At 39.3% G+C, this 288,358-nt stretch overlaps 13 protein-coding genes and 2 long non-coding RNA genes across 21 annotated transcripts; 8 read left to right on the forward strand and 7 right to left on the reverse strand.

Moving 5' to 3' along the window:
- Nucleotides 1–26,618: 26,618 nt before the first annotated feature.
- On the forward strand, nucleotides 26,619–34,674 carry LOC124856373 (25-hydroxyvitamin D-1 alpha hydroxylase, mitochondrial). The gene is made up of 9 exons (XM_047346746.1): nucleotides 26,619–26,967; nucleotides 28,912–29,102; nucleotides 29,597–29,787; nucleotides 30,496–30,696; nucleotides 31,129–31,292; nucleotides 31,380–31,546; nucleotides 31,632–31,713; nucleotides 32,749–32,946; nucleotides 33,982–34,674. The coding sequence occupies exons 1-9, from the start codon at nucleotides 26,746–26,748 to the stop codon at nucleotides 34,093–34,095; spliced, it is 1,530 nt and encodes a 509-aa protein (XP_047202702.1). The 5' UTR covers nucleotides 26,619–26,745; the 3' UTR covers nucleotides 34,096–34,674.
- Nucleotides 34,675–40,221: 5,547 nt separating this feature from the next.
- mcrs1 (microspherule protein 1) lies at nucleotides 40,222–48,134 on the forward strand. Of its 2 annotated transcripts, none has more exons than XM_047348358.1 (14): nucleotides 40,222–40,396; nucleotides 41,561–41,726; nucleotides 41,855–41,993; nucleotides 42,095–42,259; nucleotides 42,383–42,492; nucleotides 42,583–42,691; nucleotides 44,379–44,517; nucleotides 44,855–44,930; nucleotides 45,038–45,066; nucleotides 45,401–45,493; nucleotides 46,655–46,737; nucleotides 46,815–46,902; nucleotides 47,056–47,183; nucleotides 47,827–48,134. In XM_047348358.1, exons 2-14 carry the CDS (start codon nucleotides 41,572–41,574, stop codon nucleotides 47,911–47,913), a joined length of 1,401 nt encoding a protein of 466 aa, XP_047204314.1. In that variant the 5' UTR covers nucleotides 40,222–40,396; nucleotides 41,561–41,571; the 3' UTR covers nucleotides 47,914–48,134. The 2 variants fall into 2 exon arrangements, with proteins under 2 accessions (XP_047204314.1, XP_047204315.1); XM_047348359.1 differs by having other exon boundaries at nucleotides 40,230–40,315.
- A 6,646-nt stretch (nucleotides 48,135–54,780) lies between these two features.
- Nucleotides 54,781–62,811, forward strand: suox (sulfite oxidase). The gene is made up of 5 exons (XM_047348703.1): nucleotides 54,781–55,148; nucleotides 57,497–57,567; nucleotides 59,060–59,231; nucleotides 59,918–60,187; nucleotides 61,409–62,811. The coding sequence occupies exons 2-5, from the start codon at nucleotides 57,509–57,511 to the stop codon at nucleotides 62,618–62,620; spliced, it is 1,713 nt and encodes a 570-aa protein (XP_047204659.1). The 5' UTR covers nucleotides 54,781–55,148; nucleotides 57,497–57,508; the 3' UTR covers nucleotides 62,621–62,811.
- A 7,659-nt stretch (nucleotides 62,812–70,470) lies between these two features.
- mmp19 (matrix metallopeptidase 19) lies at nucleotides 70,471–78,104 on the forward strand. Its single transcript, XM_047347315.1, has 9 exons — nucleotides 70,471–70,693; nucleotides 70,831–70,916; nucleotides 71,059–71,189; nucleotides 71,576–71,788; nucleotides 71,881–72,126; nucleotides 74,102–74,227; nucleotides 76,104–76,268; nucleotides 76,373–76,500; nucleotides 77,427–78,104. Exons 1-9 carry the CDS (start codon nucleotides 70,601–70,603, stop codon nucleotides 77,652–77,654), a joined length of 1,416 nt encoding a protein of 471 aa, XP_047203271.1. The 5' UTR covers nucleotides 70,471–70,600; the 3' UTR covers nucleotides 77,655–78,104.
- A 282-nt stretch (nucleotides 78,105–78,386) lies between these two features.
- On the reverse strand, nucleotides 78,387–99,273 carry LOC124856643 (transmembrane protein 198-like). Of its 2 annotated transcripts, none has more exons than XM_047347317.1 (5): nucleotides 99,016–99,273; nucleotides 84,058–84,307; nucleotides 83,345–83,920; nucleotides 80,641–80,718; nucleotides 78,387–80,419 (listed from the first exon to the last, which is right to left on the reverse strand). In XM_047347317.1, the coding sequence occupies exons 2-5, from the start codon at nucleotides 84,209–84,211 to the stop codon at nucleotides 80,367–80,369; spliced, it is 861 nt and encodes a 286-aa protein (XP_047203273.1). In that variant the 5' UTR covers nucleotides 84,212–84,307; nucleotides 99,016–99,273; the 3' UTR covers nucleotides 78,387–80,366. The 2 variants fall into 2 exon arrangements, with proteins under 2 accessions (XP_047203273.1, XP_047203272.1); XM_047347316.1 differs by having other exon boundaries at nucleotides 80,570–80,718.
- Nucleotides 99,274–110,298: 11,025 nt separating this feature from the next.
- Nucleotides 110,299–135,581, reverse strand: timeless (timeless circadian clock). The gene is made up of 30 exons (XM_047347987.1): nucleotides 135,447–135,581; nucleotides 132,967–133,104; nucleotides 132,705–132,858; nucleotides 132,503–132,617; nucleotides 132,314–132,376; nucleotides 129,466–129,567; nucleotides 129,218–129,373; nucleotides 128,999–129,132; nucleotides 126,977–127,064; nucleotides 126,718–126,894; nucleotides 125,485–125,702; nucleotides 125,287–125,390; nucleotides 121,337–121,506; nucleotides 121,119–121,244; nucleotides 120,827–120,978; nucleotides 120,479–120,576; nucleotides 120,275–120,392; nucleotides 119,530–119,731; nucleotides 117,118–117,257; nucleotides 116,913–116,992; nucleotides 116,678–116,801; nucleotides 116,497–116,579; nucleotides 116,219–116,373; nucleotides 114,909–115,128; nucleotides 114,678–114,746; nucleotides 114,445–114,563; nucleotides 111,988–112,243; nucleotides 111,365–111,416; nucleotides 111,188–111,261; nucleotides 110,299–110,817 (listed from the first exon to the last, which is right to left on the reverse strand). Exons 2-30 carry the CDS (start codon nucleotides 133,046–133,048, stop codon nucleotides 110,687–110,689), a joined length of 3,762 nt encoding a protein of 1,253 aa, XP_047203943.1. The 5' UTR covers nucleotides 133,049–133,104; nucleotides 135,447–135,581; the 3' UTR covers nucleotides 110,299–110,686.
- A 5,201-nt stretch (nucleotides 135,582–140,782) lies between these two features.
- prph (peripherin) lies at nucleotides 140,783–150,485 on the reverse strand. The gene is made up of 9 exons (XM_047347989.1): nucleotides 149,848–150,485; nucleotides 148,147–148,207; nucleotides 145,280–145,375; nucleotides 143,427–143,591; nucleotides 143,219–143,344; nucleotides 142,907–143,127; nucleotides 142,753–142,805; nucleotides 141,529–141,602; nucleotides 140,783–141,452 (listed from the first exon to the last, which is right to left on the reverse strand). The coding sequence occupies exons 1-9, from the start codon at nucleotides 150,471–150,473 to the stop codon at nucleotides 141,390–141,392; spliced, it is 1,485 nt and encodes a 494-aa protein (XP_047203945.1). The 5' UTR covers nucleotides 150,474–150,485; the 3' UTR covers nucleotides 140,783–141,389.
- Nucleotides 150,486–161,103: 10,618 nt separating this feature from the next.
- LOC124856260 (melanocyte protein PMEL-like) lies at nucleotides 161,104–168,891 on the reverse strand. 2 transcript variants are annotated; one of them, XM_047346558.1, is made up of 12 exons: nucleotides 168,745–168,891; nucleotides 167,837–167,932; nucleotides 167,462–167,608; nucleotides 167,202–167,336; nucleotides 166,023–166,184; nucleotides 165,625–165,909; nucleotides 164,842–165,534; nucleotides 164,566–164,730; nucleotides 164,356–164,458; nucleotides 163,235–163,440; nucleotides 163,054–163,144; nucleotides 161,104–161,642 (listed from the first exon to the last, which is right to left on the reverse strand). In XM_047346558.1, exons 1-12 carry the CDS (start codon nucleotides 168,794–168,796, stop codon nucleotides 161,492–161,494), a joined length of 2,286 nt encoding a protein of 761 aa, XP_047202514.1. In that variant the 5' UTR covers nucleotides 168,797–168,891; the 3' UTR covers nucleotides 161,104–161,491. The 2 variants fall into 2 exon arrangements, with proteins under 2 accessions (XP_047202514.1, XP_047202513.1); XM_047346557.1 differs by having other exon boundaries at nucleotides 164,566–164,733.
- Nucleotides 168,892–177,757: 8,866 nt separating this feature from the next.
- On the forward strand, nucleotides 177,758–183,642 carry cdk2 (cyclin-dependent kinase 2). Of its 2 annotated transcripts, none has more exons than XM_047347594.1 (7): nucleotides 177,758–178,311; nucleotides 179,731–179,808; nucleotides 179,892–180,012; nucleotides 180,134–180,304; nucleotides 181,925–182,026; nucleotides 182,116–182,319; nucleotides 182,443–183,642. In XM_047347594.1, the coding sequence occupies exons 1-7, from the start codon at nucleotides 178,196–178,198 to the stop codon at nucleotides 182,545–182,547; spliced, it is 897 nt and encodes a 298-aa protein (XP_047203550.1). In that variant the 5' UTR covers nucleotides 177,758–178,195; the 3' UTR covers nucleotides 182,548–183,642. The 2 variants fall into 2 exon arrangements, with proteins under 2 accessions (XP_047203550.1, XP_047203551.1); XM_047347595.1 differs by lacking the exon at nucleotides 177,758–178,311 and adding an exon at nucleotides 179,586–179,626.
- A 2,706-nt stretch (nucleotides 183,643–186,348) lies between these two features.
- olfml3b (olfactomedin-like 3b) lies at nucleotides 186,349–194,153 on the forward strand. The gene is given in 4 exon segments (XM_047347593.1): nucleotides 186,349–186,438; nucleotides 186,440–186,598; nucleotides 188,119–188,404; nucleotides 191,167–194,153. Coding segments are annotated over 4 exon segments (1,305 nt in total). The 5' UTR covers nucleotides 186,349–186,363; the 3' UTR covers nucleotides 191,952–194,153.
- A 7,818-nt stretch (nucleotides 194,154–201,971) lies between these two features.
- On the forward strand, nucleotides 201,972–217,210 carry avil (advillin). Its single transcript, XM_047346759.1, has 20 exons — nucleotides 201,972–202,101; nucleotides 202,181–202,269; nucleotides 202,395–202,469; nucleotides 202,607–202,803; nucleotides 202,883–202,991; nucleotides 203,604–203,714; nucleotides 205,074–205,279; nucleotides 205,386–205,464; nucleotides 205,658–205,756; nucleotides 205,839–205,992; nucleotides 206,109–206,209; nucleotides 211,185–211,322; nucleotides 211,422–211,580; nucleotides 211,678–211,857; nucleotides 213,416–213,573; nucleotides 213,685–213,829; nucleotides 213,924–214,112; nucleotides 214,190–214,258; nucleotides 214,831–214,938; nucleotides 215,270–217,210. Exons 2-20 carry the CDS (start codon nucleotides 202,210–202,212, stop codon nucleotides 215,381–215,383), a joined length of 2,451 nt encoding a protein of 816 aa, XP_047202715.1. The 5' UTR covers nucleotides 201,972–202,101; nucleotides 202,181–202,209; the 3' UTR covers nucleotides 215,384–217,210.
- Nucleotides 217,208–226,297, reverse strand: si:ch1073-456m8.1. Of its 2 annotated transcripts, none has more exons than XM_047346763.1 (6): nucleotides 226,065–226,297; nucleotides 225,742–225,816; nucleotides 224,064–224,099; nucleotides 223,671–223,832; nucleotides 223,510–223,593; nucleotides 217,208–219,588 (listed from the first exon to the last, which is right to left on the reverse strand). In XM_047346763.1, the coding sequence occupies exons 1-6, from the start codon at nucleotides 226,161–226,163 to the stop codon at nucleotides 219,115–219,117; spliced, it is 930 nt and encodes a 309-aa protein (XP_047202719.1). In that variant the 5' UTR covers nucleotides 226,164–226,297; the 3' UTR covers nucleotides 217,208–219,114. The 2 variants fall into 2 exon arrangements, with proteins under 2 accessions (XP_047202719.1, XP_047202718.1); XM_047346762.1 differs by having other exon boundaries at nucleotides 224,064–224,102; nucleotides 226,065–226,296.
- Nucleotides 226,298–229,219: 2,922 nt separating this feature from the next.
- Nucleotides 229,220–269,850, forward strand: gdf11 (growth differentiation factor 11). Of its 2 annotated transcripts, none has more exons than XM_047346760.1 (3): nucleotides 229,220–229,953; nucleotides 258,301–258,674; nucleotides 265,481–269,850. In XM_047346760.1, exons 1-3 carry the CDS (start codon nucleotides 229,539–229,541, stop codon nucleotides 265,859–265,861), a joined length of 1,170 nt encoding a protein of 389 aa, XP_047202716.1. In that variant the 5' UTR covers nucleotides 229,220–229,538; the 3' UTR covers nucleotides 265,862–269,850. The 2 variants fall into 2 exon arrangements, with proteins under 2 accessions (XP_047202716.1, XP_047202717.1); XM_047346761.1 differs by having other exon boundaries at nucleotides 265,484–269,850.
- Nucleotides 244,695–284,950, reverse strand: LOC124856387. Its single transcript, XR_007035315.1, has 3 exons — nucleotides 284,891–284,950; nucleotides 265,709–265,862; nucleotides 244,695–245,136 (listed from the first exon to the last, which is right to left on the reverse strand). It is a non-coding gene; the product is annotated as an uncharacterized LOC124856387 (long non-coding RNA).
- LOC124856388 lies at nucleotides 261,386–265,560 on the reverse strand. The gene is made up of 2 exons (XR_007035316.1): nucleotides 265,445–265,560; nucleotides 261,386–264,845 (listed from the first exon to the last, which is right to left on the reverse strand). It is a non-coding gene; the product is annotated as an uncharacterized LOC124856388 (long non-coding RNA).
- Nucleotides 284,951–288,358: the final 3,408 nt, after the last annotated feature.

A 288,358-nucleotide genomic window follows, 5' to 3' on the forward strand; every position in this document is an offset into this window, starting at 1 on the left:
TTTATGGAGATGAAGATTTCATTTTTCAGCACGACCTGGCACCTGCTCACAGTGCCAAAACCACTGGTAAATGGTTTACTGACCATGGTATCACTGTGCTCAATTGGCCTGCCAACTCTCCTGACCTGAACCCCATAGAGAATCTGTGGGATATTGTGAAGAGAACGTTGAGAGACTCAAGACCCAACACTCTGGATGAGCTAAAGGCCGCTATCGAAGCATCCTGGGCCTCCATAAGACCTCAGCAGTGCCACAGGCTGATTGCCTCCATGCCACGCCGCATTGAAGCAGTCATTTCCGCAAAAGGATTCCCGACCAAGTATTGAGTGCATAACTGTACATGATTATTTGAAGGTTGACGTTTTTGTATTAAAAACACTTTTCTTTTATTGGTCGGATGAAATATGCTAATTTTGTGAGATAGGAATTTTGGGTTTTCATGAGCTGTATGCCAAAATCATCCGTATTAAGACAATAAAAGACCTGAAATATTTCAGTTAGTGTGCAATGAATCTAAAATATATGAATGTTAAATTTTCATCATGACATTATAGAAAATAATGAACTTTATCACAATATGCTAATTTTTTGAGAAGGACCTGTACATGTGTGCTTGGGGTCATTGTCTTGTTACAGGGTCCAGTTCTGCTTTAACTGTACATTTTTCTTTACTGATGGCCTCACATTTTCCCCAAACCATGACACTTCCACCTCCATGCTTCACTGTTAGTGAAAGCTAAACCTTTGCAGTTTTTTTCTGACTGTAGTTGCTTGCACTTTTATACAAACAATAGCAAGAGGCTGCTGTTCCTGTGATGACGATTTAGGGGTTTTAGGAGACTTTCTTTAGAATTGTGCAGTCTGCTTTTAGGGACCACACAAAACTAAATGTTTGAGATTTAAACAAGAAAAATTTCCTTGAAAATGCTGAGTAAATGTGGGGTGTCCTAATTTGTTCCTCATAAAAAGAAATATCTTTTTACTATACAAAAGTGTTTTTCTAACATATTTGGACAAATGGATAATATCTCAAGTGATATAACTGATTCAAACTTTTGTATAGTAAAAAGATATTTCTTTTTATGAGGAACAAATTAGGACACCCCACATTTATTCCCACCACCGCTGGGGATGTTACAGAACACAAAGGGTTGTAAAACCTTTGGCAGCAACTAATAAAACATGAAGTTGAAGACAAAGAAAATGGTTGATTTTCACCATAAGGTTATTATAGCAGTCCAGTTTCACAGCGCACCTGCGCTCAGGTGTTCGCACAGTAAAAACACAACTTGCGAGACTCGGCGACCTCAGAAATCAACAGCAATCAAAGTTTCAATAAAATGTTGCATGCACATACAATTTAGAACACATTAAACTATAAGTGGCGATTCTAAATCGCACTAACATCCTACTCTATCCTGCCCAGGCTCTTCCTGATAAAGAAATAAAAGGAACGAACGGATTTTACTTGTTGAAGTCTTCCTTGGGGCAGAGAAAGGAGGGGGATAACTCAGAGTAGAATGGTGGTCCGTTTCTTTTGGCTTCCTTGGCAGAAAAGCAGTATCATGGACCGTCAACAGTCGACTGGAACAAAACCAAGGGTGGCGATTGCGTCTCTTTGAAACCTGCGTTTTTTTTTTTTTTTGGATATGTGTTAAATCCACGTTGTCCTTCCAAATTCACAGGACTTGTTGTCCATGATGAGAGGAATAAACACAGTGAAGGACTTGTTGAAAAAAGAATTTGTTCCCATGTTATAGAGGGGGAACTGATTGTTTCAGCTGTCGGAAATATTCTGTTCCCCCCTGTAATTCTGGCAAATAAAGAGCAAATGTGTCCACATTCACAAGAATAGTTGTGTATGATGTGAGGAATGACCCACCCAAAATATAAGGTGATTGGTTAATCCCTGTCCCATGGGGCAACAAAACATTACGAGGTGTGAGCGTCAGGCTGGAATACTGTGTTCCCCTATGATGTTCCTATAAATATTTTCCCTCTTTTTAAAAGAGAGGAAATATGTTCTCATACATGACAGGGACAGTATGTTTAATATAGGAATATGTAAAGTACTTAAATAATACTAGAGCAGATTATTTTAAACAAAACAACATCAGACAGTACCATTATCAAAGCAGTAAAATGTCTTTTATAAATCCAGTATTTTGTCATATTTTACATTAGAATGCAATTTACCAGAAAAACAAGCTACACTCTCATCTATTCAGGAAGCCAATAGAGTGAGCATCCATTGTTTTATATCAGTAATAAAAAAGTAGAAATAAACACGACGTGCTGGAAAACAGAGTTTGGTGGCTGACTGATGTCCGTCAGGTTAAAGTGAACATGACACAAGTTGGAAAAGACATGGATTCTTTTGGCGAAACAACACAAAACTGTGCAAAAACAACCTCACAAGACCAGGTTCATTTTGTATTTATTTCTTTTTTCTAGGAGCTGTTGATTAAAAATTAAGTAACAACATTGACATGAATACGTTTAGTCGTTTTACCGACAAATCGATCAGAAAAGCTGTGAAGACGGTCGGATCCGCCTCTCTGGCTGCAGTGCGTGCTCCCGACACAGGGGGAACAGAATATTTCAGGGGAACAGAATTTCGCACAACACCTGTAACCGCGTCTCGGTCCCAACTGAAAAAGCAATGGTGGGCCGTCACATACTCTGTTATATAGTTGGCTGTGGGCAGGAAGGATCTCCTGTAGCGCTCCGTCTTACAGCAGATCTGAAGAAGCCTCTGACTGAAGACACTCTGTTGTTGTAGGACAGTCTCATGAAGAGGATGCTCAGGGTTCTCCATAATGTTCTTCATTTTATGAAGAATCCGTCTTTCCACAATGATCTCCAGAGGTTCCAGAGGAGTCCCCAGAACAGAGCCAGCCCTTTTTATCAGCTTGTTGAGCTTTTTTAAGTCCCTGGCTCTGATGCTGCTTCCCCAGCAGATGATGGCAGAAGAGATCACAATCTCCACAACAGACTTATAGAAGATATGCAGCATCTTGCTGCAAACACCAAAGGACCTAAGCTTCCTCAAGAAGTACAGTCTGCTCTGTCCCTTCTTCCAGGAGATTGCTGAGGCCTCCACCTGAGTCTTCTGGAGTTTCTGACAAAGCAAATCAGGTTGGATTGAATTAAATGCACTGGAGAAATCAAAGAACATGATCCTCACAGTGCTACTGGCTTTGTCCAGATGACAGTGGGTTTGTTGAAGCAGGTGTATGATGGCATCTTCAACTCCAACTCCACAGCAATAAGCAAACTGAAGGGGGTCCTGATGGTTTACTGTTTGCTTACTCAGGTGGGCCAACAGGAGTCTCTCTAGGACCTTCATGATGTGAGATGTCAGGGCAACAGGTCTATAGTCATTGAGGACTGATGGGTGAGTTTTCTTTGGTACCGGAATATGACAGGAGGTCTTCCACAACACCGGAACCTTCTTCTGGGCCAGGCTAAGGTTGAAGAGGTGCTGCAGAATCCCACAGAACTGCTCTGCACAGGCCTTCAGGACTCTAGGGCTGACATGATCTGGACCTGCAGCCTTATTCCTATTCAGTCTCTCCAGTTGTCTCTTCACCTGACTTCTTGAGACACACAGGTGGAAGGGGGAAGCAAAGTAAGCATCAGCATCTTCTGATATGGTTGAAGGCAAACATGTAGAAGCAGAAGGGTCTAGGGCTGAGGTGGAAGATAAAAAATGTGAGGTGTTACTGGACAGCTGTGGGTCAAAGGAGGATGGGATGTCTGTTTGCCTGTGAGCAGGAGAGGAGGATGCGAAGCTTGTTTCTGAACTGAACCTATTGAAGAATGTGTTCAGTTCATTGGCTCTGTCCAGACCTCCATTGTTCTGATCATCCTTCTGCTTGAAGCCTGTGATCTTCTTCATCCCTGTCCACACATCTCTGATATTGTTTTGCTGGAGCTTGCTCTCCAGCTTCTTCTTGTACACCTCCTTGCTGTCTCTTATCTTGACTTTAAGTTGCTTCTGTATAATCCTCAATAATTCTCTGTCTCCCTCTCTGAAGGCTCTTTTTTTCTTGTTAAGCAGGTCCTTCAGGTCACTGGTGATCCAAGGTTTGTTATTGGGGAAGCATCTCACGGTTCTGGTGGGGATGATGTTATCCACACAGAAGTTTATATAGTCGGTTACACATTCAGTCAAGGCATTGATGTCCTCTCCATGTGGCTGGCACAGTGTGTCCCAGTCTGTAGCCTCAAAGCAACCTTGCAGAGCTTCTTCAGCTTCCTGTGACCATTTTCTCACAGTCCTCTTTATTACAGGTTGCCTCTGAACAAGTGTCTTATATTTCGAGCAGAGAAAAACAAGATTGTGATCTGATTTGCCTAGAGGAGGTCTTGCTGTAGAGATGTATGAGTCCTTGACATTTGCATAAAACACATCCAATGTTTTGTTTTCTCTGGTAGAGCAGCTGACAAATTGTTGAAACGTTGGAAGTGTAGCAGAGAGTGAAGCATGGTTAAAATCACCAGAAATTGCCACAAAAGCATTGCGGTTTTGTGTCTGTAGCTTAGCAACAACTGAGCTGATGGCATCACATGCAGTGTCAGCAACAGCGGAAGGTGGAACGTAAACTGTTGCCAAAATAACACTGGTGAACTCTCTGGGAAAATAATATGGACGAAAACCTACTGCCAACAGTTCAATATCTGGACTGCAGAGATGACACTTCACAGTAACATGTCCTGGATTACACCATCTGTTGTTCACAAGTACTGCCAGTCCACCTCCTTTACATTTGCCGCTCCTCTTTAAATCTCTGTCTGCTCGTATGGTTGAAAAGCCCGGCAGAGAGACGCTGGAGTCGGGGATATGTTCCTGCAGCCATGTCTCAGTAAAACACATGATACTGCATGCCCGGTACTCTGGCTGGGTCCTTTGTAGGGCTTGGAGTTCATCCAACTTGTTTCCCAACGATCTCACATTGCCCATCAAAATCGACGGAAGAGATGGTTTGAACTTCCTCCTTCTTTCTCTTCTCTTAGCTCCTGCTCTGCATCCACGGCGTCTCCTTTTCAACTCATCAGGGATTTGGGGTTGTAGCTGAAGTATTATTTGAGCTTTTGAGATATTAATCAGCTGCTCCCGGTTGTAAGAAACAACCCCGTTGCCATGGCAATGCATCATAACAAATGTCCAAAAAAAGAAAGTATTAAGAAAAATCCTCCAAGCTGCACAGCATCCGACACTGGAGTGGATAGTCATCCAAAAAAAATCAACTGTATCCACCACAAGAGGAATAGTTCCCAAAAAAGAATAAATCAGAATAAATCAGAATCAAAAGTAACAGAGCTACTCCAACCTGCTGCCACCTTGAGCGGCGCAATTCCAGAAATTATAAAAGCTTCTTAACATGAGGAAAGTATGTCATTAGACAAATCTCTTTTGTCTTAGCTTCAGAAATTCACAGAACTTGTCCAGTACATTCATAACCCTTTAGGGTTTGGATGTCCTTTATAAATATATAACTTAAAGTTTTTTTGCTCCAGCTCTGTACTTTACCTCCAATGTTTCAGTTAACTGTATGAGACCTTGACAAAGGTTAGTTAAAAGGCAATTTATTTTACACCATATTGCCAGTGTCTTTTTTGCTATAGAATGTGCGTGTGTGTGTATGACAGATTTTAGGGGATTTTCTTTTTTGTTTATATAGTAAAGAAGATACTGGTAAAATGGTGTAAAAATAAATAGCCTTTTAATTACCCCTTGTCATGGTCTCGTACAGTTAACTGAAGCATTAGAGGTAAAGTACAGAACTAGAGCAACAAGACTTAAAGTCATACACGTATCAGTCATATATACATAAAAAAAAATAAAAATGTTATGATAGATTTTTGGGGTTTCTTTGTGTTGACAGTGGTTATAATGTACAGGGGTTGGACAATGAAACTGAAACACCTGTGATTTTAGTGTGGGAGGCTTCATGGCTAAATTGGACCAGCCTGGTAGCCAGTCTTCATTGATTGCACATTGCAACAGTAAGAGCAAAGTGTGAAGGTTCAATTATTAAAATCTGTTTTAGGGGGAGCATGTAGATATTGAATAGGAGGGGTCCTAAAATTGACCCTTGGGAAACGCCAGATGTGATTTTTGTGATTTCCGATGTAAAGTTACCAACTGACACAAAAAAGACCTGGTCCTTCAAGTAGGATTTAATCCAATTGAGTGCAGTACCAGAAAGGTTGAGTCTAAGTTAAAGACAGCTACTTTTTTAATGGATTTTAGTTTCTTTTAGGCACTCAATTAAGAACTCAAAATTTTGAAGGAGCAGTACAGCTGAATGTCCTCTGCATAAAAGTAAGTATAAGATTTAGTAAGGATTTGTCCAAGGGAGTTAACATATAGCTAAAAAAGAAGTGGGCCCAAAACAGAGCCTTGGAGTACCCCCACGTATTAGATCAGCAGATTCTGACATGATGTGGTTTATGAACTGAATGTGACAAATCAAAGGTCTTCACAGCTGGTTGCAGACATATAACTCATAAACATCTTCTGAGGTTCTGTGTTCTCTTAGGCTGAAAGAAACCATTTTTTATCGTTCACATGAAACAGGTGAAGACAGGCTGATAAATGAACTGGAATGTGGGAAATTTCCAGTTTGCCAGCAAGAGAAGAAGTTGTGGGAACTGTGGCTCTAAGAAGACATATATAGGATGGTTGTGCGAGGGGAGGGGTGTAGATGGTGCTGGCGTTTGGAGTGGTAGTGTGAACAGCACCCAAGAAAAGGAGAGAGGTGTCGATCGCTGGGATGTAAACAGTCATGGTAGTGAGGACGACTGGACTGGACGACTGGACACCTTACCCAGATTTAACAGTTCGCTTGTGTGATTGTTGGGTGTAAATCATCTGGGCTGATAAAGGAAAAACACTCCCAGAACAAGTTGAGAATATCCATAAACCGGAATTTGAAGGACCTACAGCCAGACTAAAGCCAGACATTTAGAGCAAGCAGGTGGCTAAACCTATTAGATCCTCAACCAACTGTGGGATAAAAACACGTTCTACTTTCTCACATATTCCACCTATTCCTTTGTACAAACCCCTGCTGTATAAATAACAGTCTTATCTGCATATATTTAGATTTCTCAGATCCACCAAATACTCAGAACTTGATATTTTTCCCCTCTCAGCTTTTACTTTGACTGTCTGTTCTATTTCATGCAGCATCTTTGCATAATGAGATGTAGTCTAGAAAAATAATACAGACTCATACATATTGACATTTTGAAAAACTCTCCGGGAGTTTATGGCTTAATTCAAATCGGTGTGGTTTTCACTTTTGGCTCTACATAGAGGAAATTCACTTGGACCATTTCATGTTCAGTCAGTGCAAATCTGAGATTATCATGCACAGTTTAGACAATACTTATCAACTGTTCTTACTGATCTGTTGGGAGTTTTGCAAATTCAAAACACTGCTGTTTTTTGTTTTATCTGTGCACAACTGAACATGACAGTAAAACTTTATCTCAGCCATACATAAATATGATATGGTTTCAATGTACATACATATTTATTAGCCCATTGGTGAAGATATTTTATCACAGCAGAATTATTTCACACAGAAACATGAAGAATAATCCTATTTTTTAAATTGAGTACATTTTTTCCTCCTTGTACAATCTTTCTACATAGATACCCCAGAGTCCCGGCTCTCTTCTCTCCAGCTCACCATGCATGTTTTCTATAAGATTGAGGTCTGGGGATTGAGATGGTCATGCCATTTTTTTATCTGCTGTACTATTTCTCTATTGTTTTGGCCATATATTTCCAGGTGAAAGTCCAAGTCCAAGTAAAGATTAATATTTTTACACTGACATTATTGATGGAAAGAGAGAAAAGGCTGTTTATAAAACAAATGCTTGGCATATAGACAGGAGGATCTTACTGGTGGAAATGGAGACTTTGTGACCCAAACCTCTCTTTGTTGCAGCTCTCTAGCACTGAACTTTAGATAGTTTTTTTACCTGCTTTATGTCCCCATTCCACACAGCCTATGAATAATACGAATCGCCAAGAATTGCCAAATTTCAGGATTCTTAGTTGAATCGTTAAAAGTTCCTGAATTCGTAACTGATTCATATTTTATTCTGAGTCAGTTCTTGCAATTCTTAAGAAATCTGGAATTTATGGCAAAGGTTTTGAGCTGTTAAAAATGTTGGTGTTTACACGACACTGTTTTCTCGGGAAAACAGAAAGGTTTAGTTGTGTTTCTACTGCTTGTTTACATGACAACTGCTAAAGTTTTCTCTGAAAATGGAAAAATTGGACAGTTTCCAGAGCGTAATGGTTTGAAAACGTCCCGGTCTCCGTTGTATACATCAGTGATTCCCCAGCTACTGAGCCTGTGACGCCCAAACTAACAGTGCCAGAGTGGCGACCCCTAAAAATACATAGAAGTTTTACACTTTTACATTTATTTATAAAATATAGTGTATAGTAATTATATGCATTTATAAATGAATTGATTTTTTTTTATGACATTTGGTTATTTAATTTATAGTTTTTATAGTAGTTTTGTTTATTTCATATGACATTTGTATTTATTTGTTTCATGGTAAATTAATGTATTTAATTTGTTCTTTTTAGCCCTCCGCACACCTTAGCAGTCACATTATGATGATTCTGAAAATCATCTTGCAAACCCCCACCCCCCCAGGGGGGTCATCAAAGGTCAAGTACATGTAAAAGTATACAGACAAATACATTTGACAATATAGTGGATAAAACAAAGTAAGTTTTTTTATTACATTTTATGTCCAAAAAACAAACACTTTAGTTTCTACATTTTATTGGCAAAACAGTCATTCACTTAAAATATTTTAACTTGTAAATATGAACAGTTATCTTTCAAATAACATTCACTCCTGCTATTCCCTCATCATTTAATGTTTGACATTATTCATGCGAATCAAGCGGAATCTCACGATTTATCTTTATCTATTGTATTCATACCTTTGGTAATTGAATCTCAGAGCGTCACAAATTGGACCAGATAATTCAATTTAGCAATTTTAGACAATTTGTGTTATTTGTGCGCTGAGTAGATTGGGGGCAATAACGTGTTGCTTACTGTGTATGGTCTACAGATAAACAGGGGTTCTTGTCCACCCAGGAATCAGTGACTACAGGAAATGGGTGTCCTTTTAGCATCGCAGGGAAAGAGAAAGTCCTAAAAAGTTCCTGGAAAATTTAAAATGAAAACTAATGTGAATTTAAAATGATACTTAAGTTGCATTCATTTTAAAAGATACTGTAAGGGAAAACAGTAACTTTACCGCCGGTTATTTTACACTTGGAATTTGAGAAATGTATTTAAATTGAATTAAAGTTTTAAAAACTAATAAAGATTAGTTTATTTTCAGACTTTGTTTTACACATCTTTCTTATGGTTGCTAACAAAATGTATCAACATCTGTAAGTTTCTTGTTAAATCTATTTCAAAAGTCAAATTTTTTAACTTAAGCGTTTCTCTCCCGTAGTGAAAAACTCACTTTTTTACACCGGGCTAATGTAGCTCCATTGGTTCATGTCTGGCTCTAAAACTAGAAATTATGTCACAAAGCGTCCCTGTACATAAATGGGTAAAAGTGACAGTTAAATTGTGCACAGACGAGGTTTGAATTTAGACCCAGCCATCTGATGTCAGATGCTGTTTTAACAACTCAGACTTTGAGTTAAAGTAACAGCTGACTAAAGGAAATAATCCATTTATCTAAGGTTGTAGATTCAGTTTTAGGATTCAAGATAAAAGAAAAAAGAGATATTTGTGCAGCAATGAGATGAAGAATTAATGAGGAAATCTCCTCAGCATTTATATCAATGGAAGAAGCTGGTAAAATTACAATTTTTATATCTTTTAAACCATACAAGTAGCTCTTTGTGGTCCAACATGCTTAGAAACACCCACTTACACAGTTTAACCCAGTCTAGAACCAACTCTCTAATGTGCCCAGTCAACAAACACATGTAACTGCTGAACAGCAGAAAGTGGTGCCTTTGCAAAGTATTCATGGTAAACTTGGTTGCTATAACTATTCCAAACGGAGAAGCAGCTGTGGGCGGCTTAGTGAATGTTTATACATGGCCATGATCTCAGTGCTCTGAGCATGCATGATCGCTGAAACACATGTGCCAAGTGGCCATCATGTCTGGACAGCTGTACGCTGGTAAAATCTTTATTGAGGCATTTTAGTGTTTGTCTGGCCCAAGATTTATCCTTAGATGTTTTTTAAATCTTGTTTTATACCTAATGGATCCTTTAGTGACCTTCTGATGATCCATCTTTTGATGGAGTGAACCTGGCCACTCGCCCAATGGCCACTGGAGATAAGCACCAGTGTACAGGCGGTAAATCTGATGTTCAACGGTGGTGAATCAGGACAAGATTAAGTAGTAACAACTTTCTTTAGGTCTGATTTTTGAGAGCTGGACTCAATATGTTATTACCTATCCCATTATGGTTTTACCATTAAACTTCACATTAAACAAAATCATTACATTTTAGCCATTGGTATTTTATCATCAACTGAATTTGATTGCTTTGCATTGTAATTGGACAGAACTAAACTGCACGAAAATAGCTCTGAATCTAAATGTGACTATGACTGGGCTGTATTGTAGTTTAATTGAATAATTTGTGCAGAATTAAAAATAAATTTAAAACTGTATTAAACTAAACAGTTCCTTTCAATGAGGTCTGGGTCTGACCTAGGTTCTCCTCCTGGTGGGACGTCCCTGGAGCACCTTAAAAAGGAGGCCTCCAGATCAGATGCTTGAGCCATCTTAATTTTCTTCTTGGATGCAGCAAACTAGAGCTTGGATGATGGAGTTCGACCCTCAGCCTGTCTCTGTGACTGACCCTGGACACACTACAAAAGAAGTTACCGTATGTCTTGTTTCTCCTAGCTCCGGTCTTATAAACCAAGAAACAAAGCCAAACAAGAATCAAAGGAAAGATTTACGTTTTGTTAGAGAGGGTTATGCAAGTTTTTCATGGATGCAACCGAAAAACTCAACTTTGCTACTAAGCCCCGAAATACACGAAAGAAACATTGTTACAACAAAGAAAAATTTGATTGAACACAAATGTCATTACTTTTTGAGCTAAGGGGCTTGCTTGTTGAACACGGGCCTCACCCAGGGGGCAATTAATCCCAGACACTAGATACTCACTACATACAAAGAACTTGGAATAAAAGTATTTTCTTCTATGTAGTATTACTGGTGTAGAGCATAATATTGAAAATGTGTGCTTCTAATATTTCTATGACAAGGTTTTCTAATTATGTTCGACTTAGCAGAAGATCTTTTTTCCTCCAGTGAATGAGCTGTGCCTTTGTTACAAGCAGGCAGAACAAAGAAGTCTCCACTAATGAGGAGAACAGGCTTAAAATTAGGTGCGTGGTGTTTCATACCTAAAACATTATGTCATGTCAGGGTTATAGGAGGTTCAAAAATATACACACAGAAAACATTGACAAAAACATAATAAAAATTTATAAATTGTTTAAACAATAGATAATACCTCCAGTAGGTACAATCTAATGGCAAGGATGCTTCAGGCTCAGTCACTTCTTTGTTTTCTGTCTGGTTTCCTTTGTGGCGGGTATTTACAGATTTAATTGAAAGGAAAGAAGAATTTTCTTTGTGATCTCTTTATGCCTTACATCAACTTTAGAAGCGAAGATGGATCATTACCCGCTGCACGTGTGAACTCGCTGCAGTACGTCATATAGAGCCCAAATGAACAACTCTTTCTTTTAAGTCAGACACATCTGCTGTCCAGATGTGCTCTTAATCCAGCAGATGCCTTTTTCCACCTTAAACGCCAATTTTATATCCAATACAACTACAAATACACAGTTGTCATGAATAACCAAATATATACCACTGAAAGTCTTAATTTAGAAATTATTTTTGCTCTTTTTGTCCCCCACTCTTCATATCCTGTGTGCTCTCATCTCAGAACAAATGATCAAATAAAATTAATTTATATGGCTGGTTAAAATTTAACAATATGTAAAAAACAGCAACCTCAAACCTCAATGTATTTTACTAAGATTCTTTATGACAAACCAACACCAAGTAATGCATAACATGCGCATATAATGCATGAAGAGTTTGGGAAAGGATGTATGATTTTCATTAATTTTGCACAAATATTTCAACTGAATTCAGTTCCCTTTACTTTTTTACCCTTAAATAAAATCCATGCAACCAACTTTTTTTGCCCTTGTATGTTACCTGTGAGAGAAAACTAACAGTCCACATCACCCTGAACACACCATCCCCACAATGACAAATGGTAGTGGAGGCATCATGCTGTGGGGACGCCTTTTTCAATAGAGAGCGAAGGTGGTCAGAGTTGATGGTAAGATGGATAGAGCTAAATACATGACAGTCCTGGATGAAAATAAGTTAGAGGCTGTAAAAGACTTGAGACTGGGATGGAGGTTCTCCTTCCAGCAGGGCAGCAACCCTCAGCATGCAGCCAGAGCTACCATGGAATGGTTTAGGGTTAGACCAAAGAACATTCGTATATTAAAATGAGGCTGGACCTAAACCTAATATTCAGAATCTGTTCAAACGTTTGAAACCAATATTCACAGATACTTTCCGTTCCGTCTGATTGAGTTTGAGCAGTTTGTGCAAAGAATGGGCAAATATTTCAAGCTATAGATTTAGTATTGTTTGTTATACTTAGTTTTCTTTTTACTTAATTATTAGGCTTCTTAACTGTGACCTAAGTCCGAATTTCGTAGCTTAACATGTAAATGTCAGCTGGTATGACAATAAAAATCCTTGAATTCTTGAATCCTCTAGATGTGCAAAGATGTTGGGGACATACTTCAAAATATCTAAATCTGTACCTGCAGCTAAAGGTGGTTCCACAAAGTATTGACCCAATGAGGCTGAATCCAAATGCACATCCCTGTATTATTTTCTTTCCAGATCACAATTATGACCTACACTGTATCGGAGTGCTTTATACACAATAGAACTCCTCCGTATAATAATGTACAGATATGATGCGCAAAGACAACGTGAAAAATACCCTGATTCCTAACTGACAATTATATCAGTCTGGTGATTTTGTCCTTCTTAATCACAGATGCAGATGCTTCAATTTGTTTGTCATTTCAGTGACAGATATTTTGTTCCACCCAGAGTTTCTGTGGGACAAACGTAATATTCTGCTCCAACACAAGGTTAAGTGGAAAGCTACCTCGAGGTTCTGAAAACACGTCACCTGAAACATACATATTGCCTTATCTTTCTTCCAAAGAAAAAAACTGATTTTACCCAAGCAGCTATACCCTTCAATAAGGTCATCACTTGCCCCCGTTGATGGCATTTTAATGGGGAGCAGTTTGCTGAAGTGCCAGGCTAACTCTAGCATGTTTACTCTATATTTTGCTATGATTCATTGATAAATTGGCTTGTAACATATTTCAGTTTGGTCTGCTTTGAGGATGACAATATTTAGAGTTTCAGCCCCACATCTGGGTGAGATGGGAGTATTTGAGCCGCATTATCTGAGAAGGTAACATGAAACAGACCAGAAGCTGCAGCAGTCAATAAAGGCATGCTTTTACTGTCAACGTCTTAGAAATTGGTGAAAGAACTTTGTTAAATCAGCAAAAATAATATACAATGCATAAAATAGAGTTTTGCAAACCATGCCAACAAGAGTAGGCAGTGACTTTTATAAACTGGTTAAGTAACATGTAGAGGCACCTTTCGCTGGGGGTACAGCTGACAGAACGACAACAGGCAGGGGGAGTCAAGTTTCTTCAGTGGCTCCAAAACCTACCACATAAAAATGCCTTAATCAGGACCCGGAGCAGATGAGACCGGATCAGGACATTGCAGTTTTAACCTTTTTAATTATTGATCAGGCTACTGATATAGGCAGGTAGCTATTTTCTTATAGCTTCTGTCTGACTTATAGTCAAGGCCAAAATTATTCATACCCTGGATAGAAGTGGATTTAAATTTTTCTCATTTGACCAATAGGTTTGTTTCAGGAAATGAGATGGGCATCATTCAAAACATCATGAAACAAAGTAAAACGATTGTCAATTTTGTCTGCTTTTTTGCAGTTTATTTAAAAAAAAAAACTTGCATGTTGAAAACGATTTATCCCATTTTCTTTTTATTTATCAAGAAATCTTCAGTCTCACTACACCAAACAAACCCTTCCTTTAATTGCTGACCAGCTTTTTGCCTTTTTCCACCAATCTTTTAGCTCCCTCCACAGATTCTCCCTCAGATCCAGGTCTGGACCGTAGTTAAGCTGCTCCAAAATGTTAATTCAACCTGGAAAGACTCACATAACGGAGAAACAACAAGAAGACGGTTAAAGAATTTATTAATGAAAGATTATTTCCTTGGCGCTCGGACCCCTGAGGAAGACGTAAACGCTGAGGATGAAGTAGGTTTGAATAAACATCTTAGGATTATGATTAGGTACGTCTTCCCCCCTGGGATACGATCCTGGTGGTGGTGTAGACCTTGGAATGGAAGGAGTTGGGAGCCTATGGTGGAGAAGGTGTGGAGGAAGGTCAAAGCTCAGCAGAAGAGTGGTGTTTTCCAGGCAGAGGGTCTTTAAAAGTGATGCCCTGGGAGATGATTGGCCGAGGAGGAGTGCGCACTTGCTTTTGATTGGAGCAGCCAGTGAGGAGTGATTTGACGTTGCGGGGTGGTGAGTCTTCCATGTTGAATTTTCATTTAAACTCCATTAGTACTTCCAGTCAGAGAAAACCATGTTGGTAAATTAAAAAATATTTATATTATACTGGTATATTCATAACTTGCCAGGTGGTTTTATTAAAACTGCTTTTCTAACAAAAATTTTTCCTCAAAGAGAATAAATGTCGTTAAATTAAAAGTTGGATGGGTTTTATTTAAGTTATGATACTGCGATGAAACATATTGTATAACTTTTTACAGACATTCAAAAATAAATGTGGAAATTACTGTAAATTTAAACAGCAGAACATGTAACATCTGAATTGAGAAAACTCCATTAAAGGTCCCAAACAAATGTAGTCTGAATTATATAACAGATTTAAAGGTAATGACAAAAAGATTGACTTTAAAAACATTTTTGGAACATTGCTGAACTGTCATGTTTCGATTGTGAAGGAACCACATGCAGAGGCAAGCAGAAAATCCAGCAGTGAGCAAAGACAGAGAGCTGAAATAGTAGAAGAAACTGGTTCAGACTGTGGACAAAATGAGGCAGCGCAGGTGAGAGGAATCAACTTGATTGCAAGATGGCACTGGCTGAGGGTGGAAGACTAAGTAACCAGAACAGAAACTAAAATACGAGAAAATCCAAGGAAAATATCTTAGATCTAACAGAAATAACTCTAAAAGTATTAAGATCGCTAGACATTAACTGTTCGTTTATGTTGTCCAACAGCAAAGTATAGAAGTAAAGTATTCCAGCATGCACATGTTTTGTGGATTTTTGATGGATGTGACACACCATCCATCCTAAACATTTTACATCTCCTGCCTTGAGTTGAGATTGCCAACAGGTTAATATGGAGGTGAGTCAAGGTGTTTTTCTGACTCTAAACAAGGAGTGTCGGTGCCTTCAAATAAGAAAGCCAGTGTGAAAACATTAAACATACAAAGCTTACTATAAATTAACACTCAATGTCAGCTGTCAACCATCTCATATTTGGTGTAGCAGTTCATCATAAATCAAATCACCTCTTTATCTAAACCCAAGCAAGCAATTATGGCTCAATCCTAAATCTGTTTTCATTTCTGGTTTCAATTTTCTCCTGATCTCCGCCATAAGGTTCTATCACCATCTGATATTGCTGCACTGGGTGGGTCAAGTGGACATCAGAGCCAAAGGACACCTTGCGTTTCTCATAAATGTGGGTAGATCTGGTGTCCAGGGAATGACAGGGGAGTGCCTGCCTAATGTTGCAAGACCGGAGAAAAAACAGGGCCCTCCGGAGGTGTGTTATTCCACCGCAACTCCCCCTTCCAATTGTGGAGTTTGTTGCTCCTTGAAAGCGGAAAAACTCCTGTAGGTATAGACAGGTCTGTGTAGGTGCATAAAGATTATTTCGAGACATTGGATCCATGAGTATCTGTGATGCTATAAAACATTTTATTAAATAATAGAACTGTTAACAGATTCGTAAAACAACTAAGAAAAAATTAAAGCCACTGACTCAACGCACAATTGTCTCTGTGCAACCCAAACTGCAGAGGGGTGCAAGGGCAGACCCCCCCAAACTCTAAACACCCCTCCCTGCTGAGTGAGAAAAAAGTGATAAATGGCCCTTCATGTGCACCTGGGAGCACAGACAAACATCTCTGTGTGTACAAAGACACTCTTCTCTTGACATTCAGGTATGCAGACTGCAGACCTGAACTTCAACACACAAGTCTGAGAGTAAAGCAGACCCCCACCCCCCCCAGCCCTCTGGGCAAAAGGCCAGAACAGTAGAGGGGAAATACCTCTGCCACACACTGAAGCATGATCTGCAACACGGCCACATCAATGTACCCCAGCACAATAATGCCATTATGTGAGAGAATTCATGTTTCTTATAATCGGTATTATTGCTGCCATTTTATATGCAGGTGAGCTGAAATATCGTATTTATTGACTTTTTACGTGCCTATAAATAGTTTCTTGTTAAATTCATTTTTGCAGCACAAATAAATATATATATACTTTTTCTGAGTTACAATGATAAAATTCAATATATTTTACTAGGATCTTATGTGGTAGACCGACACAAAGTAGTGTATTTGTATTCATCCCGCCTGAGTCAGCTGCAAGTCTTTAAAGCAAAACATAGAGACATACACTCTACCAGCTTTGAACATCTGGAGGCTAAACGTTTTGCCCATTTTTGATTCCAAAACAGCTCAATTTCAGTTATACTGGATAGTGAGCATCTGTGAACAGGGATTTTGAGGTCTTGTGTTAGATTTTTGATTGAAATAAGGTCTGGACATTGACTGGGCCAATTTAACAATTTAATATGCTTTCATCAAAACCACTCTATCGTATTTCTGGCTGTATGTTCAGGGTTATTTCATTGCTGGACCGTGAAATTCCATCTCACTCTAGAGTCTTTTGCAGCCTCTTTCCGAATTGTCTTGTATTTTGCTTCATGCATCATCCCATCCTCCTCAGGAGGGACAGAGAAGCTGTCATCACCAGAGCATGACGTTTCTACTGCCATATTTCATAATTGGAATGGTTTGTTCAGGGTGATTTGCAGTTAGTTTTCCTCCACATACAGCATTTTCCATGTAGGCCAAAAGGTCAGTTTTGGTCTCATCTGACCAGGGCAACTTCATCCATGCAATCCCCCCTACATTGCTTCTGGCAAATTGTAAGCATGATCTCTTATGGTTTTCTTTCAACAAAGGCTTTCCTCTTGCCTCTGATTTACAAAGACCAGATGTGAGAAGTCCACAGCAAATAACTGATACGTTAACATATTTGCCCACCTGAGTGGACCTCCGCAGCTCCTCCAGTGTTATTATTGGCCTCTTGGCTGTTGTGAGTTTCCAGTTATGTCACAGTTCCTCCATCTTCAGATGTTTGCTGGACAGTGCTGTGTGTGATGTTTAAAGCTTAGGATCACTTTATAACCTAACCCTGCTTTAACCTCACATATTTCTCCCTGACCTACATACCACACTTTTCTAACTTTTATTTATAAAAGATTTTGAAAACTATTTGGAATTTTCTTTTAGCTTCACATTGTCCCTTACTTTAAAATGCATTTCAGGTTGAAATGCGAATGAATGAAGAAGATTCAAGCATCTTTTGGAGCAATACTTTCTTTTTCCAGCAGTTTATGTATTTTTTTAAATGCTGCAGTTGTTTTACTTAAAGCAGGTCAACTTGAGCTCCTTTTCTCCACTAGGTTATGCACTTTAATGAGTCAGTTTTGGTTTTAATTTCTCAGCAACAACACTTTCAGGTTTGATTTGTTGGCAGTTTGAGTTGTGTAAGACCAGAGCCCATCAAACATTCGATGATCTTGTTCTAAAAAGTTGTTTACATGCTCAAGCAATTTCAGAGGTCACCACTTATCTCCTATTCTTTCAGATAACCACATGTGCATTATTATCATTGTGCAGGTTCAATGCAAAAGTCTAACGCACTTATGTCTTGTATGATTACATAATGTGATGCTGCAAGTGCGATTTATGGCACACGTTGTACATTTATACTCCATGACTTTGCATCAATTTGCATAAAAGATTCGTCAAATTCACGTGTTTCATTGAAAAGCACTTCAAACAGTGAGGACAAATGTGTAGGGATTGTCCTTGTACTTAAAAAGAGTTTGCAGATGTCACCAGTGCAGCCATCATTCATTGCTGTAGAAGCTGCATACGAGTGTGCATTGATACTACATGCTCTCTATAATCTAACTTAATTTAATTTATAATCCCATTGCTGTAATCTATGTTTGTCATTCTTCAGATTTCTTCCAGCTGCAACTCATGCTATAGCTTGAACAGTGATGAAAATGAACTTGTTTTATTCCCCTAAATGCCTGACAAGAACTTAGCCGAAAATGCGTGGTAAGCAAAATTTATGTAACTTATTATTGCTTGACATAAACAGTGAAATCTTTGCAAACAGCAGCCAAAGTGCAGATAGTTTTGTCTGCGAGTCTAAATCATCCTTCAGACAAACATGTGTTTAAAATAAAAAGCATAACAACATCACCAACTGCAGCAATCACTACATGTCAAATAATTTACCAGTTGGGCTAGTAAAGTAAAAAAAACAGTCATCACATGCATGCTGCTGATTCTGTGTAATTAAACTGTTGAAAGTGTGTAATTATTCAGGAAGATCGTTAGTGCTGTGATCCAACAGGTAGCCCTTATTTACGAATGAAGGCAGCTAACGTTGGACATACTGGACATAATGGTCTGAGTAAAGGCATTCAGAAGAAAAGACAGGAAGGGCAAAATATACAGAGAAAATCCTCTCAAATGCTATAAAACAGGAACCAAAACCGGAGGGAGGTACAAAAAACAGAAAACTAGCATTCAACGAATGTAATAAAAGTTAGAATTGCAAAGACTCAGCTAATGATCAGCTCAGTCGTTGAGAAAGATGGTCTATAATTAGCTGAGTTCTGTAATAACTAGAGGACGAGATAGCAAGTCAGAGTCCCTCACAGAGTCATTCTTGAAATAAAGGGAATGATCTGAAGAGGTTGCATTTGCCAAAGAACAAATCTGCTAAACTATAGTGAACTGGTGCAACATTTTTAGGAACAGAGAGAAGCAAGATTTTTCTTTTTGAGTCTATACAGTTTGTCAGACGACCCACAAACACCACAGTACACTGAAGCATGGTGACTCAAGCATCGTGGTATGGGAATGCCCTTCATACTAAGATGTCGGTCCTATTTATTACATAGAGGTAACGGATCAGAGAGGAAATGGCCATGAAATGGGGTTTTTGATAAGACAACAACCCAAAACACACCAGTAATCGAGCAACATTTTGGTTCCAAACCAACAAGATTAATTTTATGGAGTGGCCAGCCTGGACTTTAATCCAATAGAGAAAACGTGCGGGGAGGATATCAAACATCTTGCAAAACCTGGCAAAACCACAAAATGCAGCGGAAATGTGAAAATCTAGTCCAATCATTCTGGACTGGAAAACCTGCTTGCAAGTTCCAGAAGATGATCAAATCCATGTAACACACATGTGAAGCAGTTCTCTGAAACAGTGGTTATACAACTATCTATTAGTTCAGAGATTCACAGAAAAGAATAATCCTTCTGCGTTTTTACTTTTTCCATAATTTATTCAGAGTGATCACAAACTAAAAAAACCTTTCTTCATGCTCTGCCTTGGATGAAAATGTGTGGTGTTCCTCATACATTTGTGCAAATGGAAATAAAAACTACAAGGATTTTGAACTTTGCTCACTTTTTAGACCCACTTCTATTATTATGGAAATAACTGGACACCAGGTTATGTAGCAGAATGAAGACGCCTGTGGGAAGCCAACACCATCAACTGTAGCTTGCTAAAGCTTGAATTTGCTTTCAGAGTTGAACATTTCTCTAAACTGAAAAGTCAGAGGGCTCTGTTAACCTGACAGGAGGCTGGCTGGGGTTAAAACATCTGTGGAGGAAAGTTCCAGTGGCCACATTTTCATCCACCCTGTCCTTTCATGGCGGAGGACAAAGGTCTGCATAAGCAGATTACGGATACTACAAATCATTATTTAAAAAAAGCTTTGAACTGTATGTCTTCCAGGCTTACGCAGCTCATTTTTATGCACATCCTTTAGGATTTCTGCATATATTGTTCATAATGTTTGATTTACTTAAGCTAGGACATGCAGCTCAAAACAGGATTATTCTGTCATAAATTTTGCATTTCAAAGTGATTCCACACAAAAAAACATCAAAGCAGTACTACAACATAAACCTCTTTTAGTAATATGGTTTTATGGCACCAAAAAGCAGGCTTATGAATGGATGCCAGATCATCAGCTGACAACATCTTAGTGCTGCATTGGTAATAAGCCAAGGAACTCCAGCTGTTCTCATGCTAACCCAGTCACCCTTATACTAAGGTTTATGTGCATCTTTTGGTGTACATGCATATGCAGTCTTTTGAATTGATTTTTTAAATGTGTCAGGTCTCATCAATGCTTCAAATCTTAAGTTAATGTTAGTGTAGAATATCTACAATATGTTATAATTGCATGTTAACATCTATTGATTCTATTAGCTCAACGTGGAGGTGTCCAAAGTGTGGCCCGGTGACCATTTGGGGCCTTCAGAATAATTTCGTGTGATCCCCAAGCGCAGTTCAAGAATGGTACAAATTTGACCCTCCAGCAATTGGAGCTCATGTAGATTTTCAATTACATATTTATATCTTCTTCAATGAGCTGGGCTAAATACAGCAATGTTTTTTCTCTTTTTTGTTGCTCAAAATAGTCTAAAAATATTTTCTGGACCAACAAAATAGAAAACATTCACCCCAAAAGGTTTGGAAACTTTACACCATTCCTCTGGTTAAGGGACCCTTTTTCAGACCAACCATAATTTGTTCTCTTTTATTATGCTTCATTAAAGTATTGCATGGTCAACCTGCTGCTGATCAGGTGCAAAGAAAATAACTCACAATAAAATAATTTTGGTGATAAAATAATTTTGGTGATAAAATAATTTTGGTGATAAAATCAGCGTGGTGATTTGAGCCCGCATTGTAAAAGGTTTGGGTACCAGTGACCTAAAATATATAAGTAAAAAGTAATTGCAGAGTTGTTAGACCTGTACATTTAAAAAAGCACTTAGGAAGCATCACATAATGCCCTGTTCTAAGGCTTTGGGACTACTGTGATCCACAGTGAGAGCACTTATCCACAAATTGAGGGAATATGGGGAACCTTCTCAGCAGTGGTTGGCCTACGAACATTACTCCGAGAGTGCATCAACTACTCATTCAGGAGGTCTCAAAACAACCCAGAACAACATCCAAGGCACTGCAGACCCCACTTATCCCAATTAAGGTCAGAGTTCATGATTTAACAACAAAAAAGAGTCTGGGCAAAAATGGCATCCCTGAGAGAGAGTTTCCATGGCACTGTAGCATGATTACAGTATCAAAAACCACTTAAACACACCAGCCATTGTTTGCTTTAAAAACAATTAAACTATGTCATTAACTATTAAATGCTAAAGTCAGATTTTGAATGTTTGGCTATTTTGTCTTAAATTATTTTTAGGAGGCCGAATTGAGAATTGGTAAGTATGGCTGACGCACTCACAGTACAAATATGTTTTTTTTTTCATATTTGTATTTATCTTTATTCTGAATGGCTGCAGAAACCCCTGCGCAAAACTGTTACATCATTCGCCACAAGTGCCGAGACTGATCACTCAGCAGACAGAGCTAAGATGTCCATCACGCCATTGGCACCTAAAACACGATCCAAGGTCATTTTATTAATTACAGCATAAAGAACATGGTGCGTTCTAGCAACTGAACAAGGGAACATTTGGAGCACAGTACCCACTTGTGTTATGCACAAGTCAAAAAAATTAACTCCTCCTCCCTGTTTCTACACTGTGACTGCTGTAACTAGAGAAAAGATGCCAGCAGAATACAACATTTAGGAATGTTGAACATGCACTGAGGTCAATCAAATGAAAAGCTTCAATAAGCAATATAGACAGATTTGTTGCAGTTCAAGTTCTCTAGACCTCGTCACTGTTTCAGCCTTGACATCCACGTTACCATCCGTCATGGCTTGCGGATCACCAGTCAGAACTCCGTGCAGCTGAAACGCTCCCTCTGTCCGAGCTCCTTCCTCAGGAAAAAAAGTCATTTTGACTGGATTGAAATGCTCTTGAATAATCCAAATCTGTTAGAAGTTGTGTTTATGAAAGCCAACAAACCTGGTTTGAAATTTCTGAGTACTTGCAGAGCATCTTAAGTCCTACCCTTAGGTTAGGGGAAGTGTATGACCTCTTGTGATAACATGCGATTAAAAGGCAATGACAAAAGGAATTTTGGTAACATTTTAAATTTTAAAAAATCAAAATTAAATTCAAAAATACTTTAAATAGCATCAGTTTAATTAATTTTAATTAAAAGAGCATTAATTACATTTAAGGTTGTGAATAGGTAAGGATGAGTTGAGTAGATCCTAATTTTTAAGAGAGATCATTGAATTTGGTGCAATAATTGAGGAACCAAATGTCTCAGCCTCCCTAGAAATGGTTACTCCAAGGTGATGAAAATGAGGCTCTAGAGGACTAGATCCAAGAGGAGTGTGGCTCTCTTCCTGGTCGTTGAAAAATGGAGCTTTGCCATCACAGGCGTCATGGGAGTTTGGTTGTCTGGTTTGGTTCATCTGGAGAAGGCTTATGACCATGTCCCTCAACGTATTTTGTGTGGGTGTTGTTGTTAAGGGCTGACCAGTTCTTGGTGTACAAGGAAAAGCTGTGTCTACATTTTCAGCACAAAGTCGTGTTTGTTCCCAGTCTGGGTTGGAGTTTACTAGGGTTGCCTCTTGTCCCAATCCTGTTTGTGGTGTTCATAGACAGGATCTCAAGGTGTAGTCTTGGAGAGGAGGGTGTCTGGATTGAGATCTTCACAATCTCATCTTTGGTTTATGCAGAAGATGTGCCTCTTTTGGCAGCTTCAATCCATGACCTTAAGCGTGGATCCACGACGCTGAAGGTCAAACCCAGTTGTGTGCCACTTCCAGCTGTAAAGTGGCTCACAGCTGGATATGAAATGGCCAAGACTAAAGCCAGCTCCTCTCAGGTCTTTACCAGAAGAATCAAGGGTGAGCATCAAGGGTGAGCATCAGCCTTAAGCCTTAAGCGAAGGAAGTATCTTGGTGTTTTTGTTCAAGAGTGACTGTAGAATGAAGCTGACCATGGAAAGTCAGATTGGGGCTTCTTCTGCAGTCATGGGGCTGCTGCTCTGGTCTGTTGTGGTGAAGAAAGAGCTGAGCCTAAAAGCAAAGCTCATTATTCATTGTCTGTCTAAGTTCTGGCCCTCACCTATGGACATGAGATATGGATCATGTCCATATCTCATGTCCATAAGTGAGGCCATGAGATATGACTCATCTTCCTCCATGAGGTAGGCAGAATAAGTCTACCCTATGAAATAGGATGAGTAGAACTGCTTCTCCTCTACATCGTTATGGTGGTGGGATCAGGAGGTCACGTTGACACCTCCCTTTGGAGGTTTTCTGGGTACGTCTAACTGGTAGGAGGCCAAGAATTAGTTTGAGTCACTATCTAACCAGGGGACACTTTGGGATCCCCCAGAATGAGCTGGAAAGTGTTACTAGGATGAGTGATATCTGGGTTTTTAACCTCAATCTGTTACACCAGCAACACGGATAACTGGATAAATAAGTGAATTATTCAGGTAAGTGAGATAAATCTCTCCCACAAAGAATCTTCATCATATACCTACAAAAACAATCCACCTCTGAGCTCCCTCTGACTATTTATAAATCACAAGTCGAAATGGCTATATCTCCCACAGCTGTGAGTTTTCAAAAAAACATAGCAAGGAGTGGCATCGTTTCTCAGAGAGGCCAGCAGTACGCATAACATCTGCGCTGTACGTCGCCCCATGCAGTTAATTTCAAAACAATACTGGTGGACTTCGTGTAAAGGTTTCAAATTAAACGTTTTTATCTCATCTACTAATTTTTCTTGTCAAGAAATTATTTCTGAGTGTTGTTCACGCTTGTAAATTCTGCTGCTGGCTGGCGAGTCGCACAAACCATATATCACCACATACGAGTCTCTACCCTGTGGAAGTCAGCCGATACAGGTCTATAACGAGCCCCTTTGCCTCGGAGATGACTAAATGCGCCGTAATCCTTAATTCTGTCTTGAGGTGTGGGGATTTGTGCAGGACCCAACTGCAGACTGGGACGTGGGATGAGCATAATGAAGATTTCAATTATTAAGATAGAAAACTTACAGGAGTGCACAAGGAAAACAGGACAAGAAGCACTTGCAGTGAATCAGACAGGAGTTACGGGAAGATCCAGCAAAGAACAATTACAACCTATGTTAGGAATAACCTTTATTAAAATGCTTATAGCTGTGTTTCCCTTTTAAATAATAGTGAGGTAAAGCATAAGCTCTAATGTTCCCCTTTTGTTACAATAGGATAAGAATGCTCATCGACACACATTACAAGGATAAATGGCCCAAGGTTTGTCATAAATGACCTGAAGCTGGGGCACTGGGTTTGATAGTGGAGCAGCTGGTATAACTGGGTTGATTAGAAACCTACAGCACACTTAGATTAACTATGGACACCAGCTACTACACAATCTACCAGATAGACACTACAATGGTGACACATAGTCTACTGATAATCACTGAGGGAGAGCACATCCATTGCATTGGAGAGCCAGATATAAAAACTATATGTGACCTTCTATCGAGGCTCTTCGTCATCCTCTAACAGATGGCGACGGTCAGGGACGGGAGCCTCAGCGCTGATCTCTGTAATCATTCCTCTGCCTTAATTTAGATTAAAGGAGCTAAAAGTAAAAACAGTTTGAGAGTCGTTCCTTTAAGAGTCAAAGTTAGAGTGTGTGTTCGCTTCTGGGGTTCAAGTACCAGAGGAGCTCCGAGGCGTCTGACCGCCAACAGGGTGCGGTAGCTCAGACACCTATAAGCTTAAATACTGAGGAAAGAGTGGAGAATGGCATTAATGCAGGTGAGTTAATCAGGGGATAATCGGAAGCAGGTGAGGCTGAAGGAAAACAGTGAGACCGATGAAGGGAGACAGAGGGAGCTGAACTATGACACAAAGAGACTGCTAACCAAGAGGAAAAGACTACTACTCAACTGAGAGAAATAATTCAAAAGAAAGGGGAACAGTACACAAGAATAAACTAAAAAAACTAAACACAAAGGAATAACTAATAAGGCAACATCTTTCTAACAACAATCAACACAGGGAAATGAGCTGAATATGGCAAGAACTAAAGAACATAAAATGATTAAATAAAATGATGAAAATACAGAAATGAAAAGAAAATCAAAACCCAAACACCTGTGGATCATGACTAATTATCTTTGTCTATTTTACTCCTGAGAGGATTTTTTTGGTGGCTTGTGCAATTAAGCATAGAGAAGTATATTTCTTTACATCTCCATTTTAATTGAACCCAGTTTTCATACACAGCACTTTGTGTCCAAATATATGGTGTCATGCATTAATTTGATGACAAAGACATGTCCTGTAAGCATTTAATGTGTCTCCATCTACCTTAAATCACATCAGCGCCAACCTGCTGCATTCGTCCCATGCAACGTCCAGATGTCGCCTCTAAGGCCTCATGTTTTCATCATGTCCTGCACGACTTTGTCATTCCTGAAACAGACAGTCAGTGCACTGCATTTCTCTGAAACCGGGTGATCTAAGATTTCTAGTTAATCTACTGTCAGAGCAGATTGTGACAACGGGACCCCAGGGGCAGTTACTTCACCATCCACACACACATTGCACTTTGGACAAATTCCAGTACAAATGAATTCAGGTCAAGATTTTCTCCCTCACCAGAGAGCCCAGAGTCAATGCAACAGCAGGTCACGAGTTGGTTCTTCAAGTGCAACCAGCTCTAGATGGTAAAGCCTATTTTATTTCAGTTGTTTTAAACACTGTGTTTTTGCAGCAATTATAGTTATCATATTAATAATCTGCCAATGTAAGATGAGGAGCACATATTAACATAAAATACACCTGATTTCCACCTTTTAGGTAATTTTGACCTAACAATAACCTTGGAGGGAGGGCGGGTGACCAGAAAAGTGTCAGTTTATAGGATTATTAGTGAAAAAAGTGCCTTCCAAGGGTAGAGATAAGCCTGGGCGATTACAGAAGTCATGCAATATTTATCCAGGTCTTCCACGTGTGCCGTTTCTGGGCTGGTCTGACATCAGCCCTCTGATTGGACACACCTCCTTCCCCCAGTAGCAGTACCCATCTGAGAAGGCGGGACTAGACCAGCCTTCACACCTATGATTGGTCCAAAATAAGAAAAATTGCAGCTTTTTCTGCATGGGTTCCAGAAGCACTTTGTGCTTTATAAATACAGCCTGCAGCCGGGAAAACAAAATGAGTACCGACAACCGAGGGATCCGCGACCAGACTCCAGCGATCCATGATCTTTGTGAGAAGGATGCTGCAGCAAGCGCTTCGAGTCCGCAACGCCTTCCCCCTGGCCAAGTGGATGGAGAGGTGGTCCGAGGGCGCAGCAGCGCCTCCGCTGGAGAGCGCGTTGCAGGCGGTGAGGACCCTGGACGACATGCCCGGACCGACGGCCGGCAGCTTCGCCTGGGACCTGTTTGCCAGGGGGGGTCTGTCTCGGCTGCACGAGTTACAGGTAAGGAAGTGAGGTTTATGAGGTGCAGGAAGCGTCTGGCTGCAGGACATGCGCTCCGAGTGGAAACCCATCTGTGCTTCAGCTCATTGATTATCCCTGCGGTGGTTTTTCTGACGGCACATTTCAGTTTAGTTTCAGTCAGTGAACTCTTGCTTATATGATGCCCTGGGCGAGTGCTCCCTTCTGTGTCTCCAGTCCATCCCAATTGAAACTGGGTATATGTTCTGCATTTATGGTGATTATTATAAACTGAGTAAATTTATTTAGCAAAAAAAAAATAAAATCCCCAGAAACAATGAAGACTAATTTTGCTTAAATAGAAGTCACCTTAAATACTTGTTTTTTAATGAAACAGTTCAATCCTGACACAAAACTATAAATAATTTCTTATAGATTATTTCTGATGGACTCAACTTGCTCAGGCTAATTCTGCAAGTTACAGAAGTACATATGAAATCAGTGCAGTTTCGGTAAACAGATGCTTGAAAACCTCATCTTGTTTGTTTTTGTTTTATCATTTACTTGTTTGATTTTGTGTGTTTCAAAAATATAGTAAAACGGTAACAAATATACAATTTTTGTTGAAAAAATGGTAAAACAGAGTAATTGCTTCCAGGCTTTCACATCTAGTCTTTTTTGTTTGTATTTTAAAATGTGTTTTATAGGATCTATGTTCATTGTACTCCAGGGGTGCCCAAGTCCAGTCCTTGAGAGCCACTATCCTTCAGCTTCCAGGTGCATCCCTTCTCCAACACACCTGAATCAAATGAATGGCTTGTTACCAGGCCGCTGTGGAGCTGAATGACTGAATGTTGAAGTATTTTAGTCATTTGATTCAGGTGTGTTGGAGCTGGGATGCGTCTAAAAGCTGAAGGATAGTAGCACTCTCGGACTGGACTAAAGAAATCCAAAGAAATCCTGAATTTGGTAAAAGCCAGGAAAAGAACTCTATTACGAATGGTACTAAATAAAGTGATGCAATGTAACATACAGACACAAATGCACTTTTATTTGAAATGGCTTACTTGGATTTATTTTTTCCATATATTAAAAAAAGCAGAACACCTGAACAGGATGTGTGTTATATCCTTCGTTTAGGTAAAATTTATGCTTGATTCTCATTGGATATTTTAATACTTGTTCCACCTTTCCACACCAGTAAACGTACCTGATTGCATTTTTTATTTTTTTACCTTGTTTTTAATCATTGACCAAAATGTTGTCTTTGTGGTTCTCGTCTTTCTGCAGTTCTGATTCAGTTTGCATTCAGTTTTCATAAGGGGGAAAAAAAGGTTGTTCATCAGAACAGTCTCTCAGGGGGTCCTCCAGAAAATATTTGAAGAGGTGGCCCGATGGGGGCCGCTGATCTTGGGGTGGCATTCCAAACTCAAAAGCCAGAACAAAGACAGACATAAGTATAAATAAATGAAATAAATAAATCAACATTTTGCAGTTGAAGTTGAGTTTAGTTTAAGCTTATTCTCTTCTTTATTGAACTCATTCATAAAAAATAATACATACAGGACTGTTTGGGCCCTGTGGCCCAGCAAATTTATGGGGGTTGCCACTTGCCCTCTGGCCGCCCCTGGACTTTCCTGATATGCTGTAAAGAATTTTTATTCAGAGCTGAGAAATTAATTTTTTCTGTAAAGTTATTTTTAATGTGTATATATAGTGTGTGTGTGTGAGCTCATCATTTCAATATGTAAGCTGGAGATTTCAGCCCATATCTGTTTATTCAGAATTATGCATAAAATGCCACAAATTTTAATGCAAACTAATTCATTTCAGCTCCATTTTTTTCACCAAACCCCTCAAGGCATCCTATTTTCTGTTCTGCTTTAATCAAACAGAGACTGCAAATCAAAGGAGAGTGCATGTAGGGATTAAGCCAGTTATCTCAAAGCCTGCAGGGTATCTTTAAACCTCTCTGTCTTTTTCCAGCTGAAAGGAGTGCAGCGCTATGGGCCCATGTGGAAGGCAAGCTTCGGCCCCATCCTCACTGTTCATGTGGCAGATCCGTCCCTTATAGAGCAGGTCCTGAGGCAGGAGGGCCAGCACCCAATGCGATCAGACCTATCATCCTGGAAGGACTACAGAAAGCTCAGAGGACATCACTTTGGACTTTTGACTGCGTAAGTGTTGCAACTTTGTTCTCACACTTTTCTGCCTGCATAAACACATAAAATAGTTCCAGTACAATGTTAGCCTACAGGAAATGAGTGGGTGGTTTATCACAAAAAAGACAGACACAGTTTATTGAAAATATGTGGTCAGGTGTTAAAACCCAGCTATCATTTACATATAGGCCCCACATGGATCTAAAATGGGTTTGAAAATGGGCCCCAAAGAGGATTGTCAATGGGTTGCATGATAGCAATATGTTAATTGCCCAAATGTTTGATACACTTTGGGTAAAAAAGTGGGATCCGTGTGGGTCCTAGCTGTATCTAATACACATGAGACCCACACATTGGGCCCATGCAAGAAGTCCATTGTAAGCCCAGGCCCACTTAGAACCCATCCAGCCTGAGCAAAATACGTATGGGGCCCACATACACATGCTGACGTGGATGTAGTGAAAATGTCATTATTAATATAACTATCAATGTCCTCTTTATGCCCTCAGTGAGGGGGAGGAGTGGCAGGCAGTGAGAAGTCTCTTGGGGAAACACATGCTGCGACCAAAGGCCGTGGAAGTTTACGACAAGACCCTAAACAACGTTGTCAGCGACCTGATTGCCAAACTTCGCCTTCGCCGATCTGCCCAAGGCCTCGTAACCGACATCACCAGCGAGTTCTACCGCTTCGGCCTCGAGGGTAAGGCCTCACTTTGTTTGATGAGAAGCAAAATTATTGATCACTGGTAAAGGATTGCCAACAGTGGCTATGAAAACCATGTGAGGGCATCAAAATAGCCTCTCGCTGCCTTGCATGACATTCAGATTAAAAGATTTCCCATAAGGACCAATAAAAGATGCAGCGATGGAGAGAATGCTTTGAGCAGGATGGAAATAAGTATGTGTTAGGTATTAATTAGTCAACTCAGAGGAAAGAAGTAATGACACAGAGTCTCTGTTTTTCTTGCGCAAGAGGTAGCCTGCTCTCTGCAGTAAGAACTACAGAGTATTGGCACCCTTTCTCTTTATTTATATACATGCTGGTTCACACACACACAGTTCAACAGACAGTTCAGGCATTTAGGGGGTTTTGTGTGTCTGTGTGTGTGTGGGGTCAGAAGGGTTAGGGTGCATGTGTTTTGCTTTTAAACAGAGAGGGAGTTGGGACTGGTACAAGAATCCCCCAGATGTTGCTTGATAATAGCATAACTCACTCCTCCCCCATCTCCCTTTCTGTGGCATGTGGGAAAAGCACTTTGCACAGACATGAGTGATAAACAATACAAACGTTTTCAAACCCTAACAGTATGCAATACAGTTGTGCAGCAATACAAATATATATATGATAAAGATGGAGCTAGTTTAATTATTTTCTTTATCTCATGTATTGTTTTATTGTCTCTTTCAGGTATCTCCTCAGTGCTGTTTGAGTCCAGAATTGGATGCCTGGACGCGGTCATTCCTGAGGAGACTGAGCGCTTTATCCAGTCCATCAACACCATGTTTGTGATGACTCTCCTCACCATGGCCATGCCCAGCTGGCTGCACCAGCTTTTTCCTAAACCCTGGAAAGTCTTCTGTCAGTGCTGGGATGACATGTTTGAATTTGGTAGGTGAAGCAAAGCGAACCAAAAACATCAACAAAAGTATCTTAAGTGTAAAACAATCTACCAGCTAAGAGGCTTGAACTGATTCTAGAGGATATTATAAAGAAGGATCTAGATAAAATCAAGCTTGGAGTGCAACATGGAAACATAAGCAAATACTTAAACACAACATGGTGTATGTGCTTTTCTTCTGAACTCCTATTGGTTGTTGAAGACTCGCACAGGACTTACAGTATGTAGAGCTGAGCGATCAAACATTTCTTTAAAGAAACACCCTAGATCAAGAATTGACCACTTAATGTCTTTAACGTTCATGCACTACAAGATCCTCTGCCCTGAATTTCATGGTCAATGCGTGTTCTCTGACTTAAGATTAAAACTTGAGTAAATCTGCAACATCCTTGCCTTATCGGCCTCTGATCTTTCTTTTTCAGCCAAAGGTCACATCGACCAGCGCTTGATGGCTGAAGCCGAGAAGATTGCCAGAGGGGAGAAAGTGGAGGGCCGTTATCTCACCTACTTCCTCTCGCAGACAGGGTTGCCCATGAAGACCGTCTACAGCAACGTCACGGAGCTGCTTCTTGCAGGGGTTGACACAGTAGGACCGACTCTTTTTTTCCTGGCAGATTATTTTTAGCTCTGAGCCTGGACGTGGGTTAAAACTGTCCTGTTGGTTGGATCTCAGATCTCCAGCACTATGTCCTGGACTCTGTACGAGCTGTCCCGTCACCCAGAGATTCAGGCCGCACTCAGGGATGAGGTGTCGACAGTACTGGAGGGACGGAGGGTACTAGAGGCCTCAGACGTGGCCCACATGCCTCTCCTGAAGGCAACAGTCAAGGAAGTGCTTCGGTATAACTCATTTAATCTGATTTATGTATGTTATCTGTAAATCTCCAAAATCTAGCTTTGTTTGACGTTCTTGTTTGTTTTTCAGGTTATACCCAGTTATTCCTGCTAATGCGCGCGTCATTCCAGAGAAAGACATCCAGGTTGGAGGGTACCTCATTCCTAAAAATGTAAGTCAGAGCAACACGTGTCCCCCGAAAACGAATATGAAAATACTTCTGGTGTATAAACAAATTGATTCACCATTTGGGTCAGGGGTCTCTAACTCTAGTCCACGAAGCCCAGAGTCCTGGAACTTTTCGATGCAACTTTTCTGAATAAAAAATATGACCTCAGGATTCTGTCAACTTCTACAAAGTCCTGATAACAAACAGATTTTTTGATTCAAGTGTGTTGAAGCAGACTCGTATCTAAATGTTATGGGTTACTGGCCCCAAAGCACTGGAGTATTAGGCCCCCCCTCTAGATTAAAACTGGACAATCCCACTCCTCATGTACTAATGTCCTGAATGTCTCTCCAACACTTATGACTCTATTTTAATTTTCTCTTTAGCCTGTTGCCAAGTATCAAGTGTGTTGAAGCAGGGTAAACCTTACAGGAAGGGACGGAATTGCCCACCTTGATCTAACTTCAGGTCCTGTCCACACTAACATGTATATATTTGCAAAATTAAAAATGTCCTGCTCTATTTGCACCTCCTGCAAAACAAACTCTGATTTTCAATAAATTCTCATTTATGTAAGTGTATATGTTTACAAATACAGTTCACATTGCATCAGTGTGGACTGGAAATTTGGAAGCCCACTTCTCACCTGCTCAATTTTGGTTTCTGTGCAATAAAATATGACATAAAAAGCAGTTTTAAGTTGTTTTTTTTTTTCCCCACATCTGTATTGTTTGTCTTTGTTTGTTCTTTTAAACTTCAGCTGTGAACTGAAGAAGTTCACGTTTGAGACGAAAGACTTAACGGTCTCAAAGAAAACATGGACTACAGTTGTTTTGTTAGAATATTTAGTCTAGCACTGCTTTAGTCGGTCTCAGGATGATCATCTTCTGACGTTTGATGTAGTTCATGTTGATCCTATCACCACCAACTAATAGAGCAACTATTAGATGGGAAGAAAGTTAATTTACTAAATATCCAGAGTGACCTCACCTTCTACCATTTATTATGCATCTGACCATAACTTCTTCCCCCCCCCAGACCTTGATCACCTTGTGTCAATTTGCCACGTCACGGGACCCCGCGGTGTTTCAGAATCCAGATGATTTCCTTCCCCATCGCTGGTTTAACAAAGATGCGACTCATCACCCGTACGCCTCAGTTCCCTTTGGCGTGGGAAAACGCAGCTGCATAGGTCGCCGGATTGCGGAGCTGGAGCTCTACCTCGCTCTTTCTCGGGTAAGTTAGCTTAACTTGATCCAGTGTTTTTCTTTACAGCACAAGGCTGAAACTAGTGGGAATTACTCATATGAATTTCAAACTGCAGGTATAACTACAACTTTACAGCAATGGTTTGGTTTTATCTTATTTTATGGGTACAGGTACACTGTGCACATATGTTATATTAAAGCATCTCTCTTAGCTCTGTCTTTAATTGCCTTTTCAAGCTGCCGTTGGCTAACATATTCACTATAACATTTTCATTTTGTAGCTGTGTTTGGACTGAAATCTTCTCTAACTCATGTCAGTGTTTTATTTTGAAGAGTTTGTCTCTTGAGCTGCCCAAGGATGATGTTCTTGCTAATGCTGCTTCCAAGCTATTTGTGGTCTTCTGTTAGAAGGCAATGCCAGTGCCTTCACAGAAAAAAACTGTATTAAATCTATTTTATGATGAAAACAGCTGCTAACCAATCAAACAGAAGCTATAAATTGATTTAGGTGCTTTAAAAATTTAGTTTGAAGTTGTGTTTATGTTGTATTTGGACCTTAAAACATATTTTGTTCTTTTAGCTAGTCTTATTTTTGACAGTTTCAGAGGAAGTTTTTTTTTTTTTTCTCTCTTAAGCTGTTAAACTGGTTCAACTCTTACTTGAAAGACCAGCTATTTTGGGTCACTTTGTAGTTATAAATCTGAGCAAACAAAAATCATATGTGGAATTCTTTGGAAAGTTTTGATTAACGTCTACACACTCTTCCTTACTTAGTATAACAACCTCTCTTACTATATCTGTGGCTGATATATTTCAAATATTTTCGAGCAGTTAACCTTTATTAACACCCAGTTTGGGCCAGATAAGGAATAGAAGCACAAGCACAAACTACAAATCGGAGATTTGAGTAATTAAGCAAATCACATACCTTATGAATTAAATAGATTATGTAGTTCAGGAATTGCCCCCTGACTGCTCCAGGACTTGCTTACTTATTTGCCTATTTATGCATTTATTTCGACTAGCTGTGTTCCTAATCCGCTTTTTTTTCTGCTCTTGTTAGATCCTGACAGAGTTTGAGGTAAAACCAGACCCTGAGGGTGTTTCTGTGAAGCCGATGACTCGGACTCTCCTCGTTCCTGAAAATGCCATCAACCTGCAGTTTGTTGAACGATAAACTCCTCTTTTGATCCCTAAGGGAACGTGAGCTGTCCCCTTGCCACCCAAGCCACCCTTTACTCGGGCCGTGTGGGGAGGGGAGAACAGGCAGTACAGCGTTATCGCTTGAACCACAAGGCTGCTCAGACGCAGCGGTTCATGTCACAGCGGGTCTTTCAACCTTTGACACAGTTAAGAGCAAAGCCCGCTGAACCTGCAGCCCAGTGCGTGCTGGCCGGCACATTACGAGGGAGAGGGCATAACTGGCTGAGGTTTGACGGCACATTTAATGCTGAGAAAGGTCCGATAGAGCAAACATGTCTGCCGGTCTGAAAAATCTTTAGATTTTAATGTTTGACTCAATTTAGATCAGTTCAAGTTGCATTTCAAAGAATGTGAGCTGTGCTCTAAGCGGATATTTTTTTCCTGAATCTCATAACACTTTATTAAATCTGATTATGATCTGGGAATTACAGTGGATCAGTTCATCTGAATGTTTTCTTAGTCTCAAAATATCATGGATCTCACCATCGTATTGATTCCAGTGTGACACAATCTAATGTTGCTACTGAAAATGTCAATAAAAACTTCAAAAATAGTTCTGTCCCTGTTTTCTGTGTACATTTGGCTGCTGAGAGAGAGATCTAACAGTCATATTCGATAAATTAGAATATTGTTGGAAAGTTCATGTATTTCAAGAGATTAATTACACCAAGACTGATGCTTTCAGGCCTATTTCGGTTAATTGTGATGTTCCTCATACACAGAATGAAAACATGACATTGCGGATTAGAATATAACATCACACCAACAAAAAACATTTTTAATACAGAAATGTTGACTTAGTTGAACATGTTTATTACCTGCTTAAAGGTTGTAATTTTCAAAAGGAACTTTTAATCTGACAAAACGAGCCTTGACCTGGAAAAATATGATCTTGGTCCTCCGTTTACCATTTTGGTCTGCTCCCACCATCAACTTGAACAGATTAAGGCATAAGCCGATCAAACATGTCTCTAATTGCCCTGAAGTTGTTACTGATAACCACAGGGTGCAAAGGCAGCAGTTCAACAAAACATTTTCACATGAATCACAATCACCAGGTTACAATGACACTGCCTTGCAAAGGTGTTAATACCGGTTTGAATCCTACACATTTCAATATATATTTAGATGGATTTTATAGCAAAGACAAATTGGTGCATAATTGCAAAGTGGAAGGAAAATCATAACCTTTATTGCAAATGAAAACAAATGTGGCATACATCTTTATTAAGACCCCTTAGTCAACACCCTATGCTGCATTACAGCTGCAAGTCATTTGGGGCATTTTTTATGTCAGCTTTTCACGTTTAGAGACTGAAATGTTTGCCCATTTCTTCTCAATCAGATTGGATAGAGAATATCTGTGAACATCAAAATCTTGCCACAGACTCTGGATCTTTGACTGTGCCATTTTAATAGATAAACCTGCTTTGATCTACACCATTCCGTTATATCTCAGCTTGTATGATTAGTGTTTGCATGTAGGTCAAAAAGTTACATTTCGGTCTCATTTGACAGAGCTGCCTTTTCCTCTCGTTTTTGCAGAGGATTTTTTAAAGGAAGTCTTCTTGCCATTCTTTTGTAAGACTAAATTTGTGTAGTGCAAGTCTATTAGCTGCCCTGTCACATTCTCCCACCTGATCTGCAAATCTACAGGTCATTCTCAAAATATTAGCATATTGTGATAAAGTTAATTATTTTCCATAATGTCATGATGAAAATTTAACATTCATATATTTTAGATTCATTGCACACTAACTGAAATATTTCAGGTCTTTTATTGTCTTAATACAGATGATTTTGGCATACAGCTCATGAAAACCCAAAATTCCTATCTCACAAAATTAGCATATCATTAAAAGGGTCTCTAAACGAGCTATGAACCTAATCATCTGAATCAACGAGTTAACTCTAAACACCTGCAAAAGATTCCTGAGGCCTTTAAAACTCCCAGCCTGGTTCATCACTCAAAACCCCAATCATGGGTAAGACTGCCGACCTGACTGCTGTCCAGAAGGCCACTATTGACACCCTCAAGCAAGAGGGTAAGACACAGAAAGACATTTCTGAACGAATAGGCTGTTCCCAGAGTGCTGTATCAAGGCACCTCAGTGGGAAGTCTGTGGGAAGGAAAAAGTGTGGCAGAAAACGCTGCACAACGAGAAGAGGTGACCGGACCCTGAGGAAGATTGTGGAGAAGGGCCGATTCCAGACCTTGGGGGACCTGCGGAAGCAGTGGACTGAGTCTGGAGTAGAAACATCCAGAGCCACCGTGCACAGGCGTGTGCAGGAAATGGGCTACAGGTGCCGCATTCCCCAGGTCAAGCCACTTTTGAACCAGAAACAGCGGCAGAAGCGCCTGACCTGGGCTACAGAGAAGCAGCACTGGACTGTTGCTCAGTGGTCCAAAGTACTTTTTTCAGATGAAAGCAAATTCTGCATGTCTTTCGGAAATCAAGGTGCCAGAGTCTGGAGGAAGACTGGGGAGAAGGAAATGCCAAAATGCCAGAAGTCCAGTGTCAAGTACCCACAGTCAGTGATAGTCTGGGGTGCCGTGTCAGCTGCTGGTGTTGGTCCACTGTGTTTTATCAAGGGCAGGGTTAATGCAGCTAGCTATCAGGAGATTTTGGAGCACTTCATGCTTCCATCTGCTGAAAAGCTTTATGGAGATGAAGATTTCATTTGTCAGCACGACCTGGCACCTGCTCACAGTGCCAAAACCACTGGTAAATGGTTTACTGACCATGGTATCACTGTGCTCAATTGGCCTGCCAACTCTCCTGACCTGAACCCCATAGAGAATCTGTGGGATATTGTGAAGAGAACGTTGAGAGACTCAAGACCCAACACTCTGGATGAACTAAAGGCCGCTATCGAAGCATCCTGGGCCTCCATAAGACCTCAGCAGTGCCACAGGCTGATTGCCTCCATGCCACGCCGCATTGAAGCAGTCATTTCTGCAAAAGGATTCCCGACCAAGTATTGAGTGCATAACTGTACATGATTATTTGAAGGTTGACGTTTTTTGTATTAAAAACACTTTTCTTTTATTGGTCGGATGAAATATGCTAATTTTGTGAGATAGAAATTTTGGGTTTTCATGAGCTGTATGCCAAAATCATCCGTATTAAGACAATAAAAGACCTGAAATATTTCAGTTAGTGTGCAATGAATCTAAAATATATGAATGTTAAATTTTCATCATGACATTATGGAAAATAATTAACTTTATCACAATATGCTAATATTTTGAGAAGGACCTGTATACAGCTCCTCAAGAGTCATCATGGACCTCTTAGTTGCTTCTCTGATAAATGATAAACTTAACCACAATAAATATTTACATCCCTGCTGTTACTTGCAGAGTTTTTTTAATTTCTTGTAAAGAGTCTGTTGTTTTTTATGCACAAATATACATGGACATTTTCTAAATTGTTTAATTATCCTACTCAGTTGCACATTTCTTTGGATATGATTATGCTATTTTAATAAATGTACAGTATTATTTTTCTGATATTGTACATGTGGGCTTACTTTACAGTCTCATTGTTATTTTTTGTTTTTATATTTCAATCTTTGTGTGAATCTGTATGCTTCCATTTTGCATCTCTCTCAGCTGCTGCTACACCTAAATTTCCCCACTGAGGGACAATAAAGGAGATTTCTATTCTATTCTATTCTATTCTATGCTAAATGTGTTCTTTGCCCAGTCTATTAGCATCAGTGGGCAGTCATGTCTTAACTCTTTTTTTTCATTTTTCAATAATTTTCTCCAACACACCTCTGGAAAGAGCTGGATTTAAACTGATATACTGAAATTACACACAGGTGGAATCTGTTTACTAATTAGGTGACTTGTAAAAGTAATTTCTTGCACCGGATTTTTATATCAGCCACCAATGAACGGGGGCTGAATACAGATGCTTGCCACTTTTCAGAACTTTATTCGTAAAAAATCATGAAAACTATGCACCATTTTCCTTCCAGCTTATAGTTAATGGTAATGATAATGGATGAACTTATATAGCGTTTTTCCAGTCATACAGACCACTCAAATCGCTTTACACTTGAGCCACATTCACCCAATTGCACTCACTAACTAGTTATGCAATAGTTTGAGCTGGTCTATCACATAAAAACCAACTGAAATACAATGAAGGTTTTGGTTGTGGATGTAGAAAAGATATTCATTCATTTGCAAGCCACTATATCTTGGAACTCCTATCCTTTGGGGATAAGTGTTGTTCCACTTTTGTGTGTTTGGTGCGTCTTCTAAACTTGCAGGACATTTTAAACACATGAATAGCAAGCCAAAACAACTTCAACACAGATTCTCTTTCTTTTAATCTCCATTCAAATACCTTCAATACCTTCAAAATCTTTGGATTTTGTTATTGAATCTTAAAGTAAGTAAACAAACTCTAAGGAAAACATTTTAAATGTTTAATTTTAATCCAAAGGTTTTCTGGAAAAGCATGTAAATTTTCCAGACTTTAAAAATACAAGCCAAACGAGGACTTCTTTTCGCTAATGATTGTAAAATAATCTTAAAAATAACTTGTTAGTGAAGTAACAGATTCCACTGACAACCTTCAGAACAATACTAGTTTTTTTCAAGAAAATGAGCTTCTGCTATTTCAGTTTTGTGGGTATATGGGTCGGTTTTACATGAGGCAGAAAGTTCACAGTGATCAGGGAGCTATAGTTGAAAATAACCAATAACCACTGCACAAGCAACCTTTCCGAGATTCAAATGTAGATTCTGAAGTATCTTCATTTCGATTGTCAAGGATAGGGCTAACTCATAGGACTGGGTTCGTTATAACTGTGTCTGCCTGGCAGTCATTCTTGATGGTAGGGACCGGTGATGCAGCAGTTATGTGTCGTATCTCGTTAGGACTAGAAAATCTTCTCTGTTTGATTTTTCTTTTTTTTTTGTGGCTCGAAATTATGTCTGCATAGTTTTGATGATGAAATTTTACCATTCCAGTCTGCTCTGGTAATAGTCAAGAAATTATGCCTTTATTGTCCTTTAAACTTTCCCAAAATCCATGCAGCATTCTCATGAACAACTCAAACTTTTTGCTGCAGCCGTACAGAAGGCAAGCAAGCACAACTGAAGGAAGCATTTGATTGAAAAAATGCAAGTAAAAAGTAAAACATTAATGGGTGTACTCAGATGTTCAGAATAGTCGTTCCAACTGAACCAGCAATATGTGATGTCATAAAACGCATGTGTGCTTGAAAACCTGTGTTCAGAAGGGTATACTTTATTATGATTAAAAAACAATTTACAACAATTAAGCAAAACAAATGAGAAAACTGATTGTGGCGTATCGGTGTATGCCTGACAAACTATATCTAAAGTGAGGTTTTTTCCCACACAGAAACAAATAAGCTACCGCCTTGTAACTAAAAGCTCTTGTAACATTTAAACTCTCCTGGGTTTCACATTTTTGGTGTTTTTTTAATTTTATTTATTTAATCTTATTTTTACATAACTTTAAGTGTGTTTATGCAACATGTATAACATTTGGCCAGATTGTGTATTTGGGAGGAATTTTCATATTTTCCTCATTGTGTCTTTTAAACTAAATCAAGCAAGTTGTGTCCCTTCAGCATGTTTTGTGCGATTGAGTCCTATTCAAAAGGCAGTTTTTAAATACTCTACCGTTGAAATGTGATTTCTGTTTTTATTTGTATTTCTTTCATTTCCCTTGTGTTGAATTCACTTAAAATGTTCATGTTATTCTGTGCAAAGATATTTTTCATAACCTTTAATTTTACCCATTTGTTCTATGGAACAGAAAAAAAATAACTTTTAGATGACTGTTTGCTTAAAATATAAATGAACTAAAAGAGTAAAACACTAGAAAAATATGTTGAAGCACAATTTAAAGAAGGTTGATAAAAGTCTAAATGGAGCTTTTTGATACAAAATGTTGCCCACGCACCCCAAATATACATTTCATGTTGATCTTTTTTATTTCACAACTAATTACTCAGACAGTTATTGTACATGAACAAAAAGTGCATTTCAATGCGGCCCTGTCTGTGTAATTGCAGTCCACAGGGTGGCGGTAGTGAGTTGTAAGGCTGTTTGCCAATCCGTATCCCCAAATCGATAACCAGGAAGAAAACATGAACGTAGCCGAGCGGCTAATGCTAACTAGTGTTGCGTTAAATGTTTTAAGGTAGTTATAAAACTGAAGATTACTTAATAATACTTTAAATTTAGAATTTATAAGAGACTGACACAGTGTTACGGATAAAAGGTGAGTCATAAGATAGCAGGGCTGGCTTTACTAGCTCGGAAAGGAGCGCTAGTTACCGCAGGATGACTGCGTTAGCTTAGCTAACATCCGTTAAACAGAACCTCTCTACTGTTTGTGTTGTGTATCCAAACAAACTGTTGGATAATATTTTCTGCGGTTGCTGTCCTGCTTTCTAGTTCTTATATCTCTGCATTATGTTGCTTTTTGAAAACGGAAAGAGAGGCCCTAAGCTTGGATCAGATGTAAACAAAGAAAGAGCAAAGCTACAAACATCTCATAGATTAGTTACTGTAAATAATTATAATCTAACAGTGTACGTATTATTGCACTTTCATTTAAGATGCAGTCCCTGTTATTTACTTATTCTTTCGCTAGTTTCCATTTCTTATATTGTCAAACAAATAAATTATATGGAAACGAGCTATGATTTTATATAGAAAGGCAACGGGGAATTTAAGTGTGAACAAATATAGAAATTATTCAACTGGTCTTTATATGCTCAATAAAGTATATTTTTCCCTTGTTACAAAAGGTGATGGATATATATGTAACAATTATTGTGATTCTTTAATTTCACACAAAAAAAAAAAACAAACAATACCAACAAAAGATGGTATTTATAAAACTTAACATTTTAACACAAATCAACCTAAAAAGCTCAATTTAAACTCAATTTAGACAATTATTATTATTTTTTAATTAGCAGCGATGGCAAAATGGCTCTCTGGATTGCAAAGCTTATTTGGAAAAACCAATTTATATAATAACCATATATCTTTTATTTTACATTTAAATGGCAGTGTTGCTTTGTTTGGAGCCTAAAACCCCAATTCTAAAGACAATTGAATATTGTGAAAAGTGTAAATAAAAACAGAATGTAATTATATTCAAATGACATAAACATATTTTATGTATAGTGGGACATGGTAAACATATCCAATGTTTAAACTTAGAAATTGTACTGCTGTAGCAAAAAAAAGTCATTATCAGTTTGATAAAAGCTATCGCATCCCAAAATAGTTGAGACAGCTGTAAAATTAAGTGACACGAATGAGAAAAAAACTGCAGAGCTATTAGTAATGTAGCTAATTAGGTTGTTTTCATATGAATAAAAGGAATGGGTAGAAAAAGAGCATCTTAAGGATGATGGTGTGCTTCCTTCAGTGACTGAAGAGATGCAGGCCGGTGACCCAGTGGTCGGAGCATCAGTAGGGGTGTCTGGCATTCAGAGTCGGTCTGAGGATGAAGAGTCGCTTGGTGTCAAAGATGTGAAAAGGACAGCAACACAAGCTTTTGGGGGTGGTGTTCCCAAGAGGAGAAGTTCCTCCAGGTACTGTTAGATATTAAACAAAACAAGAACTTATGATACATCAGAAAACTGGTCCTCAGCTGTGAATCTCTGCATAGTAAATAATGTTTCTGTTTATGTCTTCCCATTAACGCTTCTAAAAATAAAAGGTCAATAAAAAGAAAGAAGTTTGACGATGAGCTGGTGGAGAGCAGTCTTGTGAAGTCGTCCAGTAGAGTTAAAGGGCCTCCTGTCATAGAGCCTATTCGCTGTTTGGGCAGCGAACCTTTATCTATTGAAAAGAAAAAGGTATACAAGATCAACAAGTTACTGGGGTACTTTAGATTGGCAGGAGACCATTTTGAAACATGAAATAGTTTTCTATACTGATGAATTTTTTTTTTTGTAAGGTGACAAAATCAGGAACTGCTCTTACACCACCTCTTGCCATGGTATTAAACCCTTCACCTCTGCCCAAAAGAGTAAAGAAAAGCAAGCAGCCTTTACATATGACCAAAGACTTGGGACGCTGGAAACCCACAGATGACCTTCTGCTAATAAATGCGGTGCTTCAGGTGATCATTAAAAACACTGTGCAAATCTCATCAGCTCACTTGTATGATGCTTTTTTAGTAGTGTGCCCCTAGTGTGAGTGAAACGTGTAATTAACACGTCTGTTTATCCTTCCTTGTGTCCAGACTAGTGATCTAACTTCTGTCCATCTGGGGGTCAAGTTCAGCTGTCGCTTTACTTTGCGGGAAATTATAGAGAGATGGTATGCTTTGCTCTACGACCCTGTCATCTCAAAGTAAGAGCTTTGTTTAGCTCTGAATTTTTTCATCATGTTTTCCTGATTTGATGTTCTAAGCATGTTGCTGGTTTTGTGTCTGCCTGGCAGGTTGGCATGGCAAGCCATGCGGCAGCTTCACCCAGAGGCAATCGCAGCAATCCAGAGCAAAGCTCTCTTCAGTCAGGGTGAACAGGCGCTGCTGGCCAAGATTGGTTCAGTAAGTTTTTGAGAAGATTAAGTTTAAATTCTGGATTCACTGAAACTTAAGGAATATATGATATATTAGAGGGTGCCATTTAGAGAGTTTGTGGTAGATTTCTGATCACAGATTTTGCAAAACGTTGACCTGCCGAGGCAGAGGTCAGTCATTTCTGATTTCTCTGTACAAACTATAAATAACAAAATACTTTTTTCTATGTTCTGGGTAAGTTCAAAGTGTAACTCTCTTAAAATGTCGAACAATTTCCTTAAAAAAAAAAAAAAAACAAAGTTACAGAACTGTCTCTGCATCAGTGAAATCAAAGTAGCAGTAAAGTCATCCAGGTTATTGAACAGATGGATCTAGAAATAAAACTCAACTAAAAGCAATTACAGAATATCAAATGTACTGCTTTACAAGACATGTTATAGAGTTTCGTACACCACAAAAGGTAGAAGTTTACCATTTCACAAGTGATTCAATTTTCTTCTGGAAATTAATTTCAAAATAAACAACAGCTGTGTCCAGATTGATATACGAAAGTAAGAATCTCTGTTTCAGTGTTTTTTTTATATTATTTAATAACTTATTGTAACTATAAAGGAACCTTACACAGTGTTTTTCTCTTGAACAGTCAGTGTTACACAGCTCTGCAGTTAAACAGGATGTCACTAGTATTTCAAAATGAAGACAATTGATTAATATGGACATTTTAAACTGTTTTTAGCGTCTTCTATTAGCAATAAACATGGTTAGCATGACTAACAACAGTGATTGCTTGTAGAATGTACTGCCTTGCTCTTCCTGGGAGATTTCTAAAATACTGCCAACATGTCCTCATTTGCCGAAGAGTGTTATTGTCAGCACAGCCTGCTAGCAGGCGGGTTTGTTGCATTCACTGATCAGAAAATGGATTGGATTTTTTGTTTATGACCAACCGATCACTTTAGGGCGAGTCAAGCATGAAATACAATTGAATCAGACTGGAATCTATGGATAATAGAAATATAGACGCTTTATTGTGTGCTTTGCACCATTTCAAAGGATGTCCTACTTGGAGGTTACTATCGTACCGGAGTGTAGGTGACATTTGTGCTGTCTAATGTTTCAGTCGAAATGTTCTAATGGTTTGGAAGTATTATGGTCCATGTGATTGTTAAATTTACCGGCTCACCCAGCAAAATAGTACAGTGCTCATCATACCTGTAGAGATGCACCAGTGAACCGCCCAGAGATCGGAACCACTCGATTTTTCCTTGATCTGCTCAGATCTGTGTTCAGCAGGTCAAATGGAGAAAATGCTGTGCTTTTTTTTCCTTCCATGTTTTTGGGTATTAAAATGCATCAAACCACAGTATGCAGTTTGGTGTACTTTTCTCAGTTTAATAACACTCAGATAAAGGGTCAGGACATTTACTGTTATGCATAAATGAGGATGATCTTGTAATTTCTTAATTTTATGATGGATTTAAAACTTCTACCTCTGTCAAAAAACCTGCAGTGTTACAATTCTTAGAAATTTCGTTCTTAATTGGTCTAAATCGGAACCTGCAGTTTAGACCTCAAAGAAACCCGTAAATCAGGATCTGCCAGGAAAAGCTTGATCGATGCATCTCTGGTCATTTACAACCCTGCATTGACAAAGTTTTCCTTCGTGACATTTCAAATGGTTTGCTTTAATCACAAGACGCTTCTTCCTAAACAGACCAGTCAGCCCAAAATGGACGTTTTCCAGGAGCTTCTGAGCAAACACCCCGGCATCTTTCACTCATCTCGCACCCCCAAGAGCCTGATGGTTCACTGGCAGCTGCTGAAGCAGTACTACCTGCTAGATGACCAGAGTGGTGAGTTTAGTTACCTGAATATTTCTACCAAATACATACGAATTGTGTTATGTTTAATGCCACAGATTTATATGAAATATCCTCTCAGTTACTGTTTAGAAGTTGTTGATTCTGCTCGACTTTATGCAGCAATCTTAGTACATGATGCTGTCCAAACTGAGCCAGATGTAGAAGTGATGTAACATCAACCAAATAAAAGATAATTGAAGCTGACTTCATTTTTCTGGACATCACAATGGCTTAAAACACAATAAATGTATAAGAAGTGTTCTCGGAAATGTTAATGTGTTTTATTCAGTAAAACAGTCAAGCTAAATTGTCTGATTATGTCTTGCAGTACAGCCCCTTCCTAAAGGTGACCAGGTCCTCAATTTTTCAGATGCTGAGCAGATGGTTGATGATGTCAAATTAAAGTGAGTGTGTTTTAAAATGGGCAAATTGTACATGCAAGCCACTGCAAACTGTCACAGGTGTTACTTCGCTTCCACTACTAAAAGCTGATGTTTTTGTTTTCATGCAGGGATAGTAGAGACGAGGTGTTAGAACACGGTAAGAAATCAAATTGCACGATTCAGCTGCAGTTGTAACTGGAGGGTGTAAAATATTGCTTTTTGTCAAGTGTTTTCTTGTCAGTTTCTTTCTTTCATTCTTTCATTCTTTCTTTCATTCATTAATTCTTCCTTCCTTCCACATTATATATTTAAAGCCCTACCGCTGTAGAAATGATTGCTATAAACTTTTAGTGAACTTTAGTATTTTCTATATGAAGGGGAACTCAACTGGGAGCTTTGGAAAACTCTGGATGTTTCATGTGAATTTATAGGAACTCTGCGTATAATTGAGATGTAAACATCTCCTTGTTTACATTGTTGCCTCCTTTCAGAGCTGATGATCTCAGACCGTCACCAGAAACGGGAGATCCGACAGTTGGAACAGGAGTTGCCCCGGTGGCAGGTTCTTGTGGATAGCATCACAGGTATGTACAGTGCCCTGCAAAAGTATATACACCCCTGAACTGTTTCATATGTTGTCACATTACAACCACAAACATCAGTGCCCTTTGTAGGGATTTTATATTATAGGCCAACATTTTTAATGCACAGATATGAAGTGAAAGGAAGATGATGCGTGGTTTTAAGAAATGGGCCGGTTTGAGATTCTGATTATGGTTTCACTGTATCTACACCAAAATTTAAAACGTAAAATAGAACATGATTAAATTGTTTTTTTTTTACCAAATGGCATCAATTATTCCTGCTACTAAAATAGTCTAATAATAATTATAGTCTAAAATACACAAGATCATATCTCTTAGGGGTCTTTTTTGATACTTTTGATAAACGGTACAAAACGAAAATAAAGAATATAAACACTTCTTTATAAACATATAAAGTTATAGTTTTCACCCACTTATTGCACAGTACTTTTATAGAGTAAAACTAGTATAAGCAAGGGAATGATGTAGCAAATGTATTTTAGCCAGCTGAACAGGCAGTGTTCAGCAACAGGTAGCGGAAGGGGCAGTGCTGTATTACTCCATGCTTCAAAAAGTTGGGGGAGATGGGCCAGGGCTCAGATAACCCCGGCACTTTCTCTGGCCTTTCATTTCTGAACGGACCGATGTGGCAAGGGGGGTGGAAGTCAGACCACTTCTGACTCACCAGTGAGGTTGTCAGAGCAGCACCAGCAGAATTTACAACCATAAACTAGACTCAGAAATCATGTCTGAAGAGAAGAGTAAGAAGGTAAAATATATTTTTAAACTTTAAGAATTTGCTCGGTCAACAACAGTATTGCTACAGTGAGTTTGTTTACGACGCAGATCTTATACGCAGTGCAGACGTCTCCTCTTGTAATTTAACTGTTTAAAAATGCTCACCACAATGTTTGGTTAGTTATTCATTTGAATTTTGAAAGCTATGTATCCCTTCCCCTCCTTGTTACAATAACATGCTACTTTGTGGTGGTCTATTGCATAAAATTCCACTAAAATACATTAAACTTTGTGATTTTAATGAAACAGGGTGTGGGAAAGGTTGCCTTTACAGAGCTCTCTAAACTCTGACATCTATGAAGAAGAAAAAACACGTAAATGCTTATTAGCTTTAAGTAATCTTTGTCGCTTCTTCACCACCAGGGATGAGCATGCCTGACTTTGACAATCAGACACTTGCGGCGTTACGAGGACGAATGGTGCGGTACCTTATGAGATCAAGAGAGGTGCGAAGTACCTTTGAAAGTACTTCTGAAAGCGATATATCTCTGTACTGTGAGACTTATCAACTGTGTCCATACAGATTACACTGGGGAGAGCGACGAAGGACAAACAGATAGATGTAGATCTGTCACTAGAGGGACCCGCTTGGAAAATATCCAGAAAACAAGGTGGTTTCATTCTAGTTTTTACTATGCCAGACACAATTAAAATTTCATGAAGGTTGCCAGAAATAATAGCATCTGAGAGCAGTATTTCTTATAGTCCTGTGGTAATTTAAAGATGGTGTCGACAGACCTGACACTGACTGTTTGTCTTGACAGGAATAATTAAACTGAAGAATAACGGAGACTTCTTCATCGCTAATGAGGGCAGACGACCCATCTACATCGATGGCCGACCGGTCCTGTCAGGCAACAAGTGGAAGCTAAACAACAACTCTGTGGTGGAGGTGTGTAGAGAGAGGGTTAACCAGCAGCCTGCATGTTTATCGCTATCACTGGAAAAGATGGGTAAAAAGTCCCATAAATCTTTTGTTGCAGTGACATAATCTCACACTAAAATTTTCTAATTTCTCTACGTTTAAAAAAAAAAATCCCATTTATTTAATCCACGATGTCCTGGTTTTGTGGTACATAACAATGACTTTTTCAAGTCATTGTTATGTACCGGCTTTATGTTAGCCACTCTTCAAAATGGGAAAGACAAGAGAACATGCCATTCACGTAAGGCAGACATCTGTTTAAATCCTCAAGTCAGGCTGTTTTTACTTGCCTGAAGTCTATATACAAGTAAAGTAATAAATAAAACCTTTTAAACAACTAACTGTGACAAACTGTGGCTGGATGAGAACCCAAGTTTATCTTGTTCCTACAGGCAGTGAGGATCTTCATTAAAGGAGGTCAAACAATCTCCAAAGCTCAGCTGCAGCTAATTTATCAATGAGATATGCTACTGCAGTAAAACGACTTTATTTTTTAAGGTTTTTTTTTTTTTCATATCTTATCAAGTGGGCCATAAATGTGAAGGGAGGTGAACTACCAGGTCATGTTTTATTAAAACTGAAAGAGAAATGGCTGTATTTGTCTCTTTAGATTGCAGGTCTTCGTTTCGTCTTCCTAATTAACTTGGAGCTTATCTCGCTGATAAAAGCCGAAGCCGCTAAGATGACTCAGCAGTAAAAGGCAGCCAGCAGCAGTGTGTCTACGGCATGCCCACCGAGAAACGGACTCTCAGTAATCGTGACCCTCAGTGTGAATCTTCAATGTGGTATATGGATGTTTTATTTTGTAATGCAGACACTCATGGTTGAGTCCTGTTGTGTCCGTTTTTCAGAGCATTGTATTTAAATTCTCACACCAAGCATTTTTTTAAATAATAAACTTGTTTAGCTTATGTCCTATTTTGCGTTTTATGTGCTTTTTGAAGTCAAATCTGCTTTTAAAACATTGTTGTACTGCATATTAATCCATGAACACCTGCAAATGTTGTTTGCATGTTCATAGGTTACCTTTTTCTTTTCTAAATAATTGACTAACCATAAGTTGTCAATACATTTTTACCAATTCTATTTGCTCCAAAGTATTTTTACTGTTTCTTGAAATATTTATTGCTAAACTGTTATTATAGACAAGTATAGTTTCATCTGGTGCTGAGGCATTAGGAATGCTCTTTCAGGAATAGATTTACAAAGGTTTCAGCAAACTATAAGCGTAACGTAATTTCTTGACATCTTCCCCGCTGATTTATAACCAAACCCATTTACCCCTTTCCTGAAAAGAACAAATTTGTGTCAGTTGGGTAATTATTAATGTTTAAGAACCTGATTTCAGGTTCACTTATGCACTGTACCACTAGAGGGTGCCAAAGAAACCGTAGGAGAGAAAAGGGTTACAATTCCAGGTTTTAATACACAAGTGGGAACATTTCTCTGCAGAGAGGTATGGATAAACAGTATTTGTTTACTTCAAAGGCAAAATAAACCTGTACTAGCTTTAAATCAGAGTACAAAACATTAACATTTTATACTAAATGCTTTAAAAACTTCTAAACATCCGTTATGTTTGAGTAAATTGAAATAATACATCACATTGCAAAATGTAGTTGTAAATAAGCACCAAATTGGAGTACCGTCAAAAAGTTTACTTATTTCAGTCATTTATTTCAAAATGTAAAATTAATATCCAGATCCGTCAAACACAGACCGATATATTTGAAGTGTTTATTGGCGTTTGTTTTGATGATTATGGCTTGCATCTAATGAAAATCAAAAATTCAGTTTTACAGAAAATCACAGTTTTTCACACCACCTAAGAAAATAAAGACTTGTATTATAGGAACGTCAGTCTAATGTAAAGTGTTTCCATGTGCAATATATGCATTCAGTGCTTGATTGAAGCTCGTTTTGCAGGATTTGCTACAATGGCTGCCCTCAAAATCCTCTCAAGGCTGTGGTTAGGTGCTCATTTTACATCATACTCTTTTTTTTTTCTTCCACTCAACTTTCCATTAATATGCTTGGATCCAGCAAAGCCTGTTTAGTAATGACCTTCCATTGTTTGTCATTGATTTGGAGGGTGTTACTGACTTCGGTCTAGTCAACAGACTTCTCTGTGATTGCCCTTGTTGAATCCTGTGTATTACTAGATGATCTGATCTTCAGAGTGAAAGGTAGATTTTCAGTTGGGGCCTAAACCGTCAGAGTAAAGTAAATTAAATGACCTTGTTTAGAACAGGCAATTATTTTAAAAACTTTCTATGATGTTTAAAATGATATACAGATCCGCAGCCACGGTCTCACCTTTTACCTGCAGCACTGCAAAATACAAACAAAATTAAAAGTAGAGCAGACAGAGATAATGAACATTTTTTCATGTAAATCTATTTTCGGTTATAAAGTAATGTTTGTGATATAGAAAGTTTAATCAGAGGCGATGACCAAAAGCTAAATACCTCAGGATTTTATTGCCACACGGTATCTGTGGTATATTGTGTTACTGTCACAAATATGAAGCATATAAATCACTGTGAGGAAGCTTTTGCCAACAAACCACAAATTTAATCATGAGGAGCCTGATAATCAGTGTCGTAAAAGGTCTGACGGATGCTTGTGGAATAAGGAGATTAAAACCTAACATCCTGGTTGCCACAAGAAACAGAAGGTTAAAAGAAATATAAACAAGCAAAGAAAGTGAAGAGAAGGAGAGAAATGTGTATTAGAATATACGTCACACGGTGTGCAAGTTAATTTATTTTTTCCTATATCTGTAGTTAAAGTTCTGTAAAGCAATAAATGCAAACCAGACTAGAAATCTGATGCACTTCAGAGCATTTTGGTACGATAACAGATAAACGTGCTAAATAAAATTTGCAAAGTCCAGGAAATTGTTTTCCTTTTACTATTCTTGAGCAAATAATCTTTCATTCAGTTTGTTCTGGAATTTAAAGTAATATCAAATCAATCAAATATGCATTTAAACGAGGCTCGTTGGTCAGATTAAAAGTACCTTTAAGCAGGTGTTAAACGTACTTTTCATTAAATTGTAAATAGAAAATCATCATTATAATGGAGATTAACAGAAAGAAAGGCTTGAGGGAGTTAAATGAATTCCCTTTATGCTTTTGTACTTATAAAGATATACATAGATTTTACAAACTATATTATTAAATTAACATTTAAAAGTGACCACTGTTAACTGTTATTTTAAATGAAAGATGCCTATTCATGTGTTAGGATGGCCTAGTCAAAGTAAAGACCTAAGTTCAAGTAAGAATCTATGGCAAGGCTTGACATTTGAGATTCATGGAGGTTTTCCATCCAGTCTGCATGAGCCTGTGGTATTTTGCAAAGACCATTGAGCACAAACTTCAGCCTAGATGTGCAAAGCTGGTAAAAACATACCCCCAAAGACTTGCAGCTGTAACTCAGGTTAGTCTATAGATGATTGACTCAAGGGGACTGAATGCAAATGTTTGCCACTCTTTTTTTCTGTAAAAAAAAAAACTGTTGACAACCAATATATCATTTTACTTCCACTTTACAATCATGGACTGGTGTTTGTTTGTCAGCCAATCACATAAATTAAGTACATTATAGTATGTTGTGGTAAAATGTGAAACAGCTCAAGGGGTATAAATATTTCTGCAAGATGTAACTGAACTGCATGTGTCACCAGAATAACACAAACAAATCATCTTTATTGCTGTTCCCCAGGGACGGATTTAGAGTAAGAACATATAAAAACAAGACATCCTCAGATTGTCTCCCAGCATTAGAATCTTATCAGCTGAGAGACAGCAAACCACCACCCTTAAAGAAAAATTTAAAAAGTAATTTTGTATCTTTTTATTGTAAAAACTGCAAAGACACCAATATTTTGAGCTTTAAAATTAATCCGTAATCTCCATCCCACCTTTGTTCATAAAAACAATAAATCAGAGCACAGTCTGGTGAATCCCCTGTTGCCATATCAACAGTCTTCAGACCTGTTTTGACTGGATTCATCAAACGTGGCACAGCTTACGCAGGCTAAGTTAAACAATGGAAACAGACAACTCTGAACCAAAAATTACGCAACAACGGCCTGATCTGGACACACTTGTCATTTTTTCTTAGGTGTGTGTCATTCCAAGTCATTAACCTTGAGGAATGAGGACCTCAGAGCGTGCTGAAACAGAAGACACAGAGACAGCAGGTCCTGTTGCTTCAGTGACAAGTTTATGAACAAATTTAAGTCCTTTATTAGTTTGGATATTCATTATAGGTATTTTCTTATTTTATAAAAACTAATGTACTCTGTAATTGGGTTTTTTGTTTGAAGATCACCCTTAAAAAATAAATACCTTAAAACTGCTTTTGATTGCTGCTCTTTTCTGTCTTTTTCATTGTCCAGAGAGTGTTGTCTGTGACTTGAAATTAATGGAAGAAATCCACCTCCTACTTTTCGTCATGTGAAGAAACTAGAAAACTAGCAGATCTGCTGGAGCTATTCCATGTGGTTATGTTAAAGTCTTTTTAGTTTTTGGCTCGGAGAGCTTTCTCTGTGAACGTAAGAAATGATTTTCCACATTTTGTCACATTACAACCCCAATCCTAAATGTATTTTATTAGGATTTTATGTGATGAAAGGAAAATCATGTGTGGTTTTCAACATTTTTTTACAAATCGGGAAATTATGGCCTCCATTTGTGCTAAGCACCCCTGAGTTAATACTTTGGACCTTTCACTGTAGCAACAGCTGCAAGCCTTTACCAGCTTTGCACATCTAGACATGGAAATTATGCCAGTTTTTCTTTAGCTGAAGCTCAGTCAAATAAGATGGAGAGTATCTGTGAACATACATTTTCAAGTGCTGCCACTGGTTTTTAATTGGATTCAGGTTTGGACTTTGACTAGGCCATTCTAGCACAGGAATATGCCATTATCTAAACTATTCCATTGTAGCTCTGGCTGTATGGTTAGGACTGCTGTCCTGCTAGAAGGTCGACCCCCACCCCAGTCTTAAGTTTTCTGCAGCCTCTAACAGGTTTTCTTCAGGTATTGCCCTGCATTTAGCTGTATTAATCTTCCCATTAACCCTGACCAGCTCCCCTGTCACTGCTAAAAAACTGGATTTTTTAATGTAGATGGTGTATATAGGGGGTGTGCAGTGTTAGTTTCCCTCCACACAGTGTTTTTCATGTATGCAAAAGGGTTGCATTCTCTCTCTCTCCCTCCCTCCCTATATATATATATATATATATATATACACATATACACTGCTCAAAAAAATAAAGGGAACACTCAAATAACACATCCTAGATCTGAATGAATGAAATATTCTCATTGAATACTTTGTTCTGTACAAAGTTGAATGTGCTGACAACAAAATCGCACAAAAATCATCAATGGAAATCAAATTTATTGACCAATGGAGGCCTGGATTTGGAGTCACACACATAATTAAAGTGGAAAAACACACTACAGGCTGATCCAACTTTGATATAATGTCCTTAAAACAAGTCAAAATGAGGCTCAGTATTGTGTGTGGCCTCCATGTACCTGTATGACCTCCCTACAATGCCTGGGCTCCTGATGAGACGGCGGATGGTCTCCTGAGGGATCTCCTCCCAGACCTGGACTAAGCATCAGCCAACTCCTGGACAGTCTGTGGTGCAACGTGACGTTGGTGGATGGAGCGAGACATGATGTCCCAGATGTGCTCAATCGGATTCAGGTCTGGGGAACGGGCGAGCCAGTCCATAGCTTCAATGTTTTCAATTTGCAGGAACTGCTGACACACTCCAGCCACATGAGGTCTAGCATTGTCCTGCATTAGGAGGAACCCAGGGCCGACCACACCAGCATTTGGTCTCACAAGGTGTCTGAGGATCTCATCTCGGTACCTAATGGTAGTCAGGCTACCTCTGGCAAGCACATGGAGGGCCATGCGGCCTTCCAAAGAAATGCCACCCAACACCATTACTGACCCACTGCCAAACCAGTCATGCTGAAGGATGTTGCAGACAGCAGATCGCTCTCCACGGTGTCTCCAGACTCTGTCACGTCTGTCACAAGTCCTCAGTGTGAACCTGCTTTCATCTATGAAGAGCACAGGGCGCCAGTGGCAAATTTGCCAATCCTGGTGTTCTCTGGCAAATGCCGAGCATCTTGCACGGTGTTGGGCTGTGAGCACAACCCCCATTTGTGGATGTCGGGCCCTCATACCATCCTCATGGAGTCGGTTTCTAACCGTTTGTGCAGACACATGCACATTTGTAGCCTGCTGGAGGTCATTTTGCAGGATTCTGGCAGAGCTCCTCCTGTTCCTCCTTGCTCAAAGGCAGAGGTAGCGGTCCTGCTGCTGGGTTGTTGCCCTCCTATGGCCTCCTCCACGTCTCCTGGTGTACTGGCCTGTCTCCTGGTAGTGCCTCCAGGCTCTGGACACTACGCTGACAGACACAGCAAATCTTGCCACAGCTCGCATTGATGTGCCATCCTGGATGAGCTGCACTACCTGAGCCACTTGTGTGGGTTGTAGAGTCCGTCTCATGCTACCACGAGTGTGAAAGCACCACCAACATTCAAAATTGACCAAAACATGAGCCAGAAAGCATAGGTACTGAGAAGTGGTCTGTGGTCCCCACCTGCAGAACCACTCCTTTATTGAGTGTCTTGCTAATCACCAAATATTTCCCCCTGTTGTCTTTTCCATTTGAACATCATGTGAAATTGATTGTCAATCAGTGTTGCTTCCTAAGTGGACAGTTTGATTTCACAGAAGTTTGATTTACTTGGAGTTTTATTGTGTTGTTTAAGTGTTCCCTTTATTTTTTTGAGCAGTGTAAATATATATATATATATATATAAACATATCCTTCATGTAATATATACAGTATATATAGACTTATTTGACTTATTTGAGCTGTTTTCTTTGTCTGTATGCTCCTGTTCCTATCATATAGCAAATAAATGCATGTCAACATGCTTAAAATAGAAAAAGTTATATTATATTATTATATAAAGTTGTATACCACACTACTGCTCAGATGTTTATGTTTTGCTCCCATTTTATAAGTTAAAAAAGGTTTTCTAATATGCAGTTAATGGTGTATGTTTAACCTGTGTTTCAGGTTATTTCAGTGTTTAAAAGGGAAACAGGAATTCCTGAAAGAGGACGAGCGCCACCAGGAATTAATTTAAGTGTCTGTGCACATGTCATATTTGTATTGTAAACGAATATGTATAATCTGGTATGACCTTATCTTTTATAATACTACTGTCAGAAAATATATCCAAAATAATTTCGTCCATAACAGGTAATAAATAAAAGTTAAACAGTGCTTTTTAAAGCTTTTATCATCGTAGAATCAACTTACTTGTTCTATTGTTCTAGGAATAAAACGTCTCAGCAAAATGTTTGTTTTTTTGTATTGCAGCACTGCGTACAGAGTCTGCTCAAGCAACACGATGTGGCAATGTGTTGCTCAAGCAACACATTGCCACATCGTCAGGGAGCTCTATAACAGTCAATGAGAGCAGCCTGCAAATAATGACGAGAAGGGGCTACCCGATGCGTCAATACGTGACGCAGAGGGAGCCTGACCAATCGTCCAAATGTGACGAGTTGGGAGTGAGAACGTGTTTGGATCAAGGCGAACCGGTTCAACATCAGCTGTGCCAATAGAAACAATTGCTATCCAATCCTTCCTGCAGCGCGTTAGATCTGATCTGAGTTCAGTTGTACCAACTGGTGCTCTGAACCCACGTCTGTTGCTACGTAGCCACTGATCTGAGATCAGCTGTACCGGTCTCGAGTGGGCCTCGTGTTTCCCTCAGTGTTGATGAAACGCTCAGTGTCTGGGTGAGGTGGTCACTTCGGTGGAGCGTCGTGGAAAACATCTGTGAACAAGCAGACGACAGGCTGATTACGGAACAGTGAGTGTGATGCTGTGGGTTCAGGAAACGGGTTCACCTACAGAGAGGATGAATGTTAATGTTAGCTTAGTTAGCTATGCCAGGGAAGATGTACACGATGATGTTAGCCACCTCCTGAGCTCCAGACTTTATCTGAACCGCCTTTTTGTGGTTATTATTAAAAAGAATCGTCAGTGCAGATATTTATTTTATTTCTGTCAGTCTATGGTTAAACTAATGCTGTACTGTTTTTTTTTTTTTTTTTTTTTTTAACCTTGACCTTTGTTTTTAACCTTAAACAGATTGCTTACTTTGATTAAATGTCACTTGGAAAGCTGCAGAGGAGCCACACATTTTTCGTAGCCTTCAGCATGCTTACATCTGGGTGGATGTTTTTAAACACTCTTCTTTGCAGACTTGAAACAGTTCATTGGAATTGGTCTTTGCAAAGGAACTGAAAGGATTTTCCTAACTTATTATTATCCAGCAGTATTTAAAAGGTTCCAGTGTCCTTAAACATTGCACTGTTCTTCTGAATGCGAACTGTGCATTAACTGGTTCAGAACCACTGGGTCTGGGAACATTTAGATGACCTGGATGATTTGGTGTTCAGTTCTGACTTTTCAGATGATGGAGTCCTAACCCAAGTCCCAACCTGCTTTGATGACACAGAGTGACAAATGTTCTGTGATTTTTGATGAACTGACAGTCAATAACTGATTTATAAAATTATGTGAGCTTAACGTTATCAACAAGAAAATCATCAGAATTTATTCCCGACATATAGATTCATCTCTTTTGCCAATTACCTAAATAGTTCTTATTCAAGGTTTGGTAAGCCATCTTACATGTTGTGAGAATAACAGTCATGGCAATAACAGAAACACCAAAGACTGTTCTTTAAATATCCTTTCTGAAGCAGAAGTTGCAGTCAAAGCACCTGGACCTGGGTGGCTGATTACATCATGGAGATTTCAGATAACAGCAGTTTTTACAAAACCATTTCAGTGTCTTTTAAATAAACATTATGTTCCAAAAAAAAAAAAAAAAAAATTCAAATACAATTCCTGTCCCCAAGTGGCCCAAAGCAACAGGGCTGAATGATTTTCAACCTATTGCACTGACCAGTATCCTGTGCAAGTGCATGTAGACGATCATTTCGACCTTTAATCAATAACTTGATAGCGCTGAGAAGTGTTTGGCAGTGAAGGACAACAACAGATTGTCCTGAATTGTCAGCATGGCCAATAAGATCTTAGAAACAGAGCAAATGATGCTGGGAGATTTGTACCAAGGCAAACAAAAGGTCCAACAAATTGTTGCTCTAATTGGGGAATCTGTTAAGCTCCCCTCTAGAGGGCGATACAGAGCAGCAAGAGCAACCAAGAACACTGGAAATAAGTCTTTTATATCAAACGCATAATGTTGCTCAACTATTGAACTGTATTCAGATGTAAGTTGTGCCCGCTTGTTTGTTTGTTTGTGACCTTGTTGTGCTTTGTGTCATTTGTGTGTTTTTATGTTTTCAGCCACCATGTGAACCCAGAGGCAAATTTCCACATATGTGGACAATAGAGAGTATTAATATTGCTGTTGTGAGGATTTTATTTCATATCATAGGTTATAATTGGTAGCTGCTCGCTATCTTGCTTGCTGGAAAAAGAATGTGGATTTCCTGGTATATCGCTGTAGGCAGATGTGTTTTCTCAGTGAAAGCTGCTTTAAGATAACCCTGTCTGATCTTAAAAGGCTTTGCAGATAGTGATAAGACCTGTGTGGTTTACCAGTGAAGCAGAGCTCCTCTTTTAGCTGCCTGGTGTTTGATGAGCCACCTAACAGAGAACTGGCTTTTATAAAGTTTGTACTTCCAGTTTTATCAATGTACTCCAGCGAAAAGAAGGGAAACATGTTTGTTCCTCCAGATTGTGGTCATAAGGCAACCCTACCCACCTTACTGAGAATACAGCCACATGAAATTACAATATGTCTAGTTTCTGTGTTCTCTTTGTATTTACTGTCATTGATGTTGTGCACGGAGCCTCCTCTTTCTTTGCTCCTCACTCCCCCTCAGCTGGTTGGCTCCTCTCGCTGGTTAGACTAACAGCTGATTAGTCAGTGGCATAGGAGGTGAAGGCTTAAAGGTTTACTTTGGTTGTTATTACAGTGGAGAATTGTTTTGGAGCAAGGCATTACTTGAAATATGAATAATGGTTAATGTTCAAATTTGAAAACAGAACACTGTACACAAGTGTAAAAGTTTTAAATCACATTCACTGTCTATTCATCGTTTAGTCCCGCTTAGTGGACTATCACATTGTGCAAAAACCTGCATCTCTTTTTATGAACTCAGTTACTGAATGTTTTCTCAGGACATCAGTGCAATGCTTCTTCTCAGACGCTGTCACAGCCTGACTCGACTTGGCCCTGTCGGCACTCAGAGGTATGGTACCGGAACCTGACGGTCAGCTGTTGAAAGATGTCGATATGGATGTTTTTTTTTTTACAGGGGTTGGACAATGAAACTGAAACACCTGTCATTTTAGTGTGGGAGGTTTCATGACTAAATTGGACCAGCCTGGTAGCCAGTCTTCATTGATTGTACATTGCACCAGTAAGAGCAGAGTGTGAAGGTTCAATTAACAGGGTAAGAGCACAGTTTTGCTCCAAATATTGAAATGCACACAACATTATGGGTGACATACCAGAGTTCAAAAGAGGACAAATTGTTGGTGCACGTCTTGCTGGCGCATCTGTGACCAAGACAGCAAGTCTTTGTGATGTATCAAGAGCCACGGTATCCAGGGTAATGTCAGCATACCACCAAGAAGGACGAACCACATCCAACAGGATTAACTGTGGATGCAAGAGGAAGCTGTCTGAAAGGGATGTTCGGGTGCTAACCCAGATTGTATCCAAAAAACATAAAACCACGGCTGCCCAAATCACGGCAGAATTAAATGTGCACCTCAACTCTCCTGTTTCCACCAGAACTGTCCGTCGGGAGCTCCACAGGGTCAATATACACGGCTGGGCTGCTATAGCCAAACCTTTGATCACTGATGCCAATGCCAAACATCAGTTTCAATGGTGCAAGGAGCGCAAATCTTGGGCTGTGGACAATGTGAAACATGTATTGTTCTCTGATCAGTCCACCTTTACTGTTTTCCCCACATCCGGGAGAGTTACGGTGTGGAGAAGCCCCAAAGAAGCGTACCACCCAGACTGTTGCATGCCCAGAGTGAAGCATGGGGGTGGATCAGTGATGGTTTGGGCTGCCATATCATGGCATTCCCTTGGCCCAATACTTGTGCTAGATGGGCGCGTCACTGCCAAGGACTACCGAACCATTCTTGAGGACCATGTGCATCCAATGGTTCAAACATTGTATCCTGAAGGTGGTGCCGTGTATCAGGATGACAATGAACCAATACACACAGCAAGACTGGTGAAAGATTGGTTTGATGATCATGAAAGTGAAGTTGAACATCTCCCATGGTCTGCACAGTCACCAGATCTAAATATTATTGAGCCACTTTGGGGTGTTTTGGAGGAGCGAGTCAGGAAACGTTTTCCTCCACCAGTATCACGTAGTGACCTGGCCACTATCCTGCAAGAAGAATGGCTTAAAATCCCTCTGACCACTGTGCAGGACTTGTATATGTCATTCCCAAGACAAATTGACGCTGTATTGACTGCAAAAGGAGGCCCTACACCATACTAATAAATTATTGTGGTCTAAAACCAGGTGTTTCAGTTTCATTGTCCAACCCCGGTACTTGAGGTTGTTGTTACATTTTATGAGCTCTGTGAATTGTGGCTTTACAGATAACATTTTCTGAATATTTGAGTGGTCGAATCAAACATACAGTAATATTTAGAACCAGGCGAGGCTAGTTTAAGATATATTTTATGTTTTTATTTTTTCTTCCAAGGTATCGGGCGGCTCCTTCTTTGGCATCTCGTGCAGTTCGTCTCTATAGCAACAGGAGGGATGACCAGAGATCATACCAGCATGCCAACAACGGTGCCAGCTGGAAACATATTGTTGCCGGGCTGCTGACTGGTACAGGGGTTGTGCTGACCTATGGTCTACACCACCAAGAGGTTAGAGATGCATTGTAGCTATAAAAATTCCTTCATTCCTTGTTCATCCTTCTTTCCTTACTTTCTTTCTTAAAGGCTGCTCACTGTATAAATGTCTATCATAAATTCATAAGGCAATTTTGTATTTTAAAATTTGAATATAAGCATAGAGGTCGGAGGACTTGCGAAATTTCAGCCTGGAAAAGTCAAATGTGTGGGAACCCTGCACACATTACCAGTAAAAAGTACAGTTTGAAGCAGAGGTCCAATTTTCCTCCATAACTCTTTAAACAGCCTTTTTGCTGTAGCATCACTCACCCTGGTAAATGATTTATTTGCTTACTGTGCTCTATTTAATTTTATCTGTGCCTTTTACAGGTTGTGATCGTTTCAGAGAATGACATAAAACATTACCACTCATAAATATGCAGTTCTGATGGACTCATGTGGACCCACAGTTTTATATTAATATTGTATTTTAGAATGAACAGCTGAAAATGGTTTTAACTGTCAAAGTGAAATGTAAATTTAGGTTGTGAGTAGACTTAAGCAGGGAATGTGCTTCAGTAAAGGGTTATATGTTAAATGTTATCAGTGTGTATCATTGTGTACTGAATTTAACAAAGCGCCAAGTCCAAGCTGACCTCCTTGGTTGTTTCCATCCTTTTGGTTTTTTAAAAACAGATTTCGGCTCTGTCTATTTGCAGGTTGAGCGAGCAGATGCTGGCTTGTCCACCACAGCGGAGAGCTCCTGTCTTCCTGTCTTCAGCCACAATGAAGTCACAAAGCACCACTCTCTGGAGGACGGCGTGTGGGTCACTTTCAAAGGAGGTGTCTATGACATCACAGAGTTTGTGGCGATGCACCCTGGTGGAAATAAAATCTTGCTAGCAGCAGGTGGTGCCCTTGAACCTTTTTGGGCCCTCTATGCTGTTCATGACCAGGACCATGTGTTGGAAATCCTCTCACAATATAAGGTTAGACACCTCGTGTCTTTTTTTAAATAAATGAAAACACTGTAAAATATTTTAAATTTGCTTTTTCTTTTAAACACAGAATTGGGAGTTTTCTCTAATCCAGATAATCACAATTATACATACAGGTTTAACACTTTGACACTTTATAAATATACTTTTAACCTTTTTTCCATCATTATCTGACATTCAGTTAGACCAAACGAGTCTTGTTCTTGGTCTGCTAAGATTACCAAAATTATTTCTATTTGCTTAATGTGAAAATTACTGTAGAGCATTTTCAGGAGTATATGTACGCTAATACTACTATACCTTTAAACTAGCTGGGAGAGCCCAGATGATGATGTTATGGCTTTGTAAGCTTCTAATGTAATAATTGTTAGTTGACAATGTTTGAGTTAAATGGAGGCACAGAGGGCGACGTCTCAAACATGCAGCTTCCTTTGCCAGATGCCTGAAGGTGCCACATTCAAACTACTATATGCACAGATAAACGGTATAAGAATGTCCAGCTATCGCATGGTTAAAGAGGGAGACGGGTCTTAGTGTGCTTTAGGTTTTCCAAAAAAGTGTTCTGACATGTGTTTTGGATTATTGTCGTGTTGGAACACCCAATTGTGTCAAACCGACGCAAACTGTCACCTCCTATAAAATCAAATAGGAGTCATAAAAGGCTCAAGTCAGGCATAAAATTTGCTGGAGCACCAGTGTCCTTGTCCACAGTGAAGTTAATGTTATACCTAGACTGCACAGATCAATAAAGAAGCTCCTGCTTCAAATTGAACCTTGACTGAGATCTACAGTTAACCTCATGGACAATTTAGACACCTTCTTGAGAAATGTGTTTATGGTCCGATGAAACAAAGATTGGGCCCAAATATCAAGAAGACTCTTTCATGCAGTCGAGGTGAGGCTGTCAAAAACAAATAACACTTTCATATGTGTAAAGCACGGTGGGGGAGGCATTATGCTGAGGGTCAGGTTCCATTGCTCAAAGTAGATGGAATAATATTGAACTACCTCTGAATTCTTGATGATTGATACTTTTACACATTTTGTTGTTCCAAACGTACCTCAGAACTAGTCTTGGAATGGATAAAGCAGGCTAACACTAATGCCCTGTTTAGTTTATTGCTTTTCTAATGTTTGTTTACACGACAACAGCGCACGTTGTCTCTGAAAGCATGGTTTATTGTAACCTTTCTGTTTGTGGTTAATGCGAAGGTTGGCGAGCTGAGAACAGAGGACCTGAAGAAGCGGGATGATGCTAAATCGTTGGACCCCTACTCCTCTGACCCTGAGCGCCACCCTGTGCTTCAGGTCAAATGCAAAAAGCCCTTCAATGCCGAGCCTCCTCCTGAGATCCTGGCAGACAGCTATATCACTCCCCGTGTGTTGTTCTTCAAAAGAAACCACCTGCCCGTTCCTCAGGTGGACCCAGCTTCATATCGGCTCAACGTGGAGGGATTGCCAGGAGGAGCGCTGTCTCTGTCTTTAGAGGACTTAAAGACCCGATTCCCCAAACACACCATTACCGCTACACTGCAGTGTGCAGGAAACCGTCGCAGTGATATGAATAAGGTAAAGCAGGTAAATGGACTAAACTGGGGCATATCTGCTATTGGGAATGCTAAATGGAGTGGTGTGAGGCTCAGAGATGTGCTCCTGGCTGCTGGTTTTGGGCCAGAAGTGGCCAAATGGGCTCGCCATGTTCACTTTGAAGGACTGGATAAAGATGTGACAGGGACAGCATATGGTACCTCAATTCCTATCAACAAGGCCATCAGTGAAGAAGGAGATGTGCTTCTGGCTTATGAAATGAACGGCGAGGATATTCCTTCTGATCATGGCTTCCCAGTGCGGGTTGTGGTACCGGGCGTGGTGGGAGCTCGCAGCGTGAAGTGGCTGGGGCGCATTGTCATCAGCACAGAGGAGAGCAGCAGCCACTGGCAGCAGCATGACTACAAAGGTTTCTCCCCTGGGACCGACTGGAAGACGGTCGACCCTAAATCTGCCCCGGCCATCCAGGAGCTTCCCGTTCAGTCCGCCATCACTGTCCCAGCGGACGGAGCTGTGATTGACCGCAGCGACGAAACGCTGACCGTGAAGGGCTACGCATGGAGTGGCGGCGGCAGAGAGGTGGTGCGTGTGGACGTGTCGCTGGATGGAGGGAAGACGTGGCAGGTGGCCCAGCTGAGGAGCGGTGACGAAGGACAACCCACTGAGCCTTCACCTCCTCCGGGTCAAGCCTGGGCCTGGAAGCTGTGGGAACTAACTGCTCCTCTTCCTCCTGAGGCCAAGGAGCTAGAGATTATCTGCAAGGCAGTGGATAACAGTTACAACGTTCAACCGGACACAGTCCTTCCCATCTGGAATTTGAGAGGCCTGTTAAACAATGCCTGGCACCGAGTGAAGGTCAAGGTCACCGAGGATTAAAGGGAGGCACAGGTTCAGTGGTTTATGCCAAAAACTGAGTCATCATGGTGGCAACTGTGTTTTATATCTGACTCAGTCATAAATAGCAACAGGAATCTGTATTTATGTGATCATGTTGCTTGGGAGATTTGAAAGATTTACTGAGATACAAGATGAAAGTTGTATAAATAAACCGAAACATCTTAGTTGTATCTGCAGTCATGCACAGTGTGTTCAAGGTGATGCAGGGATTAGAGATGCACCAGTCAAGCTTTTACTCAGTAATACTGATTTCCAAGTGTCTTTGAGGTCTGACCTGCAGATTTAGATTAAAAAAATCTAAACAACTAAAGAAAACAGTGCTGCAGGCTATTTGATAGAGGTAGTCTGACATAAAAAACTAAACTATTTTAAAATCAAAGTGCATTAAAGTACAGGATTTTTGTTGATGCACTTGTCGACAAGGACGTTCCATAGATTACTAAATAGGAATTGTCTTGAGGCAAGTTTTAGAGACTCATAGTATCAGTTCTGTTTTCATCAACTTTAGCAACAAGTGGGAAAAAACACTTTCTTGGGCATTGTGATGCATTTGTGCATCCATGTTTAAGGAAGATTGCCAATTTTAAACAAATAAAGTGAAGAATTTGCAGCATGACTGGATAAAAGGACTGAGCAATGAAAAACATGCCCTCTATAAATTAGTTGGGGAATTTCTACGCTAATGTTCGAAAACTGGAATTTCCTAATTTCTTCACCATTTTTGATGTTACTGCAGAGGGGCTAAAAGGCCTTAGGTTACTGACCCCATTATAGATATTAAGGCGAGAGTTCTTGAGATTGATGCGTTTTATGAATAAAATAAAAAGAAAATATTTTTCAAGTTTTTAACCAATCAGCTCATCAATGAAAAACTGGCTGATTCCAGTCTTTGGTTGTTTGATCGGTGCATCTTAGGATGTGATGATTTCAGAAATATTGTGATTCATAGAGAACCTATATTTTTTTTTTAAATGTCCTTAAAGAACACATAGGAAGTGTACATTTCTTTAAATCTCTTTAAAAACAGGAAGATTTAAAAAAAAAAAAAAAATTCTGTAGTGTTTTTGGAGCTGTTAGTTCATTTGAATGTGCCAGTTTAGTACAGAGTCACTACTTTAAGGGTTTCATGTCAATTCTTCTTCAACCTTTCCTTTTTATTTGTTTTCAGGCTTGTACTTTCAAGATAGGTCTTCATTTTCGTGATAGAAGTCAAGAAATATGTATAAAAATTGTGGAAAAGAAAAGTTAGCACAAGTTGAGATAAATGGTAACTTTATATCCGGAACGGGTCGGCCATCGATGCGTAACGCAATGTCCACTATTAACAAAAGTAGTGATGGCAAAGTCTACAGCACAAATTTTTGTTCACTAAATTCAGATAAAAGTTTAGATATTTATATGGTGATTTATCAACATAGGTGTAGAAAGTCAGGAGAAAGGGTGCCTAAGAGCAGTACGTCGGAGACCCGACAAACCGGCCCCCCTGGGGAGTGTTTTAAAAGCACTTTGTCACAAATATTGTCCACGTGTACTTCAACACAGTTGAAGTTGCAGATGGCTGCTTATGTCCAAACTAACTTAGTACACTAAGATTTTGGCCATATTCTGGTAGGTGTTGTAAGCTGTGCACCAGTTCTGACCAGCATTGTTACCTAGATGTGACCTGGCATGGTTCTCTCAACAACTGTCATCAGACCAGGCACACTTTGTTAGCAAGCCATGCTGTGGTTCTCATTTTTCTCCACGGTCTGTGATCAATCAGTTAGGGTTTAATTGCACTTGTATCTGTTATTTCAAGGACAACACTTAAGCTGTTTAAGTCCATCCAGTTATTTTACCCACAATGTGTTGTTTGGCCCTAAAATTTATTACAAGCAAGTGCTACACATGTTGGATGGGAAGTTAAAATACTAATCTACAATAAGACTGTAGCTGCAGTGAAACACTTAATTCATTTGGCTCTGACAGAGGGAACATGTTAGTCAGAGCTAAATCTAATTATTGTGGCTAAACATACTGGAGGATTGTCAAACAAGAGGAGTTTATGATTTAACATGATCTGCAGACATCAGCGGATGTTTGTTACTTCCAGACGACAAAGTGGAAAGCAAAAATAGCTTTTAAGAAACATTTTCTTTTTTACTAATATACTTAATGTTCACAAACAACAGGTGTGGTCACCCTGGTGGTCTGGCTGTTGACTCCATGCTCCAGCCGTCTCTCCTAGCTGGGGTATAAACTATGGTGTCCTTGTCCTTTAGCTTTGGGTTGTTTACTTCCTTAAATCAACAGATTCAACAAATACAATGATTTTGGTGTGTGAGGAGAAATTTGTTTTCACCCGTTTACTTCCACAGAGCTTCTGGACGTGTCCTGCGTTGATGATCGCAGTATAAAATGTTCTCAATACGTCCTTTCTCTGTGTTGCCAATAAGCAGCAACACATGCATTTGACAAATATCTCATAGAAAGCTATTTTTGTAAATCAAGGAAACAGCCTGTTTCTCATGTGCAACTACACAACATTAGACAATGATTACACGTCATCACACATATTTGGTAATCATTGTTTTTGTGGGGGGGCTACTAAGGCTGTTTATTGGGGAAATAAATAATTTTTAAAATGAATTCTCTACTTTAGAAATCAATGGAAAGGCCATTTATGATGTATGTTTTGAACTTTAAATATTTATCATCTTTAACCTGTAATTCCAAGTTTTACCAAAATGAAATTGATTTTGCTAAGATGGGCATTTATAATTAAAATGGACTTCTTCTCTAGCTATATTTCAACATATTAGTAACAAACTACACAAGAGACCAGTTAATAAACTTGTTCTAGATGTTTATGTAATTTCTTTCTAAATGTCTTTTGTAATTGGGAGTATTTGATGTCATTCTTTACACCTTTAGCCTCTGTGTACATGTGATTTTGTAGTGTTAGGTCATGCAAGGTCAGTCAGTCATTTTCTACCGCTTATTCCATAGTGGGTCACGGGGGAGCTGGTGCCTATCTCCAGCAGTCTATGGGCGAGAGGCGGGGTACATCCTGGACAAGTCGCCAGTCCATCACAGGGCAACACACAAACAACCATGCACACACTCATTCATACACCTAAGGGCAATTTAGAGAGACCAATTAACCTAACAGGCATGTCTTTGGACTGTGGGAGGAAGCCGGAGTACCTGGTGAGAACCCACACATGCACGGGGAGAACATGCAAACTCCATGCAGAAAGACCCCTGGATGGGAATTGAACCCAGGACCTTCTTGCTGCAAGGCAACAGTGCTACCAACTGTGCCACCATGCAAGGCACATCTGTATATATGATTAAGCACAATGTAGAGATCTGAGCATTGGTCTAATGGAGACAAACATAGATATAAAGAAAGGTGCCAAAACTGAAGCTGTTTCTGTACGGACAGTTATTCCACAGTGCCTGAAGTGTTTAACAAAATATGCGGTTTTTAGATTAAACTGCCTTTTCAAGAAGGGTGTTCTATTTTAGGAAGCTGGAAATATAAATTTTTTTTGTAAAATCATTAGGTTTATAAATGGCTTCCTGCTGATCTGTCATATTCTGCAGCATTTTTAAAACGCATAGCGTGCATTTTGAATTTCAGGATACTGGAAATGTTTTAAGCTTCTAATTTTACCCCTTCCATCTGCTGATTTGGTTGCTGCTTGGTGTGAAAACTGTCAGAGTGCAACACAGCACTTCTTGGATTCACTCTTGTCATCAGATCGACTGCAGAAATATATCTGGGACATTGTTATTTTTCAGTTTCTCTGAGATATTTAAGCTTAATGTTTCCTAACAGAGGAAGTACATTTTGTTATGAAATTCTACTAATCTTTTTATTAACTTATTTTTAAAAAAAACACACAAAGAGGTGCTTTTCTATTTTGTTTCATAACATTTATTTGTGCACAAATAACTACCGTAATCATTTTTAAAACAGCAAAGAAAGTTGTCCACTTGAAAATACACCTGGTATATATTTACAGTAAAATATATTCTGGATGTTATTTATGCTTTCTCAGGCCCTCTTGTTAGTTATAATTTGTTTTTGAATATCTAGAAATGTGATAAACTGGATTTGAAACCTAAACATCCTCCTGAAATGTGTTTGATGGTGGGAAGGAGGTGAGAAGGAAAGTTTCTTAAAACCCATGAGCTTTCATGTAAGAATAACCAGTGAACATGTTTGTATTTAAATCACTAGTAACTGATGACCAAAGGAGCTGTGTTATCTTTATGATGACTGTTTGCTTTTTGACCTGGATATGATTCGGTCCAGATGTTCTCCTGTCAGTTGCTTCTGCGGCTGGTGGAGACTTAGAAAAAGTAATAAATAAGAATAAGATTAACAAAGTTCTGTGATGCATCTTTGCCTGAGTCATAAAGAAGTAATGTTTGGATGAGCAGAGATGTTCTCCTGACAACCAAAACAGCAATTCTGGTGATTATGCTTGTATTCATGCAGTCCAGTTTGCTCTGCTCTACTCTCTAAGACTTAAAGACAAACGGAAAGAAGTAAACAGGAAATAAACTCAATAAATGATACTTTGTGTTTGTGTGACCATTCCTAGAAAAACAGGAAGCATGTACGTACTTCTACTTCTTTTTACACATTTGTTTTGAATTACCAGTTTGCTACCATAAAAATGACAAACACAGGAAACATAAAGCTGGCTGTTCTCAAAATGAAACCAACGCGTCACTTTAGTGGTAAATTCAACCTTGTACCGTAAATCTTTTTCAGAGACACAAGTTGCATAAAAACAGGCGTAGGAGCAAAATATTAGAGGAAATGGGGTAAGAAAGGTTTCTCATCTTACAAGAAGGCTGAATACTTACTACTGTTATGTAGCCAGTCCATTAAGTGGGTACTAAGTATGTCTGAAAATAGGTTTGATGTGGTATTTTAGAGCTGTTTCTGACAGTCTACTACACCAGCATTTAAAGTTGGCGTCTGTTTTTGTCTAATAAAAGATATTTGCTAGAGGAAACCAGTGTTCATGGTTCTGCAAACATAAATTAAATTAAAAATCAACTATTTCTAATTCCACCAAAAGGAAATGACAAAATCTAAAACAGACCCTTTTATGGTTAGAAATAGAAAATTGGTTGGTGAAAGCAGAAGAGTAGATGGACTCAGTATTTTCATAAAGAGCATATAAATTAAATTTGAATTGCCAGGAAGCTGTTGTAACAAAGACAAACAGGAAACATAAAGCTGACTTTTCTCCTAGTCAGACAAATGTGTCATTATAGTGGTCAATTCAAGCTAGGAAATGTTTCAGTGAAGTTAGTTTTTATACACTGAAGTACAGAAGTACAAAAAAAAGAAAACGAGCTTCCTTGCTTTAAAGATGTACCTTGTTTTTAAAGACAGCATTCAGTGGTGGCTTTGGATCTGTTGTATCTTCTAAAAGATCTTCTAAACAAGTTTGTTTGAAAGAGCACTGAAGAAAAAAGTTGCTAATTTTGGTTTGTGTTTATTTAGTTCAATGACATCACAAGAAGAATCAAGCTGGTCAGCTGGGATTAGTTAACGCTATGGTGAAAAGAGGAACTCCGGTCAGATTTAGACTTCTGACGTGTTCAAGCTGCATTTAAGCTGCTGCAGGTTCACTTTATGCGTTTGGAAGGGGAAGCTGAAGAAAATAGTGAAGATTATGATCTTACAAACTTTATAGTTCATTCTGTTTATTCTTGTTGAATTTTTCCATCTGATGACTTTCTGTGCATACTTTCTATTTGTAACAGAAGTTTTGTATTCTGCTTTTGTCACCTTAAGTAGTTATGTGTCTGAGTAACAGTAACTGTGTTTTATTGTTGCAAAACAGTCCTGAAATCCACTCAGTGGATCCTGAAGAAAACAAGTAAACTTCTCTGAAACCAGAATTGTATAAAAAACATACAGATAAGGAGGAAACAAATGAGAAAAACGAACATGAAAATCCAAATACAACTGATTAGTTGCCCCATGCCTTGTGTGAGGTAATCAGATGCATGTGTACATTAAAGCTTGTGTTTTGGAGGGTAGATTTTATATTGATTAAATGATGATTTACAAATAAATTTGGCTTTAAAACAACCAATCCCAAGGAGACTCAACATCCAGGAGCATAAAATGTAAAGCATAAACATGTAAATCAGGCTTGGTTAAATAATCTCCCACATGACACAGGCCTTATTGTATTTGCTAACTGTTATCGCTTTGCATGATTGATAATTTCCTACTTTTTTCATATTGCAGGAGAGGTTGTTTGTCCTTAGCCTATAGACTGTTTCTAGGTTTAAACAGATGCAGGAAAACACTGTCAAAACTACAGTCCCTTTCAAAATGTTTCTTATGTTTCATATATTATCATGCTGCATCTAAAAGCCTTATTGTATTTTATGGGGGTCTTATGTGACAGACCAGCACAAAGTTACATTTTGTATTCAGGCCTCTTTACTCTGATACCCTTAAATAAATTCCAGTACAAACTGCCTTCAGGAGCTATGTATAAATAATATCCCAAGCCTTGAACATCTTTCAGAGCACTGTTCAATCCATCATCTGAAAAGGAAATACATCACAATCTACCAAGACATGGCACTCCACCTAAACAGGCAGACAGGGCAAGGAGAGGCCCACCGTAACTCTGGAGGAGCTGTAGAGATCCACAGCTCAGGTGGGAGAATCTGTTAATAGGACAGATAATAGTTTTGTACTCCACATATCTGTCTTTCATGCCCTAGAGACAAGCATTCTTGAAAGAATATACCATATAAGATGTTTTAGGGGACACAGCAAGTATGTTGATAAAGTACTCTGGTCAGATGAGAACAAAGCTGAACCTTTTGGCCTATAAACAAAAGACTACCTGGAGGAAAACTAACACTGTTCATCAACTTGACCATATCATTCTCAGGGTGATGCATGGTGGTAGCAGCATCATGCTGTGGGGATGTTTTTCTGCAGGGACAGAGAAACTGGTCAGAGTTGATGGGAAGTTGGATGGAGCTCTGTAGAGGGAAAGAAGAAAACATGTTAGACATGACAAGTGATGTTTACAGATGATCTGCATCCAATCTGACTGAGATAAAGATGATGGACAGTAATGTCGGTCTCTAGATGTGCGAAGCTGTTGGAGACAAACCCTAAAAGACTTACAGCTGTAATTCAAGCAAAGGTTGTTGTACAAAGTACAGAGCTGATGCGCAACGTATTTTATATTTTTATTTGTAATAAATGCTAAAAACAATGTTCCATATTATGCTGTTTTGTGTTGGCCTATCTCATTGTGCAAAGGTTCAAAGGGTATGAATACAGCTGCAATTCAATGTACCTCAAGAAATGCATTTTTAGAAAAATCAAACTTTTGACTCTCCTGGGAGCAAATCCTGGTACATTTTGTACCTTTCTTTGTCAACATGAGAAATAACACTAACGTTTTGGACCAGATAAAAATGAATATTTGTTGGGCTGAAACAGGAATGTGGGAGAAAGAAGGTGAGTCTTACCCTGGGGTTTAAGCCCATCATTAAACTGAGATACACAGGACGTCCAGGAAGTAAACAAAGTGTGTGTGATCCTGATGATCATCTTGCTTGTATAGTTTTGTTCAGAAAGAGCTTCACTCACTTCTCTAAGGTTATAGAGACCTTAACTCAAGCTGTCAACAGCTGGGGGGACTCTGTAAACTGGTAAAGTGAGTAGAAGCTCCACATTCTCACTGAACAGCTGTACAGTTTAACTGCACACATGTTGGCTGAGGTCAACTGACTCCTCTTTGTAATTCTCATTCCTTGGAAGTGGATCATCGCAGCTGCAGGGCTGACTCATGCTCAGCTGAGTTAAAACTGCTGGAGCACGAAGGAACACAAAGAGTCTTCTGTGAGACTCTTCTCACACCATAAAAGCACCAGCCTGGGACAGAAACTGTAGATGAAAATCTCACAATGGACCGCTCAGGACTCCTGCTGCTGTTAGTGCTCAGCCTCAGAGCTGCATTAGGTGCTGTGGTGGAATGGACGGAGTTAAATGAAGCAAAGGTAAGATTACATCTGGCTTCATAGCACTTACTTAAACATATTTTGTATCAACTTTCATCTCAGATACAAAACCAAATGTAGAAATTATTTCATGTAAAATCAATGTACATTTTTGTTTTGTATACACACAAATACAGGCGTATTTAAAGCAGTATGGCTACTTGAATGATCCAGGTGATCCACAGGACCCTTCTTACCTGGAGGAGGTCATTGAAGCGCTTAGGTAACATGATTATTGGCTTTTTTCAAGAAAACATGGACTGACGTTTAAAAGTAGCTGTTGCAATCAGGCCATGCAGGAGAGAAATTTACAAAAATTCATATATATATATATATATATATATATATGTCTCAAATCTGGTCAGAGTCTTCCAGAGGGTGAATGATCTGCCACCTACTGGAGAGTTAGATGAAGCCACCCTTGGTGTGATGAGACAGCCCCGCTGTGGTTTGAAGGATCCATTTAACAAGAAATTCCACAAGTACAAAGTTATGGGTGAGTCAGACATTTTGGACACCGTTGTTTTATTTTAGTCTGAAAACGTCAGAAAGTTTTTGATCTATGTGAGAGGTCTTTTGAAAGATGTGGATTTACAAGCAATCTAAAATCACTGGACAGTTGGAGAAAATCCCACAGCAAAAAAAAGTTACATTTGACAGTAAAATAACAAAAATGTGTATGTTATAAAGTAAAGCTTCAATAAATATGGTACTTTTCAAAAGTATTCTAACCTTTTTACATTTTGTCACATTCCAACTTCAAGCTTCAGTGTATTTTATTGAAGAGATTAGTGAGATTGCCTGAAGTCTTGATGTAATCTCTTTAAGCCTATAATATATTTATACTGGTGACTTACAGTAAAATAATCTCATCTGTCTCAGGTCGTTGGAGGAAAAAGAGTCTCACCTACCGGATCTACAATTACACACCTGACATGTTGAGATCAGAGGTCAGGGCAGCCATCCGTTCTGCATTTACGTACTGGAGCAATGTGGCAGATCTGACGTTCAGAGAGGTTGATTATAGCAGAGCAGATATAAAGATCTCCTTTCATAAGAAAGATGGCTACTGCTCAGTTCCATTTGATGGCCGAGGTTTGTTCCCTCTCTAAATCCACTCAGCATTTCTCACACAAATTATTGAGCAGGGCTGTGTAATCCCTACTGTGTGTGTATACTTCCTGCAGGTCATGTATTGGCTCATGCTGAGTCACCAGAATCTGGCATTGTCCATTTCGATGAGGATGAGTTTTGGACAGAGGGATCATATTATGGCACTAATCTGCGTATTGTGGCTGCCCATGAAATAGGACATGCTCTTGGTCTGGGTCACTCCCAATTCAGGAGTGCTCTGATGGCACCAGTTTACGCTGGGTATCGTGTCAACTTCAGGCTGCATTCAGATGATGTTAAAGGCATTCAGACACTATACGGTAAGGGTTGATCGGAAGGATTTCTGGGATAGTTCTTGATAACTATTATGGTTCCGACAAAGTAATACAACCTTGATATTTACAAAAATATATTCTTTTACAGCTTCCTTTTTTAAATGGGAGTGATATCCCATTCTTAATCCATTGGATTAAATATGTTGTTGGCCCACAAAAATGTATATGTAAGAAAGTAAAGCTTCAGAAAAGTTAGTACTTTTCAAAAGTGTTCAAACCTTTTTACATTTTGTTACGTTCTAACTTAAGCATTAGTGTATTTTATTAAGATTTATTGTGTGCAAGACACCAAGTGGGGGGTCACAAGACAATTTTCAGAATCATTGAGATGTGAAACCTGAGTGATATGGAGGGCCAAAAAGGACAAAATTGCATAAATAAATATATCATGAAATAAATAAATGTACCATTAAATGTTCTATTAAATAATTGAATTTCACTCTCATTTTAGGTGTTCAACCATTTTGTGGCTGAGGTGCTCTTCTTCCCAATTTGTTATAATACTATTAACAGCTTAGTGGGGGAGATTTAGTAGAGAACTCGACTGGATTTGCTGAGACCAGCCCACAGTCAGAATGACTGTGGTCTACATACTTACATACAGTCTACATACTTAGTTGCTTGATATTCAATTCAATTAAATTCAGTTTTATTTATATAGCGCCAATTCACAACACATGTTGTCTCAAGGCACTTCACAACAGTCAGGTACATACATTCCTATTAATCCTAACAATTGAACAGTGCAGTCGGAGTTAGCTTTTTATTCAAATTGGATAAAATGTTTTCCTGTTTCCAGTTTTCAAGGTTAGAGTTTGAAAGAGAGCACATATAATTAGTTACAGTAAAAGCTCAGTCAATTGCCATGTCTAGGAGAGAGAAAGGGTTAAATACTAAAAGACAGGGCTATGTGGGTCATCGGTAGAGGGTGAGCATTAAGTTATATATAGTATTAATTCTTGTCTTTAAGACCCAGCTCCAAAACGGCCTCCTGATTTTGGTCTGTTGTTTTGGGTTTTCTGCTGATAAGGTCAAATGTGATACAGAGACAGTGTCTTAATTTTTGGGTGTGCCAAACTTGGCATGGTTAAATGGAGCACCCCAGACCGCACTCCAGCAGTTGATTTCCAAAATAATGTTGAAATACCAACAAACCATTGTAAAACTACATAATTAACAGCATAAAAACCTATTTCATCTGGGGCTATCATGTCCTGGAAGGATCTCTCTTTTTAAAGACTGGCCAACGTGATGTGTGATATTACAGCAAACAGAAGTGCAACGGCGCAATCAGAACAAACTCTCCTTCAGTACAACTACAGAAGTGATATACAGTTCAATAGATTGTCAAAGTGTGATTCTTGCTTTCAATGTAAGATATTCTAGGTTCATATCCCGGACACGCCCCCAAAGATATCATATCCCTCAGTTAAAAAAGGTTCATAACAGAAATATATTACACAAAAAATAATATATACCCTTGCTTTTGTATAATATTATACAAAAAGCAAGGGTTTAACAGAATACACAATAAAATAAAATTACCTTGCCACTCAGGGCGAGACTGGTTTGGATAGCTTTTATACCCTTATGAGATAACATCATAATTTGAAAACTGCATTTTGAATTTACTTAGGACATCTTTGTTGGTTATTGAGGTTATTTATTCTAACAACCATGCATTAAAGTGAGCAGCTGGGTGAACTTACAATGTAATAGTGCTTTCAGTGGTTGAATGACTAGAAAAGCACTATGACTTAATCTCAGTACATTTAACAATGATAACATCAATGGTTTAGTTGGTGACACAATCAAAACGGGCAGTAAGCATTTTTGGGATCAACAAGAGTTTTGCCATCTAAAAACAACAATTAATCTACTTTTATTTCCTGAGGGTCAGATATAAAAAAGGGAAAACATCCGTCATTCTTCAAAACTTTGATTTCAAATTCTGTTGCAGGCAAACCACTCAGCACCACTTCAGCCAGTACAACAACTGTGGACAACGTGTTTCCCACAGAGAGCAGTTCTGGACCTGCAAGAATCCCTGATCCCTGCACTGCAGATCTGGATGCCATTATGTTAGGTATGTCACAGATTAACTGTTATCTGACACCTTTCCTGAAGTCATCATTGCAAGTTAAATGACAAAATAAGCATGAATCTGCTTAATTTACAATGGATGTACAAAGTACATGCATGAATAAAATTTAGAAAACTTTTTTTTTTTCTTGCTTTCAGTGGAAAACACGCGCGTTTTTTCTCCCTCCCTGCTGCTTTTGTCTGTATTTTTCTCAGAGCCTCGCTTTGCATATCCTCCAAACTTTTAAATTATGGATTTGGTCAGCTGGTCTCTCAACGTAATTGATCACATTTTTTTGATGGGAAGACAGGTTAAAGGAGACCCTCTTGTCCAGACGGGACGTTCTTCTCTGGATACACAATGGATTCTTGGCAGCAGTGGAAGATTGAGTGCCTGACTACAATGTTGGTCGCGGACGTAGAAAATGTGTACATATTTGGACTTTTGATAACAGGATTTCTACTTTTTGGAGTTGGTGGTTACCTGGTTTATCGAGTGATTCGCAAAACGTGGGCGGCTGTTTTAAAGCGTTTCAAAGCTTCCTGCGATGTTAGATGGAGTCTGTAGAGCGATCAACACTCAGACTGAAATGTTAAGAGAGCAGAATCACAAGCTGGACACGATTCTTGAACAAAATCGCAGCCTGGCAGCGGTTGGACTCAGAGGTTAAAGGATATAATCTTGGAGACGTTGTACGCTCCAGATCTGTACCAGAAAGTTGGCTATTTGGATTCACAATTGAGACACACCAGTAAAACTCTTAAGGTGGTTGGAAATTCACAACTGCTTGAACCACAACATTTATAGTTTTTCTAAATCTGGCTCCCCAATGTGGCCTTGGCAACTTCTGCTAACTGGCTATTGACAAAATATCTCCTGGATGTTATATAAACACGACGCTCTTCCCCAGCACTCCCCTACCAGCTGTGTGCTGATAGGACTGTGCGGCCGATTGATAAAACCTCCACCTCTCTTCTCAAGGACAATGACGCTTCTGTCAGTGTTGACAGTCTAATTCTTGCAAACACACCCAGACTTATTCATTCGCACCCTCAAGATACCCTTGCTAAATCTTTACTTATGTGTGTGTTGCTTACCCCTGCTCAGGTTTTTTGTACAATTTCAGACTCTATTCTGTTAAGAATAGAGTCTGAAATATGATTTTTTTCCCTCCTATCTTACTTTACCTAAATGTGTGATTTCATTACTTTTCAAAGATTTTCAGATTTCTCAGAAGTATTACCAGCAAAAGCAAATATTATTGGTATTTGAAAATTTGACTACAGCTGTTTTTACACCAATGACCAGAGATTTTTAGATTTCTTAGAAGGATTGTATTACAACAATTTCATACCGGTAAAAGCCAAACATTATTAGTATTTCAAAAGTTTGTACTAAAACTGTTTTATACCAGTGACCCAGCTTCTCTACTTAGACTTCAGTCAGCGCCCATGACTGCTACTATTTTGAATGATGGGACCACAACTGCCTCATACCAGCGACCTCAAGGATTAATATTATCATTTTTCTTCTAGCACAGGATGAATTCCTTACCACAGAGGACTTAATGAACTAATTACCTCTATTAGAAAGATTGGATTAGAACAAGCTCTTACCAGTAAACTCCCAAGGATTATTAATGTCATTTGATTTGTTTTTCTGTGTTTGATTTTCTGTATCATTGTGGTGTTTTTCCTCGTGTGCAGCGCTTTGAGAGCCTTGTTGCTGAAAAGGGCTATATAAATAAACTTGACTTGACTTGACAATGTTTTAGCTGAACAGGATAGAGCAAAGTTGACCATACTGGAGGAAATTATTTACAGTTTTCTACAAAAATGTTTTATAGTTTCTATAATAATGTCAAAGTCTGTTTATTCAGGTCCATGGGACAAAACCTTTGCCTTTAGGGGGGATTATGTGTGGACTATCTCTGATATGGGCCATAACACTCCGATAAAGATCAGCAGACTGTGGAGGGAACTCCCTGGAAACCTGAATGCTGCTGTCCACTCACAGAGAACCAATAAGACATACTTTTTTAAAGGTACAACCATTTTTTGTTTCGTAGCACTGAGCTTCAGCAGGATTTCTTCTGTTTTGCACCTGCTGCTTCTAAACATTAAATGTTTGGACTCTTTCTGGTCACAGGCAGTAAAGTATGGAGGTACACAATGTTCATGCTTGACTACGGCTACCCCAAACAGGTCAAACGGATCCCTCCAAACATCGATGCAGCCTTATACCTGCAGATTAACAAGAAGCTTGTGTTCATAAAGGTACATATAAAGCCTAGCAGTGCCGGTGCATTCAATAAATTACTGTATCATGTGAAAGTTTATTTATTTTAAGTAATTCTTTAGAAAAACATGAACGTCACAGAGTGATGTTTTTCAAGTGTCCTGTTAATTTGGTAAATTATTCCTTACAGCTAATAAAAATCTAAAATTAAGTTTCTCTTAAACATTAGATTACACAACAAGCCTTAAAGTAAAATAATTTTTAATTTAAAAAATGCAACCTACTGAAAAGTATGCCCAAGTACTGTACAGTATTTGCCTGCTCCTTTAGTTGTCACAGTGCCTACCTTAGCCCAGGTAAAACTGTTCTGTCATAGTGTCTAGTTCAGGAGCTTAACACATGGAGAAAGTGGGTCTCGAAACACTGACTCCAGTCAGAGTCCACATCTTGTGAATCTCCCCCAAACATTTGGACAGGCTTTGCTTATAGTCCTTTCAAGGTTATCTCTGTTGCTTGTGCAACATTTTCTACCACACTGTTTCCTTCCACTAAACTTTACATCAATAAACTTGGATACAGCACTCTGTGAACAGCCAGCTTCTCCAGCAATGACCCTTTGTGGATAACCCTCCTTGTTGAGGGTAACAGTGACTGACTGCTGGATCCCATGATTGTGTAGATCAGGTCTATTCACGGAGCTCTAATTTATTTACATGAATAAATGTTCACATTTCTTGAGAAGCTGAATTTTAGGATTTTATTAGCTGCAAGCCATAATCATCAAAGTTAATATAAATGTTGATATAAATGCTCAAAATATCTCACTCCATGTGTTATAAATGTGTAAAAGAGTAAAGAATTTTTAACATATTCTAATTTACTGAGATGCACCTGTATTCATGTTTCACAATCATATTTTATAGTTGTGCTTTTAATCCTAACTCTTTGCGCTCTGTCCATTCAGGGATCAGACCACTGGCAGTTTGATGAGCTGAAATACAGTTTAGCTTTCTACCCAAAACCTCTGAGCATGCTCATCAGCGGGGTGCCATCTTCTCCTGACGCAGCCTTCACCTGGACCAACGGCAAGATCTTTTTCTTCAAGGGAGACAAGTACTGGAGAGTGAACGAGCTGCTGAAAGTAGACAGAGGGTACCCACTGAGCAAGAAGGAGCGATGGATGAGGTGCTAGCGAATTACCACCAGGGGGCAGCAAGAACCAGAGGAGGGGATTCTGGCTCCACTCAGGGCATTGAATAATAAACAACAGCAACATCAGTGATTAATTGTGAATTGGAGAAAAATAGTGAGAGAACTGATTTAACTTCACTGGATTTTATTACTGTTGAGCTCCTTCAAACTGATTTTTGGAAGGCATAAAATCTCTGCTGACTGATGAATTATGTAAACCTCAGTATAATCTTGGAGAGAAATCAAGGCCATCTGTTTGTCTTTTGTCCTCCCACATATGTGTTGAATTATGTGTTGCAACGCTTTCAGTAAGATGTAATATTATGGCAGGAGTGTAAAATTTCTGTTTGCTTTCTCTTGCAAATTATACATGCTCACTGCATGAGTCACAGTAGTTTTTTTAAAGAAACAATTTAAGATTTTATAAAATAAAAAGACAATGTCAACAATACAAACTGTTTTGTTTTGTCAGTAGAAGAAGCTGCTCACAATTACACACAAAACAGACAACTATGTGATGTTCACGGTCATGAAAGAACGGTCTGTCCTGCATTGTGCTGTCTGCAAAAAAAGAGAAGAAAAAAATTTGGAGGTGCCATGGCAACTCCAACCAATCGCAGGGTGGGAAATCCTCCCTATGACCTCTTTATTGCTGATGAAAAATCCAGGACATAATGCTGCTCAAGTTGCTAAGCACCAGAGGAGACAAACAGCGTAGCACAACGGAGCCAAATGAGTTAAAACTGTTTTTATTCAAATCTGTGAAAACTCTATTAACAGGTATTTACACATTCAGGCAACAAGTGTGATGTTTCTGAAAAACTGCATCAACAAATAAAAAATAAAAAAATACTACAAAAAAGGCAGAAAAACCAAATGCTTGGTTTTGTTTGTAAAAACACTATCAGGTTCTAGGTTATCACATAAATGATGTTGACAAAACAGCATAAAATCTTCACTGTGTTCTGACAGGAGCTATGATGTAAAAATCAAAGCGGATCTAAGATAGTGCTAAAGCTGACCCTGGAGGACAGTTTATCTGCTGGATTTTCCATACTTTACATTGTCAGACGCCAAGTACTCACATCATAGCTTGCTTTTTATCCACACTCCATATAAAAAAAATAGAGATGCACCAATCCATTGGCCAGAGATCAGAAATCAGCTAATTTTTCCTCACTAAGCTCTGATCAGTAATCGGCAGATTCTGAACAATCAAAACCTTTTTTTTTTATTTTACTTCTATTCATTACATGCATCAAAACTAAGAACTCTTGACCTTTTTCAGTAAATAACCTTCTTGTATACGAAGCACTCCATTTATGCAGCAATTTAATGCAGAGGATCATGAGAATACATTGTTGACGATAAAATATCGTTTACCTTCTCATGAAATGATCGTTACAAAGCGATTTATTCTTCTCAAAGCTTTGTTGATTAATGCTTTCAGATTTTTCACAGTAATTATTAAACCAAAATAAAAAAAAGACATGTGTCTTAAATAATTCCAACGTGAGGGGCAACAGCATATAAATATGCTTATGGAAAAGTAAAATTCTCCAAAAATATTTTTTTGTTGGATGGATTACCACGACTTATTGTCTATGTATACACAATGACTGAAGATGATTTAAATGACTTGTGATGCACCAGTGAATCGTATCAAAATCAGCCAGTTTTCCCTGACAGGCGATCAAATATTGAGACACCTGATTTTTGTTTTTTTACGATACACTAAATGCAATAAAATAGGAAATATACCAAGAAAAGAGAAACCTTTCCAATAAAATCTCTTTGCTGGATAGTCTCAATTTTCCCTTGATCAGCTCTGATTGGTGATCAGCAGGTCAGATACTGAAACTTAATGATTCATTAAGTGGACAAGCACTGAACAATCTTCCATCTTTGGCGTTAAATTAAACAACCAACGGCAGGCACCCCTGATGTACTTTTAGGTTCAGATAAAGGTTAGGGACGTGAGTTGTGATGTATAAATGGGGATCTTCAAGTAGGTACTTCATTTTCTGTTAAATTCAAAACTGGAACTTCTATTGGGGAACGTGTAGCAGATTTGCTCTCTTTAATGTGATAGATACTAAAAATCTAATCTGAACCAGCAGGTCAGATCTCAAAGACTGATCCGTATGCTCTAGCAAAAAACAAAACAAAAAAACAAACCCAAAATCAAACATGTTACTTCTTTAAATCCTACAACCATCCAACTAGCATGTAACACCAAAACTCTTGATGGTAATGACTTACTTCTGAAGTACAGTACACCAAATGCAGAGATACATCTGTTTCTGAGGCTTCCTGTTGTTGCTATGTATCAAATACACAATAAGTGGAAATGGGAGACCTTCTTCGGTATCTGTTTGAAATGGTTTCTCTGAGAAACACATAGTGGCTACAGTGGTTTTAAAACCATCAAACCAGAGTCTGATGCTTTTTACATAGACAGTGAAACCAGGAAAAAATATCCTCGCTACCAGATCTACTTCACAGCAATAAGAGCAGTTAAAACGTTGTGCTCGGAGTTAGGAAGCCGCCTAACTAAAGGAATCTTCCTGCTGAAGATACCTTCCACCAGGAAGTCCTTCCTTGTCTCTGTGTTGCTCAGATCCTGACGACCGGAGTTGTGGCTGTGAGCGGGACCATGGAGCCGGTCTCGCAGTCCATGTCGATCATGGTCTGGTTTGTGGTGCCAAGGCTGCTAAGGGAAGTACCTGTTCCCATCTGCCGGTCTCGCAGACTTTGTAGGTAGCTCTGAAAAGAAGAACAAAGAACAAATAGAGATGAGTTATGCAGAAAAATTAGAAAACATTCCCCAGTCATGAAGATTTCTTTTCTCACTCGGATTTAAATAAACAAGAAAAAAAAGTCACTACAGCCCCCGCCTTGTTGGGAGACACTGACCGGTGCCAGTAGATCCCCAGCGTAACGTTTTACTGGGGTGGGTTTACGACGGTATGTGCCTTCCTGCCCACCTGCCTGCTGTCGCTTCTTGGTGTCCTTCTCTCGAATCCGCATCAGCTGGACCCGCTTCTGCCTCCGACTGATGACAACTGCAAGACGAAGGGCAATTTGAAACCAGCCTTTAGAAACTAAATCATGTCTGTGAAACACTGAACAAAACATTTGGCATGAAATTTAAACAAATGCTTTCAGTAAACCTTTTGAGTTCAGGAAAAACAAAAAACAAAAAAAAAACCCAACTTTTTAAGTACAGGTGTTGGACAATGAAACTGAAACACCTGGTTTTAGACCACAATAATTTATTAGTAAGGTGTAGGGCCTCCTTTTGCGGCCAATACAGCGTCAATTCGTCTTGGGAATGACATATACAAGTCCTGCACAGTAGATCAGAGGGATTTTAAGCCATTCTTCTTGCAGGATAGTGGCCAGGTCACTACGTGATACTGGTGGAGGAAAACGTTTCCTGACTCGCTCCTCCAAAACACCCCAAAGTGGCTCAATAATATTTAGATCTGGTGACTGTGCAGGCCATGGGAGATGTTCAACTTCACTTTCATATTCATCAAACCAATCTTTCACCAGTCTTGCTGTGTGTATTGGTGCATTGTCATCCTGATACACGGCACCGCCTTCAGGATACAATGTTTGAACCATTGGATGCACATGGTCCTCAAGAATGGTTCGGTAGTCCTTGGCAATGACGCGCCCATCTAGCACAAGTATTGGGCCAAGGGAATGCCATGATATGGCAGCCCAAACCATCACTCTGGGCATGCAACAGTCTGGGTGGTACGCTTCTTTGGGGCTTCTCCACACCGTAACTCTCCCGGATGTGGGGAAAACAGTAAAGGTGGACTCATCAGAGAACAATGCATGTTTCACATTGTCCACAGCCCAAGATTTGCGCTCTTTGCACCATTGAAACCGACGTTTGTCATTGGCATGAGTGACCAAAGGTTTGGCTACAGCAGCCCGGCCGTGTATATTGACCATGTGGAGCTCCTGACGGACAGTTCTGGTGGAAACAGGAGAGTTGAGGTGCACATTTATTTCTGCCGTGATTTGGGCAGCCATGGTTTTATGTTTTTTGGATACAATCCAGGTTAGCACCCGAACATCCCTTTCAGACAGCTTCCTCTTGCATCCACAGTTAATCCTGTTGGATGTGGTTCATCCTTCTTGGTGGTATGCTGACATTACCCTGGATACCGTGGCTCTTGATACATCACAAAGACTTGCTGTCTTGGTCACAGATGCACCAGCAAGATGTGCACCAACAATTTGTCCTCTTTTGAACTCTGGTATGTCACCCATAATGTTGTGTGCATTTCAATATTTGGAGCAAAACTGTGCTCTTACCCTGCTAATTGAACCTTCACACTCTGCTCTTACTGGTGCAATGTGCAATCAATGAAGACTGGCTACCAGGCTGGTCCAATTTAGCCATGAAACCTCCCACACTAAAATGACAGGTGTTTCAGTTTCATTGTCCAACCCCTGTATATGATTTATATTTCTGACTTTTTGCTCTGGCTGATATATGCTTATTCATGTGATCACTTAGAGATTCTTCTTTTGAGAGGCTATAAATCATACGATAAAACTCTCATTCTCCACACTAACTTAAGACTACTTTACTTGTTTTGCACGTTCTTGGATATTAAATGGACTTTACCCTCAGGGTTTTATAGTACAGAGTTTCTCTTATTTCCACTAGAGCCCTTCTGGGCTTAGCAAAAAAGCATTCTGTCACTTCTGTCCACATTTGGCATCAAAATATTTCCTATTGAGGTTTGGAGCTACGCCTTAAATGTTAACTTCAGAAAATGTCCACAATTCAAGCCTGAGAGATGTATCCTAACAGAACATGACCCAAATTTTACTTTCATAGGAAATCTGCCAAGTAACATTGCGCATAGATTTTTTTAATTAGCTGTTATATAAAATAGAAACAAGCTAATCATATAAAATTACGAACTGCGGAACGTCAGCTTTAATTTGAGGACACTAATCAAAAAAGGAGGAGGTTTAAGTATTGCAGCTCCTTGATGTAGAATCTGAAATGTACAAAAAAAAAACAATGTGGTCTGGAAATCCTTCACTTCTTTAAAAGCCGTTTTTTACTCTGTGAGATGGACATTTCTGGACATTTCTTCAGCTGCGATATGTTTTTTCAGAGAAATCCAGGTGGTTTCCGAAATTGGCCAATATTCAGCTTGATCGGACCCAACTTGTGACCAGCCAATCATAACCCAGTGAACGCTGACTCAGTGAACGCACCATACAAAGTGTTACCAGGGTTGTACTAAGAAGTGTGTAACAGCACCCTGATCTCTGTTTGGGCCCTTTGAATCTAATGAAATATGAGATATTTTATGGCCCCAGATCCAACTAAAACATTTCATTGGAAATAAAACAACCATGGCGAGGGAGTGAAATGAGCAGCACCAGACTGCACATCGTTGTATCACAGCAAATGTAAATACCATACGTGCAGGCGACTGCAAAACTTTCACCTAAATAAACGATGAAGGAAAAACATTTAGCCATCTACAAGTTAATGAAGTGTTTATTCTTCAATCAGAAGTTGACTACTCAGAAATAAAGCTACGAGACTAAAATTCATACTTATATTTAACACATAAATGAAACATGGAAAGTTAAAAAAGAACATTTGCAATAATTTTCCTAAATTATGTTGTAATTTATCCTTACCCTCAGTGTGTGAGAAGCTGCCATCTGTCAGTTTCCACTGGATCAGAACTCCTATGAGGCTGAGAGCAGGCCAGATGCCCAGAATGACCCAGCTGTACCAACACAGCGCCGGCCCAGGTGTGAGGCGTAAGCAGTCATACACGTGATTGGCTAGAGCCAGCATCTCCACGAAGTAATCAGCGCACACGGTCATGATAGCTGCTCCAAACACAGCCGTGGAGAGCATTGTGAAGATCTTTTGCCACTGCAGCGTCAGCACAGCAAACAGCATCCCCGTCCCCAGCAGAGTGCCCAATGGCACCCACACCGTGGTTGGCGTGTAGAACTGGTGAGTGACCAGCAGGGCGGCAAGAGCCAGAAGGAGTCCCAGCAGCAGGCCGGTCATGAAGAGGCCGACGCTTCGCACCAGCATTGTGACCAAACCACACAGGAGGCCGATTCCGAGGCCGATGCCTGCGCTAGCCTCCACGCTCAGCTGAGTGTCCAGAATGTGCTCCTTGTGGCACAGCAAGAAGATGATAACCGAGCCGAACATGAGACCGGACAGGAACATGACAGCCTTGAAACAGCGGTAACCTAAAGTTGGAAACACAAAAAAAGAAAAATAAAGAGCTAGACTGAACAGAGCAACTAACAGTAATCCAAAGGTATAACTTTAAATATTGCACGAACTGTGAACAAATCTGGTCTCAGTGTAGGAAAGGGGCCCTCACCAAAGAAACAGTAGATGATCCCAAAAAGGCAACACATGGAGCAGATGATTGTAGGGATGATATCATATTTTCTCTCGATTTCCAAAGTGCAGGCGTCGACCTCGGCCACACCTGCCCCCCCGCCCCCAGGGCTCAGCCTAGTGGGATCAGTCATTTTGGTTGAACACTGGAGGCCTCGAGGCCAGTTGAAGTTCAGGATGAGGGTAGACCTTCAGCTGTTATCTTAAGTCCATCTGTGCAGGATTGGTGACTGCGAGAGAAGAGAAGAAGCTTTATGAAAACCTAGACACTTACTGCAACACAAAGGAGCACATAATTGTGCAGTGCAGGGGAAAAGATTTTAAAAGGGTGGTGTGCATTTGTATTCAGCCCCCCTAAGCCAATACATTTCTTTGTAGAACCAGCTTTGGTGCATACAGCTGCAGGTGTTTTGGAGTATTTCTCTATCATTCTAACAAATACAGGATGGAGAATGACTGTGAACATCAACTTTGATTTCTTGTCACAGTGTAATAAATGCAGGTCTAGACTTTGACTGGACCGTTCTAGCATGAGAATGTGCTCCGATCTAGCTGTGGCTGTTGAGGTGGTTAAGATGAGCATCTAAAGATGAACATCTAAAGAGGCAGAATCATGCTGTTTAGAGCAGAGTCATGCATGATTCTGCCTCCGGTTTGCTGTTTTCCATACGTAGTTTTGATAAAAAGCAAACAGGATTATGGAGACATTTTGGATGATTGCTTGATCAGTGTTTCGTGAGATGTTCGAAGCTTCTGATATCATTTTACAACTTATCCTTGCTTGCTCCATAACGTTACCTCTTACCTGTCGGCTGTGCTCCTGGGTCCTCGTGATGCTGTTCTAATATTCTCTAACAAACCTCTGAGCCTTCACAGAAGACACGCAGATTAAATTACACAGAGGTAAACTCCATTTACTAATCAGGTAGCCTCTGAAGGTAATTGGTTGCACTGAATTTTATTTAGGGGTATTAGGCTTGCAACACTTCAAATTCTTAGACATAAATTAAATTTATACTAAAACCCATAAATGTTAAAATTCCACTAAAATACACAAAGGTTTATGGTTGTAATGTAACAAAATGTAAACGGCTGAAAGAGGTTTTAATAGTGGCAAGGCACTGACGTGGCAAAGGTGGAGTTGATTTTCTTCTAATATATCAGGACTTCTTCCAAACTGTCTTGAAGGTGCACCTGCTATTGGTAAATGATTTTTAAAAAATCCAGCTTTAATCACTAAAATCAATCTGCTGTTTCCTCTCAGGAGCTTGGGGTCATGCACTAAGAGCAGTATGGTTTTGTATTTCTACAGTTTAAATATGTTAGTTATTTAATGTCTGCTAAAACTTGGTAATTTTGATAAAATGAAATTAGAAATTATCTGCAATTTTGGCTTTCCAGTGAAAAATGTCTCCACCCCAATTCCAACTATGTAATTTTTATTCATTTTCTATTTTTAATGAATTTCTTTTCCTCAATTTATACAAACTGTCCCTTATTAAAAAGGAAGATTAAAACCTGAGACACACATTCGCAATATTAACGATTACTGTTCCTGTTAGACAAAACATCTAACATTTTCCAGAACTTTTCATATTCTTCTTTACGATTTCTATTTCAGAAGCCGTCCACCCTCTATTTTCCTTGAAAAATGATCTGACATTTAAGCCGAGAGGTCTGCAGGGAGCCACAGAGTGCCGGAGCATGGCTGAAGGCGTATGGGTGGACTGCTCCCTCTCTCCGGGACTGCTGGCAGGCCTGCTGCATGAGCTCACCGCAGCTGAGATCAGATTACAATTTATTGCCGTTGTCTGCCTCAGACAAACAGTCAGGAACAGTCAGTTCTGTCTTTGGTGCTTACTAACATCCAGCGTCTTTCTTTTTTGTCCTATATACTGCTGTCTCATCCTTACCTTGAAATGTTTCCAAAATAAATATGGGTTTTTTTGGGGGGGAAAATGGGCCACAATTGTTTTGACATGTTTGCAGACATGAGGCCGTGTAATTTGTGTGTCCTGCCCAGGAATGACTTTACTAGGAAAAAATGAGACCAGTGGAAAGTTCTCCTCTCTTCTTTAGTCACAGTTTTTCTGTACCTATTCTCTTCAGGCCTTTATCTGTTACTGCAATTTTGCTTTAAAGACCAAAAAAGGAACAGATAGCATTAATTAAATTTTTGCTCTTTAATATAAAAAATGATATGTATTATTATGTAAACGGTTTTAATATGAGAAAAAACAAAATGTTGTTATCTGTGAGGAAATACAACAAACAGCGCTCTGGCAGGATGATGGTGTGGACTGTTGCCTTAAAGCAAGAAGAGAAGCTTTGTGACAACAGGAGGGTGTATGATGTACATTTCAAAATAAACTCTATATTTCCAACAGATCTTGTGTAACCAAACCCTGAATCTGAATGGAGTTTAAAAAAAAAACAACTTTTGTTTCCTTCAGGGTTTGGTTGGCGCTGAGATCTAACTCTTCATCGGAAACATAAAAAAGAGGAAATATGCTTCCTACATGTTTAAACTGGAAAATGATTCATGTAAAAGTGAAATGTAACTGAAATGAAATAACGAACAAATGCCTGATGTAATGTAGATTAAATTCCATCACTTAGTAGCTGTTAGTTTTATGCTTTTTGACCTAGCTGGCTTTTATCCAGTCCATACGACACCTGGTATGGAAAACCAGACAAGTTTAGATTTGAAAAAGCCTCTGCCTACCTGCTTTCTACACGGAGCTGCATTTCAACAGACCTGTATGTCACGTTACCTTTCCCACGCCTGTACAAAAACTCTCAATTACAAAACAATTACATCTCAATGCCATTGTGGAAGTTGAACATCTTCCCCACTGTGGGTATTTTCATAGCTAAAATATTGCTGCATGTTTATCCATAATTGCATTATCCACCATTTTGTTTGATTTATTTTGTAATTCCATCATATTATGAGCTGTAATTATTAGTGACGGGTGAACTGAATTAATGAGGTCAGAGTCGGAGATGAGAGGGGAGGGGTTTTCTATTGTGTGAAGTTTTTCTGCATGGACAGTTGGGTCGCACAGTGAAAGAAGCTTGATCTGTGAAAAAGGTAATGACCTGTGCTTCAACAAAAGACCAAGGAGTTTGCCTTGCCTTATGGGTACGTCTACTGGCTGTAAATATGTCAATATATGATAAGGAAGGGACTTTGCTGTAAATAATATGAGCGTCTGAAAAATAACACCTGAGCACTGTAACCCCTCACTTCCTCTTGCCTATCCTTTAAAGAGACAAATGGGACCAAAAGTCCTGCAGCCATTTTTAACCAAATGTTTCATTAAATACTAACAAACAAACTCCCTCAAGTCTCTTGCATTCAAGAGCTTATTAGAGATGAACCAATTTTCAGCTTAAAGAGCCCTGACCGGTCAGAAACTCAAAAATCTGATCTCTTTCATATCAGTGAATGGACCACATGAAAAGTTACAGTTTCGTTCTGACAGCAGCACTCTTCGTTGCGGAAGCTGTTACACCAGTGGCAGGCTTAAAGCTTGGACCTGTAAAAGTCTCAGGAGAACTTACATTAAGAACATCCCTTTAGAGATTACCTTAGCCTAAGGTGCACCACACTCACTGCAGTTCTCATTTTAAACAGTAGATGCTGCTGCAGTTGAAATCTACCATTAACAAAAAATTTCTCACAGAAGTAGAATCAACAGAGAAAATGCATTTCTAAAGCTCCTTTATTACGTGTGTCTAAATACGAGGAAATGAAGGAGATTTTGTCGGATCACTTTTTATACACTCCTTTCATGAATAGTCCGTGTCGACTGAGAACCATGGTGTGAAACAGTGTTCTGTTGTCATTACCGGGTACATTATGTTTTTTGTGATGTCACCATCTCGTTAAATTTCTTAAGGATGAGAAACTACATTTTTTTGTGCTCTTCTAGTGCCCCCTGGTTGTCTGGTAATTATTAGCCAAATTAATCAGACAGGAGGCGACGGTATAAGCTTCAATTATGGTTTCAAGCTTCCAACATCTCAAGCTGAGTAAAGCATCTGCAAAGCTTAGCATGAGATTTTGGTGATATCTTTTTTGCGTTCTCGCAGTCACATTGGAGCCACAGCTGCACTGATTCAGTTGCAGTGGTGCATTTGTGTGGAATACATCTGTGCTCCAGAAAAAAACTATTGCAGGCTGCTTTTTGTGGTGATCTAATTGTGTGTGCTACAGTGTTAAATGCATAGGAAGCATGATTTTCCTACGGCATCATGTCTTCCAATATGGAGGACCAATGCAATAATTAAGAATATATACAGAAATAAATACATGCTCAATGAATAAATAAACATTCGAATAAATACACATAAAATGCAGCAAATAAATATAGGCAGCAATAAAATTATTCAACGGCACACAAATGTTTATATCTAATGTAATTAGCTTCTTTATTTATTCACCTTTGTAATAATTACCTTATTTATTTATTATCCATTACAATTTTCAACTTTATTTATTAATGACTTACTTCTAAATGTATTTATTTATGTGTATGTTTTAATATTTAATGTCTGTTATATTTTTGTTTAATGTTATTTATTTATGCCTGTGCTTTTTACATTTCTGTATGCATTTCTGCCTCATAATGCAAATGAGGAGGTACCGTGTCTTCAGGCGTCAACTTCTGCCTATGGGTTGGTTAGCTTTAGCCTGCATAGCTCGAATCTGCGTGGCTTTTGTCCATCAAAAAGCATTTAGCAATGATGAACTCGGCGGGCAGATGTTCAGTGTCCGACCTCTTAACAGCGTTCTAATTCCTCCAGTCTATTAGCAGCTTCCCTTAAGAGCTCTGCAGCTCAATACAGCAAGCCAAGCAAACAGCCCCGCTCCAAGCACCCGCACTGCGTCACATCACGTCCCCCCACCACACAGCGCGCCATAACTGCAAGGCAACGACCTCAGCTTCCCACTGTCCAACCTCCGACAGTGTCAGTCCTCAACGATGTCCCGCCTCTTAATAAATATAAAGGCTAATAAATTATATACATTTATGTCTCATTAAATAAGTTCATTTCTGCTTACATTTATTTATTTACTGCATTTTTTGTGTATTTAATCGTATGCTTATTTATTTATTGAGCATTTATTTATTTCTGTATATATTCTTATTTATGGCAGGATTGGCCCTCCATATTCCCACCATTGGAAGGTTGTTACGCAATAGTGTGACTGGGGTATGATATACACCTCTAACTACCCACTTTGACTTTATAAGTGTTACATTTTGGGTCATTTTGAAGTTTATGTAACATTTTGGAAAACATACTTTTTATATTTAACCATGACTATTCTTTTTAAAAACCATGCTGCTTTTACTTCATGCATAAAGTAAAAAAATGGGAATGTGCACGCCCCCTTCCTGGTTGGTGCTCGTTGCAAAAACCATACGCATCAACTAGGTGCTTGTGCTGTAGAACCTCTGCTTGTGAACATGTATTTACCTAACATTGCTAACAGTAGCTACCGCCACAAAAAAACTCTCCCTGACTTCAGCTAGACTTTAGAAGCAAAATGAACACAGCATTAATTTGTCATCTTGTGGACTAAGAATATATTTGCCTCCTGCAGCTATTGTGTTTCTATTGACTTCACATGTTAAAGATATAACATATATCTGTAACAAACTTTGCATCTTCTTCCATTAGTAAAAATGTCCACAGACTCCAAAGAAAGGAAATTTTCAGTGTTATAGATGGACTGCCAATCAGGCATTGTCTAGTTTTAGTCACCTGCTAAACCAAGCACAAAACACACACAAGAAGAAAATTGTTGAATAACGTAGAACCGGGTTTTTGTACTGTCCCTGTTTGGAGTGTAAAATGTGCTTTTAGAATAAACATACATATGACGTTTTAACAGTAAAGTATAGTTTAGTGTCTCCTAATACTCTGTCAAAGCTGCAGATCTGAAGACTAGTTTACTTTGCACTGCATGTTCTCTTGCAACTCAACCTCAAGGATAATTCATCATCAGGCGGTTTTGTGGGTCCTCAAGAGAGTTCAGTTAGAGTCCCCCCACTGCTGTCAGTCACCAGCTCACTGGATTTGTATAGAAGGCATCTATATTAAAGCAAACAACTTGGGCTTTAGCAGTTTTCTTGCTTCTCCCAGGCATCTTTATGTGGGCCCCTTTTTTTGTCTGCATGGTTTCCTCGGAGGGCCACTAGAGGTCACAGCATGGGCCTCAGAGTCTTTGTTTTGCTCCATAATGGCTCTATTCTGACCCAGCAGCATAAACTTCCAAGCTTGCCTTGACATAAGACACCACTGTGATGAAGGGAGGTAACTTGAGACAGAGACATTGGAGTGAACTACTTCACAGGAAGTGTGATGCTGACATTGCTTTAGTGTGAAACAAACTGTCAGAGGTACAAATAAACAGTTTGTTTAAACAACATTCAAAGCTTTAATATGAAGCCACATTGTACATTGAACATTATTTGGCTTCCCAGGTCAGGATTCCAACTTTAGACATTTTATTTTTTTTTTTTTTACTTGGAAGTCAGAAATCACTGCTTGTGAGTACAAACTGAATAGAAGATTAAGCTCAGCCCCTTTTCTATGCAGCCCAGTCTTACAGAAACATGTTCTTTAATATACTCTTTTTTTATGTTTGGATGAGCAAAGAGAGAAATAAAGACCTAAAGTGTTATGAAGCTATAATCTAGCCCATAAATGAGATCAGAATAGCATGGGAATGACAAAAGATCACATTAACGAAACTGTTTTTAACTTTGTTTATAAGGTATCAGTTCAGAACCGACTCTAACATCAGCTCTGCTTTAGCACTGGTGGAAAAACCTTAAGATTTTACCTAAGAGCACAGTAAAATTTACACTTCAATCAAAAATAAAAAGTCACATGCTGAGAAATCGGACCAGCGCAAAGTAGGAATCTGCATTTAGAAAAATTGAAAATCAGCTCAAGAAATCTCTACTTTACACCTTAAATGCAACAAAAACACAAACAGTAAAAACTTATCAGAAGAATAAATAAAAACATATTTTTCTGGTTTTAATGTTGCTTGGGCGTTTATGCGTTTAGTATCAGTAAAGGTGGGGGGGACTCCCATGTCTGGGAAGGTGTTCCAGCCACGTCCCACCGGGAGGAGGCCCAGGGGGTGGCCCAGGACACGCTGGAGGGACTATGTCTCTCTGCTGAGTCTGCTGCCCCCGCGACCCGGTCCCAGATGAAGCGGAAGACAACGAGTACGAGTGTCAGTAAATATTAAATGTTTATAAATAATTAGGTCGCCCCCTTTTAATTGCAGGGAAAAACATTTACTTACAAGTGACAAAAAAAGCAAGCTGCAGAGGAGCTGTAAGAATGTTATGCTGGACTTAGGTTCCTTTTGATAAAATGATGGGCTGCTGAGCTGAGCAGGTTAGAGTGCTCAGCTGCTGGGGAAGGTGCAAGGCTGACTTAAGTTCCCCACATAGCTAATTTGGGTGTGCTTAATCAGGGGGTGGTCTCATGTGGTCACAGCCGGAGATTCTGCAAGTGTTCCACTCAGATGACAGCCAAGACCAGCTGAGGAGCCAAAAAACCTGCTGTGTTACAGCTTTGCTGTCTGACAAGCCTGTTTTGAAGATACACTCAGGTCTAAACACATGTGGTTGTAAATCATTCCACCTTAAGGGCTCAACAAAGCAACCAGCAGATAGACTGATTGAGACTTGACAACAGTAACTATGGGTACCAAGCCAATGGTCTCAGCAGGGGTATAAAATGATGCAATAGTGCATTAAGCATGAACCTCTACATCATAGCTCATCATCACAATAGCATCTCCACGCGCTTTAACCCATTTTGAGCAAGACATCAAACAGCGAGCTTCCTGTCCCTCCATGGTAGGAAGCTCAGGACCAAATGAGGAAGTGGAACATCATGTTTCAACAGGAACTCAGTCCTGTGTTGGTGGGCAGAAACAGAACTTAGGAGTTTGATTATCAAAGCTGAGAACCCTTGACTGGTGACGTAGAAAACAAAAAACATCTGAAAATATAGCTGGTTAAATAAACACTTTGATTTGAGACATCTGACCAAAAGCGAGAAGAAAAACAAGCAGCATAACGTCACAATAAAAATAAGCTTTTAATCTGTCTTGCAGGCTGATCTACAAGTAAAACCATTGTTTCACTAGTTTCAAATGTGTATGGCTGCGACTGAGAAGGGATTTTGCACACAGCACCTACTATGATATATATCTGACTAAAAAAAACACGTTCACATAAATCAAAAGACTGTATTTGAGCTCATTGTAGTCACATTTACACTTAGATGTCTCAAAAATAATTAATGTCTAAATATAAACTTATAGGAACAGACAATCTACCATTGCTACTTTTGGTCGGTTGTCAGTGAGCTAAATCCAAGCACGTCTTTGCTATGAAACTTCCTGAATCAAATATGCTAAAAACTGCTGAGCTGATTGTTGGAAATATTCTGGGCCAAATCTGAAACCCAGTGATACGTCTCGGATGTGTCAAACTCCAGCGCTGAGGAATCTTCCACACTTCTTCCCCTCCACTGAAACTACACGATTAAACAAACGCTGCTAGAAGCTTCACAAATGCCATTAATAAAACTCCCTTTAAAACAAGTTAAAAACGGTCTTTTAAAGATGCTGTCAGGATCTGTGCTTTGTGTGTCTGTTGGTGCTTTTAATGTGCTCAGCCCCTAGATGGCGTGGAATCTGGAGGAGAGGTGACAGGTGTTCGCTATTCCCCTGATTATTCTGCAGACGACTATTTAAGGAGGAGGCTGCCAGCAACTCAGTGCCAGAGTGTTGCCCTTAGTGGTACTACTCAGCCACGTTACCTTTGCCTTTGACCTCGCCTTGTACACCAAGTAACTTTGTATTTGTATCCTGCAGGTTTCCTGAACCTGATTTTGCCTTGCATCGAGTCCTGCCTGGATAGACCGTCTTCCGGAAGGAAGCAATCCAGTTCCATGAACAAAGACTCAAGTCTCTCATGACTTCGTTGGATCACGCCGGCTGGCAGCCTCCTGGTTCCTGCGTACCTCGGATCTCCATCTGCGAACCCTGTCCACCCTCCTCCTTCCATCGCACCTCTTGGATTACAAACTCTCCTGGGTTACCATATCCACCAACTTCAGTCCCACCGACAAACAACTACTTGGTTTCTCCACTCCCCCCTCTGGCAGATCCCTCCACCATTCTTTGTAAGACAGATTTATTATTTTTATGAGCTCAGCCCCAGAGTTATCCCTGCTTACCTTCTTGTTTATTTCTACAGTTTGCATCCTGGTTCCAGTTCCCTGCATTATTCACCCAGTTGTAAATAAACACTTCACCGAACACTACCGTCTCCTGAATTGCTTTCTGCATGTGGGTCAAATCCGTTAAACTCAATATGACAGATGCTGTGCTTTAAAGAAAAAACTAATTAGCTGAACACATTTTTTTTTTTTATCTACTTAAAACAGATACGCATCTTTGACAACCTGTGAAGCCTTTACAAAACTGTTTCTGATTTTTATTTTTCCATTTATACGGTTTCTGGTATTCCAATGAAAAGGCTTTAATATGAATGTTGCATTAGATGGCGATACAGAGAATAACAACATCAAAATAAAATAAAAACTTATTTCATTAATACCTTTATAAATTAGATGGTAGCTATAAGGCATATGCCTGGGCAACGGCTACTCTGTAACTAAAAGGAAGACGCGGAGAGGTTCTGGTCCAAGCGGTTCTCAGAACCACAACAAGATTCATTGTGATTAACCAACATTTTCGTCACCAGAGTCCCCACCCTAGGTTAACTGAAGCACAGACACAGAGTTTCAGTTACATTTCCCTATCAGATGCTCAACTTGTTGAGCTTATATTTGAAACTTGGGGGAAACAGAACCAGAACAAAGTAAAACAGGAGTGGAAAATCCCCCAAACACCATCTTGTCTGCTGCTGTGGTTTCTAGCACAGAACACTGTGGTTGACATGCATGAAGAAGGCTGCTATATGGAAATCTCTGTATATCCAGTCTACAAAGCATGTGTGGATATTCTAGAAATCTTTGTCTGGAAGTGGAGAAATTTGTCATTATGCTAAATATTTGTATTAGTGTAGAAATAGAATTTCTTAAAATGAAAGAAACTGGTGCGATTTTTAACACAATAGCTCCTGATAAACTTTAGATGATTTCAAAACATCTTTGTTAAATATGTTGTCCTTTACCTCTGTGTACTAATAATGTCCACTCTGGATTATATCTAATTGTAAATGTTGCTCTAAACTTCAGGCCTCATAGAATCTGCAGGGGAAAAAGGCAGATACAAAGTGACAGACTCACATGTTGTTGCATAATACATGTTAATGTGTCATGCGCTGCCCATGCTCATTAACACAGTGATTTCCATCCCCAGATTGAGATGCACCGAGTCAGAGCTGTAATTCAAAAGTTCTGGGTGGAGTGCAGAGTGTGTGGGGTAAGGAGGGGCCGTTCCATAACGCTGTATTAAGGTCTGTGGGTAAGAGGAGCATTCAGTAGGCTATGTCCATATGTTAGTGAGAGCCTGACATTGAGGCTCTGAATAGGATCATGTGAACAGGCTGGAGAACAAACCCTAAATGTAACCACAAATTATGCAGGAATGCCACCGGGCGAGACGCTGGACATACATCATCACCAAGCAGTATAATGACGTTAGAGAAATGTCATTATTCAGATATTATCCAGTACTTTGAAAAGATGTTGAGTCGACTCTTTATGCATTGCTTCCAGCAAGCCATGTCACGTTTTATCTTCTGAAGAGGAAAAGATGACTTTGCCGTATGATTGGAGGTTTTATTTATCATTCCACTTCTCCACTTTCTTCATTGATCAGGTCACACAACACCATGTGTTGTAATGTTCTGGTATCAAGGTATACCAAGGTTCTAAAACTCATTTTAATTTACCAACCATACCCTTCCTGTGATTTTAAATTAGGCAGTTTGAACAATGTCTCCAACCATGGTTTTCACCATCTTTTTTAAGGTAACACTGCTTCAAAACTACAGCTGGAAATCTACAATCAGCTTGTCTGTCAAGCAGTTGACTACAAGATGGCTACCTCAGCAGAAAGCTTGAAAACTACCACTAAATTTAGTGGCTGTTCTTTCTATATGTAAAACTCAATATAATAAATAAACTGGATAGGCGATGTTATTAAAGCTATAATAATCAGTAGAAAGTGAAGCTGCAGAATATATCGAATTATTATTGCACTTTTAACGTGTGCATCACAAGCATCTGAATATTTGGTAGGTTGGAATATTTCCCTGTGCGATGCATTCAAGCTCTGCTCGTCAATGACATACTTTGCCAGTAGGAAGTTTTGGATTTGCACAGATATTGATGTAAGTGACAGAGATGCTAAAGCTCATGGAGAGCTGTGAGGATATGTTGATGATGGGGGAAAAAATATTGAAAAAAAGGTTAGATACTGCCGCTGTCACAATATTCAAAAATAAGATCCTGATCTGTTGATTTTCTAAACTAAAAAATTATAAATACCAGTAAAAAGGTTTGTTGGTTTTGTGTTTAAATAAAAGCAATCAGATCATGTCAAACATTCTTGTTTTCCATGCCAGTGAAAATATAATGACGCTGTTGCCAAAGTGTAGAGAAATTAAAGGTGGTCCAAACATCTGGATTTAGCATTTGTGTTTGCTTTGTTAAATGTTAGTGAAACGTTCTTAGACTTACGTTTTTTACCTTCTTCTATATAGAGCAGGTTATTGTGCAAGAACTTAACAGATCAGTGTTACAACTGGTCATCTGTGCAGAAAGACACGTGTGCTTTAAAATACAGAGAGGCAGATAAAAACACAGCAGTGGTTCAGACCTCCAGTGTAGTTCCCATATATGTCAGCAGCAGCTCTATCATTTAGTGTGGCTCTCTTTGTTAAATTCCTTTCTGCGGTCACTGCACCTCCTACAGCAATCTCGCAAACCTAGAATATCTTCTATGTCCTTCATTTTCCAAGTCAGCTGAGCACCCTGTCATCTGAGCCATGTTTAAAGTATTATAAGTAGTCAAAGTAGTAGGATGTTTTACTGCCACCACTTTCGTTGTAGTTACCATTTGGACAATGAGGGTTTTTTTGCAGCCAGTAGTCACCAGATTCCTCCATCTCTAATACAAGCTTATGTTGTTCTGCATTTCAGCTCTCCCAAGATAGACTACCTCTGTTACAGCCACCTAATAATATAAACATAAACTAGACAGCTTAGGAACATAGGTTGATCCACTACCCTTACATTTACTTTCTATCTCATCAAAACAATAAGGACAGAACGAAAAACATGAGCAGCCTAACTTTGATCAGCCTCTGGCTCTCTGTGCTTCTTTTCCTGCCTCCTCTTATTTTCCCCCCAGAGCGAGGAAGGGTTTCCTCTTTGCCTTTTCACAGGGATTAAACCATCTGGTGCAGGCAGTTAGAGGAGCTCTGCTCTACGCTGAGTGGCTGTAAGTACAGATTGTAAGCATCCCAGTAAAGACAGGACCTGAAGGCTGTCATCACAGCTCCAAACCAAAGGCAATCCCAAGCTTGATCACACAGTAAAACCAAAGGGCAGGGCTTTCTGAGAGCTACATGGGCCATAAGTAGACATTATAACTGTTTCACAAGGGAGGGTGAAAGATATTTCATGTATGTTTACCAGGAATGGATCTGTATGAGGTTCTCACAGGATGATACCCCTGAGTAATGATCCCATGGTTTAATTGTTTTTACATAAAGCTAGCTTGCCGCCTGTACTTTTAAAACGGCATTACCTTTATAGAAAAGATGGGTAGCGGTTTGTCAATGTCCAAACCATGGCTGTTCATGTTTTTCAAAACCAGAAGTATATATTTTTTTCAGAACACTAGATTTTGTCTCTCTTGTAAGCAAGGGAAAAGTATATTAGCCTATTTGCCTTTATTCAGCCATCTGACCAGCAGTGCATGGCAACAAGTGGGAGACGGGGAGGGACAAGTTACTCTATGATTCAAACAGCCAGTAAAAACTCTCCTCACTCTAGCATTTTCACAGGCATCTTATAACAAGGAGTTTGCAAAGGGCAAAAAGTAGGATGGAAATTGTTTCAGCTGTTTTAGAAACAGTAACTCTTGAAAACCCTTGATATATCTTGCAACCAGTAAGCGATCCATGCCTAATGCAGATGCACATCAAAGATTTTTAAAAAAGGATTAGACTCTGCTTAAGTTTAACCTAACAAAACAAACTCAAATTACCCTTTAATGAGAGTTGGATGACATTTTTTAGACACCTGTGGTGTGTTCTCTTTCCAACTGAGTATTTCCTGTCTGAAATACAACCAGAACGGTCCGTGAAGTTGGAGTTCTGTCTATGAAAGTTGGAGCTCCTCAAGCAACCCTGAGTTTAGAACCCTATATGACTGCAGTGCATAGGAAATGTAGGGAAAGTTGCTGGTATAAGCCATTTATTACCACTTCTGTTTGCTTCTCGTGAAACAAGCGGCACATGTAGTGCTGTAAAATATTCCCTTGTGAGCATGTTTTGTTCCTGTTTAACCACATAAAAACTGAGAGAAATACACTGTTATCAGCTTGTATTACTAATCACAGCTAGCGCCACAACAATAAGCAAGTCCTGCTAGTTTTCCAACTCGTAACCAGAACCGGCTAAACACGGGCGATGTCATTTTCATATCCGAGCTCCGACTTAAGAGAAAACTCGAATACAGCGTTGGACTCTTGTTGGACACACACTTGATATAAATGCCTGGTTCAATGCTTATATTAATCAGCCTAATTACTTTGGGTCATCATATCTTAGTTTTCAAAGGCTTTGCTTTAGGAAGAAAGATGAGGGTGCTCCTGTAGCTTCCAAGCTATCTCTGTGTGTGCTTTTGACGACAAGAAATGCATTTATTTTTGTTCACAACACTGGTCTTTTACATAAGCAGGAAAATAAAAAGTAGTAGCCTTCTCTTCCAGCTGATCGGCAGTGTGCAACAAAATAGGTCTAGGAGGGTGGCTTGCTGTGTTTACTGTATACGCCACTTTCTCTGGCATCTAGTTAAAAGGGCTTTAAACCAGGGCATAACAAACTTTTTGAGGTTTGAACCTACGTTTGAAGCAAACAACTTTTAAAATCTCCGTGCCGTTTGTCTATACAGTCGCTATGTGGATAAGTGATAGGTGGCGCTCCTTCCGTTTCCAAGACTTCACTGACTGGAAACATTTTTTCTTTTAAAAACCAGTTTTAGCCAGCTGACTGGCAGTGCCCAGCAACATGTCTGGGAGAGGCCTTGCTGTTACTCTGTGATTAAAACCGCCAGAGTAAACTCCCGGCACCTCATTGAAAGGACTTGGAAGTTTAGGAAACCCCTAGCTTTTTAAAACCCTGGTAAATATTGAATATCGAGTAGCCGGCTCGTACATGCTGGTTATTTATGCGGATAAGGTCATTTGAAACTAATAATTTGGTGCTATTTAAGTAAAATATTACCAAATTCGTGTTGAATGAGAGTTGGACCACCCTGTTTTAATTCTGGATTCCCACCAGTTCTGCATATCAAGCCAGGACTTATGAAGACACATTTTTGTGGGACTTTGTGGTATGAACGCCTGGTTCAGTGCGTTTGAATGCAGCCTTTATTTATCTGGCTCATCACGTCCATGTCCTCAAAGGCTGAAGGATAAGTTGAATAATGTCCTTGAAATAGAATTGCTTTATTGCAGCCATGGAGGCAGCCAGGCTACGTGCTCTCACAAACATCTCCAGCCGTAGAGCTTGGCACCAAGCAGTCAAGATCTGGGAAGAAACTACCGATCCAGGCTAATGCAAAGGTGGCGGTAAAGGCGTGAGGAAAGCTTGAAGTTTTCAGAAGAGGATGTGTAAATACTCACCGACCAGCCTGCTTTGGTTCTTCAGCTGAAACTTCTTGATAATCGGCTCTGTCCGGCAGGAAAAACAGCCCACCATTCAAAAGCTCAAAGACAGGGCAGCTAGCTACCAGGGACAACCGGTTCTCTCTCACTTTGTCCCGAAGCAAAGTGTTCAACAGGCTTCCTCCAACTAGAGCGGCATCGTTTTGTTCGTCTCTCTGCTCTATGCAAATCTGTGTTTCTGCTTCTTTTTTGTTTTTCTCCCCCCCTCCCCCCCCCCCCCAACCACCTCTTCTGACGGCAGATGTGAGGAAAGTTGGAGCTGATTTCAGCGCTAAACCGTTAAAGTTTCCGTCTCCACAGAAGTCCAAATCTGGATCCCTTAAAGAAATAAATAATATCTTAACTCAGCTCCTTTTCTGAAATAAATAGCACAACAAAAAAGAGAAAAGTTTTCCCTCCTCCCCCCGCGCCTCGGGGTAATCCTCCCCTTCCTATCAGCATCCAGTGTGGGCGGTTGGTCGGTTGGACGGCCGGGGGGCACCGGGGGGCCGGCTCTGGTTGGGAGGAGACTGCAGCCTCCAGGGGGCTAGCTGTCCTAACAAGCTGTTAAACTGAATGTTAACCTGCTGTTGTATAGAAAGGAAACAATGGTGAACTGATAGGGCTATTAGCTGCTAATTTAATTTAAACTATTGTTTTCGGATTAAACATTCTTTGTAAATAATAATAGCTATCCAGGGGTGGCCCAAGATTTTATGGGGCCATAAGCACAATTTGATGGAGTCTTTGGCCGCCTCTAACAGGTTTCTTCCAAGATTTTTCTGTATTTTGGTCCATCCATCTTCCCATCAATTTAGACCAGCCTAAAAGTGCCTGATATAAAAGTGCATCCCCACAGCATGATGCTGTCGCCACCATTTTTCATTATGTGTTCAGGGTGATATACAGGTCCTTCTCAAAATATTAGCATATTGTGATAAAGTTCATTATTTTCCATAATGTCATGATGAAAATTTAACATTCATATATTTTAGATTCATTGCACACTAACTGAAATATTTCAGGTCTTTTATTGTCTTAATACGGATGATTTTGGCATACAGCTCGTGAAAACCCAAAATTCCTATCTCACAAAATTAGCATATCATTAAAAGGGTCTCTAAACGAGCTATGAACCTAATCATCTGAATCAACGAGTTAACTCTAAACACCTGCAAAAGATTCCTGAGGCCTTTAAAACTCCCAGCCTGCTTCATCACTCAAAACCCCAATCATGGGTAAGACTGCCGACCTGACTGCTGTCCAGAAGGCCACTATTGACACCCTAAAGCAAGAGGGTAAGACACAGAAAGAAATTTCTGAACGAATAGGCTGTTCCCAGAGTGCTGTATCAAGGCACCTCAGTGGGAAGTCTGTGGGAAGGAAAAAGTGTGGCAGAAAACGCTGCACAACGAGAAGAGGTGACCGGACCCTGAGGAAGATTGTGGAGAAGGGCCGATTCCAGACCTTGGGGGACCTGCGGAAGCAGTGGACTGAGTCTGGAGTAGAAACATCCAGAGCCACCGTGCACAGGCGTGTGCAGGAAATGGGCTACAGGTGCCGCATTCCCCAGACCTGGGCTACAGAGAAGCAGCACTGGACTGTTGCTCAGTGGTCCAAAGTACTTTTTTCGGATGAAAGCAAATTCTGCATGTCATTCGGAAATCAAGGTGCCAGAGTCTGGAGGAAGACTGGGGAGAAGGAAATGCCAAAATGCCAGAAGTCCAGTGTCAAGTACCCACAGTCAGTGATGGTCTGGGGTGCCGTGTCAGCTGCTGGTGTTGGTCCACTGTGTTTTATCAAGGGCAGGGTCAATGCAGCTAGCTATCAGGAGATTTTGGAGCTCTTCATGCTTCCATCTGCTGAAAAGCTTTATGGAGATGAAGATTTCATTTTTCAGCACGACCTGGCACCTGCTCACAGTGCCAAAACCACTGGTAAATGGTTTACTGACCATGGTATAACTGTGCTCAATTGGCCTGCCAACTCTCCTGACCTGAACCCCATAGAGAATCTGTGGGATATTGTGAAGAGAACGTTGAGAGACTCAAGACCCAACACTCTGGATGAGCTAAAGGCCGCTATCGAAGCATCCTGGGCCTCCATAAGACCTCAGCAGTGCCACAGGCTGATTGCCTCCATGCCACGCCGCATTGAAGCAGTCATTTCTGCAAAAGGATTCCCGACCAAGTATTGAGTGCATAACTGTACATGATTATTTGAAGGTTGACGTTTTTTGTATTAAAAACACTTTTCTTTTATTGGTCAGATGAAATATGCTAATTTTGTGAGATAGGAATTTTGGGTTTTCATGAGCTGTATGCCAAAATCATCCGTATTAAGACAATAAAAGACCTGAAATATTTCAGTTAGTGTGCAATGAATCTAAAATATATGAATGTTAAATTTTCATCATGACATTATGGAAAATAATGAACTTTATCACAATATGCTAATATTGTGATAAAGTTCATTATTTTCCATAATGTCATGATGAAAATTTAACATTCATATATTTTAGATTCATTGCACACTAACTGAAATATTTCAGGTCTTTTATTGTCTTAATACGGATGATTTTGGCATACAGCTCATGAAAACCCGAAATTTTTATCTCCCAAAATTAGCATATTATTAAAAGGGTCTGACACCCTCAAGCAAGAGGGTAAGACACAGAAAGAAATTTCTGAACGAATAGGCTGTTCCCAGAGTGCTGTATCAAGGCACCTCAGTGGGAAGTCTGTGGGAAGGAAAAAGTGTGGCAGAAAATGCTGCACAACGAGAAGAGGTGACCGGACCCTGAGGAAGATTGTGGAGAAGGGCCGATTCCAGACCTTGGGGGACCTGCGGAAGCAGTGGACTGAGTCTGGAGTAGAAACATCCAGAGCCACCGTGCACAGGCGTGTGCAGGAAATGGGCTACAGGTGCCGCATTCCCCAGGTCAAGCCACTTTTGAACCAGAAACAGCGGCAGAAGCGCCTGACCTGGACTACAGAGAAGCAGCACTGGACTGTTGCTCAGTGGTCCAAAGTACTTTTTTCGGATGAAAGCAAATTCTGCATGTCATTCGGAAACCAAGGTGCCAGAGTCTGGAGGAAGACCGGGGAGAAGGAAATGCCAAAATGCCAGAAGTCCAGTGTCAAGTACCCACAGTCAGTGATGGTCTGGGGTGCCGTGTCAGCTGCTGGTGTTGGTCCACTGTGTTTTATCAAGGGCAGGGTCAATGCAGCTAGCTATCAGGAGATTTTGGAGCTCTTCATGCTTCCATCTGCTGAAAAGCTTTATGGAGATGAAGATTTCATTTTTCAGCACGACCTGGCACCTGCTCACAGTGCCAAAACCACTGGTAAATGGTTTACTGACCATGGTATCACTGTGCTCAATTGGCCTGCCAACTCTCCTGACCTGAACCCCATAGAGAATCTGTGGGATATTGTGAAGAGAACGTTGAGAGACTCAAGACCCAACACTCTGGATGAGCTAAAGGCCGCTATCGAAGCATCCTGGGCCTCCATAAGACCTCAGCAGTGCCACAGGCTGATTGCCTCCATGCCACGCCGCATTGAAGCAGTCATTTCTGCCAAAGGATTCCCGACCAAGTATTGAGTGCATAACTGTACATGATTATTTGAAGGTTGACGTTTTTTGTATTAAAAACACTTTTTTTTAATTGGTCGGATGAAATATGCTAATTTTGTGAGATAGGAATTTTGGGTTTTCATGAGCTGTATGCCAAAATCATCCGTATTAAGACAATAAAAGACCTGAAATATTTCAGTTAGTGTGCAATGAATCTAAAATATATGAATGTTAAATTTTCATCATGACATTATGGAAAATAATGAACTTTATCACAATATGCTAATATTTTGAGAAGGACCTGTATATGGAGCTTGTGGAGCTAAATTGGGGCCATAAAGTTTGTTCAAAAGAAAAAAATGTGAACCTGAAAAATAATTTTGAACCTCTCCCCAAAACATGTGAAAACTGAAAAAAAAAGTTTTGCAACTGAAAAAAAAACTGATGTGAAACTGGAAAAAAAAAGTTCAAAACTACTTTTCAGATTCAAGTTTTTTTTTTTCGAACTTGCAGATTTTTTTTGTCGGCTTCAAACTTCTGGCTCTGTTATGGCGTGGGGGGCGGGGCCTCAGATTATGGGGCTGCGGAATCACGACTGACAGCTGCACACTATGGAAGCAAATCGTTACCATATTTCAAATGAAAAAGCATTTTCAGAAATGCTTTTTCATTTTAAGAATGTGGCTGCATTGTTTGACTCATAAATGAAATTAGTTATCAATAATCCTATTTGCATTTTAATTTTCTTCTTCAAGACTGCTCATTCTTTCACTTAATTAAAATGAAAAAGAAAAATACTTTTGAGATTTATTTTTCAAAATATGCCCCAGCAAATAGATACCAAAATTCAATTTGAAATGTAAAATTTGAAAATGAAAAAGCATTTCCAGAAATGCTTTTTCATTTCAAGAATGTGGCTGCATTATTTGACCCATAAATAAAATTAGTAATCAATCATCCTATTTGCATTTGCATTTTCTTCTTCACGACTGCACATTTTATGCCATAATCAAAAAGAAAACAAAGCAGACATTGCTTTTTCGTTTTCGTGGTCTGCCCGCAAAGTACTGCCCAGAACTCGAAAACGAAAAAGCATTCCGAGCTGCGGGCGCAGAAGAGTGACGTCAGCAGCCGCCCTTCCTCAGCTCCCTGCTGACCGAGCTACCCATCTTGTTCGGTGGGAGGGGCTGTGCACGTCTGCATTGCATTACATTGCAAACGTGCCGAGAAATTGATTGAATTGCAGCAGGACCGAGCTCAATTTGTGGCAGTGGCAGGCAGAACTGGTAGTTCCGGTGGCAGCCTTATGGCCTGGGACATCCAGCATGTTTTTAAGCATTTATTTATAATTTTCTGTGAGTGACGATTCAGAATAGCCGCTCATGCTCTATAATAAACCGGCTGTTTGTGCAATAAATCTTCGTCATCCTTTCAACACGTCACACATACACATAGTGCTATTTATTTTCCATGTCAAGTAAATACAATCACCTTATGTTATGGGTCTAAAGCTGTTTATTAAATAATAATCAATAATGAAATCATTATTTAAAGGTAACAGGCTATAACAATAATGACAACCCATTTGCCGATAATCAGCATCAGCTTCCACAAAAACAGCGGCAACCGCATTGGCAAGTTTTTACGGCCGGTCTGGCACCTTCTGGCATCCTCACGGAATCCCCTGCCACCCTGCGGCAGGCTGTGGCAGTTCTGGTGGCAGCTTCGGTGGCAGGCTGTGGCAGTTCCGCCACAGCCTGCCACCGGAACTACCAGTTCTGCCTGCCACTGCCACAAATTGAGCTCGGTCCTGCTGCAGTTCAATCAATTTCTCGGCACGTTTGCAATGTAATGCACTGCAGACGTGCACAGCGCCTCCCACCGAACAAGATGGGTAGCTCGGTCAGCAGGGAGCTGAGGAAGGGCGGCTGCTGACGTCACTCTGCTGCGCCCGCAGCTCGGAATGCTTTTTCGTTTTCGAGTTCTGGGCAGTACTTTGCGGGCAGACCACGAAAACGAAAAAGCAATGTCTGCTTTGTTTTCTTTTTGATTATGGCATAAAATGTGCAGTCGTGAAGAAGAAAATGCAAATGCAAATAGGATGATTGATTACTAATTTTATTTATGGGTCAAATAACGCAGCCGCATTCTTAAAATGAAAAAGCATTTCTGGAAATGCTTTTTCATTTTCAAATTTTACATTTCAAATTGAATTTTGGTATCTATTTGCTGGGGGCATATTTTGAAAAATAAATCTCAAATGTCTTTTTCATTTTAATTAAGTGAAAGAATGAGCAGTCTTGAAGAAGAAAATTAAAATGCAAATAGGATTATTGATAACTAATTTAATTTATGAGTCAAACAATGCAGCCACATTCTTAAAATGAAAAAGCATTTCTGAAAATGCTTTTTCATTTGAAATATGGTAACGATTTGCTTCCATACAACACAGCAGCTGAACAACATATTCCCAGCTGTTGCATTCAGGGACCGTGGGAACTGGGATTATCTGTAATACATCATCAATATTCTATATATATATGATTGGTTTTGAATGATAACATGCTTCACCGATAGAAGCAGCTTACGTGAATACACGACGCGCATCTCAGAGGAGAAAATATGATCTTGACAAATGTAAGTCTGTGTTGGAGATTTCCCATGCTCTCAACATAAAGCAAAAGAACCGCCAGACTAAGCGGCTGGATGAAACCAGAAAACGAGCCGGTATTTTCCGAATATCCCTGCATAATTAAGCCTGGGCTTTTTTTCTGATCTCCACTCTTCATTGTCAGCTCAGCTGGCCGCCCTGCAGCGCATGTTATGTGTTACAGATCAGCTGTTGCCAGTGTGCAGCAGAGCTGACCTGCCTGACTGGAGCAGAGGAGAGGTTTGTCCGAGCTACCGCACCCTGTTGGCGTTCAGACCTCTTGAAGTTTCTCCGGTCCTTGGTCCCCAGAAGCGATCAGACTCTATCTAACACTGACTCTTAAAGGAACGACTCTTAAACAGTTTCTAACTTTTAGCTCCTTTAATCTAAATTAGGCAGAGGAATGATTACAGAGATCAGCGCCGAGGCTCCTGTCTCGGACTGTCGCAGTTTGTAAAAGGATGTCGAAGAGCCTCGATAGAAGGTCACCTGTAGTCTTATATCTGGCACTCCGAGGCAATGGATGTTTCCTCCCTCAGTGATTATCAGTAGACTTTGTGTCACCATTGTGGTGTCTATCTGTTAGTAGCTGGTGTCCATCCTTAATCTAAGTGTGCTGCATTCTAATCAAACCAGTTACAGCCTGCTCCACCATCAAACCCAGTGCCCCATCCACAGGTCATTCATGACAAACCTTGGGCCATTTATCTTTGTAATGTGTCTCGATGAGCATTCTTATCCTATTCTAACAAACAGGAAACATTAGAATTTATGCTTAATATCATTATGGTATAAGTGGGAAAAACATCTATGAGTCATATAAATAAAGGTTATCCTTAACAGGTTGATATGGCATAGTTTAGGGCACAATGGTCCAGAAAAATATCAACGCCCCAGAAACTGTCGACTCTTCCGTACTTGATGTCGCGCTCGCCCTGCGTCTGTGCAGGGCGGTGGGCCGGTGGTTCACGGGCTGAAGTGAACCACCGGCTCATTAAAAACTAACCCTTGTCCCTACACACACACACACACACACACACACACACACACACACACACACATATATATATATATATATATGCCAGTTTGCTCCTGGCTGTGAAAATACCGGCTCGCTTTGCATCTGGTTTCATACCGCCGCTTAGTCCTTAGTCTGGCGGTTCTTTTGCTTTATGTTGAGAGCATGGGAAATCTCCAACACGGACTTAAAATGCTGTGCAAATCTGTCAAGATCATATTTTCTCCACTGAGATGCGCGTCGTGTATTCACGTAAACTGCTTCTATCGATGAAGCTTGTTATCATTCAAAACCAATCAAATATATATAGAATATTGATGATGTATTACAGATAATCCCAGTTCCCACGGTCCCTGAATGCAACCGCTGGGAATAGGTTGTTCAGCTGCTGTGTTGAGCTGTCAGTCATGATTCCGCAACCCCGTGATCTGAGGCCCCGCCCCCCACGCCAAAACAGGGCCAGAAGTTTGAAGCCGAAAAAAAAAATCTGCAAGTTCAAAAAAAAAAAACTTGAATCTGAAAAGTAGTTTTGAACTTATTTTTTCCAGTTTCACATCAGTTTTTTTTCAGTTGCAAAACTTTTTTTCCAGATTTCACATTTTTGGGGAGATGTTCAAAATTATTTTTCAGGTTCAAATTTTTTTTTTTTGAACAAACTTTTATTTTTCAGGTTCAAATTTTTTTCATTTGAACCAACCTTATGGCCCCAATTTAGCTCCATAGTATACAGCATTCGTATTCCTCCACATATAGCATTTTGAATGTAGGCCAAAATGTTCGGGTTTGTTCTTATCTGACCTCTGCACCTTCGACCGCATGTTTGCTGTGTGTTCACTACATGGTTTGTGTCAAATCTGAAATTGGATATCTTATGGCTTATGAGTGCACAACCTATAGTTTTCCTGTTACCAATTCTCCCACCTTAGCTATGGATCTCCGCAGCTCCCCCATTGGTACCTTGGGCCTTTTGGCTACTTCTTTAATTAGTGCTCTTCTTACCTGGCCTGTTAGCATATGTGGACCATGTTGGTAGATTTGTAGTTGTGCCATAATCTGTTCAATTGCAGATGATGAATTGAACAATTTTATAAGAAAAAAAAATTACTACATTTATTTTCTTTTTAGATAGATAATCTTGTCAATACAGACTAAACAGAGGATGAAACCTGTCCTATCAGAAAAAATGCTCATTTTGTATGAGTGACACTGATGTGTTACTCAAACATTTGCAAGTCTGACTTGTGTGATAACTGGTGTGTGGTACACTAGATGAATTTAAATACAGAGGATAATGCTGGAGAAATGTATTGTCAATTATACTTTCTAATAGTTAGAACCTCTCTGTCTGCTTTTATAAAATGCATTAATTTTACAATAAAGACTCTTAAAAGGTCCTAAACGCAATTTGGGTAATCAGGGTCTTATCTGGGTCCTTGAAGCTAATTAGTTTATTTAATAAACTGCTTACAAGGACCCAATGTAAAAGCTTTTCAAAGCATCTGAACAAACATTAATTTAATCAGTGATTTTATGATCTGAGCAAAAGTTTAAAAACATGAAAACATTAGGATTTAAATGTCCATAAAATGGGTTATGTGTCTACATTTTGGGGCAAAGCCATGTGTTTATTTTGTTCATTATGTAACAGAGAACTTGGCATTCAGCACTTTTTAATAAGGGCCTCATTAATACAAAGCACGTCAGTCAGTCTCAACAAGCTCCATGTCTCAACAAGCTGGCAATAATCCAGATTTTGGAATTCAAAGTTTATTTCATACTAATTTATTGGTTTCAGACTTTTTTATTAAAAGGGTGGATTTTGACAGAGAATAAAAAGATGCAGATAGGACCCCGTGGATTGCAGTGGTATGTTCAGGAATGAACTGCAGCTGTTAGGATTGGCTGTAGAAGGACCTTTCCTTAACAGTGTCTGCCAGACTCACAGGAGGTGGTTGTTTGAGTACACAAACAGCATTATAAAAGTGCCTGATGAATGAAAACCTAACAGCATGGCTTCTTAGCTAAGCATATGCATGATGTTAAAATCACATCATGTGACCTTTTAAATGTTAAATATGTGGTTACCTGATATTATTACTCAATGTTTGTTGCACAATAATATGTGTTTTATGGTATCTTTTTAAAATACATAAATAATTGACAATGCTGTTACTATTTAGGGCCTTAAAACCAAATGAATCAGTGATAAAAACAGTTTCAAGGGAGCGTAAAAGCCTTTTCAGATGTTCATGCAGAATCACTATTGGACAAGGTAATGATCGTGCTTTAGTCCTTCTTCACCATTTGAACAATGCACCATAACGGCCAGTTAAGAGTTTATAAAGTATTTACAGGTTAGTATTTACAGGTTAGTTATTAACTAGTTTATTTACTATTTAGTGGTAAATTATGAGGTACAGTGCATATGCAGATGTCATTAAGTGGAGCATTTTGATCTATGTTTAAAAGTCTATTACAGTATTTTAAAAAATGATGTAATCTCTTGGCCTATTTTTTAATCTCCATTTTTAAATGAAGTATAAAGTCCTCATACTAAAAAGCCATATTATAATTTAGTACAATATTAGACTGCTGTAACTGTCAGAAACCAGACAGCTGGAAAGCATTAGTGTGACTTTAAGGTGTGTTGCAACATGAAACGCTTTTCAAATCCAAGAGTGTAATGGGAAATAGCCATTCTATTTCTAGGGAAGGGAAATTAGTCAGTAATACATTTTCCAACTCTTAACTGAAAGCCTGGCACATTTCCCTGAGAATTAACCCAAGGGAATCTGCTGAATGACTAGAGGTGCCTTTAGCAGCCTACTTAATTTTACCTCGGGTTGGACTTAACACAAGTGATCTTCCGTGTTATTTTACACAACATTTAATAAGCCCAAACATAAAAACCACAAAAAATTTAATGATGATGTAATACCCTCTTTAAAGCCCTGGAATATTTTCATTTTGTAACGATACAACTGTTTTCCAAGTAAGTTTGGTATGCATGTTTTCATCCACCTTTTGTCTTTTAACCCCCAAATAAAATCCAGTGCAACAATTTGCCTTCAGAACTCACCTAATTAAATACAGTCCACATGTGTGTAACTTCATCTCAGTATAAATCCAGCTGTTCTATGAAGGCCTCAGTAACATTAGTAAATAGGCAGCATCATGAAAACCAAAGAGCCAAGCAAGAAAAAACATGTGGAAGAAGATGCACTGGTTGGATGAAATCAAAATTCAACTATATGTTGTGGGTTTGTCTTCTACAGGGAAACTGGTCAGAATGATGGAGAGATGAATGGACCTTTAAGTTACTTACTTAAAAATTTATGTCAGAATGAAAAATTTGCTAAAATGAAAATTGCATTTCAGTCTTTGTTCACTAAAAGTTGGACTTAATTACTTTTATAAGCCGTTTGTTTCTCACACGTGAACAACCCAGCTGACAGCCTTTCTGCTCACAAAGAGTGAGTCACCTTGTTTATCATTTAGTTCAACTCGGAAAGCTTCCCTATTCAGAACAAGTGATATCCCATCAGCTGTGTAAACTTATGATCTAGGCCCACGAATTGCTTTGCTCGTCTAATGACAGCATTTGCCAGGTCTCCTTTGAATCTGTAAGTTGGGGGCAGAGCAGATGCTGTGACAGGAAGTTGCTAATGCCATCCAGATGTGAGGACAACACACCACCTCCAACCCAGAAGGAAGACTGACAACATGATATGTAGTGACTGCAGACATGTGATACACACTGCAATAGTAGAAGAAAAATCAAGAAGTTGCAGAAAAAAATAAACTTTCAACTTATTTGGTTTCTGCTTTGCTTTTTTTTAAACTTTTCCTTTTTCTACAAAATAACGAAACTCTTCAAAAACTCTAAACAAATCAAAGCTACACTTTATCATTAATTTATGCTGTACATACTTAGGCTAAAAAAAAACATTACCAGCAGGGGAAACATATCTGCCCCCTAGTGTCACAATTCTGAATTGCACTGTGAAAAGTCAAACAGCTTTATCACCTTTTTATTTTGACAGAAGTTTTATTTAACAGTTTTACTGACACATAAAATTGTACATCTGAGAACAAGCCATTTTACTTATGAAAAAACCTGGTGAGAAATGTTTCTTATACAAACAATACCTAACTAAGAACGTACAATGCTGGAGCATGGGAAACCTAACAATAAAAAGCCAAATACAGAAACAAATAATCTACTAAAGGTTTAACATGAACATATTGCTTCACAGGATTTATATATATTTACATTATAAATGTGTTTTTGATTTGTTTGGCATTCCAATAATCCAGTCTGCTGTTTGGACCTCCAGAGGACTAAATCCCCCTCTAAAGTAACCCCAGGGGCCTTCTTGTAAGTAGTCCATTTAAGACTTTTACTAATCTTCGTCTTCTTCATCATCAATCAGGACCATTTTCCTCCTCTGCTTCACGCGAGCGGAAAAATCTTCCGTGTCGGAATCTGCATCTTTACTCGTGTCAACATCCATGGTAATGGTGGAATCGTTCTCTGATAAGAAAAAAAGGAAATGTCTATTTTACTCAAATGTTGCAGTTCTGACAAATTAAAACAATACGGATTTTTCTTATTGGTCTGATCACAAGCGTAAAACTTGCTATGAGTAAGCAACATTCATTTTTCTAACTGTCTTGACAGAATTGAATTAGCAAAACGTTTCTGAGATGATTTCCTGTTGTAGAACTTTAATCAACTAGAACTGTAGCTCTGCAGGTCACATAAAAATGCCCCCATAGAACCATAGTTCTGGTTAAAACAACTCCCTATTCCAGTATACTCAGAAAGCTTCGAAATAATCCATAATTAATTGGAATTTTAAATATTGATTGTTAACATGTTGAAAATTACAAGAAGCCAATACCTTTCTCCTCTTCATCATTATCATCATCCAACACCCTGCTTCTGCTTCTTTTAGTTGATATCTTCTCCTGGGGCCTGTTGGATCAGAACAAATATGTGAAATATGAAGAACATTCAGAGTAATCACAGGTTTTTCTTTTTATTTACTAAAACATACCATCATGGGGTGATAACCTACCTTTCAATTACACCGTTTGTTTTATCACCAGGAGTGGCACCTGACATCGGGTCTAAAACACAAAAAACCCTAAATTAAAATCACTAAAATAGCCAACTCTACCATGTAAAAGGTTTTATCAGTTTCTATTATTTATATAGCTTTAAGCTTCTCTTTGGAGTTCAGTTATCTAGACCATAAAAGGTGACCAAAACACCATCAACCAGAAAGGGCAACCAATCACCTTAATATATAAAAGGAGAAAGATGTCCTATTGTATTCAGAAATTAGGAATACTTTTCTGATTTCTATAATAAATACCTCCAAAGTCATGCTTTTACTTTAAAGACACTAGAGGGACGTTGGTGCATCTGCAGTTTTTTATAGAGCCATTAAAGATGATTTAATCAGCATCACTGCTTCTCAGGAGCAAAGATTTACCTTTATTTTAATATGTAAAATCTCCAGAGGAACAGAGGCGATTTGTTTAATTATATTCAACATTATAGTTTTGTATTGACGTTTCTGAAGTTAGACAAGACAAAAAAAAAAAAAAGCAGCTGTGGAGGATTTCTGTGCACCATGCTGACCCATGTTAGAAAGCTGTAATTAAGCTAAGCAAAGGATGAAACCTCCATCGGTACCTGCATCCACTGCAGTGTGGCACTTTCTATTGCGTGCAAGTAGCAGAGCTCTCAGAGCCTGAGCCCTCTGTTCACTCAAGACCTCTTCATCGTGCTCTTCCTCCTCCTCTGCCTGCTCCCGTGGCTCTTCTGTTGAGTTGCTGGGCCCTTGCTGCTCCTCATAGTTTTCAGGCCCATCTTCTCCAGGAGTTAATGCTGCAGCCGCACTCTGAAGCTGAGATGAACTGATGTTTTCTGGAATCCTCCAGAAGGTTTCCTGATTTTAAGAAATGATACAAACACTTTAAGTTTATCAAATGTTGAAAGAAACAGATTTTTTATATATATAAGAAATCATTTTATTTATTTAATAATTAAATAGAAATATGCTATTCATAAAATAAGTGATTTTTAATGACTAAAACATTCAAATAACTCATTTAATTATGAACAGCCAACATTTATTCATATATTAAATAAACAAAACATTTATAAATGCAAACTAATGTCAAATTAATATCTTTATTGAATGACTAAATATTCAATTATTTAATGTATTTAATTATTACTTTATTATAATTTATTTAGTTATTTATCAAATAAAGTAAAATAAGTAAAGTAAATCCATCAATACATTTTCTGTACGGGTCAGGGTGGGGGGCAATTAAGTAATGGGAGAGAGACAAATACAGGTCCTTCTCAAAATATTAGCATATTGTGATAAAGTTCATTATTTTCCATAATGTCATGATGAAAATTTAACATTCATATATTTTAGATTCATTGCACACTAACTAAAATATTTCAGGTCTTTTATTGTCTTAATACGGATGATTTTGGCATACAGCTCATGAAAACCCAAAATTTCTATCTCACAAAATTAGCATATTTCATCCGACCAATAAAAGAAAAGTGTTTTTAATACAAAAAACGTCAACCTTCAAATAATCATGTACAGTTATGCACTCAATACTTGGTCGGGAATCCTTTTACAGAAATGACTGCTTCAATGCGGCGTGTCATGGAGGCAATCAGCCTGTGGCACTGCTGAGGTCTTATGGAGGCCCAGGATGCTTCGATAGCGGCCTTTAGCTCATCCAGAGTGTTGGGTCTTGAGTCTCTCAACGTTCTCTTCACAATATCCCACAGATTCTCTATGGGGTTCAGGTCAGGAGAGTTGGCAGGCCAATTGAGCACAGTGATACCATGGTCAGTAAACCATTTACCAGTGGTTTTGGCACTGTGAGCAGGTACCAGGTCGTGCTGAAAAATGAAATCTTCATCTCCATAAAGCTTTTCAGCAGATGGAAGCATGAAGTGCTCCAAAATCTCCTGATAGCTAGCTGCATTGACCCTGCCCTTGATAAAACACAGTGGACCAACACCAGCAGCTGACACGGCACCCCAGACCATCACTGACTGTGGGTACTTGACACTGGACTTCTGGCATTTTGGCATTTCCTTCTCCCCAGTCTTCCTCCAGACTCTGGCACCTTGATTTCCGAATGACATGCAGAATTTGCTTTCATCCGAAAAAAGTACTTTGGACCACTGAGCAACAGTCCAGTGCTGCTTCTCTGTAGCCCAGGTCAGGCGCTTCTGCCGCTGTTTCTGGTTCAAAAGTGGCTTGACCTGGGGAATGCGGCACCTGTAGCCCATTTCCTGCACACTCCTGTGCACGGTGGCTCTGGATGTTTCTACTCCAGACTCAGTCCACTGCTTCCGCAGGTCCCCCAAGGTCTGGAATCGGCCCTTCTCCACAATCTTCCTCAGGGTCCGGTCACCTCTTCTCGTTGTGCAGCGTTTTCTGCCACACTTTTTCCTTCCCACAGACTTCCCACTGAGGTGCCTTGATACAGCACTCTGGGAACAGCCTATTCATTCAGAAATTTCTTTCTGTGTCTTACCCTCTTGCTTGAGGGTGTCAATAGTGGCCTTCTGGACAGCAGTCAGGTCGGCAGTCTTACCCATGATTGGGGTTTTGAGTGATGAACCAGGCTGGGAGTTTTAAAGGCCTCAGGAATCTTTTGCAGGTGTTTAGAGTTAACTCGTTGATTCAGATGATTAGGTTCATAGCTCGTTTAGAGACCCTTTTAATGATATGCTAATTTTGTGAGATAGGAATTTTGGGTTTTCATGAGCTGTATGCCAAAATCATCCGTATTAAGACAATAAAAGACCTAAAATATTTCAGTTAGTGTGCAATGAATCTAAAATATATGAATGTAAAATTTTTATCATGACATTATGGAAAATAATGAACTTTATCACAATATGCTAATATTTTGAGAAGGACCTGTAAATACATTAATACAATTTTCCGTCATTAAAAATACAATAATAAATAAATTATTAAAATAATGACCATCCAGTCTTAGAAACAGCACTGCCTGGTTTACTGGTAAAAACATCAAGCTAAAGTTTCTAACATGGTAATGAAATATTACCCATCCTCTACGTATAAACACAAAGACACACTTGTTCATTTTCAGGTGGTCTGATTCCCAGTTTGCGCAACAGCTTCAGGAAGTTCTTGTTATCCATGGCGTCTTCATTTGCCTCCGCAAAAGGGACAAGTGGAACAGGCTGGAACAGATCTGGGGGGGAAAAAAATGAGGCAAAATTTCAGCGTTTATTAAATGAATGTTTTTTCATGTCGGCTACAAACTTTAGTGAGGACAATGCCCCCCAGAATAAGCAGTCATACTCACCATCTTCCTCTCGATGGATTGCTGTTTGGTTTAAACAAATCTGCAGCCACAGCAACGGTCCAGACAAGCCTTTTAAAATACAAAACATGACAATTAAGGCTACAACTAAATGAAAGAAAACATGTGAATAACCTTAAAAATAAGAACAAATTTATGTACTTTACAACATTACTATGTTAGTCTTCACTTAGTTCAAGAAAGCAGACTGGGTAGTCTGGGCTTTAATCTTACCTTCTTGTTGCAGAGCATTTACCAAGTTGCTGATGTCTGCTCTGTGCTCTGCTGTCAGGTTAAAGTCTTGAGTCCTCTTCCTAACAGGTTGTGGTATTTCTCTTTTATTTCCATCTTCCTCACTATCCTCAGACTCCTCATCCCTTTCATCTTCATCGCCTTGATCTAAAGAATCATCTGGTGGACCTTGTGTTAGTTCAGCCAAGAACTCTTCCTCAGTCTGTAAGTGAAGTGACACATTTATCATTAAATTACATTATTCTACTTAAAGCCTACAGAGAGACCAGTATGGGCAGGTCACAGCTGATTCCCATTTCTGTTTAAGAACTCAAAAATCAATAAAAATATGTTTCACTTTCTGGTTTATGCAAAAATCTCCCCTTCTTTACAAAAACAACAAAAAAAGCCAAGAGTTTGTCTCTCTGCATCACTTAAAAGCTACAAATACAGTAATTTCCTCCAGGTTATGGGAGAGAGTTCATCTCTACAAATAAAAACAAATTTAAAACCGTTATATCTCCATCAGACAAGTAACAGTTTGGTTTCCATTTCTGTACACCTAGAAACCATGTGTTTTTCTAAAAATGTGCATCATATGGCCAAGAAATTGGCTTGTCCTTGGACTTGGCAAACTTAAAAATCTGGTTTGATTTTTATCAGTCAGTGAACGCACCACACTAAGTGCAACCAAGTTATGCTGGTAACATCAATCAGAAACACTAACATGTTTAAAATAAAGTCACAGGAAGCACAGAAATATAAGAAACATTTTAAAAGGGCTCAGAGAGAGCGGAAGTTTGCCAGATAACAGAAAGGTTGAATATGCTGGAATTGGAAATGTTGGCAGCCTTTTGCCAAACTCAGAGATGAAGGGTCTATATTCCTTAGGCAACACACACACACACACAAACACACACACACACAAAGTTCGGAGAAGAGGAATGGACCAAACTGGCCAAGGATAAGCATGCCAAGCTCGTAGCTTGAGGTGGTAATTGTTGCCAAAGCTACATCATCAAAGTATTGAGCAAATGTAGTGAATACTGACGAACACTTGATTTCTAACTTCTTTATTTTTAATATATTTGCAGAAATAACCCACATCCATTTTCATGTCACCCCTTTTGTGCTTCCCATTGAGTTTCTTTTGATAAGGGTATAAAACACAAAATATTTGTTGAAAATAGCTAACTGAGTCTTCTTCCCTCAGTAACAACTTTCACACTGAAGAGTGATGTTAGTAGCATGAACTACCTGGTTTACCAGACCAGCGATGCACACCTACAATAAGTACACTTAAGGAAACCTACCATGCCCTTTCTGGGGCTCTGTTTGTGAGCGCCGCGGCTTCTTTTCTTGTAAAGTTCGCGCCTCTCGGACACCAAGCCCATGCTCAGCAGCTTGTCCACAATACGTGCTCTAGACCGCTTAGCTGTGAGCTTCTTCATGATGTTACCCAGCACATCTGTGTCAACACAACCACTTTAAAATCACCTTTCAAAGCAGTGTCCCTGATAAAAGCTGCTACAGAAAACACAGGCAGTGTCAAATAATTGTATGCGATGATGACAATAAAGCCTCCAAACACCATCAGAGTCTTTGTACTCCTCAAAGAGCATCTCCAGCTCTAGCTCCTGCTCCTCGGTCCACAAAACGATCTGAGTACCCTTCCTTTCAACAAAACAATAGAAAAAGCCTTTAGTTTTCTTCTACAATATAAACACAAGCTGCGAACATATTTCTCGATTGACATAAAGCAGATTGCATACTTTGGTTTCTTCAGCTCTTTAGCATTGTCCACGAGACCCATGTGCACCAGCTGTGTCACCACCTGCCGGCGCGTGCGGCTGCTGTTGCTTAGTAACTGAATGACGGTCTCCACTATATCTGGCACTATGCACAAAAACAGGATAAAACAGTCAGTGGCAGAGTTCTGAGTTCAGCTTGGTCTGGTCACTTGTAAGACAGCAAAACGTCTGAACTAAAAACGTGAAGAAATTAAACCTTCAGAGTCAAGGTGCTCCATGTAGAGCCTACGCAGCTCCTCTTCCTCCTCTTCAGTCCATGATGGCTTCTTTCCCTCTCTGAAATATTTCATTACAAAGACAGATATCACTTTAGATTGGGGATTTACATTTGCATCTTTAATGTGTAACCTGCGTCAGCTCAGGTGCACACTTGATAAACACAAATAAAGCAGAGCACACACCCATCTTTGGTGTAGCCTTCAGTCATCTCACGCACAGCACCCACATTTTTCCAGAAGAGCAGTTCAACATATGCCTTGTTGTTCTGAGCTGCCACTCCAAAGAAGCGGCTCAGCACATACTTGGCAAAGGTCACTAGTTCCTGTGAAGGGAAAGAAAAAAAGATTAAGCAACCTGTATGTGATCTACAGTTGGATTTCCATCTAGGATTCCTACACATTTGCTCCAGACTCAACTACCCAGAGTTCTCAGTGCTTTACGCTCAGTTCTATAATATTAAATGCTAAAGTTCATTATGAATTTATGGATATTTCTGCAGTTGGCTGGCTTTAAATACTGAACATGGATGGATGGATGGATAGAACAAAGAAAGAACAAGGATGGTAAGAATGAAGGACAACAAGAAGAAAGATGAAAAGGAAATGAATACAAGGAAAGAAAAGAAGGAAAAACAAATGAAAAGCACAACGAAGGAAAGAAAAGGAAGTAAGGAGTTACATGAGGGATGAAGAAAAGAAGAGGGCATAGGGAGGATGGAACAAAGAAAGCTAGGAAAGAGGGAAGGAAGGAAATATATGTAGAAGGAAGTAAGGAAGGAAGACAGAAAGGACACAAAGAAAGAACAGAACTAGACAATGGGATATGATATACAGGTCCTTCTAAAAATATTAGCATATTGTGATAAAGTTCATTATTTTCCATAATGTCATGATGGAAATTTAACATTCATATATTTTAGATTCATTGCACACTAACTGAAATATTTCAGGTCTTTTATTGTCTTAATACGGATGATTTTGGCATACAGCTCATGAAAACCCAAAATTCCTATCTCACAAAATTAGCATATCATTAAAAGGGTCTCTAAACGAGCTATGAACCTAATCATCTGAATCAACGAGTTAACTCTAAACACCTGCAAAAGATTCCTGAGGCCTTTAAAACTCCCAGCCTGGTTCATCACTCAAAACCCCAATCATGGGTAAGACTGCCGACCTGACTGCTGTCCAGAAGGCCACTATTGACACCCTCAAGCAAGAGGGTAAGACGCAGAAAGAAATTTCTGAACGAATAGGCTGTTCCCAGAGTGCTGTATCAAGGCACCTCAGTGGGAAGTCTGTGGGAAGGAAAAAGTGTGGCAGAAAACGCTGCACAACGAGAAGAGGTGACCGGACCCTGAGGAAGATTGTGGAGAAGGGCCGATTCCAGACCTTGGGGGACCTGCGGAAGCAGTGGACTGAGTCTGGAGTAGAAACATCCACAGCCACCGTGCACAGGCGTGTGCAGGAAATGGGCTACAGGTGCCGCATTCCCCAGGTCAAGCCACTTTTGAACCAGAAACAGCGGCAGAAGCGCCTGACCTGGGCTACAGAGAAGCAGCACTGGACTGTTGCTCAGTGGTCCAAAGTACTTTTTTCGGATGAAAGCAAATTCTGCATGTCATTCGGAAATCAAGGTGCCAGAGTCTGGAGGAAGACTGGGGAGAAGGAAATGCCAAAATGCCAGAAGTCCAGTGTCAAGTACCCACAGTCAGTGATGGTCTGGGGTGCCGTGTCAGCTGCTGGTGTTGGTCCACTGTGTTTTATCAAGGGCAGGGTCAATGCAGCTAGCTATCAGGAGATTTTGGAGCACTTCATGCTTCCATCTGCTGAAAAGTTTTATGGAGATGAAGATTTCATTTTTCAGCACGACCTGGCACCTGCTCACAGTGCCAAAACCACTGGTAAATGGTTTACTGACCATGATATCACTGTGCTCAATTGACCTGTCAACTCTCCTGACCTGAACCCCATAGAGAATCTGTGGGATATTGTGAAGAGAACGTTGAGAGACTCAAGACCCAACACTCTGGATGAACTAAAGGCCGCTATCGAAGCATCCTGGGCCTCCATAAGACCTCAGCAGTGCCACAGGCTGATTGCCTCCATGCCACGCCGCATTGAAGCAGTCATTTCTGCAAAAGGATTCCCGACCAAGTATTGAGTGCATAACTGTACATGATTATTTGAAGGTTGACGTTTTTTGTATTAAAAACACTTTTCTTTTATTGGTCGGATGAAATATGCTAATTTTGTGAGATAGGAATTTTGGGTTTTCATGAGCTGTATGCCAAAATCATTCGTATTAAGACAATAAAAGACCTGAAATATTTCAGTTAGTGTGCAATGAATCTAAAATATATGAATGTTAAATTTTCATCATTACATTATGGAAAATAATGAACTTTATCACAATATGCTAATATTTTGAGAAGGACCTGTAAAGTCTGAAAATCCTATTTTTTTTCTCACCCATTTTCATTTTCCATGCTTATCCAGACCATAAAAATAATGAAATTTAATTACTAGTTAACCCTGTACATCAGCAAAGTACTCGACAGCACTGGGAAATAATTTCATCGTGTACCGCTGTACCTTGTAAGCAGCTGCAGCGGGATCATTCAGGATTTTGTTGAAAAGGTGAAAGACTGACATCTGGAAAAGCAAAGCATCCATTTTGAGGTCAACAGCCAGGCGGTGCAGCATCCGAACTATGCAGTGGTTTGTGTGAGGCGTGTTTTTCGTGTAGGATTTCAAAAGGAGAAGATACGGACGCACAATGCTGGGGTTGGCAAACCTGTAACAGAATAATCAAAATCTCCCTTAAGAAGATCTCAGGTCTTTCTAAACAAATATAAAAATATTTCCGTGGATTGAATATACACACAGTTGTCCTAGACCTCGTTTAGCCTAGCATTAAGGCCACCCACAGTCTTTAGGACCTCGATGACAGTTTGAACCGTGCAGAATCATGACAAATCTGGACTCTCTTATTCCAGTGAGGCATTACAACATTCCTTGGTGCTCACAAGTTTTTGCTGCTTTTTTGTCTTTTTCTACTATTTGTTAGACAATTCTACCACACTGTATTGTCTCAAGGATTTCACATCTTCACTAAAAATGTTTCTGCACAAACTACAGAACTTCCCTGTAAACATACCAGGTCTCTGCACCTCCTTGCAATGGAAGAGGAAGCGACAGCAGTATTTTTATGAGCCTATAAGACCCTGCGGAGATCATCCACATCCTGGCTGCTTTTAAATGTTGTGAAGTGATCTTAATCCAATGTGAAGGTAGCATTAATGTTAATGTAAAAGAGAAACTACGATCATATTCCCACCTCTTGATAAAGTCTAGAAAGTTGAACTCTTTTTCAGAAAGCTGGACCAATTCCAACTCTTCCTCATCTAACTCTGCTCCATCATCATCGTCTTCAGTCACAGTTTCAGGAGATGGCCCTTATGTATAAAAATAATAATTGTTAAGTTAAAATACAGAAGAGTGGCATTGAAACAGGGGGTTATAGATGCTTTAGAAAGCTTACTTGGCAGGTTGGCATGGAAGATCTGCTTGAGAAGATCCAGCTCTTCTTCAGGTTCAACATCAGATGAACCAAACACATCACCATCTGGCCATACTTCCCTGAACGTAACGGAAAAATACCTGTTTACCTAACTGGATGTTTTACTAGTTGAAAAGAAAACTGAAACAATATTTCGATAACAGGATATTTAACTTATTTGGATTTAGCTTCTTAAATATCACAACTTGCCACCTGTCTTAATATAACTTTAAAATTAAAAGCAGGTTACACTCTGATTCAAAGAATAAATTGTAGATTAGTTCATTATAAAATGGAGAACGGCAAAAGAAACAGTGATTATGTCCTGACCTGGCGGCCCGCAGCAGCGCCAGAGCTTCAGGTCCCAGTCGAGCCAGCAGAGCATCCTGCACTCGTATCATGGCCTCAGTTCGCTGTTCCTCAGGAGGCGTTTCTGATGCGGCATCAAAAGGCACAATGCTTTCAGTCAACGATGCTGACAGCTGCAAACAGAGGACAAAAGGATGGTAGTCTAAATAAATCAAATTTAGCATCAGTTCATTTTGTCAGACTAGCTTGCCCAACACTGAAGACCTCATAAACAGAACATACCAACGTTTACCACCAACGTTCTGACACTAACCTGAAACCCAGTTGCCCTCAGCTCTTCCTCAACAATCTTCCAAGTCTCCGCCAGCACTTCTGGACTTGATTCTTGAGCAGACTGCTTCTCTTTACCTTGAGACTTCTTCCGCCTCACTTTCTTCTTCTAAGGACATGAAAAAGGGAAATATTAAACACCTAAAAGATGCTTTGAAACAAAACTGTCCAGATCCCCACCAGGAACGCAATACCACTCACCTGAACGATTAGGTTTTTCCGACCTTTGCAGAAGCGCTCCAGCATGCGTAGGAAGAGATGTGTTGATTCCACCAGGTCTCTGAGGTAGGACTGTGGCTGCTTGGTTTCGTCATATTTTCTCAGCAAGGTCAGGAAAATCTCCCTGTACTCCATCAGGTAGAAGATGTTACCTTTGTGATGGCGTAAACAGATGAGATTTCAGATATCAGCAAACATTAAAAACACAGCACGGCTTATTGTTGCGAAGTTTAAAGGGCACATATCATGCTTTTAAATTCTTTCTTTTCACACTTAAATAATTCAGTTGTGGTCTAGATAAAGTGGAACTGCAAAGCTCTGGTCTGAACTCCTTGTTAATGTAGCTCCACAGGCTCCTCTTTTACCCCTGTTCCGAGGTGAGTCTGAGAGTTTTGGTACCGTCTCTTTAAATGCTACTGAGGCACTTCACACCCCGCCCCCCTCCAGGTCAAAGAGCGTTTCACTTTAACCCATTTGGCCATGTCCTTAAGGAGCTAAACGCAGCACACAGCATAAACATAAGCAGCAGGCACAATCCTACTGCTATCAAAACAATGCCAGGATGTCATAAACACACAATAAATCCATGTCTAAAATAAAGTTTGTTGTCATTTTAGCGATATTTGCAGCTTACTGCTTTGCTGCGTTCATCATTTCCATAGACAGAAGGAACTGACCCCTTAATCAGATGACGATTTTCAGCAAATCCTTCTTGATACTGGTGGAGGTTGCTGAACAACTCGTCCTTGAAGAAAATAAAATTTAACCAGACACTTTGAAGAGGTTCTGATGCTGGGAGATTGTGTAATGAACTGTGTGGGTAAATACACCAAACAACCGAATCGAACTTATCCTCTTTCAGCGTAGGCATACTTAGTTTGGACTACGAAATAGCAGCAAGGTATAAATATAGCGGAAAGGCGAAACTGATCAGCCGCAAGTCTGTGACCTTATTTAACTCTTCCACAGCAAATACTGTGACGTAACGGTTGGAAAAACGTAACAGATGATAGAGAAAACTGAACGGACTGAAAAATACGACCCAAACAGAATATAAAGATATCAGCGCCTGGAGAGACTAAATTCAGCTTTTCTGCACTTCTACAGACTCCAAGTGCATAATATGTATTTAAGGGTAAAAAAGTGGATTTTAGATGATACGTGCCCGTTAAAAGTAAACTGAAGACAACATTTATTAATTTAGCTTTTCTCTGAGGTTTTATCCTCTTCAAGATCACTGTCGCAAATTAGTCTGAAACTGCTTCGTCTGTACACATCCCACTATTGCTGGTTGATGCATATTTCACACATTCCAAAGATCAAATCTTAAGGCCCCTGCTGCCATCTAGTGGTCAAAGTTAAGCCAAATTATACATAATTTTGATAGCATGCATAAAAAAATTGTTCAGATTAACAATCTTCACTTAATTTAGCATCTGCCTGACCGAAATCAAAAATACATACTTTTTTTTATTAAACTGTAAATAAATTCAGTAATGGGTTAATAACACATTATCCTGTTAATTGACTTTTATTTTTAAATTAGGTTTTAGTTCGAGTTAAAATTTTATTTAAATATAATTTTTACTGCATTTGTTTTTCTTTGCCTTATTTACCCTTTATCAAGTTTAATATATGGCCCTTTTCCACTGGCTCAATTTGGCCAGCCCAGAACAGCTCCGAACGGCTCTGCACGTTGTGTGTTGCATTTCCATAGACCCACTTTTGCTCCACTGAAGGAAACACCTCCTGGAGGCGCGGGTTTAAAGCATCATGTGTCGTGCAGCATAACCACGAATGAAACACCCAACCGCCAATGTAAAGAAGAAAATACCGAAACGCGTTACAAACACAAGAAGTAACACGTCTATTGCCTGGGGATTAAATCTGCTGACTGCATTGGCAATCAGATTTGATGGGTAGGATTTCAACTTCTGTTTTATTATTATTATTTTAAGATTTCACTTTCCCTTTAAGAGACTTGGAAAGATTTGAATTAGGTCCCATTTTATTTCTAACAGTTGTTGTCTATATATTTATTCAACTGCCGCTGAATACTGCAGTCTCCTATGATCGCCAGAAAAGTTTGTACCTCGTCGTTGCTCCAAGGGGTGACTTTTCCGGATAACTGTGCGGAGTCCAACATGTTTCTCTCACTCGCTTGAATGCATGTTTGAAAATGCCGGTTGTTATTTTTTACGCTGGTCGACTCTTACGGCTGGCCGCACCCACGGCCAATCAGTGAACAGCTGTTTGTTCACGTCACTTACTGTACCGACTCGGCCTCGCTTAGCCCTGCTAAGAAGGAGGTAACAAAAAAGTAGGTACCAGTACTGAAATAATAGTAATGGAGATGCTTGTGAAGCGAGCCCGAGTCGGGCCAAATCAAGCCAGTGGAAAAGGGGCAGTATATACCTGTTTGTATTGATTTACTATTTTATTATATGTTTATCTACAGGGTGGGCCATTTATATGGATACACCTTAATAAAATGGGAATGGTTGGTCATATTAACTTCCTGTTTGTGGCACATTAGTATATGTGAGGGGGGAAACTTTTCAAGATGGGTGGTGGCCATTTTGAAGTCAGCCATTTTGAATCCAACTTTTGTTTTTTCAATAGGAAGAGGGTCATGTGACACATCAAACCTATTGAGAATTTCACAAGAAAAACAATGGTGTGCTTGGTTTTAACATAACTTTATTCTTTCATGAGTTATTTACAAGTTTCTCTTTGTTTACAGCCATTGACATGTCGCAGAGGTTAACAAAGATAGTGGGGCTATTCTTCATCAATGGAAACCTCAAGGCCACTGGATATGCAAAATTGCTACATGATGATGTGTTTCCCTCTTTATGCACTGAAGCTGGCACGTTCCCTGAGTTTTTCCAGCAAGATGGTGCACCACCACATTATGGGTGTCAGGTCCGAGCATTCCTAGATGAACAGTTTCCTGGAAAGTGGATTGGTCGTCGTGGGCCAGTTGAATGGCCCCCAAGGTCTCCCGATCTGACCCCCTTAGACTTTTATCTTTGGGGTCATCTGAAGGCAATTGTCTATGCTGTGAAGATACGAGATGTGCAGCACCTGAGACTACGGATACTGGAAGCCTGTGCTAGCATTTCTCCAGCGGTGTTGCTATCTGTGTGTGAAGAGTGGGAGAAGAGGGTTGCATTGACAATCCAACACAATGGGCAGCACATTGAACACATTATATAAGTGGTCAGAAACTTGTAAATAACTCATGAAAGAATACGGTTATGTTACAACCAAGCACACCATTGTTTTTCTTGTGAAATTTCCAATAGGTTTGATGTGTCACATGACCCTCTTCCTATTGAAAAAACAAAAGTTGGATTCAAAATGGCTGACTTCAAAATAGCCGCCATGGCCACCACCCATTTTGAAAGTTTGCCCCCTCACATATACTAATGTGCCACAAACAGGAAGTTAATATGACCAACCATTCACATTTTATTAAGGTGTATCCATATAAATGGCCCTCCCTGCATTTGTTTGATTCAAATACAGTTTATTTTATGTACAAGTTTTACAAATACTTATTTTACTAGTTTTACAAATATTTAGCAAATAATTTTGTCTATTTTTTTATTACCTTGTTTTATTTTTACACATTTGTCTGTTTCCGTGTTGATACATTACAGCATTTTCTCTGATCTACAATGGCAGATTTAAACAGAAATTTGAACATTTTAGCCTCTTGTAATTGAATTATTGTGGCTTTTGAAGTGGGGAGGTCTGTTTTAAAATTTTGTAAAGCAATTTGTGTTACAGAAGGTTGTAAGAAAAGCAGTGTACAGCTAAAGTTTATTTGGTCTATGGCGTCTAACTATAATTTACCTTTTGTGATAAAAAAAAAAAAATGCGTTTTTGAAAACCAGTTCTCCTTGCTCGAATGAGTAATATCTTACTTTTAATGACATTAGAGCTCTGGCGAATGCCTTCATCAGGAGACCGGTCCATCTCGTTCACAGTTAGCAGAAGTTCCTGATATGCCTTTAGTGCTAAATGCATCCTACAAAAACAACAAAGGGAAGGAACATATGAGAAAAGAAGCTCATCATAACTCATGCATTAGTGCTTTTTGAGCTCCTTCCAGCTGATTTTACCTGCGGGACCAGGATGTGGCCTCTTTGCGGTCTGTTAGCAACATTTCATAGTAATTGGTAACGTTGCGTTCAATAAAGTAAAACGTACGAATAGACATGGTCTCTGAGACCAAGTCAGCACGGAAACCATTGCCACGGTTGAAGGCCATGAAGAAGCTGAGCGCCCAGAGGTAATAGGTCTCGTCGTGTTGTTGAGTCTGCTCGCGGATTAGACTTTCCTGTGAAGAAAATATACACAAAAAATATGTATAATAGTGTGAATCATCAAAAAAAGTGAAAGAGGGACTTCAACTGGAAATACACCATCTCTTTTCATTTCTAATTTAATTGTTGCAAAAAATTCTAAATCCAGTCCTCTCATTCAAAGAGCATTTTACTGTTTGAAAGATGGTTTATAATAAATCTAAATTTAAAAGCAAAATAATCTACTGTTGAAGAAAACCAGTGTTTATGCACACAACACATACCATGACAAAACCATAGACCGTGAGTAAAGAAATATATAAGACAGAGAAGAACAACACTTCTCTGCTGTTTTCCTAAGTTAAGACTAGAAAGGTTTCATGGTTCACCCAACTGCACCATCGTCTGTGGTGTTTCCAGGATAGCTATGCTTAGAATGTAAAACTCTAACTCTACAAGTTTCATTAAGTCAGACGTTTTACGACGTTCCCACAACCATTCTGATTTAAATTCAAGACGTACACAAATTACAAAAATAAACTTACTTCATAATTTGAGCAAGTTAAATACAACTTGACCGGTTTTTAGCTAACTGGTTTGTTTTAGCCAAAGGAACATACACTTTTCCATGACAAAGAGCTGGTAGTGAATAATGTAGCAAGAATGTTTGGAGTTTAGCTTCTTAAAAATAAAGTAAGGAGCAGAGTTCTTCCACAGGTTTGTGGAGACAGGTCAATGTTCATATACATTTATATACTCCTTTTCAACAGGGTCTTTGACAGTAGCAGAAGGAACGAATGAACAAACGTACAAAATTAACAAGCAAATTTAGGTCCTAGTATGGTACACTGGACCTATTTAAAACCTTTGAACGCAAAGAAAATATTAATATATTATTATTTTTCAGGACTTTTTAGGACCTTGCAGGTATTTTTGGATTAAAGGTGGGGTTAATTAACAGAAATTAACATTTTCTGTTTAAACAGTGCTTGGTGGTTCTCAGTTTACCTGCATGCTACAAATAAAAACCATGGTGTTCCCCTTACTGACCTTAACGAGGTACATGAGTCGATTGTAGCAGTTCTCCAAGAAGTCAACGCAGAACTCTCGCAGGAAGAGCCGAACGTTTAAGGCCGAGCGTCGTTTTTCCTTCAAATCGTGGGCCTGTCGATTTCTCTTAGGAACACGTCTCACTGCTTTTCCCTGATCGTGAGTGTAATTTTTGAACTACAAAATCAAAAGCAAAGAGATGTGGGCCGCTGTTGAATTTTCATCTCATTAGAGAGGAGCTTTATGGTTGATCACTCACGTTGTTAAGATTTCGGTGATAGATCACGTCCTTCTCCCCGATTGCTCTCAGGCCTTGAACCACAAATGATCCCCCGAAGTGAGAGTGTCTGAAAGAAACAGCAATATAAAACTCACAACTCATGGAAATATGTATTACAGTATATTTAAAGAACCATGGCAGACTTAAAAGAGAAGAAAGCTTTATAAATATAGGAGCAGACCTAAGGTGCATTCCCAAACTGTTCAGGCCACTTTCCATTAATGGATCTAGTTCAGCTAATCCCTTCTGCAGACAGGTGAAAATAATCCTCCACAGTATACTGTATGTATAGGAACTCCTCTAATAATACAGGCTTTTTAACATTTAAGGCATCCCACAAGAGATCCTCTTTAGGATCATATGTAGAGGGTCAGAGATGAGAATATCCTTAAGCTTCTGGGATGCAGCTTTATATTCAACTAGGACATCACTCCACTCATATTGGCCATTTCCTGCAGCTTCCCGCTTCACTTGATACAGTATTTCCTCCACGAGTGTGAAGGGAAGAAGCCTTTGGATAAAGTGTTTACTGCATTAACTGAGTTAACGGAGTTCGGCACCACCTTGCATCATAGAGGTTTCCAAAACAAGGAAGGAAAACAAAATAGAGCCACCTATAAAACCGTCTAATGTGAATGCAAATAATAAAATGTTTATACTGATTTTGGCTCTAATCAAACACAAAATCATTGTGACAGACAAAAAGAAAAAAAATTCTAAAATTATTCTGCCACATTCCACTTTAAAAGTAGACACTTATTTTTTTCTTGTTCTCCCCGAACTTTGAGGGAGTTCATCTGTGAAATCCAGTTGATCTTCTATGTCCAATCAGTGGTTGTACTGTTTTCATGCCACATTAATGTAGCAGATCAGCATCCAACATGTGCCACTGCTGGAAAATCAGAAAACCAAGAAAATCTGAAAAGCATGGGAATAAAAATGCTTAATCTGTAATAGTTCGTTCCAGAGGGTGGGGGATCGCCACCAGGTGATGAAAGTGAGAACTGGCATTCTGGATTAGTTGCTCTCAGCAAACAGATAACAAGGTTTTAATTTTTTTTTCCACGATCACGAGTTTAAATGTGGGTTGAACTTTTCTGTGTGGAGTTTGCATGTTCTCCCTATGCGTGCATGTGTTTTCTCTGGGTACTCTTGACTTCCTCCCACACTCCAAGACCATGTATGTTAGGTTAACTGGAGTCTCTAAGTTGTAGGTGTTTTTGGTGTGAGTGAGAGCATCAATGACTGTGTGTCTCTGTGATGAACTGGCAACCTATCCAGGGTGTACCCCCCATGATAGTTGCAGATACTCATCAAACCACTGTGACCCTGCAAGTAGAGCTACACGAAATACTGAATCGCAGTATCAGGGTGTCCAATACTGCATCGCAAAGGACTGCTTGATTGCAATATTTGACAGGGCATTACGTTTTCGGGATCTGGCATTGCTGCACTGCTAATTAGTGTTATATGTGGCCAGTTGGATGGACTTTAATTGCCTGTAATGCCCACACCAGATGTGCACTTTTTGGAGCTGAGATGCTAAAGCTCGGGGAAAGTGGTGGGCCACACGTCTAAAAGGTAAAGAAAGCCAAGTGTGCGGAAAATGTGGGTTAGTTGTAATCAATATCGTTATCGCAATTATCAACAACTGTATCAGAAGTAAATATTTTGCTGATATTGTGCAGCACCACGCGAAGTATTAAATGGAGATGGAAAATTTATTTTAAAAAAAAAAAGATAGATTTTTTTATGTTTATGTTATAAGATTATCTTCATTCATGCATCAAAGCATATGTTTCTGACCCTTCTCTGATTTTTACTGAACTAAAAACAAAGTTCAGCAAAGAACAAGGTGTGTGTTGATACATTTACATAATGGAATAAGGAAGAGTTTTCAGTTTAAAGGCATTTAATGAAGAGGAAGAAAACTGACCAATTTCCCAGCACCTGGTGCATCACTACAGACCACTTTTCTAAGGAGCATCAGCTCTTCTTTACCTCGTTCCTCTCTGTAACGTGCGAGAGCGTTTCTCTGCATGCTCCTTCTGTCTCAGAGCCTCCAGTTCCTGAGAGTCTCTCTGCTTCTCCACAGCCGATCGAGCATGACCGGCGCTCACCAACGCTTCAGGTGTCTGCAAAATTAAAACAGATCATATTAAGCACAGATCACCTAGAGATCTATGAATGTAGAGCAAATGTAGGCTTTCAAAGTCTAACCTGGTCTCTGAACATGAGGGAGATTATTTCCAACATGTGCATACTCCACTGCTGCTCACTCTGAGCAGATGCGAGAAACTTGACCAGGTCATCAAAACCGCTCATGTGAATGGCCCACAAAACCCTGTCATGTATGCTGGCATCATCGTCCACCTTCTGCCACCAGAAAGAGGACCACAGGTTAGAAGAAGAGATGGAAAAGCTGAGATAAAGGTTAACGGATCAATTACTTGGGAGAAAGGCCAAACCTTCTCTTCACAGGGATTTGCAGGTACATGAAGCATGTTTCTGACCAGCAGCAAAATCCTCTCGATCAGTAGGTTATCCTCTTCCTGTCTCTGCTCCCAGTCCTGAATAAATGACCGTGCAACAGGAAAAGGAGTGAAATCCATCACAAAAGAGAAGAGTCTTAAAATTCAAAAAACAAAAATGTCTATGAGTTATAATGCCTTGCAAAAGTTTTTAATACCCCTTGAACATGTTTATATTTTGTCACACTAAAAACACATGCTTCACTGTATTTTAATGGGATTCTATGTGATAGACCAACACAATGTAGTGCACAGTTAAGAGGAAAGAAGAAAACACTGTTGTGCTGTGTCTATGTTCTTAGCTCCCATTGCTCTAATAACACTACATAACCACCTGCCTTCAACAGACTGGGCTTTGATTGGGCCATTTAGCACATGAATATGATTTGATTTAAACCATTCCACAGGAGCTCTGGCTCCGTGTTTATGGTTGTTGTCCTGCTGGCCAGTGAACCACTGTCCCACTGTCCCAGTCTTTTGCAGCTTCTAACAGCTTTTCTAGTACTGTAGTTACCTACGGTCATCTTCTCATCAGCTCTAAGCAGCTTCCCTGGCTGCATCCCAACAACATTATGCTGCCACCACGTTTCACTGTAGGGGTGGTGTGTTTCATCTCAACATAGAAATGTGCATGTAGGGCAAAACGTTCTGTTGTGGTCTCATCTGATCACCTTCTTCCACATGTCTGAAATACCCCCACACCCCCCACATACATAGAGCCTGTGGCAAACTGTGAACTGGACCTACTATTTACAACACCCTTCTTCTTGCCAGTTTGCCTTAAAGACCAGATTTGTGGAGAAAATAATACAAAGCCACCCTGTCCACAGATTTTCCCAGAGCTGTGGATCTGTGCAGCTCCTCCAGAGTTCCTTGTACAGGTCCTTCTCAAAATATTAGCATATTGTGATAAAGTTCATTATTTTCCATAATGTCATGATGAAAATTTAACATTCATATATTTTAGATTCATTGCACACTAACTGAAATATTTCAGGTCTTTTATTGTCTTAATACGGATGATTTTGGCATACAGCTCATGAAAACCCAAAATTCCTATCTCACAAAATTAGCATATCATTAAAAGGGTCTCTAAACGAGCTATGAACCTAATCATCTGAATCAACAAGTTAACTCTAAACACCTGCAAAAGATTCCTGAGGCCTTTAAAACTCCCAGCCTGGTTCATCACTCAAAACCCCAATCATGGGTAAGACTGCTGACCTGACTGCTGTCCAGAAGGCCACCATTGACACCCTCAAGCAAGACGGTAAGACACAGAAAGAAATTTCTGAACGAATAGGCTGTTCCCAAAGTGCTGTATCAAGGCACCTCAGTGGGAAGTCTGTGGGAAGGAAAAAGTGTGGCAGAAAACGCTGCACAACGAGAAGAGGTGACCGGACCCTGAGGAAGATTGTGGAGAAGGGCCGATTCCAGACCTTGGGGGACCTGCGGAAGCAGTGGACTGAGTCTGGAGTAGAAACATCCAGAGCCACGGTGCACAGGCGTGTGCAGGAAATGGGCTACAGGTGCTGCATTCCCCAGGTCAAGCCACTTTTGAACCAGAAACAGCGGCAGAAGCGCCTGACCTGGGCTACAGAGAAGCAGCACTGGACTGTTGCTCAGTGGTCCAAAGTACTTTTTTCGGATGAAAGCAAATTCTGCATGTCATTCGGAAATCAAGGTGCCAGAGTCTGGAGGAAGACTGGGGAGAAGGAAATGCCAAAATGCCAGAGACCAGTGTCAAGTACCCACAGTCAGTGATGGTCTGGGGTGCCGTGTCAGCTGCTGGTGTTGGTCCACTGTGTTTTATCAAGGGCAGGGTCAATGCAGCTAGCTATCAGGAGATTTTGGAGCACTTCATGCTTCCATCTGCTGAAAAGCTTTATGGAGATGAAGATTTCATTTTTCAGCACGACCTGGCACCTGCTCACAGTGCCAAAACCACTGGTAAATGGTTTACTGACCATGGTATCACTGTGCTCAATTGGCCTGCCAACTCTCCTGACCTGAACCCCATAGAGAATCTGTGGGATATTGTAAAGAGAACGTTGAGAGACTCAAGACCCAACACTCTGGATGAGCTAAAGGCCGCTATCGAAGCATCCTGGGCCTCCATAAGACCTCAGCAGTGCCACAGGCTGATTGCCTCCATGCCACGCCGCATTGAAGCAGTCATTTCTGCAAAAGGATTCCCGACCAAGTATTGAGTGCATAACTGTACATGATTATTTGAAGGTTGACGTTTTTTGTATTAAAAACACTTTTCTTTTATTGGTCGGATGAAATATGCTAATTTTGTGAGATAGGAATTTTGGGTTTTCATGAGCTGTATGCCAAAATCATCCGTATTAAGACAATAAAAGACCTGAAATATTTCAGTTAGTGTGCAATGAATCTAAAATATATGAATGTTAAATTTTCATCATGACATTATGGAAAATAATGAACTTTATCACAATATGCTAATATTTTGAGAAGGACCAGTACAATCTGTTGGTTTATGTTGACAGCCATGTCTTGGTAGAATTAAGGTGTCATATTCGTTCCACTAGCATATTATGAACTGAACAGAGCTCTGTGAAATGTTAAACCACAAACATCTGGATTTATAGCAAAACAAAACCACACAAAAGTTGATATTATTTACTAATTACTTCTGAATGCTGGTTACAGTTTTCTGATTTTTCCTTGTAAAAACAAATAGATAGTGGTTGTGACGTGACAAAAATGGCAATATTTTAATTGGTGTGAATGGTTATCCAAAAAAATGTAACTGACTTACAAGTTGAAGAAGGTTGTACAATGTCTCACTTAAAATCCCAAACACCTTCTCACTGGCAAAAGCCTGAAACATTAAACACACAAACATATGGATCTGTGTTATTTTACAGCCAAGTCTACAGCCTAAGCATTCAAGTTACTGTGGATAAATTAGAAGACTATGGTTCCTACCACAATGTTGTAAAAATACCTCTTTATAGGCCTGTAAATGAGATGTCACTTGCATAAAGTGATGCCTAAACACCGGGTCATCTGGGATTTTACCAAAACACAGCACAGCAGGCTGGGTGAGGTTAACCATGAGCCTGAAAGAAAAAACATTCTTACTATCACCTTTCTGTGCGAACCACTGCTCTGTAAACAAATATATGCTACCATGCCAAGGGTCATACCTGATGCAGGCATCAAACAAGGCTTTGTCTTGTCTGTACTGAACGATAATTGGTAGGAGGTCATTTTGGACAATCTGGCTGTCACCAAGCTGCTGTCGAACATCACGGGTGTCATCTTCATGACGTAGATACCTGATCAGGTCTTTTACGCTCTCTGCCACAGGGAAAAAAAAATTTTTTTAAGGAAAGCTGATTCAAATAAGAAAATGCCCATTTTACTAAATGTTTGAGTCTTAGATGCAGTAGTTTAAAAACCACTTACCCAAACAGTCAGTCTCCTTGTGATAACTGTCTCCCTCTAGATAACCCAGAGCACTGCATGTTGCCAAAAGCTCACAGTTCATCCTGAATGAGTTTATACACCATCAGCCAACCTTCAGGATCAGGGGCTCAACCTTATCTGATGAATTAAATGACGGTTTAAACACAAGGACATCATGCTGTGCGATTTATTCAAAGGATCAAGTCAGTACAATATACAGGTCCTTCTCAAAATATTAGCATATTGTGATAAAGTTCATTATTTTCCATAATGTCATGATGAAAATTTAACATTCATATATTTTAGATTCATTAGAAATATTTCAGGTCTTTTATTGTCTTAATACGGATGATTGTGGCATACAGCTCATGAAAACCCAAAATTCCTATCTCACAAAATTAGCATATTTCATCCGACCAATAAAAGAAAAGTGTTTTTAATACAAAAAACGTCAACCTTCAAATAATCATGTACAGTTATGCACTCAATACTTGGTCGGGAATCCTTTGGAGAAATGACTGCTTCAATGCGGTGTGGCATGGAGGCAATCAGCCTGTGGCACTGCTGAGGTCTTATGGAGGCCCAGGATGCTTCGATAGCGGCCTTTAGCTCATCCAGAGTGTTGGGTCTTGAGTCTCTCAACGTTCTCTTCACAATATCCCACAGATTCTCTATGGGGTTCAGGTCAGGAGAGTTGGCAGGCCAATTGAGCACAGTGATACCATGGTCAGTAAACCATTTACCAGTGGTTTTGGCACTGTGAGCAGGTGCCAGGTCGTGCTGAAAAATGAAATCTTCATCTCCATAAAGCTTTTCAGCAGATGGAAGCATGAAGTGCTCCAAAATCTCCTGATAGCTAGCTGCATTGACCCTGCCCTTGATAAAACACAGTGGACCAACACCAGCAGCTGACATGGCACCCCAGACCATCACTGACTGTGGGTACTTGACACTGGACTTCTGGCATTTTGGCATTTCCTTCTCCCCAGTCTTCCTCCAGACTCTGGCACCTTGATTTCCGAATGACATGCAGAATTTGCTTTCATCCGAAAAAAGTACTTTGGACCACTGAGCAACAGTCCAGTGCTGCTTCTCTGTAGCCCAGGTCAGGCGCTTCTGCCGCTGTTTCTGGTTCAAAAGTGGCTTGACCTGGGGAATGCAGCACCTGTAGCCCATTTCTTGCACACGCCTGTGCACGGTGGCTCTGGATGTTTCTACTCCAGACTCAGTCTACTGCTTCCGCAGGTCCCCCAAGGTCTGAAATTGGCCCTTCTCCACAATCTTCCTCAGGGTCCGGTCATCTCTTCTCGTTGTGCAGCGTTTTCTGCCACACTTTTTCCTTCCCACAGACTTCCCACTGAGGTGCCTTGATACAGCACTCTGGGAACAGCCTATTCGTTCAGAAATTTCTTTCTGTGTCTTACCCTCTTGCTTGAGGGAGTCAATAGTGGCCTTCTGGACAGCAGTCAGGTCGGCAGTCTTACCCATGATTGGGGTTTTGAGTGATGAACCAGGCTGGGAGTTTTAAAGGCCTCAGGAATCTTTTGCAGGTGTTTAGAGTTAACTCGTTGATTCAGATGATTAGGTTCATAGCTCGTTTAGAGACCCTTTTAATGATATGCTAATTTTGTGAGATAGGAATTTTGGGTTTTCATGAGCTGTATGCCAAAATCATCCGTATAAGACAATAAAAGACCTGAAATATTTCAGTTAGTGTGCAATAAATCTAAAATATATGAATGTTAAATTTTCATCATGACATTATGGAAAATAATGAACTTTATCACAATATGCTAATATTTTGAGAAGGACCTGTATAATCTGGAATGAGCGATGCACTAATCAGTAAAACGTACATAAAACATACTTGTTATTCTTTCATTTTCTGATGGATTTACAGCTATTATTTCTATCAAAGAAGTAGAAAGGAAGAAGTTTTCGTCTCTTATGTTATATAGGGCTTAGAGTAAAAAAAAAAAAAAAATCTGAAATGGTCGAATGGGACTCAGCAGGTCACACCTAATGGAAAACTCGGTGTCGGCCCAAAAAAGCCTGATCGGTGCATCTTTACCTGGACAGGTGCAAGATGGATCATAAAATCCTTCTAGGGCAAGCAGTGAGCTGGATCAAAAATATTCTATTATTGTTTATTGATTGGTAAAAACACCCCTTTCTTAAATTACATTTAAAATAAACACACACTAGGGACATGGTTTTATATGATTATTTCTGCTCTGATTTGTGTTTAGGTCTTTTTTGCTTTGATTTCTCAAATTTAAGTTAAACAGAAACCACAGAGCTAATTAACAAAGATATCAACAGCAAACTACTTTACAGTTAAGGCTGCTATAGCGTCATAAAACAGTAACATTTCGCCACACATTCTACTGGTGTAATGTTAGAGAAGTTAGCCTACGACATAGCAAATATGACTGCAAAATAAATTAATTTATTAACCACTATCGAAAAAAATAACATACCAACAATGTCTTTCGGGTGTTTTTAGGCCCCAGTCGCTGAATTTAACACCAGCCAGTGAATAAACTTCCAGTTTTCTCCAGCTCTGTAAAGCTAGTTTTGACCTGCTGTTACCCAGATCGGACACAAGTTCCGCGCCAACTCTGAGAGCGGAAGTGGAACTTCGTCATTTGTTTTAGCTTTTTGCGCCCTGGGTTTAGACTTTCAGGCACAGCAGGCGTTCGCTATAACGCATTTATGAATCTACAAGTTTTATGACTGTCTATTGTTTTTTTTTAGTTGATACCGGCGCAATTTCTTACGTCTTAAAACGTCACAGCTGTTATTATTATAGAATTTGTACTTTGGCCTAAAGTGTTTCCTTAGAAGTCAAAACCGAGGGAATAACAGGTATACGTACAAATTATTAAGACTTCTTGTAGCGCCATGCACAGCTTTCTTAAGGTGATTAACAACTTTTGCGAGGGAACACAAAGGAATTGCGTGGGGACACAAAAGAAAAAATAATCCCCCTATGTCCCTTTGCAGGCTCCGTAATTTAGTATGTTTAGCTCAGAGTTCATAACACAGGTGAAAAATGGGCATAATTGAATGTATACATTTCGAAGTAAATTTAGATTACTGATTCCATTTATTTTCTGTAGTTTTATTTAGCAAATGACGTCATGAATCTCCGTCTGAAACAGTGGCGGTTCTTGCATGAATGACAGTCTGGGCGAGGTCACACACGTCCCAGTAGAAAATAATAGAACAGCGACAGAGGACGTTCTGCATTGAAACAAAAATGCCTTCTGTTCTTTTCAAAGTAAACATTAGAATTAAATTCTCGAATTGAGATATAAACTATTTATTTATTTGTTTCGAAAACCAGTCTAGTAGGACTATAGTTGATGTTGCTGGTACCTAAGTGATATGTTTCAACGTGCTATTGTTGTCATTTCTGCAGTTTTTCCGGATCAAGTCTGTTTATGTCCTCCCTAAGTCTAGTTATGACACATTTGTGCTATGTGCATGTGGTCATTTGTTATTTATTTTGTTGCATTCATTACTGATAATCAGATGCACAGACAGACTATTCTCTGATTCTAATTTTTTTTTAAAGAAATTTTTATTTGGTATGGACAGATACAAAAACGTAGAACATTATGCAAAATAATGTGATGCCTGTATCATAGCTGTGTGAGCCAAGATTTTGCTTGTTTTTTGAAAGTGGACAGTCTAGTCAAAGTCGTAATATTAACAGGAAGACCATTCCACAGGTTGGTTCCTTTCACAAAAAATGCAATTTTGCAAAAGATGTTTTACAAAATGGAACTTTACAGTTTCCACTTGTAGCAGCTTTCGTTGACCTGGAGGTGTCCAGTCTGTTAACAAATTTACAAAGTGGCTCAGGTGCAAGTCTAATCAAACATTTAAAAATCAACTTTATATAGCTAAGATTAACAAAATTTAAGAATTTGTATTTATTTAAGTTGTGGCAGTGATGAAATCAAATGGGCTTTTTTATCAAAAATGTTTAAAGTTCTATTATAAAGCCTTTCGATCGGCTTTAAGGTAGTTTGACTGGTCTGAGACCAAACAGCAGTGCAGTACGACAGATGTGACAGGATCATTGTATTCAAAAAGATATGAGCACATTCTAATGTCAGACAGCTCCTGATTATTTCTGAAACTGTTCATATTCACCTTCATTGTTCTTACAATGCTTTTAATGTGACTTTTGAAATTTAACTGAGGATCTAATAGGACTCCTAAATATTTTTCTTGTTCTACCTGTTCAAATAGTTCTCCATTTATTCTGATGTTTAGATCGTTTGTTGTCAGAGTTCTTTGTATAGAGAAATACATAGATTTGGTTTTCTTCAAGTTTACTGTCAAATAGGATTTGTTTAACCAATACGATACTTTCTCTAGACTTTTGGTCAATGTGCTGCTGACAGCTGAAGGGTTTTTACCAGGCACATAAACAACAGTGTCATCAGCGTACATCTGAAGGCTAACTTCAGGCAAGTCATTCACAAACAGGCTGAAGAGAATTGGCCCCAGTATGGTTCCCTGAGGAATTCCGGTTTTAATTTCACATGGAGCAGATTTTACATGATCAATAACTACACATTGTTCTCGGCCCTGCAGATATGACTTAAACCATAATAGTGCCTGACGTGACATATTAAAAGATGACAATTTTGAAATAAGACGACTGTGGTGTACGGTATCAAATGCCTTCTTTAAGTCCAGGAATACTGCACCCACAATGTTTCCTTTGTCAAGCGACTGCACAATGCTTGCCAATAATGCGCAGATAGCCGATTTAGTAGAATGGTTTTGTCTAAAACCATACTGTTTAGGGTGTATATACTGGTGTGTTTCTAAATATTGAGTTAGTTGTTCTGAAACTATTTTTTCTAACATTTTTGACATCACTGGAACTAGACTTATTGGTCGATAGTTACTGACATCTGTGGTATTCCCGGACTTAAAGATGGGTTTAACTAATGCTTTTTTCCAAGCATGGAAATGTTCCAGTTTTAACAGAAACATTTATAATGTGGGTCAAACGCTGGATTAGAGTGTGAGCATACTTTTTTAGGAACGCTGCCTCTATGCTATACATGTCTTTAGATAGTGTGGTATTCAGATCTGCAATAGCTTTCAAGACCGTTGCCTGATCCACTTCTCCAATTTTGAAAGAATTCTCATCTGATGCTGATATTATATTTAAATTATTACTACTAAGCTCATCATCTGAAAATTTAGAAGCAAGATCTTATACAGGTTTAATAAAATATTGATTGAAAGTGTTTGCAACTTCAACAGATTCTGATATATTTTTTTCTTCAAATTTGAATTCATATGAGTTATTTGTATTTGCATTAGGTTTGGTTAAACTATTTATTTTTTTCCACATTGTTTTATAATTTCCTTTGGATTCAGTTAGAATTTTTGTATAATAGTTAGCTTTTGATAGAGTCCTTGTTTCCTTAAAAGCAATTCTTTCTGTCAGAAGGTACAAAAACTATGTTGTCAAAACCTTTCAAGGCCCACTGGCAATACATTTTTATGTAGTTTTTGTGCTTGTGTATTGCATATTTAACAAATGTTTTTATAATTTAAAAAAAATTGTCTATTTGTGTTAATTAAAAAAAATCCAGTGGTAAAAGTTTTGAAAGCTTCTCTAAAATTAACAATGCTCATGCATTATTTGCCACGGTCGACAGGCTAACAAACCCTCCTGTAACTGTAGCATCTGAACTCCACTCTACCAGGGCCTGCAATGAATTTGCTAAATTCTTTACTGAAAAAACCCAAAAGATCAGAGGGGCAGTCAGCACATTCACATCAACTCCAGTACCAATGTTGTCTCCAACTAGAACTGATTTTGACAAAATTTCCCAATTTCACCAAATAAACTGCAAAATCTTAGAAGAAATCGTACAGCAACTAAGCTTTTCTTCCTGCTGTCTCGATGTTTTACTCACAGCTTTCCTTAAGAAAGCTTTGCCTGTAATAACATCTGATTTAACACAAATAATAAACACGTCCCTTTTGTCAGGTGTTTTCCCCCAGGCCCTAAAAACAGCAATTATCAAACCTCTATTGAAAAAGAGCAACTTGGACAAGCTGCTACTACAGAACTACAGGCCTATATCAAACCTCCCCTTCATCAGTAAGATATTTGAAAAAGCTGTGTTTCAACAGTTAAACAACTTCCTAACAACGACCAGCCGCTTCGATGTCTTCCAGTCAGGCTTCCTGCTCACCACAGTACACAGACTGCTCTTGTCAAGGTGTTCAATGACATCCGTATAAATGCAGACTGTGGAAGAACCACAGTGCTGGTATTATTGGACCTTAGTGCAGCATTCGACACTGTTGATCACTCCATTTTATTAGAGCGCCTGGAAAACTGGGTCGGCCTTTCTGGTACAACACTCAACTGGTTTAAATCCTACTTGAAGGACAGGGACTTTTTTGTGTCAGTAGGTAACTTTACATCAGAGACCACAAAAATCACATGTGGCGTTCCCCAAGGGTCCATCTTAGGGCCCCTCCTATTCAATATCTACATGCTCCCCCTAACTCAGGTTTTAATAAACAACAACGTAAGTTATTATAACTATGCAGACGACACAAAGCTATACGTTACGATGTCACCAAGTGACTATAAACCCATTGAAGCGCTGGATAAATACATAGAAGAAATCAATGCATGGATGGTCCTAAATTTTCTTCAGCTGAATCAAAACAAAACTGAAGTAATAATCTTTGGACCAAAAGAAGAGTATTTAAAAGTTAGCACACAGCTTCAGTTAATACAGCTAGAAACCACCAGTCAGGCTTGAAACCTGGGTGTAGTGATGGACTCAGACCTGAACCTTCAGATGCACATAAAGACAGTAACAAGGTTGGCCTTCTATCACCTAAAGAACATCTCCAGGATTAAAGGACTAATGTCTCAGCAGGACCTTGAAAAACTAATTCATGCGTTCATCTTTAGTAGAATTGATTACTGCAACGGTGTCTTCACAGGTCTGCCTAAAAAGTCGATCAGACAGCTGCAGTTGATCCAGAACGCTGCTGCCCGCATCCTCACTAGAACTAAGAAAGTGGAGCACATCACCCCAGTTCTAAAGTCCTTACACTGGCTCCCTGTAGCTCAGAAAATAGAGTTTAAAATACTGTTAGTCTATAAATCACTGAATGGCTTAGCACCAAAATACATTAGAGACTTGTTGTCAGTGTATCAACCAGCCAGACCTCTCGGGTCATCTCACTCAAATCTACTCTGCGTACCCAGAACCAGAACCAAACATGGAGAAGCAGCTTTTACTTCTTATGCTCCACTAATCTGGAATAAATTGCCAGAAAACTGTAAAAGCACCGAAACCCTAAGTTGCTTTAAATCAAGATAAAAAACTTATTTGTTTAGAGTGGCCTTTGACTATGCCATCTAGGCATGATTAGTTGCATTTTCAGTCCAATTTTCCTTTCATTTTCTTGTCCATCATTTTATTCTCTTTATTTTATTTTATTTTAAATTACCTCTGTTGTTTGATTTTATCATTTGATTTGTTTTTCTGTGTCTGTATCTGTGTTTATTTTCTTTGTGATTGTATTGTAATTGTATGCACAGCACTTTGAGTGTCTTGTTGCTGAAAAGCGCTATATAAATAAACGTACCTTACCTTACCTTACCTTACCTTACCTTACCTTACCTTACCTTACCTAAAAAAAAGCATCAAACGCAGATAATGGAGGTTTTGCTTACACAGATCATAAACACAAGTGAAAAAGCACTTATTAACATAAAAGTATTCATGGAGTCAAACAACAAACATTTGTTCCAGTTAAGTTTATTTGCACATTCATATTCTTTCATTAATTGTTTCAGATTCACACATCATTGAAAAGCACATTCTGCAGAAGTCTAGTTGGACATACTTTCTGTTTCAGCATTTTATTTATTTCTTGTATGTTCATTAACTAATCCACATTATTGAACAATGAGAAGATAGCAAAGCTTGTAAAACAAAAAGCCAACCATTTTAAATAATCTCAGTCTGTGTTTAAAGGTCTGCTGGCCAAAGGGCAGTTTCAGAGCATGTTTGTTACTATAAGTCACACATACATAATAACTCTAACTACTAAAATCCCCTATCTAAACCACCTGTTTTTGTCCATTTGTCCACAGGATTGCACTGTAAATCAAGGCCTTGGGTGGTACAGTAGTAAAGTGGATTTGGACAACACAGCAATCGCTTTCATAGCACCAAAGTGAGTCTGTCCAAAGGTATTCATCCAACATTGCACCTATGCTGAGAGATACATTGCTAGACAATAACACACAGCCTGTAAATGAAAACAAAATTTGCCAGAATTATTATTTTCTACTTTTATCTAATTTTTTTCTATGATGGCACAGCCTTTATTATCACAGTTTCCATCTACTCGTCCTTGTCAGTTTTACCCGAGTCACTCTCCTTCTCCCTCCTGGATTCCTTCACCACCTGATGGGGAAAGCAAACACTAAGAAATGTTGATTTTCAGAATTAAAATTTCAGATTATGTCATAATTCATTGTACCTCTCCATCTCTGGTCTCCACAGTCTTTATCACCACAGTCTTTTTGCCTTGAGTGTCTGGAGTTCTTTCATAGTCTGTAAAGACAGTTGGACCCAAATGCAAAATAAAGCTGCTGCCATAATAATTCCTATGCTCTAATGTATGTTTTTTAATCCAAAAACTGAGTAAGTTGCTTTTTTCACCCTTCCTGCTTGCAAAAACAATAATATTTCACATGTACAATATCAGATGTGCATAAAGGCAGTGCTGGATCATCATTTACTTAAACTTGCGCTTTGGTCCATCATCAAAATGTGAGGCAGATAAGCAATAGTATAACAGAGGTATACCAATTTATATTGTTATCGTGGGAAAAGTAGTCGTCTTGCAATCCGAAAGTTGTGGATTTGATTCCAGCTTCCTCCTGTCACATGCCAATGTGCCCCTGGGCAAGGCACTTGACCCGAAGTTGGCTACTGATTGGTGTCTGACTGTGCGCGCGTTTGTGAGTGCATTTGGGTGAATATGGCTCTAGTGTGAAGCACTTTGAGTGGTCTGTATAACTAAAAAAGCGTCCATTCAGTCCATTTACCATTTTACTTCAGTTAAAACTTTATTGCCAAGGCAGAAGTTGTTCTGTTCAGTGTTGCTTTTTAGACATAAGGTGACAGGTTAAAGAACGAACCATCAGTCACACACAGACCTGTTAAAATACTGACAAGCTGTGCAGAGTTACAAAGTAGGGATTAAATAAATGGATTAGGGATGAAAAAAGTCTAAGTTTGTCCAATACAGTTTGTTTCTCTGATGTTATCCTTAATGTACTGTGACTTTGAGATGACTTTAAAGGCTGACACTGGCAGCGTACCTTCCTTCATAGATGATCATGCTGAAGATGAACAGCTGCTTTAAAAACAATACACTTAAATCTGTGACACGGTGAATTCCGAGTTAGGAAAACTAAATAGAGTTCAAACCCTAATGTTAATATTAGAAGCATTGTTTTGCGGGTCCAGCTTAAAAACAAAAGAAATAAAATAATTTTTTTGATCACAAAATAAATTGCATCTAAGCAAGAGATTGGTCTTGAAGAAATCTGAAACTATTGCAACGAGGATCGGGTAAATCCGAACAATGTCTACAGTGTAAACAGTTGGACCCTCAATAAACAGTTTTTGTTTCAAAGTGGACATTCAATTTTCATTATTAATTTAAACGAGTTTAGAGAATGAAAGTACATCTTACCTCGATCACCAAAGTGATGGCTCATACCAATATTGAGGATTGGAACAGAGATCCTGTCAGGTAAAAATGTTTCTGTCATGTAGTACAAATATCTAACATTATGCCCATATAGCAAATAATTATGGTATAAACGGGTTTCAGAGTCCCTATTCACCTGCTCTCCTCTCCTTCCAGCAGTTTACGGTAAGTGGCGATCTCAATGTCCAGGGCCATTTTGACATTAAGGAGGTCCTGGTACTCCCGGAGGTGACGGGCCATCTCTTCCTTCAGGTGGCGTATCTCATCCTCCAGTCTGCCAACATTGTCCTGGTAGTTGCCAATCTCATTGCCAAACTGGTCCTCCATTTCACGCATCTGCCTCAGCAAAGCTTCATTCTGGAGACAGAGAAGTAAACAGTGGCTCAAGAGTTCTTTCAAATGTATAATGCATTTATACAGAGGAACCACAAGTGGTGTTTGCTCTTACTGTGTTCTTCAAGGCATCAGTTTCACAGTTTAGAGCCTGAATCTGCCTCCTGGACTCACTGGCCTCCTGCTTGGCCTGCCTCAGAGCATCAGTGTTGCGCTTTGCAGACTCAGTCAAGTCTGCAAACTGCCAGCGGAAAGAAATAAAGCCCTCAACCTCAACAAATTGTACAAATGTGCTGTATACATGTGTGTCCTTCGTTCCCCACCTTGGATTTATACCAGTCCTCAGATTCTTGCATGTTCTTCATAGCAATGGTTTCATATTGCGCCCTGATGTCCCTCAGAGCAGCGGTAAGGTCCGGCCTGGAGGTGCTGTCCACTTCCATTTTCAGCTGCTGTGTTTGGACACTCACTTGCACGTCTTGGATCTCCTGTGAGAGAAGCATTGAAAACGAATCGATTGAAATTCAAATCAGTGGTGGTTATTACATTCATGTCCCCCATAGCCAGGACCTCCTTCTGCAGCCTCCCAAACTGCAGTAAAGTCATCTGCAAAAAACCCTTGGTGCTTTGTAACTTGTTAGAAACATCCGCAACTAAAAATATATCCTATAATAAATTATCTTAATGGATGGATTGACTGATTTTGTGCTGTTTTCAAACTGCCTTTTAAAGCATTCATAATCACAGCAGATAATTCAGTCCTGGCGTGACCTAAATATTCGACTTATCTCACACTTTTCTCAGTCTAAGATGGTTCTATTGTCAAGAAAACATTGAAAAGGGTGTTTGTGATGCATCACATATTGAAATTATGTTTGTTTGTACAAACAGAATAAAGGTTTCTTAATCTCCAATTGTATTTTGTAGATTTTCTTTTCAGTGCAGTTATTGAGTTAAGTCCTGAAGAGTCTAAACATGGTTTTCAACCAGAGATGTTCCACATTGCTGCCCAGAATCCTTCAAAAAACTAAAGAATAGCCCTTTAAACTAACCAATAATCATACGATGCAAATCAGATTCTAACCTCAGTGTCATTATCCACCTCTGGAGGACAGCAATATGTTTAAGTGTTAAATGTGTACACCACAACCTCACAGGGGGGCGCCCTTTCCCAATGACTAGAAATGGGAATAATCAACAGAAATATGCTTCATGCTGCAGCTGAAGGAGGTTCTGGCATGTTTTAATGAGCTGCTGTTCTCATCAGAAACATTTCATGTAAGACAAAAAAACAATGTTTTGTTTGATATTTGTTTAAAAATACTAAACTGAAATACACAGTTTTTCTTTCTTGCGGTAAAAACTGACAAGTAGAAATGTATATATTGTTTGCTTGCTTGTTAAGTTTAAAATAATAAAAACATACACTTTCTTGTACAGAAAAATAAAAACCGTTCAGGTTGCTCTTAAAACTTACTAACAATTCAGTCACCATTGTATACTGTGGCTGTAGGAGGCGCTGTTTCTTCTGCACACCTCCAATATGTTTTCTCAGGTATATTTTCCAACATAAAACAAATTTTGGAAGAAAAATATAATTTATCCATAAAATGAACACATATCTAAGGATCTGATGAGTTTGGATGTTGATAAATATTTACTTAAAAAAGTGATTGCATTGTATCAAAAATGCTCACCCCTACCATGTGTGTGCTGTGATCTCACAGATTGGAGCAAGCACAAGATGAATTGTGGCGGGAATGTGGTGATATGGGCCAATTACAAAACCCAGTTTTTAATTTCTAAACAATTTTAAAAGAAAAAATACTTTACCACGTTTTTTAATTTTTTTATTATTATTCATCATTGGTTTCTAATGGGAAAATCCAATAACCAAGACTTGCACAGACCTGGTCAGTTGGCTCTCTTTTTTGCATCAAGAAAGTTAAAAAGATTTAAGTATCAGATCTGATACATTGTTTTCTACTCTAAAGTTGATCATACAATTTCTTCGGTTATTACAGTTCTGGCAGATATCCTAAAACAGTTAAGTAGGTTTACTTAGAAGGTAGTGTCATTTGTACTTTAGGATTATGCAACAAATACTCACTGGTGATTCTGGAAAAGGTACGTTTCTACAGTGGCAGTGCAGTGGAACAAAAGAAGCATCGCTTACTTCATCATGGAGTTTTTTCAGGAATTCAATCTCATCCATAAGAGTTTCGATCTTCCTCTCCAGCTCCAGACGAGACAAGGTAGCATCATCCACATCCTAATTGATTTAGAAGACAAAAACGAGTTAAAGTGTGTGGATGAATCTCCAGGAGGTACAGCCCAGTAGTCTTCTCATATGGAGAGGAAAAACTGTGGTTCTTCACCTCCTTGCATTTATCTGCTTGGATCCGTGCTGGCATCAAAGGAATAACTAACTAATTTGTATCATGTAATATATAATATACCGTATGATTTTTTCTACTGGTCCTTCATATCGCTGTCAAAAGATGAATTGTCAGGAAGAAAAGAATTATGAACTTGTATATATGGATGTAGTTCTGAATAAAATCTGATTTTTGCCAGGAGGTGTCCCAAAAGACATCTTTTTAAAAAAGGAAGAAATTTATATGCATACAGGTCCTTCTCAAAATATTAGCATATTGTGATAAAGTTCATTATTTTCCATAATGTCATGATGAAAATTTAACATTCATATATTTTAGATTCATTGCACACTAACTGAAATATTTCAGGTCTTTTATTGTCTTAATACGGATGATTGTGGCATACAGCTCATGAAAACCCAAAATTCCTATCTCACAAAATTAGCATATCATTAAAAGCGTCTCTAAACGAGCTATGAACCTAATCATCTGAATCAACGAGTTAACTCTAAACACCTGCAAAAGATTCCTGAGGCCTTTAAAACTCCCAGCCTGGTTCATCACTCAAAACCCCAATCATGGGTAAGACTGCCGACCTGAGTGCTGTCCAGAAGGCCACTATTGACACCCTCAAGCAAGAGGGTAAGACACAGAAAGAAATTTCTGAACGAATAGGCTGTTCCCAGAGTGCTGTATCAAGGCACCTCAGTGGGAAGTCTGTGGGAAGGAAAAAGTGTGGCAGAAAACGCTGCACAACGAGAAGAGGTGACCGGACCCTGAGGAAGATTGTGGAGAAGGGCCGATTCCAGACCTTGGAGGACCTGTGGAAGCAGTGGACTGAGTCTGGAGTAGAAACATCCAGAGCCACCGTGCACAGGTGTGTGCAGGAAATGGGCTACAGGTGCCGCATTCCCCAGGTCAAGCCACTTTTGAACCAGAAACAGCGGCAGAAGCGCCTGACCTGGGCTACAGAGAAGCAGCACTGGACTGTTGCTCAGTGGTCCAAAGTACTTTTTTCGGATGAAAGCAAATTCTGCATGTCATTCGGAAATCAAGGTGCCAGAGTCTGGAGGAAGACTGGGGAGAAGGAAATGCCAAAATGCCAGAAGTCCAGTGTCAAGTACCCACAGTCAGTGATGGTCTGGGGTGCCGTGTCAGCTGCTGGTGTTGGTCCACTGTGTTTTATCAAGGGCAGGGTCAATGCAGCTAGCTATCAGGAGATTTTGGAGCACTTCAATCCATCTGCTTAAAAGCTTTATGGAGATGAAGATTTCATTTTTCAGCACGACCTGGCACCTGCTCACAGTGCCAAAACCACTGGTAAATGGTTTACTGACCATGGTATCACTGTGCTCAATTGGCCTGCAAACTCTCCTGACCTGAACCCCATAGAGAATCTGTGGGATATTGTGAAGAGAACGTTGAGAGACTCAAGACCCAACAATCTGGATGAGCTAAAGGCCGCTATCGAAGCATCCTGGGCCTCCTTAAGACCTCAGCAGTGCCACAGGCTGATTGCCTCCATGTCACGCCGCATTGAAGCAGTCATTTCTGCAAAAGGATTCCCGACCAAGTATTGAGTGCATAACTGTACATGATTATTTGAAGGTTGACGTTTTTTGTATTAAAAACACTTTTCTTTTATTGGTCGGATGAAATATGCTAATTTTGTGAGATAGGAATTTTGGGTTTTCATGAGCTGTATGCCAAAATCATCCGTATTAAGACAATAAAATGCCTGAAATATTTCAGTTAGTGTGCAATGAATCTAAAATATATGAATGTTAAATTTTCATCATGACATTATGGAAAATAATGAACTTTATCACAATATGCTAATATTTTGAGAAGGACCTGTACATGAGTCCAGTAACTACTTTAATTTTTTCTGCTGCTTTTACTTTTATAAGAAAAAATCCATATAAAGTAATTTTCTGCACCCCATTTTGTGAGTATTACTATTTTGAAGTGATGTATAATTTCTGTCTACGATTCTTTTTACATGAGCTGCACATTTTGTTTTATACCATTTAAACACTGCTCCAAATTATCTGAAAACTCCTGTCCTGAATTGTCTAATTTCTCTGGATAATTTAGCACTGAAAACAGAATTTTTGATGCAGTATTAGTCCATACATGTTTTTGAATCATTAATATCTATGATGTGTTAGTCACATGAATGCCTCTTGTCTTCTGTGTCTGGGTACATGACACAACTGTAAGATTAGCTTATATTATTTCAGAGTGAGAGTGAAAGGCTTTTTAACAAATTAGTTACTGTGTGCTTGAATTCTACCAATATGTTTACAAGGAAGGCTATTTTCATTAAAAAAGATGTTCATGGTATATACAAAGTAGATCCATTATTTACCCTTTATAAAAATATTTTAATCCCACAGACATAATTGTAAAAGGCAGGGCAGTTCTTAAGTGTAAAGGCAATAATTTTTGACTGTCTGGACTTTTTATTAATGATCTGAACATGCGTTTGAATAAAGCAATACCATGTTAGATATCTTCGCTGACATACTATTGTATGACAGTGAAGAGTGTGGAAGAGTAAGAGGTGGGACGTACTGCAGCACCTAAATGTTCAGCCTGTTATCTGAAACTGTAAACCGTGAAAGGAATATTATAATCCTCATAGAGTGACCTCGGTGTTTACCTTGCGGAAGGCAACCAGATTATTTTCAGCATCCGCCCTCTTCTGGACTTCTTCGTCCAACCTGAGAGCAGAACAAAAACCTTCAAACAATATGCAGAATCCTCCAGGGCCCTAAGATCCTGTTTTAATTTCTTTGTCAAGAATGGAGAGTGATAAAAAAAAAGCTTTTTAGGTTAGGTGAACCTCCATTTGAAAGGTGGTGCCAGGGCATCAGATGGTGAAAAGCTTCCAGGATCAATCTGGTAATTCACTGCCCCGTTAAAAGCATTTTGGGAGAGTGCCCACTGGGACCACCATGTGCTTTGTTGAACTAATGTGGTTTCTCTGCAGGTCACTAAGGTCATCTCCACAAACCAAATTAGGTTGCATACACACACATCCTGTTTTCGGCAAAGATTATTTTAATATAACATTTTCATAGTAGTGCAAAATAATTTCTGATTTTATCAAGTTATAGTCTGCACTGATGATCAGGTATAACAGATATAAAATTAAATAGCCTTTTGGACAGTTTTCATATGATTACATTAATGTCTGTTATTGTGCACAGTCCATGTTAAATGAATTACTAAAACTTGAAAACTTTTGTGTAATGAAGAATAAAAGAGGAACAGTTTTATTCAGTTTCAGTTGCATCCAGTGACGGTAATGTTGCTGCACAGTCAGGTACAGTTCACTGCTGCCATAAGTCTAAGGAGGTTTCTTTCATTTTGTGACTTATTTGCTGTGTTTGAGTAGACGTGCAGAGGTGGTCATAAAGTATTGCCCTCGGCTCTCATTTTTAATTCATGCTGTGTTACACGGGGCCGTTCTTGTCCTAATGGGCTTTCTGGCACCATCCCAACAGAGGGACACTGGAACACACCTAATGGGGTTATAGAGTCACATTGATTTTTCCTGACGCTATTCGTTTTGAACTCCTGTTTTTTTTTTTTTTTTTGCTCTCGTCCTGTCTCCTCTCCCCATTTTTTGTTTCCCCTTCTTGCCTCTCAGCCAGCCCCACCCTGTGTCCAGTCCCTCCACCCTCCACCACTCTGCAACACATTCTGCACCGAGTCTTTATCTTGTTAAATTTAAAGCTGCACAAAACATTATCATTGGTATATGTGCAAAATCCCAATCCCAAAATAACATTTGGATGTGATATTTATTAGGTTACTGTATTCCAGGTATAATACATTACCATTCTGCATGTTATTAAGATATTTGACTTGTTGGATGGACTTTCACTGCTCCTTATGCACAAACTCAGATAGATTGTACTGATTGAGATTGTCAGATGTTCATAGAGAACTCAAAAAGTCATGATAATACAAAAAAAACAAAGATTGAGGAAAATATGGGTTAAATGTAACTGATTATAAAGAATAATATCTTTGCTTTATAATTCCTTCAGTAAAAATGTATTTTCATCATGCAAGACAGCAGTCTAAACTCTTCATGCAGTGCAGCATTCTTTATGAGGTTGCTGCTAGTGTGCCACGCCCTTAACTAGTAGGAGCTAAGTGGAAGATGAGTCTCTGTCTATCTGTGACAACTAAGACACGTTACCAGCCTTCGATATCTTTTAAAGCTTTCAGGAAACAAAATTTTTGTGGTTGTGGCAGCATCCTGCTGTGGGAATGCTTTTCTGTCTGTCTGTCTGCCTGTCTGTCTGTCTGTGTGTGTGTGTCTATCTGTCTGTGTCACATTCATACTGACCTCTGCTTCAGAAGGGCCAGGTCTTCGCCCAGGTTGTCCCTCTCCAGCTGGTACTGGTCCCTCTCCTTGCCAACTGCATCCAGCTGGCGCCTCATCTCCCTCAGCTCCTCCTGGAAGAGCTCAGAGGCCCGGTTGGGCTGGCCGTGCTGGTACTGACCCTTGAACTGATTCAGTTCCTGCAGCAGAGCTCCATTCTGCTGCTCCAGGTAACGCACCTTCTCGATGAAGCTGGCGAAGCGGTCGTTGAGCTCCTGCAGCTCAGCCTTCTCATTGCTGCGTGTGGCCAGGAACTCCTGGTTGATGGCCTCCGCTAAGGTGAAGTCCACCTTGTCGTAGGAGAGGCGAGGGGGCTGGGGGGTGGGACGGGAGCGCTGTTGGTGATAGGTGGTGGAGCGGGTAGCCACAGCGGGCGAGGCCGAGCGGACATAGCGACCTCCAGAAATGGGAAGACGAGAGGAAACGGGGGAGTAGGAGGACAAGGAGATGGGGTGAGGGCTTCCAAAAGTGCGCCTGTAGGAGGTGGAGGTTATTGAAGAGTGGCTCATGGTTGCTCTGGTTCTGTTATATGCTGCTGTGAAAGGATGAAGAAGTGGAGGCTCTGAAATGCTCCTGAAGCAACAGGACATCAGACTGAAGAGTGCTGAGAGCTTTTATGCTCTCACCCCCTCCTTCAGCTGTCCTCACCCCACCCACATCAAGCCTTCCTCTCTCCATCCCTTATCACCATGCATGCTTTGGCCACTCCCTTCCCCTCAGAGATGGACCCTGCTTCTCTCACACTTCTCCATCCTTTTGATCAGATAATTTTGCTCTGAGCCAGATTAAGCCCCTGTTACAGACCTGACTGCCTCCTCCTTGCATCACATATTGATGCCTTCATTGTCACTTTCCAGCTGATAAACTTGTTAGTTTTATATTTTTTTACTGTATATACGTTTGCACTCCTTTTTTAATGCCTGTCAATTATTTTATTTCAAAAAGGGGATTTGAAATTTAAACCTAAACTGATTCCCCTGGATGTATTGATTTGATTCTTTTTTCCCCTCGTCCATTTGTCTCCCTGTCTCTCGCCTCTGTGTCGGACTCTCCTTTTACTGTAATGGAATACTTTATTGATATTCTGGCCGTCTGGGTTAGAGCCATGACTCTGCAGTTATTTTACGCCTTTGGAAAAAGCATCATGTCCAGTAATCCCAGTCAGAGTTGGACTTTTTAGACCGGTAAGTCCATTTGTGCGAGGGGTCGGCTGCAGGTTTTTAGTCCAATGAGTTCATGTCAGGGCAGAAGGCACGGATGACAATTCAATTCAATTCAGTTTATTTATATAGCGCCAATTCACAACACATGTTGTCTCAAGGCACTTCACAAAAGTCAGGTACATACATTCCAATTAATCCTAACCATTGAACAGTGCAGTCAGATTCAGTTTTTTATTCAAATTGGATAAAAAGTTTTTCTATCTAAGGAAACCCAGCAGATTGCATCCAGTCAGTGACTTGCAGCATTCCCTCCTCCTGGATGAGCATGTAGAGACAGTGGACAGTCACTAGCGTTGACTTTGCAGCAATCCCTCATACTGAGCATGCATGTAGCGACAGTGGAGAGGAAAAACTTCCTTTTAACAGGAAGAAACCTCCAGCAGAACCAGGCTCAGTGTGAGCGGCCATCTGCCACGACCGACTGGGAGTTTGAGAGAACAGAGCAGAGACACAAAAAGAACACAGAAGCACTGATCCAGGAGTACTTTCTATGGGAAGGAAAAGTAAATGTTAATGGATGTAGCTCCTTTAGTCGTTTCACCTAGAAAGAAAGAACAGATAAACTTTGAGCCAGTTTTCAAGGATAGAGTCTGAAAGAGAGCACATAGAGTTAGTTACAGTAAAAGCTCAGTCACTGACACTGGAAACACACGGTGACTGTTGTCAATACAAGTTCACACACTCATTGACTTTAGACAAACCAGTGTGTAGTTATAAATGGTGCCTTTTAACAGTATTATGTGTTTTATTGGGACCTTTGTGATGTAACAGCAAAAATGTAACCTTCTAACCTTTCTATCCCAACAGACTCTTCTGTGCTTCATTTGTTTATTTTTTGTAAAATTTACTAAGTTCAGTTAAAACAGCGGTCTGCATCGGTGGCCCTCAAGCCTCCTTTATAAGTTATTTATGGCTCTTTATAAGTAAAATGAAACAGAAATGATCAACTATTTTAACTATAGAGGTAACAGCTGGTATCAATATCTGATATTAATATTTCTGGTATGGCCAATAACTGATAGTTACAAATATTATATTTATTTCCGTACCTTCTGTGTAGATCAAAAAAGCAAACACACCGCTAACCGTCTCTATTTTCTTCACCCAAACTTTTATCTTCAAAATTAGCCTTAAATCATCAAAAATGTTTCCGAATTACACCCATACTTGATCAGTTTTATTGTATTGAATTCTTTGAGATAAACAGCTCCCGTTTTATTCTTTAGTATTAGAGGTAATTTGTTTCTATACAATATTAAGTAAACTGTATGATTTTCCATGCTTATTTTCTTTTTATAAATATCCTGAAAGTAAAAGGAAATCTCCTCTTCTTCCTTTAGGTGTTCACTTCTAAGAAACACAATGGGAAGGTGTAAATCATGTTAAAGATAAAATTTGTATTATTGTTGAGTCATGACACTTTTGATATTAATAATCCTTTCAGTCTGCATGATAAAAAATAGTTTTGAGCCAAGAGGAAAACGATTATTGTTTTTTTTATAATTCTTTCGCAAATAAAAATATGAAAAGTGTGGCAAGCATTTAAAATAACTACTATTTACACTTGCCCTAAAAAAAACCTGGTGCACCCAACTGCCTTCAGAAACCAACAAATTAGGGGAAACCTTAGCCAAGACTTGTCTGTCTGCCTAAAAAAAACAGGCATGGTAACTCTGGAGGAGCTGCAGAGATCCACCGATGTTCACAGAGGCTCACCATTCTGTCTGACTGAGCTTGAGGTAATTTGAGAACAGGCCAACTTCAAATAGCCATAAAATGATGCATATTGAGGTTTGGTTTAATAAGGGTTTCAGTAACATTTATAGCATAGCACCCTGATATTAGTGTCATATTTTTTTTTTTTAGGTGTTTCAAAGCTACTGTTTTCATTGAAAAGCATGTTTCCTGCAACTTAACTGTCCAAATACACATTTTCTGTCATAGTGAAAATAACTTTGGGTTTTTCATGATTAGTCTCACCAGTTTGGTATCCTAGTACTCTGTCCAGTGCATATTCCCACTGTTGCTCACCCTCCAACTTGCTGGACACCATTTGTATTTTGTCGGAGTTCCAGACTTTTAAAAATTTAAACCATGGTGCGGCAGTAGTGTAGGGGTAAAGAGTGTGATCCATGTATGGAGGCCTTAGTCCTTGACGCAGGCTATAGTGGTTTCGAGTCCTTGATATTTACTGCATGTTCTCCACCCTATTTCCTGTCAACTCACCCTAAAAAAAAAGTTTAAAATAAAGGCCACTAGTGCCTAAAATTATTTTTTACATAATTTAATCTTTTATCTTGCTATAAGTTTGCCTCTCCTCTCCCTGCCTACTTACATTTGGGTGATATAATCACAAATTATTGACTAATTATTTTATTGCATCGCTCATGTACAGCTAAATCACATATTTCCTGCGGATCCTATAAAAGACATGAATTAACAAGAAAACAGGAGACAGGAGACATTTTGTAAAATACAAAAATGTAATATGAGTAAAGTGAACAGAAATATGACAGCTACAGATTCTTTACAAAAAATGCTCTAAAGTAATGTAAGGATAAACAAAGAAGGGTTGGCATGTCAATATATTCCATGTTTGATTTAATAAAATCAACATTTGATCATTTAAAATGTACCATTTATAATTCTATCTCATACTTGTCATTTAAAACCTTTCTTAGGTAATATCAAGCATGAATGTAGATGATTGTTTTCACATGTACACACCTTTCTGAGTGAGATGTTGGTTTGCAGACAGCCCTGCACATCAGTCCTGCATAAAGTTGATGTCATACAGAGCATGCTCTGTGCTGACTGGGTGTGGTGCTTTCCTCCCTTTGTGTCCCAATTGATGCTTGGTACATTATACATCTCACATCTCATATATTCATATGTAAGCTCTCTTTGATTATTGTCATTATAAAATTGCAGTTTTGTTATTGATTTTAGCATTTGCTTTCTTCTCCCTTCAGATGATTACACCTCACTGTGTGATAGATTTAGTCGTCTTTTATTCTGTCTCTCTGTCTAACACCAACACATACGCGTCCACTTCTCTCCTGCATGGCTGCCATAGCCAAGGTCTGTTTCTCTGTCTAACAAATGGCCTGTTAGACATAGCTCTGTAATCCAATCAACCTGCTTTATGGTCAGTAACTCTCTCCTCACATTCCCTCCCCCCTCTGACTCATCTGTCTGCACAGAGCAGAACCTCACTTCCTCCATCCTGCCTTTATAGCATCTGTGATGTTTTTTTAAAATCATTTTTAAGACTCTGCATTTCCATGTCCTTGTTTAACAGTGTGCATGTCATGAACATAAACTTACATGCAAAGAAAAGAAAAATTGTTGTGGTTTGTGTCAGTAACACTGACCCCCAACCAAATGCCACCATTAGCATATGATCCCTTTGTTTCTCTGAGAAATCCCACAGGAGCCATAAATCCAATTCAGGTAATTTGACTCTATCGGATGAAATATCTGTTACCATTTCAATAGACTAAACTCAGTGTGTGTGTTAGGTTTCATATAGAAACAGGGATTTGGATATATCAGTCAAAAGGTAAAGTAAGCTAAAAGTATGATTTTATTTGTGGGGCAATGGTCGCACTTAATATTCTTCAATAATAATGGGTTGGGGATCATCTCTGAAGGAAAATCTGATTTAATTTTAGCATCAGTGTTGCTGCATACATAAACTGGTTTGCAACTGTAATTTTATGCCATTTCAAGATAATTTTTCAACCTTAAAAGCTTCGAATGTGACCTGCTGGAGAAAAAAAAAATCTTTAAAGGTTTTTGACTGTGTTTCATAGCTTTCTTTGTCAAATTGCGTGTTTTTATTTTCCTGGTTTGTTGATTCAGTCCCAGTCTAAAGTTTACAGTTTACATAGACCCATTACAAACAGGAATGTCAAACCAATGTTGGGGTTTTAATGATGCATTTGACCCATTCCTTTTTTAGAGAGGGATGATGTTAAAACAACATCAATAAAAACATAAATTGGGTGCACAAATTTCTGTCAAAATTATACTTACAGGCTCAGATATATACATACAGTTCTGTTAATTATTATTTTCAGAACCCTTTAAAAAGTTGTAGGGAATCCACAGTTCAAACAAGTTTCTGAAATAATTCTGCAGGACATTTTGCTAGTCCTCTCAATTAAATATGTTAGTTTCCTGATATGGACATGGCTTTCAACCAGTTCACAGATTTTTAATTGGGGTGAGAAGGGGTCCATTTGAGAACCTTCATTTTAGCCTGCTTTATTCATCGCAAAATAATTTGTGTAGCGCTTTTCTAGGAACTCAAAGACACTTTAAAACCAGTTTAAATTTGTGTCTGGAGTGTTGTTTTATTGGAACATCCAATTCTAGCCGTGTTTCAGTCAATTGGCACAAACCGTCATTTTCAAAAAAAGTTAATTGGCGAAGATGTTTAGGAACAACCCAAAAACCACCAAGGCTCGAACCTGTGATACACTGGAAGATGCCAGTACACCAGTGCCACCCTCTCCTGTAGACCCACTTTAATATCAGCTTTCACTTTTAAGGGTTAACCAAGAAAAAGTCCCTCCTTCAAGATCCATGACTTCAACCTTGACTGGAATTTGCAGCTGCTCACACAAACTAACCAAATGTCTTCTAGATAAAGGTTTAATGGTCTGATGAGACAAACATTGACCTTTTTGAATAACAATAAATTACGGAGTCTTTTAAGGAGTAAAGATGAGGTGTCAAAGCTAAAAACACTGGGTCAATTGTCAAGCATGGTGGTGGTAGCAATACTGAGGGTCTTATTTACTGCCATTTGTCCTGGCGCTTTGTTTAAAGAGGGTGAAATAATAGAGACAGAGAAGGTTTTCTTAATTCTTCGCCTCAAATTGAAAGCTTGACAATAAAACAGATGGGTCTTCTTGCAGGGCAATGGCCCAAACATCTATCTTAACTGGTCTTGAAATGGAAAAAGCTGATTATCTGCAATACTTCTAAATTCAGCGCTACTGAACATTTCTGGACTGTATTTAAATGCTAGGGTTTGTACCAGGAAAAGAATTTCAGAAGATTTCAAAAGAAGAGATGTCAAAAATTTAGCCAGAATTATGACAAAAGTGTTAGTTATGATAACAGTGTTAGTGAGCAAGTTTGAGTATGTACAGTTTTTAAAATTTCATTAAATATTGTATGATTGTTCCACCCTAAAACAGGACAGTTCAAATGCATAATTAAAAATCTAAAAGGTATATCACATTTAGATCCATGAAGAGTGTATATAAACGTCTGACCTGCACTAATATAGGAGTTAGTCTGCATTTGCATCTTTTACCACTCACCATGTTATGACAATCCCATTAAATGCACATATAGATGAGTGGTACTGCCAGCTTATGATATCTAAATATGGCTTTCAGAACTAGTCAAGCATTGCATATTTTCTTAAACACTATATAAACAATAGAAAATGTATTATCAATTTTGTTTTTCCTAAAATCAGATGAAATCCCCCATACTTTAAGACTTTAGATAAACTAACTTGTACATATATATTTATATTTATCTGCACCAGTAAGAAAACCAACATGAAGAAAGTCACAAGAAATCATAGAACGCTCTTGGAAGAAAGAATGGTTGACTTTCCACGTTCTGACAGCTCCTTAAATTTCAGGCAGGCTGATGGGGAAGCAAGGCGCAGATGTGACAACAGCTGAGTGTACCGCCATGCCCTCCAAGGAAGATCAGCAGATAGGGAGGAAAAACGACACAGCAAACCCTGGAATCATGACATGGACATTAAATTACACACAAGTAGACTCAGTTAACTTATTAGGTGACCTCTGAAGGCAGCTGAGCTGGTTGTGCTGAATTTTATTTACGAGTATGGAAACATGACCATATATTATTTTCCTCCACTTGATGATTATGCACTGTTTTGTGTCGGTCAAGTACGTAAAATTTCAATAACATAAGCTGTAATGCGTCAAAATGTTGAAAAGTTTAAAGGTGGAAATACTTTTGCAAGGCACTGTATGCTGATAGCAGGGAGCAGTTTTGCTTACTGCTCCATTGTTGTAAAGGTTTATGCAGGGCCGAGGACAGATGAAGGTAATCACATCCCTTTTAGATCTGTTGCTAGGGAGTGGCGAGCAGCAAAAGTCGTTCACATTAATCAGATCTTCATGGCTTCCGGGGAGATGTCCTCTAACTGTATCATCTCAAATTTGGCCGCTATGGTAATCCTACAGTCTTAAAAAGTCTGTCTTCATGGCTCCTAAAACCCTAATTAAAACCCTAATAGTAATTGTGGCAGTTCTGTGTGGCAGTGACCTATTAAAAGCTGCACGGCTGCATTGGCTGAGATAGAGATCATCCATTATCTGTAAAAAGTAAAAATGATGGCCTCCCAGAAGGGCTGTTGGGTTGTAGAGTCAGAGGTGAACAGAGACGGCTAAGCAGCCGTTGCTGCATGTATGGCCAAGAGACATGTTAATAGCTGAGTGTGATGAATGGCCTAGTTAGGCAATTACTGTAATGGAGTACTGCAGGGTTACACAAGTATGTGGAGTGGAGATTCATGTGGACTAAGTAAAAAGAGAGATTAAGAAAACTGTGGAGAACTGATTATATTTATAACTTGTGCTTCTTTATATTTAGATTAAAAAGTCTTAAATAAATGGATTATGTTCTTGTCATCTTTTCTTATTATTGAAACCCAAACTCCCTTTTGTACCAGGAAATTTAAAGAATAAGGTATCTGTAAAAATATGAAAATAAAAGGTAGAGCAACATGCAAATGAAAGCATATCATTGATTTTTTAAAAATTAAAATCCTGTTTTGGAAAAGCATGTCTGTTTCAACTTCTTCACTGCTCTGCTTCATTGATTCCATTAGTGTGGTGAGTCCACAGCTGCTTCCATTAAATATTTAGCTGCAGTGACGTCAGCTTTTATTCTTGCACTGCAGTGTGTCATCGGACATTGTGCGTTGGCGCTCTATAAGTTAATGCATGAAAGTGATTTATAACATATTCATAAATCCGTTTATAATCAAGACCAGAACACAGTAAGAAATATTTCATTGTACATTTAGCTCTAACTACCTTTTAAGTACACTAATTTACTGTTAAACCTTTCCTTGCTAAGTATGTTACTGCTAATTGTGCATTTAATTCCTTACAATATTATTATAAATAAATGGCTTATGATCTAAAATCCAAACTTTTCTATTAATTTAGTAGTTAAAAAAATAAAAGTAGCTGGGAAAGTCCAATAATTGAATGCTTTAAAGCACCACAAATTTACTAAAATGTATAATCCCTAATGTGTCTAAAACATTACCTCAATACATTCTTATACAACGTTTAGCAAAGACTTTGCATTTTTTTATACACAATGGAATAAAAAGTTTATTTACTCGTACTTGTACTCGTCGTCTTCCGCTTATCCGGGACCGGGTTGTGGGGTCAGCAGGCTCAGCAGAGACACCCAGACGTCCCTCTCTCCAAACACCTCCTCCAGTTCCTCCAGGGGGAGCCCATGGCGTTCCCAGGCCAGCCGAGAGACATAGTCCCTCCAGCGTGTCCTGGGCCGTCACCTGGACCTCCTCCCGGTGGGACGTGCCTGGAACACCTCCCGAGGAAGGCGTCCAGGAGGCATCCGGTATAGATGTCCAAGCCACCTCAACTGGCTCCTCTTGATGTGGAGGAGCAGCGCTCTACTCCGAGCCCCTCCTGGATGGCCGAGCTCCTCAACCTATCTCTAAGGGAGAGCCCAGCCACCCTACGGAGGAAGTTCATTTCAGCCGCTTGTATCCGGCAATAAGTTTATTTACTTATTCATTTAATTTACTTATTCAGTGCCAATATAATGTAATTTATTGTCACTAATTGCCAATTTATGTACCTAACATATCACTAAATTAATTCAGTTCCACTACCACAGATCCAACACAGCAATTAGTTTTCAACATAGCTAAATAGTTTAGTCAAATGGAAAATATATATATATATATTTTTTACATTAAATTGTTCAAAGGTGGGAAATTTCTATAGTTTATACCATGCTGTCATACTTCTGTATTTAACATACCGATATGCAGACAGCCCTCCATCTAATGGTGGCTGATAGATATTGCAACCTCTCAACAGAGATTGCGCTTGGTTAGAAATCCATCAGCAAAGAGCATAACCTTTTCTCTTAAGATGAGATTCTTAAAATAATGTCAGCAATGCCCCTGCAAAGGACATAATTAAAATGAACCACATCTTTGATGGTTATTCCTTTTTGGAAAGCCACTTTTAGTATTGCAGCACTGCTATCTACTACAGGAAGTCAGAAATGTTGCAGTTTCAAACTCACCTGTGCCTATGATAATAAGAAAAAAATACTCTTTTTTTGGCAACCAGTAGACAATTTTTTTCTAGCGTCAAAGTGTTTTCTTTGGTGTTACTGAGGATGTTGGGTAAATGAATATTATTTGCCAAAACTGATCACTCATGCAGGCTGATTTTGGCTGTTCTCAACAAAAAAAGTCAAACTCTTAAGTGCCTTGCGAAACTTTTTTGATTTTTTTTATGCTTCAAACAAAGACTTCTGTGTATTTTACTTGGATTTTAAATGTCAGACTAATGTGAAGTAGAATATAATCATAAAGTGGAAGAAAGCAGATATTAATACAAATCTAATATTTCGATTGTATCTGTATTAACATCAACTCCAGTCTGATGGGATACATATATATATACACTCATCGGCCACTTTATTAGGTACACCTTGCTAGTACCGGCTTGGACCCCCTGTTGCCTTCAGAACTGCCTTAATCCTTTGTGGCATAGATTCAACAAGGTACTGGAAACATTCCTCGGAGAGTTTGGTCCATATTGACATGATAGCATCACACAGATGCTGCAGACTTGTTGGCTGCACATCCATGATGCGAATCTCCTGTTCCACCACATCCCAAAGGTGCTCTATTGGATTGAGATCTGGTGACTGTGGAGGCCATTTGAGTACATTGAACTCATTGTCATGTTCAAGAGACCAGTCTGGGATGATTCGTGCTCTATGACATGGCTCTGACCTCTGGCATCAACAAGGCATTTGCGCCCACAGAACTGCCGCTCACTGGATATTTTCTCTTTTTCAGACCATTCTCTGTAAGCCCTAGAGATGGTAGTGAGTGAAAACCCCAGTATATCAGCAGTTTCTGAAATACTCAGACCAGCCCGTCTGGCACCAACAACCATGCCACGTTCAAAGTCACTTAAATCCCCTTTCTTCTCCATTCTGATTCTCGGTTTGAACTACAGCAGATCGTCTTGACCATGTCTACATGCCTAAATGCATCAAGTTGCTGCCATGTGATTGGCTGATTAGAAATTTGCGTTAACGAGCAGTTGGACAGGTGTACCAAATAAAGTAGCCAGTGAGTGTATATTTATTTATATATAGAGGTATAATTATATCTATATATTGATATATGTATATTTATATAATGCTGTAAACAAAGAATGCTTTCAAAAATGGAAGTCTTAATCATTTGTTTTCATCATTCAACAACATGCAGTAAATGAACAAAAGAGAAATCTAAATCAAATCAATATTTGCTGGTACCACCTCTTGATTGATTCTGTTTCTATTGATTTTGTTTGTTTTTTTTTGCTCCTCACTAGTCAATTTAACATCTAAACCAAGTTGGTGTGATCTTGAGTGAAAAGCTATTTATCATTTTACAAATTGAACTAGTTCTTTGCAGTTCTTTGTGGTTGTTCTTACTAAATCTCGCAGTTTTAATTGCAAGGTAAAAATTTACACCAGACATTGCCAGTATATTCATTAGAAAACCTGTTTTTAAAGGCTTTGGACTTTTTACCTTTGGATCACAGTTTCTAACTTATCAGACTGGAAATCATGTCCATTTTCGAAACGCCTTTGACAGGTGATTTGTTTAAGCCATCATTTTATACAGAACCTCGAATAAAAAAACATTGAAGAAACATTTAATGGTGATAAAGTTGACTTTTTATTCGTTTTAGGGCTGCACAGATAATACTTAATGTAATAAACTTTGTTTTTATTACACTGTTAAGAAGTAAAATGAATACAAATTTATTTGATATTAGGTTAAAATAAGTAGGCCACATATTAGACTTCTTGTATTAACTACCAGTGACATTTATTAAGATATTCCAGGACAAAATAAATAACTTTCCATATTACAGAAAAGACTCCTGATTTTTACATGTTACTCATGAGGATGGTTCCCAAAAACCTTAAGTGTTTCTGGTTTTTGAAGATGATGATCATGGACTGACTGGTTTTACATATATAAGGCGTCTTTGTAAGAAGGGAACGTACATGTTGGGTACATAAACTGGTGACGGTTTTTAGACAATTCTTCCTTGGAGCAGTGGACGGCTTTCTCCCGGTGACTGTCGACTCAGCAGGTTCCACAGCAGCAATGGCATGGACGTCACAAAGCTGCCTCCGTTATCGGCACCATGGTCCTCTCTCAGCGGCTGGTACTGCTTGAACCGTCTTGTTGAGAAACGTAATGCAGGCAAAGAGAGTTTATTTGTGAAAAAAATAAAACAGGAATATTTCTTCCTGTATTATGTGACATAAATAAAGGACCTCTTGGTGTGAGTGAACAGAGTCCCAAATGGGATCAGTTTTTAGTAAGAGAAGGTTTGGTGTTACTATTCAAGTCTTTTCTGGACATTACTGAGTGTAAGTTATTTGTTTTACTAGCAAGGTACATTCTGCAGAATATTTACGCAGTTAAACAGCAGTGCAGATATTTGCAAATGTAGACTCCACATATGTGAGCAGAGGGCTGCAAATGGCCCGTGGACCACCCTTTGGACACCCCTTCTCTAAGGAATATCCATTGCTATGGGATGGATAAGGGGGTAAAAATTCAACATTCATTTTAAATGTTCTAAATTCGGCTGACAATAAGTTCATTTTGTATTTGAATATTTTTAAGGAGCAGTTTTCTTCTGTACGTCAAAACTTGGACAGGGATAGAAATACTGATGACTATTGATCAAGACAGAAAGGATATAATTACGTTTCTCATTATTTCTGAAACCTAAAGTTATTCCCAATCTACTCGTGGCAGTTCTTATGATTCTTTGCAGAAGCAGATGGTTACTGCAACAAGTTACTGCAGCCCTCAGGATTTTTCCCTGAGGGCTGAAAACAGGAATTGATGACTTAAACGTCTTTACAATTAAAGTTAACAAAAAGTATGGGCTCTGTTTTTCTAAACTGAAATCACTGAATTCAAATGTAAAAATCAAATAAACAAACTTACTCTTACATGAAACTTTTATTTTTGAAGTGAACCTAACTATCAATCAAATTACTGCTTTGTAGACCACTGTCTCCTGCAACTTTTCTGGTAAAGGACAGAGTGCTAGCTCCCTACCAGGGCTTTTGTAGAGTAAATTTTTACTCTGGTGAATTGTTTTTAATTCTGTCAAATGGAGTGGAAACACAGGGGGGTAATAATGCCTGTAGAAAACTACAATGGTTCCAGGGAAGGGCCCTTTACAATGCTGTTCACTGTGACAGAGGGACTGTATTGGCCGCTGCAGCTTGTCTGTGTCATGTGACCTGTTCCACACATGTTCAAAGCAGAGGTAGCAGCAGTAAAAGCAGAGGAAAATGAATAGAATCCACACTGAAATTTGTCACAAGATTCTGATTAAATGTTTTCTGTTTTTTTATTTCTGTTTTTTACTGAACTTTAATGCTAATGCTAAACTTCAAAGTCATTCAAGTCGGGCTGGGAATCTTTATCAAGTCTTAAAAGATAAGGGGTGGCATCCTAAATAAAAAAAATCACAATAAGGACATCCCGAAAAATAATTGAAAGGGAAAAAATAACACTTTCTATAAAGAAATCTTGGTGTCAAATACATTTTGGATCTTAGGCACTCACCTGTACATCAAACCAATACAACAAACAACACAGGCGAGAACCATAACTCCCAGCACAGTGGCAGCTGTTCCAGCTGGGGAACCACCAGACGCTGAAACAAATTAAATCATATTTAACAAATGAAATAGAATAACCTTCACAAGTAATATTTGTAGCTGCTGATATTTTTCCCCATGCTCACCTACTGCTACATTGACTCTAGCACTTGCCACAGCCAGGCTGACATCGTTGGTCAAGGAGACATTGAGGCAGAACATGCCTGTGTCATTGAAGAACTGGCGCAGGATCATCTGACAGTCTGGAGAGGGCAAGGCTGCGCTGCAGATGGTCTGAACCGGTGTTATACAGTCGGCATCAGAAATGACTGTGCACACTTCGCTCGGCAGGCTATAAAAAAACAGTGTGATGGAAAAAAAAGCTGGTACAAGAAGAAAAACTATAACCTAATATCAATATTGCTGGTCATGCTGTTTGTGTCCTGCAGAAGTATCCATACCTCTCGAATGTTTTCACATTTTGTCACATAACAATGAACTTTGGGGTATTTTAATGGGATTTTTTGTTACCTTTAAAAAGTAGTTAATAGTTGTGAGATAGAAGAAAAATTATACATTTTTAAAAAACTGAAAAGTGTTTCTTGCATTTGTATTCAGCCCTCCTGGGTCACTACTTTGCCAGCTCTTGTCACTGATTAATAAAAGTATTCCCTCAGCATGATGCCGCCGCCACCATGTTTCACTGTGGGCCAGAAAGTTACATTTGTATCTCATTGGACCAGAGCCCACTCATTCCGATGTTTGTTGTGTCTCCTACATAGCTTGTGGCAAACTTTCAGTGGCCTTTTTCAATGATGGCTTTCTTGTTTGTTTACTGACGTTCTCTAACAAAACTGTAGTTATACTGACATTAAATTACAAATTATTGACAGGGTAGCAGACTAGATTGCAGAATGAATATGCCCGGCACATTCTCCAGACATTCACTTGTAATAAATCTTGAAAACCATGTGATTTTATGACCACTTTACGCTTACTTTTTGCTTGTTTATTGTGGTTGTAAAATTACAACATGTGAAAGGTTCATTCAGGATGAATACTTTCGCAATTGGACCATCATAATAATTACTTGACGAGAATTTACACATTAAAAATCCTGTAACAAGTTTTAAATGTCATGTTTATAGCATTTTCCGTTGGCATGTTTTTCAAGTTGTAAAAGTCTGTTTAAAACAGAAACGTGCATGATAACCTGCTTTATTATTGATTAAACATAGCAAATTACTGAAAAATTGTTTGCACGAACCTTCCCTGACAGGAAATGGTGACATCCACTGCATTCTGATCCAACTCGGTTGCCATTGATACAACATTGGACATCTGAACAATCTCTACACTCTCAATTCCCTCTGCAGGGTTAAAGGAGAAAAAGAAATATTAACGTTTATAGCTAGTAGCACAGCAGTGTCATGTAAAATGTGGTGTAGACTGCATGGAATGGCTCAATAACACTCACGAACAACATCTACTGATGTAGCGAGGGAGCCATAGCGGTTGATTGTGCAGTCGGCTGTCAGCTCTGGGGCCTGTCTTTTGGCTATCACGAGTGCAACCTGTGCTGCTTCTGCCTCTTCTTCACCTTGAACTTCACCCTCGTCTGGAACAGCTTCTGCCTCAGTTGCTTCTTCCCCCAGTGAAAGATAAAGTAAATTATTATAGTACTGCTATAAGGGATCGAAAGGCAGTTTTTTAATCTGTGTTGTAATTGTATGAATTTATAGAAAATCATCACCTGCAGCAGCTGCAGTTGCTGCAGATGTGTTTTCAGTTTCCAGCACTTCAGCCTCAGGGTCAACTGCTGCTTCTTCGGCTGCTGTAGCTTCAGTGGCAGCAGCAGCAACAACATTATCAGCAGCAGCAGGGATTTCAGTATCGTCTTGAACGACCACAGGGGCAACAGAAGCAGTTTCAGCAGCCTCATTGGCTTCCTCCTGTACAGATGGATCCACCACCACAGGTGCAACAGTGGGAGCATCAGCAACCCCATCTGCTACTTCTTCTCCTTCTGCAGCAGGGGCAGCTGAAGCAGCAGCATCAATGATAGGGGCAGTCTCCACAGCTGTGCCATCTTCCGCAGCTGCTTCCACTTCTACTGGTTCCTCAGCTGCAGGGGGAACAGTGGCCACCTCTCCTGCTGCAACCTCTGTCTCCACTTCAGCAACATCTCCTTCTGCAGCTGTGTCAGCAAGATCCTGCTCTGCTGAAACAACAGCTGCATCTACTCCTGCTGGAGCCACCGAGGCAGCTTCCACATCAGTATCAGCAGCTGGTTCTTCATTGTTGGAGGTAGCGAGAGGAGTGGCGTCTGATGCAAGAACATCCAAAGTTGTTGCACCCTCACCTTCGGCTGGAGAAGGGAGTGCTGCTGCAGGGGTGGAGGCCACAACAACTACAGCTGGAGCAACAGAGGCATCGATTGGTGAGGCTGGAAAGAGAAGTGCAAACCCACTGATCTTTCAAGCATACAGATGTTTCCTCACTCTTAAAAGACTAAATGATCACTTTCAGGTCTTACCAGCTGTGGGGCTTCCACAGGAGCTGGGAATGCTTGCCATCAGGATCACCTGAGGTTTGAAGGCTCCTACTGAGAGGTATGTGTGTGTGACGGTGCGTTCTCTGGAGATGAGCGTCCCACTGTTGTCCCCAAAGTCCCAGTTGAAGCTGATGTCAGCACTGTTCAGGTACTGGCTGGGATCATGGATTGCCACAGAGAAGGCAATGGCTTGGTTCTGGATGAAGTTCTGGTCATTTTGATTGACATCATTGACTTGAGAAAGGGATAGACTGAATGGAACCTGGTCTAATGACAAAATTAAGCATGTAGAGCCGTTGTTATAAGACTGGCTGGTTGTATTTATTATTTGTAAAACAACTTTCCACACTCTAGATCTTAGAAATCATTCTGAAGGACACCTGTGATGGTGAAGACTGAAGACGCGTAGCCAAGGGGGATGAACCTGTCTCTTCCACGACAGTGATAGATCACCAGCTCCATGTTGTAGGAACCCAGAGGGACGCTGTCTGTTCCAATGGTGAGGGAGGAGGATGGCCCATCTGCCACCTGCCAGTAACGCCCTAAAATACAAAAATAAAATGAGGATGATCTTAGCAACCTGGAGAACTATTGTTCAAGATCAGTTTTTGCCAGTAAGAACGCTTTTAGTCTTCTCCTGTAACAAGGTTGGAGCATGCAGAGAGAGGGGTCTGTTTTTCTTTACACAGTTACTCTAGGTCCTCTAGAGTCCTCAGTACTCTCTAATCCTCTCTTCTCATCAACTCAGACTTCATGATTTTTCAAAGAGTTCAAGATATAATCTGATAAGGTAAAGAAGGTCTCTAGAAGAGAAACAAGCACAAAGCACCACACAACCTCCACCTTACTTAATAATGGGCAAGAGGTGTTTCCATAAATGCACTCTTTACTTTATTCTTAAGCCGTGTGGAGTAAGTGTTGCCTACAAACTCAACCTTACTTTCATCTTGCCAGAGCACACAGTCAGATTTAAGGTCTCAGCAGTTTTTAGAAAACTGTGCATGTTAACTTGTGTTGGTTGGAAAGAAAAGGGTTTTTTTCTGGTGTGACTTCCAAACAACTACCATCCATCCAGCCTGGTACCTAAAAGAAATTAACCTCTGTGTCATATTTATATCCTCAGGAAAACAGAAAGTTGTGGATTACTTATTATGAGATCTTGAATAAAAAACGAAAAGTATACATTTATTTTTTACACTCTGATTTTTAGTTGGATTATGGTATTGCGGTAGGATATATATTAATTTTAAGATTTTCTATACATTTTCACCATATAATATAGATTATTCATATTGATTATTTCTCAGGATGACTCGTAAATCTTGACAAGCATCTTGTGACAAGATACATTACAGTAAATCTTTTCTTATTCTCGGTGGAGATAAAAGGTTTTAAAGTAGAAGGAAGGGAAGAGAACAATTTAATTTTAAAGATATAAAGTTTCAATCTAGAAGATTCATTACAATGCAAAGGATTCAAAAGCAAAGCACAATACATTACTAAATCAGATCACACAATAAATATCAGCCTGTGTTTCCAACAGACTCATGGTAATTTACCCCATGTCTTCCACACGAACACATAGTGGGGTTTCCTGTTCTGACTCCTGTTGAAAGGCGTGCCGTCAGGGAAAACTCCGGTCCACTCACTGCCTCTGTCTGGATACACAGCCTGACCCTCCTGATACTCACTCCCTAAGCAGCAACAGCAGTCATATTTATCACAATGCCAGACATAATAAATTCTACACATTGAAGAGAAATGAAATTTTGATCCCATTAACCGAATCCCAACTATTTTTATGCATTTTCCTTCTTACCATTGACGGTGCAGTTGCGTGCCCACACCACCTGTCCATCAGGCAGCGCTGTCTGGTTTGGTGGGAAATTAAGGTTGATGGTGAAGGTTGCTTTTGCTCCTGTCAGAGTGGGTGCATCATTCTTAAGGTCAAAGGTCACTTCACCACCTGTAAAAGATAAATATATTAGAAACAATTTGACAACAACTGTCCAAGTTGTACCCAACATCCGGTCTCTAACTACAGGGATATCTCCCTGTGATTGTAAACAGGATGGATGGATGGATGGATGGATGAATGGATGGATGGATGGATGGATGGATGGATGGATGGATGGATGGATGGATGGATGGATGGATGGATGGATGGATGGATGGATGGATGGATGGGCCTCACCAGACCAACAGTTTTTGAACTTTGGGTCTCCATCTTGCCACACCGGGTACATCTGAGAATCCCATGATCGGTAACGTGTGAACTGACTCCTTTGCCCTGCAAAAATACCACAAATTCATAAAAAAAAGCATCAAGAACGATGGTCTAAGGAAGGTAAATCTGCAGGGAGAGCAGGGAACATTAATATAGCTAGTTTTACATTTGTCTGAGACGTTTTTATACTGCAGACATTAATCATGGATTAAACAAGAGGTTGTGTGATATAGAAATAAAAGGAACAAGATGTTTAGTTGCTGATGGTGATGAAGGGTGTAAAGGTTCTTGGCAGCGGGAGTCATACGACCCACAATCCCCCTCAATCCCTTTCATGTGACTTTCAGCTGAGCAGGAGCAGCATCAGTAATCCCAGTGTGAGGTATGAAAGGCTCCCAGACACCCATTTATCCAACCCTGTTCTTAACTAACGGTTTTCAGATAATTAATGCTCTTCCGAATGACTAATCACTTTTACATTGTTTTTAATTAATGTGAAGTCCATTTCTGAGCTCATCACATTTTCATGAATTACAGGACACAGTTTGCAAATTATTCATAAATCCAGATTGAAACTATCTGAATGAAAGAAAACATTTAATAGCATAAAATTGGCATGTAAATGTTTGTATATCTTCCCACTCCTAAACAAAGTGCACATTGTATTAGCATGAAACAAGTATGAAATAAGAGGTCAGCCTGTCTGCTGTTCAATTAGTGGTCTAAACCATGGAAAACTAACAGTGAATAAAACAAAATGATGTGTTGATAGAAACTCTGAGCAAATAAAAAAGTAGATATTTCAAACATTTCTATGAAGATCAAACAGAAATATTTGCATATGTTTTGTTGTCTTTAATTTTTTATATACTTACTAGTTGCCATGGCCGACGTAAAACCCAAAAGAAGTAGGATCATAGTCCTCATCCTTGCTTTGGTAGTTTTTGGTCTTCTCTCTGAGCCCAGATTCTCAACCCTTTGTTCTGAATCCCAGCACAACTCCCAAACAGGATCCAGTAACACCTCCCTCACTCTTTTTAAGATGGATCCCGGACCTGAATTACCATAAAATCTGTTCTCACCTCTGACATCACTGCGAGTCAATAGTCTGGGTCCAGCCCTTTTCAGAGAAGTTTTGTTCACTTTTGATTACTTTTTTCTCAGAACTCAGTTGGTATTCTTTCGTTTTATATTTGTACGTGTTTTTGTTTTATGTGATCTGTGCAATTCTTTTAACTTAAAATTGTATCCTCATTATTCCTGTGAGATCATTGGTGTTATACTTGTCATATCTTGAAACAACAGCTCTCAAAATAAGAAAGCAAATAAATGCATTCTAATAATTAAACATAGCACCTCTGAATGTGTGAAGCCTATGAGCAAAGTCCAAGTCATTCCTGAGTTAAGATATGACCTTATTACCATGTGTGCATGGAAATCACAAGATTGGTGTGTGGATGACTATTCAATAGCATCCTTTATTTCTTCAGCCTTTCCTTTGTATCCTTCTGTTAACCTCTGGCTGCTGCAGCTGAGGCAATCTGCACTTGCTGTATGAAAGGTATGTGCATACTCAGATCCTTCAGTCGGATCCAAACTTTTATTAGGAATAAAAGATGGACACATTTAAAATTCAATTATGTTTTTTTCTGTTCAGTCAAATACCATATGCACTAATAAAATAACTGCTTTTATTTTTGGGTGTTGTGAATTTTTTTGAAAACCCTGAACTCGGGCCTACATATACCTCTCTGTATATATGTACAGTACAGACCAAAAGTTTGGACACACCTTCTCATTCAAAGAGTTTTCTTTATTTTCATGACTATAAATATTGTAGCTTCACACTGAAGGCATCAAAACTATGAATTAACACATGTGGAATTATATACTGAACAAAAAAGTGTGAAACAACTGAAAATATGTCTTATATTCTAGGTTCTTCAAAGTAGCCACCTTTTGCTTTGATTACTGCTCCGCACACTCTTGGCCTTCTGTTGATGAGCTTCAAGAGGTAGTCGCCTGAAATGGTTTTCCAACAGTCTTGAAGGAGTTCCCAGAGATGCTTAGCACTTGTTGGCCCTTTTGCCTTCACTCTGCGGTCCAGCTCACCCCAAACCATCTCGATTGGGTTCAGGTCTGGTGACTGTGGAGGCCAGGTCATCTGGTGCAGCACCCCATCACTCTTCTTCTTGGTCAAATAGCGCTTACACAGTCTGGAGGTGTTTTTGGGGTCCTTGTCCTGTTGAAAAATAATTGATGGTCGAACTAAACGCAAACCGGATGGAATAGCATGCCGCCATTCCATCCGGTTTACTGTGGTAGCCATACTGGTTCAGTATGCCTTCAATTTTGAATAAATCCCCAACATTGTCACCAGCAAAGCACCCCCACACCATCACACCTCCTCCTCCATGCTTCACGGTGGGAACCAGGCATGTAGAGTCCATCCGTTCACCTCTTCTGCGCCGCACAAAGACACGGTGGTTGGAACCAAAGATCTCAAACTTGGACTCATCAGACCAAAGCACAGATTTCCACTGGTCTAATGTCCATTCCTTGTGTTCTTTAGCCCAAACAAGTCTCTTCTGCTTGTTGCCTGTCCTCAGCAGTGGTTTCCTAGCAGCTATTTTACCATGAAGGCCTGATTCACACAGTCTCGTCTTAACAGTTGTTCTAGAGATGTGTCTGCTGCTAGAACTCTGTGTGGCATTGACCTGTTCTCTAATCTGAGCTGCTGTTAACCTGCGATTTCTGAGGCTGGTGACTCGGATGAACTTATTGTCCGCAGCAGAGGTGACTCTTGGTCTTCCTTTCCTGGGGCGGTGCTCATGTGAGCCAGTTTCTTTGTAGCGCTTGATGGTTTTTGCGACTGCACTTGGCCACACTTTAAAAGTTTTCCCAATTGTTCGGACTGACTGACCTTCATTTCTTAAAGTAATGATGGCCCCTCGTTTTTCTTTACTTAGCTGCTTTTTTCTTGCCATAATACAAATTCTATCAGTCTATTCAGTAGGACTATCAGCTGTGTACTGTATCCACTTCCTGCACAACACAACTGATGGTCCCAACCCCATTTATATGGCTTGAAATCCCACTTATTAAACCTGACAGGGCACACCTGTGAGGTGAAAACCATTTCAGGTGACTTCCTCTTGAAGCTCATCAACAGAAGACATATTTTCAGTTGTTTCACACTTTTTTGTTCAGTATATAATTCCACATGTGTTAATTCATAGTTTTGATGCCTTCAGTGTGAAGCTACAATATTCATAGTCATGAAAATGAAGAAAACTCTTTGAATGAGAAGGTGTGTCCAAACCTTTGGTCTGTACTGTATATACAGAGAGGTTCAGGAACACAGCTTTGGACATATTGATATAGTGCACTTAGGTTACGGTACTATTAATGATCATTGAATAACACTGATTATTTCTTCATCATGGCACCTTAATGAGGTAGAAGAGGAAGAAATTGCCAAGCATAACAAATAGGCAGGCAAGACAAGGGTCAATTTCTGATGGCTATATGGTCTTGTGTGGTGTTCCATGGGCTCCAGTGGTCAGTATCTATCAAAGGTGTATCAAGAAAAGAACAGTGGTGGGACAGTGATAGTGTCTTAGGTGGCCAAGGCTCATTAATACACGTTGGGAGTGAAGGGTAGATTACTTGGTCCGAAACCAACACAAAAGAGGAGCTTGAATTGCTCAAGAAGATGAGGGTGCCCATCTTGACATAAAAGATTGTATTTATTTATCATACAAAGGTTTAATTCCCAATGATTTAATCACAGAAAAATACAAAATTAAGGCTTACCCAAATTCTATACTGCTCCTAAAAGGAAAAAGAAATAAATGTAAAAAATATTATCCAAACTAATTCAAGATTTGAATTTTATCAGACGTTTTTTTTTTTCTCCTTCCCTCTGGAGTTTTAACAAAGGACTTGTGTCTAATTTTCAGTTAGAATTTCTAATGTTAATTTGAGATTATGGGGAGGGGAAAAAGACAGGAACTCAAAATACAGCAGAGCATCAGGAGTAGAACATAAATAATGTGATCTAGTGTGGGTGAGACATGGCTGTTGTCTTTCTCTAACCCACGTGTTTCTGCTTTGTACTTCTGCCACCTCAGCCCCTATCTACGCTGGAGACATCTCTGGCTCCAACAGTGGTTCTGTCTGACTGGGCTGGAGGTCACTCATAAAAACCTTAGCAGTGCTGGTCTCTCCAAGTACCGGCTGTGGGGATGTCAAGGAGGCTCCTCACTTTGGATTCGACACTGTGTGACATACTAAAAAAAGTCACTGCGGGATGCTGGACAAGTTCCAAGTGTTGAGGAAATACAAAAAAAAACCCCACAACTTTGCAATAACCTCACACAAAAACTTAAGATAAAACCAAAAACATTTATTGCAAATTTAGCAAGTTGATCAGGCTTGTTTTAGACTGTTTTTAGCAGGCAAGTACTTGATCGTTCTGTGTTCTTTGTCTTTCTGGACTCAGCAGCTCAGCAATCAGAAGACAACCTTAAGAAACATGTAGTCATTTTAAGCTAGTTAGTCAATAACAAAAATAGAATCTATTATTTTCTCTGTCACGTTTTTTAATGTAGTTTAACGTAGAATATCAGTCATCTACAGCAATGTTAAAGCTGTAGATGACTGCAATCCTAAGTTACGCCAATAATAAAAACTGTAAAACTACTACTACAATAGTTATCTGACAAGGTGGTAATCAGGTGGCAAAAAACAATGATGTTCAAGCAGTGACTGATGGGAGTGTTAAAGTGCTACTTTTCTAACGTCCTGTGGTAGCTAGCTCTACTGCAGTGCTAATGTACATAGCTTGTATCAAAACAACACAATAAGTGGTGGTTTGGTTTCAGTCTTATTATTTTTTATTTCTGTCTTCCTCTACAATAACCCTACAACATCTCATTTTTTTTACTCAGAGTCTCAGATTATACATGTTCTTTCTTGCTTCTTGTGTAAAGCTTCTCGTACTCGTACTCGTCGTCTTCCGCTTATCCAGGACCGGGTCGCGGGGGCAGCAGACTCAGCAGAGACGCCCAAACGTCCCTCTCTCCAAACACCTCCTCTAGTTCCTCCAGGGGGAGCCCAAGGCGTTCCCAGGCCAGCCGAGAGACATAGTCTCTCCAGCGTGTCCTGGGCCGTCCCCTGGACCTCCTCCCGGTGGGACGTGCCTGGAACACCTCCCGAGGAAGGCATCCAGGAGGCATCCGGTATAGATGCCCAAGCCACCTCAACTGGCTCCTCTCGATGTGGAGGAGCAGTGGCTCTACTCTGAGCCCCTCCCGGATGGCCGAGCTCCTCACCCTATCTCTAAGGGAGTGCCCGGCCACCCTACGGAGGAAGCTCATTTCAGCTGCTTTTATCCGGGATCTCGTACTTTCGGTGATCCAAAGTTCATGACCATAGGTGAGGGTAGGAACGTAGACCGACAGGTAAATTGAGAGCTTCGCTTTTCGGCTCAGCTCTCTCTTCACCACAACGGACCGGCACAGCGCCCCCATTACTGTGGCAGCCGCACCGATCCGTCTGTCGATCTCCCGCTCCATTCTTCCCTCACTCGTGAACAAGACCCCGAGATACTTAAACTCCTCCACTTGAGGCAGGAATCCCCTCCAACCTGAAGAGGACAAGCCACCCTTTTCCGGTCAAGAATCATGGCCTCGGACTTGGAGGAGATGATCCTCATTCCAACCACTTCACACTCGGATGTGAACCGCCCCAGTGGATGCTGTAGGTCTTGGCTAGAGGGGGCCAGCAGGACCACGTCATCTGCAAAAAGAAGAGACGAAATCCACTGGTCCCCAAACCAGACCTCCTCCGGCCCTTGGCTGCGTCTAGAAATCCTTTCCATAAAGGTTATGAACAGGACCGGTGACAAAGGGCAGCCCTGCCAGAGTAAAGCTTTTGTTTAGTAAAAAAAACTGTTTTTCATGCTGCAGAAACATTTGCCGTATAAATAACATTTGTTATTGAAGTATTTTCAAAAAAAATAAAGTCACAGTCACTGATACATGATGTCCACTGAAATGGAAAGATGATCAGTTACAATTTCCTCCACACACTTCAACATTTTAACAAGTTTTTAAATGGCAATGGAGGGTGACTCCATCATTAGATTTTGAGACTTTGTCACAGTGTTTTTTGGATTGTTATTCGTATTATACCATAGTTCTTGGCTGCTATTTCTGACAATTATTACACAGTTAGAAAGTATTTAACAGGTTTCATAGCTATATGCAAACCCAAATTGTATTTCATTCTATTAAAATGCACGTTTATTGTCATTTTAAGCGTATGTTCTTATCTGCTGTTAAAATAAAACTGATTGTATTCATTTTTATCCTAAACATAATCTAAAGGAAAAAACTTATAAAAGCTGAGTCAAATCATGAACGCTAATCATAAAATTGCATTGGTTTATACATTTATTAAAATGTTTTCATTTTCTTGGCAACTTTCTTTAGCATTTTTTACATCCAAGTGTTTGGTTCAGAAGACGGAGTCACTCTAAGCTCTTTTATCCCAGTTACTGCTGGTTTTCCCAGTGATGTTGTCTCATGCCTCTGAGACTATTCAGGCTGCACTGCATGTGACCCCTCATGTGCTCGCAACTGATTTCAGGAGGAAATAAATCCCCCCCAAAGAGCACCTGACTCAACATACCACAAATATTCAACCTTTAGATTCTTTTCTCTTTTTTCTCCAAGCTTTGCATTATCTAAGTAATGATGTTTCACAGACTTAAAACAGAACTATCCAACTTTAGTTAAGAAGGATATCTGGCTATGTAAACAAATTAACTGTTGATTATTCAGTATAATGAAATTTTCGGTGGAGATGGAACAAAACCTGGAGTTCAGATCAGGCTTCTCGCTGCCTGAACTAACTGTGAAAACAAATTAAAGGGCATTTAGGACTGCTGTCTAAAACCCGATCAATAAGGCTGTCTGGACAGAACCATTAAGGCACATCAGTTCACAGCCTCTGCAGAAATCATTCAACATATTCTGTGTTTTACCAAACAAGTGGGATGTAATTTTTTTACTGTAAATTTAACTGTAGATTTCTTAAAATTTCACAAAACCAAGAACAGCATGAGAAAACTTCCTCCTATAGATAAAAATAATAGATGTGAAATTCAAACATTTGTTAGTACATCCATCACTTATCCAGATTAGATAAACCAACGCAAAGTACCATATAATTGTTAAGTGGACGGAAATTAATACATAGCCTTCACACAATACAGATTTGAAAAGTGAGGTACAGAACCCTGAATCAATACTTTGCAGAACCAGCTTTTTTTTGCTCTTCCCTGCACATATTCTTACTGATTGCTATTTATTGTTAGATTCAGTTTTTTCTGTTAAACTTAATTAGGCTTCTTAACCAGGATCTGAGTCAGAATTTCATACCTTAACATGTAAGTTTGAGCTGGTATGACAATAAAAATCCTTAAATCCTTGAATCTCTATTGACCCATTCCAACTTATGAAAATACTTTGATTTAAATCATTCTATGGTAGCTCTGTCTGTATGTTTAGGGTTGTTTTCTTCTTCTAGAAGGTGAACTTCTGCCCCAGTGCCAAGTCTTTTTAACAGCTATCAAGTTTTTCTACACGGATTGCGATGTACTTAGTTCCCTTCATCTTCACATCTGTAACCAGCAGCATCCCTGTCCCCTGCTGGTTGCACTCTAACAAACCCCTGAGGCCTTTGCAGAAGACCTGGATTCATACTGGTATAAAATGTCACACTCTATTTACTAATTAAGGACCATATGAAGGCAGTTGGTTGCACTGGATTTTGTTTTGGGGTATCAGAGTGAAGAGGGCTGAGTACAAACACACAACAGACTTTTTAATGTTTTATTCCTAAACAATTCAAAATCAAAATCTTTTCCTTTTTATGTTCTATAATGCAGTAAATTCTGTTGGTCAATCAATAAAATGCATTGAAGTTTATGATTGTAACAAGACTAAATGGAAAAAATCTGCAGAGGTGTGAATACGTTTTTTATGCATTACAATCACATTAAAGGTTTTCTTAGAAACCAACAACTGAGCTAGAAGGAAAACCTCTGACTAAAATGAAAATTAGTTTAGGGATATTGCTCTAAACCATAATCTTGTTAACTGTTAGGTTTGCTTGTGTTGAGCGGTGTTAAGCCTCTGGGCTTTGCTCATGTGCGGTGTTATTATGAATGCTTTCTATGTGTAAACAGACAGAAGCAAATTCTTCGTGTGTCAAAGGACATCTTAAATTACTTGATTTCATAGGTCAAATCAATGTATTTCAAAGGAGACATAGTGGATGTTGCAAAAGACAAAAACATCTTGTTCACATATGATTGTATTGACTTTCAGTCTCCCAGGCTGATTAAGCGCTGTGCCTTGCTGTCTTTTAGTTAAAGCTGCTAAAGCTGTCACTAAGCTTTATGAAAGCAGAGTGGATTTTTTCATAGTTGGGCGATGAGATAAAAAAAGTATTAAACAGGGCATAGTAAGTATGTCAAACTTTGTCCTGATTTGGTCTATGTTAGGTTGCTTTGTTGCATGTATAATTGGTGAACTGGTCCATCCTCTCTTAAAGCCCAATAGGGCTGTGCAACAGGATGCACCATTGGTTGTTTTAGTTTGCTGTTTTTTACCACGGCTTCGTAAAGCTTTATTCCAGCCACCAGCCTGAATGAATACACGGAGCTCACATGATCACAAGGAGCCATGACGTAAAACTTTAGTTTCTCACAGCTGATATTTTTACTTTCTCAAACAAAGATAAACAGATAATTGTAAAAGTTATTGTTACAATCCCTGTTATAACTGAAGGGTCATTATTGAAATTAGTGGACACATCTAATATAAGCACTCATTGATTTTTTTTCTTTCCTTCTGTGTGTGTGTGTGCATTTGTGCATTCACGTTTATAAAATGTCTGCTTGTTTTATGTAGTTATTCCAAAAAACAATGAAGTATAGTAATTAATAAATAATAAAGATGTCAGAAAAAGCTGAAAACAACAATAACAACAGCAACAACAACAACAATAATAATAATAATAAGAAGAAGAAGACAAAGAGGACGATTATGTAAAAGATGTTGTACACACATACATATAGCAATTTCTATAATAATATAATACATTAATAAATAATTAGATAAACACTAGACTTGTGGCTTCTTGTCTCAATAAGCACTAACTGATAAAGGTTTACTCAAGAATATCGAGAGACCAGAGATTCCCTTCAAACAGACGAATTAAAAGCACACAAGAAAAATACTTTAAATACCAACAAGTTGAATGCCACTAGAGGGCGTTACTGAGTCTTCTTGGTTCTCTTGTTGGAGCTAATGCCATAGGTCCTATAAGAGAGCTAACATGTACAGTCATATTCAAAAAATTAGAACATGCGTTCCGATGAGGCTCGTTTGTCATTTAAAGTACCCTTCTAAAATAACAATTAAGTCCACTTTTCTGAATTAAAAAAGTGTTTTTAATTGGTTTAAAGTGATATTCTAATCTTAAATGCCTCGTTTTCATTATATATATACACACATATATATATATATATATATATATATATATATATATATATATATATATATATATATATATATGTGTGTGTGTGTGTGTGTATGTATTTTATAATAATAATAATCTGACAGAGCCTTTGTCCTCCCATAATGACTACGTCGGTAACAACGTCGTCGAATTGTGATCATGTGACCAATGAGGTCTGTTAACCGCGTATTCCTGTGACAACCAGCCGAGCAGCTATTCGAAAGAAAAAAAGGAATTTAATACAATACAAATGAATATATATTAAATTTAACAGACCAAAATCATTGGTTAAGTTTCGAAGGGAGGGCGCTGTTAGAAAAGCAGTAAAATAACCATTAAAATATCACTCATCAGTAATATCCGGTATGTCCCGGAAACATAATCGAATGCACCCGCACAACGCGGGAAACGTTGTGTTGGTTCAGTAGTTTCCCCTGAGGAGCCACCGACGCGCCAACCCTCAGATTTACGCGTTTGTTCATTAACAGGCTGTACACATGTTCCGTTTCTTTCGTTTTCGTTAGCTGTGCTTGGATCCAACAGACCCTGTCCTCGACCCCTTGCTCTCGTTGAAGCGTCCCCGTGTTGAATGAAGGAAGCCGTCCGAGGAGCAGTCGGACGGTCCCCGCGTTGCTCCCTAACGTCTGCCCCTGTAGCCGTTAGCTCTGACACAAAGAGAGCAGCCCGGTTAAGCTGCCCCCCTACTCAGTTCTGTCGGATTTAATCACAAAGATGGATACGTTTCAGAAGGTGGAGAAAATAGGCGAAGGGACGTATGGAGTGGTATACAAGGCTAAGAACAAAGTGACTGGAGAAACTGTTGCTCTAAAGAAAATCAGACTGGACACGTAAGTTAAGACACCGCTGGTGTTGTAAGTTATAATGTGCCGCCGATAGTGAAGGTAATAACTAACTTCTACCAGGAACAATTAACTCAACTGTATTTGATTGTTACTCTTTAATATACATTTACATCAATTTAATATTTATTTTCCTCAGTTTTAGATACACTCCTGCAGCAAGTTAAAACAAAACAAAAAATTAAGATAAAAAGTCTTATATACATTTGTTCGTGTTTCCTGAAGCTTAATAAATAGTTGTTTTTTTTTGGGGATGAACTAGTTTCTTCTGAGTAAACAAAAATTTCACCAAAGTGCAACTCAAGAAGTATATAGATATGCCAATTCGTTAGAAGCCAAATATTTTTCAAGCATGTATTTATGAAAAAATGGCAGTTATGGCTTACAGATAATTAAAAATCCCAAATTCACATTCTCAGAAAATTATATTACATGAGACCAATCAAAAAGAAAGACTGCTACAAAAAGGTTAAGCTACAAAAGATCATTGCTAAACAATGTGGCTGTGTATTGAGTGCTGCATTGCATACTGATGAAAAGTTAAGTGGAAGGAAAAACTGGTTGAAAAAGTTGCTCAAGCATCAGAAATACCGTTGGCCTAAAGTGGATCATGAGACAAAGCCCATCCAAGAGTTTCGGAGAGATTAATAAATTGCGGACAGGGGCTGGTTTCAGTCCTTCAACAGCCATGGGCTACAACTGTCATAGTCCTTGTTTGAAGCCACTCATGAACCAGAGACTACACCAGAAGCGTCTTACCAGAGCTATGGGGAAAAAGGATTGTGGTCCAAAATCTTTCCCTCAGATGAAAGTCAATTTTGTGTTTCTTTTAGAAACTAGCAGTAGTCCAGGGTGATTTATCAAGGTTAAAATCAGTGCAGCCATCTACCAGGAAAAATAGCTGACAATGTTGACAAGTTGAAGTCTGCTATTAAAGAAAAAAACAGACTGAATGATGGCAGTGGAAAAGATGACCAGCAGCTCCTGTGGAACGTTGTACTTCTTGAGTTGTCACAGGAAGTACAGTCTCTGCTGGGCCTTCTTCTGAACCATGTCCATGTTTGAGGATCATCTCAAGTGATGCAGTAATTCAAGCAAAAGGAGCCCTGACCATGTATAGAGTGCAAATGCTGTACAGTACACTGACATTCTTTTGAGTAACCTAACACTTTAGAGTTTCCGTATTTATCAAGCCTTGATGAGGCCCTAAACACCGAACAAACATTAAATATTCAACTTGTGTGTTTTAAGAGCCCAAAGAGCGTCTTTCTGAGTTGATGTGTCAGGTGTATGCTTGGCTAAGGTAACCTTTAAATTCATTAAGGTTAACCATTTTTAATCATGATCCTGTTTGCTGTGAATGACTGAAGAAATGGGCTGATAACTAATGCTTTGCATTCTGTCCAGGGAAACCGAGGGCGTTCCCAGCACAGCCATCCGAGAAATTTCACTTCTCAAAGAACTCAGTCATCCAAACATTGTCAAGTAAGTTTAGAATAACATAAATCATGATTATGCAGTTTGGACTTTCCGATTTTTAAACCAACTTATTTATTGTGCTGCTTTAGGCTGCGAGACGTCATCCACACGGAGAACAAACTTTATCTTGTTTTTGAGTTCCTTCACCAGGATCTGAAAAAGTTCATGGACTCTTCCTCAGTCACTGGCATCCCGCTGCCTTTGGTTAAGGTATTCATCGCCTCATGTCTATCTTAATACTGTCCCAGTGATATAAATATATTTTCGGTGCAGGTTTGAACCAATATTTCTGAGTGTACGTTTATTTATTATGTTTGTCTCTCTGTTTTAGAGTTATCTTTTCCAGCTTCTGCAAGGCCTGGCCTTCTGCCACTCTCACAGAGTTCTTCATCGAGACCTGAAGCCCCAGAACCTCCTTATCAACGCCCAAGGAGAGATCAAGCTGGCGGACTTTGGCCTGGCAAGGGCCTTCGGAGTACCTGTACGCACTTACACACATGAGGTAAGATGGTGGTGCAGTCTTTAAGGAAAGGATCTCTTATTCTTTTCCCCACATCTGGCTTCTAAAAAAAAAAAAACTACGACGTTCTGCTAGTAAAGGGTCAATTAATGAATAAAAACAAAAAAACACATAGCATGCAAAGTCTTTTATTGTTCCATGTTGATCCACAGGCTTATTCAAAGTGATGTTTTTTTAAATGTTTGGCACATTTTTGTAGAGTGTATCGAGAAAGCTTCTGTTAACTCTAATCATCCTATATTGATTGGCCCTGGCCGACCGGCCGAAAGCTCAAAAATTAGATTTTCTTCCCCACCGATCAGTGAATAAATGAACGGTGTACATAAGAGCTTACCAGGCCATGCTGACAACAGCCCTCGTTAGCGTGGACACAGTTCTCGAGTGAAGAACTCTCAGTTTTTCCAGTATCAGTTAATTGTTTAAAAATGAGATCAAATTAAGAACATGGATTTAAAAAAAAAAAAAAAAACTGCTTGTACCTGGTTCACACGGCAAGTTGACGTTTAAAACCTAAGAGACCCCACCCGTGACAATACAGAATCGTAGATGTAACAGGTTTGGTCCTACAGTGTGTGGTGTGCAGCCACACAGCAAGCACAACACCCCCCCCCCCCCCCACACACACACACACTAACAGATTTCACACGGATATTCAGATGTCGAAATCTCGCAAACCCTCTCGAGATCAAACATGAGTTCAGAATATTTCCCCTCCATGTGTGTGTGTCACCTCGCTTTCTGATTGCCTATACGTGGCATTCAACAGGCTGCGTGTTTGTTTGTCCTCGGAACACCCCACACGGTAGGATATCAGGTCAAGACAATCCAACATGTTGAATATCTCTGATTTGAGGTCGGAGCCGTCGAGACGTTCTTCCGAGCAGACTAGATCACTCTTAACACACCACAAATGGCAGGAATATCCCATCAGATTATCTTAAGAGCCATCACGATAATCAGGGCGTGTCGAAAGGGGAAGATCGGGCCAGAAATCGGCATAAAAATCCTGCCGTGTGAACCAGGCATTAGAAGGAAACTATTTTCTATGGTATGTGAAGACATGTCTGCGGTTCATTGGGGCTGTGAGAGAGAACAAGGTTTTAAGCAGATAATAGGAAGGTTGAACGGAGTACAGCAAAGTTCGTTTGATGTGTCCTTTTGAGCTTTTAATCTCCGTCTGCTATAGAATGTGTTGGATTTGGAAATGTCTGGAGCTTTTTGTAAATCTTGAAGTTCAGTACAGATACCTTCTCTTAGCGGGAACTGCTGTTTAAATAATGCTAACCTTGTTAATTGCTATTATACAATGCTAAAGACTGTTTAAAATCTGAATTCCAAGATAATTTGTTTCATAATAGTAAAATTCTGTTTTACAGCAACTACTTTCTCACAATCTTGTGGTGTTGTTTCTGCTCCCAACATAAATCTCAACCTCCTACGACAGTCTACAAAAAATTCATATACCTTCTTATTATATCGCTCAGAAAGAGAAATCAGAATGAAAAAAAAAAGGCTCTGCAAAACCTGGAGATCAAAAAATGTCCTTGATATTCAAATTATTGTTTCCTTACTGGAAGAAATAGTGTTTCCCATATTTTCCAGGTAGTTACACTTTGGTACAGAGCACCAGAAATTCTCCTGGGCTGCAAATACTACTCCACAGCTGTTGACATCTGGAGTTTGGGGTGCATCTTTGCTGAAATGGTAATGTGACCGGCCTGGTCTCTCACAATAACTGTCAGGCTAGGCAAGAGTGGTCTATAACCAGCAGTATGGTTGCTTTCGGTCCACAGGTCACCAGGAGGGCGTTATTCCCCGGTGACTCGGAGATAGATCAGTTATTCAGAATCTTCCGTACCTTGGGAACGCCGGATGAAAACGTGTGGCCTGGAGTCACATCAATGCCCGACTACAAACCATCCTTCCCCAAGTGGGCTCGGCAGGACTTGGCCAAGGTGGTGCCTCTCCTCGATGAGGACGGCAGGGAGCTACTGGCAGTGAGAACATTTGAGATTAATTCATTTATTTAAAAAGCAATGTTGGCAAGTGATACAGAGATAAATACTGATGTGTGGTTGACAGTTTGTGATTTGATTTCTTTTTTTTTATTTGTTTTTTAGGAAATGCTGAGTTATGACCCAAATAAGAGGATTTCTGCCAAAAATGCACTTGTACATCGGTTCTTCCGGGATGTCTCCATGCCACTTCCTCATCTGAGACTGTGATTAGTGCCAAGTATCAGGCTGGTTGAAATCGGAGCAACGTCTAAGCAATAAGGACCACCTGCCCTGCTTCAGTCCTGTGCCCGGAATACACAGAGAACCTGGACAACTACTGGAGCCACAGGGTTCCTCAGTATCTAAAAGCAGCCATTAAGTAGCTGGATGGAAGTTCTACTGTTATGGTTCCAAACGTGTAACTGTCATGTCTAATTTTATTGAGCATATTTATGCACAGCTGGCATATTTGATCTGTTATTGATGATTCAAGGTGTTCTTTGAAAGAGTTCCGGTCACAGCAGTGTTTGTTAGTGAACTTCCCAGTTTACATGTTAAAGGTAGCTCCTGGATGTCCAAGTTCAAGTAGTTTGTTGATTAGAGTCAAACCCAGTTGAGGAATTTGTGGGATTGTGCAAATAAAGTAATCTCTATTGTTTGTAACCTTGAGGTGCAACTGAAACCAGACGGAGTGATGACTCTGAGCGCAACAAGCTGGTGCTAACAGAGCAACGGATCTCAACAGTTTTTTTGGGTTGACATATCTTTTCTTGCAGCTCTGATTTAAAATAGTCCGTTGTCGTTTTACAGAATTAAACATGCTGTTGCATTGTTCTTAAGCTTTTATTCAAACTCAATGCACAGTTTTTATACATATTGTTTATATCCAGTTAAAAAAAATAAACCTGTTTAGATACCTGCTGGTTGTGCTGGAGATTATCGAGGGGAATTGTTCATTTTGAACGATTAGGAGACGTTCAAGATGCTTGTGATAAATCTGCCAAATAGGATCTGAGACCGGAGTCTGTCTCTTACTGTTAAAACAAATTATTTTCACTTTAAGGAAAGTAAAACCTAAGCAGCTGACTGATACTTAAAGGATGTTAGAAAGTTTTCAATTAACAGTTTTTGTACAAATATATACCGAGCATTATAATTATTAGTACCTTGCAAAAGTACTGTTAACCCTTAAGCTTTTTTAACTTTGTCACATTACAACTGTAATGTAATAGACTAGCAATAAGTGGGACGTAGTTGTCAAAAAATTATACATGGTTTTCCAAAATGTTTTTGGACAAATAAAAATTAAAAAAGTGTGGTGCACCTTTGTGTTCAGTCCCATTTACTGTGGTACCACTAAATAAAATCCAGGTAAATAATCATCAATCAGTAAATAAGTACAAGTATGTCCAAAAAAAATGGAACATCATGATAGAGTTCAATATTTTTTTGTCATTTCAGAGCAAAACTGAACATAAATTCAACACCGATCAAAAATAAGCTTTTATTGTAATTTTGATGATTATGGCTTACAGAAAATGAAAGCTCAAAATTCAGCATCTGAGAAAATTAGAATATTGTATAGGCTCAATAAAAAAGGAAGTTTTAAACATTTTCAAGTTTTTGAAAAATATGTTAATGTTTATGCACTCAATACTTGGCTGGGGCTCCTTTTGTGGCGGGGCATGGAGGCGATCATTCTGTGGTTCTGCTGAGGTGTAATAGAAGCCCAGGTTGATTTGATAGCAGCCTTCACATCATCTGTATTGTTGGGTCTCATCTTCCTCTTGGTAATACTCCTTATATTCAAGCACATGAGCATTGAACCAGAGCTTAGTACCTTTGGCAGCAGTACCAAGTCCTGCTGGAAAATGAAATCAACATCTCCATAAAGTTTGTCAGTAGAAGGAAGCATAAAATCCTCTAAGATTTCCAGGTAGGTGGCTGTGTTGACTCTGGACGTCAGAAACCACAGTGGGTCAACACCAGCAGCTAACATGGAACCCCAGATCATAACCGACTGGAAACTTTAAAATGAACTTTAAGCAACATGGATTCTGTGCTTTTCCACTCTTCCTCCTGACTCAGGCACTTTGAATTCCAAATGAAACGCAAGCTTTACTTTCATCTGAAAAGAAAACTTTGGGCCACTGAGCAACAGTCCATGTCTTCTTTTTTGCCTAATAAGAAGCTTCTGATGTCTCTGATTCAGGATAAGATTCGTCTTTGTATAGTGGCTCTTGATGCGCTCTTAATCCAGCTTCAGTCCACGTCTTGTGAATCTCTCCCAAATTCCTGAATAAATTTTCTTGACAATCCTCTCAAGGCTGCAGTTATTCTTGTTGCTGGAGTTCCTTTTCCAAACACACTTTTTTTGTCCACTCAACCATTAATTTGCCTGGATACAGCACTGTGAACAACCAGCATTTTGGCAATGATCGTTTGTGGCTTACCTTCCTTATGGAGGGTGTGAATGACTGTCTTCTGGACATCTGTACAGTTAGCAGTCTTCCCTATGATTGTGTAGCCAACTGATCCAGACTGAGAGACCATTTAGAGCCTCAGGAGATCTTTGCAGCTGTTTTGAGTTAATTAGCTGGTTAGAGTGTGAGACCATAAGTTTCTAATATTTAACTTTCTCACAATATTAAATTTTTCTGAGACACTAATGAATGGGTTTTTATTATCTGTAAGCCTTAATCAATAAAATTACAAGAAGTAAAGGCTTGAAATATTTCACTGTGTAATGAAAAAAATATTGAACTTTTAGAGTTCATTTGTGTACAATTTAATGTCGGTATACATCCAGCTGTTCTGTGAAGGCCCCAAAGGTTAATTGGAGAACTGAACTTACAGCATCATGAAGACCAAGGAACAGAGCAGGTTGTGGAAAGAGTTGTGAAGGAAGTTAGATCAGGGAAAAATTATAAAACAATATACCAAGCCTTGAAAACCTCACAGGGTGCTGTTCAATCCATTGTCTAAAAGTTAAGAGTATCAGTAAATTGCAAACCTACCAAGACTTGGCTGCCTCATCTAAACTGAGAGGCTGGGTCTAGGAGTGCATAAAAAGACCCAAGGTACGTCTGGAGGAGCTGCAGAGATCCATAAGGACAGGACAACTATGAATTACATACCCCACAAATTTGGCCTTTGTGGGAGAGTGAGAGAAAGAAAGTCCTGTAGAGAGTCAAAGTTCTCCACAAACCATGTAGGGAACACAGCAACACATGTAAGAAGGTGCTTGGATCAACTCTTTGGCCTTTATTCAAAACACATATATACCTTAACAAGTAACATGCCTTCCCCCCAGGCAAACACAGCAGTGAAAGTATTATGCTGTGGGGATGTTTTTTCTTTAGCCAGGGAAGCTCAGTTGACTTGTGAGAGTTATAGCCCAGCCAATCACCAGACTCCAACCTTCAAGATACAAAAACACTTTGTGTGGAAAAATGTGCCAAAATCACATCTGAGCTATGCAGCGACTAGCTTCTCCAGACAGACATCTTGAAGTTGCCATTCCCAATGAAGGCTTTTCGGCTAATCAGTTTTACCAGTTGTGTTCAACACTTAGTCCCTGTGTAAGTCCACTTTACCACACATAATTTATGGATTTGTTTGTTTCAATCTCTTAATATGTGTGGATTAATTGGGATGTTACCGATACTGAGGGTGATTTTTATGTTAAAAGCCCCATTTGAAATAAATTTACTGAGAAAATTGTTGACGTGCTTGATATTTATTCTGTATATCCTGATAAAGAATGCTGTACAGACAGTTTGGTAAAAAGAACAGAATAGGATGTGCATTTCCTTTTAAATGTGATCTCCAGCCACTGGTTTCTTTCACTGAACACAGGAGAAGAGCACCTCGCATTTTTTGCTTCTTTCTCTTATGTAACCTCTGGCTGTGAGCCTCTTTAAAGAGAATGAAGGTCCGGCACCCTTAAAGCCAAACACCCAAGTTCATTCAAAAGTGCTTCCCTGTTGTTTTTCTTCTAACATCATCCAACAAGATAAAAAAGTATGGTAAGAAGTAATCCATATGGTTGTGGCTCCACCCAGACAGCTTAGTAAAACATTCCGGCCCACCTCTGGGAGTCTGCTGGCTCCTGCACACACTCTCGCTGACATCTACTCAGGTTTTAACCGTGACCGAAAAGTGCCTGAGCCGAAGCAAAATGAGAGGACTTGTGTTCTTGCTTACTTTGGTCTACATTGCCACCGCTCAGCACCAAGCTCTTATTGACTACTTGGAAAGGAGGCTCCTTGCTATTGAGGTAAGACTTTTTATTTTCCTGCAGAGCCATAAGCTCCCATTTTCCCCCACAGAGGAAACTTACGGGAACCGATGCAATGGAATGCAGATGTAGGCAAATCCTGGGGAAAATGAAGGGAAAAATTGATTTGTTAGACTAATGTGGACCATGAGCTTTCTCCATGGGTCTACAGCTCTTAAGCTTGACGTTACATGTGCAGAAGGATGTAAAAAATGCTGAAGTTTCCAAAAATGACATAATGGTGAAAACATTTTTTTGTAGGGGTGATATTCCAGTAGAGGTTCATCACAGTGATCTTGTGCAGGTTTTACTGTGTGATAAAAAAAAAAAAAACTATTTACAGATTTTATGAAACAATATAATACAACTTTATTTATAAAGCACATTAAAGACCACACCGTTGACCAAAGTGCTTTACGCTGATACCAGATACTGAGGGGCGAGACCGTTTAAACATTTAAAAACAAATAAAATAACTTTAAAATCAATCCAGAAACCTACTGGAAGCCAATGTAGAGATGCTAAAACAGGAATGATGTGTTCCTGTTTTTTGGTATTAGTTGAAAGGCCTGCAGCAGCATTTTGAACCAGTACAAGTAAATTAATTAATGACTGGCTTATCTGCTTTGTTGCTTCAGGACCTGCATAACTTGCCATAATTGATGGACCCATGAATTTGACTCGCTACCAGAAAATCCTAATGCAGAATGTTCAGCCATCAGCTTGCGACCTAAGTTCAGGCTCACTTTGGTTATGCAAGCAGGAAGCACACCCATGTGTTCAAGTCCGAATGATCTGAAGATGCAAAATGATGTTTTTGGAGCACCATGGTCAAAGCCTAAACCTGACTCTGATTAAAATGCTTTAACATGGCTCTAAACAGGTTGTGCATACCCTCCATTGTGACTGAATTAAAACAGTTCTTTAAAGAAAATTCCTCCACAGTGACGTAAAAAACTCATTGCCAGTTATCACAAACGCTTGATGGCAGCTGAAATGTTTCAATGTTTTACATCATCGAACAAATTTTAACATCCCGAGTAAATACTACATGCCATTTTCACAGAATGTTATTATTTATTAAGGTTTATTAAATGTTTTTTTACAAAAGCAAAAACAAAAGAAATCTGTCAAATACTTTTTATGGCGCTATATGTAATTATTTCATGTCTGCAGCTCCCTCCCTCAGAGAAATTCACACAATTTTAAATCATTTTCATCTTTTACCATCCCCCTGAGCCCATACAACACATTTAGTCATCAATGGCAAAGAAGATTATTTATAAAATATATTACAAAGTATCTGCAACAGATCTTAGATCCTTTTCCAGAAAGACATTTAGTCAGGGTGGATGCTTGCCACATGTGGGCTGAACCTTCCTGATTAAAGGATGCCCTCAGTACAGAGAATTGTGGGTTAGTGTAATGTCTAGCAATTTATTTTCAATTACAGGATAAAATAAACATCTTGAGAAATTGTGGTCAGACTCAGGTTGCTCTAATTAGCTTTGTTTAAACAGGACAGGATCTCTCTGTGGCAGGAGCAGACCACACGCTATGCCTCTGAGCTGCGGGAGCTGAAGCAGCAGATGGTTTCTCAGCTGGAGAGTCTAGATAAAGAAAAAGAAACAATCAGGATGACCCTGGACGGTGTGGGGACAAGGGTGGACCGGGTTGAACGGGAACTGGACTACCTGGAAACGCAAAACGGTGCTCAGCCATGCGTGGACGTGGACGACAGGCTGATAGAGCAGCAGGTGACTCTGGTTAAGGAGAAGCAGAAGGCTAAATATTTCAAACTCACAGGTGAGATGTTCTGTTAGTACACTGAACCTCCCGTGTTGCACGAGGGGAAACATCTGTCCATGTTTGAGTCAGTCCGGATAAATATGCCCACTTTTTTTTTTCCTATCAAACTGCAGTTTTTTTGATCAACTAACAAAGATAAGAGTAATTTATTTATTTATTTATGTGCCATGTTGATTGCTGGTGGATGCCAATGAGGAAACCCCTTTTAGTAATAATCTAACATATTCACAGATTCAAGACTGAGTCTATTATTTTTTAAGGGGAATTTATTATTTTATATATTTATTTTGAAATCACAATTAAATCCCTTTTTCATGTTTGGTTTAAGCCTTTTAGTTATCTGGATCTTTAAAATAAGAGGGCTCTTAGTTTGAAGAGTAGTGCTCTCCATGTAATGGACAAGTAGTGTGTTTGCCCCCTTCTCCTAGGGGGCAAACACAAATGATGGTAGGAACAAGCTTTGAAATCCAAACTTTTCCAGAAGGTTCAGAGTGAAATAACTTCAGTGTTTGGAGACAATTACATGACTTCACTGCACTCTGGGGGAATTTGACAGAAATCTTTCATTTCTCCTGTTATGAAAGATACATTGTTATAAAACCAATTAGTTTTACAACAAAAACAATGAAAATGGTGAGTGTAGATTCAAATATTTGGCCATGTGGGAGTTAAACAGATTTCTTGATATCATGGGCAAAAAAAATCAGACTCATTTACTCTACAGGTATTTGAATGTATGCATGGCGGAAAGTCTCTGTTGGCTTCTCTTTTGAATGTTTAGGGTATGTAGGTTCAAGGTGAGTTTATTGTCCTGTGTGAGTCTAAGACGTTTAAAGTTCTCCACAATTTCTACTGCCAAGTGGTAATGTTGTTGAAATGAGAGGGGGTCAATGATTATTTTCTTCGTTTGCTTACATTAAGGTAGAGATAGTTGTCTTTAAATCATGTTGTGAACTGTTTTCCAACAGTCAAGAGAATTTTGGCTGTCAGCAGTGCAATGACGACTGTGTAATTAGAATAAGGTGGTTGGTCAAGGCCTAAAACAGTTGTTTGTTTAGCATGTTTACAGAAAAGGGCTTGGTACACACCCCTGTGGTGCTCCAGTGCAGATGGTGAGCGCTGCTTACATGGTTGTACCCACCTGTACAGCTTGCAGCCCATTGGTCAGAAAGTTATGGATGATATGAATGGAGTATGATATAATGTTGAATTGATGTGAGTGATGGTGATGAATGCAAAAGAGACAATGGACAAGGATATAAGCAGCTGTTTTCCAGAGGATGGCTATCGTGTCTGTCCGCTCAGTGCTTATAGGTTACATGGTGATGGGATTAAGTAAAGGAAGAAAAGGTTGGACTACGAACAAGTCAGGGTTGCACAGAGACACAATTGTTGGCACTGTTGCCTAGCAGCGAGAAGGTAGTGGATTCGAATCCAGATGATGATCCTTCTGCATGAAGTTTTCATGGTCTCCCTATGCATGACTGGGTTTTCTGTGGATACTCCAGCTTCCTCCCAAAGTCCAAATGTTAAGGCTTGCGAGATATAGGACCCAGAATGCAGACGAGCAGGGAGCGTGATGGTAAGTGCAAAGGTTTAATAACAAAAACCCACTCACAGCAGGAGGCAAGAACAAAACAACAAATGGGTAGGCAAGACAGGCATGGCATGATTAAAAAACAAGACTTGGTTTGAGAAATGTTTCCACGATGACTAACTGAACAAGCGTGTATATATGGAGTGAAAACCAGGTGGAGCAAGGAGACAGATTAACTTGGAGCAGGTGTACCGAATAAACTTAATTGACAGACAGAACAAAACGTGGCTGCGGCAAAAACTGAGACTCTAATATACAAACAAAACTTAACCCATTTTGGTCCTCACATAAAGACAATGTTTGGAAGAAGGCCCAGCAGAGACTGAACCTCCTGAGACAACTCAAGAAGTACAACCTTCCACAAGAGCTGCTGGTCATCTCCTACACTGCCATAATTCAATCTGTCCTGTCTTTGTCCGTCTAAGTGAGGTTTTGCTCTTCCACAAGACAGGACAGGTCCAGACTACAATGAACAATTAGGCCTGCAGAGAGAATCATCAGGGCTGATCTTCCCTCCATCCAGGATTTGTACAGGTCTAGGGTCAGGAAAAGAGCAGCTAAAATTTCTGCAGACCCCACACATCCTGCACACAAGCTGTTTAGGCTTTTACCTTCAGGTCGGTGCTACAGAGCGCAGTCTGCTAAAAACAGTCGTCACAGAGACAGTTTTGTCCCCCAGGCTGTTTCTCTGAAGAACACTTAAGGTAAATTACGTCCAGACACAACATCCAGTCCAGAACAACATCATGCATAGTTGGACTGATCTCACATTAATTCTTATGTAAAGTCAATTGTGTATATATGTACATTTAAAAATATTTTTTTTATTTCCACTATTATATATACCATAAAAAAAAGAAATCCTCAGTGAGAGCAAAGTGTAGTGGAGTCAAATTCCTTGTTTGTCTGTACAAACGTGGCAATAAAGCTGATTCTGATTCTGGTGTACCTACCTCTCACCCAGTGACCACTAGTAATAGGCACCAGGCCCCACCCTGTGTAAGGCTCTTCGGTTTGGATTTTAAAACACTCTAGACATGGCATTAATGAAAATCCAAAGAAGACACAGAAACTACAAAGAATCGTTTTGTTTAAAATACGAAAGAATAGGAAAATATATTTTTGACCAATTATGTAAAGCATGTTCCCATGTCTTTTACAGACTGCAGTGATATGATCTCCAGCATAAAAGCCATGAAGATTCTGAAGCGAGTCGGAGGGCCAAAGGGGATGTGGACCAAGGACACAGGCAGAACCTCTGGGAAGGTCTACATTTTCAATGGGACAGCAGAGGACACAATCAATGAGTTTGACACTGTTCAGGACTTTACCCGCTCGCTGGGCTTCTCTTTGTCCACTGACCTGAAGATTCCCTCTTCCTGGAAGGGGACTGGACATGTGGTCTACAACAATCACGTGTATTATGTAAATCAGGCCGAAGAAATAAGGGTGATAAAATTCGACACAGAAAATAAGTCAGTGACAGATAGCGTGGTGTTTCCAGTGCAAGATCATGTTCCTGTGTATGGCCTGAACCCTGAGACGGTGATGGACTTGGCTGTGGACGAGGAGGGCCTCTGGGCTATCTATGCCACAAGGCAGAACGAGAGGTACATCTCTCTGGCTAAGATGGATAGCAACTCCCTGGACATCGAGCAAATGTGGGATACAAACTGCCCGAGAGAGAATGCAGAGACGGCCTTTGTCATCTGTGGCACCCTGTATGTGGTGTATAACACCAAGCAGCCCGGCCGCTCACGAGTGCAGTGCGTGTTTGATGTGAACGACCTGGTGACAAACGAGGAGGCGCCTCTAGTTTACTTTCCAAAGCGCTACAGTTTTCACTCCAGTCTGAAGTACAATCCTCAAGAGCAGCTGCTCTATGCCTGGGATGATGGCTACCAGATCCTCTACAAGCTTTCCATGAAGAAGAAGCTGGAAATCTGAACCGAATGAAACCAAAGTAACCCAGTATTTTAAAAATGCTTTCTACAAGTCGGGCCTGACCAAAGATCACATTTCATTTAAGATATTTTTAGTTATCTGTCTTCATCTTTAGATAGTCTGTGCTAAACTTTGTACTAACCTTGTAATCCAGAAAATTCTGCATATATAATGCCATTAATGTAACCCGATAAACAGTTTCCAGGCTCTGACAAATCAATGACTGAGATGCAGTACACAACTCATCCCTCTCTATTTTTCACAATAAACACCTACCGCATTATATGTAACCACATCATGCATTGCTATCATTTATGCTGTGAATGCAGATTGTTTGGTAATTTTTAAAGAAAATTATTGCAGCAAAATTCCTACCAAAAAGCGCTGATTTGTAGATATTGTAGGTATTTGCACCTGTGTCTCATATTTAGATGAGAATATTATATCTGTTCTACATATTCTTAATAGTTTTTGCATATATGTTAAGAAAAATATTTAAAGCTAATACTCAATTTCTTTGACCTTACTCTTTATTTTATTTTTCATTATTAATTTTTCTGAGAAAATGCATAATAACAACATCATCTCATGTTGAGGCCATAAAACTGCGAATTCCCATGTGTTTCCAAAAGTAATCCGATTCTTTCTTTATTCATTTACCTTATTATTTTAAATACATATAAATAGATAGATAGATTATACTCAATAAAAAGACAACATGTTTGGCACAGAGCACAGTTTTTTTAATCGAAAAATATATTTGTTGATTTACCAGCCCCTTATTAGCAATTTTCTTGTTGTAGATCTATTCAATAGAAAGCCAAATGTCATCATCCTAATAATCTCAGTAGTGTCACTGTATAGTGGATGTCAGAATATGCGTGAGACCAGGCTAGCAGGCTAGCACTGGTACAATGACTATCAAAAATGTTAAAATACCTGTTCCATCCGATGTAAAAGCATGAGACCATGATAAATAATTTAAACACTTTTCACACCAATGATAAGACATGTTTCCTGAAAGATTTAAGTAAACAATAAACAAATTGGATCATAAGGAAAAAGCTACGAAAAGGTGCAATAACCTTGCTGCATACATGTGCATCCTCTTAAACTGATTAAGTGTTGAGCAACTTTTTGATTTAATTTAAGTGTTCAGTGTCCCTTGGTAGAAGTCTATCATCATGCAATATCCTAACCTGGCAAGATTGAACAACTCTGCCTTTTAGAAGTTCTCCAAATCCATCAGATTGTGAGGACAGCTTTCTTCAGATAAACCATAAGATTTTCTGTCATATGTAATTGTTTACCTTGGCTCAACTATTCCACAACTTGGATGCTTGTCTCATGATGTCATTCTGTTGTTGTTTTGGATGTTTGCTGCGGCTGAAATTGCCGAAAACTTTCAAACTGTCTATATCTTCCGTTTTCCCGTAGACTTATGAAGGTATTGAGATAAAACTGTCTGGTAATTTGGACTGTTCACAACTTTATCCAGCATGAAAAACACTTCAGCTCCATTCTGAAAAACAAAAACTTCAGAGCATAATGTTGCCACCCCGGTGTTTCAGTGTGGTTTAGTGTTCCATTAATTATATGCAGCGTTGTTGTTCTGCTATGCTATTTTGAATTATAGCCCAAAAGTTCAAACATATAGTCCCACAAGGTTTGGGGATATTGTTACAAGGCTTAAATATTTTCTGGAAATATTCTCATCTTTTCATCAACTTTGGAATATCCCTGTTGTTCCATGTTTTGCTCAGTTGTTGGGACTGTGTCGTAAAGTACATAAAAATTGTGGTTTTTTTAGTACTCTTCTCAAAGTGGACACCTTTGAACAATAAGATCATTTTCATCTTTCAGAATCTTTCTCCACACCATGTTTTTAGCCAAAGGATGCAACTGTCAGGGAAACCCCTACTAGGACAGCCTGACTGTCTTTATGGTTAACAAGATTTATTACAATTGCTGATGGGTGTAAAATCATGTTAGGGGAAGTTTGAAACTGACTCAAAAGGTGGTTCAACAGAGTGTGAGTTCAACGATGTGCACACTTATGCAACCAGATTAATGTTGCTTTCTATTCTTTTCCTCCTAACAGACTTTTTTTGTTTTTCAGATGAATTGTGCAGGATAAATATCAGATTATATTTTGAAAAGGAATTTATATGATTTATTAAAGTCTAATATTTCACATAATAAAAACCTGCCATTTTTATTTATTTTTTGGTGTGTATGCATTATGTGAAAGGCTCATGTGCCATTTTACATTAAAACTAGAAAACTGTACCAGTATTTCTATTCCACATTTATTTGATGCATTTCTTTGCACCTGTCTGCATCTTTCAAGTAATTTTCATAAGTTTTTTTCACAAGTTCTTATTGGGTTTTTCCAATCTGGCTTTGTACTGTATGTTGAGATACAAACACATTTAGATCAGTGTTAGTTTTGTTCAGCTTGATGAAAGTTTTACAGATTTTCATGCTAATTTCATGCTGATGACTTGTGCAAAGAATACAAATTGACAGGTAACGCTGAGTTTGGTTACAGGTCTGCTGGTTCAGCTGCTTATATCAGAACAACAGTATTGAAGGTGTAGGCTTTCGACTGTTCTGAAGGCTCTTTAGCTGTAGCTTTTATTATAGCTGTAAAGCAAAAGTGGTTGAATTTAATATGAGACTTTGGGAAAAGGATACACAAAATTAAAATCTGGTTTTACCATTGATAAGCAATAACAATCTATCAAATAATTGTATTTAATCAATGCCTTACAGAGGTTAAAAACAAATGGACACACATCACACCACTAGGGGCATACCCACTAGAATTGATCAAGCTAAGTGAGCAGACTGACCAACAAAAACAAAACAAAGGGAAAATTGAAGAAACAAAAGAGACAAATAAATTAATTATGAGGAATGAGGAAACAATAAAACACAGTAAAAAACTTGAAATAAATCTTTGTTTCACATTTAAACATTTTATAAACAATAAAATTATAGTAACCTAAAAATATTGACAGTAAGCATACAAACGTATTTATGATCAAATATAAAATAACAGGTGTTGTGATTATGAATATGAATATATTATTTAATATTTAATACTTTAATATTTTATGAAATAATATTTCGGTGTGTTAAGGGTTGTCCTGTGAATACAAGCCCAATAAGGCGATGGTATTAGGACAAAATAGAAAGGTGTGAGCCAAGATCTGATATTATTGAACAGCAAAACTCTGCACACACACAGAATGAATTCACACAATTTCTTAAAATACAAGAATTTATTAACAAAAATAAGTCAACTCAAAGTCAAACATATTTCAATCAACAAACTCTTTACTATGCTAAAACAATCCAACTAAACTACCAAGCAGAATTAAATAATAAGGAAGACTAATGGGCTATGTACAATATAAACAAGTTGATTAAAGATGGTTGAAACCATGACCGGAAGAGTGATGCAACATTACCATACAATGTTTATGTTTGACAACCAAGGATTATCTTGAAGAATCTGGAAGTGAAGTTAAGTTAGTCTTGGAACTAACTTAAGCAATAATTGGTAAACCTTTAGACAACCATTCACAATGCCAGATCAGATAAAATATTATTTTAATAAAATAATATTTTAAAGAATGATTTGCTGAATTAAACCAACCTTCTGGATGACCAATTCAGAATGGTGTTTAATTAGCTGCCTTTATTTATTAAAATAATATTTAACGAAATATTATTAAGGAAAGAGTGAAATAATATTTAAGGAAATATTTTGAATAAGAACCAAACCTTTCTGGATACATGGGTCTTAATGGTGTTTAATTAGTTATCAAGTTTAGAAAAATAATGTTTAGGGAAATATTATTTCCTAGATTGAAAACTAACAACCTTTTTGAGTAAATGATCTTAGCAGGCAAGCATGTGTTCTTAGCTGTTAGCAGTTAAAGCTAACAAAATACGCTTATAGCTTATCATCAGAACCAAACATATACCTTTAAAATACCACTAATAAAATGGTTAAAATGCATAAGCGTGGACGGCACGTTATGGCCGATCTTCTGTGTTTAAAATCACCCTTTAAATAAAGTTTGTCTTAACTTTTTTTTAAAACACAAACACAGAACACACAAACTGAGCACATGTGCTTACAATTAATCTGCTAGCACTAAGATGTCTGAGTTTCAACACAAACAAAACCAAACGTCATAAAATGAAAAATGTTTAGATTATTTCACTCTAAACTACTTCTCTCTGCCCAAAACACAACCTCTTACGTGAACCGTGCTGAGAAAAAGTTGTCCAGGGCGACGAAGTTGAAGAAAGCATCCACCGTGAACAAAGGGTTAGTTGCAGCTAACCTCCGTAGCTGTGGAGAGGGGCGGCTCGTTCTGCCGGGCCGGCCAAACTGCACGTTACTGCTGTAGCCACGGTGATGCGGTCCTGTTGTCCTTCCTTCAGACTGGGAAAACTGCTCCACTCGGTGTCGTAGAGACAGGATCTCTGCTGGGAACTCTCTGGAACACAGTTTGCTTCTGTAGACCTCAGAGAGAAAGTTAAGCAACGCTTGTACCTTAATTACGCCGTTCATGAATGAATACCAGATACACAAACAGCAATTCATTCCTACTTAACTCAGTGCATATGATCACGTGATCGTATGACACTCTTGGATCCAGTTTGGAGAGTTATGTCTGTTTGCCAGCAAAGAGACATTAGTGCTCTGTGTCCCTTAGTCCAGTTCCTCTGGGGACCTGCGTGGCAGAGGTCAGCTTGTTGCAAAAGCTGTGTTTTTATTCGGACAGTGACGTCACGGGAAGTCCGCTGTTGTTCCGTTTCTGGCTGTGCTGGAAGTAGGTTAATGCAATTTAGCTTGAAAGTTCCAGAAAAGGTCTTACTGGCCTTTAATGTTGTCCCCATGGCTGGGGTCCCAACACAGGTAACGTTATTGTCTTATTACTTGCCAAAACTATGAATAAGTTAAATCATAAAACATAAACTGATATTACAACAATTGCTAAATTGAATAGTTAAAACTGAAATAAAATAATAAACCCTGACGAAGTAATAAAAATCTATAAACTTCAACTAAAAGACAGACTGAATCAATGTGTCTTTAATTTGCTTTTCAAAAACATCCAAACTCCAAGCTGCTCTCAAGTCATCAGACTTGTCAACAGTTCACCACTGTAGAAGCAAAAATACATCTCACCCTGTGTTTTAGTTCTCACTTTAGGAATCAACATAAGACCCTTGAAGACCTGAGGGATCAAAATCAAATCCGATAAATAGGCTGGACTAAGACTAATGAAAGACTATGGAAGTGAGAGGTCTCGGAAAAACAAGACACCTCTGCATTAAAAACACGACACGAATAAACCATTTATACTTGGACCACCTGTATAAATGTGAACTGAAATAAATTGAATTCAGATAAACAATATGTGTCTCTGCAGATTTTATTTCCACTTGTGTTGCCATTAAAACAGACCCAACAGTTAGAGGAGAAAATTAAAAGGAAATGGAAGAACATATAGTTAGATCAGGCTCTGATCTTCGCTGTAATTATAGGTCCACTCTTCTAAACAAAAGCCAGACGACTGTTGACTTAGAGCTCTTGTGTTCATAGAGCACTTTACGCATGTGCTGTTCACTGGATCTGTCCTGTTTTAAATATATCACACAACTTGGAGGTAATACCCATAAAAGGAGTTGAAGCAGTATTTTGGGAGGAGATAGGGGATGAAAGCCACAAAGAGTTGTTGTGCATGAAACCAAACACTGACCACTCCTCATGCATAGATTTTGCATAGCAAAGTAGTCTTCTTGTCATAACCTATGAACTACAATGGAATTACTTTGCATGGTCTGATAAAGAGAACCAATGCAATCCATCTGTGTGAAAGCACTGTATCGGTACTGTTTTTATTTATTTATTTCACATTTTTTAGTTTTCCAGGAAATACAGTAGACCTCTTATTCTCAGTGACATGTAAAAATTTCACCCCAGTTACCCCAGCCCAGCAAAACCGATTATTTTTACTATTGCGTAATGGTAATCTGAAATTATACCAGTGAAAAGACACGGTTCAGATCTGTGGCAGTAACAGGTTACATGTAACACAGGAGAACCCTCTCAGTACACTAATTAAAAATCACATTTAATAGCTATTCAGGTGCAGAGATATTTTCTAAGGACTATGTGAAGGATTTCACTATCTGTTAACAAACACTGCAGTTCTGTAGTTCAATATGATAACCACACTAACAGATGCATAGAAAGAAGGTCAGGGCGTTATTTTCTACTACCAATAAATTCCCCTTCATGTCCGCTGTGTCCTCACAGTCCTCAGCTGTTCTACATCCTGGCCCTCTAATTAAGTCCCACTGTTTTAAGGTCTTATACCTTTGCTTGGAGTTTGGCAAATTCAGTCAGCTCCAATGGATGGCTGTAGAGACCAATAACTGCCACTTTATAGGGAATAATATGTGGCTGGCAAACCAGATAAAGAGAACTGTCTTCCACCTGTCAGCACCAGGTGTCAGATGTTGCCCAAGCGACTCAGGCTCATGCAGTTACTTCTCGCTGTGAGTGTAGGCTGATATAATTTCCTAATATTTAGTGGTGCCTCATGTAAATCCCACATGCACAAGATGTTTTCAAGATTTATGACACTGTTCTCTGTATTGTCACTTTACATTCAGGTATTTTTTTACCAACTCATTTCCAAGACCAACATGGCCTTTAGTTTTAATAACCACATCATCCTATTTGAATAACCATTTTAATGCAAAAGCAAGAGTGGTTTATAGGTTTATAAAGTAGCTCTCTAATGAACCACTGTGAAAATGTTAAATCTTTTCTTTATGCAGAGTTGTTTTAGGTAGAAATCTGTTAAGGACATGGAAACAACAAAAACGTTTCAAACCTTTACTTTAAAAAATGAGACCAACGTTGCCCAACATCCAGACATCGACAATGACCAGGAGTTCTGGATAAGTCTAAAACTGAATTATTTGAACTCCAGAACAGAGGGCACGTTTGGTATAACCTGAAATACAGCACACCAGGAAAATAACCTTATAAGAACTGTCAAGCATGGAGGTGGAAGTATCATGGTTTGGAGATACTTTGCTGCAGCAGGAACTGGTTGTCATAGAAAGAAAAATGAATTTTATAGTGTATCAGAGGGTGCTGGAAAAACTGTGAGACCAATAAAAGCTGAACCTTAACTTGCAACATAGAAATGACTCAGACCAAGCCAATAAAACCAACAAGGGCTGACTAGAAAGAAACAGAGAGTCCTTGGCTGAGTCAAAGGTCTGCATCTTATAGTGATGCTGTGGGGGGACTTTAGACAGGCTGAACATGCAAGAAATCCTTGAAACATCTCAGCTAAAAATGAGGAGTGGGGCAGACTGTCCTCAGGCTCATCAGAGTTTGGTAGATGGCTACAAGAAGCATCTCACTGAAGTTATTTTAACCAAAGGGTATATGAATAATGAATGTGGGTAGAGTTCCCCTAACGTTTTCCGCACGTAAAATATTAAAATTTGTATTGATTTATTTTGTTTAAAAAGTTAATTATTGTTGTTCGTCTGCAATTAAATCACTTCTTTTCAGAGACATATAGAAACTAGTTTAGATATTAATATGTGAACATTTCTTTATAAAACACTGAATATTTAATGGGGTTTTGTATTTTTTTTATGACTTGAGATGAAGGAGCATCTAGGAGTACCACTTTCTTTGACCTGAATGTTGTAGATAAATTATCTTTAACATCTTTAAGTCAGTCTTGTAATAAACACGAAGCTAACAGAGTCAAGCAAACCCTGGTTTTAGCTGCTTTTCTGTGTTCCTGTCATAGCACCCTCCACACTTATTGGTACCACGTAAAGATGCGGAAAAGGTATTAAAATAATGTAGAAAAATTCAACCATGATGTCTAACGGAACATCATATTTGTCTAACGGAAGATAAGTCCCACAGTAAGAAATATTAGTTTTTATCATAATCAACAGTGCTACACTTATTTGCACCACTCACAAATACTATAAAACAAACATAACAGAGGCAGTGGCAAGAAAAAAGTTATTTTTTTTACAATTTAATTAAAATTAATTTAAGTTAATTAGAGTGTCTCTTTATTTAGAAATCCATTACTCCTTGTTTCTTTTGGGTATTAATGTGATGTGACACAAAGGCCTACTTGTCTTCGACACTCTTGAAAATGGAAAAGACAAGAGAAAGCACCATAAAAATAAGGTGGATGTGTGTTGACCATCATAGGTCAGGAAAGACTGGAAAAGAAATACATAAATATGGCTAAATCTACAATCAGAACAATAATTAACATATTTTAAAAAACGAACTGTGGCAAGGACCAAAGTAAAATAAATATCAAATAATACCTGTTGGATTATGCAACTGCAACAAACAGATTCATTTATTTAGGTCTTTTATACATTTTCGCCAGAGGTGCCGATATTTGTGGAGGTGACTTTAAAGGTTGAGTAAAAACATTTTGCACCATCTGCCAAAACATTAAGAAACACCTAATTTTATAATGGAATTGTATATACAACATAAAGTCCTAGCCTCCACCTGTCAGTGGATCACCAGCTTCCTGAAGGACCGGCAGCAGCAGGTGAGGCTGGAGAGCATCTTCTCCCCCACAAGAACCATCAGCACCGGCGCCCCCCCAGGGGTGAGTTCTCTCCCGACTCCTCTTCTCCCTCTATACCGATGACCACCTCAGCGGACCCATCTGTGAAACTCCTGAAGTTTGCAGATGACACCACTTTTATCGGACTGATCCAGGACAGTGATGAGTCTGCATACAGACAGGAGGAGGAGTGACTGGTACACTGGTGTGGTCAGAACCATCTGGAACTTAACCTACTTAAGACCATCCTCAACTACAATGTATCTGGACCACTTCCGGTTCCTAGGAACCACCATTTCTCAAAACCTAAGATGGTCCTCACACATAGTCAATGTTCTGAAGAAGGCCCAGCAGAGATTAAACTTCCTGAGGCAACTTAAAGAAGTACAACCTTCAACAGGAGCTGTTGGTCATCTTCTACACTGCCATCATTCAGACTGTCCTGTCTTCATCCATCTCAGTGTGGTTTGGTTCATCCACCAAACAGGACAGGTCCAGACTGCAACGAATAATCAGGAATGCAGAGAGAATAATCAGGGCTGACCTTCCCTCCATCCAGGACTTATACAGGTCTATGGTCAGGAAAAGAGCAGCTACAATATCTGCAGACCCCACACACCCTGCACATAAACTGTTTAGGCTTTTACCTTCAGGTTGGCGCTACAGAGCGCTGTCTGTTAAAACCCGCCGCCAGAGAGACAGTTTCTTCTCCCAAGCTGTTTCTCCTTCACTTAACAGTCAGAGTTTCAGAACAGCACCATGGACTGATCTCGCATTATATTTTATTGTAAAGTCAGTTGTGTATATATGTACATTTAGAAGAAGATTTTATTTTCATTTATTTATATTTTTTAAAAAAACTTTCACTGAGAGCCAAGTGTACCAGAGTCAAACTCCTTGTTTGTGTGAACAAACTTGGTAATAAAGCTTATTCAGGGTCTGATTTCGTCGTACAAGGATTCATAAAAATAGGGGCATGAATACGTTTTAAAAGCTTATGGATACATTTAAACTTAGTTTGAGTTTGTGGTAATTTTGCCAAAATCACTTTGTTTATGAAATCCAAAATAAAATATGAGTCAGCCATACCACATAAATGGCATACTGCACCTGCATGTAATTATTGCTTTGGGGGTAAAAGAGAGTTTTAAACTAATAATGTACTTTACTAAAATATGTTGATGGAGTAAATGTGGTTGTATTGGTTCACAGAGACATAATGGAGATGATAAGTACTACTATGTGTGTATTTACATATGAGTCCGTGCCTTTTCCTGTCCAGCACATTTGCCTACAGGAACCTGTGTCTTTCTCTGTGATTGGGCTGGGCCTCATGACGGGCCCTGAAAATGCAAAAGTAGGCAAATATATCAAGAAAACCTTCTGGGTGAGAACAGTGTCTCTCCTATTATCAGCCTGGAAATCATCTCCTGGATGATCAGATGAGGATACAGCTATCTCCTCTCATCATACAAGTTTACACGGTATGAACACTTTGTTTACTTAAAGTATAAAACAAACTACAAATGTGAATGTGTTTATTAAATATTTTGTTCCAACCAGAAAAGAAAAGCCGAGACACCTGAAATAACATGGAGTATACATTCAGAGCAGTGACTCGCAGCCCGGGGATTATAATCTGGAGAGTCGAGGTGATTGGGTTTTATTTCACTGTTTATTTAATTTTATTATTCAAAGGTAGCATCCAGCACCTTCTAAATAGCTGATTTACTAATAAACCCCAAAGTAAATTCTTTCCTCTCTCTCCATGCAACAGAAAATGGAGCTGGTTCAAGTTCCTGAGAAGTCCTTTGGAAACTTTTTTGAGGGTGACTGCTATGTACTTCTGTTTGTAAGTCACTGATTAAGAAATATTGTTTGTTTTCACATTTAAAAGTGATCAGAAGGGTTTACCACCAAGTTGGCTGCATCCTCCTTAAGCCTTTACCTCTCCGTCCGTGCCAATTCTGCACTTTTGTATGTCTCCAGACGCAGAAGCTGAAAAGCTCCTTAAGTTATAACATCCACTTCTGGATTGGCTCAGAGTCCACCCAGGACGAGCAGGGTGCAGCTGCTGTGTACACCATACAGTTGGATGATTTCTTAGGCTCAACTCCAGTACAGTACAGAGAGGTTCAGCACCATGAGTCGGATACGTTCAAGGGATACTTCAAAAACGGAGTAATGTGAGCGAAAGATGTTTGTACAGTGAGACTTTGGGGAAAGGAAAATAAATGATAAATTTTATTATCCTGTTTTGTTTAGCTATAAGAAAGGGGGAGTCGCAAGCGGCATGAGGCACATCGAAACTAATGCGTATGATACTAAGAGACTGCTTCATGTGAAGGGAAAGAAAAGAGTAATTGCCAAGGAGGTAAGCCATGTTTCCAGCTGCTCAAATGAAGTGCAAAGTATTCCTACCCCTTGAGGTTTTTTAACATTTTGTCACATTGCAACCATAAACTTCAGGGATTTTAAGAGATTGACCAACACAAAGTCGCATTTACTTGAAAAGTGGAAGGAAAATGATACACAAGTATTAATAATTTATTACACATCTACACATAATTTTTAAAGTGTGGAGTGCATTTTTATTCTACTCTCTGTATCAATACTTCTTTGTAGAACCACTTTTTGCTGCAATACAGCTGCAGGTGTATTGTAGGTGTTTTTCTAGAAGATCAAAGCCAGGGAATCTAAATCAGGCAGGTGGAAATTGTGTTGGGGTTCAGGCAGATGAAAGTCTGGTGCGGATCGGGCAGCCAGAGTAACTGAACGAGGGAGAAAACAGACAGATTATTAACTAGTCAAACTTGACTGGAGCTAATGAAAGGCCTGAAGGTGTTACAGTGTAGGGTTACACAACAATCTGACGCAGTGCAGGAGGAAGATCCGTCTTTGTATGACAGCTGCTGCAGATCAGGGTGATGTGGGAGAAGTTATTTCATGTTGAAAGTGTGTTTTAATTTTTTCCATTGCATTTCAGGTGGAGATCAGCTGGCAGAATTTCAACCTTGGAGATGTGTTTCTGTTAGACCTTGGCAAAACCATCGTCCAGTGGAACGGACCAAAGAGCAACAATCAGGAAAGGCTTAAAGTAAGGTTTTTCTGACTGAATAAGTTCCTACATCAGTGTTTGGATATAGGACTCATAAAAATATTGCAAATCAGATACAGTAAAAGATAAAATGAATGTTGCATCTTCAAAGAGAAGCAAGCCCACTCCCTGTGCTTTATCTTTGCTTTGGCATTTTACAGTCATTACCCCACTAACTAAACACTGCTCACACCTTCAGTTTATCCTAATAGGTATAATAAAAATTTGCATCATTGCATGGTTGTAAATCAATCACAGACCATTTTCTATCCAGACGCAGCAGTTAAATTACATTAAAAATGTTAAAAGAGATGTAAAAGTGCTGTTCACTACAGCAGGCATTACAGGGAAACCCGGGGTTTCTCTGCATCCTGATTTTTAGAGTGAAGCAAATGCAAACAACTAGTGGCTTTACTTTACATTTAGTGTCAGGATGATCAGGGATGCAAAACAAGCAGGATGAATGAATAATATATGTCAGCTGAACAAACATAGACATACCACATTAAATCACATTAATAAAATAGAGAACAAAAACAGACTGAAGCATAAAAACATAAGAGAAGTAAAGGGTGTGACAAACTGTATTTTCTAAAAAAAAACAGTTTCTTTAACAGTTAAGCCAAAATTATTTATACCCCTGGCAGATTTAGGTAAAAAGTTTAGTTTTTTTTTTATTTTAGGAACATGTTTCCTCTGACTGGAAGTTTATTAATGTTTTGTAGTAGCCCAGCCAGAGTCCAGACATATTCAGTATCTGATCTGCAGAGGGAGCTAAAGATTAAAGTGATGGCAAGAAAGGCCTTCCTACTTCTAAGTCTTGGACCTCATCACCAAACATACAGCAAATTATCAGAATACTAGAGAAAGCATGCAAAAAAAAACCTTATGGTTCATTAAATAACTGTAAATATAAATCTGCCAGGTGTGTGATCAATTTTGGGCATAACTGTACATTTTTATAACTGGATGCATATTCACCCACCTGGGTTTTTACCTATTTTGTTACATATCGACCTGTAATTTAAATGTTCTTAAATCTTATTTTATCTGATGGATATGCACAAAATACTCTAAGTTGGTGAGGTGAAATGAAAAAAATATATGTTTAAAAAAGGATAAAAAAAGGAAAAAACTGAAAACTAGTAACTAGTATGTGCATATGTATCCAAACCCTAATACGTATCTGAGCCATGCAGATGAGCATCTTTCTGCTAATGCAACAGATTGGAGTAAGTAAAAACAATCAAACACTTATGAAACAGGTGCGACAATAAAAAAAACTTTGGTAACAGTGTGCTTTAAAGAAAACTAAGGCTGTAAATATCTGTTCAATCTTACTTTCGCTCTGCCTCCCAGGGTATGATGCTGGCCAAAGACATCCGAGACAGAGAGAGAGGAGGCCGGGCAGAGATCAGAGTGATCGAGGGTGACGCTGAGAGTAGTTCTCCTCAGAATATGGAGATCATGACGAACACTCTCGGTGAACGACCCTCTGACCTGCCAGATGGGATTCCTGATGACACTGTTGACCAGGAAGTAAAGGGAAAACTCACACTTTACTGGTGAGTTGCTCCCTTACTCTGATGATGTTTGTCCTCAAAGGCTCACTTTGAGAGAGAGTTTATGTCTTTTTCGTTATTGCTTACATGTTTGTGCCTTTGATTTCAGTGTGTCAGATGCAGATGGTCAGATGAAAGTAACGGAGATCGCTACAAATCCACTGGTTCAGGATCTGCTCAGCCACGATGTGAGTCAATACAATTTAAGTTACAAGTGAGCAAGTAATTGAACTTTCAGCTTTCTGTTTATCACCTATAACTGTCTGATTTCAAATTCATAAACCTTTTAAAACTTTGTGCTTGCCTAGAGTTCTGTTCACGATATTTACATGCTTCTACATAGTTTGAAATGACAATTATCATCATTTAAACATCATTTAGGACTGTTTTATCCTGGACCAAGGAGGCAGTAAGATCTTTGTATGGAAAGGGAAAAAGGCAAACAAAGCTGAGAGACAGGCTGCCATGTCCAGAGCTTTGGTGAGTGTCACCACATCATCAGCCTGTGTTTAAATTATCTGCCATTTTTATTTCTAGTGTTGTGTCTGGCTGCCTGTTGCAGGACTTCATCAAAGTGAAAAACTACCCAATGACCACGAACGTGGAGATAGTGAATGATGGGGGGGAGTCAGCTCTCTTCAAGCAGCTCTTCCAGAAGTGGACCGTGAAAGACCAGACTCAAGGCCTCGGAAAAGTGAACACAAGGGGCAAAATTGGTGTGTATGCTTAAAGAAAATAACAAATTACATTTAGAAGAAAGAAAGGAAAAATAAGTTTTTGTCAGACAATGCCAGTCAGTCATTTGAGTGTTTTCTCTCAATTATTGTTTAAGCTCACATCACACAAGAGAAATTTGATGCCTCCCTAATGCATGCGATGCCAGAGGTTGCTGCACAGGAGAGAATGGTGGACAATGGTGGAGGTCAGGTAGAGGTACGGCATTTTACGACAAAACACCTGAATATAAAACCTGTTTTTTCCATTAATCTTATCACAGTCAGATGGTCAAAGCAGACTTGTGTTACAAAATGTATATTTAACCTAAGGATCAGTTTATAATTTATGTCCAGTACATCTTAACTTTTGCCACCACCAGCACCTTCAGTTATCCATGTATCTGTAGCTTTGATAATGCTTTAAAGGTACAATGTAATGCAGACTGTTGTGTAAAGGGGGTTGATGTTTTTTAAAGCTTCATATAACACAACATAAAAATTGCAATGACACAGAAGATGTTGAAACCATACACCAATTAAAATAGGTGTGTCTCATGAGTAACTGTTAGGTTATTATTAGAAATATTAGCCTCCACTCCCAGATACTTAGTTCAGTATAATCCAGATTTCTATAGCGAGAAACAACAGATAGACAAATCTGAACATTTGTGCTGTCTTAGTGTTTGCTTTCTTTGTGCCAGTGTTGACATCGAGAAGGAGCTTCAAATAAGGGCAAATAATAGCAGGATTTAGAAAAAGTTGCATTCACTTTAGCAATGATTGGAATTGTGATACTAGTATCTCTAATGCTTGAATAATGTTAAATAAATTAGAAATCAGAAAATGTTACTATTTGTTTTTACTTTTTTAAGGGGATTCTATGAGGGGTTCTAGGTTCCTTACCCAACACCACAATTTACCATCATTTGTTAGGATATCTGTGGCACTTATACATCTGCTTTATCAGCAATTTAATTTACTACATGGCTACAACAAAGTAGTTATCTAGCAGCCTGCAGGACAATCTGCTATTTGAGCCACTTAATGTCTGCTTGCTCCTTGGTCAGCCTTCCAGCACTCAGGGTCGCCTGATGCCGGTGGTTTTAAAAAAGGCCACGAGTACCATGGAAAGAAGCAACCTGCTAAAAGCTTTAGCTTCAGATGCTTTCATTACTTTATTAATTGACATTTTGGTAGATTTGCAGTGTTTTTCTGTTACTGCCTGTATTTGTAGTTGTAATTGTAACAGCAGTGTTGCTGTTTGTTTTGGGCTATTGTCACACTTGCAACAGTACAGCAGCAATTTTCTGCCACATATGATTCAGATGTAATTAAAGGGCATAGATCAAGTTTTTAAAAGTGCTTCCTTTTCATTTTTGTTCGGGCTTGGAGCTACTAAAGGTTATGCTCATTACCATGTCAAGAAATACAGCACAGGCCAAAAGTTTGGACACACCTTCTCATTCAAAGAGTTTTCTTTATTTTCATGACTATAAATATTGTAGCTTCACACTGAAGGCATCAAAACTATGAATTAACACATGTGGAATTATATACTGAACAAAAAAGTGTGAAATAACTGAAAATATATCTTATATTCTAGGTTCTTCAAAGTAGCCACCTTTTGGTTTGATTACTGCTCCGCACACTCTTGGCATTCTGTTGATGAGCTTCAAGAGGTAGTCGCCTGAAATGGTTTTCCAACAGACTTGAAGGAGTTCCCAGAGATGCTTAGCACTTGTAGGCCCTTTTGCCTTCACTCTGCGGTCCAGCTCACTCCAAACCATCTCAATTGGGTTCAGGTCCGGTGACTGTGGAGGTCAGGTCATCTGGTGCAGCACCTCATCACTCTCCTTCTTGGTCAAATAGCCCTTACACAGCCTGGAGGTGTGTTTGGGGTCATTGTCCTGTTGAAAAATAAATTATGATCCAACTAAACGCAAACCGGATGGAATAGCATGCCGCTGCAAGATGCTGTGGTAGCCATGCTGGTTCAGTATGCCTTCAATTTTGAATAAATCCCCCGGCCTTCTTGGCGTCCCTGTCGGGGGTGCTGGATAGTGCCCCTCCCGGGGACTCCATTATTCTGCTGGGGGACTTCAACGCCCACGTGGGGAACGACAGTGACACCTGGAGAGGCATGATCGGGAGGAATGGCCTCTCCAATCTGAATCCGAGTGGTGTTTTGTTATTGGACTTCTGTGCTAGTCACGGATTGTCCATAACGAACACCATGTTCAAACATAATGGTGTCCATTAGTGCACTTGGCACCAGGACACCCTAAGCAGGAGGTCGATGATCGACTTTGTTGTCGTATCATCAGACCTTCGGCCGCATGTTTTGGACACTCAGGTGAAGAGAGGGGCTGAGCTGTCCACTGATTATCACCTGGTGGTGAGTTGGATCCGCTGGAGGAGGAGAAAGCCAGACAGATTTGGCAGGCCCAAGCGCATAGTGAGGGTCTGCTGGGAACGCCTGGCGGAGCCCTCGGCCAGGGATGTATTCAACTCCCACCTCCGGGAGAGCTTCGACCAGATCCCGGGGGATGTTGGAGACATAGAGTCCGAGTGGACCATGTTCTCCGCATCTATTGTCGATGCTGCTGCCCATAGCTGCGGGAGTAAGGTCTGCGGTGCCTGTCGTGGCGGCAATCCCAGAACCCGGTGGTGGACACTGGCAGTAAGGGATGCTGTTAAGCTGAAGAAGGAGTCGTATCGGCTGTGGTTGGCTTGTGGAACTCCTGAGGCAGCTGACGGGTACCTTGAGGCTAAACGTGCTGCGGCCCGGGCTGTGGCAGAGGCAAAAACTTGGGCCTGGGAGAAGTTTGGTGAGGCCATGGAGAAGGACTACCAGTTGGCCTCGAAGCGATTCTGGCAAACCGTCCGGCGCCTCAGGAGGGGGAAGCAGTGCTTTGCCAACACTGTTTATAGTGGGGGCAGGAGACTGCTGATCTCGACTGAGGACATTATCGGGCGGTGGAAGGAGTACTTCGAGGATCTCCTCAATCCTGCCATCACGCATTCCGTGGTGGAAACAGAGGCTGGGGACTCGGGGTTGGACTCTTTCATCACCCAGGCTGAAGTCACTGAGGTGGTTAAAAGCTCCGCGGTGGCAAGGCTTCGGGGGTGGATGAGATCCGCCCTGAGTACCTCAAGTCTCTGGATGTTGTAGGGCTGTCATGGTTGACATGCCTCTTCAACATTGCGTGGCGGTTGGGGACAGTGCCTCTGGACTGGCAGACTGGGGTGGTGGTCCCCCTTTATAAGAAGGGGGATCGGAGGGTGTGTTCCAACTACAGGGGGATCACACTCCTCAGCCTCCCTGGTAAGGCCTACGCCAGGGTATTGGAGAGGAGAGTCTGACCGATAGTCGAACCTCGGCTTCAGGAGGAGCAGTGTGGTTTTCGTCCCAGCCGTGGAACACTGGACCAGCTCTATACCCTCTACAGGGTGCTCAAGGGTTCATGGGAGTTTGCCCAACCGGTTCACATGTGTTTTGTGGACCTGGAGAAGGCATTCGACTGTGTCCCTCATGATGCCCTGTGGGGGGTGCTCCAGGAGTATGGAATCGGGGGCCCTTTATTAGGGGCCATCCGGTCCCTGTACGAGCGGAGCAGGAGTTTGGTCCGCATTGCCGGCACTAAGTCGGACCTGTTCCCAGTGCATGTTGGACTCCGGCAGGGCTGCCCTTTGTCACCGGTCCTGTTCATAACTTTTATGGACAGGATTTCTAGACGCAGCCAAGGGCCGGAGGGGGTCTGGTTTGGGAACAGTGGATTTCGTCTCTTCTTTTTGCGGATGACGTGGTCCTGCTGGCCCCCTCTAGCCAAGACCTACAGCATGTGCTGTGGCGGTTCGCAGCCGAGTGTGAAGCGGCTGGGATGAGGATCAGCTCCTCCAAGTCCGAGGCCATGGTACTCGACCGGAAAAGGGTGGCTTGTCCTCTTCAGGTTGGAGGGGAGTTCCTGCTTCAAGTGGAGGAGTTTAAGTATCTCGGGGTCTTGTTCACGAGTGAGGGAAGAATGGAGCGGGAGATCGACAGACGGATCGGTGCGGCTGCCACAGTAATGGGGGCGCTGTGCCGGTCCATTGTGGTGAAGAGAGAGCTGAGCCGAAAAGCGAAGCTCTCAATTTACCGGTCGGTCTACGTTCCTACCCTCACCTATGGTCATGAACTTTGGATCACCGAAAGTACGAGATCCCGGATAAAAGCAGCTGAAATGAGCTTCCTCCTTAGGGTGACCGGGCACTCCCTTAGAGATAGGGTGAGGAGCTCGGCCATCCGGGAGGGGCTCGGAGTAGAGCCACTGCTTCTCCACATCGAGAGGAGCCAGTTGAGGTGGCTCAGGCATCTATACCGGATGCCTCCTGGATGCCTTCCTCGGGAGGTGTTCCAGGCACGTTCCACTGGGAGGAGGTCCAGGGGACGGCCTAGGACACGCTGGAGGGACTATGTCTCTCGGCTGGCCTGGGAACGCCTTGGGCTCCCCCTGGAGGAACTAGAGGAGGTGTTTGGAGAGAGGGACGTCTGGGCGTCTCTGCTGAGTCTGCTGCCCCCGCGACCCGGTCCTGGATAAGCGGAAGACGACGAACGAACGAACAATCTAACAGTATTTAGGTAAAGGTTGGAAGTCCTGCATCAATTCTGGCCAGAATCATCAATCCGATACACACGAGCATTTATCCTATCGTTGATCTCACTAGAATAATTTTATAGTGACAAATTTTTGGGTAAACATATTGGCAGTGAATGGAAGCAGATAAAAGTCTCATGACATAGTCATGAAGGTTTAACTGCTGTAATGTAGCTGTTGAAAACGGTTCATTTTCCCACAACAAGATGTAGATGACTCTAAAACGTAACTTCACACAAAACCAGAGGTGGTTGGAAAGGAAGTTAAAATACCTATAAAATAACTATATAAAATCAGGCTGTAGTTGCAGCCAAATATTCTCTTGTTCATGTGGCTCAGACACTGAAGAAAAAAAGAGTTTTAGCTAAAGCTATTTATTACAGTTAAAAATGCAGGAAGAGAGTTTGGAGAGATTTCATTATTGAGTTTTTGGGGTCTAAGAAGGTGGGACACATATTCCAAAGTGTAATTTATTTATGTTTAATACTTTTTAATCTCTTTAGGTTTTCTGGTTCTCAGATATGATGATGTTTGCTCTTTAACTTGTGATTCTCTCAGGTGTGGAGAATTGAGAACCTGGAGCCTGTCCCAGTGGACCCTAAGGGGTATGGATACTTTTATGGAGGAGACTGCTACCTGATCCTCTACACTTACTTAGTTAACAACAAAAAGTGTTATGTGCTGTACATTTGGCAGGTGAGGGCACACTAACTTGATTATATGATGTGGAAGCATTAAGCTGCTTCATCATGGTATTGTAAGATATTGGTGTGCGCTATCTTTTGTGTTTTTAAGGGGCGCCATGCCACACAGGATGAACTGGCAGCTTCAGCGTTTCAGGCTGTAAACCTAGATCAGAAGTACAATGACGAACCAGTTCAAGTGAGAGTAACAATGGGAAAGGAACCAAGACACTTCATGGCAATTTTCAAGGGAAAAATTGTCATTTTTGAAGTAAGATGGTATTTATATTGTTGTGATAACAATTTACTCTGCTAATTGGCTACCGAAAATGTTAATCATTATACTTGGTACTTTTATTTTCTTCCAGGGTGGCACATCGAGAAGTGGGTGTTCTGATCCTGAGCCTCCAGTAAGGTTGTTTCAGGTTCGTGGCTCTGACCAGTCCAACACAAAAACCATTGAGGTTCCAGCCCTGGCCTGCTCTCTGAACTCCAACGATGTGTTTCTGCTAAAGAGCCAAACAGGAATTTATCTGTGGTGTGGGAAGGTAAAAGAGTCACTGCAACAATACCACTGATTCAGCATAGTGTTGAAAGCTTTTTAAGCAGTTTGTTTGGTGTTTTTTGTTTGTTCGTTTGCATTCCGCCTTGCAAAAAAAAGCATACTGCTTGAGCTTTTATGCTTTTTGTCATGTCACAACCACAAACCTCTCTGTATTTGGGATTTTTTGTGACAGACCAACACAAAGTAGTGCATAACTGTGAAGTGAAGGGATTAACATACATGTTTTTTTTTTACAAATAAAAATCTGTACAGCGTGGCATGCATATGTATTCAGCCACCCTGACTAATACCCCAAGCAAAATCTAGTGCCAATAACTTTTTTTCAGAAGTCCCCAGTGTCCACCTGTGTCTGTTTTTATCTCAGTATAAAGCCAACTATTCTGTGAAGGCCTCACAGGTTTGTTAAAGAACATAAGTGAACAAACAGCACCATGAAGATTGAGGAACACAGTACAACTTTCAGGTAGAAGGTTGTGGAGACGTTTAAAGCAGGATTAGGTTCTAAAATCATATCCCAAGTTTTGATCATCTCACAGAGCTCTGTTCAATCCAGCATCTGAAAAAAAAAGTATGGCACAACTGCAAACCTACCAGGATGGCCCCCCACCTGAACGGACAGGCCGGGCAAGGCTACATTTACAGCCCCAAGTGTTTTAGGATATGTCTCCACTGCCTCTGCACAGTAGAGACTGAGGTTTAGATTAGATGGAAAGCGGCTGTGAGCATAAATTTCCTAGTCTTGCCTCAAATCCGATTTAGTTCTGGACTTTGACCAGGCCATTCTAACACAGGAATACTGTATGTTCTGATCTAAATTATTCCATTGTGGCTCAGGCTGTTTGTTTAGTGCCGTTGTTCTGCTGGAAGGTTAACATCCATCCCAGTCATCAGTTTTTGCAGCATCTAACAGGTTTTCCTCCAGGATTGCCCCGTTTTTAGCTCCATCCGTTTTCCCATCCAAATTTCCCCTGCTTCCCTGTCAGTGTTGAAGAAAAGAATCCCCACAACATGATGCTGCCAATACCATGTTCCACTGTTAGCTTTGAACCTCATACAGCACTTTGCATGTAGACCAAAAAGCCTAATTCTGGTCTCTTCTGACCACACCACCTTCTTACACTTTTGCTGTGCCCCTTAAATTACATGAAGCAAACTGCAAACATGACCTTTTGTGGTTTTCTTTTAGCATTGTTTTTCTTCTTCCTACTCTTGCCTAAAGGCCACATTTGTAGAGTGCTTAACTAATAGTTGTATTGTCAACAGAGTCCCCCACCTGAGCTGTGGATCTCTGCAGCTCCTCCAGGCCTCTTGGTTGCTTGGCTGTAGATCAGTGATCTTCTTTCATAGGCTGTCAGTTTACATGGGTGACCATGTCTTTGTAGATTTGCAATTGTGCCATCTTCTTTCTATTCACCTCACAATTTTGCACTACTTTTTGTTGGTCTATCGCATAAAATCCAGTTGTGATCCTGCTAACCCACACTAAGAAGCACCTAGGAATATGACACTCCAAAACAGCAGATAATCATTTGATTTTTTAGGGCTCAAGTGGAGATGAGAGAGCCATGGCAAAGGAGGTCAGCTCTGTGATAGGCCTCGGCCCAGAAAGAGGTTTTGAAGAGATTGTAGCCGAGGGTCAGGAGCCTGTTGAATTTTGGGAGTTGCTCGGAGGGAAAACTCCTTATGCAAATGACAAAAGGTAAATAATGAGGCTAATAGTGGTGGTACTTTCACTTTTAATGCAATAAAGCTTTTGTAGGGTGAGCACATTTGAGGCTCTTCTGTTAATTTTAAGTGTTGGTTTCCGCAGATTACAGCAGGTGGTGTTAGACCAAGAACCACGCTTGTTTGAATGCTCCAACAAGACAGGCCGCTTCATCGTCAGTGAGGTGGCTCAGTTTACACAGGATGACCTCAGCGAGGATGATGTCATGCTGCTGGATACATGGGACCAGGTAGTAGGCAGAGCATCTTACAAACAAGGTAAACCATGGCATTTTCTTCTATTGACTTTAATCTCCTAATCCTTTTTCTCTTTTTCACTCTTAGCTGTTTCTGTGGATTGGCAAAGAGGCGAATGAGGTAGAGCGCAAAGAAGCTGTAGTCACGAGCCAGGACTACCTGCGCACCCACCCTGGAGAAAGAGATCCGGACACACCCATCATCCTGATCAAGCAGGGCTTCGAACCACCCACGTTCACTGGCTGGTTTGCTGCCTGGGATCCCTCAAAATGGAGCGTGAGTTTTCCAAATGTAACAATGTATTTCTTTTTTTTTTTATTAAACCGATTGTTAAAAATGTTTCTGTATTTCAGGGAGGAAAGAGCTATGAAGAACTGAAGAAAGAACTAGGAGAAGATGAAACACCTGTTGTTGTAAAAATTGTATGTTAATTAATTTTTCTAAACCCGAAAAGTAGCTGTTGCATTTAGAAAAACAAACAAAATTACTAAATCACTGACATTTACCCAAATATTTAAATTATATATTTTGAATTTCAAAATGACTGATTTTTGTTACATCCTAACAGTCCTAACAGTGAAGAGTAAAAACTATTTAGTTTGCATGGTCAACGTTTTAAATCATTATGCATATTTGGACAAGACTAACATTTAATCTTCCCTATTTTGATCGTACCTTAAATATATTGCTTATACAATGTCAAGCAAAAGTATTTATATTTCTTTAACCTATTTTTTTATTTTATAATGTTTGGTATGCTGCCTCAAGCGTTGTAGGGGACATACTGTACATAGAAGAAGGGTCTACATGGTGGTGGCAGCATCATGCTGTGCAACTGTCAGGAACATGGGTTAAGAGTAAATGACAATAAACTTTTTAGGACAGCAATTTATCTTCCATTCTGCTAAAAAAATGAAAATGTATTTCTTTGAAGTGGCGAATTATTAATGATTCATAGTCTAAATTCATTTTTTGCTTCGCTGTTTTTTTCTAGGAGGAAATCACTGAGACGGTAAAAACCTTTCAGCCTTTTCCACCCAACATGTTGGTCAACAAGGAACCCAACGAGCTGCCTAAAGGGGTGGACCCCTCCGAGAAAGAGGTGTGTGTGTTTTGTTGTGCTTGTGAGGGAAATAGATGCATCAGGTAAAGTTTAATGCAGGAAAATGTCGCATTATGGTGCTAGAACAGCTTAATTGCACTTTAATGTTGAATCTAAAAGCCTTCTGAAAAAGAAAAGTCCTTACTATCGATAACACCCATCAGCCATCCTTTTATTATAAATCCTATTGAATTCATTCTCTTAAAGCACTCTGGAGCATATTAAAATGTTGCTGATCAACTGTACACAAACAATTATATTCTTACAAAGCATATGTTGCTTCTTAAAAGAAAGCATCTTCACTCCCAGCTTTTTGTCGTCTCTGTTTTAGAAGCACCTCTCTGATGCTGACTTCTCCAGCTTGTTTGGGATGACCAAAGACAACTTTGCGAGCCTGCCTCAGTGGAAACAGCTGAACCTGAAGAAAAAGACAGGCTTGTTTTGATAAAAGTCTATTTCTGAGTTAAAAAGTAAACAGCAGCTTATTTTCTATCAGGATTACACTTTTTACAGTAGTTCTTGATGGTGTATCACTCTTACTGCCATTTAAATCCTACTTTTTATGAAAGCTTTTTGCTAAATTCACACAGTCGATGGGTTTTGTGAATGCAGCGCCCTCAGTTATTATTGGCACCTCTGTTAAAGATGTGTAAAGACTCTTTACCAACTATATGCAATCAACATTTCTCCTACAGTTCTGGATATTTTGACCCCCTCCTGACTGGTTGCTAGATTAACAATTCCTTGTTTTAAACTGTTTATTTTACTTTTTATTAAAAGAAAATTTGTCACTGCTCTGATTGTACAGCCACGCAAAAAGATTAAAACAATTCGGATACGTTTTTATTAGGAAACAATTAAAGTCTAATCTAACTGTTATGTTTGAAACAAAAGTATATAATCACTGGTAAATACTTACATTTAACCTTCTTTTAAGCATCAAACTAAATATTTCAACAAAAATACACTTTTTGGAAGAGGAAAAAGTTAGGACACTCTACCCCCTAATAGCCAGTTCTAACCCCTTTGGCTGAAATAATTTCAGAGAGATGCATCATGCAGCCATCTACCAGTCTCTTCAGATACTTTCAGCTGTGAGATGTTTGAGAGGTTTCTTGCATGCACATCCCTATTCAAGTCACTACACAGCATCTTAATGAGATCAAGCTCTGGGGATTCCATGAGAGTGAGCAAAATGTCCCCAAACCATGAAAATGTCTGCCTCCACGCTTTACAGTTGGTAGGAGGTTTTCATTTTCATGGCAAACACATTATCTGTCCTGGTGTCCAAATCATTCAGTTCCAGGTCATTTATTCAGTTTTTATTGCTTATCTATAATACTTAAATGTTTTAGGGTTTGTAAAATGTATATTAAACATCCATATTTTCCATATGTTATATATGCAGGCAACTCATATCTCTCTTTCTTGAGTGCCATGTTCTCTTGTCTTTTCTATTTTGAAGAATTTATTATTGAAAAGGCTTGTGTCATGTCATATTTATTACTAATTAAATGGCCCTTAATGGTCTGATCAACCTAAAAAGGTAAAAGTTAATGACAAACTAAAAAAATTATATATATTAGTGGTGATTTTTTTTAAATACATACATACAAACACACAACACAATTATTTATTAACATAGGATACTTTTCCACTTTTTTCCAATATTTGTTTAAAGTATTGACTTCTCCACTAAATAAATGTACTACAATTAAAGGTTTAATTTTTCTAAATGTTTAACAGTGAGATTATGGCTCAAAATTTTATTTTAATTGTTTTTACAACTTTTAACAGGGATAAACAGTCAATAAAATAATGGGTATTTTATGTATACTGCTGACTTTTATTAGCATTAAACCCTTACAAAGGGGGAAATGTAGTGTTTTCTATCGAACTCAGACATCAAGATTTATCTTAAAAAGCAAACTAAGTGTATAGAAGCTGTGATTTTTCTTTATCGGGGTTCTGCTTTGCTATCTGTTGGACAAGCACTGAAACATGTTATACAGAAGGTTTCTTTTTTCTGTCAGCATTTTCCTAGCAATGTGGGTTTTGTCAGTTCCTTGTCAATTTTGCATTACTCAATACTCTGCACAGGATTACTTTCAGTATATGATTTAATTTAGGTCACATTCTTTAAACACTAATCACAATATGGCTAATTTAGTTCCTTTTTAAGTGTCAAGCTCCAATAAAGCTGCACGTGAAAGCATTTCCTTATGTTTCAGCTGAATGTCTGAATGTTGAATAAACATAAACACAAAAGGCATGTCAATGTCAATTTATTTTCAAATAACTCATTCTTTATTTTTTACAGCAAAACATTTAAAAGCTCAGAAAATGACAAAACATATCAAGACCCACAAAAGGCATCCAGATACAGGACTTTTTTTTGCATTGTATGGAAATCAAACAAATCCAATGAGCATTTGTAAAAAATTTTACAAAAAAAGTCTGCTGACCAGCGCTGGCAACATTTAAAGGATACATTTCTGTTGGATAAGAAATAATATCCATTTGACCTCATAAATAATGTCCAAAAACAGAGACTTGTTTGTTTTCTGATTCATTTGATACGACCAGATTGTTTCTAAACTGATGACAGTTGGACAAGACAGCACTACAGTCATTTTAAGGAGGAAAAACACCATCAAGGCATTAGAGCTAGTTGATATCTTGTATATCTTGGCAACAAGTACAATAAAGAGTCAAGTATTAGTGTGTTAACCAGCATTTGCGTGAAGAATGTATGATAAGCAAAGGCAAACACTTTCATGCTGCTTGAAAACAACATGACTATATGATGCTAAATGCAGCTGAAAATCCACTTTATATATCCAAGCGTCCAGAAATTCATTAGTATTGTTTTAATAGGCGCATTCTTCAAGATTAATGTATATTAATCTAGCATATGTTTTAAACTTTCATCAATTGTCTCTTTTCTGGAAAAAAAAAAACATGAAACATAAACCAAATTATGCACTAAATGACATGAAAAGGTATTTGATATTATATGTGTTGAATTACTTTGTGCAAAAGTACAAAGAATGACGAATCTTTTCATTTGCAGTTTGTAAAACATTAAGTATGTTTGTGATTATGCATGACAAAAGACACAAACTTGGTTTATTGTTGCCTTAAGTATTGAGGAGAAATGTGACAACATAGAAAATGCGTCCAGCAATAAAAGACGTCCAAAGAGACATTTCAGCAAGTTCCACAAAAACAGTGCAAACCTACCATATCACTATGTAGGCAGACAGTATTTAGCCCGCTGCATTTCAGATGATTAGTTCAAACTGAAGTGTTTGGTTGAGAGAGGAATGTTGTTGCTATTATAGTCTGACAAACTACTGACATTAAAAAAGTGCAAATGCAACCGCATTTTTTAAAAACCTCCAGGGCAAAACATATCAAAGGGAGTGTATAAAAAACGATTTTAAGACTGAAGAGTACATTTGAATGGGGTTTAATCATAATTAAAGAATCCCTATTATTAATATTCCAAGTATCTTATGATACCATGCAAAGATAAACGTCACAATATGACATAAACCTGATTCAAGTAAAAATAATTTGTCTATTTTGAAAAGAAACATTAAAACTGACCCAAAACAGCAACGGTCCATGTCTGGATTCCTATAGAGTTTACCGTGTTTTAGATACAGATAAATCCTGATAGCATATAAACTAGCAATTATCCCTATACATCCATGTATAAAACAGTAAAGGCAAACTTCAATATAATGTTTGGCAACTAACATAAAAGAAGTCTGTGAGTTTAGATATAAACCTGAGCTGTTTGGTAGTGAATATGTACTACAGTGATTTGGTTAAAATATAGTAAATAACACCGTAGAAAGGTGTCTTTAGCATCCGTTCAGTCCATATCATGAAGGCTTCAACCAAGTGAACTGACTTCACCTGCGACGAAGAAAAAGCTAATTCTTGCCTTTTTTATGAAGCCAGGATATGTTTGGCAATTTAGCTTAAAGGGCAACTGAAAACAGTAAACTTTCAGTGTAAAACGCTGCAGATAAATGTTTTTGATTTATAAATCAAATGACTGCAGCTCAGATTGAAGTTTTCTATAATAACAATAATAAGGACAATTAAAAAGCTCTTGAATTTTACCAAACATAAAAAATGTTTCACCTTTAAACTCTGTTATATTTAAGACAAAACACAGGCGTCCGGATTGGCGGGGCCTTTTTCTTTACCCTCCGAATCATCAGGCAGGTCTCCATCACCTGGAAAGGTCCGGTCCTGCTCTGGGGTCTCGGCAGATGCGTCCTCATAGGCACTTTTGTCGGAGTCGTTTCTGTCAGGAGAAGGATCCCGCCCGTCCTCCTTGTGGTGTTCATAAGGCCTCTGAAGAACTCCATCGGTGGAGACAACGTTGTCCAGTGCTAGAGAAGGCAGCTGGCTCATGAGATGATTGATCATTCCTCGCGTCTTTGTAAGGCCACCTCTCACATCTTCTGATTCTTTGTCTGTTCCCCCTCTCTCTGGAAATGCCAGCCCCCCATGGTCAAGTTTGGTGCTACAAGGTTCACACAGCAGGGAGTTATTTTCTGCTTTCTGCTCATCTGTTTGGGAAGTCTCAGTTGTTGCTTCGTCCGTCATGCTCATTGTAGCAGTTGGTTCCTGTAAAGAGAGTAGAAATTCCTCAGTATTAAATAGTTTAATGCACTTTAACTGTTTTTCTTAAATCTTAAGGTCTCTGTCTAAATTCCTGTCTAAAGACAGGACATTTTAGACTTATTTAATAAATATAAATGTATCTTTTAAAAAATTAAAAAGCCTTAAATCTGAGTACATTTATTCAGCTAATCCCAGGTTAAAACAATGATTCATGAAAAATAAACTGCAGCACAATTGCTGGCAGCCTGAGAAGTTCTTTAAGATAATGTCACTAAAGAATTTTGTTCTAATTGCTAATTTCTAATTAGCAATCTTTGTCTTTCCTTGGATTGAATCCGCACAATATAAAAACAGTGAATTGAAAACTGAATTTCTTCTGTTTCCCCAGGTATCACCATAACACAACATGGAGGTCCATTTCTTTTACCCAGTGGCCAAGAGGCTGGATGAGGGCCCACCTGTATCCCAACACTATGCACAATAAGCAGGTAATTAAATGAGGATAAAAAAAATCTCCCAGGCTCAACTGCAACGGAGACCGACATCTTGGGATCAGCAGGACTAAGAACCTTAGAAATGTGACTTTTCCTGCACACCTTCACCCTCTGATAGGACCTATGCAGATGGCCCTAATGATGACATGAGGTTGAGCTGAAGAAATCGTTTATCCTACAGAAGATGTTCCTGCGACTGTCAAGCTACGCAATGATTGTGGCTCTAAACAGTGTTGCCAGATCTCGCTAGAGACACAAGCAACCAGCTCTATGAAAACAAACCCAAAAAAAGGTCAAATCCAGTCTTTTAGTACACTCTCTTTTCCCAGATTCTCCCCACTTCCTGCAACCCATTCTCACGGTGTCTCATCATTTATCTCCCTGTCACTCTGGGCTCTGACGTGAGTGTGTTTGGGGTGTGTCGAGTCAACGCGGGCGGGCATGATAACCAGGAAACAGGAGCGAGGACAGGACAAACGACCTACTAGTCGTGTTTGGCTTTATTATGCGGAGCTGGGAGATAATCAGGGGGTTTCACTCGGAAAGAAAGCCAAGGCCAAATACACGACTTCACATTCAAAAAGAAGCCCAAAAAACCTCAACCTGCGAGTAACGAGATTTGCAAGCGACTTTAGAGAAAAACAAGCCCAAAGTCATTTATAATAAGCGGACTTGGCAACACTGGCTCTGAAGCAGCTATGATCAAATGTTTATTTAGATGCAAGTTCATACATGTCAGCAAGAGCTCCTTAAAGCGACGGGTTGTATTCTACTTGTTCAGAGTTTGGTGACCTTGAACATGAACTGCCTCTAGCCAGTGGTTCATGCTATCTAGTGGTTTGGAACGGTCTCTTCCTAAAAACTTTAACCACAGTAGATTATATTTCTGCACTGATTGTGAAATGTGCCAAAAATTCTAGTTCTTGTGGAGTTGATAAGCGCCTGATGTGTGAGAACGGGCCAACAACAAACGACAGATATGTGGGAAAAGCACCTCCTGCCACCAGTTAGCTGTGGGCTGGTTTCCCTTCCAAAGCAAAGGCCCCAGGAAACATCATGGATTTGAAATTCCAGCACACTGAAAAAAAATTATCTGACGGACTCTACCAGAAAACTAAACACGTAATAAACACAGATATGGCTCAACAGACACAAAATCAGCATTTTCCATGGCCACCTCAGTTGCCAGACTTTAATCTTATAGCAAATGATTTGGTTGAGCTGAAGATAAGAGAGCCTACCAGAACTTGCCAGTAACGTAAAATAAAACAAATAAAACTATCCTTTGAAAATGTAACAACAGCAGCCAATAATATTATAATGGATAACTAAGTCTGCATATGTTGAAAATAATGTGTTTGTTTCACAGCTGTTGTTGTTTTGTTGTTGTTTTGCTCACCAAATAGTGTGGATGGTATAGTCCTCATATTCAGTCATTCAAGGATATTTACCATACAGCCTTGTCTCTCCCTAATTATGGTTTTAAGAGCCAACTTGAGAATATCTGTTCCTTGAAATCTTTACTATTAATATTGTTTATTTACTTACATATGTAAATCCTATTTTCATGTATGGACAATTATTAATTATATGCTGTAAGGTGCATTTGGTATTTAGGTCACTAACCAGTGGAATGTGCTAGAATCTTAGCAAAAAAAAGTGGTCATGTAACCAACATGTGTTATACACTTATTACATTTTCAAAGGACAGGTTAAATGCTACTCCAAAGACGTAATGTCTTAGTATACTACTGGCAATATGTTACTATATACTCACTCAAGGACATTATAACATTATTGGCTTTATTACATTTAAAATGTCTAACGTTTTTAGGATGTTGCTAGATATTATGTCACTGACCGTCATTACAGTGTTTGTTGCAACAAGATACCAATTATTTTTTTACTGGTTAACTAGTTTATAAAAACTCAACATTTTCACCCCATTAAAAACATGTACTTAAATTTATAATACTGCAATAGGATTTTATTTTATTTTAAACCTTGGGGTTGTCCAGGGTGTACCCTGCCTCCCGCCCATAGACTGCTGGAGATAGGCACCAGCTGCCCTGCGACCCACTGACTGACTGACTGACTGACCTTTACAGGGGGTGCCAGTAAGTCTGCCCATGCTGTACCAGGTACAGCCTAACAATCTAACACTGGCCCTTTTTCAACGTTTATCTTCACTCTCTGCACACTTTTCTGTGTGAGCAGAGATTTTAACTATTCTAGTTCTGCAATTATTGATTAGAAACTGATTTGATAATCGGTGACCCAATGGTATCCAAACCTTTTGTCTTGCGGGCCAAAATCATCAAGCCAAAAGGCTGAAAATACTAGTAATCTTATTTTTGTAGAAAAAGGAATTTGTGAATCATAGATCAGAAAACACATAAAGTCCTCCATGTTTGCCCTATTAAAAAAGAGGGATACAGTTTGCTCACTTTTGGGGCCTCTTGTGTTTTCTATTTTGTTGAAATAGGACATGGGTCCCTCTTTCCTCAAAATGGCTTACTATATTTAGCCAAGTTTAATGAACTGCTGCGTCCAAGTCTGTTTTTGAGGACAAGTAACTATGAAATTAAAATGAAAGAAAAAAGGTTGGTCAATCAAAGAACGATGCTTTATGTTGTGCCTAACATTTTATTAAAGGAAGTGAAAATCTCACCCTAAAAGATTTTTAAAAGGGTACATCTGGATCAACTGCTTTTGCAGGCGGGCCAAATTTGTATTATTCTGCAGTCAGTGGCCACATAAAATCATTCCAGGGGTCGCAAATGGCCCCTGAGGCGCAATCTGATTTCCAATGAGTTAATAATTTCAGCCCTTAATTAAATAAAAATACCATACATGGTGGCTCCAGTTCCTGCTACATAATCATTTTGTTCTTTTTCTTGGCAGGCGCAGTGTTAGTTGTCTTTTATTACTTTTCAAACTCTTGTGCTCAGTGTCTGGTCTTGTTTTAACATTATGGCTCTTTATTCATGCATGTCATCGACCAAGATGGACGCAGTGATGCAACTAGATATAGAATACTCACAAGGCCGCTGGTCTGAAAAAACATGGCAAACGATTTAGAATGAGTCAGAATCTTCCACCAGCCACACCTTATCTCCAGCACAAGGTGCATTTGTTTCCAAGGTTTACACCCAATGCATTGGATTCTATTCATGTGCTTCCTTCTGCTTAAACATTATACATTTCTTGTTATATAATTAACAAAAAGCTTTACACTCCATTTTTTTGTTGACGAAGTGGAATGTAAACTAGTACATTTCCATCACCAGGCAAAATATCCTAAAACGGGTTCAAAGAACCATAAAATTGCTCTAACTTTCACAGAAAAGGCATAACTTTAAACCCTTTATCTGTCAAAGCAATACTTCACTGACATCACATCAAGTTCTCATTTCAGTTCCTGTTTTACCTCTTTTAATCTCTCCACCTCCTTCATCAGAGAGTGAACTAGGCCTTCCAGTTTCCTCTTCTCCTCTCTCTCTCGTTCCAGCTCCTACAAAGAAAAGGATATCAACGTAACAAGGGGGTGAGCAGTTTTCATGCAATTAGGACCTACAAATTTTAGCTTACCAAATTCGCCTGTCCAGCTTCCCTCTGGGCTTCAGCCAGCAGCTCCTCTACGCTCTCCAAAGTGTCCTGCAGGACGTCCACCTGAAACAACAGAGTCTCTCGCTCGACCTCCAGCCCACGCAGCTCTTGCACCGCCTCGTCATAGCTGGCCTGCAGCTCCAACTGCACCACACACATTAACTACAAATCAGTGTGAGCAAATTAAGCAGAATGCAAGCCACGGTCAGTGGTAGAATGAGCGCTCAAAGAGCTCCCAGAGGAAGCAACCATATGTGGGCTGGCTTTGATTCATATGTTCAGAAATATTTTTGTGAATTACTTTAGGACTTTGAAAACGGCAATACTTCAAGTGACTTTGATGTCTCGAAAGACAGTAAGAAGAATAAGAGTTACCATTTCTGGTAGTCCCATGAAGAGGTCCTGTTCAGACTGCTGAAAGGAATAAATACAAAATATCAGTTAGCTTACAAAGCGTGCACAGATTGGAAGAAAATCATCTTCATATATAGTTTATCCAACCAACTCTGGACTAAAATGTAAACACAGAGGAAGCTTGCAACACAGAATAAGTTATAGGATAAGAGCATTATGACTACCTCCATTTGCAGCTCAGAGGAGCATCACGGATCAATCACATTCAACTGCCCTATTCCAACTGCCCCCCTTATTGCAGTGACAAAAATAGTTATAACAATAACATGTAGATAAATGAAAATGATGTTTAGTTTTAGACTATATTGCACAATTAATGGTGAAAAACGGTGATACTGTTCATGTGAATTTGAATAAATCAGTGAAGAACATTAACCTCAACACAACCACTTTGTCAGCAACTGTGGATATTTTTGGTAAGCGAAACTACAAGAATGCAGAGTGGCACAATTGCAGTGGTAAGCATAAATCCAAGTTCAAGGTTGAATTCCCAAATGGAGGTCTTGCAGTATTCTCCTCTCCACCTATGCACTTGGTAAAATGTAGCCAGACAAGGGATTGGCAGACAGAGAGGCATGATGCAACACTCCAGAAAACACGTCTCCACTGCTCTAGAGTCCAGTTGCGAAGTGCTATACAACGCTGCCTCCATTGCTTTGCATTGCTCTCTGTGATGTTAGGCTTGGAAGCAACTGCTCGACAATGAAAACTCCTTCTATGAAGCCTCTCTACACACTGTTCTTGAGCTAATGTGAAGGCCAAATGAAATTTGGAGGTCTGCATTAACTGCTTCTGCAGAAACTTGGTGAGCTCTGCAAAATATGTGCTTCACCACCTGCTGACCCTGCTATGTGATTTTAAATGGCCTACCACTTTGTGGCTTATCAGGGGTGCCCAAGTCCAGTCCTCAAGAGATATTATCCTGCAGCTTTTTGATGCATCCCTTCTGCAACACACCTGAATCAAATGGCTGAGTCTCATCAGGCCTGGTAAGGAGCCATTTATTTGATTCAGGTGTTTTGGAGTAGATAGAAGCTCGGCTGCTGCTGTAGTAATATTCAGTAGCGAGGAAAGTTCCAGACTCAACTTCACTGAGCTCTTGAGAGCAACCCATTCTTTCACAAATGTTTGTAGAAGCAGTCAGCATACATAGGTGCTTTATTTTATATGCCTGTGGCCAAAGAGGTGATTGAAACACCTGAATACTCCGGGCTAGTGGTTCTCTGCCCTGGTCCTACAGACCCCCCATCCTGCATGTTTTAATGTGTTTCCCCGCTGCCACACACCCGACTTATGCAGCACTTGATGGCATGCTGAGGGGGCAATGAAATCATTTAAAACAGCTTTGCAGGAGCTGAGACATATCTAAAACATGAAGGACAGTAGACCTAGGATGCAGAAACACAGCTCAGGCAATACAATGATGATGATCTTCTTTATTATTTTTGGACAGGAAATTACATCATTTTACCTAAGAACTTATATATAATAACAATGTTTTTAAAAAGAAATTCTACTCCATTTTCGAACTTCCATAGCATAGTTTTGAGCTTCTAAAAGGTTCAATCCTTGTGCTGCAATGATAAAGACGACAAATACAGGGTGGAGGACACCATGACAGCCCTCATTAATCTCTCACCTGGCTGTCAGTCCTCTTCCTCAGAGTCCCTGTTCTGCTGTCGCTCCGGGGCAGCCGTCTGGAGGAGCTCTCGGTCTGAAGAAGATCACAATCAGAACCAAAACAACAGGCGAAATTAGCTCATAAAGGGGAAGTGAAGCGCAGCTATAGGCCAGGAGCAACCATTAGGTTTTATTCAGCTAGGCGTTGTTTTGTTATAAACAATGTAATAAGCACGTAATCATCAGCTGATCGTGTTTTTATAGTGTTAATCAGGTGGAGTTGTCTCACTGAACGGCCGCTTTAGCTCCACCGTTAACGACGACGCCGTAATTTTTCCTCACCTCCTTTATGATGCTGCGCAGAGACTCATCCTCGCTTATTCCTCGAGAAACAGTCCTCTTCCTCGGAGAACCGCTGCTGTCCAGGGCGGCCGAGTGCATTTTTTCACACTTTAAATTGAGTTTTCCTTTAAAGAAGAGACGCCTACGGCTCTACTTGTGCTGTGAATGTTGTGCGTGGTGTTTAGTTCCTACTGAGCAACGCAGCAACGCCAGCGACGCCCAGGCTGCAAGCTACAGCAAGCCGCAGGGAGCAAACCGTATAAAACGCCTTATTCCGCCAGCGTTCACTAAGGTCAGATCCTGATTGTAGCCGTGAAGAGGGTTAAAATTGAACTTTGTTTTATAGTTTAAGCAAGCAAATCTCGAGTTCTGTGTGATAAAATGAATCAGTGACAACATTTGCCAAGTATTAAATGAGTTTGATGCCTCAAGTATACATACATTAGAATATTATTGAAAATATGATTTGTTTCAGAAAATTTATTTTAATACTTCACCAAGTGAAATGATACTAAGTAGATTAATTACGCACTGAGTGATGTATTCCAGGTGTTTCTTTTTGTTATTTTTTTTTTAACTATCTCTTACAACTACTGAAAGCACAAAATTCAACTTCTCAGAAAATTTGAATATTTGAAAGTAGTAAATAAAGGGAGTTTTAGTTGAGAATAGTGAGTCTACAGAAATGTATGTCAATTTACTGTACAGTATATGCACTCAATGCTTGATCAGGTCTCCTTTTGCATGAATTATCGCATAAGTGTGGTGCGGAGTGAAGGAGATCAGCTGGTGGCACTGTTGATGTGTTATCGAAGTCCAGGTTGCTTTAATAGTGGCCTTGGGTCCATCTGCATTGTTGGCTTTGGTGTCTCTTATCTTTCAATTTACCATCCTCTGTGTTTGGTTGGTCATTCATTAAATCAAGTATCGGTCCTTTTGGCAGTGTGGGCATGTGCCAGGTCCTGCTGGAAAATTAAATCAGCACCTCCAGAAATCTTGTCTGCAGAGGGAAGCATGAAGTGCTTTAACATTTTTTCGTAGAAGGCTGTCCCGAATTCTGAACTTGATAAAACAAAGTGAACCAGCAAGTAACATGGCTCCCCATATCATCACTGAGTGCGGAAACTTCGCAACAGACCTCAAGCAACTTGGTTTCTGTGCCTCTACATTCTTCCACCAGACTCTGGGACCTTGATTTTCAACTGAATGCAACATATACTTTATTTGAAAATAAAATGCATCACACTCCTCCCAAACCTACGGTTATCACAGTTGCTTGTGCATCGCACCTTTTCCTTCCACTCAACTTTCCAGTACTGTGTATACAGCACTCTACAAGCATTTGGGAAAAGGTTATCACAGTTAGGCTTATTAAACACAAGTGCATGTCAAATGCTTTGCACAAATGCCCCTTTTTGACTCCATTTGGAGAATGTTTATCACAGTTGCTTGTGCATTGCACTTTTTCCTTACACTCAACTTTCCAGTACTGTTTATACAGCACCCTACGAGCATCCAGCTTCTTTAGTGACACTCTTTGTGGAGGAGGTCAGTGGCTGCCTGCTGGATAACTGTTGAGTCAGCGTTCTTCCCAATGACTGTGTAGGCCATAACTTAATATATATATATATATATATGTCAGTCAGTCATTTTCTACCGCTTATTCCATAGTGGGTCACGGGGGGAGCTGGTGCCTATCTCCAGCAGTCTATGGGTGAGAGGCAGGGTACACCCTGGACAGGTTGCCAGTCCATTGCAGGGCAACACACAAACAACCACGCACACACTCATTCATACACCTAAGTGCAATTTAGAGTGACCAATTAACCTAACAGGCATGTCTTTGGACTGTGGGAGGAAGCTGGAGTACCTGGTGAGAACCCACGCATGCACGGGGAGAACATGCAAACTCCATCCAGAAAGACCCCTGGTTGGGAATTGAACCCAGGACCTTGTTGCTGCAAGGCAACAGTGCTACCAACTGCGCCACCGTGCAGCCCTATATATATATATATATATATATATATATATATATAACTGTTATATATATATAGATATATATATATATATATATATATATATATATATATATATATATATATATATATATATATATATATATATATCTATATCTATATATCTATATCTATAGATATGTAGATATAGATATATAGATATAGATATCTATATATATATATAGATATATATTTATATATATATATATATATATAGATATATATTTATATATAGATATATCTATATCTATATATATATAGGAGGAAACTGCTTCCTTGCAGCTGCAACAGTGAATTTAAGCCGGCAGGTGTCCCCGATGAGTCAACAATGCAGCACAGGAAACTCGGTGCTCAAAGACGTAAAATGTTACTGGAATGAAAACTTTTACCAAAACATTCACAGGCACTAGTATATAAAAGAAAAGTAAAACTGACAATTTCTTTCTGACAATAGTCTATTTAGATAGGTTTGTCACAAGTTTCCGTGTAATGAAAATCTATCATGTTTAGCAGAAACTGGAATGTTAAAAAAAATGCATTTCTTTCAGTATAAATTTATTTTAATGCCATTTTTAAAAGACTTTGTACGCCTTCTCCTACTACATGTTTATTGCTGAAGACTGTGGTAAATAATTTTAGGCTTATTAAACACAGGTGCACGTCAAACGTTTTAGTGTTTTGCACAAATGCCCCTTTCTGACTCTATTTGGGAAACGTAATAACCATTAAGTGCTTGCAATGGCCTGGTAGAGGCAACTGAAGAATGCACCAAATAAATGTTCATAAGTGTGTTATTTATATCTGGTAAATTCGAGAGAAACCCATCCAGCTTATATTTAATGCACTGTATATTTATTATATTTAAAGCCAAAAAGCACTCTGCAGGAGCCACTCGTTGTTATAATACCTTAATTGGTCAATATGTCTAATGTAAGTGAATTGCTTGTGAACTGTAAGACATTTACACTCCCATAACAGCGCGTCCACCCTCCCTTCGCTCTGTCCCTCTTGACTTGGTGACAGACCTAAAAGCCTTTTGTTGAAATCTTAGCCAATGGAGACGGATTACGACACCGGGCTGCTGAGATATATAAAGAGCCCCTTTTTGACCGCACTTGCACATATTTTTTTCAGTGACACTGCACATGCACACACCTCCATGGACTAAATTGCACACGGGGACCCCACCGCGACCATCATTCCGCTAGTGAGCTGGCTATGCATTCATCAGGCAGATAATTTACCTTTCAATCAAAAGAGCTGGTCACACACTGGAGCGCACTTTTTTGACAACTTTATTTCAAAACCTCCTGCAGAAAAAAGGCGACCCACTTCGGGCTGATTGTGGATTAGATGCATGTCAATGATTCGGAGGCTTTTTTAGGCTGAGACAAGGACCCAAAGGATATATCAAGGAATAAATCAAGTAAAAGAAGAGAAAAAAGTTTCCTCCATCATCATGCAGAGGTACAACTTTATACAGTGCTTAGTGGCGCTCGTCTTCCTGGGACTGTCAGGGAGCGACGAGCCCAATCTGCTGCAGCCTCCTGCCAGCGAGACGCCCACGGACGCGGGGCTGTATCTGCTGGACGAGGACGCTGGCTCCCACGAATGCTCCGCCTGCGTTTGGAGGGAGCAAAGCAAGGTGCTGCGGCTGGAGACCATCAAGTCCCAGATCCTGAGCAAGCTGCGCCTGAAGCAGGCGCCCAACATCAGCCGGGAGGTAGTCAACCAGCTGCTGCCCAAGGCGCCCCCGCTCCAGCAGCTCCTGGATCACCACGACTTCCAGGGAGACGCGTCGGCCCAGGACGAGTTCATGGAGGAGGACGAGTACCACGCCACGACGGAGTCCGTGATTACCATGGCCTCAGAGCGTAAGTAGTAGCCTACCACTGCACAGCCCAACAAATGCGTCTCCAAATGAGGGTCCTGTGCGTAAAATGGATCAGTGAAGTTCCTACTTTTCCAGATTTTACATTCCTTCTGTTTGTTTACCGCTTTCTAATAAAATTAGTCAACAGAACTCTCTCAGATGTTCCTGTTAAATAAGGATGAGGTGCAAATCTGAATAACCAATAATCAGGACCCATGTCAATCAGGAGCAAGCAGCTCCTAAATGGCCTGTTAGTTTTTACGATGGTGATGCTGATGGTGGTAACGCTGATGGGACAGAATATTTAGCAGTCAGGTTCAAACTTTTTCCTTGTCTTCATGTTTGTGTTTCATAGATAGAAAAGTCATTTTTAAGTTATAAAATTAAGAATCAGTTGCCTGCATCTTCATCCTCTTCTTTTGCATGTGCGCTAAAATCTGGACTTACCACCCATTAAAGGACCCCTTGATTGTTGCCTCGAAGAAATTTGTTCGTCCTCTTATAGTTTCCCATAAATGCAGGCGGGCCCCTCTGAGACATTTTATAAAATTACTGTTGAACCCTGACAGCTGTGCTCTATCGGTCTTTTATAGGAGCCTCTACCGGTTTCCCTGCTGTTCATCGCAGTGAGAAAAAGTGTGTCCAAAAAGCTGCCATTGTTCCCCGTCATGCAGCAGGCCCCCCCACCGCCCGTACTTGCCTTTTAAATGCGGAGTTTATAGGCGCAGTTTTTCCCCTCTCTCTTTTTTTAACCTCAAGTACACAAAGAGCGAAACTCTTAGGGTCGAGGGGAGTGTGTGACCTTTTCCTGGCAAATCGTGGGGCTCAACAACATTTACACACATAATATATTCTGCACACACACTTCCAATTATAATTCTTTCCTTTGTGAGCAGTTATCTAAGTGGCTTCGGGTGTCTCTTGAGCATCCTTTCTCCTCTGTCAGAAGAACAAGACATGTTAGATGCTCAGAAATTCTTCTAAATAGAGGATAACATGTCAAAATTGTTCTGGTGGTGGCAGCATCATGCTGTGGGAATATCTATCTATCTATCTATCTATCTATCTATCTATCTATCTATCTATCTATCTATCTATCTATCTATCTATCTATCTATCTATCTATCTATCTATCTATCTATCTATCTATCTATCTATCTATCTATCTATCATCACCCTCCACAACATGAAACATGGTGGTGGCAGCATCATAGTGTGGGGCTGTTTTTGATTAGCAGAAACTGAGAAACTAACTACAGACCCATTCAATAAAAAATTATATTATTGAAAAGTTCATTTATTTTAGTAACTCAATTCACTAACTGAAATACATTTTATAGATTAATTACACACAGGCGGCTGTTTTGAAGCCTTTATTTCTGTTAACTATGATGATTTTTAACTTACAGCTAATAAAAACACGACATTTAAGAATATTACATCGGATCATAAAAAATCTTTTTTAATAAAGAAATCTGTGCTTAATGAAAAGTATGTTTAATACCTGCTCAAAGGTTGTTGTTTTCATTTTGAACCTGACAAACAAGCATCATCAGAACATATATTCTAATTGATTGAATATGACTGTATAGTTAAAGGGAAAATTGATGGTACAAAACATAAAGAAACTCTTAAGGAAAATCTGTGTAAGTCAGCATCATGCTCTGGGGACATTTTTATCTAAGTGGTTTCACTTATGGGCTTCAGCTGTCAGAAAGACATGATATGTTAGCTGCTTTAAATATATCCTAAATCTGCCAGTTTTCTGCTTGATGATTAAAAGATCAGAATTTTTCTGCGACCAAATATTGTTTATCAGAGAACATTACCTTTACCAGATACTGGACCTGAGTGGATTCTACCCTTCATTTTTTGCAAAACATACTCTGAAATAACTTGATACCTTGTCAATGGATATGACGCCTCCTAACTGTGCATTAATGATGGCCCCAGTGGCAGCAGGAGCGGCTAATGACGGAGATTATACAGCTGAATCAGTCATGTTAAAACACTTCAGCTGTGCTTTTTTTTGTCGGTTTGCCTCAGCTCTTTACCCCAGCATCAGTTTTCAGCAGCCACCCTCCTTATATCTCTGTTAGTACCCCCAGCTCCTTATTCTTTTTTACACCCTTTCTTCCAGTTCTTGTGGAAGAGTTGAGAGAGAATGAGTGCATCCCTATTTTCTTTTTTTTAGCCTATGGCGATTAACAATCCCACAGGATTATGAATGCCTTTTTCGCTTTCTCTGATATAGAAGGAGAACTTCAAACACTATTCCCTGCACACCTCCAGCCCAATCACCCTTTCATGGTTGTGCACACTGCCTTTGATGGGCCATGGGGGTTCATACAATACATTCTGAATTGGACCTGTGCCTGAGTTGCTTCTTAGTATTCACTCAAGGTACGTGGGTGCTGAAGTGGGGGTTGAGCGGGACCTTGCTTCCTGGTTTCTAATTAAATATCATGGAAAAATGAGTCTATATATATCGTATGTGGGATTTAATGCGATATCTCCCTCTTTACAGCATATTGTGTAGATAATTGCCTCGCATGTTGTATGAAAATGAACTGGGTCCAAAGCTGTTTACCATGGCACTATTTAATACAATTTGACATGCAACATAAATTCTTTGCAGAGATTTTAGGTGTACAATTGTGCTCGGAACAGCATACTTTGGGGCTTAGATTTTTTTTTACTCTAGGTAAGCATAAGAATTTAATCTGAAGAGTCGCTCTACTTAGTCTTTAAACTTTGTTGACCTCATCCTACGTTTTGTGCGTCATTCTCTGTATGTTTATATGCTTGGATGAGATTTCCCGAAACACCTTGGAAATGCTCAGAAACAGCAAAGAACCAGAGATGTTCCACCTCCGGTGACTAAAATCCCAACTCTCACTGTTTGTTGCAGTCAAGTTTAAGTCGCAAAAAAGAAGAGTCTTGATTCTTCTTGAGTAATATTATTTTCACTCCCCTACCTGGATATATAGGAGAGTTCCAGTGATGGACCTTTGCCTTCCAGTCTTAATTACAGTGCTGTTAAAAAGTTATTTCCCCATAGTTATTTTGAACATTTCACATCATCAACCCAATCAGAGTATCAGACGAAGATAACAAGATGTAGTTTTCAAATGGCGATTTTACTTATTAAAGAGAAACCAACCTGACCCTATGTAAAAAAGTAATTGCCATTTAAAACTAATTGCCATTTAAAACCTACTTGCGCCACACTCGGCGGCACCAACTGCCGTCAACTGTAAAGATCAGCGCTGGCCTTTCACAAAGCTTTGGAGAAAATTTGGCCCATTCTTCTTTGCAGATTTGTTCATTTCAGCCACATTGGAGGTTTATTAAACATTACCAGCCTGTTTAAAGTCACACCACAGCATCTTAATTGGGTTGAAGTCTGGATTTTCACTCGGTGACTCTAAAAGGTTCCTTGTGTTCTTGGAGCCATTCAGAGGTGGAGTTACTGGTTTGCTTTGGATTAATATCCAGCTGCATTACTTAACTTTAGGCTTAAACTGATGGCCAGACATTCTCCTTCAGGATTTTCTGCTGGAGAGTAAAGTTTACGATTCCATTAATTACAGCAAGTAATTCTGATCCTGAGGCAACAAAGCAACCCCAGACCATCACACTACCACCACCATGTTTAACTGTTGGTATGATGTTCTATCTCTGAAATGTCATGTTAGTTTTATGCAAGATGTAACTGGATACACACCTTTTGAAAAAGCATTGATTTGTCTCTTTAGTTCACAGAATATTTTCCTAAAAGAGTGCTAGGAATACCTAAGATGTTTTTTGGCAAATGTGAGATTGGCCTAATGTTTAGATGTTGTTCTAGGTTCTTTTTGTGAGTCATTGAGTCCCCGAGTAATTTTGGCAGGCAAGCCACTCCTGGCAAGGTACGTCACTGTTTTGTGAGTTCTCCATTTGTGGATAGTGGCTCTCCCTGAAATTCAGTGAAGCATTCGAAATGGCTTTGTAATCCTTTCCAGACTGATAGATGTCAATGACTTTGTTTCTCATCTGTTCTTGATGTTCTTTAGTTCAGGGCACAATGTTTTCCTTTTTGAGATTGTTTAGCCTACTTCATGTTTTCAGACAGGTACTATTCAGATGATTTATTGATTCTACATGTCATGCAGTAAGCTGCCTGGGTAAAACTTTTCAAAGAATTAGGTTAATTTACTGGTAATTTATGTTATAACTGGTGGATGTGGGTGGGGATGATTACTATTTCACATAGATTATACTTTTTTTGTATTTACTCAGGTTATCTTTTTCTAATATTAAACTTTATTTCATGAACTGAAATACATGTGACAAAAAATGCTAAATTAAAGGAAGATTTTAAGGGGCAATTTTTCAACAGTACTGTATGTGTTTTAACCTCAAAAAATGTGTCCAAAATGTAATAAGTAAATAACCATTTGAAGAAAAATCTTAAACCAAATAGTTATTTATTACTTCACTTAAAATCATTTTTTACAGATTCTAATCAATTTAATTCATGCATCAGAATTAAAACTTTCAGAAAGTTCCAACATTTTTATGTAACCCTGCTGAGATAAGACACAAATTGTCCTGCACATTAACACACACGTTGAGGTATGACAGTGCAGATTTCCATGTGTGCACTTTTGTGTGGACACACAAAGATGCCCGTGCACGTCCCGTCACCCCGTCTCACACACACACTCCAGAGAAAAGTTCTCCTATTGACAAAAAAAGGTCACAGAGTTCACAGCTATGTGATATATTGGACAAGAAGACTATTAGCCTCATCAGGTCTCTTTCTTTGGCACCAAAGACGAACCGGTAGTAACTTCTACACTTATACCCCCACTACACACACACACACCGCACACACTGCCACACATACACACACTTGTCCACTAACCACTCCCAAAAAAAACAAGTCTTTTATAGTGTTGACCCTATAAAAGGGTCATTTCCTGAAGGTGCAGGAACCATAAAAATAAAAAAGGAGAGCGCTAAAAGGACAGAGCTCCAGAAGCCGGACAGTCCTCGGCTAACTGGTCAGTGTTTGCTGGAAGTCGGTGACTATGTGAGGTTTTTATAGATTTATTTATTCCACGGAGGTCTCAGTTTGACGATGACACCTGTTCATCTTGTATAGCTGCTGCCTGGAGAAAATGCCTGGAGAAACCTTGAAGGTGAATTGCACGGATGCTGAGAAATAAGAAGTTTGTTTGAGGCAAAGAGTCTCTGCAGGGCTGTAGAAACTGCACAACATATTGTCAACTTTATGGCTAATAAAATTTCAAAGGAACCAAAGTCTATTAATAAAAGGACAACATTTCTCTAGAACTTCAGGAATCTCACTCCTTCCTCTATTCCCACGCTCCCATGGACCATTCCCTGCACCCCTTAGGCTCTCTTCTACTTTTGGAAATATGTTCCTTTAGAGTTTAATGACAAATCTTAAAACACTGAAACCCAGAGGGAAGTTTGGAGACATATCCTTCTCTTGCCCGTTTCTTTTTTCTGAAAGAACCCCTCAGTTACTCTGTAATCAATGTAAAAGAGCCTGACGGAGCTCAGTGTATTGAAGTTTAAGCTGGAGAATTGAATGAGAACGTGAGGGAGTCCGCAGGGAACAACATGCAGCCCAGTCCTATCCTAAAGGGACAGAAATAATGGAAGGGTTTTATAGGTACAATTAAAAAGACCTGAAACAGATGTTACGTTTCACTAATAAAGAAAATAATTACTTCACACCAGTAATTAAGCCTTTTGTAGGGACATGGGTGAGAAGTAGGAGGAGGAGGGTGGTGAAAAGATAAAATGGAGATCATTGAAGGGATTATTGTTGATGGATGTGCTCAGGCTTCTGTGTGGTCGTGAGCGAAGAGGTGCTGAGGATGAGTTTATGGAAGAGTCCATTAAATCTAAGAGGCGTTTAAGCAAACGAAACGCTGCATGGGCATAACGTTGGATCCCATGAGGGAGCCACTACATCAGAAAGAAGCACAATTAACAGTGGATTAGCTCCTGATTATCCACATGAAAATTTAATTAGTCTCTTCTCTGTGGCACGGGGGGGGGCTGCAGTTTCTTGCTGTAGTTACCACCTGTATTTGTGTTTCTCCTCATCATCTAAAGACTTTTCTTTAAAGTTCTACTATTTTAATATGAGATTTTGGGGATTTTTTAAACATAATGGACCAAGAGACGCTCATAAAAGGAATTTTGAATATGGGATTGTGCTTGAAAATTCTCTATTGAAGATTTGTTGAGGAAAAATGCTTGGAGGCAGCTTTGGCATAATGCAATCACATTGATTTTTGTCTTTAGAGAAAACTTGGCAGTCTGACAGATTTTGGTGCCGTTTTCTCTTGTATCCTCAGAGAATAGAAAAAAAAGTTTCCAGGAAAAATGTTGTACACTTTTTGTTCATGTGAATAGCAGGAACAGTTGTAAAATTTGAGATTAGAGGACGTTTTTAGAAAAAAAAACTAAACTCTTTCTGTTTAAGTTAGCTCAAAACCGTTGCTGTAGGTTCAGTTTCACTAAATACACTGCTCAAAAAAATAAAGGGAACACTTAAACAACACAATATTACTCCAAGTAAATCAAACTTCTGTGAATTCAAACTGTCCACTTAGGAAGCTACACTGATTGACAAACAATTTCACATGTTGTTGTGCAAATGAAATAGACAACAGGGGGAAATCTTTGGCGATTAGCAAGACACTCAATAAAGGAGTGGTTCTGCAGGTGGGGACCACAGACCACTTCTCAGTACCTATGCTTTCTGGCTGATGTTTTGGTCACTTTTGAATGTTGGTGGTTCTTTCACACTCGTGGTAGCATGAGACGGACTCTACAACCCACACAAGTGGCTCAGGTGGTGCAGCTCATCCAGGATGGCACATCAATGCGAGCTGTGGCAAGAAGGTTTGCTGTGTCTGTCAGCGTAGCGTCCAGAGCCTGGAGGCGCTACCAGGAGACAGGCCAGTACACCAGGAGACGTGGAGGAGGCCATAGGAGGGCAACAACCCAGCAGCAGGACCGCTACCTCCACCTTTGTGGAAGGAGGAACAGGAGGAGCACTGCCAGAATCCTGCAAAATGACCTCCAGCAGGCCACAAATATGCATGTGTCTGCACAAACGGTTAGAAACCGACTCCATGAGGATGGTATGAGGGCCCGACATCCACCAATGGGGGTTGTGTTCACAGCCCAACACCGTGCAGGATGCTTGACATTTGCCAGAGAACACCAGGATTGGCAAATTCACCACTGGCGCCCTATGCTCTTCCCAGATGAAAGCAGGTTCACACTGAGCACATGTGACAGACGTGACAGAGTCTGGAGACACCGTGGAGAGTGATCTGCTGCCTGCAACATCCTTCATCATGACCGGTTTGGCAGTGGGTCAGTAATGGTGTGGGGTGGCATTTCTTTGGAAGGCCGCATGGCCCTCCATGTGCTCGCCAGAGGTACCCTGACTGCCATTAGGTACCAAGATGAGATCCTCAGACCCCTTTTGAGACCAAATGCTGGTGTGGTCGGCCCTGGGTTCCTGAGGTCTAGCAGGACAATGCTAGACCTCATGTGACTGGAGTGTGTCAGCAGTTCCTGCAAGATGAAGACATTGAAGCTATGGACTGGACCGCCCGTTCCCCAGACCTGAATCTGATTGAGCACATCTGGGACATCATGTCTCGCTCCATCCACCAACGTCACGTTGCACCACAGATTGTCCAGGAGTTGGCGGATGCTTTAGTCCAGGTCTGGGAGGAGATCCCTCGGAGACCATCCGCCGTCTCATCAGGAGCCCAGGCGTTGTAGGGAGGTCATACAGGTACGTGGAGGTCACACACAATACTGAGCCTCATTTTGACTTGTTTTAAGGACATTACATCAAAGTTGGATCAGCCTGTAGTGTGTTTTTCAACTTTAGTTTTGTGTGTGACTCCAAATCCAGGCCTCCATTGGTTAATAAAATTCATTTCCATTGATGATTTCTGTGTGATTTTGTTGTCAGCACATTCAACTTTGTACAGAACAAACTATTCAATGAGAATATTTCATTCATTCAGATCTAGGATGTGTTATTTGAGTGTTCCCTTCATTTTTTTGAGCAGTGTATATAAAAACAAGTCATCTTTCCAATTTTTGGCTCTGTCTGCATTGCATGCTGTGGCCCATTCTCAGGTGAAATAATAGTTTGTTTTTCTGTGGGACTCTATGGACATAGACATGTAGAGATTTAGCAATAAGGAAAAAAAGGAAATAGAAGAAAATAAATATATAAAAAGGGGATTCACCAATCAGAGATTTTGTAAAGCTAACCTGCCCATGTCAATTTTAGCCAGTTTAGATTTCTATATGACAATTATAAAATAAAACAGTTTTTTTCTACTTACTGCATAAACAGAAAAAATATGTATTGTACTGCTGCCCTGCAGCAAAAGTTGTCCTGGGCAACCTGTCCGGGGTGTACCTCATCTGACAGCTGGAAACAGGCACCAGCCCAGACAACCCTGCAAGGATAAAATGGGCATAGAAAATGGATGAATTTCTCAGCTCTGCGTTACATAGCTGTTGTTTTTTACATCATTGTAAATCTACAAATATAGTGAAATCATCCGGGTTATACAAATTAAGTATTTGAAGAATTAAATCAAGCTTTATTGTAAGTATGCAGGAGCCCTAAGGATTTACTCTGATGTGACTGATCATTAATTATTTACTTTAGGACCAGTATGGCTTCACACCATGTGAGAGCAAGAAAGAGAGCAGTTCTTCTGTTAAACGGTATTTCATTAACATTTCAAAACAAAGACAGCATCATTTTGGACTTGGAATTTTGGATCTTATAGAAGCATTTGGCAGGATTAACCCAATAAGTGTGGTTAGCTCTACTGACTATAAACATCAGTCCCTGTGAGTATTCCCTGTAGAGTTAAAAAATCCTTAACTTAACTTTGATATTTCCAAAAGACTGCCAACATTTCCAAAATCAGTATGCTCTGTGACAGAAACAATGTGACTTTTGAGAAGGGTAGAACAAAACAGCTGTTGTGTAATTCACTCAGTCTCTGATACTGAAATTACACGAGTCTTCTTCCCACAGTAACAACTTCCACATCGAAGAATGTTTATGTCAGCTTTGGTATAGTGTGCTCAGTGATCAGAAAAATATTGGATTTTTCTTTTCAACCAGCTGATCACCAATTAGTGCCATTCAAGTGTATAAACCCTATATTTTGGTTACTAGCCGATTTCTCACTGCATCTCTAGCTAGATGGCATTAGGTGAGACACTTATGAGACATCTAGCAAATTTACTTGATCTCTCCTCATCTCAGTCAAATATAAAACACATTAATACTGCTTTCATTTTATGCTTTTTAATATTTGAAAACTATAACCAGGTGAAACAATTAGTCTATATTTAGCTAGACAATAATCACTTAAATTTGAAATATAATAGTCTGTAGAGGCAACTACATATCTATAAAATGTAATTTTATTACTTTGGTACATCTATTAATCAGTTGTTAAAAACTGAAATGAGTTATGTCAGTGGAGGAAAATGTTCATCTTCATAGTCAGCAGTGGTAAATTTGAGTCAGTCCATCAAAAACCATGGAGAGGCTTTAGGTAGAGAACAAATATGAGATCATTGCCTACATTAACATATAAGAAATGAAAACCTTGACTTTTGTTTCAAAACACATGTTCAATAGCAATTTACTAAAAAATTGATTGCATTCATAAATGCTGGGAATTTTCTTGCAGATAAGAAAACATCTTTTCGGGCTCAACTGAGTTTGAGAAGACAGAAGAAAAGTTATATTGTAATCTATATTTTCTAGATTTTAAGCAACACACTGGTTCCACAGATCTTCTTGCCTGCACCTGGTTTTCCATGATTTTATTTGGATTGTTGTGTTTACAAAGATTTACCAGTTGATAAGCTTCCTCAGATCAATGAAAATCTAAGGTCATGTATTTTAAAACTGTATCTGGTTGGAAGTAGAGGCTGAAATTTTTTCGGGAAACCCACGGGTCACGGGATTCCCATAGGAGACAGCATTAGTAAAGATCACGTGATTGGGACGGTACAAGATAAAACATGAACGGGAGCAGACGGGAGCGGAAGCTAACCAATAGGAGGGAAAACAAACTAGGATCAATTGTCTTTGGAAATGTAAAACTGAGACTTTGTTATAAACTTTAAGAAAAAAAAACTTGAATCGACGCCGCCATTGTGTAGTTTTTTTTCCAAGAAGCCTATACTATAATGCGAGTCAAACGAACTACACGACCCACAAGCCAACCGTGCTTCTGATACGTTTTCCACCTGCGTTCAGAATGGAGGGAGCAAACGCAGGTGGAGAACTGGACGTGGTAAAATTGGATTTGTAACTAGGGTTGCCAACTCCTTGATAAATAAATAAGGGACACCTCCTGGTAGGGCTATCCAACCCCACTGTCTGCACCTCTAGCGGCCTGGTGATTTTTTTTACCCTTTATCTTTGTGTGAAATTACTTTGGAAACATTAGACTCGAACCCAAGTTTAATTCGATGCATGTTTTTGACTGATACAAATATCCATGGAAAAACAATTATACAGCAATTTATAAAATAATTTATTCTTTTTGCAAAATAAAATTACTAGACAAAAACAAATATCCTTCTAAAATAAATAAACCACTATTGAAAAGACCTCGGTTCTTAAAACAATATAAAAAAGCATAACAGTATAATGCAAAACATTTTCGTAATAGTGCATTTAGTGCAAACAAAAAGTCTGTAGAAAAGTTGTAAACATAAACACTTGTGCCTTAAAGGCCATGACTGTACAGGTGTAGGGAAAAAAATATTGAACTAGTGAACTAAAAACTGCAGTGCTGAATTATGTGGAAACAACCTATTTTTTCCATTTATATTTCATTTGAGGTCTTGCTGCTGCAAGGAGTTGTTTGTTTTTCAGGACTACCGAGTAAAACTCTGAGCAGGACATTTCATTAATTAGACTGACAATTAGCTCACTTCTCATTAATTCTGTAGAACATTTGTTCCTCACATCAATCCACTTATTTTTCATGATGGATAAAATATTTTCCACAAACCCACTAGAAGAAGGGATGCTGAGGACAAAGGGTACAATAGCCTGGATGTTGGGGATGTCAGCTGCCTGAAGAACTTGCATCTACCTCTCTGCTGTTCCAGTGGACTGACACTTCACCTTTTCCCGAGAGACTGTAGTGAGGCACTCTATCTATCTATCTATCTATCTATCTATCTATCTATCTATCTATCTATCTATCTATCTATCTATCTATCTATCTATCTATCTATCTATCTATCTATCTATCTATCTATCTATCTATCTATCTATCTATCTATCTATGCGCTGGTTACGAGCGCTGAATAAACACGGGCCTTTTTTGTCGCGTAAGCGGCGAGGAGACGCTGGGGAAACCGTATCTGATGGGAAAACGCGAATCGACGTAACACCTGTATCTACCCTTAGCAACGGTACCTGCTGGCCAATGAGATGAGTGGAAATATTCTGTCAGCTCATTGGTCACAGAGCAGGATATGGCTGGTAATGAATTTATCGTAATGTTAAATATAAAGCACCCCATCATTTATTAATTCTATTGACATTTTAGTGAAGATTTTTGATCCACCTAATAATACGGGACTACGTGCGTCCCGTTTCAGCTCAATACGGGACGTGTACTTTTTATTCTAAATACGGGACGATTCCGTTTTTCAAGGGACGGTTGGCAACTCTATTTGTAACGTAAAGTCAGAAGTAAGGACTTATCTATTAAACTCATAGATCTGACAGGAAAGTCGCAAATATTACCGAACTTCAGGAGAGTTGAATGCAGCGGTGTTAACACGCAGTCTGCTGCTTGTAAAACGTGTTTAGTTGTAATCAAGTTCACCGGTGATTAAGGGACACTTGTAAGGCAGATTCTGGATTGAATCAGCCCTGCATCTCTTCATCAAACCAAAAGTACCATCATGTGTCAAGTCTCATCTGACCAACAAAATTACTCGCATGTGCTCTAAAGATTTAAGAAATAAGGTACGGAAGCCCGCGAGAGGAATTTTTTTTATTTTGCGTTCCCACGCAAAAGTTGTTAATCACCTTGAGAAAGCTGTGCATTTTGGAACAGCAGCACATTTGACAAACTGCTCACAAAACAAACAGCACTAATATGGCATTGGTATGGTTTATTTGTCATACGCAGGTTAACATGCAGTCAACAATGCGATTAAATGCTTGGGATAAGAAGAACCGTTCAAATCACGATAAAAACAAAAGCACTAATGGCGTGCAAAAAAAAAGTACACATCATGCAGCAGCAATAAGCAAATAAAGTGTCACAGATGTGGTTTCGTGCAGTATTATGGTCCAGAGTTCAGTAGTTTGACAGCTTGTGGATAAAAACTGTCTTTAAGTCTGATTGAAGATCATTTTATTTAAGGCCAATTTCAAAGTAAAACTCAATAAATCTCAAAAACGGGTTTAGTGTTTGTTCCATTTTTGCAGTTATCTGGTTTGGAAACTATCCCACAAAGTATTGCAAGATAACGCAAAGACTATTGTGTGGGGACGCAAAAGTATTGCGAGCGAACGCAAAAGTATTGCGTGGGGACGCAAAAGAAAAAAAATTCCCCCATGTCCCCCCCTCATAGAAGGCTTCATCAAGGGAAAATATTAAATAAATATGTTGTGAAATAGAAAACAATTGAGTGTATCATTAAATGTACAATTTATTTTAATACATCATTAAATATTAAGTGTACCACTAATTATATCATGTCGTCTTTAAAATTATACTTAATTATTCAGTGGCACGTGTATTCACACTTGCCACTTTTGGTCCGCTTTAAATGGACCAGAGTTCGTTTCCCCTCTTGGTCCGGACCTTTTGTGCAGGTGTGAATACACTCAAGCGAACCCTGGTCCGGACCAAACAACCGGACCGAGACCCACTTTTTGAGGTGGTCTCGGTCCGCTTCCAAACGGACTCTGGTGCGGTTCGCTTATGGTTTGAATACAAACCGGCCCCGATCCGAACCAACTACAAAACGCGTACGTCTCTTTGGACATAAAAAGCCACTGTAGCCGGTAGCAAAGGTGTGTGTTGTAAGGTAATCATACCTGATAAGCTGTGTGTTGCTTAGCAACACTACCGGCTTGTTGCACGTAGAGAACGTCGGCGTTCAGGACGTATTCTCCGACGGGGTTCCAACATTATAAATGGAACATTTCAAAGTCTGTGTTGAATGAGCTGCTCTTCACCCTCACAATAATATTGCAGCTGTAGTAACGACACAAATATGCAGAACAGAGGTGCTGAACGCAGCACGTCTACGGCTGTTTTCCTCAATTTCCAGGTCTGTGTTCTGTCCCGCCCCCGTCATTTTTGTCCAATGGGAACAATGATCGTCACCCTCGTGGCTTTGTTTACAAGTAATAGTTCACTTGCAAAAAGTACAATGTGAAAACAAACCGCACCAAATGAAAAAAAATAATGTTAACTTTTGGTCCAGACCAAACAAGTGGACCAAATGACTTTCCTGGTGTGAATACACCCTTAATTGCATAATAGTCTATTTCATGATATTGTTTACAATGATGAATTAAATAAATAAATGGTACCTTTAATTTAATGGCACATTTAATGTTACATTTCTTTCATGTTACATTTACTTCACTTATGGGACATTCACAACATTTATTTATTTAATGATTTTATTGTATTAATTTTGTCCAGTTTGACCCTCCATTCTTGATGCCTGTATAGGAGGTCATGTCAGAATTTGAATCAGGTGTTCTGGAGCAGACAAACATCTAAAACTTACAGGGAAGGGGTCCCTGAGGACCAGGGCTGTGAACCATTGAGGTACAGTTTCTAAATTGTGATGGTAAAGCCATTTGCACTTTTGTTCACCAAGTACAGTTCTCTTGTTAGGTGCATTTTTCTTTCGTTTTAGCAACTTGAAACATAAAAGTAATGTAAATGTTCAAAGGAAACAATCACTTAATAAATGAGAAAAATACAACCATGTACATTTTGTTTATTCAGCTAAGATAGGCATGGTCTGTTTCCTTGTTAAATATTTTATTATGTCTTCATTATTATTCTTTTTACGTTAACTGGCCTTTACTACAGCTAAAAACAGGGACCTAACTGGTCCTCCAAAGAAATTGCCAAAAGACTAAATGAAGAAAACAAAAATGGGAGTGGCACAGGAGTGGGAGTCGTTCTAAATAGGGGCGGGATGGGAGTGGGAGTCAATTTACCAGGAGTGGGACGGGACAGGATTTTTTTTGTTATGCTGGCCTGGGATTGGGATGGGACAAGACATTTTTCTGTGGGAGCGGGATGGGACAGGAGAGAAAATCCACTCCCGTGTCACCCTCTAGTTGGCCGGTCATTGCCCTTGTTTTGTTCAGAAATATAAGTTGAAAATAGGACTGAGCCTGGTGTCGTTTCCAAATTTTGTGTGAACAAAGACATTGAGGACGAAGTTTTGAGAGCTTATTGGAGACTGCCCAAATTCCATTTTTTTAAAAACCTGACAACTTTTCAACCACTTTAAAACATCAGTAGACATCTAAACAACTTTCCCTTTTCAACCACATTTATTTTCAAATGGAAAGAAAAGTGTCATGATTCTAGGCCGTTTCTTGGCCCATATGCAGAATCAAACTCAGAGACAGACTCAATCTTAAAACATTTATTTTTAACCCGGGTGCAAATGCAACAGGGTGACTTCTACAACGTGCTTCGACAGTGTCTGGGGAAAAAGAGGAACGATAGATAAAGCCGGAGCTACGGCATGAAATGCAGGTTATTACACAGAGAGTGGCTTACTGAGTTTGTCAACGTTGGATGATTAGTGGAGATTGTCAAGGTCCTGGTATTAATCCAATAGTGCAGGCGTCTTTTTGTGAGGTTTCATTTTAAGATGAGTTTCGCTGAGAGGGAAGTTGATGAAGGCTTGTGATCTGAACGAGGTGGGTTGGAGAGCAAGCAGGCAAATGATGGCTGAGGATGCTGAAGCTTTAGTGGAAGACTGTGGAGAAGTCTCTGGAGAGACCTGTCGAGCAATAGCTTGTAGACGTGGCTTGAAGTGGTGTGAAAAACACCAGAAGAGATACAACCTGAAAGGCACAAAAAGAGAAGATCTGAGCTTGAGGCGGATAAGTTAAACACTTAAACTATGTTCAGAAATGTTTTTCAGGTAGATACAGGTCAGCAGAGACACAGAGATCCTCTATGTTGACAGAAACTCACAACCCATTTTCATAATCACATGCACACACCAGATCATGACAAAAAGTAATCTTTTTTATGTATTTCCAACATTTGTGCTTCAGGAAATATGTCATGTATTACAGATATATTTCAGTAAAGATTTAACTTTTGTAAATGTGGGTATCTTACCTCAAATGGACAGCACCCAGATAGATCTTGTTTTTGGGCAGCAGAGAATAATTTTCACAGCAAGAAAGAAAAGATTCCAGTGGGAATTTTTCCCATCTTAAACAATAAAAAAACATTCTTTAGTAGTAGTCGTATTTTGCCTGACTCCTCCATTATACATTTCCTCTGATCCTTCAGTCTAAGACCACTGTCTGTCCCAGGGATGAGTATTTGTTTTTCCTTAGGTCCATCTGACTATTAAGGGGGACTCATTTTCTGAACTCTGCTATTCTAAAAACATATATTATAATACTGATATTATAATATATAATATATCATATAATATAAAACTGATTTTTGGTAGAGCTTCACTATATACTGTCTACTTGGATGCCATATTTGTTACAATGTTACATTTCATTTGCATACATATTCTGCATGGCAAAAAATATTTATGGTACATTAGATGGATTTTTCATGCCCTCAATCTCCACACTTAATGGAGTGAGTGACTGAGATGCTATAGCTCACAAGGATTGGGTGTTACTCGAAAAAAAGTCAGCAAAACGATGGTCAGTCGAAATAAATGTTTAGTCATTGCAATATTCCACAGTAGTAATAGTATTAAATGAAAGCAGCTGACTTCAAAACAAAGCAGTTTTATTATTTAAATTTGCATGCAGAAAGTAAATGTTCATAGGTACTCCATGTGACTCTACTTCAAATAAACTCAACAATTTTTTTATTCAGCATATCTGTACTTCTCTAAGTAACCAGCAACAAGCTTATAAAGTTCTTCTAGTATAACAATTTCCATTTAACAGCACCTACACAATAAAGTGTCAGAACCATGGACACCATTTTCATCATCAGCCTTGATGTCCTGTCCACTTTCATCAAAAGCAGTATGCTACAGTACAGTGACATGGCTACACTCTCTGCTGTCACACTGTCCTCAACTACACATTGTGCATATGAAACAACAATGTTTAATAGTATCTTTTAAAAAATAAATCTGCCAAAGAGCAGCAGAGAAACAAACTCAATGTGTATCAGTGCCAGAGCTGAAAATTATGTTATCAGACAGAACAAAATATAAAGTTACGTGCAAATGCTGGGTTTTTAAAGACTAAAATAAAAACAACCATACAATAAATGCAAAATAACAAATTCAGGCAGATGAAACACTTTTCCAAATCAAATGTTTTCAACATCAAACTTATGAAACCAGTACTTACAGTAGGTAATGCATGTATGTTAGAACAGGGTACAGAACCTCCAGGGACAATATCTTCTTTTTAATGTGTATTCACTTGATCTCCAATTGCCACAGCAGACTCAGTGGATAGAAAGTACCATATAAACATCAAAACTTGTGTAGAAGCAAAAATACTCATTTTAACATAAACATTAACTGTCGTTCTGTGTCTGGTGCATTTTGGTTTAAAACAAGCTTGTTCTTCATTCAATGAAGTAACCAGAAATTAGCCAAAGATTTTACTAAAGTAAGAGTGGCGTTACTTCAAAAATAATATTATTCAAGTAAAAGTAAAAACTATTCCTAAAAGCTTTTTTTTTTTTCAAAACGTTATTCAAGTAAATGTAACTGAGTAAATGTGACTAGTCACTACCCACCCCTGCTCGATGGCAATTTTATGTTTAGTTTTTTTTAATGTTTTTTGTGTCAATACAGAAACATTAAAACACAAGTTATAACAATAAGAATTGCTTGCCAAAACAAGCAGTAGTACAGCAGTTTTAAGATGTTAAACCAAAGCAACTAGTAAAGAAAATTAATCCATCCTTCATGTTCTGAATTTTCCAATCCTGATTTTCCTCACTGTAAAGAATCTCAGACGACAGCAGTTTCCATATTTTAAAGTGTGTTGTTGTAACGCACTTGTAATGTGGGGTGATTTAGAAAAGCCTTGTGCGTAGACTTCTGATGTTTTTCATAAAAGATACATCAGAAGTTAAGCCCAAACGTATTCATACTCCTGTCAGATATAGGTCAAAAGTGATCTTTTAATTTTCCCACCAATTACTTCTGACTGGAATTACCATTAACGTTTTGAAGCAGCCCAACCAAAAAGAGACCTAAAAATATAAGACCTGGAACTCAATCATCAAAAAGACCAGTGGAGCTGGACACAAATTATAAGAAGTATTTGATGGCAAAACGTTTATTCCACAGATTTTTAAGAAAGATATACAATTATTTTCACGTCTTTTTTATTAAACCTTAAATGAAATAGAAATTATTATTATTATTATTATTTCAAGAATGATGAACATCTTGCATTAATTTGATGCCTGTGTGGCCTCCTATCAGAAACAAAGTGTTTGGTTTATTTCTGATAGGAGTTTCTTGAATAGGTTTCCTTCATGTCTGTTTTCTGCTGTTTATGTTCTCAAGGTGTTGTTATTTTAGTTCATGCTTTTGTGTATTAGTTTATTAGTTAATTCCCATATTCTTTGTACATTAATATTTATATATCTGTTGGATTCTTCTTAGTGTTTCTGTGGTTCTCTGTTCAGCAACTGTGTTCATTAATCTCCTCCCCTCAGCTCCCTGCCTTACTTCTTCTCAGCTGTTTCTCATTCTCCCCTGAATGCTCACACCTGCTTGCGACGCCTTGTCTACACAATTTTGTCGTTATGAATAAGAGACTTAGAAAACTTCTCCAATAAAAATGTACATTATTTCAGTGTTGGTTAGGGCATAAGGCAGGGCAAGTTTATCTGTAAACTATCATTTATGCACAATGTAATTCAAAGAGCTTTAGAAAAAAATAAAGTAACAGCAATAATGAAAACTACATTGAAAACAAGAAATGCATTAAATGAATAATAGTAAATTTAATAAACAAAGAAATAACTATAAAATTAATTAGACTTCATTGGGTTAACTACAGTTAACAGGAATGTTTCTGTTCAGATTCAAAAGAGCCAACAGTTTCTGCACATCTCAGGTTTTCAAGATGTTTGTTCCAGAGTCAAGGAGCAAAGAAACTACAGTAAATGCAGCCTCGTTTTTAGTTCTACTCCTAGGAATACTGAATGAGCAGGTCTCTGCTGACCTTAGGGGTCTACGTGGTTCACAGAAAACTCTAAAATGTATTTAGGCCCTAGACCATGCAATGCCTTATAGATCATGAAAACTATTTTAAGTTACAAACCGGGGGCCAGTGCAATGATTTAAAGACTATTGTGATATGATGTTGGTCAGGACTTTGGCAACAGCATTTTGGATAAGCTGCAGCTGCCTAATTGATTTTTTACAGAGACCAGCAAAGAATCCATTACAGTACCCTTACCTATTAAAAATAAAAGCATACACCAGTTTATCTGTGTAAGAAAACCCTTTATTCTAATGATTTTAGGGTGACAGGGAATTGATTTAGTAATAGATGTTATGTGGCCATTATTAGGGAGGTCTGAGCCCAAAAATCCCAGTTTCTTGCATTCTCTATGATCTTTAGCCTCACTGTGTGTAGTTGAGACCTAATCTATGATCATGCATTGTTGGGACCAAAAACAATGACTTCTGTGTTTTCTGCAGTAAGTTGGAGGAAATTCTGGCCCATCCACTTACTGGTATTATGAACACACTGCCTCAGTGATTATAATGGATTGTGGTCATGTGGTGATACAGGAATCTAAAATTGTGTGTAGTCAGCATATATAGAGAGAGATGTTGTAGGAATATGTGATCTGGGGGATCATGTAGATGTTGAATAAAAGTGAACTGAGAATGGAGCCTTGAGGAACCCCATGTGATATTTGTTGGCAGTCTGCTAAATAAGATCTGAAACAGTCTAACACAGAATCAGACAATCCTATTCAGTTTTCCAGTTTATCAGTACATGATTAACTTTGTCAAATGCATTATTGAGATCCATTATTAGCTACACAGAAGTTTTAAGATGCATTGCTTTGAAGATGCATGCCATTTGAAACCTAAATTAAAGGCATGCTTTAATATTTTTAGAACAAATATCACTGAAGAGATTTGCATGACTTAGAAGCCAATGAGCATCAGTATAACAAAAGTGCAATCATTCTTGTTTCAGCTGAATTATTCTATTCAAAAAAATCATTTTGCTTACTTCTTTGTGGAATAAAATGCAAATGGTCTAAAAAGTTAATTTAGTTTAATGAAAGCCATTTGGATGTGCTTGTCATTTATTAGCATATGTAAAGTATGTGCAAGGTTCTGCTTGTGACAGAGAACCACATTGTGTTTTGCATGCGTGTGGATGCACACAAACAGTAGCAGTGACACCCCAGCATGCCTCATGCTGTCCAGCTGTCCACCTTACTGCAGTTCACTCCTCTTCCTGTCCCGCTGCCCAGCAAACGTCCTGATAATACAAACATATGTAACATTAAAACAATGAGCTTGGAGTGTGTTCACTGCTGAAAGCAGTTTGGAGGCCATGTATGTTGTGTGTTTATGTGGGGCTGCCTGTTTCCAAGTGTGCGTGTTCACTGAATTAGAACAGGGAGCATTAGGAGGTGTCTTTTGTTGCTCCTGGGGGGCTACCGTGCTCAGTCCTAATAGGAGTCTTGTGCCTGCCATTGTCCCATGGGAGACTTTTGAATGAAGGGGTCTAACTTCACACACACGCTGTCTCTCACACACACACAAACACATACCCCCCCAACATCCCTCCACCCCTCCATCCTCAGCTCAAGCTCGGCCTCCCCCACCATCCTCTCCTCTCCCTTGGGACCGGCTGAGAGACAAAGACGGAGTGGGGCTGGGGTTGGATGGGATGTTTGAGGGGGTTTGCCGTGGCCCCTGTCTTATTAGAAGGGTCGTGAACGTGTCACGATGATTAATATGCCGAGCTGCGTGGGGATACCCTAGAGTCACATTTATTCAATGTGAAGAGTCCCAAACACACACATTTGCCGCAAAATGGCACATTTGCATTTCCCATTAAGAAAAGAAATTATAAATATATATGCAAATGAAACTCCTATCTAGGATTGTGCCATTATGCATTATCCATTTGGGTATTAACAAAAGAATTTATCTCCCTGCACCATCTGAGCTGTGTTTTTACCTGATTGGCCTTTTCTTTTCACCCTAGCCTGCAAAGTTTGGTCAAAGTACATTGTATTGCACTTCAGTTGCATGGTAAATCGAGGTCTAAAACATTTTCCAATATCTTAAGATATTTTAGATTAATTTAGTCACAGGAACTACTTGATCATTCACATTGACACAAATGTATCATTCATTTTGGTTTTTATTGGAAAAAGCTGACAGCAACAGAAGATTTGGTCACAGCAACAGCCAACAGACCATTCATATAAACACTAAAAATGCTTGCGAAAAACTATTTTAATTAATAATTAATTCATTAAGAATGTATCACGTTTGAACAGCCAGCTTGTATTACTCAACTGCCCCCATCCATCTGTTTTCAACAGTTTAACTAGCTCCGTTCTCATCTACGCCTCAGTGACATTACAGCTAAAACCATTTAAATGGGCTGCGATTGTATGAAAACGAACAGATGGCGCTGTGAATAAAACCCCTATATTCTATATGCCTCCCCTTGCATGCATGTATAGGAGGCAAACTATGGAACACAGGTACCCAGGGACTAAACCAGATGTTTGATAGGCCCACCTGCAGGCCTGCTGTGTGTTGGCAGTAAAATTAATGCACTGCATATGCTGCAATTATACCACTGGGAAATAAGCAGCTGTAATAACGAAGCAGGCGACAGACACTTGAGGAGGAATATCAAACAATTCAGGGTTTTTTTGGCAAAAAAAAAGCAGTCAGTGGATTTTTTGCTTTGACTAAATATTAGGATTGCTTATTCTACTGAGAGTTTATATTATATTGTCAGGAGTAGGGATAAAGTAATTAACTGGTTTAATGATCCCTGTGATAATTTTAGATGATATTGAGCTTGGAGTGTGTTCACATATTTTAGATGATATTTTAGAATAAAATTACCATTAAAACACGAATGTCAACTGCTATACTAAAGTCTTGGTTTTTGATCATTAGTCAAAAGCAATAGCTCTGAAAGCTTTGAAAAACTGTCATATTTTAGCTACCAATGAACACCAAGTGTTAGATTTAAGCATGTTTTAGAATTTATACCTGTAGGTATAAGGAAGGGTTTTTGAAAACATTTTTGTCCTTATTACATGCAGAAGGAAACTGCATGACTTATCTGCTTACAGCACTGTAGCTCGTCATTTACCCTTTTGCATTTTGTGGTTTTAGTCATCTTGTGGCCATTTTTTTTTTTCAGGTATTGACTGTGTGTCAATTTGTACTTGCCAGGGATTCTTTTTAACATCTGCTTTGTAGTTTTCTATATTCTTTCATGGTTTACGGTAAGAAAAGGTGATTTTATGATTCAAATATATCTATCAACAGGAAGTCGATTATGGGTCGGAATTTGTCATACTGTCAGCTGGCCCAAATGGGGATCAGAACCAAAACAAATGGGAGTAGAGTATAATACAAAGTTTTCAGATAACAACAAACAAGTGAAATACAATTCAAATGAGATATGATCATTTTTATGCATTTAATATTAACTAATATGGCATGGTTGAAGTAAATGGGTTCGAAATGATTTGTTTACAGGTAGGCTATTTCTCAGATTTTAGTAAAACTGTTAGCTAACATGCTAGCTATTGCTAGCATATTAGTGAATGCTAGCATATGATGCAGCCTTAGTATAGCTAGCATGCTATTGTTTGTGGTTTAGCAAATTATAACATGTTAAAGTGGAACTAAATCCTAAATCAACTTTTCTCTGCAGATAAACTGTCTAAACTGGGCCTTAAGTGTGCTAGCTTTATGTTAATGTGCTATTTTGTTAAATTTCATGTAAACTTGTTTAATTCTGCAATATTTGTCCTAAAACCATCTTAGTGCTGCCCTCTTTGGGTTGAATGGTGGTTACTGCAATTGAAGTTTTCTATTGTTTCAAACAGTACAGGTTGGTACATGCTTATGTCATAGTCCCCGGAAACCATTTCAGTCCGACACAACCCTGTAGCGGCTTCGGGCATCGCTGAGTCAGTGCATGGAGTCAGTGGCTCGAACTGATAAGGGTCAGGCCCGCTGGGCTCCATAAAGCCTCTCTTAACCTCTTGTGAGGTTAAGAGAGATCTATCCATGGTGAAACTACCAGCGTTGCTCTGCTCACTCTCCATGTTTAAATTTGGCAAATTAAGATGGTTGTCAATTTTCCTTGTCTTCCTGACCAAATCCCCGCTTAATCCCCTCCGCTCATCCCCACACTTAGCTGTGCCCCTCAATGTCTCTTTGTCGTGCCCCTCAGTGTCTCTTGGCACTGCCCACTTTGGTGGCATTTTAACAAATTTTTCTGGGGGCGGAGTTATTCTTTTACATGGGGTTTAGTTCCACTTTAACCTGATGTTTGCATAGCATAAAGTGTTAGCTACTACTATGATTTTTAAGAAAGGTAGCTGATGCTTCAGCCTTCAGCCCTTGTCAGACTGTGCTAAATTGTCTTGCATTTAATTACCACCGTCATCCTCATCCCTATTGTTGGATCAGATATGTTTTTTACTTTTTTTGTCTTTCCATTTTCTTTTACCACTTAGTGCTGAATGGTAGGCACTAAGTGCCATTAAAACATTGGTACTACTACTATTAATGATAACAGTAGTGATGTTAATAGTGGTAATATTTATGCCTCAGTCTGTAATACAAAACTTGCACATTTTTAGCACATTTAATCAAAACTGTTATTACATCTATAACCATAATGAATTTACCCACAAAAATCATGACATGCAATTTTTATATCATTGCATCCCTAGTCAGAAGAGAGATTATGTTAATCCAGCAGGTGGTGCTGAACATCTTTACTTTTGCATCATGGACCAAATAAAGTATTACAGTACTGAGCTGGAACTTAGCAAATTTAGCAGGAAATTAAGCCATAAAAAGCACCCCCCCCCCCCCCCCCCACCCACCCCAGGCTTTCCCCTGAATATATGTTCTTGTTGCAAAAGAGAGTAGGTTCAGATGGAAGGATCAAATGTTCCCTCGGTTCTCTGTGCTTTACAAGCTAACGTTGCTGTTTTGCCACAAGTGGCTTGCTCCGCCAAGATGTAAAGTGTAATTAAGCTGCCGGCATTCATCTGTGCCTCGAGCCTGTACGTTTACAGGATCTATAAAGGCACAAATTGATTTCCCGTATCAATGCAGTCATTGTTTAACATGACCCAGCTCATGTGCAGAGCAGGTGTGTTTAATAACCAGGGACCTGAATTGGATCACTACAAAACAGGCTCTGCTTTCTCAAGTTACTTCGTCAGGCAGAGCTGAACCACTCCGTCTCTTTGGAGTTTTCTTTTTTTTTTATATGAACCCAGGGGAAAAAAACGAAAACTGCAGGCAAAAAGATAAGCTGCTGTCCCCAAAAGTAGAAACCCAAAAGCAAACTGCAGAATCATTCATTCCCAGTTTTGTCCCGATGAGCAAACACAACACTGGCCACGTTAATTGCTGCGACCTCAGCAACCTACTAACAGATGAGAACATTGACATATTGTTTGTTCAGCGTGAGACACTGTATAATTTACACTCACTAATGACTGTGCTTGGAAGTATGGGCTGAAGGGTCACGTCTGTCCCTGGTTTGGCCCTTATTCAGTGCAGAGGACAATTTATATCCCTGATTGCATGCCCATATTTCAAGTACAAAACTTGTTTAGATTAGAAAAACAAACCAAAAAATCTGAGTACCGTGTTCTGTTCTGATAAACAATTTACTATTGGCTGGAAAATCTCCACCCTTATCAAAACGAAACAAAAAGCCATCACTGATTCAGCACACGTTTCTTTTAAGGTTTTGAGTGATTCTCTGGTGAACAGGCACGATATGAAGAAAGACATATTACCGTCACCATAGGGTTGACCTTGACCTTCAAACTCAATCTGGCTGTTAGAGTTGCCCTCCCCTCCACCCCCACAGCACCCCCGAGATGTAAAGAGGCTGACAGTTTTGACCCCTGATCCCATTTCTTAACTAGGCTGAGGTGCCAAATGACCTTTTGATCCAGGAAGCATTTGCAGGTTGCCTGAGCAACCTCAGATTAAACTGTGATTGACAGATCCACACAGATTTCCCTTCTTTTTTAATAGGATTAATAAAAGCAACTACTTTACAAAATAAATGGTTTATCTTTGCTTTTGCTTTCTTCTCCTTTGTTTTTGTTTTTTGTTTGGGTCCAAATTTGATTTGTCAAATGTTCACCGAGAAAATAATGGCATAACTAGTCTATTGTACTGTGTTGCCAACATTATTATGCCAGAGAGATACAGAATACATTTCCCTAAATAAACGAACACTTTACATGGAAATGAATGTATGAATTCAACGAATGGAGGACATTAAATCAGATGGAGGTCTATGTAAATGAACCATATGCAGATCTGACATGTGGCACAAATCACAGAAATGCCCAAGCCGTGGATCATGACAGGAATAAATCTTTGTTCAAGGGTTCTCTGACATAACTCTGACTCCACAACCACAATATATTTCCAACAAAAGGCAGGCATTGGAGGAAAAAAAGGAATAAAACTTAAGATGTTTTATTTCTGCTTGATTTAATTTCAGGGTAGTCCATTTCATTAGGGCTGACCCATGGGAATCTAAGGTTACCATCTGGCCACTGGCCACCATTACTGATTCTTGTTTTAATATGCAAATGGTTCTGTTTTCCAACCTTAAAGTCATCACAAATGTACCCTCATTAAATGGACCAAAAAACCGACCCATGTGCATATGTAGGATGCAGCAGCTTTCGTGCAAATAGACAGAAGTATATTAAAAACAACAGTGCTCTGAATAAAATACATTACTGTTTTACAATATCAAACTGCAAAAACTAACACATATTATTTTGCTTGTCTTTAATTACACAGTCACTGCATTCTCACACTTGTTGGATTTGTAAGGGAGTATAAACAGAAGATAACATGACAAAATAAAAGGGTGCTTCTCCAGCCAAACAACAAAGATGTTAGTAGCCACAGTTCAGCAAAAATGTCCACAAAACCTTTTTATTTCACAGGCAAATTTTCCTTTAAGTCCTTTACCATCCAGCTCACTTTGAATTGTGGCAAGATACACATGGGTCCTTCTCCAAATTTGTTTATCACAGTTTCAGTTGTTTTAAACTTTTAAATATGGACCTGGTGGGCAGTAGTTTAGGCAAAAAGATTATTCATTTGTAGTCACAACCAACCTGTGAAGATCAGCATTCACATCTGCCTTAATTAAACAATGGGTATTCCTGTCTTTCGCATGTGAAGAGTGACTAAGCAAAATGTGCCTTTGTATCACATCATATTTTTACTTCAGGAAAGTCATGAAATGCTAATTAAAAGTTCTTAGATGCTCAAATCAATTTAAAAAGTAAAATATATATCACAAAAGTCCTTTGGTTACATTTATATTGTAAAAATATTTGGAGTGCATTGCTAGCTTGTTAAAAATAAAAATTTCTTAACATGGGACTGAATAAATATACGTAAATATTTTGGTTAAATGTGAAGTGATACAGCGTCAAGAGATGAGTTTATTTTAAGGTTTTTTGCACATCCTTCCCAGAGGTGCCTGTTATTGAGGAGGATGCTATAGTTGTAGCTTTGGGTTTATGATCTAAATGAAAAATATACATTCAAATATACATTTTGCCCCAAGTGCATGAGGAAACAAAACTCATTGCTGTACAACATTGTAAATGGTTTTTCACCATGTGCAATGGTTTCCTTACACAGTCCAGAAACTTTAATGCTGTTTAGTTGTAAGTTCTTAATTGTTTTGGTGTGCATGTGTGTGGATGGCTACTTATCCGTTGTATTGTGTCTTGGACTCATCATAAGACCAGGAAGTACTCCCTGGTCTTATGATAGGTTCATAACCCTCACAGGTGGGTTTAGGAATGGATGGATGAGGGCGCAGCACTGGTGGTGTAGGGGTTTAAACGTGCGACCCATGGCTTTGGTCCTCTACTTGAAGTGTTTTGGGTTCCATAGTGATCTAGTAGGTCACACTTTTTGCACAAGTACTGCACAATTGTAAAGTAGGAAGAAAAGGACAAAAATTAGAAAAGTGAGTTAAGCATTTGTTTTCAGACCCCCGAATAAAATTTTTAAAACCACACCTCACTGCACGTTCAGCTACAAGTATTTTAAGGTTGTCTTTACCAGATTTGCACATCCAGACACTAAAATATTTACCAATTCTTCTTTGCAAGATACAGTAGCTCAAGCTCAGTCAGTTTTGAAGGAGACTATCTGTAAACATCCCTTTTCAAGTCTTCTTACAGATCGGCATTTTGCTTAGACCATTCTAGCACATGAATATTCTTTGATCTAAGCCAGTAGTTGTCCTGCTGGAAGGCAAATTTTCCAGTCTCAAGTCTTTTTCCGCCTCTAACAAGTTTTCTTCGAGAGCTGTCTTGGATTTACCTTCATCCATCTTCAAATCAGGTTTGATAAGCTTCCTGCTGAAGAAAGGCATCTCCACAGCATGATGCTGCCACCACGAGGTTTCACTGGGAGCATAGTGTGTTCAAAACTAGGAGCAGTGTTGGTTTTCTGAAATACGGGCCTCACATGTTTGCTGTGTCCCCTACTTGGGGAAGATGGCTTTCTTTTGTCACTCTTTCATAAATAGCTAATTTGTGAAAGGCACAACTAATAATAACCCTGTCAACAAATCATCCCACTTAAACTTTGGATTTGCCACAGCTTCTCCAGAGTTACTACCCATTTCTAGGCTGATTCTCTGAGTAATGATCTCCAGCCTGCATCTTGTTTTGGTCCATTCAAAAAAGACATTCTTGGTTAATTTTCATTACATACAACAGTCTGATTTTCTGAGGTATAATTCTTTTCTACTTTATGCAGATGATGATGAGGAAGATTTTACTTCCTAGGAAAAAGCTCAAAACATATGTTTGCAGGAGATAACAAGTCTTTATGTATAAAAAGCATCAGCAACCTATTGTTTATTTTTTCCTGGTCTTCATGGTCAGTTTTCACAAGAGTCCAAGGCTTTATAAGATGAGTACAAACCTGCAAAATTTGATAATCATTTAAATTTTGAGCATTTCATTGCAGTATGCTGTATGTGTGCTCGGTTTGTCAATGTAATTGATATTTTGAGATAATCAATACTAGAAAAATTATTTAGTCAAAGATACTCATTTGCCTCAAAAATTGATACAAACTGATTCATTCAGTCAGTCATTTTCTACCGCTTCTTCCACAGTGGGTTGCGGGGAAGCTGGTGCCTATCTCCGGCAGCCTATGGGTGCAGGGTACCCCCTGGACAGGTCGCCAGTCCATCGCAGGGCAAAACACAAACAACCATGCACACACTCATTCATACACCTAAGAGCAATTTAGAGAGACCAATTAACCTAACAGGCATGTCTTTGGACAGTGGAACCCACGCATGCATGGGGAGAACATGCAAACTCCATGCAGAAAGACCCCCGGCCGGGAGTCAAATCCAGGACCTTCTTGCTTCAAGGCAACAGTGCCACCAACTGTGCCACCGTGCAACCCTGATCCATTCAAATTTAGTCAAATTGTCGCACGTCTTCTGGCAGCAGCGCTGCATTAAGCGGCACTGAGCCCCTCCGCTTCCTGTAGCCTTACCTGATCAAATCAGTGAGCTGATTGAAATAATTGCTTTATCTTACTAATTGCTTTAGCACACTAAAGATAAGCAGTTATGAGTAAATAAAATAATTGCATGACCAAATCAGAGGCACCCACTTCCATAAAGGATATTCACATTTATACTTTTATCTTATTGTACCCTACTTGCAAATTCAAAACAGGTCTTTCTTTTGTTCCACAGCGGAGCCCCTGGTGCAGGTGAACGGGAAGCCCAGCTGCTGCTTCTTCAAGTTCAGCCCTAAACTTATGTTCACTAAGGTGCTGAAGGCCCAGCTGTGGGTGTATCTGCGACCGCTGCAGCAGACCTCCACCGTCTATCTGCAGATCCTGCGATTGAAGCCTGTCACGGAACAAGGCAGCCGTCACATCCGCATCCGCTCTCTCAAGATAGAGCTCAACTCCAGGGTCGGCCACTGGCAAAGCATTGACTTCAAGCATGTGTTGCAGAACTGGTTTAAACAGCCCCACACCAACTGGGGAATCGACATCAACGCCTTTGATGAGAGCGGCAATGACCTGGCAGTTACCTCGCTGCGACCCGGGGAGGAGGGGCTGGTAAGGATCCTCAGACCTGTCCCCAGGGCCAGGGAGGGGATTTACATCCACCATAGCTCACTTTTATGCAATTCATATAACAGGCCAAGACAGGCAGCCTCGGTCCTGCTCAGAAATTAGGAGAAACCTTTAATTAGTGACTCATTTGTATTTGTCCTGCAAATCATTATAATTTATCTGAACAGGTTTGAGCTTCTGCATGTTTTTTTCACATTAGAGTAGACTACTTATATGATCATCACATAAACAACTGCATGGGCTCTTTTCACAGTCACTAGCCTTATGAATAGTTTGGCACAATTTCTCAACGCCACAACCAGAAGGTCATAGGACAGATGTCAGACAAAAGTCTGAATTTATATTATCCTCATAAAATGTCATACAGTCTCAAAAAGGTGCACATACCGAATCCCAGAAAATGTCATTTTGTGCCAGTGTGTCCAAAACAGACTGTGAGGCCTAATTCACTAAATAAATTTCAACTTTTATCTACAGTCAAGATTTGACTTGGATTTCTGCTCCTAAGACTTGAGTCAAGCATTTGACTACTGCTATAAAGACCTAAGACTTGACTTGGACTCATTCTCTTTAAAGTCTTGAGACTTGACTTGGACTTGTTTACATTCTAAAGACCTCCATCCACTTTAAAGAGTAAAAGGAAGCAGCTCAGCAAGCCAGAGACCGCAACTCTGACAAAGATGTGAATATTCTCTTGCGAAAGTCTGTGTTTGATTTATTAGCAAGAAACATTTGTTTTTAATTTATATTCATCTTAGTTGTGGCATCATACTAATGACCACACAGATTTCTCTCAATTTGAGACTTGACTTTAACTTTAAAGATTTGACAACTGACTTTGACTTGGGCTTCAAAGACTAAAAACCTGACATGCAGCTACATACTACAGACTCAAGACTTGACTTGTACTCGCACTCGAAACCCTCAAGACTTGACCTGGACTCATGCTCTCAAAGGACTAAAGATTTGACTTAAAATCCCTCTCTAAAGACCGAGGACTTGACTTTGTCTCGCATCTCGAGGGCTTGAGACTTGGACTGAGTCTCTAAAGATAAGAGATTTGACTAGGATTTGCTTTTTAAAGACTCAAGACTTGATTTGCACTATAAAGACTTGAGACTTGACCTTTAGCCATGGTCTGAAGACAAGAGAGTTGTATCTTTTGCAACCAGGGGTGCAAGTAAGCTACAGGCCATATATACTCCTCTAAAAGGAAAACAGTCTATTAATGCAATAAACCTAAATATTCTTAAAAAATAAATATCCATGTGTTAAATTAGGCCTAAGGATTAAAAAGTACATGCTGACAGAAATGCAATGTTATTGGCAGACTAGATGGCATGAACTAAATGATGAAATATTTATTTTAACTATTAGACTTGACTTTGTCCAGAAGACTCGAGACTTGGCTTTGTCTAAAAGACTTTGAGACTTGATTTGGACTTAGAAAAAAGAACTTTTAAAAGTGTTTTGTCATTGTGGAAATAGAAATTAGGTGTCTTCAGCCAATTTTATATTCTTATTAAACTAGATTGAAAACACAGATACTTTGTTTGGATCCAAAACTATTTAGGTCGATTTTTATTTTTTTGTGATATACAAATTTATATTTCCTATTTTTCCTCTCAGCCCAACAATGGCAAAAGATTAAATTCCTTTTAAATTTATCATAACATATAAACAATAAATAAAACAATATTAGGTCCGTTGGATTCGTTTTTAGATTATTTTATGGTAAAACTCTGGTTCTTTCTTGATAAATAGGCTTGCACAAATGAGTATAAACTTCAGCCTCGAAGCAAAAGCCATTGGTGAGCCATTAATCTAGTTAGAGTTACTGAACCTGACAGTTAAATACAACATCTTTGTTGAATTATGTAGGCCACTTACCCTCGTTAAGCAATGCCAAATATTTACTAAGTGGTTATTTGGGTCAGATCTCCAGAAAACATCAGAGGTCAGCTCTGGTGCCTTGGCCAATAAACCGCTGCCCTTTGAGCACACAGCAGTGTGCTTTATTGTTCTTAACCAAAGACAATAAATCCAAAACACAGGAGGGTGTGTACAATATCACCAAACACAACAATCCAGAAAAGAAGACAAACAAACTTCTCCTTGATCTTCTGAGTGATTTTCCAAAGTAAAAGCCAACCCAGCATCACCCCAGCAGCGCTTTCAGCTTATTTCCTTTTTTGAATGCATCACAAAAAAAACTGTGCTGCAGCCCAGCTGGAATCACTGAGGGTAGAAGGAGGCTTTGTAAAACAAACATGCTGAAGTAAAATATTTGATCTGTTGGCTGCACCCAGAGGTCAAGGTTATGGTATCCTGCAGATGACCTTATAGGTCAGAGGTCAAGTCAAGCATACAGAGTGACCCATTTGTGTGGGTAAAAGCTTGTTTCTTTTTGTGCCCATTGAATCAGCCCTTAAGCAGTGCATTGTGTTTATTCTTAGAAATGACAGATTAATTAAATTATACTTCTTGTCAATTTTGCCAATGCGTAGGAGCTCATTATTAAAAGTTGTTTTTGACACGTAGAAGCAAGACAATGAAAAGCAAAATGAAAACCATCAGGATCTATGATCTAAATCATGGGCTCACCACATATTTTAGTTGATTTAAACTATCCTTTAAAGTAAGATTGCTTTGAATTATTATACAAAAATGTTAGCACAAATTCCAGGTCAGAATCACTTCCCAGACATTTTATTTGTAAAAGTTGTTATAAAATCTGCAAAAATATACATATCCACTTAAATACATACAGATAGATGGCATTTTTTATTCCCTCCATCAATAAACCAACACAATTACAGAGATATTTTCTTTGAAACTTTAAGACAAAGACATCCCCCATGACAGAAACAGGAATCCATTGTCAGTTCTGACTCACCTAATTTCATTAGTTTCTACTGGAAAACCTTCTTTCCTCATAAGAGTTTCCCAGCAGTGCACTTTGATGAAGAAGGTGGAATCTTTGTTGTTTCTGATTTTCTGACCACATTCAGCGTTGGCGTGTGACTGAACTTAGACTGTTGGTCCACACTGTTCATCTCATGGGTGTGAAGTGTCTCTACCAGGTCCAGTAGGTGGTAATACTGTGATGGTTTTCATTATTGGCTATTTCAAAAAGTGTGTGTGTCCTTCTTATTGATGTGGATTTTTGGGAACAGTTACCTTATACCTTATCTCCTCAAAACAAGCATCCTTGTTTTCCTTCTGATTTCAGTGGCTCTTGGAATTTATTTGTTGCTCTGTTGCTTCTTGATGGCAAATTTTGAGTTTTGTTGTCCAGTATTTGCCTCCTTAGGATTTTTTCTGTTTTTGCTTTTTAGTCAGACTTAAATGTTTCAAATCATCCAACAAATTTAAGGGAAAAAAGTTTTCCAAACCAATCTGATCATATGTGAAAAAGTAATGGACCCCTCAACCAAAATGATGGTTCCCCCACCCTTGGAGGCAACAATTGACATCAAGTGTTTGTGATGACTGGAAATAAATCTTTAACATGACTTTGGAGGAAATTTGGTCCACATTTCTTTGCAGAATTGTTTTAATTCAACCACACAGGAGGGTTTTCGAGCATCAAAGTTATGCCATATCATCTTGTTCAGATTTATTCTAGACTTTGATTAAGCCACTCCGAAACCTTTTTTTTTTTAGTTATTCAGAGGTAGAGTTGTTGGTGTGCTTTGGATCATTGTCCTACTTGATAAGACCACAAACGGATGGTCGGACATTCTCCTTCAGGATCTTCTATGAGAGAACAGAGTTCATGACTTCATCAACTACAGCAAGTCATCCAGGTCCCAATTCAGTCATGCACCCCCAGACCACCACACCATCACTACCATGTTTGGCTGTTAGTGTGTCATTGCTTCTGTTACTCCAGATGTAACAGGACATACACCTTCCAGATGTTCCACTTTTGTCTTGTTGATATTTTTTTGGTAAATGTGAGATGGGCCTTGTGTTCTTTATGGTTGCAATGGTTTTGCCTCCCATGGAGGCCATTTTTTCCCTCTCTCTGTTTCTTGTTATTTAATGATGAACACTGAACTTAACTGAGGCAAGTGAGGCCTGTAAGGCTTTAGATGTTCTGGGTTCTTCTAGATGAACTTTTGGAGTAATTTTGGTAGAAAAGCACTGCTAGGAAGGTTTACCACTCTTCCATGCTTTTTATGTTTGAGGATAAGGAGTCTCACTGTGGTTTGCTGGAGTCTCGAAACCTTAAAAAATTATTTTTCTTTAGGTCTGACAATAATCAGGCCTGTTGTGGTTAGTGAAACTGAACCAAAAACATTTTTAATCACAATTATTAACAATTCCTGACTATATTTTCATATAGGGCCAAGTTGGTTTGGACAGCTTATTTTCTTTAATAAGTAAAATCCTAATTTGAAAACTCAGAAAACATTTTTATCAGTTTATTTTTGTGTGAAATCAAATTTTTTTGGAATATCTGAAACACTTAAGAGTGACAAAAAAAGCTAAATTAACGTTTTTGCAACATTGTATGTGTCATGTCAAAGCACAGAGTCTGTGCAGTTTGAACAGGGTGTGATCTGTACCAGTAAATAAACCAGCAAGATTTACATCACATAGGTCTGTCAGTCGAAAATAAAACATGAATCTCACTTTAGGCTTGTGCTGAGTAAACTTGTTGCATTCAATTAATTATTTAACCTTGTGCACAAAAGCATGTCCAAACTGCAGACTGATTGTTCAGTGTCTCTTGTTTTAAATTTAAAACCACTTTGACTCTCTAGTCAGGTTGATGCAGTTCTGTGTGGAAGAACAGCAAAATTACAGAGAAGCTAATATAAAGCAACAGCATATACAGTGCCCCACAATTGGGACTTATATCCAAAATAATTTTGGCAATGCATTTAACAAAAGATTTTCTAAAAGAGATTCTATCCAGCAATCATGTAGGAAAAGTAAACAAAAAACAATCACAGATATTAAAGAAAACCATTTTATAATTAACAGCCTAATATTCCAGCTTTGTTAAAGATATTTTAAAAAAAAATGTATTTTCCTTTTTTCCTATCGAGTTAGGGAAAACATATTATGTTAAACAGATTATGCAACCGAGTGTGCAGTTAAAAGGGTGCTTGCAGACCTCAAGGGGCTGTTGCACCCAGGTAGATCAAAGAAAACAGCTTCAAGACAGAAAACTCAAAGAAATATGGTTTGAAAACAGAAAATGCATAACAAAACAAATAAAAGACAGACGGGCAGAAATGAAAGTCAGTGTTAGTGAATTAACAGTGTGAAATTGGCTGATGAAGTGAAATTTATGTCAAGAAAAGCAAAACTACAAGTATCGATAACATCATTAACACCAACTGGCTGAAGAGAAGACGTCATTGATCTACATTATGCAAGGAGATGAAGGTGGTGTTGGTTTGGAGTCATCCTTGTTTATGTTACCATTACTTTCCCCTACACATTGGATAATTAATTTGATTTTAAAAAAGTGCTATTATTTACAACTATACATTTCATTTATTTAAGGTATTTTTAGGTTGTGTCAAATACTTGTGGTTTATTTTGTCAACAAAATTAAACAGAAAGTTAAACATCTCCCACTAAACTTCGTTAAAAAAATAAAAGTACATTTATCACTTTGAGAAAGGCTAGTGTCACACTGGCAATGAAAACCTTGAAGCCGACATAAACTAAACTAAGATAACTACTATTATAGCTCTATAGCTAGGTTTTGTAAAACAACTCAAACCTTTTACCAATGTTATAACAGTAGTCTATTACAAACACTGTAAACACTCAGTTGTAAAGACATGAAAAAATAGTTAAAATGTGTAACTCTTGTTTTATATACAATTTAACCCAATCCACAAAATAATTATCAGACAGTTTGACTTAGTAGAGAATAAAGGCCATTTGGTCTTTAATAACCTGAATAAAAACCCAAAAATTCAATACTCTGAAATTGTAGGTATTACATAAGATCAATAAAAAATACATTTTTAATGCAGAAATGTAATATCATGGTTTACATGATCATATAGAAGACAATCATACTAGACTGATGTCCAGCAGAGAGTCACTGACAACCTCCACCAGGACGGTATGCCACCAAAGGTCATCTGTAAAGAAGCTGGCGGTTCACAGAGTGCTGTATGCCTGCATAATATTAGAAAGTTGAGTGGATGGAAAAACAGTTGTAGAAAGGTACACAAGATCTGACCAAACACCCAAACTCTGGTCCAAATTGCAAATGAACCTTGATATCGAGCCAACCAGAGAGAGGCAGTGATGTCTCCAATACATAGGATTTATAGACATGAGATGTGAAAACCTTTAAAAATCTTGCCCTCCAGTGTTCTTTGGTGCTTTTTAATGTGTGAAAGTGATCTAGGTGTGTAATTTTTACACACCCAGTCGTACAGAGACATCCAGACTACCCTGGAGTAAAAGTGCCCTAATTAACACTTGAAATATGTCACTCATCACCTCGTGTATAATGCATCTATTTTTCATAAGAGTTCCACTTTTTGATTTTAGTTACTGAAACAATTAACATTTTGATGGTATTCTGATCATATTGAGATGCACCTTTATTATAAGTTACATGGATGTCAAAGTGTGTAGTGAAGTACAACTTTGTTTTATGTCAGTTTTCTATATTAAATTGCTAACATCACACAGTATTTGTCTTAAAAAAATCAGCAGTTTGTCACATTGTTGTGTATTTTATTGTGTGGTTGTTCTCTTATAACCACCTCTTTCTGTCGCACTCTCCCTCCCCCTGATTCCAGCAGCCGTTCCTGGAAGTGAAGGTTCTTGAGACCACCAAACGTTCTCGAAGGAACCTTGGATTAGACTGCGATGAGCATTCCACTGAGTCCCGCTGCTGCCGCTACCCTCTGACTGTGGACTTCGAGGCGTTCGGCTGGGACTGGATCATTGCCCCCAAGCGTTATAAAGCCAACTACTGCTCCGGCCAATGCGAGTACATGTTTATGCAGAAGTATCCGCACACCCACCTGGTTCAGCATGCCAACCCGCGCGGCTCCGCAGGGCCCTGCTGCACCCCGACCAAGATGTCCCCGATTAACATGCTTTACTTCAACGACAAGCAGCAGATTATCCATGGCAAGATCCCAGGGATGGTGGTGGATCGATGTGGCTGCTCTTAGGCTGCAGAAGGAGATACACACACTTACGTTCAGATCTCAATAAACCACCCAAAACCCCTATGGAGCTCTCTAGGCACCAGATATCACTTTTGCTCTGCCACAGAAACATCCTGTTGGGTTTCCATTTTTTCCAGTAATTAATTTGATTCTAACTGTATAAAAAAAAAAGTTATAAATGAAAACAAGAATCAAAAAAAGAACTAAAGATGGAAATACGGTATATTATGAATGATTTGGGTCTGGTTGTGGAGCAGCCTCAGAAAACGGCAAGACAAAACTATGTTATAGAGTACATGTTAGTTTTGTGATTTTTATTTTGTATGGCATCTTTGTGAAGTGTCCAGGTTATGGGAATGTGTTGACAGGTGACATGAGTATATTTCATCAAGCAGCATCAGTTTTTAGAGTCGGTTTCAAAATATTTAATTCTCAATTACTTACTTCCAGGAAATAATTTTATCCATTTAAATATTTGCAAGGTGGGGGGGCGGCAGGATCATAATCATTTTGCAGTTCATTAATTTTAAAGCAACTCCATAGCTGCAACAAATAATAATAATAATGTGCAGAGGTTTTACATGTTGAAAAAATGTTTGGACAAATCCGAAATGTTGTTTACAAATGTTTAGAAATCTAAAATGTTGTGGAGATCAAAAACCAAACCTATTGTTAATTGTTAAATTATGTCCTCCCAATTAATTCAGCAAAATCTCAGTGAAAATTAATAGGAAATATTTAACCATTAACGCATCAGAAACTTGGAAGAGAAGAAATTGCAGCCCTGCAGGATTACAAGAAAACACCATAATTTTTCAATATTAAGTAGAAAATCACACTTAACCTCTGTTGTTTAAAAAGACATAGAGAAAATACATTATTTCTTTATTTAAAAACAGTTCAAGCTCCATATGTAATCAGACACAAAAAATGAACACTATAACATAGTTCGGCTTACAGTACCGGTGGGAAGCTCATCATGGGTGTGGATGTCATTTTAATTTGGATTTGTTGTTAATATTTATGTATTTAGATACAGGCTAAAATATATACATTTGCACAAATATTGAGTTGAATGTCGCTTACCAAGCTGCAGAGAACCTACATCCTTTTATTTTACCCATCAGCAAGCTTCTGGTACAATTGTTGCAGAATATTGGACCACTCTTCTTTTCAGAATCAGTAGATCTCATTTAAATTGTTTTTATTTTTACTTACCAGGATTGAGGTCTAAGCCATTCTAAAAGCCCAATGTTAGCCAGTTTTATCCATTCCAGAACCAGTTTTGATCTGTGTTTTGGATCATTGTCCTACTGGAAGAACCATTTATGTCCAAGTTTTAACCATGTATCTTGTGGATTTGAGGTGAGGCTGAAGAATTTGGAGGTTGTTCTCCCTCTTCATCATTGCACCTACTTTGTGCAATGCTGCAGTATCACTTGCAGCAAAACAACTACACAGCATGATGGTACCACCACCATGCTTGGCAGGTGGTACAGTGTTCCCAACTTTGAAAGTACTAACTTTACTCCACCAAACATTCTTGCAACTTGCAACTCTCCTGGATTGTTCATATTTATCCTAACTTATGTCCTTTCCTCTGATGATGACAGTTTGCATCAAAGTGCCGATACGTGGACATACTGAAACTGAGTATTGCAACAGAACAATGAAACAAAACACACATCAAAACTGGTTTTGCAGTAGACAAAGAAGGCGGGCAGTAAGCATGTGGAATGGCCCCAACTTAAACTTGATTGAAAATATATTAACTAAAAAGCTGGGAAACCCATCAAATTTAAATGAGCTCAACCAATTTTGCTAAGAAAAGGAGAGAAATATCTAGCCATAACTTTACCAGAAGCTTACTAATGGCTACAAAAAGGGAGTAGTTTCTCTGAGGAAGATATAATGAAATATTAATCAGAGTGTAGTTTTATATATATATATATATATATATATATATATATATATATATATATATATATATATATATATATATATACATATATATATATATATATTTTTTTTTTAAGCCTCTGTATACAATTTTGACCATTCGTAAAACCTTGTACTCCTAAATCTTGTTTTTAAAATTATCGAAGGTCTCTTTTATACACTCGTTAAACCCTGAAAAAGGAATAATAAAAATGTGTCATTATGAGTGCAAACTCAATATGACATTCATGCCCATGGTGTGCATAAAAATCGGACCAGAACTGTAAATAAGCTGGAAGTAGTGAAAAATATTTTTATCTCTAAAAGTTCCTCTATTTTGCATTTATGTAAAAAAAAAAAAAAAAACACTTAAAAGACGTTAGCTATTTTACTCCTGTATCGTTAGCATTTTTTCCTCAATGCTAGAGAGTGAGCAGTAGTGCTGTTATTAAAATTATTGCTCCCATAACTCACAACATACCACTAAGTCTGTAACTAGAATGGAATAAAATAAAATAAAAACAAAAGAGACCGGAATCATAAGCAGCTTTAGTTTAGAGAACATGTTGGATTGCATTTTGAAAAGCCCCCATCCATCTCAGCCTCCACTGCATCATCATCATCATCCCCATCATTATAGAGAAAATAATGTTAGTGCTTAAGCAGAGTAGATTAGTATGCTCGAAGCTTGTCTTTGTCTCCTGGATGTCAAAGCAAAGATATCCTTTTGTTATAAAAACGAAAGCACTATGCTGTTGGATAAAGTGAGAGCCTTCTGACATTATATATAAATGATATATGTATATATTAAAAAAAGGGGTTACAAAAACCCTTTTGGGGGGCACTCTACCTTACCAACAATAAATTTTGCACTATGGGACGTTCGTGGCGTGAGGAGCTGAAGTGTTGTTTGCGTTTTATCAAGCACAAGAGAGCTTGTACAGTATAGGATAAAAAAAGAAATATTCATGCTTCTGGTGATAAACCAGAAAAGTAGAGAAGTTTTCACTTCTTTTTTGATACCATCACATTTTCCTGACTTTGTCTGAAGCGGGGGCCTGTCCATACTCCCACACACTTTGATTCAATCTGGAACCTGGATGTACTGTAAAGGCAGCCTTAAAGGCCTCTGTTCCCACTTAAACCGTGTGTAATATATGTCTGGATCTATGGAAATGCTTTAACTGGAAATGGCCCACCCATCAACCTTAATTTGTTTTTGTGTTAGAAAGATTGAAAACTTTTAACTTAACGTATCATCTGTCTCGTACTTTTTTTTTGCTTTTGTGCGTATTGTAAATGAGAGCAGCCATTTTAATAAAAAAAAATGGGAGGAGTATCCAGGGATCGTTAGCCAAAGTAGAGGACGACGAATTGTGTGCCATAACCTTTGTGATTGCAGGAACATGCTAGAACATTTCAAAGGGAGGAAAAGGCTGGTTTAGGGGCTGTGGTTTAAAAAAATGATCGGTTATTTATTACTTACAATGCATTTCCAAGTCTGTCTACCTCACTTTAGCTTTCAAATACTTTTTTTCTTCCAGAAAAATCAGTGCAAACATAAAACTAAAACATAAAAGAGCCACATCCCCTCCAAAAATTTTGACGCATAGCACAGGGTCCCCTTGCTCTCAGGTTCAGGTTAAGTTGCTAACAGAGTGACTGACGGACATGCATGGTCAAAGGAAAAGAAATTAGCTGTGCCCACCTCTGTGGTTTAACTATGTTCAAAGCTGTTGAGAATTTTGTTTTAGTGTTTTTAAACTTGTATGTCTGAGAGTTTTTGTTTTGTTTTCATATAAATATATGAGAGTAACAAATATCTATGTAAATACAACCCAAATGTTAACTTTTATCATGTTTTGGACAGGTTCACCGCTTCTAACTGTGTCTCTCTGTTCCCCTTCATACCTGTTATTTGTGTAGTGAAAAAGAAAGGAAATCACCCCATCTCTGTAGTTTAATGGATGTGTATAAATAACTGTATTATTTTTGCCTTTTGTGGTTTATTTACTGTCATTTTCTTTTGTACAATAAATCATTTATTTAGCTTATGTGGTTTACGTTGTGTTGTGTTATTTATTCTCATTATTGCGTGCATGTGTAGAGATTTAACTTCAATATGAATAAGAACAAAAGACAAAATTGTTTGCGGGATAACAAAATGCTTAAACATGCATCAAACCATTTTCTAAATAGTCTACCAACTTATTTTTGTTTATCCCAAATGTAATTATAGCTTTCATTTTGTTGTGTTACAGAAAAACCAAGTAATTTTAGGACATAAATACATACACATAAATTTAGATAAATGGGGGTTTTGTGTGTTCCTTAATTTTTTTTAGCCCAGTCCAATTAATTAATGTTAAATGCTAGATACGTGTACTGGTAGTAAATGTGCAGCTAATAGGTCGCAGACGTTTCCTTTTAGTAAATCTTTTTTTAATAAAACTACAATGGCTGGAGTTGTTGCTTTTTTAACTAGGTGTTGTGACATGCTTATGAAATATGTAACTATAAAGCTAAAGACAACCTTTTTATTAAATGCAACCAAGTAATTTGCAGGGCATTCTTCTTAATGTATGTATGCAAGAAAGCCTGAAAATCTTAACATACCTTTAATAAAACAGAGTCTGCACTGCCATATTTGGAGTGATGACTCATTGTCTGGAGCATGACTGCCCATTGTTGTTAGCAGAAAATTAATAGTTTTGTTAATAAAATAAAAAAAAAGGAATTTTAACAGGAACATACTACATAGATGAATGGCTTCTTACTGGGAACCCAAAAGGAAGGAGAGATCACACATTTTTCCTTTCAAGCTTTTGTTATGTAGGAAAGACAAGTGGGATTCATGAAAGGGCCAGAGGAGGGAACTGTCTTCACCAAACAAGAGTGATCTCTGCTCAAAACCCTTCTTGTATGACTATGAACCAGCTTTTGGGATATAATATGGTTTATAGCTGAATTTAGGTTTTGAGAGGAGGAACAAAGCAGAGGAAAGACAACACAACAACGTTCATGTCACAGCCACCTCAGATAGCTCAATGGATTCAGCAGTCAGACCATCAAAGCAAACACAGGTGCAGGAGTATGAAGTTTACCAGAAAAATGTTTACTATGGTTTTTACTTCTTATATGTCCTCTGTCAGTAAAAATGTTCTAGTGCCTTTTGATCAGGATATTAAATAACTCAATAGCTGCTTTCTAGAAACTTTTTCACACAAGGTTTTAGCCATGGTAATTAGCTATAGCTCCTGGACTCTCAACAAACTCTACCTAGAGTGCTGTGAGAAAGTAGTTTTACCCTTACAGATTTCTTCTGTTTTTGCTTTTCTGTCACAGACAAAAATAACCTGAGTAAACATAAAATGTAGTTTGCAGAGACGAGTTTTGCCCTACTCTTTTTTGCAGAATTGCTTTAATTCAGCCCGTTCGGAAGGTTCGAAGGTTCTCAATTAGAATTAAGTCCAGGCTTTGGCAGGACCACAACACCTTCATTTTGGTTTTTTCTTTGTTTTTGTTTTTAATGATTTATCCAGAGTTGGACTTGCTGGTGTTCTTTGGATCAATGTGCTGCTTGGTAACCTAGGCAGCTTGACCTAAAGATCCCCATCTGTCCTCCCAAACAGAAAAAAAATACATATTTCTAGGAGCATGTATGGTCACTGCAATCTCTGGCGCTCATTTTCGCTTCCATGATTAAAAAATGAAATTAGGATGTATAGTCTCTCCAGCAAACTCTGGGTCAGCCCTGGGCTCTCCTCCTAGTGTGATGTCAGAAAACCTTCAAAGTGAGGCACCCAGAAGGTGTGCTAATTCATTTCCAAACCACCTTAACTGACTGCTTTCGATTAAGTGCAGTGGTACCCCACCATGTTTGTTGGAGCTAAAGCCATCCTACAAATCATTTGAACCAGACAACCAAATTCTCATAACCTCCTCAGCAGCTTCACTAAGGGAAAGATCTGATACACTGTTCCATGGACAGGATGAAAGTCACACTTGTCCTCCTGAATCCAAAGTTCAACAATCAGAGCCTTCTTTTTAAAAACTGTGAGTAAACTGTTTCAAGCAGGCTGAGAAGTATGATCCCTCTCTTTGGTCCCAGTTCTTGAAGTCTGGGACTACCACCCTGATCTGCCACTCCACAGGTGTTGTCCTAATCCTCTATGCAACATTGAAAAGGAGTGTCAACCAAGACCATATCCAACAAATCTCATTCATCCCAATAATACAAAAACAACAAAACTGAAAACTAAAGTGACTAACACATCTCAATGTCCTAAAGTCCTAAACTCAATATCGAAAAGTTTTTTTATTTATCTTTTTGGTGTTTCAGAAGCAGTGTAATTAGTTAAGATTTCAAAGTACTGTAAATTTAAAGTTCATAACTCTGTAAAGCTCAGAGACTCACAAGGCTACACACTTCTCAAAACCACCGTTTGCATCGTTATTATTAGAAAACAGTAACAGGCAGCAGGAGTGGCAGGAAGCAAAATCAGTGCGAGGCTAATTGGTGTAAGAGAGCGCTCAGAGGACAAAGGTTTAGTGTTGGGGTTTCTGCTTGCCATTATTTGGATTTCATATAAGATCCAGTCTGACCCAATTAATATGCCACCTGATAGGAGGGCCTCTCATCAACCTAATTTAGAGAATCAATAGGGGACAAATGAGAGTGAGAGCAAAGCTCTTTACGCATGCAAACAAAGACCACCCAGTAAAAGCTCGAGGAGTCCGATGCCAGCAATGACATAAACCTTTTGACAAATTCTCACTCAACATAAACAAACAGCTTAAACAGTTTAAAATTCACACAGTCTTCTGCCCCTTAAATGCATCAATGTGCCATACACATCAGTCATACTCGCCCTATACAGACAAGGGAGGGCATTGATGGGTGTTTTCATTGTTTTCACACATAAGAAGCAGTTGTACAAGTTGAACATGAAGTGTTAGAGGTTGAATGCATCGACCAGAGCCTCCTCACTGCTAACATGATGAACTCTGACCTGGCTACACTGAATGAACCGGCCCATGGAGATGGAAAGTACAGTACAATAGGAATTTTAAACATGTTACAAAGCAGTCCAGAAAGGCCACTGGGAGCTGAGAAGATTGAGGAGGAGTTTTAGGGCAATTATAGCCATAAACCTTAGGGAGAGGGTGAATTGGGGGCAGCACTCAATAGCTTAAATTGCAGGACACAATCATCAGTTACACCCTTTGTCTGCCTCAGTGACTGTTTGGAGTAGGTAACTGTGCAAGAAAGATCAAATCGACAATAAAAAAGACGAGAAACAAGAAAAAATAGAAGAAATGATTAGATCATTCAAACTAAAGTTTACTTTGTGACTGACTTTTGTTTATGAAAACTCTTTTATAAATCACCATATCTGAATGTGTTATTGACTTTACTCTTATGCTTTAGGTTTGATTGCCATCTTCATATTTAGAGACAAGGTTGGTGCATTTCTGATTTGAAGTATTGGTGTTACTGATGGTTTCATACTGCAACAGTGGCCTCACTTTACTTTTTTTTCTACCTGCATTGACCGAATCACAGCTCTCCTCCTGAGGTTCAGTTGTAGCTTCCATGAATGACAGCTGTCACTCTTTTGTGCTCCCAGCACACCATCTGCTTCAGAAGCTGACAATTGTTGGCTCTGCCACAGATGGTGTGAGCTGCAGCCATGCCGGGGCATGTTTCTGCATCATCCGGCAGACCCTGCAAGCATACCCGCTAATAAGATGACCACCCATACCCTGAGGGATTTCCTTTCCAACCATCCGGCAAAACTAGTAACAGGTCTAAATTACAGTCAAGACTGGGTGAAATTGAATGGGTGACAAACCGTGGTGTTTATAAATGGTGGGTGAAGAATAGTTTTGATTTTCAATCCATTTTAACAGATATGATTCATTGGGAAAAATGTGGTATTATGTTGGGTTAATTGTTTTACTTAAATAAAGTATGTCACTGAAACAAACTAGAAAAACAACCTAGCATTCTAAAACATGCCATTAAAAGAGTAACATTTATGTCAGGATCAAGCTGAGAAAAAAGTGGAAAAGTGGCTTCAGAATCTCAGGCCTAATCTCCTCTACATGAAATGGTTCCTGTTTCCCCTGTTTACTTTGAGTCGCCGAACGGTTTTCCAGGACCTCCTTGTCTCCAACTAAAAGTCTATCTCCACGGCCTCTCCAAATTCCTCCCATGTCTGAGTTTTGGCTTAAGCAACCACAGAAGCCACTGCCCTTCTGGCCACCCGGTACCTGTCAGCTGCTTCAGGAATCCTCGAGGACAACCAAGCCCTAAAGGCCTCCTTCTTCAGCCTGACGGCTTCCATCACCACTGGTGTCCACCAGCGGGTCCTCTGGTTGCCACAGCGAGAGGCCCAACATAGGGCCGGATAAGGAAAGCCTTATTATGTTCACCTCTGGGTTGAAACGTGTAATACATTTATTATAGTTTTAAAAGATTTCATTTCAGTTTCACAAATCCTGCACAGGGTATTGATCTTGTCCAAGTGGTTTTCCCTTTGCATGTGATCTTTATCAATTCACCATAAACTGTCCAGGTTCTGGACCTACACTCTTCAAAGGTCTGCCTTCTTCATTGCTTATTTATTAATCAAGTGAGAATATTACATGTCTGCATCTCGATGCATCGAAAAATAGATTTTTTTCTCCCTTTCACCCATCATTTTTATTCATCTTACTGTGCAGGCTTCTTTTTTAGATAAAACAACACTTAATCTCTATAAAAACCAAAGAGTTTTAAATTAGTTCCTTAATATCTTTGTGTTTACAGTGCCTTGCGAAAGTATTCGGCCCCCTTGAACTTTTTAACCTCTTGCCACATTTCAGGCTTCAAACATAAAGATATAAAATTCTAATTTTTTGTGAAGAATCAACAACAAGTGGGACACAATCGTGAAGTGGAATGAAATTTATTGGATGTGTCAAACTTTTTTAACAAATAAAAAACTGAAAAGTGGGGCGTGCAATATTATTCGGCCCCTTTACTTTCAGTGCAGCAAACTCACTCCAGAAGTTCAGTGAGGATCTCTGAATGATCCAATGTTGTCCCAAATGACTGATGATGATAAACAGAATCCACCTGTATGTAATCAAGTCTCTGTATAAATGCACCTGCTCTGTGATAGTCTCAGGGTTCTGTTCAAAGCGCAGAGAGCATCATGAAGACCAAGGAACACACCAGGCAGGTCCGAGATACTGTTGTGGAGACGTTTAAAGCCGGATTTGGATACAAAAAGATTTCCCAAGCTTTAAACATCCCAAGGAGCACTGTGCAAGCAATCATATTGAAATGGAAGGAGTATCAGACCACTGCAAATCTACCAAGACCCAGCCGTCCCTCTAAACTTTCATCTCAAACAAGGAGAAGACTGATCAGAGATGCAGCCAAGAGGCCCATGATCACTCTGGATGAACTGCAGAGATCTACAGCTGAGGTGGGAGAGTCTGTCCATAGGACAACAATCAGTTGTACACTGCACAAATCTGGCCTTTATAGAAGAGTGGCAAGAAGAAAGCCATTTCTCAAAGATATTCATAAAAAGTCCCGTTTAAAGTTTGCTACAAGTCACCCGGGAGACACACCAAACATGTGGAAGAAGGTGCTCTGGTCAGATGAAACCAAAATCAAACTGTTTGGCCACAATGCAAAACGATATGTTTGGTGTAAAAGCAACACAGCTCATCATCCTGAACACACCATCCCCACTGTCAAACATGGTGGTGGCAGCATCATGGTCTGGGCCTGCTTTTCATCAGCAGGTACAGGGAAGATGGTCAAAATTGATGGGAAGATGGATAGTGCCAAATACAGGACCATTCTGGAAGACAACCTGTTGGAGTCTGCAAGAGACCTGAGACTGGGACGGAGATTTATCTTCCAACAAGACAATGATCCAAAACATAAAGCCAAATCTACAATGGAATGGTTCACAAATAAACGTATCCAGGTGTTGGAATGGCCAAGTCAAAGTCCAGACCTGAAGCTGTAATTGCAGCAAAGGGTGGCGCTACAAAGTATTTAACGCAAGGGGGCTGAATAATATTGCACGCCCCACTTTTCAGTTTTTTATTTGTTAAAAAAGTTTGACACATCCAATAAATTTCATTCCACTTCACGATTGTGTCCCACTTGTTGATTCTTCACAAAAAGTTAGAATTTTATATCTTTATGTTTGAAGCCTGAAATGTGGCAAGAGGTTGAAAAGTTCAAGGGGGCCCGAGTACTTTCGCAAGACATTGTATATACCTTGATGAAATACTTGCAAGAATTGTTTTCTACATACCTTGCATACCTTGGTTTTACCAGTGGTTATTTGTGCCACTGTTGCCTTTATATCGTTATGAGCCAGTCTGTGCATTCTCCTTTGACAAAAATAAGGACTTTTTGTCTGCAAACGTAAGAGATGGTTGTGTGTTAAAATCCCATCAGCAGTTTCTAAAACAATCAGACCAGCTTGTCTGGTCAATATACCACGTTCAAAGTCTCTTAAATCCTCTTTCTTAACTAATCAGATGCTCAGTTTGAATTTCAGTCAATTCAGTGAGTCACCTTCATGTCTGGTTTGCTGATTTTGTGTTTTAAAACCTTCTTTAGACTGATTTATGTTAATTGGTTTTATATTTTAGAGACACTGCAGATGTGTTTTGATGCACAAAATGAAAAATCTGAAAAGCATTAGCAGTCAGCATCCAAAAATGTCAAGTATCAACAGTGTTAAAAAGAGGGACAAACAAAACTCTCTCCGAAGCAGGAGTTTGTGAGCTGACAAATCTTTTCAAGAACCCTTATGATGACTAAAAACATGTAAAACACAAGCCCCTCCTTTACTGATGCACAGCAGTTTGCAAATTACGTGCACTTATTTTCAACACTCCTCACAGCAGTGTGCTAAGACTTGAAAGTCAGTCCAACATCTCTCTTTTAGTAACGACAGGAATTTGAAGGACAGAGACAAAACCTTTTGTCCAACACTGCTTCTTGTAATAATCCTAAATCTGCCTCACATTTGGAAAAAGTCTTCAACTTTTCTCACAGCATGTAAACCTAACTAAAGAAACATTTTCATGCCTTTGTCAGGCAATCCTGACGGTGGGGAAAACATCTAAACAAAAGAAATGACACATTATGAAATAATAAAAAAATCAATGTAAAAAATAACACGAGAATGCTTTGCTTCTACAATGAAAAACGCTAACAGAGTTGTTGGCTGCTTTCTTGAGATGTCTTTTTATTTTTTTGAGAGGGGGGGGGGGGTGGTCAAAAAAACAGGAAGGTCATATGAGGACACAGCTGCACTCCCTCTGTCTCTAATATGGTAACGCTGGATACACCAAAATAATCCAGGTCACTGATCAAACATCCAAAAAACACAACCTTGGATCAGCTCCGTCTTAACTTCCCTTTGCCTTGATGTGCAGGAAAATGACATCAGATGGAAGTTCTTTGTTTCAAACGGAGATAAAATGAGAAATTTCTTTCATTCTTGCATTTAGGCATAAACTCTTTATTTTCTGGATTTTCTTTATTTATTTAGAACTTATGAAAGTACTAAAAAAATTATGCAGCCTCATAAATATTTTCTTTTAAGTTATTTTGACATAGATCAGATTATTATTATTATACTGATATAAAGATGCCTTCATGAATATTACTTACAGAATGGACCTCAGTCCCAAGTACTGTGGATGCTATGTTCAAAAATAGTAATAAATATATTTTTAAAATGATGCGGCCAACATGTAAAACTCGGGGAAAGAGATGCCATCGGCCACAGTGCCAGCCAATGAAAAGTGCTTGTGCCTTTCTTTGAGCGACTTGAGCAGTCAGTGAAAGGCGCTGTGGGGTCTCCATAGTTCACATGGCAAACTCTCAAACACCCACGGAGGGCGTCCTCCCTCCCTCTCCTGTCATGCCTTAACTGAAGCAAGTGTTGACACAGTGCTGGCCAATCTAATTTTGATTGTCAGGAGCAAGGAATTGTGATCCTCCCCCCGCCCCCTTGAGAGCATCAAGTTCATTTCTCTGGTTGCATAGGGATTTTTTTTTTCCTTCCCCACCACCACCACCACCATCACCACCACCAAGCTCCCCACAGCCACGGCTCCCCACCACTAGAACAATATTCAGCCGTTCCTGGGCCTCTCAGAGTGAGCTCACTGGAGTTAATCTCTCAGGCCTCTCTTCTTCTTCTCTATTGCTCTCTCTCTCGCTCGCGCTCTCTCCCTCTCTTTCTATTCAAAAAGCCATTTGAGAACAGCTTGAATTAGTGACAGTTTTTATTCAGACTAATGAGTAAAATCTCAAAAGGCAACAAAAGTGGACTGTGACATCAGCTATACTAGCATCATAAATCATTCATTCTCTGCAAAAAAAAGGGATGCATCAGCAAATGGGTGACAAATATAATTTTCCACAACTTATGAAGTGTTTTTTTTACAGGCAACAGAGTTGAAATTAGATGCAGAAATCCAAATTGGTTGTGTGAAACGTTCAGAAGAAAATAGATGAAATGTCACTAAACCGTTGCATTGTATTCTTAGATCTGCATCATCAGAGAAGACAGATGGTCCTCTGCACATTTTGTATGAGCATGTGTGTGTGTGTGTGTGTGTGTGTGTGTGTGAGTGTACATATGTGTGTGTGTGTGTGTGTGTGAGTGTACATGTGTGTGTGTGGGTGTGTGAAAACTATAGAAAAGGAAAAGGTCATGCTTATTGTCAATACTGTTTTAACTTTCAATGTTTTACGCATGATTCTTTCCATAAATAACACGCTCCAAAACTGTAAAAAATACTTCTCACCCTTGCTTTCTAAATGGTAAACAAGCAGTAAATTAAGACTAATTTATTATTCATGCATTCAGTGATATTGTAATTTAGTTCATTGTGTTCCATTGTTTTAAATTTAGCAATGCATGAAAGGAGTTTCCCTTAATGTCCTTTCTGTGGGAAAACTGCGTAGTGACAAGCTACAACATTTGGTTGATGTCTCTGAGCCGTGTGTAATCAAATCCAAGCAGTTGGAGACAGATGTTCATTTTCTCAATGCACTCTCTCCCATTGAGATGCAGCACTGTTTGGCTGTATGGTATAATTAAAGCTCTGATGGAAATCCAGAGAGAGGACTGGAAAGGTAAAATCCACTTCCATGCTCAGCTTTCATGTCTTATTTTACTGCAATTTTGAATGTTTTGCACATCATGCAGTTCAAGTATACATTTTTAAATCATGTACGTGTTGTTCTCCAAATGCATTTGACAGTTTATTTCACATAATGTACATACAGTGGGGCATCGTCCAAGCTTCTGCTGGCAACAACTAAATGCTCACCCTCTATCGATGATCCACATAACCCTGTCTTTGAGTGTTTAACCCTTTCTGTCTCTTAGATATAGCTACAGACTAAGCTTTTACTGTGACTAACTCTATGTGCTCTCTTTCAGACTCTATCCTTGAAAACTGGCTCAAAGTTAATCTGTTCTTTCTTTCTAGACAAAACGACTAAAGGAGCTACATCCATTAACATTTACTTTTCTTTCCCATAGAAAGTACTCCTGGATCAGTACTTCTGTGTTCTTTTTGTGTCTCTGCTCTGTTCTCTCAAACCCCCAGTCGGTCGTGGCAGATGGCCGCTCACACTGAACCTGGTTCTGCTGGAGGTTTCTTCCTGTTAAAAGGGAGTTTTTCCTCTCCACTGTCGCTACATGCATGCCCAGTATGAGGGATTGCTGCAAAGTCAACGCCAGTGACTGTCCACTGTCTCTACATGCTCATCCAGGAGGAGGGAATGCTGCAAGTCTCTGACTGGATGCAATCTACTGGGTTTCCTTAGACAGAAAAACTTTTTATCCAATTTGAATAAATAACTGAATCTGACTGCACTGTTCAATTGTTAGGATTAATTGGAATGTATGTACATGACTTATTTTTACCTCTGCCTTCCTCCCTCCCTGTTGGATGGAGTAAGGAGGAGTCAGGTTTAGCCTAAACCGGCTCAGTTATGGTTGAGGTGCAAACACACCCTCCATTTCTGCTACCTGTGCGACCCCTTCTCTTTTCCAGTGGTTATAATCAGTCTGACAGAGACGGGTACCCTCAATCCTTGTGGTTTTTTGAATAACAATGGCCACCAGTGGGCTCTAGATGGACAATCAGTTTATTATTTTACTTAGAACCCCTACACATAGCCCATTCTAAAATGGCCAAACTAACTAGTTTAATCTATCCTCCCCAACAACCCTACACCATTCCAGACCCTTTGTGAAGTGCCTTGAGACAACATGTGTTGTGAATTGGCACTATATAAATAAACTGAATTGAAAACTGAATACAGTGGCAGGAAAGCGACATTTTCAAATGTGAACGTAAGGGCAAACAGAAGTTCAAATGCAGTTTTACAATATGGCCAGATGGGGGCAGTACAACCACAGGCTCATGTTAAGATTTCTCTTCAGCTTTCCATATTTGGTTAATCTTACCTCTGCTCGCTCACGGATGTTGTTTTAAAATGCTTTTTGTCATCACAACCAATACATTTAGTTCTAATTATTTAGAACCTACAAAGAAAGCTACACATACAGTCTCTGAACATTTATTTTAAAAAGAAATACAAACAAGTTTTAAAATCAATGCAAAGGCAAGGCGGCATCATACACATGTGCTTTGCAGGACAAAAAACGAACAGAGGTAAATAAATTTCATATAAGAAAAGAAATGTATTGAAAGAGCTGGAACTTCAGCATTAGATTAAGTTAAATAAATGTTAAAATGCACATTTAGAACAAATAAGAGAAAATAAAAATTAACAGATTAATTTGTATCAAAATTAATCTTTGTCCTTTATGGGAAAAGGTGCATCAAAAACCTTTTTTGGTCCTATTTTAAAGAATCCAACAGTTTATGCACATTTCTGTTTTTTGTGATTTGGATCCGGAGCTGAAGAGCATCCTGCCTCCCTGTAAAAAGGTGGTTAAAGCAATCCTTTTGCAAACAGGGAGCCAGTACAGGGGTTTAAGGACTGGTGCAATGTAATGAATTGTCCTGGTGTTCATTAGGACTCTGGCACCAGCATTTTGGATGAGCGGAAGGTGTAGCAGGTGTTTGATTAATTTTGTACAGAGATCAGTAAATATGTTATTTTAATGTTTTTACTATCAGGAAAAAGCATACATTGTTTTTTGTCCTATTTTGACGGGACACATTTTATTCTGGTAATGTTTTAAATATATTAGTAAGCTGAGTTAGTAGTCTTTGTCTAAATGATACATGGGTCTGGGTCTATAACCTTACATTTCTGGGACAAAAATAAATGTCATATGGTGACTCAGAAATGAAGTTAAGTGTCAAAAGCATATGTTTGGAAAGTTATACTATTGTTAAGGACTGTAGTAAGAAGGATCATGTGTTTTCATAATACCACCTAGGGTGAGCAAATATATGTTGAATAAAAGTGGTCTAAGAATGTAGCCTTGAGGAACCCCATCTGAGGAACTTTTGTTCGCTCTGATTTAATATTGCCCGGTGACACAAAGTAGTCCTTGTCTGCCAAATAAGATCAAACACAATCTAGCACAGTACCAGACAGTTCCACCCACATTTCCAGTCTATCAATCAGCATTTATACAGTTTTGGTTTAAATTGGCATGAAGCAAACTGAAACTGGTGGGTATTTTTACTCTGGTACATCCTGGTGAAACAATAAAAAATCCTTTTGACTCAAACCAACACCTGTAGTAGTTTTAGCTCTGTCTGATGACAGTTCAGCTTAGTGTTTGTCATTAAGATAAAAGTAAAAAAATATACATAATAATATGGAGGCTTAATTTGCATACATTTGAGAGAAACTAGGAAAATGTACTGGATTGAAATCTTTCTACCACCTACAATGTAACACCCACAAACAACTTTACAACACACAAAGAACGAGCAAAATGTTGAAATAAAGCAATATATATTAGATTTAGGTAGCAAAATAAATCCTGAACAACCTTTTTTAAGTTTTGTTACCATATGAGACATGTGCATAAATTGAAACCATGCAGGGCAGGAGGAGGATAAACAACTTAATGCTTTTAAACCGCAAAAATCTTAGTTTTAAATTAGCAAAGAGCAGTTTGCTTTCAGGTGTCGAGACCAATTGCAGCTTGTCAGGAGCAATCTTGACATTATGGAAAACAATTTTAAATTGAAAGATCAAAGGTGAAAGGTCAGAATTATTCTGTCAGGGCAGTGGGGTCATTGAGGGGGAGGACTGACCGAATAAGGGCTCCTTTAAAGAAAACACAAATACTTTACAAACACATATTTTTCATCCCTTGAAGAGTTACTCATGGCTCCTTTGAGATTTATGAAATGCTAGGTTAAAAACTACAAAACGGTTATTGTTGGGTGACTGGTGGGTAGGGTGGCACTGTGTTTGGATCATAGATGCATGATTTGCAAGCTGTCACATGACTGCCTTGCAGATGAAGAGCAGTAGCCCCCTTGTTCTCCACCCAGTGCAGGGCAATCCCCACCCCCCTCACTAAGAAAGCCTCTCCTTACCCCATGGGAGGAGGTCTGTTGCGCCACGGCCACACTAAATCAACATTGTCCAAATGAGGTGTCACACTTGACCCCCAGCAGCCTCGGCCCCTCACACGGGTGTCAGAGCCACAATGAGCGACCCTCAATCTCCAGCGCCTGCCTGACACATTATGATTCATGAGAGAGTCTGGGCCCTGTCAGGACCAAATTACCCCTATCAAAATGCCACCATCAACACATTCATCAACTCCACCTCTGAATCCGCCTTTTTTTTCTTTTCTCCTCAAAAAACAATTCTTCTCCAAAATCAACATGCTGGACATGCGCCTGCCCTCTGCCTCTGTAGAAGCACATGTTTTCATGGTCCACCTCCAGACAGCTCACATGCAAATGCATGTTCCCACTGATTACCTCCCATTATATCTCCAAAGGCCAGTGAGGGTGAGGGTCCGGCCTTCTGCTCTTTAAAAGGCTCTCTGAGTGCTGAACTCTGTGTCCCCCCAGGTGTTGGTGAGCTTGTCCTGTGGCCTCATGACACAAAACATTGACTGCGAACAGGTCTTCACGCATAATAATGATTTTAAAAAAAAGGGATCCAGATCTAAGGGAGATGTCTGAGTGCCTTACGCATAAAGATTATTTGCGCATTCAAGGATGGAAGTACAGCTGGTTTATCTTGATCAAATGTCTGACTCATGAAAAACAAAAAAACATTAAACTCAGCAAATGAAAACTGACCTGAGAAGAAGCCTGGCTGCACTCTTTCCCAGGACATCCGCTCCATCGTTGTGGACACATCTGAGAGTTTCATCTTGCTGGGATCACCCTGGGAATAGATCATCTACAACCTAATCTGCTCAGCAGCAGATGCTCTCCTTCAAGTTCGAAGCAAAAGATCAATTCTCCTTTCTTACAGTAAGTTACAACTTGGCCTTTCTTCTGTTCTTGTTTCTTTACAACGACAGCTATAGCATTTAGGCCCCATGCTGGGAAGATCATTTACCGTTAAATGACATTCAACTTGGCCCACTGAGGCAACCATCTGTTCCAAAGCCTATCCCCAGGGTTACAAAGTCACTCCAAAGTGTATCTGTCAACCAACTGGTCCCATCATAAGCTGCTACGAATGTCCATAATTTCAACATCATTATCTTTCAGAATGAGAATGTGAAACTGTCACTATATATTAGTGAAACCATCAACTATTTCCCAGCAGTCTTTTAATGTATAATTTATTAATGATATGACTGATTCCAAAAGTGTTTATACTCACCAACTGCAGTAAAGTTGTAAAAATGACATCTTTAGCAACTGTAAAATACAACGTAATAAAATTTACAGGCTGAATGAATGGCTCATAAACTGGTGTTTGTGTAAAGTGTGAATAAAACCGTGTAAACACCTAGCTGCAATAACCCGTAAGAGAAATGTTGCATATCTCACATTTGGTTCCAGATTTAATGACACAATTTTCTGTTTAAATGAATTAAGGTTAAATTAACCCTTGGGGATTTTAAATACTATTTGTCATGATTATCCTGTGTTAGGTATTGAGTTTAAGTTTCTTGTTGGTTTCTCTGCACTTCCCTGTTTAGATTCTTCAGTTGCTGTATTTTTAGTTAATTCGTGTTAGACCAGGTTTGTGACTGGTGACTTGACTTGTGTTTAGATATTCATCTTTAGCTTATCAATTTGTTCACTTATTCTTAGATTCCTGTACATTTTGAGTTCTGTTTAGATTATCTGCTCATTTGTGTTAGTTAGCCTCCCTCCTTTATTTGACTGCATTCTCTCTCTCACCAGCTGCTCCTGATTTCTACTGATTAGCTCTCTAGTTCATTGGTCCATTCTTCCCTCTACATCAGTATTTAAACCCTGTGGTTTTCATTTCTCACCGCTGGATTGAACTACTTGCTACCCTGGTTACTACCTGTTCCATGCCATGTTTGGACATTGCCTGTATGGCTTCAGTATAATTATCATTAAATACACTTCATAGAGTTTACAAACAACATCTTTAAAAAAATTTGACTCTTTATGTGTCTGGGGGTGGCTGCAAATGTTACCGGCACCAGAACTAGGGGAACCTGGGCCAGCAGCAAGCGCCACACAGGCTGAAGAGCACTGTGCAGCTAATACTAAAAGAGAATCGGATCTTAAATTAAAATAACAAAACGGACAGAAGCATTGCATCTAATCACAATTGGTGATTATGAACGTTATGGAGCTTGCCACACACACATAAAAAGTCCTCACACAAAAAAATACTGACAGATTAACATTTTAACAATGTTTAAATCCAGACACAACAGCGGTAACTGATTATGTCAATTAGATACATCCAAAAATCAGTTTGGGCTCTAACAGAAAACATGCCATCTTCCCGAACACTGGGTAAAGCTAACTATAAAACTGTTGATATTACACGTATCATCAGTCACTTAAAATACTGCAGTAATAATCTCAACATATTTTTATTACATTGAGATCCATTTTTGGATTTATGAAAGTTGCCTTTTATCGTACCTGTGAATCAGAGAGGAGACAGCGATTATCTGTTGTCCAGGCCAGAGATCGTTTATTCTGAGCTGCGCATGCCCAGAACTGGAAACTTTATTCGATCCACAGTGGCACGAGAGTGCCCTCTACTGGACGTATAAAATTTGCATGTACACAATATAACCAAATATAGGGGGGTATTATTTCAACAAAGTTTGTTTTTTGTTTTGTTTTGTTTTTTCATGGACCCATTTGTGATAGGATGGTTGACCCAAGCGGTCATATGTGAAGAGCTCTCGAGGTTTTACCCCTCTGGCTGACCTCCTTACTGGTGCCACTTCTTCCCCTGGTGTGTGCATGTCAGGTTCGGTGTTATCCCCTACCTCTTCCAATCCTCCTTTTTCCACCTCATTTTCCACTGATGGGTCTCCATACAGTTCTTCAGTTAGGAGTGCCACTGGAGTTACAGGTTCTGGGACAACCACTGTCTGATTTGAACTTTGCTGTTGCATTTCAACATTCTGTGTTAAATGTCTCGCAGGCTGAAACTCCGAAGCTGTCGCTCTGAGGTCACTGTGGACATTTGGGTGAGGGACAAGGTGTCTTACTTTTCTCCTTTCATAAACAGGGATAGTTCTGAGGACATAGCGGTACTCCTCTTCCTCATCCGAGTTGTCAGAGTTCTGTTCAACCGTCAGATTGTCATGATCCTGACATTCGCTTTGTTTTTTTGTTTGTTTTGATGGTTTAGTCTGTTCATCTTGTTCCAAGGGCAAATCATTAACAGGTAGCAGTAGATTCTGATGCAAAACACGAATGACTTTGATTCCAGTTTCTGGTTGCACACGGTAGATAGGCCCATCACCAATCCTCTCAACAACTCGATGAATCTTTTTCTCCCAATAAGCACGGAGTTGGTCTGGACCACCTCTCAAATTTCTTACAAGAACCCGATCTCCTGGTTGTAGTGCAAGGCCTTTAATATGTCGATCATAATATTGTTTCCCTTTGCAGAAGATTTTGCACTATTCTCTGAGGTAATTTTATATGCTTCCTGCATCCGCAAAACCCATTTTTTGCATACTCAGATCTGGAGTGTTGCTTCTCTTCAGATTTTAAATCAAACAACAAATCAATTGGCAAACAGGGATCTCAGCCATAGAGAAGAAAGAACGGGGAGTTACCTGTAGCATCATGTCTGGTACAATTGTATGCATGAACTATGTGGTAGGTAGTCTTTCCAGTCAGATTTCTTTTTCTCATGCAGGATGCGGAGCATCTGAAGAAGAGTTCGGTTTAAGCGTTCAACTGGGTTTCCCTGTGGATAATAGGGGGTTGTTCGAGAATGGGTTATTCCTGCTAACTGTTGGAGTCGGTGGAACAGATTGTTCTCAAACTCTTTTCCCTGATCATGATGTAACTTTTCAGGGTAGCCAAAGCATGGAATGAAATCATAAAAAATCTTCTCAGCTGCAGTTTTACCTGATTTATTCTTAGTTGCGTAGGCTTGTGCAAAGCGAGTAAAATGATCGACCAGGACCAAAATGTACTCATAACCACCTTTTCTTGGTTCAAGGTGCAGATAATCCACAGAAAGGAGCTCAAAAGGGACACTAGTTGTTATTGATCCCATTGGTGCTTTCTGATGTTTGTTTGGTTGTTTCTGCTTGACACAAGTGCACTGGCGAATGACATAATTTTCAATGTCATCTTGCATAAAGGGCCAATAAAACCTCTCTCTGGCAAGCTGGATGACTTTGTCAGCTCCAACATGCCCCATATCATCGTGCAGCGTTTTTAACACAGTTTGTTTCAGTTTACTAGGTAAAACTACCTGCTTTCTGTGTCCTGTCTGTCTGTACAATACTCCCCTGTCCAATGTCAGTCTTTTCCATTCATTTATGAGCCTGTGTGTCTCTCGATCCATCTGACTCTTATCTTTACTGTTAGGCTTCCATCCCTTCATTTTGAGATTTATCACCACACAGATGACAGCATCATCCCTCTGCGCCGCACTGATGTTTTCTGGGGTAATAACTGGGGTGCCTTTAATGTTACTGTCGTCATCACTCATGTGTAAATTTAATGCAGCCACCCATGGTACATCTCCGTCTCTCATAGCTTTGTCTCCCTGCCAGATTCCAGAGACCACTTCTGGGGGCATGACTTCCGTATATTCACTTAGATGATCTTTGAGAGGAACTGGGTAACATGAGAGGGTGTCAGCATCAGCATTAGTTTTTCCGGGTCTATACTTCATGGTGAAATGAAAGTCAGCTAACTCCCCCACCCAGCGATGTCCAGTGGCATTTAACTTTGCCGTGCTCAGAATATAAGTGAGGGGATTATTATCAGTGTACACAGTACAGGTGGTTGCATAGTAGAGATAATCCCTAAATGTATCACAGATAGCCCAATTCAAAGCAAGAAATTCCAGCTTGCCAGAATGAAGATGATAATTCTTCTCAGCACGGGTGAGTGTCCTGGAGCCATATGCAATAACACAGTTTGTTTTCCTGTTGCTGATAAAGTACTGCTCCCAGACCTTCATTTGATGCATCAGTGTGGAGAACAAAGGGCAGATTAAATCTGGGTAGGCCAATATGGGGGGACTTGTTAGAACATTAACAAGATGGGACACTACATTGCTGTGTGTTGCTGTCCACTTGACTGGGGTTTTGGATGGTAACTGGCCACCGTTCTTGTACTTCGGCTGGGTTTTAGATTTAGCTGAGTCAGGTTTTTGATTACACTCTCTGGAACTTTCTACGAGTTTGAACAATGGTCTAACTATCCTGGAAAAGTCCTGAATGAAAGTGCAGTAATAGCCTAGGAATCCTAGCAGGACCCTGACTTCTCCCACATTTTTTGGTTGTCTGTCTTTAAGCTGCTTCACTGCTTCAAGATCTTGCAGCACTCATCCCTCAAACCATCAAGGACCCCTTCCATGCACCTTTGAAATGCAGCTGGGGCTTTAGTAAGGCCAAATAGAAGGCTGACCCACTCATACAAGCCCCAGGGTGTGCTGAATGCAGTCATGTGTCTTGAACTCACCTCAACAAACCCTTGATGGTATGCACTGCCTTGGTCAAGTAGTGAAAACCACGAGTAGCCCCCCAAGTTGTCCAACAAATCTTGGATACGTGGAAGATGGTGCCAGTCAGCAATAGTTATGCGGTTCAGTCCTCTAAAGTCAATACACAGTCATAATCTCTGATCTTTCTTTCTGACACAGACGACAGGGGATGGATATGGTGAAGTGGATTTCCTAATCCAATCATGGTCAAGGAGATTTTGTACATATTCTTTCACCTCCTTATACAGGGGCTTTAGAATTGCATTGTAGGACATCTGGACAGGTGTCTCGTCTTTAAGATTAATTTTCAATTGCAAATTTTGGATGCAGCCAATGTCAAAGTCATGCTTAGCAAAGACTTCAGACTCTTCATACAACATATCCCTGAATACTTTTGGTTCATTCTCCTCCAAATGAGA

Source organism: Girardinichthys multiradiatus, chromosome 20 (assembly GCF_021462225.1).
Source record: "Girardinichthys multiradiatus isolate DD_20200921_A chromosome 20, DD_fGirMul_XY1, whole genome shotgun sequence".
NCBI classification, from domain to species: domain Eukaryota; kingdom Metazoa; phylum Chordata; class Actinopteri; order Cyprinodontiformes; family Goodeidae; genus Girardinichthys; species Girardinichthys multiradiatus.

Coding starts and splice junctions, on each gene's coding strand:
- LOC124856643 (XM_047347316.1), bottom strand. CDS start 84,211: ATGACTGATCCCACTAGGCTGAGCCCTGGGGGCGGGGGGGCAGGTGTG. Junction 80,719..83,344: donor CAGCTTCTCACACACTGAGG/GTAAGGATAAAT, acceptor TTCGTCTTGCAG/TTGTCATCAGTCGGAGGCAG. Junction 80,420..80,569: donor CTGGGGATCTACTGGCACCG/GTCAGTGTCTCC, acceptor TCTTCTTTTCAG/AGCTACCTACAAAGTCTGCG.
- mcrs1 (XM_047348358.1), top strand. CDS start 41,572: ATGCAGGCCGGTGACCCAGTGGTCGGAGCATCAGTAGGGGTGTCTGGC. Junction 42,692..44,378: donor TGCTGGCCAAGATTGGTTCA/GTAAGTTTTTGA, acceptor CTTCCTAAACAG/ACCAGTCAGCCCAAAATGGA. Junction 44,518..44,854: donor CCTGCTAGATGACCAGAGTG/GTGAGTTTAGTT, acceptor TATGTCTTGCAG/TACAGCCCCTTCCTAAAGGT.
- prph (XM_047347989.1), bottom strand. CDS start 150,473: ATGTCCTGTTGCTTCAGGAGCATTTCAGAGCCTCCACTTCTTCATCCT. Junction 143,128..143,218: donor CTGATGCCTTGAAGAACACA/GTAAGAGCAAAC, acceptor CTCTGTCTCCAG/AATGAAGCTTTGCTGAGGCA. Junction 141,603..142,752: donor CCATCACTTTGGTGATCGAG/GTAAGATGTACT, acceptor CTGTCTTTACAG/ACTATGAAAGAACTCCAGAC.
- avil (XM_047346759.1), top strand. CDS start 202,210: ATGGAGTATACATTCAGAGCAGTGACTCGCAGCCCGGGGATTATAATC. Junction 213,830..213,923: donor TGCTGGATACATGGGACCAG/GTAGTAGGCAGA, acceptor TTTCACTCTTAG/CTGTTTCTGTGGATTGGCAA. Junction 214,113..214,189: donor GGGATCCCTCAAAATGGAGC/GTGAGTTTTCCA, acceptor TCTGTATTTCAG/GGAGGAAAGAGCTATGAAGA.
- si:ch1073-456m8.1 (XM_047346762.1), bottom strand. CDS start 226,163: ATGCACTCGGCCGCCCTGGACAGCAGCGGTTCTCCGAGGAAGAGGACT. Junction 224,103..225,741: donor GGAAGAGGACTGACAGCCAG/GTGAGAGATTAA, acceptor TATTCCTTTCAG/CAGTCTGAACAGGACCTCTT. Junction 223,594..223,670: donor AAGCTGGACAGGCGAATTTG/GTAAGCTAAAAT, acceptor TTTTCTTTGTAG/GAGCTGGAACGAGAGAGAGA.
- cdk2 (XM_047347594.1), top strand. CDS start 178,196: ATGGATACGTTTCAGAAGGTGGAGAAAATAGGCGAAGGGACGTATGGA. Junction 180,013..180,133: donor TCCCGCTGCCTTTGGTTAAG/GTATTCATCGCC, acceptor TCTCTGTTTTAG/AGTTATCTTTTCCAGCTTCT. Junction 182,320..182,442: donor ACGGCAGGGAGCTACTGGCA/GTGAGAACATTT, acceptor TTTGTTTTTTAG/GAAATGCTGAGTTATGACCC.
- LOC124856373 (XM_047346746.1), top strand. CDS start 26,746: ATGATCTTTGTGAGAAGGATGCTGCAGCAAGCGCTTCGAGTCCGCAAC. Junction 29,103..29,596: donor CACTTTGGACTTTTGACTGC/GTAAGTGTTGCA, acceptor TTATGCCCTCAG/TGAGGGGGAGGAGTGGCAGG. Junction 31,714..32,748: donor GGTACCTCATTCCTAAAAAT/GTAAGTCAGAGC, acceptor TCCCCCCCCCAG/ACCTTGATCACCTTGTGTCA.
- timeless (XM_047347987.1), bottom strand. CDS start 133,048: ATGAACTGTGAGCTTTTGGCAACATGCAGTGCTCTGGGTTATCTAGAG. Junction 129,374..129,465: donor CAAATCCCTGTGAAGAGAAG/GTTTGGCCTTTC, acceptor TTCTGGTGGCAG/AAGGTGGACGATGATGCCAG. Junction 126,895..126,976: donor ATCACCGAAATCTTAACAAC/GTGAGTGATCAA, acceptor TTGATTTTGTAG/TTCAAAAATTACACTCACGA.
- LOC124856260 (XM_047346557.1), bottom strand. CDS start 168,796: ATGAGGACTATGATCCTACTTCTTTTGGGTTTTACGTCGGCCATGGCA. Junction 167,609..167,836: donor GTTCAAAAACTGTTGGTCTG/GTGAGGCCCATC, acceptor TATCTTTTACAG/GTGGTGAAGTGACCTTTGAC. Junction 166,185..167,201: donor GTTCGTGTGGAAGACATGGG/GTAAATTACCAT, acceptor TTTGTATTTTAG/GGCGTTACTGGCAGGTGGCA.
- suox (XM_047348703.1), top strand. CDS start 57,509: ATGCTTCTTCTCAGACGCTGTCACAGCCTGACTCGACTTGGCCCTGTC. Junction 59,232..59,917: donor ATGGTCTACACCACCAAGAG/GTTAGAGATGCA, acceptor GTCTATTTGCAG/GTTGAGCGAGCAGATGCTGG. Junction 60,188..61,408: donor AAATCCTCTCACAATATAAG/GTTAGACACCTC, acceptor GTTAATGCGAAG/GTTGGCGAGCTGAGAACAGA.
- gdf11 (XM_047346760.1), top strand. CDS start 229,539: ATGCAGAGGTACAACTTTATACAGTGCTTAGTGGCGCTCGTCTTCCTG. Junction 229,954..258,300: donor GATTACCATGGCCTCAGAGC/GTAAGTAGTAGC, acceptor TTTGTTCCACAG/CGGAGCCCCTGGTGCAGGTG. Junction 258,675..265,480: donor GACCCGGGGAGGAGGGGCTG/GTAAGGATCCTC, acceptor CCCTGATTCCAG/CAGCCGTTCCTGGAAGTGAA.
- mmp19 (XM_047347315.1), top strand. CDS start 70,601: ATGGACCGCTCAGGACTCCTGCTGCTGTTAGTGCTCAGCCTCAGAGCT. Junction 74,228..76,103: donor TCTGGATGCCATTATGTTAG/GTATGTCACAGA, acceptor CTGTTTATTCAG/GTCCATGGGACAAAACCTTT. Junction 76,501..77,426: donor AGAAGCTTGTGTTCATAAAG/GTACATATAAAG, acceptor CTGTCCATTCAG/GGATCAGACCACTGGCAGTT.